The sequence below is a fragment of the Pithys albifrons genome, chromosome 4 (genome assembly GCF_047495875.1).
Source record: "Pithys albifrons albifrons isolate INPA30051 chromosome 4, PitAlb_v1, whole genome shotgun sequence".
Lineage (NCBI taxonomy): Eukaryota > Metazoa > Chordata > Aves > Passeriformes > Thamnophilidae > Pithys > Pithys albifrons.
The window spans coordinates 32,001,321-32,245,113 of NC_092461.1; the positions used below are offsets into that span (position 1 = coordinate 32,001,321).

At 40.8% G+C, this 243,793-nt stretch overlaps 2 protein-coding genes across 2 annotated transcripts; both read left to right on the forward strand.

The window, feature by feature from the left end:
• The first annotated feature begins 26,676 nt into the window (after window positions 1-26,676).
• COL22A1 (collagen type XXII alpha 1 chain) lies at window positions 26,677-232,564 on the forward strand. The gene is made up of 64 exons (XM_071553031.1): window positions 26,677-26,828; window positions 30,913-31,479; window positions 75,079-75,153; window positions 90,975-91,086; window positions 97,493-97,616; window positions 99,575-99,850; window positions 100,923-101,003; window positions 101,588-101,701; window positions 102,529-102,573; window positions 107,345-107,398; window positions 108,180-108,215; window positions 126,152-126,205; window positions 127,770-127,823; window positions 129,136-129,189; window positions 133,580-133,633; window positions 135,809-135,853; window positions 140,294-140,347; window positions 142,000-142,053; window positions 144,490-144,525; window positions 146,010-146,039; window positions 146,936-146,989; window positions 147,887-147,940; window positions 154,129-154,182; window positions 163,420-163,473; window positions 163,833-163,886; window positions 164,883-164,936; window positions 166,269-166,322; window positions 166,713-166,748; window positions 170,586-170,648; window positions 176,530-176,583; window positions 177,627-177,668; window positions 179,409-179,441; window positions 182,271-182,324; window positions 182,845-182,898; window positions 184,040-184,093; window positions 186,283-186,336; window positions 187,921-187,974; window positions 189,304-189,408; window positions 189,884-189,928; window positions 192,092-192,169; window positions 194,979-195,014; window positions 195,925-195,978; window positions 203,963-204,007; window positions 204,428-204,475; window positions 206,314-206,427; window positions 206,551-206,604; window positions 208,906-208,959; window positions 209,799-209,852; window positions 211,738-211,791; window positions 213,095-213,148; window positions 213,935-213,988; window positions 215,036-215,089; window positions 215,661-215,705; window positions 216,637-216,690; window positions 217,749-217,802; window positions 219,605-219,658; window positions 222,086-222,157; window positions 223,924-223,959; window positions 224,756-224,800; window positions 225,090-225,269; window positions 228,998-229,064; window positions 230,804-230,986; window positions 231,355-231,432; window positions 232,377-232,564. The coding sequence occupies exons 1-64, from the start codon at window positions 26,732-26,734 to the stop codon at window positions 232,562-232,564; spliced, it is 4,851 nt and encodes a 1,616-aa protein (XP_071409132.1). The 5' UTR covers window positions 26,677-26,731.
• Window positions 232,565-237,804: 5,240 nt separating this feature from the next.
• Window positions 237,805-241,637, forward strand: LOC139671417 (leucine-rich repeat-containing protein 30-like). The gene is made up of 2 exons (XM_071554240.1): window positions 237,805-237,924; window positions 240,819-241,637. The coding sequence occupies exons 1-2, from the start codon at window positions 237,805-237,807 to the stop codon at window positions 241,635-241,637; spliced, it is 939 nt and encodes a 312-aa protein (XP_071410341.1).
• Window positions 241,638-243,793: the final 2,156 nt, after the last annotated feature.

The following is a 243,793-nucleotide window of genomic DNA, read 5'->3' on the forward strand; positions in this document are numbered from 1 at the left end:
TCGGGTCGACACCCCCAGTATCCTTCCCTCATTCTTCAAATCTCCCACCCCCGTGTGCTCAGCCCATGGCCCCCGGCTCTCAAACCCGGCCCCGCACAGCCGCGTCCCCATCCCCGGGCCGCCCCCCCGCCCCCGGCCAGCGAGGGGCCGTAGCCCTGCCAGCCCAGCCCCTTCCCCTCCCCTCGCTCCTTAAACCCTGCGCCCGCCCTACCCGGCCCCTCTCCTGGTGCTTCTCCCGATCCCTCTCCCGTCCTTCTCCCTGTCCTTCTCCCGACCCCTCTCCCTGTTTTTTTCCCGGTCCTTCTCCCGCACCGGTGCCGGCCCTGGCCAGCTCCGCGTCCACCGCTGCCGCCAGGTCCCGCTACACCTCCGTTCCATCCCGTTCACTTTTCTTTACTCTTTTCTCCTCTTCCTCTTCTCTTCCTCTTCTCTTCCTCTCCTCTCTTTTTTAGGTCTTTCGCTTTTTTCTTTCTTACTTTCCTTCCTCTCACACTATAATTCTCTTTCCTTCTTTCTTCCTCTCTTCCTTTTCTTTCTCTCTCTTCTTTTCTTTCTCTCTCTTCTTTTCTTTCTCTCTCTTCTTTTCTTTCTCTCTCTTCTTTTCTTTCTCCTTCCTTTTTTCCATCCTCCCTTCCCTTCTTCTCTTGCCTCTTCTCTATCCTTTCTTCTTCTTGGTTTCCCCTGCCGGGCCAGGGGTGGGTGTGCAGAGGATGCAGCGCTTTGCCCATCCCCCCCGTGTCACTCTCATGTCCCTCTGAGTGTGTGTGTGACAGGGGCGTTCAGGGCAGTGTGCCACTGTGTGCCTGAGCGTGTGTCCGTGTGTCTGTCTGTGCGCTCCTGCCCCTCCCGCCCATCGCCACCGCAGTGCCCTCTGGGCTGATTGCTCCGCGGGGCACACCTGGGCTCAGGAGCCGGGTACCAGGTACCACATCGGGTGGTGCTCTGTTTGTGCAGGTAAGAGGACATTTTTGGGTCTGCAAGCCTGGCACCTGGGGCACGGTGACTCTGAACACAACCTTTGCTGTGTTTGTTTCTTTTCATTTTACCCTTGCGCAGGGAGGAAACTCAAATTCAGAAGATTTTTTTTTTTAAATTTTAAATGATGCAGACATGCAGGAACAGGATCTGGTTTTTTACAGAGAATCCAGATTCCATTCCAAAGAGAATTCCATTATTTTTAATCTGCATTTGTTTATTTTTTAATGTAGTCAACCAAGTTTGCAGACCACAAGACTGCTAGGTGAGTCTGCCACCTGAATCAGGTCTGGTCAGCCCTTGATTTGGGATTAGAGGATGCAGAGTGCCTTCACTGCCGGTGATAAAGCAGAAGCTGAGTGATGTGTAATGCCTTCATTGAGGAAAGCCGTTGAAAAAGCTGGGACCTGACAGGAGGTTTACAGATGTCAAGATTACAGTACAATCACTGTCTTTAGGGTTGGTTCTTCTAATCATAAATACTTTGGGATTTTGATGACTTAACACCTGTGTGTATTCTGTCTACGTGACACTGCGGTTTCCATCAGTATGTGGGATAACAGGATAGTGTTGTCTTCAGTCCACATTTATTACAAATATGCTGTGCTTCACTTTTTAGCTGTAGCTTCTAAGCCTTGCTACAAACTGCCTAATTCAGCAGTTACTTCATTTTTGTGTTTATACACAGCTAGTGTTCATAAAAGAGTCTACTGATTGTTTCACAGATGACACTTCACAGCATTAGTATACACATGGTGCTGTGTCTGATTGCACATATTTTGATTAAAACCTTAAAATAACACAGCCCATCTGCAGAATATGGACATTAATGCAATCATTCTCAGGAAGATGAACCTGCAAAATCTGTCTCTGTTGCTGTGGGCTTAATTACTAACTAGGATTACTCTAGGTGCATGCCTGAATTCCCTTTTTCTCATCAATGATATCCTATTCAGATGTGTGACTTGGTGGAATTTGTATAAATACTGATTGATAAAATAGTAGGGGAAGTTTCTCAAATAGATATTTTCAGGCAATTTAAGGTTTATTCCATGACCTCTTTTTTTTGTTTGTATTTTTTTTAAATAGTGGATTTTAGTGGATTTTATTAAAGTTTCAATCCTAGCAACTGTCATATTTTCCAGTGATGCTGCTGCTCTGAATATACAAATAGTATGATCTTTGTCCACAGCTGGGATGGTCTTCTGAAGTAATTTCCATTGAGGCATATCAAGTAAATGAAGATATATATTAGATTATCAGTGAAGTGTTTATGGAATATTATTATAAAAGAAAGTCTTGACAATGTATTGCAGATTCACTGTGCGTCTTCAATAAGTGTGTTATGTTGCTAATGCTCCTAAGAAGAGGGAATGTGCTGTTTTGGCATCCTTTCTGGTGAAAAAGAGAAGTTAAGAGTCCAGATCTAAGCTTAGGAATGGACAACCCACCAACTGAGGAATGTCATCTGGTTTTGGAGAAAAATATTCCAAGTAACTTGCAGAAGGGCAGTCCTCAACCTGTTGCAGAGCAAAAGGAAGAAATCAGGTCTTCTTACTTTTAAACCAGCAGATGACGGTGACTGTCTCTCCTGGGATCAGTTTGGAGACAAATCTTGCTTGTTTTATCAGAAAATAGTGTTATACCTGATTCTAGTGGTTCAAATTTGAGAGAGAACAATACCATGAATGAGAAAAGTCTTTGGCTTGAAATGGAGGATGGAGGACTTACTGCCAGGGAGGTATCAGAGTGATTCATGAATATGACTCATTATGGTGAAAATTCCCCAATGGGGACCTAACAGGAAGAATTAGGTGGAAGGATTAGTTTTGTTTTATGGTCTGTAGGAAAGTTTTTCTGAGCTTAGAGATCCAGACAATGTGTGGGTGAGTGTGTCTGTACCACCTATACCTACACGTAAGTATTTTCTTACTTCTTCTGGCATTTTGTATGGTTTTAAGGCAAACATCTTTGCTATGTGCCAGAGCTCGCTTTTGATTCTGGAGATTATGATACTGCAAATAATAGGAATAAAAGAATGCTTTTGTTTCCAGCATGTGATAACTTTCTTGCTAAAATGAATTTCTGAGATTTGCTCCATAATTATCTTGGCTTCAAGGGATGTTTCAGTTTGTCATACTGCAAGGCTTTCTTCTAAATCATGTTTTGATTTATCACTGCTAGCTGATCACAATGCCTCCTGTTTAAAAGCCATTCTTCCCATTTCTTACAATGAGGAGCAAAGCCCCTATGAAAAAATCCTGCATTATATCAACATCTTGTCTGTACCACCACACCTGAATATTACAGGTGATACTGGGCTGTTTCAGCTGTTCAGGCAATGTCAATTCCCCAGTTATTCATACATGAACTTTAATTATGGTATTGTCTCCCATGACACTGAAATATCTCCTTCCAGGATTTCCAGCTCTTTATTCCATAACAAGAAAAGGTGGCAGTGCATTTCTGTGTTTAAGACTGACTCTTCAGAGAAGACACACTCCTGCAGATCTTTCCATGGTCAAATGAATCTAAAGACAGGAATATTGGGTCTTTAAAGGGTACTTCTCCCTTTGTACTAGGCACTACCAACTATTACAAACATGTTTTGGAGTTTGAGATCTCAGGCTTGGGGAATGAGGAAAAGGAGAGGCAGCATCTCCTTGTTTAAATTCTTGTAGCAAATGTAAGTGGAACAGTAAAAGAGCAGGAAAGTGGACATATTAGAAACTAGTAATATTTGGACACAAGATCATTCTGTTAGTTTCCTCCATCACATACTTAGTTTTGCTTGGTGTTTTCCTAGTGGCTTATTCCAGTTGCTGCTGGAGGTTTAGTGATCCCTTTCCAATGGAAAAAACATCAGGCTTGTGAAGTTGGCATGAGAAGAGGTCAGCTGAGATGACTGTTCCAGCTCCATTAGTGGAGCCAAGCAGAGAGGCGTATTTTGCAGAAAGAAACTTCTGTGAAGATCTCCTGTTGTGCTTTTGGGAGACTTGCAGGTCGTAGTCTTGAAGTTATCTGCTCAAGATACACTCAGACCTGCTTTCTCCTTTGCAACCAGGTATGAATCTTGTGAGGTAATAAATCATAACATTTATTTTGTGGGTTTTAATTTCAAATTTTGTTTAAAATTACTGCTAGGTTTGGGATTTTTTTTCCAGTGGAGAGGATGTCTTAGTCCTAGTGGTCTTGATTTGTAAATGTCATCAAGGGTCAGTAGATTACAGGTGAAGTTGAAGATTTTTCCTGTAACATGACAGCTGAAAAACCCATTGAACTGTAGTCAGGGCTCAGGGATGGAGGATGTTGTTCTGGCAGCCTTTGCCAAGTCACTGAGTCTGTACACAGTCAATTCTTATCCTGTGAATAATAGATAATGTTAGAAGGAAGTTTTACATTAACTGTGACCGTAAGTTTTAAAAAAATCCAAACAAGTTAGAAGGTTTATATTAGTTCAAAATATTCTGATTTCTTGTTAGTTGAATAATACATTCTCCAACAATTTGCAACATTTCTAGAATTGGAGTTGCAAAGAGGAACTAGCTGGATCTGACTTTTTGGGAAGTATAGAATCAAAGAACAATAGAACTGTTTAGGTTGGAAAAGCCCCTTACAGTCATCACGTCCAGCTGTTAACCCAGAACTTCTAGTTCCACTGCTCAACTATGTCCCTATGTGATACATCTGGATGCATTTTAAATAGTTCAGGGATGGTGCCTCCACTTCCCTGGGCAGCCTCTTCCAAATACTTAACTATTTCAGTGAAGAAAGTCTACATAATTGCCAATCTAAACTTTCCCTGGTGCAACTTGAGGCTGTTTCCTCTTGTCCTATCATTTGTCTTCTGGGAGAAGAGACCAATGTCCACTTCACTACAACCTCCTTATAGCTCTTCTACTCAGAGATAATAATGCAACACTTAGAACCCTGCAACCCCTTTTTTTTTCCCATCTCAGGACTTTTCCTTTCTATTGTATGATCTCCTTTGCCCTTGCTGGTGCAGGCTGCCATGGGGATTGTGCTCAGCAGTCACAGACACTAGGCTGGCAATCACAGCAGAAGAGCTTGGCTGGAGGTGAAGGGTGAGAGGAATGTGCACTGACTTCTTCCCCCAACTTTACTCCTGATGTCCAGCTCCACTGACCAGGCTGAAAAACTTTATCATGTGAATATGAGCGAAAAAGCAGAACTGATAGTTCTGCTTGACAGAAAAGTTGCTTATTTGTTTCTAGTCTGAATAAGAGGTTGGGAGTGTGCTGACAATATTTATTTTTCAGCATCACTAAAAGATCACTTGAACAGCTCATACTTCACTTAGCAAAGAAAAGGTATGCACACACCATTATTGCTTAGAGAAAGCTGTTTCAGGATTGGCAGGAGGTAGTTAGATGGTGGCTATATCACCCGCCAGGGACTTGTGTTATAGCTTAGATATTTAATCTGGTGTGGAGAAAAAATAGTCAATAATAACTGGTATTGATATACAAAATACATTGGTTAGTGGTAAATTAATTTTGCATCACAGATTATGCAAGTAATGAGATGGCTTTTGTTTTCTTGGGCTGCTAGAGGCAACATAAAAATGAAAAAGTTTCTTTGCCTGGGAGATTGAAGCAAGCTGAGTTCCCATTCTTTATTGCATCAAGGTGTTCATGGAAAGGACCTGATATCTTTGTGTACAGTGACAAGAGTCTGAGATTTCTGCAATTATTTTGACTTTAAAAGGCTTCTTTCTGTAAAATGGTATGAATACTCTCTAAAACCTTCCCATTTCTTTCCTAGTATGGAGGAAATTTAGCTATAAAGAGTGGGCAGGTGCCCATGAGTCCTGGCACTTTCTCCCAAACCCTTGCATTACAGAAACAGTGAGACAGGCTGTCCTGGGAGCCCACTGAAGAGTCATAAATCCCACACCAGGGTGTGTGGGGCTGCAGAGCTGGCCAGGAAGTGTCAAACCGGAGTTGATCTGATTACATGTCATAAAGCTTCTATAAGCTGTGTTAGCCTTGACAATTCATTAGGAATGAATTAAACTGAATTATGGGTCATATTTTGCAAGTGCTGTCAGTCCTGATTATGCAGTTGTCTAGATTTCCTTTGCTCAGGGAGTACTGTTATCACAGAGCTCATCTACTATGCAGTAGATGTAATCTAACCTTCTCCAGCTCATCAGAATCTATTTACTTTGCATTGATTCAGTTCTTTAGAAATTAATCTTTGATTCTTTGCAGAACAGAAGGATCCCCTGAGTTTGGTTTAAGCAACTTGATTTGATTATTGTTATGTTCTGAATATTGATTCTTAAGTGATTTTAATAAGATTTGTCAAAATTGCAATATTTCACTTGAAATTTGTGGGCAAGTTTAAACTATTGAAATGTTTTAATATTTTTGGACTCATGGTCTTTGATCTAAGCTTAGCCAACATTTGGTTGTGGTTTGACTGCTTATTACACAAGTGCTATTTTTTTCAGGGCTGTTTGCTTAACCATATTGAATGATGTGCTTATTGGCAGCATCCAGCTATTTCTTTTCAGAGAAACCAGGTTTATATTGATTGTCATAAGAAGAATCATTCTGCATATTGATTGCAGAGATTTTCTTTGAGCTACAAAGTTTAGAGCTGGAGGTACCAGGGGGATTTCTGTTGGCTCCATGCTTAGTATAAAACTAATTACTACTTGTATGACAGAACTTCTGTAATTCCAATTTTCCAGCAGATAAAGGCTACAAATAATGTGCATGGACTGTCTTGATTCCCACTGCAGTTCTTAGAAATGAAACAAGAGCTCCTACCAGTTTCACAGCACTTCCTGTACTGGGCATCCCTGCAACTCTTTGTCCATTTCAGTGGTAGGATTGTTTTTCTCTACAGTAAGTTAAATACCCTAATGATACTACAACATGGGAATGGAAATGAACACATGGTCTTCAGTCCATTATAATACTTGATAAGAGAATGTTGCTCAGTGCCGATGTTTGCAAAAGAAAACAGAAAGTCTTCAGCTCCACTGACAAGGTCTAGTCAGGGTGATCAGACACAGTGGTTTTAAATTCTGATTGGAAAATGAATTCAGCACCAGCTAACAGGCAGCAAGGCACAGCTCTTCTGTAGCACCTGGTATTCCTCTGGTCCTGTGAGAGCACTGACAAAGCTCAAATATGCCTCATTTTTAAGATCTGCGACATCACAGCCTGGAAGGCTCAGTCTGAACACAGGACCTGGTGGTGTAGCTCTGCAATGGCCAGTGACTTCATGTTCCTTCATCAAGAAAAAAAAGATCACTACTTTTATAAAGTACAGAGCTTGAACATAGATAATAAATCTGTTCAGATGCTCTGGGAGGCTGGGGCAAAAGGGAACTGCTCATTTCGAACAGATGGGTTGACAACCTTTGTTCAAGTCTGACATTTCTTAAGCAACCTTGAGTTGTTTCAGGGCAATTTCCCCTGTCCCGCTTAGCTGTTTAATTATGGTGCCACCTCTAGAATGTTTCTGAGAGTGGTTTTTATGTTTTCTGGAGGCTTTTCTTAATTTTACAGGTAAGTATTTTTATGATTGAGTCCTGAAATTAAAACAGTTTGCAACTAGGCTTATTTCATCTTCTTTCTTTGCCATCCCTTGAGTTTATTACTGAGTACATTTTCTGTTCATTTTTTCACTCAAGCTATTTATATATTTCTGACAAGTTTTTTTTTCTCCTTTTAAATTCAGTGTTTTACCTTTATTTTTATTGCTGCCTTCTACATTTTTTCCCTTTTTAGTAGATATTTCTATCGCTCTATTTTTTTCTCTTAGCATCCTTTTCAATTCCTTTAGCAGCTATTCCCAGACAATGGGCCATGACCCCAGGCAGCCTGTGGCAGTTACAAGTGGGCTATAAAATTAAGTTACTAATTTTAGATGCGGTGACATAGGCAAGTCAAAGAACTGTTGCTTTCCTTCAGCAGTTTCTGGGCTAAGACTGATAAGAACCTGTAGGAAAACAGATAAAGCATAAAGTACCCATATACCAGATTCTACTGGTGTGATAAACAACTTAAAAGTATTTATTCTTACTTCAGTTTCTCCTCACCATGCCTATGGTTTTGCTCCCTGTCTCTCTCTCTGGGAGTATTTTTTAAGGCAATAACCTTTAAGGCAGGTTCTGCCCAGCTAAGGAAGCCACAGAGGGTACACCAAGTTTTGGGAAGGCTGTCCTCGTAGTTGGAGGAGTTGCTGGCAGCTTTATAGGTCTTCAGGGTTCAGAAAAAAAAAAAAGAAAAGAAAGAAAAATAAGAAACAACTTCACCAGAAATAAGCAGCAATAGCTTTATGTTAACCAGTGTCATGTCTTCCCTTATCTCTGTGCCTTTGTACTTCTTTTCTTTAATGACTTGCAGATGCTCAATTCTGTTAAATAATTGCAATGGCCCATGGCATGGATGGACATAACACTGATGGCTGTGCCACTGGTTTGCGTGGAATTAAACCTGTCCTGGGTCTGTCTGCCTTGAGCAGATAGTCTGGATGTGTGTGTTTGGAGATGGGCCTTTTCTGTACAAGATGTCATGATGGCTCACTTCAGCTAGTTTTAGATATCTGTTGGAGATTCTCCTACTCAGACACCTCTTGCCTTTAGAGATGGTGGGAAAAGGGAAAAAAAAAAACCAAAAGAAGTGGTTTCCAGGATAATTCATTGATCTGTTTGAAATACATTACTCCCTAGAAGTGTCTGTTTCTCTCTATGGATTATAGAGGGCTGGCAGGCGGTGTACTCTGATATAGACAAGTACACTGTAAATCTCTGTTTTTGGGTAGATGAAACCTCATAATTTCAATAAGGCTCAACAGAGTTAAGAGGCTGGACCGATTCCCTAAGCCAGGCTGCAGTGGCCGTGGTTGTTGACCGAGTATCAGTAGCATCTCTCTGTCAATAAGTTAGTACTGCTGAAAAGTTTTGTATTAGTTAAAAAGAGGCATTACAGGTGAGCAGGAGGGTCTGAAATAGCTGTAGAGAGGTGATGGGACTATTTTATCCCAGATATCAGATTTAGTATCTTTCAGGAGGTATGAGATGTGACAGTGATGTCATGTAGCTCTGTGTTTAATCATATAAAGATGATATAGGAAGTATTAGGCTGTTCAACAGCACATAATCTTAAGAAACCTCTTCTTTTATCCTGGGTCCAGGTAGGATGAGGGATTACATTGACTTTGGGGAATACTAGCCTTTGGGTTGATTTACTTCAAGACCATTCTCACATGAAGCAATGTTGCTCCTGCATTGGAACCAAAATAATTGCTGGAATGTGGCAGAGTTTATACAGAATCACAGACTATTCTGAGTTGGAAGGGACCCACAAGGATCATCGAGTCCAACTCTTAAGTCAATGGCCCATCCATAGCATTGAACCCATGACCTTGGCATTATTACAACCAAGTTTTAACCAACTGAGCTTCTGTGAAACGGACATTTGTGTAAATGATCATTTAACTTATTCCTGTTATAAATAGGATTGAGTTTGTTAATTCTGATTTGTCATTAAGAAGCTCCACAGAGCATGGATTTTTTCTATTGTCAGTCCCACACTGTCTGCAAATATTGGTCTTTGTATACTAAGTGTATCAATTAAAAATTGGCCTTCATCTCTGGAGCCTCTCAGTTGAAGAGCGGTATTTTGAATACTCTTGATCCATACCCAGGTGGGAGGATCCATGCCAATGTGCATACAGCTTTTCTGCCTCATTACCAGCTCTTCTTGTTTAGCTCTCTTGTTTGCCTGATCAGATGATAAGTGCTAATCCCTTCTCTGTTCTGTGACATGATGCTGTAATGCATGGCAAAGTTGATAGGAGTTATTTTCTCCTACAATACCTTCCAGAAAAATGAGAAATACTGAAAATACTGCTTCCTTTGGTGACCATGTATAAAAACATGGCAGGCATGTCTCTGTCAGTGCCTGCTCCTATGTTGTAGGATCTCAAATCTCAACCTTTTAATGAGAAAAGCTGTTGATGAAAAGAAGTAGATTTTCTAGATGGGTGGGTATTCAGGGATTACTGTATGTTCAACTCTCTCTATAAGGCACAGACATCTCTTTCTCCAGGGTCCCTCATTGTATCACCTGAGTTTGGAGGAAGGCCTCTGACCTTGTTCACACTGATGCTTTCTTAGACAATAAATGTCACTTCTTTTGGATGTTTTTTAAACAATGTCTGAACATAATGGTAACTAGAGATAGAAAAAATAGTGCAATCCTTCCCATGGGCTTAATGTTTTCTAGGAATAAATCCATGAAGCCTAAGAAGGGCTCTGCCAGTAGCAATAGTTATCTGTGATTTAAGGTTTCAACAGTGTGTTTGGTGTTATGCAGACTTCAGTGGAAAATGACTCTCAATTTATTGATGCTTCTACCATGTTGTCTTTATTTAGAGAAAGATTCTGTCATTGCAGTAAAAAATTATGTAGTGCTTTAATCTGCTCAGAGGTATGCTGAGAGACCAGTGGGGTTGTCTGAACATTGATCTTTTTGCAGGCCATGTTACTAAATCATCAGAAGCAGCAAAGACTGAATCACAAAACTCAGGGGGTGGTATTTAAAAAAAACCCAGTTGCCTGTGTTGGCCTCCCTGATGTGATGACTTCAGAAGGAATAATTGAAGTATTAAAAATGCAGAACTTTTTAAATGCATAACTTTTACTTAATGTTTTCAATAATTGTCAAAACCTGTATGTTTAAAATTATGACTCAAATATTTTTTTTAAATTGTATATGACAATATTATGAAAAAATAATGCCCTCAGGCTGCTCTCTGCAGCAGGGCAGGTGAGCTAGAACATTTCTGTCAATATTCTTACTAGGCAATTTCATCAGAGAATACTTGAAATCACAGACTAGAAACCACTGACCTCTTGAGTGCCAGGCAGCAATTTGAATTAAATGGATATCTGCCAGTCCCAGTGCATCCCCCAGACCATGAGTGCTGACACTGGGACCAGAACTGACGCTGGTGTGTCTGTCAGCAGATGAAGGGGTGTTAAGCAGTGTCAGTGTGTTGTTCTGGGCCAGGCAGGAGGCAAGGGCAGCAATCATGGGAGGCACCACGGCAGGGGTAGCCCTTCCTTACCATCCTTCTCTTCTGCATTTGTGGTGGCTCTGAGGCTACTTTGGTCCCTGGGAGGGGTAGCGTAGTTCCCAAGTTCTGCCCACATCCTGCCCGTCCCTGCCTGTTTACTTGCAGGGCTGTAGCCTGCAGGAAAGGCATTCCTAAAGGCATTCCTCTGCTGCAGGACAGAGCTCAGGAATAAGGTAGGTCTTGACATGGCTGAGAGCCACGTGGTGGGAAATATACTTTTCCATCTTCTTGTTCTTTTCCTAAAATGAGAGGTGGAATAATATAATCCATTCCTAGATGGAATCTCTGTATTTCCCTTAGATATGTTCCCTCTGCTTTGAGATTCACACTATGCAAAGGCAATGCTCCTATTTATAACTTGTGGCTGAAGAGAAGTCTCTCATTAAGTAGAATCATCTTAAAGTAACTGTTGAATGGATTTCAGTGCTCTGGTAACATTTATTTTAAGAGCTTGTCCTCTGCAGAAAGGTGGGTCAGCCTCAGCGTCAGGGTCCATGTGGCTTTATTCATACTCCGCACTTGTGTAAGTCCCTTAAAGTTTGGACTTGCCTTTCTCATTTGTTGGGGGTTTTTTTCACTTTTTTTTCTTTTTGATTTAAACTAATAGATAGAGTTGCAGCTGCACATCAGGATGGAGCCAGTCTCTGAGATATGAAAGATTTACTGTGACAAAAAAATAATTGGTTCTTGCAATTTGGAATCTGATGAAACTGAGAAGTATTAAGGTTGAATACTTAGCCTGCACTTGCATGATCTTTCCAATAACTCATGTTCCTTTGAAGTCACTTCATTGTCCTGACTTCCTGATGTTGAATTTTTGCCAGTAAAACTGGGTCCTCCTGGTGTAATTCATAAGCAGGAGTCATAAAACTGACACTCTTGTACACTGGTATGTGGGGAAGAAATCTTTTTGCCTCTAGAATGTTATTAGGAACAAGATGACAACTTGTGAATATTTTCCAGGTATCACAATACTTTAATATACTGGAATGTTGAATAACATCAGTGATAAGATCACAGCAGTGTGTGACAAAAGAATTAGTGTTTCTGTTACCCTGAATCACAGCTATTTGTTCCAGCTTAAGATGGACATCAAAAGTCTTAATGCTGAAACGTATAGGTTTTAATGTTGTTTTATGTCCTTTAATGCTTTTAACCTTACAAGGACTTTACCTATGAAGACACAAAAACAAGGAAAACATGGGTCACATGGCTATCCAGTGGAGTTTGTGTGGATATAACTGGATGCATTATAAAAGTCATAGACTAGCTTTTAAAAATACCATCTCAAAGGAAATCTTTTAGAAGATATCTAACAGTGTGCTATGAAGGATTTATTTGTGCATTTCATTTTGTTTTCCATGGTGAACTCTTCATAAATAGTGAAGTAACAGGCGCAGTAGACAAGCTACTTCATGCAAATAAATGAATCAATACATCAAACCAATGTAGTGGTGTGGAAAAGCAAGAAGAGCCCTATTGCTGGTTAGAAGAAACTTGGTGGGGGCTGTGAGGGAGGATATGCTTTGCAATTTACTCCAACAAATGTTTTTCCACAGACTTCAGAAATGGAAGTTTGGTGTCAAGACTGAAGATGTACTTTGCGCTCTCAGTCTTTTCTCTGCTTTGTGCACCTCAGAGGCAAATAAAATTCTGCCTTCTCAAAGGGGAGTCTAAATGTGAAGAGATACTGTTATTCTCCCTCAGACTTGACAGCCAAAGCTGTAATTCATGCTGATGGGACCACCAGAGAGAAGAGTTAAGTCCACACCACTCGTCTGCTCAGGTTGATTCCAATACAGTAAACCAGCAGCACTCTCATCTGTCTCACAGAGACATTTCAAGGGTGGGGGGAAATCCCTTTCAACAGATAAATGTCAAACATGGCTGATGTACTGTAAGATGCCAGTCATACAGAGAAGACTGTGCCATGGAAAGACATAATTCATGTAAGATGAATTAAGTATAAGTGGGTCTCCAAAGCTTTCACACCCCGTGTAGTGTTAAAGTTATGTAGTTTTACAACACTTGCTAGTAAGTAAAGGTAGCAAGACCATAGTTCTCATGCTGCAAATCATAAAAACACAGACTATTTTAGGTTGGAAGGCACCTTAAAGATCATCTTGTTCCAACCCCCCCTGCCATGATCAGGGACACCCTCCACTGGACCAGTTTGCTCCAAGCCCCATCCAGCCTGGCCTTGCACACTCCCAGGGATAGGGCAACCACAGCTTTTCTGGGCAACCCATGCCAGGGCCTTACCACTCTCACAGACCTAAGTCTACCTGCCTTCAGCTTAAAGCTATTCCCCCTTGTCATAGCACTGCATTCCTTCTCAGAGCTAATGATTTAGGGTTCTTCAAGGTTTTTTCTTTTCTCATCCCCTTTACAGTGTTCTGGGACTTACACCAGTTAGTGCTCTAATTCTGCTCGGATGCCTGATTTGCTTGAGAGATGTAATTGCTTGTGCCGGCATGGACTTTTACTGGAAATGAAAGGCACAGTTCAGCAGTTTAGACTGAAGTCTGATGAATTCTGGAGAGAAAATTCCTTCCCTGAATTTGGGGGTCACCCCAGCAACTCACATGCCATGCATGCCAAGTGGAATCTGGAGGGTGGAAGCTGAGTGGGGAGCAGGGTTGCATTGAAGGACCTGGAAGCTGGAGATATATATATATATATATATAAAATACATTTTTCAGCCCTTATACATATATATATATATATATATATATATATATATATATATATATATATAAAATGGCTGAAAAATATATTTTCTTAACCAGTTTTAAAAATGTTTCCCAGGAAAAGTACAGTGAATGCAGTTGCTATAGCTACCAGCACGTTTCTGTGGAGATCTTCTTGAGGTACTTGCTGTTTAGTTGTACACAAATACGTAGTTTTTCTTCATTTGAGCATCACTTGTGTTTAGATTCTCTCCATTTAAGCAATCACTGGTAAGCAACAGCTGTATTTCTGGACAGAGTATAAAAAGGCAAGGATCTTGAAAAGTTTTATTTTTGTTTTTTTTTCTTTATTGTGCAAGTGAAACATTGCTGATTTGGCTGAGCTAGTGTATTATTTAATTTCTTATTTATTTGACTGTTCAGTATTCTTTTTAGGCTAAGAAATATCTCATAGCACTGTGGGATTTCATGTTTTACTTAGTAAGGAAAAAATTCAAATTCTTTCATGGTTAACCACCAGCCTAACAACTTGTTCTCGGCCCTAGAAGTCAGCGAAAGGTTTCAGATTGAAATATGACACTGCAAACAGAAGATAAATACATTAATTTTAGAGATCAAGTACATCAGGTGATGGAAACCGAGCACTCAAGCAACTTTCTAGTTGTAGTGCAGAAATGTTCTGTCTTATAAATCTAGACTGATAGTTTTCTAGATCAAGAAAAGTACTGCAACTTTGAACAGGAAATTGATGAGATACTGGGATTCTTAAGAATAATTTTGGATTTATGTTGGCCAGAAGGTCAGACTGCACATTATCATCTCTTTCAGATGTAGTAATCTATAAATAGGTATTGTTCTCATCACAATGAATATGTCAATATTTCAAACATTAAATTAGGTCTTACATATATCCATGGAAAACAAGTCATAACGCCTATTTTATCTCTCAAGGATCAGGCTGTCAGTTTTGCTAATAGAGATAAAACAGTAAAACAAAGCATAATCCCACAATACTTTTTTCTTTTTTTCTTTTTTCTTTTTTTCTTTTCTTTTTTCTTCTTCTTTTTTCTTCTTTTTTTTTTAATTTGACAACAGATGGATTCAACCAGTTATTCTTCAGAGACCAACTGTGTTTAAAATACTTGCTTATCTGTATATGATCTCAACTCATGTGCATCTCTGCCCATGTTGGTGTATTAGTACTTAGACATTTTCCTTGACATCAAAAGGAAGGCAAATTACCTTCTTGCTTCTGAGTGAGGCAGGAAATCTAGTGCCAAAAGAGAACTAGAAAGGCCAAGGTACTTAGAGTTTTTTTGTATCCTTTATTTTCCTGGTGAGGGCTGTCTTCAGGCCTCCAGGGTTCTGAGCCTATCTGCAGAGTCAACGAGAGCAAAGCATTACCCCTGTCATTTGGGGCAGTTGAATTTCAGGGCTTGCTTCATCCCCTGCAGTTTATAGATACAGAAAACTCAGAGTGAAGTTCAATCTTTAAGGCAGTCCAGAATTCCATGAATGTCCTGTAGTTTTGGTTTCCATTTCTGCTGTAATCACCCAAAAACTGCACAGGATGTTCTTAAGCTCTCCTTGTAGAAACAAGTATAAAAGTTCAAAAAGACATTGCTTTTCTTGGATACCTTTTAGTTCTTCTACCCAAATCTGCTTTTCTGAGACAATTTCATCACTCAAAGGGTGATCTCTTTAGAAATCTAGATGTGCTTCTGTTCCCCATTAGACTTTGTACTGAAGTCTTTTCACCCTCTGCTTCTGAACTTGATAGTTTCCTGTCATTGCTTTTTCCATCTATTAGCTGTTAATGCTTTTGCCTGACTTTCTTATGTCACCTTGACCAGTCAGACACCTGTTGAAATATCAATATCTAAATCTTTGCTCTTTGTCTAAGTTCCTTTTATTGTGTCTGGGGAAAATAAGCATTCCTTGTGAGAAGTTCGTTTATTTTACTCTTCCTCATGAGAAAGAGATGAAATCAATCTAGGTATGGATTTTTTCTTTCTTCCACCTTTTTCTTCCACAAACTGGAAAGGAGGTTAAGTATAAAACTACATACAAAGTTAGTTAGGCACCTATAACCTAAAGTTAATGAAATAACTCCCAGCCAAAACTCTGCTATGTCTTAAGAAAAAGCCTAGTGTGAGGCTCTCTGAAATTAAGCTTGAAAGTCCAGAAAGATATAATTTGTTTTAAGTTCTAGAGCTGCTGTCTAAGTAGGCACTTTTTTCCTAATTTTTTCCATGTCCTTTCTCCTCCACCACAGCTTCCAATTTTGGTTCTGTTATTATTTTCCTGGTAAGTACTCTATGTCCTTATCCATTTGAAAACATCCTTCCTTCAACTATCAAATAAAATCTTTGATATTTACTGTTACATACCCAATAGCTATGTCTTCTCTGAAGGTACAAATTCATGATATTTCATAAGAAGAGGTCAGAAAAGGGAATTAAGGTTTTAATTTTCAGGGTGGGTTTTCTTTTTTTTTTTTTTTTGAGAGACTTGAGACTCTTCTTCCTACAGTTAATTATGAAAATTTGAAATATGAAAAAATGAGAAAGTTATGATGACCTGAGTGTGATGCTATTCAATGTTCCATTCGTGTGATCCATATATGCCTTTGTTTTTTTCATGGCCCATTCTCTTTCTGCTTTCTCTTTTCCTGCTGCTATTTCTGAGACTTGTGGGAAGAAGTAAAAGGAAGGAAGCAGAATGGAGGGAATTGGAATTGAGATGGTTCAAAAGCCTTCCAATCAATATCAGGATTATTGCCCTGACACTGACCCTTGCCTAGAGCTCAGACAGGCAGACACAGCTGTTGTGCGGGGGTAGCAGATTTCTCATCTCTTAAGTGACAGCCCTCTTGTCTCTGTCAGTTGCCTGATGTGAGAGCTGTGGATGGACTGTAGGGCACAAGTTTTTGAATCTTATCCTTTCTATGTGAGTGGCAGTGGTGAAGAGAGACATTCCTGTTAAAAAATAGGGGTAGCTTATATGCTACATTTTTTCCTGTTTAATTTACAGCTCTCAGCCCTTACTTGCTGTGCTTTCCAGTTTCTTCTTCATAATCTTCGGTTTTCATAAAATCATAAGATGGTTTGGGTTGGAAGGGACTTTTAAACATCATTTACTTCCAAATCTCCTGCCATGGGCGGGGACACCCACCAGACCAAGTTGCTCAAAGCCCTCTCTAGCCTGGCCTTGAACACTTCCAGGGATGGGGCATCCACAGCTTCTCTGGGCAACCTGATCCCATGCCTCACAGTAAATTATTTCTGCCTAATATCCAATCTAAACCTTTCCTCTGACAATTTAAAGCTGTTGCCCCTTGTCCTGTCACTGAATCACCTTTGACAAAAACCCCTCTACAACTTTCTTGTAGTCTCTTTAGGTACTGGAAGACTGCTGTAGAATCTTCCTGGAGCCTTCTCTTTTTCAGGCTGAACAACTCCAATTATCTCAGCCTTTCCTCATAGGAGAGGTGCTCCAGCCCTCTAATCAATCACCTCTATGACCCTCATCTGCATTGAATTCAACAGGTCAATGTCCTTCCTGGGTTGCTCTAGGTGGGGTCTCACCAGAGCAGAGCAGCGGGGCAGAATCACTTCCCTTGATCTGCTGCTTTTGATGCAACCCAGGCTTTTTGGGATGCAAGGGCACATTGCTGGCTCATGTCCAGTTTCCACTGGCACTCTCATGTCCTTCTCATTGGGGCTACTCTTGGTGTATTCATCCCACCTTATTTAGTTTTTCATTCTCACAGAAACGCCAAGAAAATGACAAGGCAGAACTTTTCTGCAGCTCTCCTGCTGCCAGGATCATGGCAAGATCATGGACAGATTCACAGTCAGTGATTTCTTGTGTGTATCATTCAGAATTTGAGGAGAATAAAGTGTATTTTTCTCAGTCTTGGACTTAGGAACTCTGATTCTTGATAAAACACTGCTTTTGCTTGGCTCCCCTGTGTTCCCCTTACCTGACAGTCCCGTGTTGATGATGGCCACAGCACTGGACACAGATGGCTGAGACATCAAAGTTATGCTGTCCGTCTTGCCTTCACTCAAAACTGGTGCTGCACTAAGGCCATGCTTCTTATTTCTCTCATTTTATTGGAGTCTGTGTTGACGGTGAAGGCATCCACAATGCAGAACTCTGTGGTCAGGGAAGATGAGTCCTCCTCTCTCCTCTTAGCCCCAGCTTCTTTCATGACAGTGAGAAATCCTTGAGGTCAAAGCCAGAGGGCAGAGCTGGACTGGAGGCAATCACTGCCAAGATTTTCAGTATCAAATCCTCCATACAACATCTGCACTCTGTAGACACCTAAGCTGGTTAAGGTGTCTGACCTTAGGGTTCTGTTGTTGGGCCTTCCCAGATTGCCTCTGCCTTAAATGATTTGAGCTATGCAATCATAAGGAATTAAAGTGGCAATCCTACATCATTTCTAGTACCACTTTGTGTTTCAGGTCTGTTCCCAGATTGCTTTGTTGCAATGCCAACTAACCATGAATAGCTTTCTATCCTGGGGTCCTGCTGCAATAAGGAGTCAAATAATGGCCTATTTCTAAAATACCTGGTGGAGAAGGGCTGCTTACAAGCTGCCTGTAACTGTTCAAGATGCCCTTTTTCTTGTATTTTGATAGAGAAATGGCCATCCTTGTTCCAGGGGAGAAGAGCATGGAGGTAGTCAGCTTGGCTGGATTTTAGGTAGTGGATATACCATGTAAGTGCTGGGTAAAGAGGGAAAGTTTCAGAAAGGGCAAGGCTGAGGATGTAACTCTGCTATCTACACATCCACAAGTAACAGCAGATACTCCTTATATTCATGGCCGTTGTTCTCATATCCTTCACTTTTGCTGGTGTGTTTTTGTCCACTGTAGAGTTCTGGGTTTCCTTGCAAAGGCCAAGACCTTGGAAATTAGGCCATGGAAAGACTTTGCAATACTAAATCTCTTAATCAAATGCACTTGTTGTTTTCTAACAAACTTTCATGACATTAGATGTCCATCATTTTATGGAACAAGTGTAGGAGAAATTCACCCACATGTTGCAAGTAGGAGGCGTTGATGTTCCTGTATCTGGGAAATTCTCTGTCATCTGGATAGTTCAGCAGAAGTGCTGGCAAGTGATAGATGAGTGTGTGGTACATTTTCAATTAGCGTGGCCCTGTTAATAACCCTGACAGTGACAGACAATTGGCATGAGCTCATTTCTGAGCAAGGAATTCAAAGCAATTCTTCCTTGCCTCCGTAAGAGTTCTGGGAAATGCGTCCACCAGACTCCTCTTTGTTAGAAAGTATGTTGCCTATTTTCCAAACAGACTTAGACTGTTATCCCATCCCAACTCCTCGCTCCAGCTCTGCTAGCTCACTATATAAAGCCATGACATATGGGTCTTTTTACTGACATAATCCTCTCCTGTACTGAAAAAGAAAATATTGTATTTCATTCCAAGAGCTAGAAGAACTTCCATGAGGATATAAAAAGCAGGAAATTGGCCCTGTAAGAGTAGAGCACTCTCATATTGAATAGCCTCCAGGAGCTCCATGTTAAAAGCTTCTTCCTAATAGCTAATGTAGGTTGGAACAGGTCTGCCCCTGCTTGAGAGGAAATGGGATTTGTAGGACTTTGCCCATACAGGTTGTAGGGCTTAGGCCAAAGGACTGGCATTTGGTGACCCTGTAATAAATCAACATGCTGCACATATACTGCATTAAGAACAGTCTGAACAGGCAGTACTGAGGAAAAATCTCAGGATTTTCTGTTCCACAGCAAGCTGTTTCTCCAATTTAAACTATTTTCTTCCCCTGTGGACATCATTTTGGTCTTTGTCTTGCCTAAGTCACTCTTCACAAAACCTGAAAAAACCCACAGCCAGAAGTGGCAGTTAATTTAAATGTATGAATTGGCCTCCTCTTCCTATGAAGTCTGCAAATAACCTTATCGATTACCCCAAATAGCCAGTGTGCCTTCTATTACCTGCATTTCTAGGACATGTGGATACTGCAAACCCTGTGTCAGTGGCAACATAAGAGACATTTCAGCACTGTGCTAATTTTAAAAGAAGTATACAAAATAGTATCCCAAAGTTTTCTAACTTAGACAGGGTAAAATACAGTCATTATTGGTATGGGTGAGCTGTGCACCTGCGACTGGGTCACGTAGTTTGCAGTGTGTTCCCCCTCAGTAAATCCAACTGCATTCATAAATTAAGTATCTAATAGTATTGTGTTAATATCCTTAAGATTCAAGTACATTTGCACCCAAAAGGATGAACCATTGCAGAGGCATAGTATGCACTGATATATTTTGTAATTGAATTGCAGTCTACGTGACTTAAATTATATACTTGAGAATTTTTGGGGGATAGAAGAGGATAGTCCAAATAAGATTGTGACAGGTTAACTAAGCTCTGAGTATCCTGTTCTGTTCCTAATTCCCTGGTCTGTGCTACGCAGGTTCAGGCTAGTGTTTTCAAGGGAAATAAGTGAAAACAAAGGGAAAAATATTGATTCAAACAAAATGCAGCCACAAGAGGCTACTTCACTATTAAAAAAAATATTTTGAAGTATTGAACTAGTACTTCAGTTTCAAGTTCAAGATATTCTTCCTGACTTTACCAGCGAGTAAATAAACACAAAGAGAGAAGCTGTCAGTACAAGCACTACAGGTGCTGGTGCCTGGTGCTTGGGCAAATCCTGCTTTCAGGGATTGTTTTCCAAAAATAGATATGCAAAGCTTCCCCTTATCACTCTCTTAATTCCTTCGACCTCCCATTTGCTCTGAGACACTTCCTGTGAATCTTTTCCTTGATAACTATTTCAGTTAACCAAGTGCTTGAGGAATAGTGTTTTATACAGAACCGGTGTTTGAGATGTAGAGCTTCTGTTGAAATTCAAACTCCTTAGCTGAAGTGAGAAGGAGTTACCACTTGACTGGTCTATAAACATGTGTTTGTATGGTGCTGTGGAGATTTTCCTTATAGACTGGCCAATGATGCCAAAGCCAAAGAGAGATTCTCTCATACAGGTCATATAGATTTTTATTGGAGGTTACTTTGGAGTTTTCTTAGCCAATCAATAGAAACATTTGTAAGCTTGACATGCAAGAGTACAATTAAAGTCAGGAGTTACTTCCTCTGGACAGAACATTGAAAGGTTATACTTGGGGATATTGCATCAAGGTTTTAGCCTGCAGACACTGTGTGGCTTCTGGAGGCAAAAATACATCGGAAAGTCCTGTTCTAGCAGTGAGGGTATTTTAGAATTGCAGCCATTTGGCAGGCAACAGTAAGAGCTTGCTTTAAAGTATCTGTGGTAAAAGCATTTATGAGGGGTCAGTTTGCGGAATGCATGATCCAATAAGTTAAGGAGTCAAGAGTAGCTGAATTATAATTCTGACCTTCTCTTAGGATTCCTTGTGTGTGCACGTGCAGCACCACAGAGGTTAAAAGAACATTTCTCAGGTTGCAAAGTGGAGCACACACAAATTAGGAAATGCCTGTATTGAGTTAATGCTTGGAATATGCTTTATGGTCCTCTAGGACTTTTAGTTATGCTCCTCTTTATGACCTCTTTTCCCCATTTGATTCCTGTCTTCTGAACAGGTACCTGTCACTTGGGGAACAGCTACTTATTACTTTTCTCCTCCTAATTTGTCAGTATGGACTTTATTTCTTGCACAATCAAACTTATTTTCAATTGCAGCAATATTAATCATTTTCATGGGCCGGGGTAGTTCCAGCACTTCAGGACAGTTACAGAGTTCAGCTAAAGGGAAACAAATCGATGGGTTTCAATGGTCTGTTGATCTTTCCCACTACCCTATTTCATCTCCCATAAAACTGACAGATTGCTTTGGCTCACGTTCATTCCAGCCACCTCACTGCATCTGATGAGTTTTTAAGGGACTGGTATAGGAGTTGCTCTTGAGACATCATGTGGCTCAGAGAAGCTGTGGATGCCCCATCCCTGAAAATGTTCAAGGCCAGGCTGGATGGGGCTCTGAACAACCTTTTCTACTGGAAGGTGTCTCTGTTCATGAAAGGGGGTGTAGAACGAGATGATCTTGAGGGTCCTTTCCAACCCAAACAACTCTATGGTTCTGTATTTGCAAAAGAAGATTAGAAATGCCCCATCCCCTGCAGTCTCACCAACACTTAGAGCAGATGTTGGAGAGTTGTTTACCAGCAGGGTGCATGAATGTCTCCATCCAACATACTGTGGAGCTGCTGACAGTCTGCTCCTTGATTTCAGCAGACTTTGGATGAGTTTTAGTTGAACAAAGTGCCTCAGGAATAACTCTGGTGTTAGCAGAGGATTTTCTGCTCTATTATTCACATGGTGTTTTAAACAATGTCCACTGAATCAATGTCCCTGTTTTCGTTAACTACAGTTTGCTTTGGATCAGGCCTGGGAAGATACGTGTCTTCCAGAAATGCCATTGGACGATTTCTTTAAAAATCATCGAACAAAGATATATGAGCGCATGGGATGATCAGCAGGGAAGAAAGTCCCATATCTTATTATATACGGTTGGCTTCCTGCTCATATCAGCAATAATTTATATAATTAAATTGCTTAGTTCAGTAGTTGGAAGAGGCACAATCAACAAGCTGACTCTACTAAGATGTCAGATGTATTAATGTGCTGGGTTTTATATTTGTTTTTCTTTTTTGTGTGTGTGTGAAAAACTGTATAATTGGACACTGTCTTTTTCACCCCTGGCTAACCTCTTCTTCAGAGGAGCATACCAAAGACATTTAAAATCACATTATGAATGCCAGCATAGTTACAACATTTATATCGCATATGGTGATGTTCAGTGGCAGCAGACAAATGGATGAAATCAAGCAAAATAATAGAATCAGCCCCCCTTGAATTTAACAGTAAGATGAACAGTTCAGTGGCATAATTTAGTAAAAGGCAAGTAAGAGCTGAGATATTTTAATGAGGGGACTAAAGTCCATAACTGGGCATGCTTTTAACATTCAACTTTGATTCACTGGTCTTTGTACGGTCACTATAGGGTCTTTGAACTTTTGCTTGCGTGAGGTAGAAACAGTTTTATTAAATCATGCTTCTGAAATGCTCATCTTACTATGACTCCAGTTTTATTTTGTTTTGTTTTATTAATATTTGGGGCTGAATCACTCCTCTGAAGGATGAAAGAAATCACACAAAGAGTTCTGTTTTTTTCCATCTCTAACTCACGTGGATTTTCCTGTTGGTAGCATCTCTCAAACCTGGGTAGAAGAGTCTCTGTAGAGTCTGAGATGGGGTACATCTAGTGTTTGTGCTTCAATTTTGTCTCCTAGTAGTGCCATGAAGTTTTCTTCTCTGCCACTTTCTATGTGTCTGCCCTTCTTTCCCTTTTATTTTTTAAGATATCACTTCTAAATAAACAGTTTTATTTCTCCTCTTCCACACAAGCTTTTCCTTCTTGTTCTCTGAATTGCAATGATGAGATGAGATGATCCAGTTCGCTTTTGGCTCTATTTTTTTTTTAATGCTGCTTTTTTCTCTACATTCCCCAGAGATCATTTACTTATTTTTCAGAACTAGAGAGACTTTGCTATGGATTCTAACTGACCTAAAGCTCTATACTACCCCCCAAAAACCCCTCATACTAAAGTTGAAAGTTATATGGAGCTTGTGTCTATCTTCTGCATATTGTTTGTTCAGCTGTGAGATGGTATGAATAGCTTAGTCCTGCACTTGTATTTTAAGTACAGAGAGCTCAATTTAACATTTACCAGCACGCTTCTCTGCCTGGATTCCATTCCCACATCATGTTTGCATGTAGCCAGAATTATTCACCTCTTTTTTTTTTTTTTCCTATTAAACTATTAGAAATGGAGCCTCAGACACAGAGTACACGGCTTGGCAATAAACTTAGACATGATAGGATTTGTCAGTTCTCTTTGCAATGGCACTTAATACATTCTAATGTGTCACAAGGGTATCCCAAAGTGATGTTTGTGAGATTAAAGGAAAATAAGAGGTATTTTTAAATTATGAACATTGACTTATAATTCTTTTAGGAAAATTATTCTCACATGATAAGTTGAACTAAAAATAACAATAACATTATCAATAATAATATTATTATTATTAACAACAACAATAATAATAGTAATAATAAATCCATGTTGGCCACTTGGAAATAGGGTCAACTAAACAAAATTTCTCATTCATTGATCACTCTGAAGCCTAAACTGTCCCACTTTTGGCTCATCCTGGAAGTGTTGATCAGCTGCTGCAGTATCAAACTGGGCTTAGTCTCACAGTGACATACTGAGGTAGGAAAGAAACCAGTGTGGAAAATTCATCACCAAAAATGTCTTATTTCCAAACTTTCTTCTAATACCCCTGAAGGCTTCCTTGCCATGATATGAGTCCTGTTGATGTGAACGGGGCAATTTTCTCTCACTGGTATATCTGTACATAAAGCTGTTGCAAGTTAAAAGACTTGATTCAATTTTTGACACTATGAAACTGGATAAAATTATGTATTTTGGCCTGAATGCAAGAATAATATTGAACCATAAATGTGCATTAAAGCCACCACAGGTTATGATTATAGTTTTTAAGCAGATGTTTTGATTTGATTTGTGGCACTTTTTCTGCCACTCTTTTTATAATAAACGGCTGTTCTGAGACACCTTTCAGCACTCATAATACAACAACGAGTTCTTGAAGGACTTTGGCAAGGAATGGGAAGGACTGATGTCTTAGAGACACAGCTCTCCAACATGGTCATCTGGGCAGTCCTTCTGCTGGGGTAGTAGTCACATATGTACCAAGTGAGCCACATCCACCAAGCTGCATCTGCTGCTTCCAGAGCCAGCGCTGGTCCATCTCGCCGCCGCTCTGCTGACTGACACCAGCTGGTGCTCTGCTCCTTTTACCCTGGCCTCATGTGGCTTAGCAGCTGGTCAAGACTGTTTTTAAGAGCGTATTTATAAAACTTCACAGCCATGCAAGCCCAGACACAGAGAAAGGACGTTTTGAGCTCTCAGTGCTGGAAGTGCAGGACATCGCACGGCAGATGTGGTTTCCCAGCTCTTGCTGCTGCCACTAACCTGCTGTCCCATCATTACTGCCCAAAAAGAATGCTTCCTAAAAAAATCCAGGAGAGCAAAAAACTTGGGCTGAAGGTTTCCATAGATATTTTAAGTAAAATAAGCCTGCCCTGATCCCTCTGCAAGCGGCTGCCTGATCGGTATTTCAATAATGTACTTATTTAGAAGGAAATCTAACTACTGTAGGGCACTGTGGTATTTTTGTGCCTTTTTTACCCTGCAGTTTTTTCCAGCTGGTTCAAACCTGAGCACCTCACTATCTGGTAGGGACATTATCTGGCTCGGGTGTAAACTACAGCACCTGCTCATGTCCTTTGGATTTAGTATTGGTGCATGACTAAATATAAATTTTTTAAATTTTTTCTTAAAGTTATGTTTCACTGCTGGCAGTTGCTTCCAAATTTTAGTTGCAGAGTGAAGATTTTATTGTATGTATTGCTTTTCTCTTTGTCTGCATGTGATATGAACTCTTGAAAATAAAAGAGCCTATTTTTATCTGTGGGAATAAAAATTTATAGCTACATCTCAGTAACTTCATAACAATTTCCCCATTTTAATTTCCTAAACCAGCACAACATGCACTTTATTCCTAAGATATGTGGTAGAGGTAGGCCCAACTTTTGACTGAACAAGACTCGTTTTGAACAAATGCTGACACCACCAATTGTTTTTGCCTGTGGTTCCCACAGAGTCCTATTGCTTTGAAAAGAAATATTCTAGAACACATAACCAACCCTGCAGTGATGAACTGCATCACAGCATCCCCTCCATGATTTCTACCCAGCTATCAACAGCAAGAGGCAGACGTACATGTTAAAAGAGAAGGCAGAACTTCCTCAAGAAAATGGACAAAAAAAAGTCATTAGAATCATTAAAGAGGAAAAGAAGGAGTCAGGAGCTGGGAGAAAGTTTTTGAAAATAATGCCTTAGACAGTGAGAACTACAGAGTAAAAGCTGGTTTCTCCCCCTTGGGTGTGCAAGCAGTTGATTGAACTGTCATGACTTTATGGCATAACAAAAACAAACAAAAAAAAACCCACCAAAAATCCCCAAGTGTAATAAGTTAATAATAGATTTTCTTTAAAGAAAAGAGTTGATCTAGTGTTAGAAAACACAGCTAAACTTTTTACAGCCCAGCCAGTTTGCCTGCATTGTTATGATACCATCTGACATCAGTAGCTTTCGAAGTCTATTCAAACCAATGACCTTATACTGAAGATCACCCACCTGAGCTTTTGCACTTCTTTAAGATAGACAGTTGAAAGACATGCTTTGAAGCTGCTGAGTTTACTCCTACAGAGAAGGACTGATGGCAACACATGCATATATGAAAAGAGGTGTATTTTTAACATTTGTCTTTTCTGAGGCTCCAGAACTAAAAGCAGCAATGAGTGAAGTGGAAGAGGGCTGTGTATGTGATTTGTAGTGGCTTGTATCTGGGCTCTGTGTTGTGTATCTCCTAATGATGAATGTGTGGGAGGGCCAGGTCAGGAATGGTTTCCACTCCAATGCGCTGATTGTGTAGTTGGCAATGGGCTCAATTAAAGTATAATAATCTGATAATCTCTCTCCTGTTTCCATTCAGCTGCTACACAGTGAATAGAGCCAGTGAACGAGTATAGCTTTTGAAAAGTAGGTGAACTCCTGCCTCTTTGTCTGAGCAGTTTGTGTCTAGTCAAGTAAAATGACAGGCAGAAGAGACGACTCTCCAAAATATTGCTCCCATGACTTGCATCATTACTGCCGTTTGTGTTTCTGTGAGATAACATTTGCTCTTTATTTTCCTTTCTAGGCTACAGATTGCATTTCTAGCAAGATTTCCACCACGAAGAAAAGACAAGCTGATGTGAGAAAGATGGATATGTCCATGAAAGGAAGATGCCGTTTGCCCCATCTCTTGGTTGTTCTCACATTCATGTTCAGCGGGGACAGAACTGAGGCACAAAGAGCCGGTATGCACCATTAGGTTGTTGCCTCATCCTCAGGAGTTGCTAGGGCTTTCCCATGTCTGAGAAGCTATCATTGCTAGGAAGAAAACCATAAAACACCCTAGACATTTGCTGCTAAAAATAAATAAAAAAGACCTTAGGGATAGAGATAGCTCATGGGTTCTGTTGCAAGCTTAGAAAGTTTAGCTCAGCTGCTCTTTCCCCACAGTTTTCTCTTGATATGTTTCTTTTCTCTGGATATGTTCCATCTACCCTCACACTGACATGGAGCTTGCTTCTTCTATCGCCTTCTGTGGGTGTCAGATGAGACCTGGTGAATCTTCTACCTGGCTGTGACTTTCCTAGTGAGCTAAATAGGGCCAAGGCATTGTTCATACCCTCTTGGTTCAAGATATTTAAAAGATATATTGATCTGGTGCTTAGGAGCATGGTTTAGTGGTGGGCTCAGAAGTGTTGGGTTAGTGCTTGAACTTGATGATCTTGAAGGTCTTTTCCAACCTCAATGATTCTATGATTCTACGCTTCTACAGAAGTGGCCCCTGGCACAGCTTTTGGCCTGGGCTGATGAACACTGCACCAAATGCCAATGAATGCATTAGAGGATGGTCCAGTTGAGGGACTGCTCCTATGGGCGGGACAAGGACATGTTGGGTTTTATGCAGAAGTAAAAAGAGCTGAGTTATCTGGCATCAATGATGTCACAGCTCAAATGAAAAGTGGTTTTAGACCCACATGGTTTTTGGGGACAAAAACCCAAAGGCATTTTGAAGTGGAGGTTTTCTGTCTCTTTTTGTAGGAAAGCTGCTGTTCTGTAGGCTTGAGTATTTATAAGAAAGAAAAAGCTTTTTTAGACCTTAACTCAGCTTAAGAAATAGCTGCTTTACAGTTTTCTTCTATGATCTATAGAAGGCTTTTTGGATTAAATTTAACAAGAATAAATACTCAGTAACCAAACAAAGTGAAATCTCACCTTTTTTTTCTGCTTCTGGATCAGTCACAGTAAGAACATAGCGGTGCTATTTATATGTCCATTCTGTGGTTACTTTAAATATTATTGGGCTTATGGCTTGTTTGTGAACTATTTTTAATGGGAATATTGTAGAACAGTTGGTTCAGCGTCTGAGTGGATGAACACAACTCCTTGAATTATCCTTCCAGAGAGCATTTCTGCAATTACAAAACTGAGATTTTGCTTTCTGTGAATTATCTCCCATATTCCCTTCTGCCAGTGAAAGATACTGTTATAGCATTCTTTTAAAACAATAGATCTTGTCCAACAGTGGCCATTACAGTCCTAAAAATGCAGATTAATATTTACTAAAAGCTTTTCTGCAGCATTTCATCTCCCTGCCACCAGATCTGTAAACAATCACTAACTCCAAGAAAATGATCCTGCAAGACCATGTTTTTCTGCCCTGCAATAGTGCCTTGCATAGACGTAACTTTTTAAACCTTAAATCCCCCTTGTTTTGAGACTTGTAGCCCTTGAGCACAGACAGGATTCATTCTGTCTGTTCTGTTTGTTTTTAAATTGCAGTCATGTCACCCGCCAAGGGTCGTTAAAATAAGAAACAGGAAGGTCTGCACCTTGTGAGTTCTGTTTTGCAGTTAGTCTCACCTAATTAACACTCTTTCAGGGAGAATAGATTAATATAATAATGAATTTGGGCAGAGGAGGTGGGGAAGTGTAGAGTCCTTGCTTGCCTTTTACTGTTATACATTCTATCTTTTATATTCTTCAAAAATGAAGTAGAAACACACTCGACAGTCTAGCTGACATACACAGATGTAATGTAACATATCCCATACTATAAAATTATATGTACCATCACCTCCACTCTCAAATTGCCTTTGAAAGACTTTTCCCAGACAGACTTTTCTTGCTCTGTAATTAGAGGTAATCATTCCCCCACTCCCAAAGTGTCATCACAGAATATGATCCCACATGTTGGTTGTGGCTGGGATAGAGTTAATTTTTTTTCACAGTAGCTGGTATGGGGCTTTGCTTTGCATTGTGCTGGAAACAGTGTTGGGAACACAGCAATGTTTTTGTTACTGCTGAGCAGAGCTAACAGAGAGTAAGAGCCTTTTTTTACTCCTCACTGCACCAGTGAGGAGACTGGAGGTGCACAAGAAACTGAGAGGTGACACAGTGAGGAAAACTGCCCTCAGCTGACCAAAGGGATATTCTATACCATATGGTTTCATGCTCAGAAGTAAAACTGGGGCAACATTTGACTGGAGGCTTCTGCTCAAGTACTCTCTGGGCATCAGCTGGCCAGTGGTGAGCAATTGTTTTCATTTGCATCACTTTACTTTCTTGGGGTTTATTTCTCTCCCTTTGTTATTTTCCTTTTCTTATAACTTCTTTTTTTGTCTTATTTTTCTTCTTATTTTATTTTAATGTATTTCATTTCAATTATTAAACTTTCTTATCTCAACCCATGAGTTTTCCCACTTTTACCCTTCCACTTCTCTTTCCTCCAATCCTGCTGGCAGGAAGTGAGAGGCTGTGAGGTGCTTAGCTTCCCGCTGGGGTTAAACTACTACAGGTTGTTTTCAATGAGACCCCTTGTGAATGGTTTGATCTCAATAGGATCCCAAGCCTTTGGGCATAGGTTGTTCCCACAGACACTGCAGAACCTGGGATGAAATCTGCTACAGAAGTCAGCACACCAGCAGATGATGCTCATTTTTCATCAGCACCTGCCACACTCCAGGTGTATATTCAATGACTCTCATGGCCTTCATACAATAACATGAGCACCGACCTACCATTTTATAACACCTACCTATAATGCTTCCACTCTTCTCTGGAGGTAAATCTTCTTTATGTGACTGAGCTTCCCACTCTCTCCTTTACCGTGCAGTGGACTGTTCTGGCATTTTTCCATTCAAGGCAAAGCCACAGCACCAGGATGAGCAAAAGCACCAGAGCTAACTTATGTAAAAATTTGGGTATAGGTCAAGATTTTGTGATCTTCCTGGAGGTTCAAATGATGGAATTTAGTAAGGAAATATTTACCATAGGTTCAGACAAACAGTTGTACTTTGTGAGGTGACATGAGACAAGAACTACTAGAGAAATACTGGTTGGTGCTTGTGACCAAATTGACTTTGTAGAGGAGCTTTCAGCCTTAGAACTCATATTTTATTAGAGATTATGGTCTGTAATAGTGAACATATGTATATATATAGACATTTTGTCCAGTTGGGGCATTATATTGATAAATGTTGGGCATTTGTGGGATGTTTATGGATCTATTGCCTCCTGACTTGCATATGTTCAGAAAAAGCTAAAAAACACCTCCTGACAGATCTACTATTTTGGCAAGTGTCTTAAAAATATATGACCAGTCTGGCTTGATAGGGCAAACAAGCTGCAATTAAAATACAATTGTGTTTCAGATTACACAGGCCTCACATTACAAATATCATGATTGGAGGCAAAGGGGTGGTTGTGGGGGTAAGCGACATTTTCCCTTACAAGGTAGCTGCCCTTTGTTGTCAAAGAAGACACCTCAAAATTCAGTGAGTCATTTTTTAGTCACTAGTCAGTGGCAGAGAGCCTCAAAAATGTTATAGATTTGCTGCACCAACACATCATGCTGAGCAAAAGAACCACTTCTAGCTAAGCATAAATAAATCATAATGTTAATGCACGAGGGAACATGAAAGCTTCACTACTCACAGTCAGAACTGGCATAGGCAAGGTCAGGACAGGTCTCTTGATCTGTCAAGGTCATTTCAAAGCACTGCATGAAAAAAGGCACTAAAACAAAGTCAGAAAAACAGTTTCATATACATGCAGATGGTGTAGGTGAAGGATTGAGCAGAGGCAGTGAGCAGTGTGGGAAGAGAAAACGTTTGCATTTCAAAAAGTGAAGTGTGTCCTGATGTGCAGATGTCCTGAAAAAAGTGAGGTGAATCACAAGGAAGAAAGGCTGAGAATGTGCACTTCCTCTGCAGGACAGGATTTGCTACCTCCTCCAAATTGCTCACTAGGGAGCCATGCCTAGGGAATACTTGATATGTCTGGTACTCTGCCTTCATCTTCCCTTAACAATATTTTCTACTGGTCTTCCAGGTTGCAAGAATGTCCACTATGACCTTGTCTTCATCTTGGATGCCTCCTCCAGTGTCGGAAAAGAAGATTTTGAGAAAGTTCGGCAGTGGGTGTCTAATTTGGTGGACACTTTTGAGATTGGCCCAGACAAAACCCGCGTAGGTGTGGTGAGATACAGTGATCATCCAACCACAGAGTTTGACCTGGGAAGGTATAAAACCCGTGAAGAAATCAAAGAGGCTGCACGAAAAATCCAGTATTATGGGGGTAACACAAACACTGGAGATGCTCTCAGGTATATCAACACCTACAGTTTTTCCAAAGAAGCTGGAGGGAGACTTAGTGATCGAACTGTTAACAAAGTGGCTATCCTTTTGACTGATGGAAGGAGCCAGGATTTTGTCTTGGATCCAGCCACTGCAGCCCATCAGGCCGGGATTAGGATCTTTGCTGTGGGTGTTGGAGAAGCCTTAAAAGAGGAACTTGATGAAATTGCTTCAGAGCCCAAGTCTGCTCACGTGTTTCATGTCTCTGATTACAATGCCATTGATAAAATTCGGGAGAAGCTGAGAAGACGTCTCTGTGAAAGTAAGTAGAGCTCCCAGTTCTGCACAATTGGAATAGGTTGAGTTATCATGTATGTATGGAAAGCTGTGATTTTTTTTCTTTCATGCTTATGATTCTAAGCTAATAACTTTATTTTTTTGTCTTCCACTAAGTTTAATTCTGTAACAAGTCACTGTTCAAAGCCAGGTTGGACGGAGCTTTGAGCAATCTGATCTAGTGGAAGGTGTACCTGTTCTTGGTAGGGTCTTGGAACTAGGTAATTTTTAAAGTCACATCCAACCCAAAGTATTCTATGATGTTATGATTATATTATTTTACTACATGAGATATGATGGTTTCTTCTGCCCAAGTCATTATTAACTATAGGTCAGCTTCTTATGGACAACCACAAAGCAAAACATTAATTCCCATTTGGTTCTGATATAGTCCAATTAATTTATAATATTTTGGACTACTGAATATGAAGGGTGACATCTTATTTATACAGAGATTTTGGGTTATTTTGTATAGTAACTGGTTTTTCCACTTTAATTTCTGGCATTGTACTGTGAAAAGAATGCTCTGGATGCTGCTGGGAATGATCCTTTAGGAAGCAAAAGGATGTTTGTGTTTTTCTGCCTTTCAGCATCTCAACTTTACTGACAACTGGTGTTCACTAGTTCTCTGACTGTTAACAACATAAGCCTTGGTGATATTTTGAATGACTTTAAATGAAGAAGAGCCTGTACAATTTACACTGAATAAATTACTCTGAATTTTCAGCTCCCTGCTGAAGAGGATGGGAATGGCATTGTGGCTGGTACTTCCTAGCCCTTTAATGGGAACAGGAATCACACAGTCCTTTCTCCTTCCACCATTGATAAATCACTCTCTTGTTCTTAGTGACTCCTTGTTTTGCTGATTTTTGTGGTATATGTTGTGGTTACTGTGAATTCTTTTGGTCAACAGCATGAGACAGCACTATGGTTTCTAGCTCTGACCTTGGAAGACAACATCTGAGTGTGATGCTGTGACACATTGCAGTGTTATGATAACCAGGTCTGTGGGCTGGCAAGTTGTTACTGTTAATGCCAATAAGTTGTCTCAAAAAATCCCTAGGCTTTGTAGATGACACTGTAAAGATCTTTTATTGATCTCTGTGACCTCCATTTACAAGAAAAAAAAGTGTTAATGTAAAGCTCTGGACTTACATAGGGTTCTTAAAGAGTGACTAGCACAAGCAGGCATTAATTGCTTGACATTGCCAAACAATATCAAGATGTGACTGCTTTTTCAGCCTGGACATAATTGGATATGGACAGTGTAATCTGAACACAAATGAAAGTCAATGTGGATAACGCATTTGAGCTGTGCAGGTTGAAGGAGCTCAGTCTTTTTTTCCTCAAAATCTTTTATAATCATACACATAATATCATACATATCATAATAGAGAAGGGCAAACCCTTTCGGTGGGCACACTTGGCCAACTCAAACAACTTCCTACTGCAGCTGCTGAACTCCCAAAATGTGATTTTCTTTTGGAATTCTATTACTTTCCTTTCCAAAGCAAGCGTTTTCTGCCCTTTGCACATAGATAATTTTTTGTTGCCTTCTCAAAAAACCCCATTTATCTATCTGTGTTAACATGGAATTTAAAAGTGGCGTGCTCAGGGAAACTGCTCTTTGGCAGAATCACTTTTATAATACTCATTTTAATTACTGTTTTGAATGCAGAATGTTTTTAATAGGCATGATATTTAGATTAAACATGAAAATCTTGTTGCCCCTGAAGCCAATCACTGAAACAGAAGATGAGATAGTGAGACCATGATTAACAGAAATACTAATGGAGATCAGTTAATTTTTTTGTTATCTGAATATGTGAGGTGGAACTGTTTTGAGGGGTGAGAGGGGCCTGATGGAGAACAGGACCAAGAGACTTCTTGTGTGTGTACCACTTTTAAATTCCATGTTAACACGGTAGGAACAGGAAAGGACTTCACTATAATGGCTGGGCCTTAAACATATTTAAAAGGTAAAATTTTAATAGCTGTTGCAGTCAACTTTCAGTGGCTTTAATGACAGCACTGCATAAAACAGAACATACAAACTACTGGATGGGTGGAAAATGTGACAGGGGCACATGCCAGGCTGCTGTTTAGTTTGTGCACATTCTAAGACAAAAGCATATATTGCCACAGCCAAGCTCAGGTTTTAATAGGTATAATCCCTTTTGAGCTCCAGGGAGAGACACGAAACAAAGGGCGGAAATGTTAGGAAGTTTTTTTGTTGCACTGACCAGTGATGAGTCTTCCAGTCCTTGTACTGCTGTGCTACCAAAATGTGAAGGGTCATGAAGTGTTGCAAATGCTGCATTTCATGCCAGCAGCTGTTCAGAATCGCTTGTCTCAGGTCTCACTGGATATCTGTCCTAGACTTAGTCATTCTATCTTGCTATATTTGACTGAATTTATTGCTAAGAACATGTCATTAAAGGCATTGATAGCATTTTAGCTCTTATTTGACCTTGTGGAAGTAAGCATAGCAGAATCGAAAAATAGCATGTCTGCTCAGTAGGACATTATGGCAGCAGGAGATATTTTTGCCAAACATCTCCATTGCAATCTGGACTATATTTGGCCGGTAAAAATGGGTGATGTTTTCACAGGAAAACAGAAGAGACACATTCTGCTGAAAATTCCATAGATGCTACATTCATCCTAAATAATGTTCCTGCTTATATGTCATATGGATAACAACAGGTAGCTATGAAATATTTAAAAATATACAAGCATCTGCTGCTGGTAGGTAAATACTAGGTTTATACTTGTCAAAGAAAGCTACTTGCTTTGATTTCAACTCATATTTAATTAAAGCTGGATTAGATAAGCTAATGTATGTACAAAGTTTTCAACCTGTGTTGAAACTGGCATCAGTGGTGCTTAACATTATCACCATTATTCCCCACCAGGGGAGGCATTGCACTGGTGACCAAAACACCCCTACCCGCTCAGAGCTAATCACTGATTGCAGTGCTTTGGATGTTTCAATACCTGAGTTTATTCTGTTATCATTAAGCTGGGCAGGTGATAAGATACAGTTTGCAAAGCTGAGAAAAAACATTCTCCAGCAACATTCTCACTGTTTACTGGCTCCATAAAGCAGAAGCTGGAGACTTGGCACCACTGGAGCACGCGGCCTGTATGTGCTATTACCAAGCCTCTGCTCTTCTGTAAAAATGAGATTTTACAACTTGAAAATAAATTTGGCTTTAGAGGTAAAGTCTTGGCTAGGTTTTGTGTGTGTTTTTTCTACAGCTAGTAATAGGAGAAACAGAAGCAGATGTTTTCTAAGGAAGGACTACAGGAGTATTATGCTCAGCATTGGTCTGTGTCCAGTAGTGTCTGTCTACAACCAGTTTTTAGTTGCCAGTGAGATTGATGATTTTCTCTGCAAGTATGTGGAAGACCAAAGGACTGTTATCACATGAATATCAAATGCTTTGCAAACAGGAGATGAGTCTGAATTGTTTCAACATTGGATTGGTACTAGTGGTTTGTCATTGATTTTAGTGGATATAGCGAGGCCTGCTGTAAGGTATCAAAAACAGTCACAAGTCCAGACAACTCACAGTATTTATTTTTCTATTTTTATATGTCTTTGTTGGATTTGAGTTGTGTGTGAAGTGCATAGAATGTAAGACTTATGCTACCACTGTTCTGTTACTGACAAAAAAGAGCTTTCAGCCCTCAAGGAAACACCCTGAACACCATTCAAAAATAATGGACTGAAATCTTCAGAAATGTCTTTGTTTTAGAGGTCAGCTTTGCTCAGGTTCATGATATATTCACAGAAGAATGGCACACTGTTTCTTCCTGGCCTTTAGTGTTAAAAATAAGTCATGCACAGAGCCCATGGCAAAGGGTAGGAATCCGAATAGCCATATCTTGACTGACAGCTCCTAAGAGACTAATCAATATAGTCAAATCTCACATGAATACTGAACTATTGGAGCACACCAACACCTAAGGGCATTTGCCTAACTTTTGACCTCCATTTGGTACTTCCTGTTGAGTTCTGGGATTTCACTGTAAAGCATTCATTTCTTGATAGCTTTGCATTAGAAATAAGAATTCAGGTGGCACTCAACAAGCTGTCAGGACTGAGAATCCTTAAGTATTTTCATGAACTCACTTGTGGTAATACTTTTAGTGCCTTTAATTTGTTGAGTTTGTGGACTTGGGAATTTATAGACTGGTTTTAATTTTATATGGTATGACTTTATTTGGCTTCTTCAGAAGTTCAGCACAGCAGTAGTCTTTCTTGGTCTTACTGCAAGAGCACTTTTTTCTTCCTCTGATGGCTTGTATGGACTCCCTACAAATGTGAATGTAGGTTTTTGTCATCTGACAGACTTGGTACATGCCACAAGGGAACTTTTACTTGGAAAAAAATCTGTGGCACACACCTCCATGTTGAATGTAGAGAAGCTTGAGGTGTTTTGGACTAATAACTGATATTTGACTGGTTTATTTTGACTGGTTAAACTCTAATTAGTGCAATAAGTTCCATGGACATAATCTAACTCCTGTGCTTCTAGCTCATGTTACATCACATCTGCCACAGGCAGCATTCTTAGTGGAATATTCCTCATTATGCTTCTTAAAAATATGTCCAGACTATATGCAGCTACTAAAATTTTGACTCTCACTTGAAAATCTATTCAATTCCAGATGGCTTGGAAAGTCTGTTAAAGGCTCAGCAGATAACTCCTGCTTTGTTAAAAGCTGCAGCTGGGCAGTGACCCAGCTGATGTCACCTCTGATATGTCTTGCTGCTTCTTGATGCTCTTCTCCCACAGCTGCAGTGGTGGCTTTCTCAAGCTCTTTGACATCTCCAACTTCTAGCAATCACTCACGTTACAGGTGACAGGATTCCTCCTCCTTTCATCACCACTCTTTCTGGCTAACTGTGGTGTCCTGTGAAGGCATGAAAGGTCTGTGATAGAATTTCCAACTGATTTATCTTTTGCTTGATTCTGAAGGAAAAAAATCACTCTTAACAGTTGGGAGGAGATAAAATATTTCATGGATTTAATCTTCTGCCATTAAGTAAGTTGAAGGACAGTCTGGTGTTTTGGATTTTGGCTCCAGAGAGCACAGCAGAGATATCATGTATTATTTTTTTCTTACAGAACATTTTATTTTCAAATCAATTGTCTGAACCTCTCAGATCTAATTTTCCATTTGGTCCAGCCATCACAGCTTAGAGAAGTAATGGTTCTAGGGCTGTTGTCTGGCAGGCAGAAAGCCTTGGTCTCAAGGAATGAGCAGTGACTCTGCTGGTTGGCCCTCAGTTCCTCCACAGATCATGTAGAACTGACTGCTTTCCAAGATCAGAACTGAAATTCTATTCTGTCACTGTGTAGTCTCCGTATAACTTCAATGTCCAAAAAGGGCCATTGAAGCTGGTGAAGGGTTAGAGAACAAGTCTTTTGAGAAGAGGCTGAGGGAGCTGGAGGTGTTTAGCGCAGAAAAAGGGAGTCTCAGGGAAGACCTTATCGGTCTTTACAACAACCTGAAAGGAGGTTGCAGCCAGATGGAGTGGGGTCAGTCTCTTCTCTGAGGTAACAAGTGATAGGACAAGAGGAAATTGCCTCAAGTTGCACCAAGGAATGGTTGCACAGATGGGATATTAGGAAAAATTTCTTCAGTGAAAGAATTGTTAAACAGTGCAGCAGGCTGCCAAGGGCTGTGGTGGAGTCACCATCCCTGGAGGTATTCAAAAGCTGTTTAGATGTGGCACTTAGGGACATGGTTTACTGTTGGACCTGGCAGTGCTGGGTTAACAGTTGGACTCAATATTCTTAAAGGTTTTTTTCAAACCTAAACAATTCTATGATTTTAAATAACTTCCTATTCTGCTTGGCACTCTGAAATGAATAGGTTTATTCTGAGATTTGCAAAAGTGCTGTTTTATGACCAGCCCTGCTTCTAAGAAAGAAAGGCTTGTTCCTCCTAACTGGATTCTCCCATCTGCCAGTACAGGCATTTATGTGGCCCCACCATGAACTACAGGAGGGAGCCAATGAATACTTTTGTTTTCTTTACCAGATTAGTTTTTACTCAGATTTAGTTCACCACGCAACCACAGGGACATGGGCTGTCCGGGGAGGAACCGGCACAAGCTGAGGACAACTAACTGGGAGTGGAAGACCTGGATTTGGCCCTTTGGTGCAGTACTAGCTCATATCAGCTTGACGAATGTTAGCCAAGGACTTCAGGAAACTGAGGAAAATCCTTCACATCCTCCCAGTGCAATTCTGAGCTTGTGCTCTGCTGTTCTCTGATTTGTGTGTATAAAGTTGATTGCTAGGCAGGTTTTTCCAATTCCAACTCCATTTCTAGGCTTCAGCACAACTTGCTTGCCTTGGATAAACAGCCTGCTAAACAAAATTATCCCACTGACGATGGATCTCTTCAGGATTCTGTTTCATTTTCCTTAAATAGGCTTTCCATTATGGTGTAATTGTACCTGCTTTACTACTGACTTAGCTCCTGGTTGTTCAGGGAGGGATGACAGAACTTTCCCTCCTCAGACATGCTCTGTGTCTGGCTGGGAGCATCTTGCTGGAAGTTGTTGGTAGGAGGGATGAGCAAGCTTGCCACCACCTTCACTTAGATATAGACTTGCTGTCAGTGCCTCCAGGCAGCACTTTGATATTTCTGTGCACCCAGGCAGCTTCTCTCCCCGAGAATGGATGTTAGCTCTGTTACAGTTTCAGAAAGTGATTTATTGATTTATTTTTCTTCCCTTGTACATTGGAAAAAGCAGTGTCTTAGACATTGCCTTCAGGTGATATTTCAGCTGCTGTGGCCTGATTGCTTCTTTTTGCTGGGGGTGAAATGATATGAATCCAACAGTCAGCCAAACAACTGGGTTTTAGAAATACGACTCTGACAAAACATGGTTTTACTTCTCATTATCATCATCATCATCATCATCATCATCATCATCATCATCATCATCATCATCATCATCACGGCTAGGTTTTGTGAATGAAGATTTGGGAAGGGCTCTACCCATGTGTGTGTGTCCTTCCAGTCTGCACAATGGACTTTTTAGATGAGGCACAGCGTGCACGGAGCTGGCCCCTCCCTTTAACTCCTAAGGTTCATCTGCCACGGCCAAACGAGCTTGGACGGTGACAGTGAAGTCCTCGGGACTAGAACCTACAGCCCTTGGTATTGCCAGGAGGTCTCCCATCCAAGTACAAACTGGGGCTGACCCTGCTTAGTTTCTGAGATCTGACAGGATTGGGCATCAGAGTGGCATTTAATTGCCTATTTCCTTCTACTTTTCTTTGATACAGTTTGTGAGAAAAGGAGTACATTCCAAACCTGCAAATTCATACAGATAACTGAGAACATTAATACAGGATTCTGAAGATAGAAATATAATAAAATTAGATCAATTAAACCTTTCGCATTTGCCTTTCTTATCTGTAGCCACTTTGTTTAGCGGTTGCAGACAAATGCATCATAAACCATAGACAATCACTTTACATAGAGCAATAAATCTCTGGGCTGCCAACAACATCTTGTCCAAAATCTCAGAATCTGGCTGGATGATAACATCTCTCCTAGCTTGTAATAGTTGGGGGTTTTTTTTGTATTTCACACATGAAATCTCTGTGAACAATGTTTGATCTGCAGTAAGACTAATTGTAAAGGCAAACAGAAGGTTAGACTCATAACAAATAAAAGTAAGTCCCAAATATTAAAAAGAAATATTGAGACAATCAGGGAGAGTATAGGTCTCAGTGGCAGGAGAAATTACATCTTATGAAAAAGTAATGTGACATTTAGAGAAAAAAAATTGGGGGGAAATGTAGTGACTATGGGAGCCATTTCTAAATAATGTCAAAGTGAAGGAGAAATAAAGAAATAGGAAGAGGCAAAAAGCTGAAACATGTTCTCATGTGCTGAAAGCTATTAGTAGCTTGCTTTTCAGCACTGTCTACAGCCCTCATTGATTTTGCAGGAGCTGTGGGTGCTCAGCAGTTTCAAAATTCAGCTATGGAGTCCAGCTGCAATCAGAAGGAGGCTTTCTGTCTGCTCCAGCAGAGTCCAAATGATGGGATAAAAGAGAGACTTATCCTTGGGCAGCACTGTGTATCTTGGTGTTTGCTTTCTGATGGAATAACACGGAATGCGCAGTAGAAAGAATAACCTCTAAAGCTGGCCAGATGCTCAGCAAGAGGCTAGGGCAAGGCACATGAAAAACCTCTGAGGTTTTAGTTTTAGTTACAGGCTTTTCTGTCCAATAAAAACAAAGAGATGCGGAAAAAACCCTTGCCATGTGGTCCTCATGAATATAAAATATTTTAAATTTCAGCAAATTGTGTGCAGCCAGGCCTTTCTTCCTCCATTAACAGTCTCTAAACTGAGCTCAGACTGAAAGGAAATTACCTCCTTAACATCTTAATGCTCTAGGCTTGCCTTGTCATGGTTTATTTTTATGCTTTATGTGACTATTCCCATAAAAATCTAATGGTAACTTTCAGTATGGTCTATAAATGGAACTAGACCATTGCCTGCTGTAGTTAGGTGCACCTGTAAATTAAACATTTCCTCTGCTCTCTCTGGATTTGGGGATGTATTTCTGTTTAGGATAGGGAAAGCCAAGTCTGGAGATGTGCTATGGAGATTTAGTCCCAGTTCTCCTGATGGAGCTGGTAAAATGTACTGCAAGTGATAGAAAGGACAGATCTTTGTCAGAACATGCAAACCCCATGTAATGTAGTAAAGGTCCCATCATAGCATATTATATTCCCGAAACCCAGTGGGTTTCCTGAAACCCTGAGCTTTTTAAGAGGTTATTATTCTTATGAGGTAGCAATGGTGAGCTGATCTCTCAGGGCTGGTGGATTTTTTTGCTCCTGGCTCCATATATTCCAGCCTCAGAATCTTGTGAGGAATAACTGCAGTGAGAGCTGCAGATCCTACAATTCAGTGTAATGAAGAAGCTTGGAAATACCATAGGGGGTGCTGGGGGTTATGGAAGGACACAGATGTTGCTGGTCATGGGCTGCCTATGACACTTGGGAAAAAGTTTAGCACAAAACCTCAACTATTTTCTCATAATATAAAATCACTGGAAAATTTGTGACTTTTCACAGTAATGAGTCAAGGTCTTTGCATCACCTGAAAATTAAACTGATTTTGCAAAAAATTTCACAGGCAGAAATGAACTATAAGAGCAAAATGTGTTTTTAACCTAGATAAGCTGTCACATTAACACCTGAAACAAAATGGGCAGGACCACATAATTTTAGGATCTGGAATGAAACTATTGCTTTCAGTTCTGTGTCTACCTGAGCTCTCTTTTAGAAGTCCATGTTATTTATTTCTTATTGGTCATGGGCTTTTCTGCCCAAGAAAAACAAAGACATAAGTAGAAATCCCTTGCCATGTGGCCTTCACAAATCTAAAATGTTTCAAAATTCAGCAGATCTTGTGCAGTCAGGCCTTTCCACCTCCTTCATAACAATGCCTAAACTGATCTTAAACTGAAATGACACCATTTACTTAGGATGCCAAACTAAAATTTGGGGGTTTTAAGTTTTAGGGGCTTATTTTGAAGGTCTAGATAGATTATAAGATCATAGAATGCTTTGAGTTGGAAGGGACCATAAAGACCATCTCATTCCAACCCCCTGCCATGGACAGGGACACCTTCCATTACACCAGGTTGTTCAGAACTCCATCCAACTCTGCCTTGAATGTTGCCAGGGATGAGGCATCCACAGTTTCTCACCTTGAACAGATCTGTGATACATGTAAACCTAGTATGGTCCCTCTGGAAAAGAGAGATTCGTGTTATTACTGGAGTTCAAACTCAAATGACACAACCATATCCTTTCTCATCCTTTGGTAAAATGAAATGATGCATCCTTTTTTCTGTGGATATTTGTAAAGATTATCAGACCTTTCAGCCTCTGAATTTTAACTCTCTCTCTTTTTTTTCCCCTACTGAAGCAAGACAGCAAACAAAATTGAATTGTAAAGTACAGGTCTGCTGAGAATATTTTGTCTCCAGAGGCAGAACTGCAGTGTGGTTTAGCTGGTGGGCTATTTCTGTTAGTTAATTGCAGGGTTAGTGATTCAATCCCATCAAGTTCCCTACAAGTTACACCCAAATACTAAATTCCTTTTCAAATCAGTAAGCTTGTTTATGATGTGAAACAAAAGCAGTGGGAGCGCTCTGAACACCTAGAAGAACTGCTTTTAGATAAAGTACTAATTAGGTACTTTAAAATGCAATTAGGAAATTGTTACAAGATCTGCTGTATTAGTGTAATTACAAATGATAGAGTATAATTCTAAGTTCTGCATAAGATGTTTTTTGGCATGCTGTACATTCTGGGAACTGTGTGTACTGCTGCTAATCCTGACCAGAAATAGGGAGGGTATCTTTCAAGGAAGGTAGCTCAGTTGGATAAGGTGGGTTTTGTCACTTGCTACCCTAAACTGTTGAACAGCAGACTCGTGGGACATCAAGTTTCTAAACTCCATTTATTTCCTTACAGATTAATAGTCAACATTCAGTGTCAGTTTGGCTGTAACTTGGTCTGTCCTCTAGGAAACTAAGGAATGTATATATAAAAAGCATCTATATGTGTGTATGTGTGTGCACATATATTTATTTCTATATATACAAACTCTGGAAAATAAAGCTGTGTCCTTTCAGCCTGAAGCATCAGTGAGGTAGATAATGCCACAACATGTTAAAGCTCTAGTGAGGATGAAATACAGGACATTTTTACTGCAAAGTAACTACACACAATCAACCCAATCCACTGCCTCAGGGTAGAACTTTGTTTAGCTACACTGCAGTAGAAATCTCTGTGCTTTGTTCCTCCAGGGTTTTATAGCAAGATGGATAGCATATATTAGTTATCTACTATTAAAACCTCTCTATTTTGACAGTGAAGATGTAACATTTCTGACAGGCTGAAATATTAATGTGACATAAGTGGGATGGTGCAGCAGAATTTTAGTCACTAGGGCTAACGCTTTGTGGCAAATGACTCAGACAAAAGGGTGTTTCTGAGTTCAAGACAGATATTGGATCAGATCTGAGAATCCATAAATTGAATTAAACAATGTTTTATCTTTATGTTTAAGTATCTTCAGCAGGATTCATATCATCTAACTGCAGTGGCCTGCAAGTTGTTTGTTTGGGCTCTTTGCATAGTCAATGGAAAGAAACAGACATCTCAAGAGAGTGTTTCATCCTTTTTGAGGACAACTGTCCAAGACAGTCGATATCATTCAACCTCTAAGTGCCTTTATCTTTTCATTCACTTTTGAGAGATCTTATATAACTTACTCATTGGATTCTTCCCTTTGACAGCTAAAAGCAAAAGAGTTGAATCTTTCCCTGCTACATTCTGGCAATACAGTAATTTTTGCTTTCTTATGTCAGTAAATCAGTCTGTTGGTTTTTATATTTCTGATGGATATACAGGCCAGTGTTGTGGCAAGCTCAGGTGCATGTGATGCATCCAGTTCCCTGACGCTGTGAGATTTGTGCAGTCAAAGGAGACAATGTCAGTTTAGAGAATTATTACCAAGTATTGCCATACGTTTTGGGTCAATCATTGTACTGCAAAACTTATTGAATCCCTAAGGGACTCCTCCTGTGGGAAGGATGGTTTCCTCTCACTTATCATTGGCTTCTTCCTAAATGTGATAAATTGGCCCTTGAAGAGAAGTGCATTGTAATATTACATGCTGCAGTCTGTTGACTCATTATAGCAATGAGCTAATTCTTTAGCAAACAATGGCTGCAATACAATTAAGAGTAACAGAGGCAGCTTTTTTAATTAATGTTTGTGAAAGACACCTTTGGTGCAAATAGCCTTTTTGTTGCTGTTGTTAATTGAAGTGTAAATCCACTCATATTTAATGACCTTTCCAGTTCTCACCTTAACATGGTCAGACCCCAAAACAAACTGAACTTTATTGGAATCAAAATTAGAAGGATGCCAGTTCAGACCCACTCTCATGTTAACCAAGCCCATGTTCCCGGTGCATACCAGTTTTCCTCCCACAGAGACAAGACAAGAATTAATTTTGAGTACCTGATGAACAAATCCAGGAGAAGAACCACTGGTGCATCCTGTGATGAATTTATCCTGATATGAATGAGATTGGAAAGGTGGCAAATGACTTTGATTCAGTTCCTGAGTATGGGTTTAGATAATTAAACAATCTTTATTCTCTGATTATTATCTGATAGGACAAAGGGAAATGGATTTAAACTGAAAGAGATTAAATTTAGATTAGATATTAGGAAGAAATTCTTTACTGTGAGGTTAGAGAGGCAGTGGAACAGGTTGCCAAGAGAAGCTGTGGATGTGTCACCCCTGTAAGTGTTTGACACCAGGCTGGGTGGGACTTTAACCATCCTGATCTAGTGGAAGGTGGGTTTGGAGCTAGATGATCTTTAAGGTATTTTCTAACCCAAACCGTTCTGTGATTCTATGGTTCAAAGATTTTTTCAATTTTTCAATGAATTCAGCATGGATGTCATTTGAAGAAGTGTCTGTGTGAATGGGGCCTCTGCAGTAGTGTGCTGGTTTTGGCTGGGGTAGAGGTAGTTTTCTTCACAGTGGCTGGTATGTCTGTATGTTTTAGATTTGTGACAGTGTTGACAATATAGAGGTGTTTTTGATATCGCTGAGCAGCACTTCTCTGCTGGATCACAGTGTGGTTGTTTTGAATATTATGACTCTCATATGTAAGTGTAACACTTATAAAGATGACAATAGAAAGGTGATGTGCTCAGGACTAACAATCCCAGGGGACTAAAGTGATGCAGACCAGCTTTTGAGTCACAGATTCCTGAAACTCAGTCTCAGTGCTCCCAAGTATAACACACTGCACTGCTCTAGCACTTTGGAAAGGTCATTTAGGTGTCTAGCCTAAGAATCTTGGATAGCCATTTTTTTTCCAATTCCTGACACTATATTTCCCTTTATATTTTGGCCGTGTCCAGCCTCAAGAGTTTTGGGTGCATAATGTTCCTGCACTAGTAAGCTAATTGACAACCTGCAACCACCACTCCCCTTTCAGAAAAAAGATCTCCCTTCTACACCTGTGGCCCTATTAGTTCAGAGGTCATGGCTCCAATGAAAAGGGTAACAGAACATAGATCCAGAAGGAAGTCATCATTATCCTGGCTGTAATGAATGTGGTATAAGTCTTAGTTGAACTGTGAGGGCATAATACTCATGAAAAAAGGCAAAATATCCTAGAAAATTTAGTGTTAGTTACAAATCAATATATTCAGAGATGCATCTGCTAACTGTTTCTCCAAGCTGTCAGAGCTCTGTGCTGGAATAGTGAGTCATGCATGTTGATTTTTAACAGAGTTGTTTAAGGACTAGTGTAACACTTGCAGAACTAGAAATCTTTCAAAAATTAAACATAATTTCCACTAACTGTTCTGATTTCTACTAGCAAACGTAGAAGCTGGTGCCTATGTTGTTTACCTACCTGATAAACTGTTCTTTGTAGTGACCTTGATAGTATCCTGAAGAATTAATTTCCACGGACTAATATTATATTTATAATGTATTTATCACCAGCAACTGAGTGTTTAAATGCTCATAGCTTTACATGCTGTAAGACACCGTGGCTTCACACAACTTAAGATGGTACACAGAAATCTATTTAATGCATGACTGTTTCAGAATCATGGATTTTTATCATTTACAATTAACAGTTTATCCCAGTGGGTGGGATTTTTTTTTTCTTTGTAAATCCTTTCACATACTATTATTTAGTTAAAAATACTGTTCTCTGTGCTTGCTGACAGCACAAGAAAACAGCATAGGATCTCTAAATAAATGGAATTAGTGGGTGGCTTGTTATACCCTGCCATCACATTCAGCTCTGCAAATTATTTTTAAGTTGACTATATGTAATTTGGCTTTGGATGTGGATATATTTATTTGTTCTAGAGCAGAGGGCCTGTAATAAAGAAAACTCTCTCAGCTTTTCACTCTGATTTTCATGGGTGTTTGCCCTGAACACAGTGTTAAGCCCTATTGAAATTTGCTAAAAACATCTCTTGGTCTCAAAGGGACTAGAACATTCTTCTTTGTTCATATCCTATTTCAGGCTGTTTACCTTTTTGCTATTTTTTTTTTTGTTCTTTACTTTAGCTTATAACCCATGCATTAAGTTGTATTTGGAAATTCACAATAGCTTTACTCATCTGTGTTTATGCTCAGTAATATCTCACAGCTAATTATTTTCAATAAACTAGTAGCACAGCAAGATAATGTTTAATTAACTAAACACATGAGAAAGTTTTACACTGATTTGTCACAACTTTTTACAGCTATTTACATACATCCTGAGCTATTTTTAGTGTATCCAGTGGTTTTCTTAAGCTCACACATCAGGACCACAAAAAAACCTTGTGGTTGAACAGATTTGCATGTGGTGCAGATCCTTTGCTCCTGGGACTCTGAAGATTTTCCATGAGAAATTTGGTGTGCCCAAGTATAATGAGGATACACCTTGGGTCTTAGAGATCCCGGTGTCTGATCCAACCTCTTCTGTCCTAAAACAACTCTTGTCCTACTAGCACAGAAGGTATGTGAGATAAATGTAGAAATTCTTCTTAGGAAATTGTTCCTGATTCCTGGCTATACAGGGAAGTATTACATATGAGGGCAGGGGTAGGGGTATCCCTACACCTTCCTAGTGTGCTGAGCACAGTCGAGCCCTCAGGATGGACTTGGACTGGCTCTATAGGTTTCTGCTTGCTTTTTCTGCTCATATTTCTTCTGCTGCTGACAGACAGACACCCCCAGTGTGGTGCCCGGACGATGTTGTGTTGGGGCAGTTCAGGAATGGTACAAGAGCACTTGAGGCTGCAATTCTGTGAGACTAACCCTTTCATCTTCTGTTATTTTCTTTTTTTCTTCTCAATAATTGTCTCCCCTTCACCACAAAATGTACAGGAGAAAAACAGCTTTTCAGGAAAAGCATTTTCTGCCTGTAACTCTGTGCAGTGGTGGAATGAGAGGGAGAAATGCCAAGAGTCAGTAAATTCATGTCAATAAGTTCAGAGTCACAGAATTTAGTTTGTCTGGGTTTTTTCTTCCTCCACCATCTCTCATTATAACATAGCCTTCCAAGTAACCTGCTCTCACCAGAACACAATGGGACTGAGAGCACCAAGGGCACCCCTTCACCTGCTTTGCCCTGGGAGACTGGGACTTTTTTCCTATGACTGGATGGTTTCAGACTGAGAAGGAGATGAAGTATTGGTCAAGTGACTAAGTGGAGGGTGATGGCTGCTCATTTGATTGTGAATATGGGGCCTTTCTGGTGGAATGTGGTCACTAATGGGGGACTCCACAACTTCCATGAAGCTGAGCACACTTTGCAATTCAACTTTGAAATAAGCCTCTTTCGGAGTACAGGCATCCTTTACTTTCTTCTCTTCTACACTCAGTTCTTTTTACAGCAGCCACTATTTTTTAATATATATATGTGTACTTATATAACTGGAACTGAATCAAGTGATTTTCTTTCAGTAAACACAGGGGTGGATAAACATGCTATTCAAGCTGGGTGGATCTGTGCTCCCACAGGGGGAGATGAGAGTCCTAATTTCAGGATAGTACAGACTGAGTTTTCATTAAATCAGTAGTTATTTAGCTATAAAATTTTGAATGGGAAAGTGGAGAGTGTAGACATATGTCTGCAATCTATAATTATATAGCAATTTGTGTGTTTTTGTTGTGTCTGGTGGGTTTGAGGTAGGGAGGTTGACATGTTCTTAATGATTTTCCTAGGGTTGGTAGGACATATGTAAAGTAAGAAATGTCGGGTTTTTGAGCTCCCCAGGTTCCGGCACGAGAATCACGATGTAACCTCCATAGGAGTGTGATCAGTGTTCTGATTTATTGTTTACATTACACACACACACATATCGCATATTCTCTCAGTCTACGAATAGTACAGGAATATCATTGGTCTATGGCTAGGGCGTGCTACCAGCTGGACTGGTGCTTTTCTCAAAACTATGCCTTTCTGTATCAATGTGTTTACCTGCTTCTCCTGGCAGCTGCCGCATTCTTTCTATTATTTACTGCTCTTCTTGAAGCAGGCTCAAGGATACAGAGGCCCCATTTCCCTCTCCATGGCCTGGGCTGTGCACAAAAACTTCTAAGTTCAAATTTCTTCCAACACATATGAATAAGATTAAGTCAGTAAAGAGAAAGCAATGTTTTTGTATTTTCCTCCTCTTGGGCTGAGCTTTTCATGTCATTTCTTTCTGGAATTTCAGACTGGATGCTAAGTTTGGTTCTCCCTGCACTTCTGAGTTTGTAGCTGAGGAGGAACTTTGCTAGTGTGATATCTTGAAGAAATGGTTAATGTTACCTTTCACCAAGCAAAACCATAACACAGTAAACTCCCCAGTGATTCTGCTAAGCAGCATTTAACCTTCCCTGCTGGATACACTCATTCTCCTGTGGCAGCTCTTTTTAATGAAGGCGAAGCATAAAGTGATGCAACCCAGTAGTGGGAGGTGGATACTCTCTTGGTTAAAATGGGCCAGCTCAGGGAGGGATTCCAGTGGGGAACATTAATTGACATGGTAACATTAACTGATAAGCAATTATATTTAGAAGTTTATTATAGAATCATAGAATGGCCTGGGTTGGAAGGGACACTGACAGGGATGGAGCATCCAAAACTTCTCTGGGCAGTCTGTCCCAGAGCTTTACCACCTTCACATTAAATAATTTTCTTTCTGATATCTAATCTTAACCTACTGTCTTTCAGTTTGAAGCCATTCCCCCTTGTCCTGTCAGGCCATGCTCTTGTAAATAGTCTCCATCTTTTTTGTAGGCTCCCTTCAGGTACTGAAAGGCTGCAATAAGGTCACCCCAAACCCTTCTCTTTACCATATTGAATAATCCAAATTCTCTCCCCCTTTCCTCATAGGAGATGTGCTCCATCTCTCTAGCCAACTTGATGTCCTTCCTCTGGACTTTCTCCATCAGATTGATGTCCTATCTACAGGTGTAAAGAAGTTAATGCAATTAAAAGATTGGGTCTGTGTGATAGAAGCTTGGGCTTGCTTGGTATTCATGCAAGATGTCAAGAAAGTCATGGGGCTGAACGTTACCTTTAAATAACTCTTTTATTGGGACTTGTAAATAACCTTGCACTAAGAAAATCCATGCCAAGTTAATGTTAATGTTGATCAAAATTCCCAAACCATATTGAGAGGTATGACCATCAGCACTCATCACACCTTTGGAGAAGTATGGAAACAGAAGGCAGATCAGCAGTGATAAAATGTGTTGTACTGATGGTCAACTTCCCTTCAGCTTGACAAAAGTAGAAACTAGAGGCTGCCTCTCAAGGGGTATATAGGATTCATTTTTTTATAACTCTGAGGAAAATTAATCACTGAAAGATCACCTATGGTGATGGCAGAGTGTATTCCTCAGGCTTCTTTAAAATGTAGATTGACGCCTTTGTAAGAGATGTGGTCTTGTTCATCTCATCCTCAAACTTCTGGCTTTAACAGCATTTTATTCTGAGAAAAGGAAGATTATTTTCCAAACTAGAAGATACTACTGCGGGATATGAGATGTCTGATATCCTATGCAAGAGGTCTTACTGGTCAGAGTTTTATGTAGCTGTAAAATCTATGAATCTGGCAAAGAGATGAAAAAAGCTTTATTTAGAGATCACCAATTATTTTCCTTGTGATCTCTCCCTGCAGAAAAGACACCAGAACATCTGTCTCAGACTCTGAGCTTTCAGACATTGGTGGGAGGGACATTTTAATCTGTAAGTGTCTACATATGTAGGAATGTTTGCAATATCTTGACCCTGACATGGGTGGAAGATTGGAAGAAGGATAAAATGGATAACATGGCCTTTGATTAGAAGGCAAACTGTGCTCTAATCGAGGTGATTAGAGACAAATTGTAGACTTTGTTTGTCCATAAGACAATAGAGTGTTTTTCTTGTGTGGTGGCCTGGAAGGCTGCCAAGATGTTTCTCAGTAAGTAATCCTGAGTCAGTTATGGGCACAGAAAACAACATAACATATCTAACACTCACCAGAGAAAGAGGTCAAACACTAATGGTGGTGATCACTGCATAGAGCAAGTTCTCACTTTCCCATCAGGAGTGCTGGATCCGTATTGTTCTCCTTAGCTTTACTGCTTCCCAGAGAGGCAGTGGCGGAACAATTCAAGGGAAACTGGCCTTACATCATTAGAAAGAGAGTCAGTTCTGCAGTGAAGCTAATGATGTGATGGCAAGTGGATGGCTAGGAAAGGACGGATCCAAGATGGATCAAACCTATTTCTTCTGGTCCTGTTCCTTGTTACTTCGCAGAAGAGACTGATACCCAAATGGCTATAACCTCTTGCCATGGAGTTGTAGACAGCAACAAGGTCTCCCCTGAGTCTCATTTTCTCCAGGCTGAACCCTAGCTCTCTCAGCTGCTCTATATCAGCCTTGCGCTCTAGACCCTTCTCCAGCTTCCTTGCCCTTCTCTGGACATTCAACTCCTCTTTAACCAGTGCTCAAGTAACCCAGCCACATACCTGCTGGTTCTAATCTCCAAGTGAGTTCTGGGATTGCGACAACCCCTTTAAATAAGGCAGCTGTCTCTATAGATGCCCATGCTGAGCAGCAGTGATGGAGAGCCTGATTCTGCATGTGCACACAGAGTGCAGCACAAGAAATGCCACCCAGAGGGATATCCTATGTTAGCACGGGCCCTTGGAAACTGCCTTGAAAACCTCACTGCCAGTGCAAGTGCTGAGCCCTGGCACTGTCCTGGCATAGCACATGGGACACTCGGTGTGATGGGTTCACTCTGTCCTAATGAGCTTTTTCCAAACAATGACCAGACATGGTTCAGGGAATAGCAAAGTCCCAGGCCAGGAACCTTCCCCTAATGGGCAGTGGGAATGCAGCATCCTAGTTTTGCGTAGATGGGAGTAGGGAGAATAGTTTGACTCCACCTTCTTGCCCTCCTGGCCAAAGAATGAGCTTGTTTTTTATAGAAAGATGGGAGTGCTGAGCATTGTAAAGCAGATGGGATGTTTGAATGTGGAGGCACTGGTCCATAGTACACTATTTTGGGGAGGGAATGGGGGTTTCCTAAGAGATTCATAAATGCTGTCATCATTTTTCACATAGTAGCACAGCTATCAGGTTTGTAGGTAGCTCGTACACACATCACATCCGTCATGGTGTCTTCTTCTATGTGGATTTGGATTTTTATGCAGTGATCTTCAAAGTCTAATCTGAAGTCTTGCTGGGATGAGAATCTCAGTGAAACAATAAAGTTCTGGAACCTCATGGCCAAAGCTAGGAATTGTGGAGTCACAGAATCACAGAAAAAACAAGTTCCAATCCCCTTGCCAAGGGCAGAGAAACCTTTGACTAGACCAGGATGCTCAAAGCCCCATCACACCTGGCTTTGAGTACTTCCAGGGCTGGGGCATCCACAGCTTTTCTGGGCAACCTGTGCCAGTGCCTCATGACTTTTATGGTGAAGATTTCTTCCTAATCTCCTAATCCTTATATCTAATCTAATTCTACTAATTTTTGGTTTACAGTCCTTCCCCCTTGACCCGTAAATAGTTCCTCTCTGGATTTCTTTTATTATATATGACAGTTTCTCATTCTTTACCAAGCCAAGGCTGTCTTTTACCCCTCCACAGGGAGAACTTGAGCCAGGTTGTCTTTACTATGTCCACCCTTCCGTGTAAGCCTTATCTAGATTAATCTTTGTTCATCTGAATCTCTTCATCTGAGTCTCTGCATCCTCAGACTGTGTTTTGGGAGCCAGCAGCCATAAGAGTACACATCTGTTTGATAGAAGGCCTTGGTTACTAGGGATAGAGTTGACTTTGAGATGTTCTGTGCTGTGCTATTAGCTTTATTCCTCTGTGATCAGCAACAGCAGCAAATGGGTATACATAAAACAAAACACCTAATTACACTCTTCACTCATTTACATTGATCTAAATCCAGATTAATTTCACTTTAGTGAATGAGAAACTAAGCAAGAGAGTTGGCCTATCACCAGACTTTTTACTAATTAGTTTTTTTTTTTAACAGAGCTGGCAGAAGAGCCATTCTATTTTGTATTCTGAGCTGAAAAACACCCTGTGGTTTGCAGTAATTTTCATCACCAGCATGTATGTCATTCCTCTGGACTTCCATAGCCTCTTAGAAAAGCCTGTTGCAGAACAAAATAATGCACCAAACTTCTGGTGCTTGGCAAGTGTGTGGCACAGAATGCTGGACATGCTCTCTGCCTTGGGTACTTCCCTGGAATTCATGCTGGCCTCCATTTGCTCATAGCTTCTTTTTGTGATAGCTGCTTTCTATGCAAATAGATGTGCTTTTGTGAAATGCCAGCACAGACCTGGGTGAGTGGCAGCTGTGCTCTGTGGTGAGGGGAGCTCTGCCTTTGTTGGAGGGGTTGGTACTTGCTCTGGGTTATTCAGAGCCTCAATTAAAGAAGGCAAACTGTGGTTGTTAGTTGTGCTCACTGGGGCAGAGCACAATGAGGTCGGCTCGGTGTGTGAGGGAACGCCCTGGATGGTTCAGACAGCCTAGGCCTCCCAAAGATCCAGGGGGAAACAGAGAGGGGAAAAGGACAAAGCTTTGGGTGCTGGTGCCAGGCACAGACACTTGGACTGAGCATGTCAAAGGCAGCCCCGCACGCTGAAGGGGATGTGGGGCGATGCGTGGGAATGGTGCTGGTGCCAACAAATCTTGGTAAGTGGGGCCTTTGTTCACTGGCGGTATTTGCTGAGCTGATGGATCCCATTTCCGTTGCCCTGAAGGAGGATGTGGCAAAGGGCCAACTGGTCCACACTGGGACTTGTGTGATGTGTTTTAGAATTATTAAAAGGTTCTTTTAAGAAATGGATGAGCTTCCTCAGTTCTATTTTCTATCTTCTGCTTTACCCTCTCCTGTGTGTTCTGCATAATTTTTATAATGAGCTTACACTTTTTGACAGTTTGCGCTTTTGGCCACTCTAGCTAATGGTAATTATACAGAATATTTACAATTGTATCAGGAAGTGCTAATGTATCTAGCCATTTTCTTGTAGAAGTCTTCACTGTTCCTCACTTCACATAGAAAGCCCCTGCCCAGCATGTGCCCTGAAAGACTTCTGCAAGTATCAACTCATTCTCCCATGATCCGCATCTAGAAACAAGTTCTTGTTCAGGTCAACACCTAAAATATCCACTCCCCAAGGCTGTACCTCTGCAAACCAGGTCAGATAAACTTGCACAAGTCCTCATTACATTCACTTAAGGCTCATGTCTCTCTAAGAGGGAGGAATCCGACCTGCAAAAGGCAGCTGGGAACTTCCTTAGGATTGCAGTTCCTATGATAACATTAGCTCCTGTTCCAGTTCTCCCTCTGCATGTGTAACATATAACTGCAAAACAAACCTTGCAGATTGGGCAACTTCCATAGGAAGTAAAGCTGAGATGTCATTTTCCCATATCCCATGAGTGACAGATGCTGTGATCCAGGCAAAAGAACAGCTCTGCATTGCTCAGTAGTTGAACAGACATCTAAATCCTCTGTAGCATGTACCCACACCTTTTCCATTGCTTCTGGATCTTATGGGCAACTGAGAATGACCCTGCAGGTTGATTTTCTGTAGTCCTCTCCAGTAAAACCAAAGCTGATTGCCCTGTTCTTTAACAGGTGTTTGTGAGTCCACCTAGTCCTCTCTCTTTGTGTGCAGAGACATATGAACATCCCAAACAAGCTTTGTCCCTGCTCTTCTCTGTTATTTTGCTTCGTACACATCACACTCTCTATAAAGTGTAGGAAATAACTGCTAAAGAGCTCCAAGAGTTACTTTTTGAGATGTCAACTATACTAGTTATAATCTGCCTTGATGTCAGTGCAGAAAGGGGGATCATTATCTAAGACAACATATTGGATATTAGAAAAAATTTCTTCACTGAAAGAATGGTCAAGCATTGGAATAGGCTTTCCAAGGAAGTAGGGGAGTCAGCATTCCTAGAAGTGTTCAAGAATCGAGTGGACATAGTACTTAGCATTACGGTTTAGTGGATGACCTTGGAGTCTTTTCTAATCTTAATGATTCTGTGATTCAGTGCTTTTATAGGATAGGGGAACCAAATAAATGAAGGAAGTGGAGTTTGGCCAATTCTCAATGTCTGTGTGGATCTTTGATGCTGTGGGGTGATGGCCCCTCTGATAAGGCCTGATGGGTTGAAGGAGATGCCTCAGCCCCTGAAGGGGTGGTCCAGCCAAGGACAAGGGCTTTCAAACTGATAAGATTAACATAGGGTGGAGTGTTGTTTAGGGAATGACATGGCCCCTCTGTGATATCTTCTATAACTGCTCAAAGAAGCCAGCTCACCTTAGGCATCTGCATCACCATCACCCTCCCCATAGATTGACTTAGCCACACAAACCACATAGAAGAAAAAAAAGTATAAAAAGTGTTTGGAGTTTAAACTCCAGGAGGAGAGAGAGAAATGCCAATGTCTCTGTGAGGGTAACTGCTGCAGCTCCTCTTGGAACAATGTAGGGGTGAGGAGACCATGTGCTTTCTATTTTTTCTAACTTTACTTTCTTAACTTTACTTTCTTCCTTTCTTACTTTGATTCTTACTTTATAAACATTTCTTTTACTAAATGTATTTTACTACCTTAATACTAATAACAGTAACTTGCTTCATACTTTGCTACTTTATATTGGTTATTGCTTTTTGCTATTATTGCTTTTTGCCAGTCTTACTTTATAAGACCAGCTCTGTTTTGCTCTATAGTAACTTGCTTCACTTTCAAGGTGTAGTTTCTTTCTTTTTTTCAACCTGTATGTTGATAAGAAGCAGCTCTGCTCTTCCCTTTTGTTTTGTGTTACAGAGAGAGTGGTGTGCAAGATATTTTATTGTCTTATGTTATTGAAAGAATGTCTGGATAAATGTTTTAGGTGGCTGTGTTTTTAGTTAGTAGTTCTTTGTTGCTAGTTTCTGTCTGTTGTGAAAATGGGATACATTGCTGTGTTGCAACTTGAGTTTAGTGTGTTTGTCTCTGCAGAATGTGTTTTGTGCTGGTTTCTTTTGGGGTCTTTTATTATCAATTAAATACAATCTTGCAGCTGAACGTTGTCACCGGCAAAGCAGAACCCACAATAACCGTCACATATTTGTATTAATAAATGTTATTTCGGGAGCTGTTGTGAGAAAAGCTCTTTTCTGGCATTAACTGTGGCTTCATGTTAGAAATCAGAATCCCTTCCAACCTGTGGACTGTTCGTTAGTTGACAGACAGTGTTGGGGAACATAAGACTCCGATTGTCTAGAAGCACTTATTGCTAATAATTTCCTCCCTGGCTTAAGTGTGGTCCTCATATCAGGGGTTAGAATACCTTCCAGCCTGTGTTCTGTCCAGCAGTTCGGCAGGCAGTGCTGGGTTCATAAGGCTCTAATTTTTCTGGAGGCACTTATTGCTAATATTTCTCCCTGGCTGAAGTGAAGCTTCATATCAGAGGTCAGAATCCCTTCCATCCTGTGTGCTGTCAGTTAGAGGACAGACAGTGTTGGGGTACATAAGGATCTGATTGTCTGGAAGCACTTATGGCTAATAACTTTTAATTAATACAGTTAAGACTAGAAATCTTTGCATTTCTGTCTCCCTCTTCCCTTTCACGTGACAGATGCAATGAGAGCACCTTCGTTTTAGCACTGTACAAGGGCACAAACCCACACAGTGGCTGTGCTGAGGAGGATCACAGTGAATCCCTATTCCAAGTGATGCAGACTGAGGATGCAGAGCTGACTGTGAAGTCCCACTTCCTAGCTATGTAGACCCACCTGATGCAGCAGTTCCCAGTGTATGCTCTGCAGAAGCATCACTTAGGGGGAAAAATGGTCCAAAGGGAAAGAAATGAATTGTTGTTTGGTCTAAATTTGAAATGCAGATTCCAGGAGTCCTTGGAAAACAAAACAGGGATGTAAAAATAAAAAATAAAAAAAACCCCAAACCTGTTGGATGTGCTTTAAAATGTGCAGTGATCCTGCAAGGACACTTTCTGGGGGTCAGTTTCACTGCAGACCACTTGCTGAGCTGCTGTTGAGGCCTCTGATGTGATACAGCAAATCTGTCCTTTCCTGGGTCCACAAGAGCTTTTTTGAAACCATTTTCTTTCCCAGGCTGGAGAGAAGTGTACACGATGAGCAATTGCTGAACACTGTCCTTCAGGACTCATCAAAAGCTCTCAAGCTGATATACTGTACTGCCTTCAAGATTTTATTTTTTATTTAAACATCAGTTCCAAATCTTTCATTCCTAACTGGCAGCAGATAAAATTATCCACCTCCCACTCTATATACCCCTAGGTACATGGGCTTGCAGGTATTATATTTTGTAGGAAAAGAAACCTCTCAGAATCAGTTTGGGACCTCTTAATGAAGTGCCTGTCATAGGGAAAATGCCAATTCACCAAGATCGAAACTTACTGGGGAAGACCAATTTAGATAAGTTTTTGGTCATGGAGAGGGACACAGAAAAAAACTTTGAAGCTATTAAAGTATCTTATTTTCAGCTGGGTTTTTTTGCAAAGTGGAGAAGTTCTGGTTTTGGTTCAAAACATCAATTACTTGATATATTTTAAAAAATCAATGCAAAACATGTTGTACTTCAGAGAGTCAGCACTTCCTAGAGAGGGACCATGAGCACAGGTACCATTGTGCTGACTTTACAGGTCCTCTGGAAACAAAGATTCTTTCACGCTGGGCTGTACATTTTGTGGCTGTGTAGCTGAAAGTTTTACAGCATTAACTCATCCTGGCATGCCTGTGGGGAGGCTTGGGTCATGCTCCTGGCAGACTAGCAGAAGAATAGCACAATCTGATTCCAAATACATAATAAGACAGCACAAGTGTATTGCACACTGTGGCAGCCCTGTGTTAGTGCAGGGGGCTTGATCGATGGGGGCTTTTCTGGCACAGATAAGTTTTTACTAGGGAATGAAGATCTCAGTACCCAGAAGTGGCCTGGCTGTAGCTGCTGATTGATACCCATGTGCTTTCTGTCTCTTGAGTAGTTTCCTTTTTGTGGTCTGGTTTGGTTCTCTGACTTTCCCCTTCTTGCAAGGTTGTTTTGTCTGACACATCTTTTCAGACCTCCTTAAAAATGAGTGGTTGACATTTTTGAACAAGGAAAACTTTGTCAAGAGGAAAGGAAGAGGAAAATGGCATTTGAACTACGTGCACCTGTCTTGCGTAACATAGTCCAGTTTGTGCCTGCTTTGGTTTATTGCCCACAAACCCTTGTTTTCCAGGCTCCAGCTGTCACATCCTTTGTGTAGGACAGAGTCAAGGGGGGAGATGCTCTCAAAAGCATTTCCTGTTTTGTTGCTTTTCTTTCAGCTGCTTTAAGGCTTCAGAAGAGAGATTGCTGAAGTGTCCCATGGAAGGAAGCACCCAGATCTTATGCAATCATCCTTAAAAGTATGGGCCTGGTGGCATGTATGAAACTGGGACATGGATGAAGATGTTTGGATAAAATTAACATTGGACTGAAGTTATCAAGCTGTAAACCCCAGATATTCTCCAAAAGTTCCTTAAATCTGTGAAGACCTTTACAGATATCAGTGATCCATTGAAATCCTTTGCAGACAAGGAAGCAGACACTGGGCTTGTTTCTGCTATCCTTCAGTCATTTTGAATAATATCTTTTTCCAACTGGACTCTGTGGCATACTGAAAGGCAGAGATAGAGCTCTGAGAGCCAACAGATTGTGGTGGCACTCACTCTGGACAAGTTTCTTTTCTCACATAGTCAATCACTTCATCCTTATGCTGTTTCCCTTGTTGTCCCCCAAGGTTTATCCCCATGAAGATTATCAGATGATGGATGATTTGCTCATAAAAGATCTATTCTGAAGAGATGTACCACCACTGAAGTGTCCCATTGCTTTCACTAGTTAGTGATGGGGCTTGCACATGCCTTCCTCTGCCTTCTGCCTCTGTGTGGCCAGTTTAGTGTCTTGCCTAGGAAAGGCCAAATCAGGTAGTGGCAGGATGTGGAGAGCAATCAGCCAAACTTCAGAGTTTGCTGAGGTGCATCCATAAAATAACATCCTTCTGCCAGGATGCATTTTATTCTGTCTTCTTCTAAGAGGAAACTAGAAACACTTGTTTTTCTTAAACCTTCCCTCTCTTTTGCAAAGGTGATGTTACAAAAATAAACTCTTAATTCAAGTCATATCTTATATTTATAAAGAAATTGCTTTGCTTTGCGCTTATGATATTTTTATACTGCAGCTGCTCCCAAAGCCACTGTTAGAGTAGATCCCCAAAATACCTGCAAGGAAGAGAATACAGCTCAATTTGCAGTTGTATAATTACACCAGAAGAGTAATGATAGTCAGAGTCTCTCTTAAACATGTCCTTGAGCTTCATTTCTCTCTTGGAATTTATTTGAGAACAGATAGCATATATTTATTGATCAGCTGAAAAGCCATCAGCTTTGAAACAAATTCCTTCTAATTAATTCACTTTTGGAACTAGTGTGAAGTAACAGAATGCCATACCTGGTTTTCTTGTTATTATTCTGGACAAGTAATTGCTTTTACAGAAGTTTAACAAATAAAATAACATTTGCAGTCTTCCCAGAATTTGCTTTTTCAAAAAATCAATTATAAACTTCAACTTGGCATCTCACCATTCTGGCCGAGCTCAGAGCAGGAGACTCTGCACTCTTGTCTCTGTGCTGTGGCACATGGGAGGATAATGGACAGACTGTCTTGTACCTCCAGCCAGCAGTGGGAACTGATGGCTTCAGCAGATCTGTAGCTGCAATGCTCTGTTGGGCTTATCTGAGGAATGAGCCTTTCATGAATGCTGAGTGCAAGTGAGATTGATGGCGTTTTATAGCAGAAATATTGTAATGTTCCTGTTCAGTGAGAGCCAACATACCGGAGCTTTACACTGAGTTTATTTTTAATCATCTCAGTTGTTTCAAGTACAGGACTAACACAGAATTGATACTTTACAAACCAAATGAAACAAAAATATATCTCTTGTGTTGATAGTATTTTACGGAATTTTAGTCCATCCTAAATCCAGTCATTGCTGTAAGAGATTTAGCATTTTTTTGCTACTGTTGCTACTATCTCCCTGTTGTGAAATTTGCTGCTGGCAGAATTTTGCTTCCATATTACTTGTTTAATAGCACAGGAAAAAAAGAGAGATCCACTTCTGTTAGTAAAATGCTTCTCCTCCTATTTCTACAATCAACACTTGCATGTGTGGTATTGGTCCTTAGAAGTTTTTAAAGGTGTAGAAAGCACAGATGTTTCAGCTTGGCTCTTACAGATCACAGAAGTCTCATTGTTCATTACATTGGTGAATATTGAAATTGATCCATATCCAATGGTGCAAAATACAGGAAGAAAAAAGCTTTCTTTTTAAAACTTCATGAGTGAGAAGGGGAGAGAGAACAAAGGATTTTTTTAATGCTTGGCAAGTTCTGCATCTATGAGATGGTCAGCAGGATAGACAGTCTACCTGAAGCACTTTTGTCTTGGGTTGAGCTGGCAAAACGCCAACTCCAGGACAGAGTTCCCCCCAACCAGCCAAGGGAAAAAGAAGAGGGAGAGGAAAAAAACCTTAAAAAAACCCCAGGCTTATGCCTAACTACATGTATTTATGAAACTACATATGAAACTAACTACATGTATTTATATAGAAAAGAGAAAATTAAGAGGAAACTTCAATATAACACACACTAACACAAGTTATGTATAACAAGAAATAATTTCCCACTTCCCAGTAAACACAAATTCTACCATTTTAACTACAAATCATTCTAGAGAAGTCAGTTCTTCAGAGACAGATGTAAGCAGAGAGAAAAGCTAAGAACAAACATCTTACTTCCCTAAGATAACATGATGGTGCTCCAGGCTTGGGCCTCCCCATCCCTCCTGGGACGGCAGTGTCTTGCTGGGACCACAGCTGGGAAGTAACTGACTAAGCCACGCACCAGCTCTTACCCTCTTTGAGATGATGCAATATGGTATGGAATACAATATTATTGGCTGGAAGAAGTCAGCTGTTAGCTAGCTCAGCCCAGCTTAAATCAGCTGACAATCCTAGGCCTAGCTGAACTTTAAAACCTAAATTTAGGCCCACCTGGCCAAACCCATAACAACTTTCTATTGCCATCCACTTTCTGTGGATTTACATCCCATTTACATCCTAGAAATGCACTATATGCTGATCTCTTCTTTCTGTAGTCTTGGGATCTTCACTTTGGTAGGTGGAGTAGTTGTGTCTCCCCACAGCCAGAGGAGTAGTACCTTCTATCCTTGTTCTTCCTCTAGGACACAGAGTCAAGTAGCCTGGCAGCAACCTGTGAAGTACAGGCAGCGAGCACAGATAAAATTATCCAAAGGAGCCCAGCAGCTGGGTCAAGAGTGACATGTTCAATCTGTGCCAATAGAGAGCCACTGGAGAAGGGATAGTTGATGTGGCTGCTTCCTCTTGGAGGATGTGCTCCAACTGAACTCCATGCTGTCATCCTGTGGAATATTTTATAGGTGATCATCCTGAAGACATTTTCCTGGCAATTTATCTGCTAAGGCAATGATTGCCCACTCAAGAGAAACCCTGTGGTTGACTAGGACACTAGGATCAAGGACACTATGCATGATGAAGCGTCAGTTCTGTCCCAAAATGGGAGAACGAGAGAGAAAGGGGTGAACTCATGACCTAGAGCAGCAATCAGCTCCCAGCCTGGATGAAAAGCACTGCAGCTGCTAATTGCTTTCCTCAAAACCTTGTGCTGTTTGCTGACAAGCTCCTTGGCACAGAGTCTGTGTGTATGTTTAGGGGCAGACACAAGCAAATTAGCTTGGGAGTGCCGAGGTCTGTTGCTATATTCATAGTTCCCATAGTGCCACTTATTCCCTGTGGGAGCATGTGCAAATTAATTCTGTTGCTGCTCACTTAAATGGTGCTAATTGCATCAGTCCTCTTGACAATTACTTCTGCCAGCCAGTCCAGCAAGCTTCTTGCATTTATGTGGGTGAGTTAGACTGAGAGAGGCTTCCAGAGCATCCTGCAGAGTAGGTGTCTCCTGCAAAGAGCAGTCCCCACCAAGATTCAGGAACTTCTCTAGGAAATTTTGAAGGACATCTAAAGATGGGCTGAAGATTAGTATGTGATCAGCCTGCACATAGGACTCATGGGCTGTAAAACGTTCCTTGTGTGGGTGTGGCTTTTTAGTTGTCACTTCTTTCCGGTTGTTGGAGTGTGAGTACCTGTAGTAGTCTGGTCCCTTTGGGAATCAAAATCCAGAGAACGGGACAGAAAGAAATGAGAAATGAAAAAGGCAATTGATTGAGACGGTCAAAAAACTACACGATCCCAGCTATGGGGAAGAAAACTGGAATACTTTATTGAACACTTGACCACTTTTTAAGGTTTCAGGGAGACACATGCTCATAGGTAGGAAGGGTTATGGTAATTTCAGGAATTTATGGAGGGAAGACAGCAGGGGATTACAACACAATCTGATAACATTCATTCTAGACTCTTTTCTTATGTTAAGGTAGGAGACAGCTTATCTTCAAGTTGATCATTACCAAGCCTCCTGTGTTCTAGGTGATGGAATTTCTCTCAGCCTTTGTTGACCAAGGCTTGCTGTTTAAGATTTCTAGCTCTTTTTGCTGTAAACTGGATTTCAGATTCCTACAATTCCGGCTTTTTTATTTTATTGTTGCAAAGCAAAACTTAAGAAACACTGTAGTTAATTATTAGCTGGATACAGAAAAACAGACATGGAACACAAGGAACAAAACAGCAAGGGACAAAATTTTGAATGATATTACTATAAGCAATTTTTTAAAGCAAAGGTTCATATTTAGCATTTTTTGAAAAGTTTAGTTGAAGCTACATATTTCTGCAAATGAATGGTTTTTATTAGTTCAGGGTTTTGTGTGTTTTGACTTTTTTCTGGGGGTAAATGAAGTATTGGTTATGTATTATGTAAGGTGTGTTACAGTTTCACAAGTTCATACACTCCTATTTTTCACACATATTTTCATACATTCAGGGCCGGCCCACATACACACTTTTGTACACACACACAGATTTTTGGAATGTTAGTTTGCTGTGTTTGAGTATTTGCACTTTTGTTTCTTATTATTTTCAGTGTAGCTCCATTTTTCTTTGGTTTCTGGAATGCTGTTTTGATGGGAAAACAACTTTAACAGAAATTTTAAAAAACATAACTACATCTTTTTTCTCATGTTCAAGATTCAAAAAATACATAACTTTTTCATAAACATTCTTATAGATTTGAGGTAACTCTTGATCCCCCTTTTTTTCCTTTTTTTTTTTTGGCAAATGGGACAGACATCATTTGATATTTGCTTATTTTAGACATAAAAACAGCTTGGCATGGTTATTGCAACTTAATAGAAATTATTACAGACATAGTAACATGTATTGAAGTAGTTCATAGAATAATAAACAACAGAAAAGGAAAGCTTGAGGCAATTTTAAAAAGGCAGTATTTTAGATATATACTTCTTAATGAAAAGCAATTTAAAATTTTTAAAATTTACAAAATTCAAATGCTTTTTAAATGTTTTTTAACTTGGGAAGCATTTTGTTGTCTTTGTTAATATAGGCACAAAAAACTAAAGTAAAATTGAAAAAGGAAAAAATGGACATTAGATTTAGAAAAAAAGGAACAAAACAAAAAGACACATTTAGGAATTGAAGGAAACTACTTTGTGTTGCTAGTTTTAAAAATGCATTTTTTCTTAACAAATGCTGTTATAAGAGGTTGTAGTAAAGAATGCAAAGCTGAAAGTTTTTGCTTAAGTATTTTACACTTCATGTAGAAGCTTGCTGTTAAACAACTGGAGACATTACTAGATGTTAAAGGATAATTAGTATAAGACTTATTGAGAAAAATTTTTGTTTAAGTAAGTAGAAAAGACTTAAAATACTTTTTAGTTATGCAGAAATGAAAAAGGATTTGTGAAACAAAGCAACTATGATACTTTTAGTAAAAATTAATTTGAGCCTTGCTGAATTAGTATGCAAGATTACAAGAGAAACAGAGTGGCAGAAGCTTGTGGCTTCTTTAAACACAGAAGAGACAGATTAAGGTGCTGATTTTATCACTGTCTCTTTGAGGCTAAAAAGGAATTTTGGAAACTTCCCTTTTCCCTTACCATGTGGCTGTTAGGGAAGACAAAGGAAACAAGATTTTATGAGTTAAAACTTAGGAAAACTACATGAAAATGGCACAAATATACTTAATAGATAGATGATAGAGTTTGCATATATACATTTAAAAACACAATTTAAACAAACTTACTACTACTTTGGTAATGCAATGAACATTAAATTAAGAAAGAAAAACAACATTACACTTAGAAAAAGAATTAATTTTGTGGATTTAGAAAAGAAGGCTTGCAGTTTTGTCTCGGTTTTTCTTCCTAGATTAATTGCTAAGGAGATAAAAACTTTGGTTATTATTTGCATCAGTGATTTTTAAGCTTAGGCATTAGGTTTGATGTACTTATTAAAATAAAGCAAATAAACAGAAGAAAAAGGCATAAACAGTGTTTTAGACTGATAAACACTAAAAACGTTTTAGTTAGTGAGACAGAAAGTTATTTTTTCTCTCTTTTTTGTCAGTTTTTTGTGTTCCGGAGAGCAGCGTGTACTATGTCGGCACTGCGGCTGTCGGGGGCGGGGGTTGGGTGTTGATTTCCGGCTCATTCAGGAGCTGCGGCACTTTCAGGGTCCTAGTGCTCATCGGAAACTCTGCGGGGAGGGCGCTCAGGTGTTTTTGGAAGTTTTTCCTTCCGCTTTTGCGCTTTTCTGGTTGCTTTGAGTGTTTTTGGCTGGTTACGAGTTAGTGAGAAGGAGACGGCAGGCGTTCTTGATACCTTGGAGCAGAGGGTTGTTGACATGCCATTAAGACTCCGGCAGGAGGGGCAGGGGCGTCAGGGGCTGGAGCTTGTGAGCTGACATAGTTGCAACTTTGTATCATATCAGTAATTGTTGGTTCTCGCATGCCACATAGTATTTTTTGGCACTCAGAGTTTGCTTGCTCTACAGCAAGTTTTTGGAACAGTGCATCCTGTGCCAAGTTGTTATCAATTTGTTTATTAATTGCATCTCGGAGCTGATTGGCAAACTCATAAAATGGCTCTCTTAGTCCTTGCTGCACTGTAGTGAAGGACGGAGTTTGGGCAGTTGTGTTAGAAATTTTATGAAAGGCTCATAGTGCCAGATCTTTTGCAAGGTTTAAATCAGGCAGAGGCATACGGGTTTGCACAGCAACATTGGCATACGGACCTTCTCCTATAAGCCTGTTTATCAAATTTGCCACTGGCACCCCGTTAGCAGCTAAAATGCCTTCTGCTGCCTTTTTTGCAAGGCTCCTCCACTCATCTTCAAACAAGGCAAATTGCACTGTGCTCAGAGTCATTCTTGCAATTGAGGAGCAGTCATGAGGAGTCAGAACAAAGCTATTAAACAAATTGTCCAAAACTCCCATAGTAGAGGGTGCCGACAAGCCATAATCAATTGCTGACTTTCTTAAGTCTTTTATCAGTGGGTAAGGGACTGGTTCCCAATACGCAGGCTGTCTTGGATGCATAAACACTGGGAAGGCTCTTAATACACCAGAATTTTGGACAGCTGGAGCATCTTGCCTTAGGCACTCTTGCCTGAGCATGGTGTTTGGAGGGTACAATATTGGGTCCTCAGTCAGGTTACGTGGACCAGGGTCCCAGGGATTTTCACTGGGGTTAGGACCCACTGCGGCAGCGAGGCTTCCTCTGGCAGCCGAATAGCAAGGGTTCGTTTCAGTGCGAGGCAGTGGCAGTAGCGCTGGGTGGTCCAGCTTATTGCTGGTATTCTGTCCCCACTACTGCGAGGCAGGCAACGATTCGCTAAGTGGCTGCATGGCTGGGAAAATGGGCTTCTCCTCCTCAGCAACAGGTGGAGGTGTGCAAGCACCTGGTGTTTCCGCATCTGTGTCGCTGGTTTCAGGGAGCTTCAATTTTTTAGCAGCATGGGCTTTTGGTTTCAAAAACAACACGCCAAGGGTGTAAGACCTTTGCAGCTTTGTCATCGCCCATAGTGGCTGCTTCCCAAAGGAGAACACCAATATTATCCCACTTAGCATCATCAAAACTGTTCATTGAATTGAAATCGGGCACGTTAGCCTGAGCCCAGAGCAGTAAGTTCTGTAAAGATTGTTCATCAATATTTGAGCCATGTAGGTTAAGCAGGCTTTTCATAATCGAGTATACTTGTTTCTGCTCTGAAGATAGATTTCCCCCCATTTGTCTTATTATCCCTGAAGCTCTTTTAAGCTTCCGTTTGTGGTCGCTCACCTGCGCAAATCCTTGCGGGGACTTAGTTTCGGAACCCTTTTGAAGTTCGACCATGCACCGTCCCCGGAGCGGAGGCGCCGCTTCTCCTGCTACTGCCAATGGGCTCTGGACGGCTAGCTTCCAAATATTGGGAGCCAAGACTTCGTGCCCAACGTTGGGCGCCATTTGAGACAGTCAAAAACTACACGATCCCAGCTATGGGGAAGAAAACTGGAATACTTTATTGAACACTTGACCACTTTTTAAGGTTTCAGGGAGACACATGCTCATAGGTAGGAAGGGTTATGGTAATTTCAGGAATTTATGGAGGGAAGACAGCAGGGGATTACAACACAATCTGATAACATTCATTCTAGACTCTTTTCTTATGTTAAGGTAGTGTTGTAGTTTGGGATTATTATGTAAATTCTCTCCCCTGCCACTTAACTGCCCAGGCCAGCGGTTAACAAAAGAAGCAGTTAACTGTTGATCGCTGGGGTGGGGGCAGGTTTGTCTCTTTTGGTTTTTTGGTTTTTTTTGGATATTCTCCCCAGTCTTGGCTCGGCGGAACGGGGGAGTGGGGGCTCGAAGGAGGCAGGCTGCCCTGCTGGTTACTGCTGGGGTTTTCCTGGCTGTTTTGCCGCTGCCTACTTCGGACTACTTTTTCGTGCCGTGCTGCTGCTGCTGCCTGCCTTGGATTTGCTGCTGGTTGCTCGTATCTTTCTGCTTCTTGGACGGGGAACACAGGGGGAAGAGACTGAGTCCATCTGAAAGCTCACTGCTCGTCTGTCTCGCTGGAGAGGGACTGAAACTCACTCTGCAGCCAGCCGGGCTGTGATATGAACACTTGAGAATAACCTTTCCTCCCGGAGAAAAAAACCTGCTGGGTTTTGTTGTTGTTTTTTTTTGTTTTGTTTTGTTTTTTTTTGTTTTTTTCCTCTCTTGTGGTGTTGGGGAAGTGGGTTGCACTAGTCTGTTTATATATATATATATATATATATATATATATATATATATATATCAGTTATCCTTCTTGTATTAAAATTCCTTTTCTTAAATTTGATAAAGAGTGGTGTGATTATCGTGGAGGAGGCCCCTCCCCTGCTTGTGGGTAAAACATTTCGGGTTTTTTTTTCCCTCAAACCGAGACATGTAGGAGACAGCTTATCTTCAAGTTGAGCATTACCAAGCCTCCTGTGTTCTAGGTGATGGAATTTCTCTCAGCCTTTGTTGACCAAGGCTTGCTGTTTAAGATTTCTAGCTCTTTTTGCTGTAAGCTGGATTTCAGATTCCTACAATGGATGGTGGCAAAAGATGGAGAGAGAGAAGCTTGGATCCAGAGTGAAAAGACTGCATAAACTCACAGCCCAGCCTGCCACATTACAGGACGACGGTATTTTCCACACCTGTGTGATCAGTTCCAGTGTAAGCAAGGCAGAACAGGAATAAAAGTGTAGGGGAATAATTTAACTTTTATTATTATTATTATTATTGTTATTGTTTTACTTCTTTACCTTCAAAAATACTTCAAATGTTTTGCAAAATCAGAACTCCCTGCATTTCCCCTGTCCCTATTTAAATAGGATACAACACTTGGCTGTGAACTCAGCCCCTTTCCTACTTTCCCATTTGAACTGAATGCATTTAAAAATTGGTGACCTGTGACAATAAAATGTATTTAGCATTTTTGCTCAAGAGGATCCTTTTGATCTTTATTAGAGAACTCTTAGGAAAGGATGATATTTATGGGCTGTAACTGAATTAGTAGCCATAAATGTGGCCTGAAGTATTCTTGGACAATGTAATGCATTCATCTGTACTTGTGTCTGGCACATTTTGACCCAGACAAGCTAACACTCATTGGAACATTTCTAGGGCCCAGATAAGTTACTTACAACATGCCAGGGAGTGTTCATGGTCAGCAGCCATCTCTTTTTGGAGGCTAAGACCATTTGCTAACATAGATATGGGTTTCAACATACCTTGGTCTCAGTCCCCAGGAATGCACTCAACCACACATGTTTTAATTGGATGGATGTAACTGTGGTGCCTTTGATAGATGTCTGATTTGGGAACCATGTGTCCCCTTGGTTCCCCCTATAAACAATTGGAAAGGAGTAGCCTTTTCAGGTCTACATCAGGGCATGTAAATTGGGTTACTGCTCTGAATTGCCCTTTGAAGGAACCCTGCTTCTCCATTCCTATAGAAGGAGCTAGAGGAGTGTGTTCTCTTGCCTGAGACCTTAAATTTCTGGGGTACAATAACTCGTAGTAGTTTTGCTTGCCCTCTGTGTGGAGTAGAACCTTTATTGGGCACTGCTAGCACTGAATGTTTGGTCACACAAAGAACCATGTTTTCAGGCTGCAGTGCTGGTAAAGGGGGAGACAGACACTCACACTCCCACTACAGTCACTCGATACCTTCTGAGCACCCAAGGGAGCCTGGGAGCAGTTCAGCTGGGTGCTGGTGCCTTCAAAAATGTGACAGCCTTAGGATATTATGAGGAGTAGAGTGGCCTGCACCTGTGTTAGCTCAGCCTATAAGCTGTGTTGTAGGGAAGGGTTGTTATTGCCTTATCTATTTAATCACGAGCATTTATGAGGTCTACAAGAGGGGCTTTTGACATGCACATGTAGTGAAAGGATAGTGGTTTTAAACTTGAGGACAGGTTTAGGTTAGATATCAGGAGGAAATTCTCTACTGTCAGGGTGGGGAGGCAGTGGACCAGGTTGTCCAGAGAAGCTGCAGATGGTCCACCTGTGGAAGTGGTCAAGACCAAGTTATATGGGGCTATGACTAACCTTGATTAGTGAAGGATGCCCTTGCCACTGTCAGGGGCATTGGAAATAGAGGATTTTTAGGGTCCCTTTTAACCCAAACTATTCCACGATGCTATGATTTTATCACTGTAGCGACAGAGGGCCTTTGTATGAAAATATGGAAACTTCACTCAGAATCAATGTAGGCATTATTTGAAGGAAAAAAGTTGGACTCAATCTTGGGTTAAGCAGCCACAAACAGGTGATTTTCCTGGCACTGATGGACTTCAAACTCCACAGTGTGAAGATACAGTGTGATTTCCGAAAGGAAGGAAGAGTTGCACAAGGCATTAAATTGCAAGGTGGAATCATGTAATTGTTGCAATGCTCTGTTGTACCAATACCTTGGTACAAATTATAATGTTGGTATAGATGCAATTGCAGTATCATTACACTGTCAGTGCCACCACTGTAGTTGAAAATAATGCCAGGTTTTGCCTCATAAATTTGTTTCTGTGGTGGGTGGCACTTTATGGATTGGTTCATTTGCAGGGAAAGAATATCTGGCAATGAACATTTGCCAAAAAATAAACAGTGAATATGGGCAGAGTGTGGAGGTGTTCTTTTAAAGGAAATTTTTTTAAAAGAATGGGAAAAAAAGAAAATGCCTTGAATGTTGAGGCTTTGTAATGGTCCATGTACAATGTTTTATAAAAGAAGAAAAAAAAAGAAAATATAAAGGTAGTACTATATGTAGGTGTGATTAACTGACTGCAGGGAATTAAATGTGCTGGAGGAACTGCTGCACAGAGAAACGCCTGAGTAATTAAAGAAAGGAGCTAATGGGCTCTGAGAAAGCCCCTCTGAGAAACTACTTTCATGACGTATTCTTGAATTAAAGAAAAAAATTTTTTACCAGGCCCTCTCCCTTTAAGTGTAAGTGTCAAAGGGAAAAATTATTTCAATGTAGAAAAAATTTGCAATGCAGAAAAAATGTAGCCCCTCCACCCAATCCTCAAAATCTCTGTTTCTTGCAAGCCTGTCTAGATCTAGATCTAAAGTTTTTAGGAGACAGCTTTTAGGGAGGCCTGCATTTGGCCAACTGTTGCTTTATCTGTGAGCCCTATTGTTACAATTTAATGGCGGTAGTTTATTAATGTTATTTTACTGCTAGTGAAAGTTTCTGAGCTGGCATGTCTCTTACAGTGCATGTACTCTGTAAGACATATTGTTTCTTACTTTTAAGATATTTGACAGCTCTGGGATTTTTTTCATAGGAAAGATTTTAAAGAATGATATGAAAAACTGAGGCCTAAGTCCCTTATTATAATCAAGCAGATCTCAGTATGATCTTCTTATAGAAAGTGGTGTTATCTGCAGTTAGATCACTTTCAGAAAACTACCTTTGCTTCCCTGAACAAGGAGCTCATACAGAGCAGGGACATAGTTGGCTTTCTGGTCTGCAAACACACATTACAGTGTCATGCCCAGCCTCTGCTCCACCAGCAGCCCCAGGTCCTTCCCCCCAGCCTGGATTAATACTGAGAGTTGCCCTGACCCAGGTGCAGCACCAGCCCTTGGTCTTGTTAAACCTCATTAGATTCCCATGGGCTCATTCCTCAAGCTTGTTCAGGTCCTCCTGGATGGCATCCCATCCCTCAGGGGTGTCAATAACAGCAATCAGTTTGGTGTCATGTGCAGATTTACATACACAGAGCTTCCTAATCCCAGGAATTATGGGCCTTTGAAATGACGATAATGTAAAGCTATCAAAAATGAAAAGTGGTTCATAGGTACAGCCATAGAGCAGTTTGCCTGATCTCACACACACAAAAAAATAATATTTGCTGTTGAAGTCAGTGAATGAAGAATTACAGAATGGAAATTATTATGCATCCCTATTCAAGGATTATAATTTTATGAGAAAGAGGTCATCTCTAGCAAAACTAATTTCCTTCCATGGAGTTACAGTTTGGTTGATATGGTGACTACCTCAATAAAGTACATTTGTTCTTTGATAAAGTACATTTTTTCTTAAGCATTGGTACTACATATTGAATAGCATTTACATTAAAAAGTAACACTCTTCAATGGATTAAGAGCTGATTGATCTCATGTAGCAGGTGTCAGTGGAAAGTCATCATTCCTAGTGCAACTGTAAAGGGATATATAGCACACCTGGTGTTATTAAAAATTTCCATGAGCCACACGGCCATAACTGCAGAATCTTTGCTGATAAAATTTTGGATAAAGAAAAGGCTTTGCAACATAAACTTGCAAACAAAGAAGTTTTAAACAATATGTATTTAAAAGCAACTGTAAGCTTATATAGATTTGAATGACATGGGCAGAAGGGACATCATAAGGAGCAGAAGCTGAAAGCTCAGGTCAGTCAGTTGTATCTTCTCTTCTGTAAATCTCTGTTTATAAATTGGCAGAGCTGTAGCTGCAATGTAGATTTTGTTACTTTCCCTGTCATCTGCAGTGGATGCTTATTGCTGCAAGTCCTCTGAGCATCATATGTGGTTGCTCAAAATTTGGACTGGCAGTAACAGAAAGAACAGGCATAAACAGTCTTTGACATTAAAATGTTCACCTCTGTCAGGGTTCTCACAGAAAGGCTTCACAGGAGAGAGACAGCTTTTGCCTTGCCTTTCTTATCAGTGCACCCCTGTGTATAGCAATGAGACCTGGGTATGATGGATGTGCTATCAGTCCTGCACTCTGCTCCTCTGGACACTCACAGCTATGCTGGCAACTAGGATGGTAAAGCACCGACCTCAGCTGTGCCTCTGTGAATTATTTGGTAGCTGGAAAGTGAGCATTGCAATAATGTTCTTTCCCTTGTGGACTATTTATGCTTGTGCCCTAGATGCAGGCAGAAAGGGAGGAACCAAAAGGAGCACAGGAAATTTATAAAATAATCGCCAAAGTGAGGCCACAGTTCTTTAAGAGGTAACAAGAGCTTCAGAGGAGAGAGCTGGAAGCAGAGGAAAATATTGTGAACTTTGGCCTTTCGGTTTCTTTTAGGCAAGAGAATTCTGTGCCAAAGCCAAGCTCATGAGTTTGCTGTATATTCCTGGTTCCATAATAGGAGCTAAAACCTGGAAGATTTTGTAAGCTCATACTGCTAGGAAACCAGAGTTCTTTCTCATTGGAACTGGTGGAAGGTGTGTGTGATGTGTCTGTTTGTGCAGAGTACAGCCGCCCACATGCTCATACCTAGGGGAATCGAATGAAGCTGAGTCAGGGGAGGTTTAGAATGTATCTTAAGAAAATGTCCTTCACCCAGAAGTTAATTGGGCACTGGAACAGGCTCTGTAGGGACTGGTCACAGCACCAAGCCTGCCAGAGTTCAAGAAGTATTTAGACAACACCCTTAGGCATATGATGGGATTCTTTGGGTGGCCCTGTGCAGGCCCAGGAGTTCGACCTGATGGACTTGATGATCTTGAAGGTCTTTGTGATGTTCAGATCTGCTTAATTTTTTAAGCAGATTGAACTACAAGTTCGAATCATTCTCTTGAGCAAAATTAAAACTCAAACATGTTATCTGTAAATACCAAAAACTGATTTTTATTAATTGATTGCGAGAGAGATGCGAAAGGAAAAGAGGAAAAATAAGAAAGGTTAGGAAAAATGCTTAAGATTATTTATAGAAGCAGAGAAAAGATACCACCAAGAAAAACTACTTGAGTGCCTTATCCATGTAACTGAGAGGAAGGGGGGGGATGTAGATGCTCTCTCTGTTTCTGCCACGATGTTATCTCTTGGCTGCAAGAGGATGGTGAGTCTTTGAAATGCAAAATGCAGTTATTTTCCCTCACGACCCAGACCGGCTGGCTTCTGGAGTAGCTGCAAAAGAGGGTGCTTTATTTTAGCCTGTAAGAGAAAAATTCAGAGAAAGGATATACTTCCACAGACAGTCACAGACTATTCAGGCTGCCAGGTAGTCTCGCTCTAGGCCGATGCCCTCTCTCCAGGCTGACAAGCAGTCTCTCCTTCGAGGCAGATGACGGCTGGTGGTGTTGGAAGCAAGGTAAGACGAGCTGAGAGGAGAGATCAGAAGAAAACTAGGCAAGGCGTCCTAGTTTCTCCTTGTCTCTTGTTCCTCCAACTTCTGAATTCATCTTCAGGTTTTTATAATGCTTTCTCAACCTCTACACATGTTTTTTGGCACGTAGTCAGGTCCAGATGTGGGAAACTGATCACAAAAGGCAGGATTTTCTAGCAGGAAGTATTTCCTTGAGAAAGCTTTTCCACTAAAGCTGACATAGCAATGTTAGCAGAATGTATTGAGAGGCAGAAAACAATGGAGAAACATATTTTTGACTTGTTTACACGCTACAATCTTTTCCAACCTTAGTTATTCTTGTGTCTTCCAACTCTAGATATTCTATGATTCTGTATTATTTAAGATTGGAATGATAATTTATATATCTACAATTCAGACTTTGCCTCCTTGTTACACAAAGATGTACACTGCTCTATCTGAGAAGTTTTATTTTTCTTTTTGTATCTCACAGGAGTCCTGGTCAGAGAGGTGAATGACATTTTTGTGATTTTATTCATGGCTCTCATTTGTTTACTTTTTATTTTGTGAACCTTTGTTAGTTTTTATTTCTCATAATACTTATTTTACTGCATATCCATATGTATTCCAGACCAAGCCTGGAGCTCAGAAGTGCTGTACTGCACTGACTCAGTGCCTGTAACCAAAACAGCATTAGTTGTCAGCAAAGTCAGAATTTAAAGGATCAGTATAATATCTGCACAGGGCTTATGATACTTCTAATCAAATCTTTGGTCAGTGCAGCTTAGTTTTGAACAGGAATAGAGGTAACCTAGCTTTGCCTCTAGCAAGTCTTGATGGTTTAAAAAAGTTTCCAATTTTAAAGTTCATCTGTCAGAGGAGAGCATCTCTTTTGTGCTGGAAAGTTATGGGGACCTCTGATGGAGGAGAAACAACCAAATGGTTTCTTGTGTCTAAAGTAAAGATATAAGTGGGTTTGAGAGAAGTATCCTGGCTATCAAACTGACAGTAATCATGAGGCAAAAGTGACATCTGGCTAAAGTTTACATGAAGTGACCCTATGCATTGGTCAGTATTGGTTCCTGGTGGGGTAGGAAAAGAAAATAAATTGGCTACTCTGAATTTTATCTATAGAAGCAATGGATAACACCTGATTGTGTGAGTAAACAGTGCCTGGTCTGCTCCACTGCTGCAGAAAAGAAGCAGCTAGATGTGTTTTTACTGCCGTGTTGGCTGCTGGACCTTCTGGCAATGGCTTTTAGAGTCCCCTTTCTTTCCACTGAGATGAGAGTGCCTCATCTGCAGTTGATAAACTGGACCACAAATTCATTAGAACAATAAAGTAGAAAAAATACTGATTTCATTGCTATACTTAATCAAACTTTGTGAAATATTGGATTTTTTACAGAGAGTCAGGAAGCGGGAGGAAAGATATAAGGCCTGCTGACAATACGCTCAGAAAAGTCTATTTTTTTCCTCAAGATTCTCAGATGTATCGTCACAAACAATTTAAGGCAGACCACCTGTAGAAAGTCTTCAGAAAGCCCTGTTAGATTGTGCCACTATGATGAGGGTGTTGCTGGGACTTGGGTCACCTTCATCTTCTGCCTCCCCATCCCTTAGGGAGCAGTTGGCCCTTGCTGCTCCTTTACAACCACAACAATTAATAATACTGAAGGAATAATGTACTAAACACCAGGTAGAGAGGATGCTAAATACCATCTGTATCAAGAGGAGCATTCCAGCTGCAGAGGATACATGTGTTACCACGAGTGCAACTGGGTAAATGAAGAGGTGGGACTTGGCTGAGTTCACTGTGTGACCTTTAAATCAGAGAAAGGACAACCTTTTGTTTAAAAGGTGAGAAGTCAGGGGTGCATTTTTGGCATATAATCATAGCATGGTTTGTGTTGGAAGGGACCTTAAAGATCATCTGGTTCATACACCCCTGCCATGGGCAGGGACACCTTCTCCAGACCACTGTGCTCAAAGCCCCATCCCACCTGACCTTGAACACTTCCATGGATGGGACATCCATAGCTTCTCTGGGCAACTTCTGCCAGGGCCTCAACACCCCCACAGTAAAAGGTTTCCTCTAAATCTTTTCTTGTTTAAAATCATTCCCCTTTTTCCTATTACTATATACCTATGAGAAAGGTCCCTTGTCCCTCCTTTTTAAGTGCTTTTGTGTTTTGGAAAGTCCTATAAGGTCTCCGTGGAGCCTTCCCTTCTCCAGGGTGCACAACCTCAGCTCTCAGTCTGTCTTCACAGGAGAAGTGCTCCAGGCCTCAGATCATCTTTGTGGCCTCCTCTGGACCTGCTCTAACAACTCCAGTATATATATATATATATATATATATATACTTACATATAATGTAATATTTATATAATTCTATGTATATTTGTATATTATTGTTGTTGTTATTCCAATATATCTAACAGGTTGTATATTCTCATTAAACAGATTCCTTGAGCTACCACTCCCCATTATTCTCAAGTCTGCAACTACCTATTGATCTGGGAAAACAAACCATAAATAAAAGTAGTTTCAAAGGTGTGGCAGGAAAGGGGTGGATAGACAGTTCTCTGTGGAAAAGCATTTAGCTGTGATTGTGTTGACACTAATTGGGAGCATGAGAAATGGCTGACAAAGGCTGGGTATTTTTATGAGTTTTTGAAACCTGTGTATAGGGGTGAATATTTTTCAACATTTTAGTCATATTTAACTCTTTCTGTTTGAACAAATTCAGGGAACACATACATAAGTAGTCATGCTCCTGGAGAAGTTTTAACATGAGAATCACACATAACACAGTAGGATATAGGACAGTGTACCTCACTTTTTGTCCCTGGCACTGTCCTGTGGTGGGACCTTTTTGTGACTAATGTCACTTCATCGTTCTGAGCTCTGGATTCCCTTTCCTTCACAGTATTTCAGGTTTGAGGTTTTCCTGTGTAGGAGTTGTCAGCTGGGCCTTCAGAACTTCCCTTCCAACCAACTTGAAAGTGGAATCTTATTTATTATTATTGTGACTTTCATGCAGGTTTACAGACAGGAGAAAGATAAAAAGCCAGAGCATTGTCCTAGGTGAGAGGAAGGCTCATGTCATCTGTTCTCCTTGTCTTCTTGTCTAGTCAGTCAGAATAAAGTGGCTCAAAACCAGACATACTATATTGGGCCTGTTGTCCATCATGTGGTTAGGGAATAGGATATGCAGAGACTGGGCCAGAATAATTGCTGAGGGGCCATGTGCAAGTGTTGAACAAACCCCAGAAGATCAGTCATTGTTCATTTTGTAGCTTCCAAAATGATGTGCTTCTTTTTGATAATTTTGTACTGATCCTTTTGACTTTCAGATGTCCTGTGTCCAAATGTCCATGTGGAAGGAGATCGATTCAAACACACCAGTGGAGGAACTGATGAGATCCCAGGTAAACAGACACACTTTTCTGCTGTATCTCTAAAAACTGAAATAGTATAACTGTATGTTTCTAGTGTGATGCTCTGATTAATTACACCTTTCCTAGCTAGAATTTATTCCAATATATTTATTTATTTATATTTATTCCAACATACATTCAGTGGTGGAGAAGTATATTAGAAACTCTTGGGCTGCAAAAGAACTATCTATTGACAGGCAACACCAATTTAATTGTAAGTTTTCTTTTGATATGACCAAAATTAAAAAAAACAGTGGAGCTTTGTTTAGTAGATCACCTTTTGTTTTTTACCACTCCATGTTTAGTGAGTTCTAATGTCCATTTATTTGATCTATGATTGTCATGGGAAGTCTAAGCACAATGGATTAATCACTGAAGAAATGCTTATATGGATGGGTGGATAGATAGATAGATAGATAGATAGATAGATAGATAGATAGATAGATAGATAGATACATACATACATACATACATACATACATACATACATACATACATATTATAAAAGAGTATTTTCCAAAGTACTTGTGGGCACTGGTGAAAGATCAAGAGTGACCACTAGTCTGGTGATATTTCTGCTTTTCTGGGAGGTTCTGATATATTTTTCCAGCCAGCTGAAGGACTTAATGGGCCAGATATATGCATGAACTGGGTTGGTTTTCTGCCCTCCCCCCCCTCCCCCCCCTCCCCCCCCCCCCAGGCTGTTTGAGCTGTTGGCAGAGAAAACATGACCATCAAAGATGTACTGGGAATATCTGTGACTGATCTAAGAATTTAAGTTACTGCAGTGGGAGGCTGAAGGCTCTTCTGCAACTAGATTACGAGTAGAAATGGTCAATGTTTGACAGCTTTGCTACTTGCTTGGAGTTTTTTCATTGGTGCATTTTCACTGCCTGCACAGAATATAAGCTCCAACTGTGTTGTCTGTAGGCATCTTATTTTGGCTGCAGCCTGATTACATCTAAGCCTGTAATAAAGTTGGGTGGTAATATCTTTTCTGGCCATTAGAGCAAGCTCATAATCCCCAAATACCTATTTGGAACTGCTGTCTATTGATAGGTCTTCAATTAACCTGTCCTGACAGTCCTGTTGCTGAGCTGGGCAAACTTTAGAGCTGTTCAGCAACAGCCCTACTGATTCTGAAGGAACCTCTTTTGGAATGGAAGCTGCTGCTCAAAATGAGTAGAAGGATTATGTCCCTTCTCAGGGACACACTTAGGCTCTTCCATAATGTTTTTGAGTGAGTTTCCCTTTTGTCTTCAAATCCCACTTCCTCCTATAAAGCAAGTCAATTTTCAGTATTTTAACTTAAAAGATGACTTTGCAGTCTTAAATCTGTATGTTAGTTCAGGTTGGAAGTGTCCTATGGAAATCATCTAGTCCATCCCTCTACTCAAAGCAGGGTCTACCTTAAAGTTGGGTCCACTTTGAAGTTAGATCAGGTGGTTCAAGACCATTTATAGCTGAGTTTTGAGTATCTTCAGTGATAAATATTCCACAGGTCCTCCGAGGAAGAGTTGCAGTTTGATCAATATAACACTGATGTTTTTCCCTGCAACAGCAGGGAATTCCCTAAGAAGAATTTAATTTATTGCTACATCTCTGGTTAGGCGGATAGCTCAGGGCTGTCATTTATTTGACCTAAGCCACCTCCGATCCCTGTAAAATGTAAATGCTCACTGAACCAGGCAGTGATTTAACAACAGGATAGTTACAGTGTTTTATTAAAAGTGATGATTCCAGCAATACAGAGAATTTATAGAAGGCTCCTGATTGCTTCTATACGGTGAGAAAATAATTTTTTATATTTCTGGTCCTGATGGTTAGGAAAATGTATGCCTCTACCCTGTAAAGAATGGAAAGGATATTCTGGGTCTGCTAAGGGTTATTATACTGCTGGAAGTGGGTCATACAGGACCAAAATGCTGTTCCACTCCTTATGTGCTCCTTACTTATTCTACAACATTTTCTTGGTCCAATTCCAACAGAAAATCACTGCCTTCTTCCAGCTAAACTGGAAAATTTTCCTTGGCTCGGTGTGCTGTGTTTCCTATTTCAAAAGGATGTGTTGTGCTGAAAGGCTTTTGTATTCTACCCCAAAGTGGACTGCACTTCAGTTTTGAGGTACAGCCTGCCTCCTGCTCCCTCACACTCTTGAGAGAGGTTCAGCTCTGGGATGTCTGTGGATTCACTGAGAGGGAGGCTGTTCCTCCACTGTTCAGGTCCTCATGTGCACAAGGATTTGAAGGTAACAACTATGCCTTGTGCTCTAGTTGGAAGCAAAACTGATCCTTGCCCTGCTGGCTCCTATTTTTACAGTAGAAGTAAAAAAAGAAGTTAAACCACAAAATGAGCTATGAGAGGGGAAACTTTGTGACATGACTGGTGTGACTGAGAGGTTGAAGATGTATGGGATTTCATTAATTCAGAGGCTGAGAGTAGTGGTGAGGGTAGTAAGAGTGGCTCTGTACAAAATCAAATAACTGCATCAAAAAACAATGTTGTGATTTAGAGGAGAGCCAACACTGATATTTTCCTTTTAAAAGACAGATGATTATTTCTCTTTAGACAAACAGGACTAAGTAAATCTCATCCATCTGGGCTTCAGCAAGTGTTTGTTGAGTGCTATATTGAAAGTCACTGCTAAAGTTAAAAAGGGTAGAGATTAATAAATGTAAAGTGAGACAGAAACTAACAGGGAGACAATTAATGAAGTTTCTAGGAAAGGGATAGCAAGTCAGAGGGCAGGCAGAGTACAGTTTTAAGTGTAATCTTCACTGTGAGTTTCCACTCTATAAATTGCGATCAAAATATCCTTGAAGGAGGAACAGGTGCTCCCAAAATAGGTAGTTTTCCCAAATAACTTGGGGCTATTAATTTTAAAGTCCTGTTATGTTAGGTATGGATCAATAACAGGAAGCAGGAAGACAAACTATAAACTCACAGTTTGGAAACTGATGATGTCTTAGCAGATGTTTGTACATCACAGTGGGGAGAGGCAAAGGTCATTATTGGACAAGGCAAACTAGGGAAGAATTCATGAAATTGGAGAGAGCTTTGGTTACAGCTTATCTAAAAAAGTGTGTTCAGACCTCCTTAGCTCAGGAAAGATGGACTCAGCCTTGAGGTGCTATTAGTATGTTCAGAAGCCAGAGATAGGCGATTGAATATCCAGGTTTGGCTAATCTGGCAGTGCTCAGGTGGAAAGGGGAAATAGCATCACTTTCTGTAACTAGATTGGGGAATAGTGGGAGTGAGATCAGTTAAGCTAAAGGACAAAGGCAATAATAAGAAATAGCTATCAACTGTGTAAAAGATACATTCAAGACATTAGAAGAAGACCTCAAACTGTCAGAGATATGAAGTACTGGGACAAGAGGTGAAGTAGTACTAATGGAGAAAAATAAACAGCGATGGGTAGTCATGAGTCCTCTCATAGCAGAGGTTTGTACTCCATGACCCTCTGCTATCAAAGCATTTAAATAAAAAATCACTGGCTGTAGCATTCAGGAAAGGCTGTTGCAGTCAAACTGGATTGCATGAGGCAAGAATATATAAGCAGCTTTCCTCTACTACTGATACAAATTTTGGCAGTGAAGTGAAACAGCATCTACTTAACAATTATAACATCTATTCAGATTATAATATTGCTGGATATGTTAGAAATTACACAGGGAATTTTGAAAGAAAGTAAGAAATCTGCTCAGAATATCAGTATAAACACTGTTTCTTTTTCAAAAGGTCTGAGATTTTAAAGCAATGCTTAAAGATGGTTTAAACAAAGTCCTTAGAGCATTCTTGGGGGTACTATGTTTGCTGGTTTTTTTTATGAGAAATGAAGATAAAAGAGGGTTTAACTCATCTGCCCTAAATTATTCAATAAACCCCCATTTATAAAGCTTATTATGCTGAATTGTCACTTTTATTCCATCAGCATTTAGCAGAGGATCATGACCAGGCAGGAAAATACAATGATAACCCTTTGCACCCTGAAAATGTGTCCCTTGTGGATTTTTAGGAACCACAACATCGCATCAAATCAACCCATGAACATTATTCAAAATGAATTATACTTCTTGGGGTTTTAAAACTTCACGTTTGAGTTATCTGTATTTTAAACTAGACCTGCAGGACATGGGATATGGTTGCACAAATCTGGATGATCTCTAGAATTAAGAATAAGCTGAGCTCTAGCTTTGAACATTATCTAAGAGAGGAGATAATACTCTTCAAACAGATACTGACTGCTGCTTTCAGGGGGACTCTGCCACTGAAGAAAGGAAAGGTCTGCAATGATTCCCACAGAGTTCTAGGAAAATAAACCCTGGGGAGGGACAATTCCAATCTCTACATTGCATTATACATCCCACTCTGGATGGTGTTAATGGGGCAAGGGAGGCACATGAAAGCCTTGACTCCTAAGTAGTCACACAGGATGTGTCTGAACAACAGCAGAAATTGCATTATGGGTTGTACCATAGTTTGACCTCAGCCTCCAACCCTCGTTCCCATCACCAAAACTTCCATGTGCAAATAAGTAAAATGCCAACATATTTATGACCTCTATGTTTTTCTCTAACTCTGTAAAGAGTGTTGGGGCATTTTACGATGAAGGCACTGGTTGTAAAACTAGTACCCTGCAATTATGGACTGCAGTGGCTGCGTTTAACTGTCATTGTGTCTCCAGTGTCCTGTGTTTTGTAGCACAGGGTTCACATTCCAGAGAAGCTGTTGACTTAGTAGCTAATTACAGTATCCCTGGGACTATTTATATTTGCTCACTAAAACCCATGGTAGTGTGAGAAAATTGAAGTGTCCAGGCTGCTAAACCTGCAGAATGAGTACATTAGACCAATGTCCTCCTAGGGATAAAAAGTGTATTTGTGGTGGCTGTGTGACAGGCACTTTGCCCTGCCTCTGCAGCTGGCAGTCTCCTTGGGAAGCCCCTGAGAGGCCAGTGGATAGTCCATGAATAGCTGCAGAGATTTGAAACAAGTCACTGTCTTTGGGCAGTAGATGCTTAGTCACAGTGGTCCCCAGCAAAGGCTGCACATGTGCAGTGATGGTGGAGCTGGCTATTTGTGCAGGCACTAGCCACTCTCCTCTCTATCGCTGGAGTTATAGAGGAGAACTGGAAGCAGATGTGACATGGGAGGTGGGGCAGAAGGATGAAGTTTTGCTGCACCGTGGCTCAGTCAAATGCTCTGGTATTTTTCAGTAACCCAAAACTAGGCAATAACAATTGAATAGGACTCAGGGTTCTTATTTCCTCCTCCCCACACACTTTTTCTAGCAAGTCCCCAGATAATTTGAAACTGGGCTGAGCTGAATTTGAAACTGGGTTCCTGAGATACAGACATCTGGCTACAGTTGCTCTATCTCCTGAGAAGCCAACAGGGAAAGAACAGTTGACCTGTACCTGCAGTCGCAAGAGCTATTTCAGTCTCCTGGAAAATAGCTGAACTTGTGCTGCGAGGTGGATTTGTCCTCTGGGCTGGTAGATGCAATACCTGAAGTGCAGGTGGTCTTATCAAGATCGTTTTGGCTTGTTTTTAGGATCCTGTGTACAAGTCTTATGAAGAGCAGCTGAGGGAATTGGGTTTTTTCAGCCTGGAGAAAAGAAGGCTCAGGAGGGATCTTACTGCTCTCTACAAGTACCTGAAAGGAGGTTGTAGTGAGATGGGTGTCAGTTTCTCATTCCAGGTGACAAGTGTCAGGACCAGAGGAAATGGGCCTCAAGTTATGCAAGGGGAAGTTTAGTTTGGATTTTAGGGAAAATATCTTCACCGAAAGAATGGTCAAGCATTGGAACAGGCTCCCCAGGGAACGGGTGGAATCAACATCCCTGAAAGAATTTTAAGGATATGTAGATGTGGCACCTGGGGACATGGTTCAGTGGTGAACCAGACTGTGTTAGGTTAATGTTTGGACTTGATGATCTTAGAGATCTTTTCTAGCCTTAAGGATTCTGTGTTTCTATGATTCTACTGTGCAATAGTTAGTTTCAACACTATAACTCAGGTCACTGTACTTAAAAGGTCTTTGAAAGTTTTTCAGACATTGTCAAATGGTTCACTTGTGTTCAAGGGCATGTTAATACCCAGTAACTTCAAGAAAACCAGTTCAAGCAGGCAAATAATTACCAGTAAGTCATCTGTGACTTCTGAGCATAGCCACTGAAGTCTTGTCAGCTGGCTCTAACATGAGCATTAGATGTGCACTGAAGCATGCCCAGTGTCCAGATTGCCCAGTTGTCCAGCATGGGGACCTTGGTTTCTTCTGGGCTTGTGTGCCAGGGAATTTCCTTTCTACAGAAACTAAAGAACTGGGGAGGGAAAGTGTACAGTCACCCCAACAGAGAGTAGGGAGTCACCAAAATGTGCACCTGGATTAGGAGACTGGAAATATTAAAGCATCCTGCAAAGTGTGTATAACCATGCTGTCACCAACAGAGCTGGGGTGAGTTCTTTGAATTAAAAAAAAAGCATGTTTTAAGTGAATCTTTTTCTCAACATGCTCAGAGATGTAGCTATTACCCAAGATCATGGATCTCAGTGGACTTCTGGCACTGTGAATGACCTGACATTGTAGGTGTTGGGGCTGTGCTGGAGGGGACAATCTGGCTGAACTGCTCAAAACCAGCAGGAAATATGGAGAGTGAATGCTGGGATTACTTCAAAATGTGCTATTGCAGGAAGTAAACTCGTAACAGCTGAGCAGTCCCTATGAAAGACTTTCCCTGGTCCAAGTCCCAGCAGTGACAAATTCTGACTTCTGCATTCACACAAAAGGTTTAACAAGGGTTACCCATGCACAGGAATGTGCACATGAATTATTCACATCTACCTGCATATTAAAAAAAATAAAGCTAAATCTGTTCCTAAATTTATTTTTTTTTTAACTAGTAGTATTTGCTTTCTCCCAGAAGTTAAACAAGGCATGCCTTTTTCTGATTCCAGTGCATTTGAGGTTGATAAAAAGGAAATAAATTAAATTTTTACTGTTCATAGCCTGAGAAGCAACCAGTCCTTTGGCTATAAAAAGACTAATAGATTGTCTAACCATGACATACTTTTAGATATTTCTTAGTCCAAATATTTTAGATTAATTCTGCTTCAGAAACCATACCATAGATTTTTCATCAGTGCAAGCTTTCTGGTCATGTTGTCTACATGATGGGAAGAAGGCATATACAGAATCTTAATAAACTGCTCCTAATGCTTGGAGTTGAATTAGTTTGTATGATATGAATGCTCTCTGATCAGAGCTGTGGCCAGGTTTTGGGATATTGGTAAGTCTAATCTGTTTTGCACTGATCAACTGACATAAGCAACCACTGCAGTTTCTTAAAAAGCAGTCCCTATCTGATTTCCTATCAGGCCTTGTTCATCACACCTGAAATTAATGGAAATATTTTTATTTTCATGAATAGCTTATAGGTGAAGTTTTCCTATAGCTCAAACAGTTGGACAAGGAGAACCTAGCAAGTCTTAGTAGGAAGTTTTTCCTTAAGTATCTTTTCTTACCCTAAAAATAATACTAGTTTCTTGCATGGGCAAGAAGTAAGAGTTGTTGCTGGTTACACTGAATTCATCAGTCCCAGCACTCTGGCCTCCTAAACACTTACCTGCTGTCATTTCTCTCAGCTACATGTGTACAGTTCTCTGGGATGTTATCAATAAACCTTTATTCAAAGAGGTGTAGGGTCCTTCCCTCCCTATGGCTATGCCAAGGGATGGGTTTGCAGATATGCCATTTTATGGCTTTCTGGAGAAACACAGAGCACCTTGACACCTGAGGAATTCAAAAGAGGCCTTCAAAATAAAGGAACTAATTAAAACCAGAACCTAATACAAATAGTCCTGGTGAAATTGGCTGGTGCATGTCTATCTGGCATACAAGGACATCAAAGGAATAATGAACTCCTGTTTAATCTTGTAAATCACTGGAGCAGTGAAGGAGCTGAAAGAGGGCCTATGGCACAAAGCCAAGTGTCCATCACTGAGAAAATGGAGATGACTTCAACACAAAAAAAGCCTTCAGTAATGAGGCAAACAGTTCAGTGTCAAAACCAGCTTTCAGTGTCACTCAATATGTCACTTGCAAGGTCTCAAAAACTGAGAGGCAAAAGGGTAAAAGAGAATGAGGGGCCTGATGTAGATAAACAGAACAATGCATCACATAAAGTGGTGTGTTATTAGCATGAGATCAGGTGTTTAAAGGTTCTGCCTCAGACACATGAATTTATTTCCTGTTTTTACAACAGCCTAAGGATAGATTACAACAGCCTTTACACCAGGTGGGATGGCTAGAAATGTGTGTTCACTTACTTGGTTCCATTTTTTTCTTCTCTCTCATGCTCTGTCTTTGGCCTAGTTTTCTTACTGGTTTATATCAATTTCGTCTTTCCTGAAGTGTCATCTTTTCTTTACTGAACAATTGCTGTATTTGTCCCCTCTGTTCTCATCTGAAGCTTTAGACTGATATTTCTGAAACAGCTACCCCATATTTCAGTCCAGTGGTGCTTACCTGCCTCATTGCCTCTGGAAGCTTCTTCTTTTTTGAAGTATAACTTCATTATATACCTCAAAAAAGGTTTCTGCTCCTCATAATCCCAGATTTTGACTGGTGCTTGAGCTGAGATAAAGCTCTTTTTGTGGTCTGTGTGAGACTCTTGTGCCTTGCTCCTTTGCTGGGGTCAAGGAAAAGTAAAAATTGTGTCTTCCAGTGTCGTGATGCAGGGGAAGCAAATGATGATCACTAAAACCACAGCCTGAGTGGTGACATCATGTACTGGGGTTAAATATACTATACAATTTTTATAAAATTGAGACTGTCTGAAATGTGCTCTAAGCCACCTTATTGAGTATGACCTAGAAGATACTAGGTTTGCTGGAAGATACTTCCTTTCTGTTGGTTTAAGACCTGTTCCATGTGCTTCAGCAAGGCCTCATTATTAGCTTAATGTCTTGGGTTGAGCTAAACCCATAACACTTAAGCTCTTAGGTGCTTTACTGAAATCTGGGGATCTGGTGGGGAGGAAATTGAGCCAGTATGAAGAGCTGATTAAATCCCAGCTGTAACATCAGTGGAAACAAAGGGTAATTGGTTAATGGCAAGAACCTCTTTAAAACACTCTTGAGGCCTTTAATCTATAGGATTTTGAAAGTTTTATAGTTCCAAAATTCCCTTGCAAGCTTCTAGTAAGATTTAGGAAACTAATTTTTTGTAATGACCTGTGCAACCCCTTTAGCCATCACTTCACTGCTTCGTGCAGGGCTTGTGGGCAGCCAATAAATCTCTAGTTTGTTCCTCCAGGGATTCAGTCCTTAATGCTTTGGTTGTGTCAGATAACCACTGCTGGCTGATAATGCTGAATCAAACTGTGTGACAGCATCACTGTGCACCTCACTCCCTCTGAAATACCACTTCCTGTCACCACGTGGGACTATGATTGGAGCACTGACTTACTGATATGGATGTGGGAAATTTTGTTGTGGTGGAAAAGCCTTGAAGATGGAGACTTAAAAATATTTCTAAAATCTGATACTCTGTCAGCTCATGACACGATTTCCTTTCCCATGGAGGAAGAAATGTCATGAACAGCAAAAATAGTGTAGCAGATGATGGCTACTATAACAATAACAGCAAGAGATGCTGAGCGTAGTAGGTCTCTCCTTTAGGATTTGGACAATTTATGTCTATCCCATCTCTGAACTGAGACACATCTTGCCTGTCCAGAAATAGCTGGTTTTACCCTAAAGCAATGAGCAAGATAAGGATGCCACATGTTTAGATACAGTAAAAGAAAAATAACCCTCATCTACACCCTGGCTTCACATAACTAATTGTTAGATATATCTCATTAAATACACCATGTAACTTTAGACTATGGCACGATACCATATTTTTTTCTTTTATTTTAGTGTATATATTAGCACAGAAAGTAACAAAGATAGGTAAGAAAAAGTGGTGATAACCTTGCAGACCATACTGGAGGCATTAGAAGGGACAGTGAGGATCTAGTGAGCACACAGGCTCTTCCTTGTGGGCACAGACAATCCATGGAAGCTTAACTTTCAAGATTGCAGAAATGTTAGGCAAGAAAATTGACAAGATCATGTATTTTCTGGAAGACTCTTAAGTGATATGGTTTTCATAGGAATTTATACACTGCCTTGGTCTACAGTAAAGTTTATTGCCATTGACTATCCTCCTGTAAAAGTGAAATATGCTGTTTTATCACAAACTATAGAGATTGCTGTTTCCAAACGTCACAGAGAACCAGTAGACGATGACAACCTCCATGATCCTGGCTATTGATGATCCCTATCAATGCATTGAGAAGGCTGATAATTCAGCTGAGAGTTTGAGCAAGACCAGAGTAAAGAGCAATTCCTGCAAAAGCTGCTTTGTTTGATACTCATGTTGTGGCTGGCAGTCTTCCACAGTAAATATATTCCAGCCACCACACTTGAGGCTGTGATATCCAGTGTCTTTTCTGATTCTATTCTCACCTACTTTCCACATTCCTCTCCAGGCTGTTGCTTCAACAAAACTTTCACAATTAGAAGTAGCCCAGTGGTTCCCTCTGTGAGTGTTATCTTGGGATCCTTGGGGATGCAAAGCAGGAGACTTTCCCCAGAAATCTTCTTTGGGCAAAATAAGTCAGTGGCTTTTATCCTACTTTGAGAAGTCTTTTCAAATGTGCTCACTGCTTTGTTTTCTGGCTGAAATCTTACCTTTGCTACTCTGTTTTTATGGGTTTGGATTTTGTTTTAAATCTGTGGTTTTTTGCCCCTGAACACAGAACAGTCAGGAAAATCTCAACATGCACAACAGCTGCCACCATGCTGCCCGTATCAGATCCTTAATGGAGCCAGGCAGAAATCCAGTTCATACTCAGGGAAACCAAGCATGGCCCCTGTATTCTGATCTTCAGATAATTACCTTGCAACAAAGATTGTAAGACCACAGGACAAGTACAGAGCTGTTTGATCATTCTTTGGCCATGCTTTAGGTTGTTGGGTGCAGTGTGGACATCTGTCCCATAAAAGTCTGTCTGCATATTACAGTTTGATGATGTATAACTTGTCCATTTTTCCCTGTATCAGGAAGATCTGGGTATGTTTGCTGATTCTGGGAAAAAGGCTGCTTCCTGTAAGGGGGTTATTACTTGCAGGTAGCAAGAATTTCGGCTGATTTGATCAGCAGAGCACTGTATAAGAAATTACTTTTCTAGCTGTTACAAATCTGAGCTACTGTTTCAGATATTTCAGTTTTAATCTGGACTAGGGTCTGCTGCTTTTCAGGAGATGTAATCATTTTAAAGGGTTTCAGTGGCCCCATATTGTTTTAGAAGCTCTAGTGAAGTAAGAAGCTCATGATCAAAGAGCATCTTATTAAATACCATATTTATGGCATTACTGATTAAACAGTTTATAAGCAAATTGGGAAACCACACCTGCCCTGGTACACAAACCTTTTAAATCCAAGCAACTGAGAACAGGAAAGTCCCACCCTTTCACCCTGTGCTTGAGCATGGTGCAATAGGTAACTACCTTCATCCATGATAATTTAGGCAGGTCTGTTTTTTCCCATTCCCTTGTAGAGAGGACCTGGAAGTTATGTGTAGGATCTCATTTTCCATATATCCCTGACAATGTGGTGCTTCCTTGGTGATAAAAAAATCAAAAAAACAGTCCATATTTCTGCTGAAAGTCCAGCACAGAAATGCTGTATGACACATTAAACTATTTAGGGAAAGTCCTCAGTAAGTAGTTTTCAATGTACTCTTGGTGGACAAACGCCGTCAGGGGAAATATCTTGTTCTAGTGTTGGAGAAATGCTCAAAGCATTGCTTATTTTTTACATTTGTATTGTGATGCAAGATTAAAGAACTAAAATTAAAATCTTTGTCCCGTCTCCCTTAAAATCCCAGTTCCAGTCCTAAAGTCAAGGGAAGATATTCCATTCAAAGTACTTCCAGGTACATGAAGTAAACAAAATTATAGTAGTAACATTAGTACTTATAGTAGTAATATTCACTGCCCAAAACGCAGAGCATTCCTTATAAGCAGAATACATCTTAAACAACTTCATTACTTCTGATAATTCCTGTCAGTGTGAGCTCCCTTTCTGCTGAATGGAAGTAGTTAGGCACTGCCAAAGAGGGGTTTAGCTTGTCTTTAGCTCAGTCTGAGACAGATGTGATGAGTTTCTTTTTACAGACTGCTGTAATTCTCTGCTGATCCAAAAGGGAACTGAGGCAACCTACATACATCAAATGTCTCCTTTGCAGAAAGCTAAAATCAGATGAGATGCATCTCATCCTTGGCAGAGTTCTTAACTTTTTAGTGTTATGGCCCAATGACAAATTTTCTGTATTGCTACTGAAATCCTTCAGCAACAGAAGTGTCCATTACCTCCAAGGGCTTTGATTTGCAATGGAGTATTCAGGAGTGGAGGTTATCTCACCAGCTGTAGACCTTTATTGTGTAAGGTTTAACTTGCAACTGAAGCATCCTAAGCTTTCTTTATGTCAAGTTAGGGAAATATATGTTTTTGAAATCTATTTCAGAATGAGATTGATCTTTCCCTAGATGCACCTCTATTTGATTATCTGTGCCAAACAGAATGAGAATCTCTATTATTATCTGTCTAGAGAGTTGACACGTAGCCCTATGAACCCCTTGTGACATGCTCTGTAGCCACAGAATCACAGAATGGTTTGGTTTGAAAAGGACCTTAAGGATCATCTAGTACCTGCAATGGGCAGGAACACCTTCCACTAGTCCAGGTTGCCCAAAACCCTGTTCTGCCTCTGAGGATAGTGGGGGCAATATCTAAATTTGACACAGAACAAATAAATAGTGTGATTGAAACAAATCCTTTCACTGGGTTTGGGTGAGGACTCTAAGACTTACCTTTCCCATGGACTTGCATGACATTTTTCAAAGGACAACCCAGATCCACCATTTAATGAAAAAATATATAAAGAAATTTGCAATTTGCCAATTCATAGCCTGAAAGAGGAAAATCCTATTATGATTTACTTGTGTGCTTTATCCAATCCTGAACGTAAATGACATTAAGCTGTGAGCATGACTTATTTTCATTACAACAAGTTCTGTTTGCAAAATAGTTTTAATAACTTTATTTATAATTCATAGTTATTTAGGCTTTTGAAACTACATTTTGCTAGCAAACCTCCAAAAAGGAAAAAAAAAAAGAAATTGGTTGAATCTGACAATTCATTTCTATTGGAAAAACATCTTAATGAATACACCTTCAGAGTTGCTCATGATGTGACCCTTTGCCTGAGTTGACAGGGAAAATGGAAGCAACTTTGAGTCTGAGCTAATGATGGGAAAACTTGGCAAGCCATTCTTGTCTCACTGTGTCTTGCACTTGTGTATTTTTGGCTTCTGGTGACCTGACATAATGATGTCACTTGGGCAGCATTTTAGCCTTCATCAGCCACAGCTCATCTCCTGCAAATGGTTAACAATTTCCCTTCCCATTCAGTGTGGTCTCTTCCTGCCAGTTACATTCAATTGCCTTCCTCACATTCCTGTGGTTGGTGTAGATGAGGGATATGTCCTGCATGGTGGAATGAGCTATGGGAGGGCTTATATGGGCAAGTCATACTGTGTTTTGTGATAGCCAGGAGGGTGCTCTTGTGTTCTGGTAGGGTCTATTTATTGTGATTTATAGCTGCAGTCATGGCTAGTTGCAGTATGTCAGGAAGGTGTGTCACTGGAGTTGCTGCAGAGGTGATTATGAGGTAGAGCCATGAGGCCCTGGAGCATTTTAACCGCTTTATTTGCCCTCCTGAATGTCCGGTAAGAGCTGAAAATAGAGTGGACAGGAGGGAAAAGCTGTTGACAGCCAGGAAAGTTACTGTAATGCTGAGGGCCTCAGCTTGGCACCAGGCAACCATTTCTCTCTTTGCAAACAATTAAAATTAAATTTCCTCAGAGAAAGTTATGTCTTCAGAAAAGGTCCAGAAAATGAGGGAAGCTTTGCATTTTATTTGTGATCAGCTATCACAGAATCACAGAATGGTTTGGTTTGAAAAGGACCTTAAGGATCATCTAGTACCTGCAATGGGCAGGAACACCTTCCACTAGTCCAGGTTGCCCAAAACCCTGTTCTGCCTCTTGTTTTGCCCAGGGACTGGCCCACACAGGTTTTTGCACTATTTATTCATATTAATGTGAGGAATTATATCATTAATTGGGTGCCTTTTCATGTTGCAGCTGTGTTCAACCTCGGCAGTGCCTTTCAGCCTGAAAGGCTCGTGAAGGCAACTAAGAAATCCAAGACTTACCAGGTTTAAGTTAATCACGCAAAAATGTTTATTTATCCTAGAAAAATTTTAAGAGGTCACTAACTGAACAAAGTTAAAAGAACTGGCATAGTTTAAAACCCATTTATCGAAATAAGTTACTACTCTTATGTCACCAGGTTTTGTGTGCTGGAATTACAAAGACAGGAGTTAATACCTGTAACTGTGTATGTGTGAGCAGAAGAAGAGTTTGGAATAGCTCAAATAAAAGAAAAGCACGTTCTCTGCTCAGTTGCTCATGATCTGCCTTTTAGAGTACTCACCTTTGCCTGTCATTCCACAGTGTATTTGTTTCTGAGAGTGGCTCCTAGTTTGGATTTGCATCTTGTGGAGCCAGTTTGGTGCTAAAGGCAGGATGTTTGCATCCATAAAGTACTGTACCTCCAGGAAGTTAATGCATTCCTGACCATGGTACCACTGTCCTTGTCAGGGTTCGTTGTGGCTCAGACCATATTGATGCATAGACTCAAATAATTTGGTTTATGATTGAGCTAATAATAGCTTGTTAGAACAAAGTCAGATTTAGACAAAGATCTTCGGTCAAGATTAATAGTTCATGATAATGACAAGCTGATTGGACTAAGTCATATTAAAATGATATGCAAAGTGTTTGTAGTCAAATTTCTTGGATAAGTGCTTTTCAGTAAAGACACAGACCTAAAAGAGTGGATCCAGAAGAGGTCCATGGAAATGATGAGAGGTCTGGAACACCTCTGCTGCAAAGAAATTCTGAGTTAGGGATGTTTAGCCTAGAGAAACGAAGGCTTGAGGAGCACCTTCTCATGGTCTTTCAATATATAACAAGATCTTGTGAGAAAGACAGAGAGAGAGACTTTTTATCAAGGTCTGTAGTGACAGAACAAGGGGCTACAGTTTTAAACTGAAAGAGGGTAGATTTAGATTGGAGATAAAGAATTAATTTTTGCAATGAGTGTGGTGAAACACTAGACTAGATTGCCCAGAGAAGCTGTGGATGCCCCATCCCTGGAAGTGTTCAAAAGCCAGGCTGCATGGGGCTTTAAGCAACCTGGTCTAGCGGAAGGTGTCCCTGCTCATGGCAGGGGGATTGAAACTAGGTGATCTTTGAAGGTCCCTTCCCACCCAAAACATTCTGTGCTTCTATGATTCTATGAATAAGTGTTTCAGTCTGCACCTGTACATTTTTCTACATGAGGGTTAATGAATTATACAGCATTTTCAGGATGTTGTGGCAATGAAAACATTAACCACTGATTTCTGGAGAGCTCTGTCCAGGGCCTGTTACATCTTGAATTTATGCTTGGTTTTGAGTTTTTGGACTAAGCAGATTAGACCATGTCAGAATTTTGTTCTGTTTTTTCTCAAGAGAACATGGCTAGTTTATGAAGTGCTATCTGTGGGCTAAGATAACTATCTAAATAAAGTTGAAGGCATGTCCCACAGCCTGATCAATGTCCTGTATTTATACTTCTGTTACGCACAGGATTTGACCTGATGGATTTGTTCAGTGTGAAGCAGATTTTTGGAATGAAAGAAAATGGAATTCAGAGTGCGTATGTACGACTTGGAAGCTTTCCTGTTGTTCAAAAAACTGAGTGAGTAGCCTGCTTTTTCACTTTATTTTCATTGGAACCTCTGCTTTACATTATTTTGTTCCTCTCAGTTAACCTTGTAGTAGTTATCTGGTACCTACACGTGCTACTGCTTTGAGCAGCTCTTTCACTTCTGCTGGCAGAAAATATACACAATGTGGTTAAGAGCCTCTGCATCAACTATGGGCTCTATTCTGGTAGAGTATGAAATGAGTTTGGTGTATCTCAGTGGTTCTGAGGAGCAGTATGAAGAAATTCACAAAAGAATTTAGGGCTCAATAAATAGCTTCTGAAAGGAATTTTTGGTAGCACTGCCATTGGGACAGAAATTCGCTAAACACAAGATACCAGTTCCTGGTAGATGTTGTTAGCTAATACAGTCTTTTGCCTTGGAAAGAATGAGCATTTTTTAATCCTATGTCAACATGAATTCAGTCCTCAGAGCCTTTTAGGACCTAAGGCTGACAGTTGTGTCGTAGACTATCACAACAGTTTCTCTTCGGATCATCACTGCAGCCCTACTAGCATTAATCTTGAAAAGAGTGAGTGCATAATTTCACTGAGTAGCCATGAGCCATAGATTGAGTTGTCATCATTAACATTTTTGCAGTAAATTTCTCTGTGCTGATTTGAACTTTAGCTTAAAAATTGTTAGTAACTCTTTTCCTTTCTATGGATGAGGGCTGTTATTTTTATTCTGTTTTTAGCACTTTTCATTCAGTTCACTGTGTCTTTGAGATTTTCCTGGGAGTTATGTTTCCTTGATTTCATAGCATTTTTTTTTCATTCTGGAGCCAACCTGGATTGATTTGCCCTTTTCCTCTCCTCCTCTTTCACTATATTAACAAACAGTTTAAAAAGAAAAAAAAGTAGAACTATGATACACTGAAAGGAAAGCTTTTTGCTCCAAAGTCCATAAAGTTATCAAGTCTAAGGGTAGGGAAGCTCATGATCTGTGATCTGGTTCAACCCAGCCAACTAAGGACATCTTGGTCTTAGTATATACATAACTGGATGTAGATAGGAATAAATACGTTTCATTTGTCTCACAGCAATCTCTTGGTTCTGGCTGATGCTATGGCAAATGGAACTAGTGCAATCCTTGAAGTATAAACAGGACCCGTCAAGTATGAGCTGAGAGTCTTCATATCAGGCAACTCAGTCCTCAGTCACTATTGCTGCAATGTTACGTCCAGTCTTAGTTTCAATAATTCAATAGATAGAAATGAGGTGAATGAGAGTTTGAAGAGCTGTGAAGCAAGTCTAATAGTAAGAAATTCTAGAAGTGCAGTGTAGACAGGTAAAATTAAGATGCTATTAACAACTGAAGTGATTGTTCTCTGTAAAAACCTCTGGGAAATCAAAGTTTAGTAAAGGGTCTTTGTCTCAGGATGATGGTAGAGTGAAAGTCAGTGGCTACTTGTTAATGGCATCAAAACCCAGTAGGGAAGAAAGGCAGGAAAAAAGGTTTCATGATGAATGTAATTAACAACTGAAAAAAGTTATCACAGATTACAGAGAGTTGTCCATTTGAATTTCTTTTGCAAATTAAGGGTTGAAGCAGTTTGTTGTTGTTTTTTCTGTTTTTGTTTTCCCAGAAAGACTGAGGGAGTGAAGCCAGACCAACCAGCTATGACGGCTTTCTGTCTGCTCAGATTGCACCCATTTATTTGTTGTTGCTGTTGTTTTTAAAACAAGTAGAATATTTTATTGCCCAAGACAATTAGAAGTAAAACATCCTTAATTAGTAGATTGAAATGACTAAGCTTCCTTTTGAATGATTCTGAAACATGGAATTAAAGAAGGACTTTTATGTTCTTAGACTTTTGTATTGTAACTTCCACACTCTTGTGATTTGGGAATGAACCCAAACGGATATAACACTGTGGAAGGTGTTTGCATATTTGCTTCATTTTAGTCTTTTTATGCCAGAACTCTAAGATGCTGCATATAGGGTCATTGCTCACAGAAAATAAAATCTTGTAAAGCTGCACAAAACCGATAACTGGAATAATAAACCAAACAAAAACATCTGTCCTCTCTTGCAGATAACCTCAAGCAATGTTTAGCAACTGATAGCAATATCTCATAATTAGATGTAAAATCATTAAATGAGTAATATATGCAATTCACTTTATTATCTCCTTAAAGGATTTCTCTCCTTTTATGTAAGCAATAGTACTTTTACAAAGTGCCAGCTTAGCTGTCTGGGAAATGTGCCTACTCATCTGCTGATCTGTAACCTACAACTATGAACTTTCTTTCTCTGTGGTGAGGCATCATCTGTGAGCAGGCAAATACAGCAGACAGGAGCTTGGATGCAGTCAATGACCTGACCACCGAGGGACTCATAAGTCTCTGTAGCTGGCTGAGGGGTGGTTCTGAAATCTGGCTGGGGATTTTGCCCACTCCTCATGTAACTGGGGCTGTCCTGATGTTTATTCACAGCTCCTCTGTGGATCTTCTGGCCAAAACTGTGCCCCAGATTTATGGGTTTTACTGCTCAGGCTTGTTTCTCATTACTGTTTTCTTGTCTAATGCCAAGATTTTGGCTCACTGTCTTGTTTTGTCCTACATCTGCATCTCTTAGTCCTGACTCTAGGGCCTTGTTCCTGGCCATGTCCACCCCTCAGTTTTCTCTTGCCTGCTCTGGTTCCAGACTGACTTGATCATGATCTTGGGTACCACTTCACAGAACTATCTGATGCTTGGTCAAGCTTCTAGTTCTTATCTTTTTGCTCTTTATATTGGTCTTCCCCAATTTCTGAATCTTGGGTTGTTTGGGCATGTACACCTTGGTGTGCTTTTCTGGGAACTCTGTCTCCTGACAACAGCTTTGACTTCGGTCATTCACCTTAGTTTTCTTCATGAGCTTTTGCCCTGGTCTCATCATTTTTCTCCTTCACAGGGAAGAAATTATACAAAAAGCTACCAAAACCTCCTGCACTGACTATGACACCTGTTAAAAGCTTCCTTGTTCCTTACTTCTTCCCAAACATATATTTTATATGACAAACAGCAGAGACAACTAAGATTATTCAGATTAGAGGAGAGAAGGTTCAGGGAGGGAGGACCTTATCCATGTGAGGTACCTGATGGGGAAGAAGCAAAGGAGATGGAGCCAGAATCTCCTTAGTCATATTCATTGACAGAATGAGAAGGAATGGGAACAAATTAAATGTATGAAATCTAAACACAACAAAAACCTTTTTTTAGGCCAGATGATCTCAAGCAGTCCCTTGTTGTTTCCTATTTCTAACAAGGAAAAGGAGATTAAGCATGATGGAGGTGGAATGACTGAAGGCTTTTTGGTGTTCTAGAGCATAGAAGGCTGAAGGGAGAGCTGAAAAATGTAGAAAAGATGGCATCGAATTGAGGAGAAGAAGTTGTCACATGGATCCTTGTGGAAAAATGTTTTTTTGGGAAAATTAAACTACAGCAAATGAGAATTAGAATAGGGGGTTTTTTTGGTGGTTTGTTTCGTTTTGTTTTGTTTTTGCAGCACATGGGACAGCAAAAGACAGAAAGAAATTATCTAGAGAGGTTGTATCTATTCCTTCACTGAGGTATCTGATCTACAAGTCAAAAAGATGTCTGCCAACGATGTATGGATGAGGTTGACTCTGTGTTGTGAAAATCCTTCTTGTTATGAAAATTTTTTCTCTCTAAAAGTTGTGATTCACCTGACCTTTTAGTTGAGTTAACTGACTCTTAAACAAACCTGCAGCACTGGGTTTTTTTTGGTCTTGGAGTTTTATAGGGACTTCTTCTGCAATCTATCCTGTTGTCAGAATTATAGACCAAGAAGCTGCTAGAGTGCTCCCTGTGGGTACCAGACATCCAGCAAAGCTCCATAATATGGATCATCAGTTCAATTCAGCCTTGTGTGAAAGAAGAAAATAAAACATTTTTGGGCACAGCAATTCCTGCCCTTGGATCCCTAAGTAAAGCCAAAACTCTAGATGGAGATCACTTTTTAGTGAGGAAATAAGTGAAAACTCCTAAACAAAGTTTTTATTCTGTAGGTAGCAATGCATCTCTGTAAAAGAAGCAGGGACCAATGACCTCAGAAACAGCTTTTATCACATTCTAAGAGCAATAAGAGTGTCTTGATTTGCTTTTGGCATGAAAACTTTCTCTGTTGGGAACTTGCAGCCAGTTCCCTGGCTGCTTTAAAAATCAGTTGAGGGTGGCAGGTAATAGTCATTATAGCTTTCTGTCAGTTTAAATCTACCCGATGGACCGTTTGTCAGCCATGTGTGATGAGGTGTCACAGGGATATTTAGGTACCCAACTCCCAGTTCTTTCTGTGGGCACTAAGCATTAAGCATCTGAAAACCCTTTATGAAATTAAGGTTGCTTGATGGTATTCCTGTTCCCAGCTCAGGGGTGTCCAGAATTATAAAACCATTAAGGTTGGAAAAGAGCTATAAGATCATTGAGTCCAGCTGTTATCCCACACTGCCATTTTCACTGCTAAACCATGTCCACAAGTATCACTTTTTTTTGGAGCATTTTCAGGGATGATGAATCCACCAACTCCCTGGTCAGCCTGTTCCAATGCCTGACAACCTCTCTGGTAAATATTTTTTTCCTAATATCTAGTTTAAGACTCTTTCCAAATCCTACGTCTGTTCACCTCCAGATACTCCTTCTGGCCCTTCTTGTAGATAGGCATCACATTTGCTAACCTCCTGCCAACTAGGACCTCCTTGGTTAAAATAACTAGTACCAAGAAATAAGACAGCCTTGTCTGCACTACTAAGGGAAGGATTTTGCAGAGGATCTAGTGAGAACCAAGTTCAGTTTTCTTTGGGAGAAAGTTGGAAGAGTTCAGTGAGTGCCCATGTGCCCAAGAAGGAAAACCAGCTTATAATGGTGCATATACTGCATGGGCACTTTACACAGTGAAAAACACAGTAATGGATGAAACCACAGTGTTCTGAATTTATAACTTGGCTAAAAATATAGGAAATTCAAAGCAAATTGAATATCATTGAATATTTTGGCATTAAGAAAGACAAGCTCTCAACCTTTACTGCAATTGCAAAGCAGAGTATTCTGGAAATTTTGAGGACTTTTTCTTTTAACACAATTAAAGGCCTCTGCTTTTATATGCCTTTGACTATGCCAGTTTCTACATAGTGATGGATTATGTCATCAATTCTTTAAGAGAATCTGTCTTCATACTTGCTCTTCATTAATTGCTGCCATTGTGTTTTGTTTTCTAATGAGTGCTTATGCCTGAGTGCTCATATGTCCTGAAGCAAAGAAATGATATTTAGGAAGAGTTTATTCAGGAATGATCAGAGCAGCAGGCTGGCTTAGGTATGAAGAACAATGTTAACTGGGACTCTTCCGGTGGGAGAAGAGATGACTTAGATGCATTATAGGCAAAGTTCGAAAAACCATGAGTGCTACAGAAAGTAAAATAAGAATAGGTTCATTGTGCTGTCCCTGATAAGATCTGAGTTAGGTCCTGAACAACAGGAGGGGCTAATTATACAGTGTGTAGCAGAGTGTGATTCCTTGCTAAAAGATGTTGTTAATGTCTCAAGTTTACCTGAGTTCAAGGGAAAGGTACAGAAATACAAATAAGATAAATCCATAAAAGGTTATTGTTATAAAAATTACATTTGTCTCTGAATTTGACTCCTGGATCTCGGGGGGGGGTGGGGTGCATAGGAGAGATATGCTTATTCTGTTTATTCTTAGGCATCCAATAATGGCTAGTTACAAAAAATCCTGGATTAGTTACCCTTTTTGTCCAGCCCTGCATCCCTATGATACGGCAGGTTTCTATGCTGGAGTAGAGGAAAACTGTTGAATTTGCTTACTTCAGATGTGCATGGGTCATAGTGTCACTAAGGAAATTTCTGCCCAATATGTTTGCAATGTTTGATTTGAGAAGGTTCTTCTGTTCTTACAGGCCAGCAGCCAAGGAATATCTACATGAGGTGTAGTGCCTGTTTTGGGGCAAATATTACAATATTTGTCGCTATAACTTAGTACATTTATAGAGGGTTTTACATGATCCAACCCATTCTCAAAAGTCACAGGTCTCCATTGCACCTGGAGAAGGACAGAATTATTTACAGATTGCATGAACAGAAGCATCATGTCAAAACAAAGCTTTTTAACATGATGGATGCTCAACTGCAGATTTTCACTATTTCTTATTCAATTTGAGAGCTTCACCATTGGAATGAAAAAGGGCTTCTCAAGGACAGAAGCACCTGGAGGGCACAAGTTCCTGTTTGTCTCTCTGCAGGCTGCCAAATAAAGCAGGTTTTGCAGGAACTATAATGATACTTTTGGGAAGCATTGCTAGGACATGGAGAGAGTTTTAGAAGTTCTGCTCTTCACTGCTGAGCCTGATACATTGCTTTCTTTCTCTTCTCCATGCCAGGGATGTATTTCCACAAGGTCTGCCTGATGAATATGCCTTTGTAACTACCTTCAAATTCCGAAAGGCTTCCAGGAAAGAAGACTGGTATATTTGGCAGATTATTGACAAGTATGGAATACCACAGGTAAGAGGCTCTTTTTCAGCCAGCAGGTACAGCTTTCTTTCTTTTTTTATTTTATTTTTTAAATTTTTTTTTCTGGCCATGAACCAGTTTTCTTGCCTTAACCTTCCACTCCTTTTTTCTTGTGGACTGGTAAAAATCCCTTTACCTCTCTTTCAGTCCATTTTGCTGAAAATCCTTTACCTTTACCTTTAATTCAACTCTGAAGGAATGTGTATTCAACAACCCTGGTTCTTATTAGTATCCAGATGAATGTGTCAGTCGTAGAGGGGGACAAAAAAATACCATCCGTGCTTTTAAAGCGACTGCTGATTTTTTGGTTGTTTTGTTCAGATAGTTCTGTTTAGGGAAAATATTTTCCCTGTTCGGAAAGCGATTGTTACACAGATGTACCACAGTGCAGTGAGTTATGCCATCTTTTGCACAGACTTCTAGGTATCATGTAAAGTTTTATGGCTTTTTGCTCTGGGTGTGGATACAACAACTAATATAGCCCCATAACCCTGAGTCTGACTGCTGCAGAATTTGATATAAATTTTTTTTCAAGTATTCTCATGTTCTAAGAAGAAATATACCATAAGATTGTACTGTCTGTCCCTATACAGCATGTTCTTAGCAGCTTGTTAGAGTTCTGGTGTTCGAGTGCACTTGAGGAGAGAGTGGTTTGGGTGGGCTGCATGTTTTTCTGCTCAGCACCAATGGCATCACCTATGACTCTGAACTGGATATTGACGTAAGCTCACCTAGCCATGTAGTTCAGTATTGCTGCTTTGGGACTGGTATTCAAAAGGATTTTGGGAACTCTCAGTGAAGGATAAGTGCAGTTTGAATAGTTAGCTAACTGGGTTTGAGACAATGGTAAAAGGTTTAGATGAAAATTATTATCAACTGTGTTTTACTGTGCTATGCGCATTCCTATTTGCTGCAGAGTGAGAATGTATGTATCACTCAGTATTTCTTGGAAGAAGTTAAAAACTTGAATGGTTTAGGTGTGAAGAGAAAAAAACCCTTTCAAGATTTTGAGTAATAATATAAAAATGCCTTAAAATGTGATGCCAGAAGTGCCTTAGAGCCTCATGAGCCTCATTTCATGTAAAGTCAGTCCTGGTTTGGCCAGTGCTTTGCACACCTGCATAGCTAACAGATACAGAAACTTCTGAGCCAATGCTGATCCAAGCTGGCACTCCCAGACAGGACACAGCTCAGCTGCGTCGAGAAGTTAGTTCAGATCTGGAGTCAGATCTGGGCTGCTTTCATCACACACAGCTTGGTGCCAATGTGGCCCACACTCCTTGCAGCTCTGCAGCTTGCAGACACACTGTTTGTTCCCCTGGATCAATTTGTAAATAAACAAAATGTATCATGTCTTCAAAGGCCAATTTTTGCCTGCTCTGTGGCTTGCGACACAGCGATGTAGCTGCAGTTTTCTGTTCAAAGCATCTGAAATAAAGTGTGGGCAGAGCTACAGCTCAGCAGACTGGTTTCATACCAGGCAGTGAAGCATTTGTCCATGTCCCGTGGAACAGCTGAGGACCTGGGATGGGAGTAAAGAGCTCAGAGCTTGCTGGGAAGCAGTGGAGGAGTACACAGGATAGAGATCTGAACCAGGTTCAGCTTTGTCTCTCTGCCTTTCGGGAGATGCCCCGCTGTGCTACCACCCAGCCCTGCCCAAGCATTGCCTGGGAGGCATCAAGGTGGCAAGAGCAGAAACAATGTCAAGGGTTGTACTCACAGGAGAAGGCTCTAGGTGATCATGGATCTGCACCAAAGCCTGTTCAGTCCTGTGTTATTTACTAGCACAGGTGTCAGCTACCTGCCCATATGTCTCACAAAACTCTGCTGATTTTTGCCTTAGCATCTCACCACAGGCTGTGTCACCCCAACTTTGGGGATGGAAAGCAGTCAGGAGGAAAGAGAAGGCTTTATACTTCCTTAGCGAACTCACTTCTGTTTCTGTGCAGGTCTCAATCCGACTGGATGGAGAGAACAAAGCTCTGGAGTACAATGCTGTGGGGCTCACCAAGGATGCTGTCAGGGTGGTCTTCCGGAGCACGCGCGTCAGTGACCTGTTTGACCGCAACTGGCACAAAATTGCCCTCAGCATCCAATCAAAGGCTGTCTCGCTTTACATAGACTGCAAATTGGTTCAGGTGCTGCCTATTGAAGATAGGGAAAATATTGACATTCAAGGAAAGACTGTGATTGGCAAACGCTTGTATGACAGTGTCCCCATTGACGTAAGTACTGCGCCTGCAGGTCAGGGCTGGGATAATGTTCAGCATTGGGTTTGCAGCATGTGAATGGGGTTTTGGGGATTATGTTGTAATTGACCCTTTTCCTGAGCCAGCATTACCACTGTTACATAGCCAAGACAGATTTGGCACCTTATCTTGTACAGGATTTGCTGCCTATTTATGTGAGACTGACAGGATCTTCATAGGAGGGATTAAAAATTAGTAATTTCACCTTTCTTCTGCAAATAAAATATCTTGGGTGAAGTCTTGGGAATTTCCCAAGTTCTCAAGAAATTTCTTTGTCACTCAGAATGTGTTACAGTTAAAAGCAGAGACAAAATCATACACAGATATCATCAAACAGGGTACTGAACTCCACATAGAGGTCTTTTGCTGTCTAATCATGGCATTATGGATGTTTCCACACATGACAGGAAGAGATGGGTGGAAAAAAGGAAGCTTGTTAATTTAGGAGAGTTCTCAGTTCCTCAGATATTAAATGACTCTCTCGCAATCAAACTGACATCAAAATATTCAGGCTGGACCTGATTGCCCAGCAGCAGTGTTAACCTCATATAATTTATGTGTGATTGGTTGGTGCTTGAGACTTGTATAATCTTTCTTAGCTGTGCAAAATGGATGGCAAATGCATAATAAATGTGCTGATGATAGCATTTCTCACATGGGGTAAAGGGTCAAAAGAGGGAAGGCACAACAGGAGGAAAACAAACCTTGTGTCTAGACAAAATTCTAGGAGGGATAGAGGTGGCCAGGATATGTCTTCTCAGACAGAAATTTGGCCAGAACATGGGGATTAGCCTGAATACCTCAACCAGAATTTTAAGAGGCATATTCAGGGTCTCATAGCTCAGCACTCTTGGATCATGCTGATATATTGGCCCATTATTGATAGCGAGAGGTAGTGATTGACTACAAGATCCATAGAATTCCTCTGAAGTTAACACCATCTGGTTTTTCATTGTATTTGCCTGCTCTGTTAGTATCCAAGCAAAAGGACATGCAGTCTTTAATAATTCACTGTCACTGAGACTATTGCCTCTCTTTGTCTTTCCAGTTTGATCTTCAGCGGATGGTTATTTACTGTGATTCTCGGCATGCTGAGCTGGAGACATGCTGTGACATTCCCTCTGGACCAGTAAGCTCCTTTTTGTCATTTATTCATTTTCACATGACCAATCTTCACTGAAATCTCTTACATAAATTGCGGAATATATGGCAGTGTGGGATTATAATATTTTTGATGAGGGTGAATGAAACCTAACTGTGTAATCGGTAATAGCAGAGCAAGAGGAGGACCACTGCAGATGGATGAGTATGAGGAATTTGAAGTTTCCAAGTTCCTCTTTCCTTGTCAAACTGTCAGGGGAAACAAAACCCTGAAGTGATGATGGAACAACAGAAATGCGGCATGAAATATTCAACACGTTTCCCACTGGTTTTATTTGGGAACAGCTAAAACCAGTGCCAGAGTCTGCTTATTTTCCTGTGCTCCTCCTTTCACTCTTCTCTCCTCAGTCTTGATTAAAGGGATTCATTGTTCATTTTGCCACATTTTCCCCTACTGCTTGAATGAATGGCTTTTGTGGGATTTCGCTCCTCATGAGGACTCATTTAGCTGTGTGTTATACAGTAGTGCCTACAGGGTTTCTCTAAAGAGCATGAAAAGGGAAACTTTCCAGCATCAAAGGCTTTGCCATGACCTTGGGTGTTTGTGTGCAGTGCCAGGTCACGGTCCTGACGGAAGCACCTCCCATGGAAGTGAGGCCCACTGTCAGCAGTGAGCAAGTTGGCCATCTCAAGACTTTCAACTGCTCCTGTCCTGCTGGACCAAAGGTGAGTGTTGAGACAAGAGTGTTTCATTCGGGATGTCTGTAGAGGTAATGGAAGTTTTCCCAGGTGTTTTCTCCATACTTAATTCAGTGATTTAGATCATGCTGGTTGTCCTGGTAACAACATTGAAAACAAAGTGGTTATTCTTATCCAGCCCAGTTAGGTGCATCCTTTTTCACATAAAATAAAACAGATTCTGGAGGTAAATATGGCCACACTGGAAAAAATCTCATAGCTTGTAAAGGCAGTGTGCTTACTTTTACTGGCTGTGACTGAGACCTCTAAGAAGCCAGCCCTACTGTCACTGCACCTGAGGGCATGTCAATTTTGTTTTCCCTTTCCCTTTCCTCCTCCCCCTTCCCTCCCCCTCCCCTCCCCCTTCCTTTCCCCTCCCCCTTCCTTTCCCCTCCCCCTTCCTTTCCCCTCCCCCTTCCTTTCCCCTCCCCCTTTCCCCTCCCCCTTTCCCCTCCCCCTTTCCCCTCCCCCTCCCCCTTCCCCTCCCCTTTCCCCTCCCCTTTCCCCTCCCCTTTCCCCTCCCCTTTCCCCTCCCCTTTCCCCTCCCCTTTCCCCTCCCCTTTCCCCTCCCCTTTCCCCTCCCCTTTCCCCTCCCCTTTCCCCTCCCCCCCTTCCCCTCCCCCCCTTCCCCTTCCCCCCTTCCCCTCCCCCTCCCCCTTGCCTTCTCCAATTTCCTGGAATCTCCTCTCCTCGAATCAACTCTCCTCTTCCCTGCAAACGTTTTTGTTGTCCTCAGTAGTTGCAGGATCAGGCCCCTTGGTTGGTTATATAATGAAAAGAGCAGTCTGATTAATCATGACTTTTTTTTATCTTAGGGGGAGAGGGGTCTAATTGGCCCTGAAGGTCCTAAAGGTCAAAAGGTCAGTAATATCTGCTGGTTTATTTGTTTAATGAAAACAGCAATGAAAGAGTTTCAGAGTAAGCTGAGGAGTTTGAGGTTTTGAGAAATGAGAGTTAATTTAGCATATAACTAAGTACATACAGTTTTGGATGAGCCTGAGACTGCCGGAGGCTTTGACCATCTTGTATCTTTTTTCTATTTTTGCTTGTATCTTTGTTTTATTTAGGTGTCTCTGTTGCTGCTTTTTGCCATTCTTAGAGGAAATGTGTTGCAAAATGTTCTCCTGTAGCTTCTAATCTGGCATTTTTGCAAGTTACTGTTATTCACTAGGTCATAGACAGCTTCCATGGTAAGTCACGTGGAAAACGACGTGCTGCTTCTGTGCTGTACCTTGCTCAGCACTGCCACATATCCATAGATTTGGGAGCAGCCTTCCAGTCACACTCTACAAAATTTCCTGAAACTAACAGTAAAAGATTAGTCACAATCCGTTATCTTTAGGAAGATTGTCTGAGTCATGATGTTAAATATAGGCCATTTCCCTCAGTACTCTTCTTCCTAGATAACAGGGTAGAAGAGTGGTTGTGATGTCTGCTTCAAGTTTAACAGTGCAGACTTTTTAATATCCTGCATGTTCTGCAAGCTTCTTTGATATGCATGTGTGCATTCAGAACAAGCATATTTTTCTTCTGTACTTGGTTACAAATAGATCTGTGAGGCAAAAGAGAGCACTTGTACTGAAAGAGAACAGAAATTCACAACCCTGCTGAAGAGGTGAAAGTATTGGTGTAGTGGTTCCCATCTTTACCATCTGTGTGATTGAAAAGATATTTGGGAACAGGTTCTATTCAAAAATATTCGAATCCGAATCACTTCTGCAAGTTTGGTCACTGAATTTATACCTGTTTAGTGAATAACCAAACTGCACCTCACCAAAAGTCACTCAGTTATTATGAAACACTGTGAGAGGGAAAAGGAGAAATCTCTGGGTTTTGGAAGGTCAGACGTCCTCAGAGATGCATTGTGTTTAGGCAAAGATTGGTCTGGTGTCTGCAGGGAGAAGTTTTGTAGATAAGGAGATGCATTTTGGAGTACGTTTTCTTCTGGGATGAAAGACCATGGGCTCATTAGTGCTCAGATGTGCCTGGCTGAAAGCACAGAAAACAGTTCCTTACGCTTCCACAAGTATAAATAGCAGCTTTCTATTTTAATCTGTGACAGCTTAAATAATGATGGGCTGTTTTGAAGAATGGCAGAGCCATGACTGTTGCGAGGAGGTTGCAGAAGGACGATGATGATAATAATAAAGGGCCCTGCAGCAGCATTCTGTTGTCTTTCACTGCTTTGGCAAGCTCTGTGTGGTGGTGAAGTGCCTACCCTGTGTAACATGGCATGCTGCTGAGGTGCAGAGGTACTAGTGGAATACAAAAGGTGTTTATACAAGCACAGCATCAGCAGGTTTTCTGTTACAGACCCAGAAAGGGCTGGTCCCCTCCTGCAGGTGTGTTGCTGGAGAGCTCTGCAGATGTGTGTGACTTTTCCCCGGCTGTAGGGATTCGAGTCTTGTACCCAGACACGTCAGGACTGTGTCACAGTCTCAAAGACCTGGGGATGATGCCATTTAAATCCAGGATGTGACAACAGTTTGGTACAAATGTGATGATTTCAGACAAATGACTTATCTTCTCTACCTGTTTAATAGGGTAACTAATACATTTTGCACCTGGCTTGCACAGACACCATGATTAAATAACATATACTATCCTTGACTGGAGTTGTTGCATCACCACTGCCAAGGACCAGCTTGTCACAGTCCTTGCTCTTTGTTCAAGAGCAACTTTTGCTCTCCTCCTCTCTCTCTGCAGCATTACTGAGCTACCCAAGCTAAAGTGCTGGTCATGGAGAAGAAATTCAGTGCTATTTGCAACTCCCCAACATTCCCACCAGGTACTTAACTAAGGAAAGATGAAAAACCCACAAAAATATGAGTGACTTCTGCATTGCAGAGTTGTACATGTCCATAATATGTTTTAGGATCTTTCAGCTTGGCTCCTCATTTCTATGGTGCAAAGGAAGTGTTTTAAACCTTTCTTGTTGTGCAATGAGAGGGATGTAAAGCTGTTTTAAGGTAACACATATAAAAGATTTCCATTTTTCACTTGAATCCAAGAGCTAGGCCTTCAAAAAACACTAAAAAATTTAAAATCATAAGATCTCCACTGTATTGGGAGGCTTGATTAAAATAAGCAGTGAACACAGCATAAGAAAAGACTAAACATTAATTGATTTAACAGAGATTGAAGTAAAAAAAAAAACCAACAAACCAATAAGGAAAGAAATTGTAAGGAAAAGATGCAGACAGAGTGAGATCAGAACTCTGAATCAAAATTCCTAATTTTCTCTATAGCCATCATCACTAATAAGCATCTCTTATTTGATTTGAATTGCAATGCTGAAATCTACTTGTAAATAACTGGGGCCCAAGGGATGTTTGGGTGGGTTGTAGGTACTTGATTGTTATCCAAAAATATTTTACAGGCTTTTGTTAAGAAATGCCTTGTGAGAGACCATATATGGCCATAATAAGTAAACCAGCAAAGCAGCTGGTTCAGCTATATCAGAAAAAATGCCCACAGCTTGTGGGAGTCATCTGAGAAATTAGTCCCAGAGGATACTAATAGGGAGAGGGATCTGTGTTAAAAAAAAACCTTTGTCCCAAAACAACAATCTTTGGAGAGGCTTACAAAGGCAGGAGAACTGTGAGGCTCCTTCTCTAAGATACAAGAGTTTTGGGTTTTGGTTTGGCTTGGTTTGGTTTTCCCTAGACCAGGTGGGTTTCTCATTCTGTATCCAAAAAATAAGAAGTAATGGTTATGTGTTTCTTTCTGTTTTCTTAAAAAAAAAGTCATTTTGAGGCTCTATTAAGTAAAATGATTGTGGCTGCCATCTATCTGAGATAAAGATGGAGAGACTTATGTCCAGGCTCTGCTATCCTGAACTCCCATAGCATATTCCTTCCTTTAGAGGAGGAGGAGGTTTGGGCAAGCTTTTCTTACAGTGTCATCTGTCCAGAGGAAATAGTCAAAGTTTATAACCAGATAAATGAGAAGATAATGAGTTTCCAAAGCTCACCGAGTCTTCAAAGGCAGGGCATAACAGCAGAGCTTGCAGTTATTAAAAACATGGAAACAATCCCTACGAGCTGAGCACCTGTGCCTCAATCACTCATGCTGCCAAACTGAGGGTAATGCATGGAGACACAGGTGATGTGTTTTGGGAAAGGATGCTATTGGGGAAGAATTAGGCAGGAAATAGCTGGGAAAGAATTGGTTAACATGCCTGAAGCTGGGTCCTATTGATAAATTTTATATGCTAATGGCAGCCCAGTCAAATTTATTTTCCTTCCTTGCTCCCTCTGAGTGCTGTGTTGTTTCCAGGCAGCTAGGATGGCTTCTTGGGGCACTGGGCTGATGGTCAACAGGGTGCTTCTCATTTCCAAAGCTGCTATTGATCCAAGTTTAGAAAAAAAATCCCTTCTCTGTAAGATGTGTTTTTGTCCACATAGAAATTACAATGCTTAACTGCCATTGCAAAGTTTGTGAAGTCCAGTGTATTAGACATCCTCTGGCAGGATGTATTTATATCTCCAGATTAGAAAGGTTTTGTACTTTCAGTGACTTAAAAGAGATGGTTGCATAAAAACTTTTATGAATTTTATGACAGCCTTCTTAATTGACCATGACATTGCTTTTGCACATATGCTACTTGCTCTGTGAGTTTTCTTTCTTTTGGCAAAAACCAAAAGACAGAGGCTAGAGAAAGAAATTTTCCTGTACATTCAAAAGCTTTCAGGAATCTTTCCTGTGCTTTCTTTATCTGGGGAAAAGAAAGCATAAGCCTAACAAATACTTCCAGTGTCTCATGCCCAGTTTTGAGCCAGAAGAGCAGTATGTGAAAAATGATTTGCAGGTATTTTTCTCAACTTGCTGGTTTTGGAACCACTTTTAGTTCTGTATCTGATGAATGTTTATGAAAACATGTATTTTCTTTGATTCTTTATCCCTTTCACCCCTATGCTATTTAGGAGACAAATTAAGAAAATATTTTGCTTGGGTTTTGGTAGACCGTTTCCCCCTTTTTCTCCTGTGTATTTCTTTTCCCAGTTACAGGTTCTCCACCCATCAGATTTGTATACTTTCATCTGTCTCTTTTCTTTGTTCCCTTCCCTCTCTTCTATTGGAATAAGCAGGGAGAACAGCTCTGTGTGTGCTACACACTTGTGGGTGGGGAAAGAGGAGTTAGCTGATACTGAAAATTTAGCGTGACTGAAAACAATGCATTTGAAATAATTAAAAAAAAAAGTCCCAAAATCTTGACAATATTTGCAGGAGTTTTCTTCCCATATTTTAGGTGTGTACTCTCTAGGTCTTATGCAAGCCACCTTTACAAGTTCTTCCTGGCTTACTAGTAAACAAGGACTTTTGAAATACCTCACAAGAGAAAGCTCTCCGTCTTGCCAGTGCACTCTGAAGGCTTCTACCAATATTTTCATGTGAAAAATAGAATAGAAAATCAATCTGAAAATGTGAACATTCAAGTCATTATAAATGCAATGAGCTACACTCAGTCCTTAGGACAAGAGCTGAAATCTTGGCTGATCTTGGCTGTAGAGACTGGTGGGAGCAAAAGTGTCCATAATCTCAGTCAAACCCTTGTTGCATTTGCTTTCCATCTATGTCTAAGAAATGAGTGAATTAACTCTGTGATAGTAACACACTTTCTTTTCCAAGGGAGAAAGAGGCATCCCAGGGTTTCCTGGACTCCGAGGAGAAAAAGGAGAGTCAGTAAGTAAGAAATGCCCAATTCTTTTATTTAGGGAGATGTAAGTGCACGTAGTTGTTTTCTCCTTTGTGGGGAGAACTTGCTCACAATTCTATGTGCCCTGGTCGAATATGCTCCCTCTGCTGGACCTGAATCCCAGGGGAAAGCTGGTCTTTCTGGCACCCACTGACATCTCTAGGAGGGAGGAAATGAATGTGTTCATCCCTGAATACAGCCGATAATTGACTTAGTACTGGCCTCCTAATTAAATGTATAACTTGGACGTAGTTGATTATAGCACAGCTGCACATCTGATGGGGTCAGTATTAGGCAACTGAACACAAAGAAGATGCAAATCTCTCTCAACTCTTTTACATTCATATGACCAAGATATAGGATACAGCTTTTCCCAGCTACAATTTATGCAAATGCCAGACTGAATTTTTAGGTAAGAAAATCTTTAACCCTATGTAATTTTCATTCTAATAAGGGTTGTTGACATCTTTGATTTTTGAAATGTAATATCAGACTCTTCCATGAATAAAAAATAAGATGTTTTCCTGGCTGCAGTAGGAGAATTGGGGATAGATTTTCTAGTTTAATTTGTCACCGAATTATTATCAAGGAATTATGCCCAAAGAAAATTGCTTTCCCTGTAGTAGCTGTCGTGTGATTTGTCTGTCTATACATAGGGATAGAGAGATAGACTTTGGATTCATAACAAGGAAAACATGAAACATATGTTTACGGTGTTGTTTGATATCCTTGTTTTCAAATGTACCTTTCCCCCTCTTTTATTTCTAGGGCAAAGCCTATGGCATAGGAGAAAAAGGAGAAAAGGTGAGATCTAATCCTTCACTGATCTAATCAAATGAGTTGCTTACTGTTGCCTTCCACAGCTCAGAGGTTCCTTTTGGACTGCATGGGATGCAAAAGACATGATACAGCTGGATCTTTGTGGGGAACTTTGATGCTGTGTTATACCTCCTTCTGCAGACAAGATTTTGAGTGTTCATTGCTTCCCCTACTTTGTGTTCTTTGAGTTTCCTTTGTGCTTTGGCCATGGAAAATGTTATCAAATTGAACATCATGATGTTTGCTTTGTGTAAGCAGCAATGAGTTCGTGGAGGATAATGTGCTAAATAAATTGGCTGGAAGGATGAAAAACAAAGGGAAAGTATAATTTTGAGTTTATTGAACTTTCAGCAGGATTAAATTTGGGTCATGAGAAGTCCATCATAGCCTTTCTTTCAATTGGATTTTTTCATTAATAAACTGAAGGGGAAAAGCTGCAGTATTTTCTTACTGCAAATATTAGGCAGGAAAGAGCGATAAGACTTGGAGGTTAAATCTAAGGATACAGAATAACCACTGAAAATTGCTGGGTTATCTGTCTTGGAAAACTCAGTGGTGATTAACGATGGGAAATAAATAGCATGACTGAATTAGTTCCATTAAAAAAAAAAAAGAAGATGGTGGTTTCCAGGCAATTCTGGCTGCAAACATCCCACAAAAAATGTGTCTGCATGCCTCGATTTCAGAGGAGAATTAGCTCTTTCTCTCTATAGCTCCATATCACACCTCATTGAGGATGTTTTCCTTATCACCAGAATTAAATTTCAAGTTATGGGGAACCATAGAGAAAGATTGACAGAAGGGTCTAGGAGACAGATGGATTTATTAAGGAAGAAGTCATGGTTCACATTGAAAGTAGGATTAAGAATCTGTTGAGCTGTTTTCCAGGGAATCTGTGGCTACTTGGTTGCTCAGAGAATTTAAAGTAATAGAGGATTGTGATCTGAAAGGATGAATGCTGCACCAGTGAGAACATGGTGTTTATGACCATTGCATCCTCTCGTTTGTTCTTTCTGTGATTATGATGTATTGATTGTATATAGTGGTAATGCATCATGTGAAATTACAATCGAAATGAGGGTTGCTCATGGCAGGAAATATTATTGAGCTGGGCTAGAGGCATGGGGGCTATAAAGCACAAATTTCTGCATTCATCTTTCTGCAGTCCTCCCACTGGCAGCCACTATTTAGCCTTTGAGACTCAGGATGCAGCCTTTGGAAACCAGCTTGTGTTTGGCAGGTGGTGAGAGACAGTAGTCTGATGGGAAACATGATGTTTACAAAATGAGTTGGGCTATAGTTGAAGCAAGTTCTTGTTTTCTTGTGTTATGAACTCTGCAGAAAAGTGTTGGAAAATATCATTCCATCTGCATTATTGTCATGCATAGGAAAATAGGTTTGCAGACCTGGGTTGGAGAGGAAAAATAGAGGAACCTCTCAATATGTGCAGAACTTCTTCGGTTGGAGTAGCCAAACAGCACTGACTGCCCAAACAAATATGTAGACTTGGAGAATCCTGAGTTTATGGTCATCTAGTTGTGTTTACTTGGAAATCCTGCCAGCTGAAGCAGCTTGTCCTCATCTGTGAGGGAAGTGTGCTTGGTACCCAGTGTGTTTGTACTCAGTGCACCTTATGGCTGGGTGTCAGTGCTGTTGCTGATGGAGAGCAAAGATACATCAGCTGTATTTTGCAGGTTCGATTAAAAAGGGAGCCTGGGGATAGAAAATAATAAAATCATAGAATATCTCAAGTTGGAAGGAAGTGATACACATCATCTAGTTCAACTCCCTGCTCCTTGTAGGAGCACCTAAAACTAATCCATGTGACTAAGAGCACAATCCAGACACTTCTTGAGCTCTGACAGGTTTGGTGCTGTGACCACTACTCTGCAGAACCTGTTCCAGTGCTCAACCACCTTCTCTGTGAAGAAACTTTTCATAATGTTCCATGTGAATTTCTCCTGATGCAGCTTCACCCCATTCCCCTGTGGCCTGTCACTGATCCCCAGACACAGGAGATCAGCACCTCCCTTCTGCTGCCCTCCCTGAGGAAGTGCAGAGTGTGATGAGGTCTCCCCTCAACCTTCTCTTATCCTGGCTGAACAAACCATGTGACCTCACCCACTCCTCCTAAGCCTTGCCCTTGAGGTTTTCACCATCTTGGTCACCCTTCTCTGGACATACTCCAAGAGTTTTATATGCATCTCATATTATGGTGCCCAAAACTGCAAACAATACTGAAGGCAAAGCCACATAGTGCAGAGTAGAGCAGGACAATCACCTCTTCAGCCACTCATTCCCCAGTTTGTATGTATAAACAGAATTATTCCATCCCAAGTCATGAATACAGCACTTGTTTTTGCTGAATTTCATATAGTTGCTGGTTGCTCAGTTTTCTAGTCTGTCCAGGTCTCTCTGAAAGACCTCTCTGTCCTTGTGGGAGGCCACATCTCCTTGTTTAGTATCATCAGTAAACTTTGTTAATGTACATTTGATTCCTACACCCAAATAATTTAAAAAATGGTGAAGAGCACTAGCCCTGAAATTAAGCTCTGGGGAGCTCCTTTGCTGGCTGGTCACCAAGCTCATGTAACCGCATTTGCTGTAGCCCTTTGAGCCCAAACTATCAGGGAATTATTCACCCATCACATGATTTATTTATACAGCTGAATGCTGGATATGTTATCCAGGAGAATACTGTGAGAGGCAGTGTCAAAAGCTTTGTCTAAATTCCAGACCAACCACATCTACTGTCATCTCTTCATCAACTAGATGCTTGACCTTGTCATGAAAGGAAATTAGGTGGATTAAGGAGGACTTACCCCTTGTGGACCTGTGCTGGCTGTGACCAGTGACTGCATTATCTCCCAACTGTTTTTCAATAATTCCCAGAACACACTTCTCCATAATTTCACCAGGCACTGAAGTGAGATTGACAGGGCTGTAATTACCAAGAGTTTTCTTCTTAATGTTCTTAAAAACTGGGGTAACATTTGCCAGTTTCCAGTCGACTGAGACATCTCCAGACTTCCAAGACCTTGCTGCTGCACCACTGCCTGGCTGTTTGTCTGCTCTGGTGTGTATACAAGGAACCACCATTGCGTGTAGGGACATTGAACTGTGTCCGTGCCTTGGTGTCAGATGTGACTATGGGAGGGAAGTAGCCAGAACCACAGGGACCAGGGATGTAAGTGTCTGCAGTGCCAGATGCCAGCTATAATCCTGAGAAAACCCAGAAAAACCTATGAAATTAAACCCTTTCTAGACTGGAGAGGATTCATGTGTCTACTTTCTGTTTGCTTGATGCTCTGCAATGGCTACATGAGCATGAATTCTTGTTTTTCACTCTATCTGTGACAGCTTTGTTTCCTTAATTTTGATGGGTATGAGCCAGCGCTGGGAAACTGGATCAGAGTTGCTGATCATCTAAGAGCAGTAGTGTTTGGGATAGTTGCCGTACATGTGCTGTGGGCTCCTTTAAAAGGACAAGGTTCACATCCCAAGTGTTGGTAGAACCAAGTTTTCTCACCTTGGAAAAGACTGAGATGACAAGATTAAAATCATCCCCTTATTATAGTCTTGCTCTCTAGCTGTGCCAGGGCCAAACACCTGTCAGACCACATTGTTGCCAAATACTGTGTGTAGGGCATTTATGTGGGTCTGAGACATTTGTTAGTGTGAAAATCCTGTGGTTTTCCATGAGGAGAGCAAGGACAATGGCCTTGCTTCTCCGAGCCATTACCTTGGTTGTATCACTAAGTTAAAGCCACAATGATGCTTGTGTTAGAATATGTAACATGTCGAGCACATAATTAGTGGTGAACCAAAAGATAAAAGCAGCTGTGGCTAAAAGCCTAATTCATGTCAACGTGAGGACTGTGGTGGTTCAAGCAGCAACCTGGCATGTTCTGCCATTCCTAAATAACTCAGACTGACGGAGGATGTCTTTGTTATTGTGCTAAGTTATTGTGCATGGATATATAAAAAAAAGAGAAAATACAGATGTGTTTGTAGACCACTCTCAAGTGAATATCCTGGATAGGTGGGATTCAGCCTTCAGTTTTTTGTATTGTGCCTTAAATTTCCACTGTTAACTGTCATCTTTGAGCCCTTGGAGTGTTAAATTCCTGAAGCATTAGATGTATTCCATCATATTTCTGCTCATAAAGCTGTGTCCCTTTACTGTGTATTCATTCACTTGTTTTGTGAATGCTTTTGTTAGTGAACTGATTCTTATGTATTGGCAAATATTCAATTCTCTAAAATTGTGACCATGAAAGGCAATGTTTTAGCTTTATTCCAGAATTTATTCAAGTGGATATTTGCTAAATCAGATGGCCTGATCCTGCAAGGGCTGTAACTCAAATCTTCAAACCTCTATTGATCCAAGAGGAGTGAGGGCAGCAGGAGCAGCTCCAGAGCATTTTTAAGGATGATTCAAGCAAGACAGGTTTCACTGACTTGATCAAAGTCGAGGAGATCACATTTGATAAGGGAAGTTCTGTAGAGTATGAGGTCTGCATTCCCAGGCTACAGCCATCCACATCATAAGCCAGCCTGTCCTTCTAATGCCTCCATGCAAAGCTTAATTTCTGGGCTTTAAAAAACCTGTGCCTTTGTCTTGCAAAGTACAGAGCATTATGAAACATTGCTGAGCAATTCTCCTATCATCCTAAAGGCCACCACCAGTGAGAAGGCTCTGCAGGCAGGAAGGTCCTTGGAAAAGTGATGACTTTGGAGACGATACGATGAAAATCTGTCAAACTTGGAGTAGTATGGAGATATCATTTGGAAATTATTTTTCACTGTTTCTTGTGCTGTAAAACTTAAGGGAAGCAAGTGAAACTAACTGATGACAAGTTTAAAAGCAACAAAATGACATTGCTTTTCATCCAGCAGGTATTGGAACTCCTCTTTGCAGTCTACTCTGGAGATTAAAATTTCATGTGTTTAAAACAGTGCATATTAGTTAATTAAAGAGAGTCATCTGTAAACCTCTAGTCAGTACAAAGACATTATTTCTGTGTCAGGATGTCAATGAGTCTCAGCAAACTGTGATTGGTGACAGCAGGGCAGTATGTCTGAGGAGTGTCTCATAAGGCCACTCAGGCAGATGGGACAGGAGCTGGCCAGAACTTTTGTCTTTACTGCTGGTAGCTATTCTTAGACTTTTGCATGACTCTTGAATATTCCTAACACTCTCATTGTCCAGAAAGAGACAGAGGTTTCCATAGTCTACTCAGGCCTTGGGCCAACACTACCCGTAACTGTTGGAGAAAAGTGGGAAACACAAGAAAGGTGTCATGAAACAGTTGGATCAAGTGATCACTACTGTGATTTTGCCACAGGACACCAGTCTGGTAGAGGAAAAAACTCTAACCAGTAGTACTCATCTTCTGAAGAGGTGTTGGATGAAGGTTTTTTTATGGTTTACACAGGAACTTCTGTCACTAATGTGTTTCCATGAGTATCCAGGCTCTCTCTTTGTGCTTTTTCTGTTTCCCTTCATGCTAATAATCATGCAGGCAACAATAAATATGAGAAACAACTTTAGCAGATTAAGTCTATATTTTGGCAATTTTTTTTCATGGTAATGACTCTGATAAAAATGTAGAAGGATTACTATAGGATTTCTATGGAGAATAAAACCTCTGAAGTGGCTTGACTTATTAAAAATGCAATAACTCCAAGACCAAGCATAGAAAAGAAAAGAAAAGCAGACTGATAGTTAAGGCTCTGGGCTAGGCTGTAGGACATCCAAACTTGAAACTTGGCTGTAATGGATGTGCTGACCTCGAGCAGAGCAGCCAGTCTTTGTTCCTCTAAAATGAACCCGGAGAACCTCTTTCTCCCAGGCTTGTATATCTTGCCCGCTAGATCCTTAAAACAAAGACTTTGCTTTTCCTTATCTTCTGAATTGGAGTTATTGCCATCTTTAGGACTTCTGGAAAAGCTGTGGAAATGTACCCTGTTATATACAGTCTATCCACACAGAGCCATGTGCTCTGTCTTTGCCCCAAGGCAGCTGAATATAAGTAAGGCCTGATCTGAGAGCCATGTTTCTTTTTCACTCCATTGCTGGACTGTCAGCAGGGCTTACTGAGTTAGCATGAGCACTGTGCCTTTGGGTTGGGGCTGACCAGTATCCAGCAACTCGGGACACAAGAAAATTACTGCAGTTCTGCCTGCAAAAACTGCTGCAGGCATAGCTAGAGTATGATGTTGCATTCCGGTTTGATGGTGAAGAATAACTTTGGTTTGGGTATTTTTAAAGGATGCATTTTGGGACCAGAAGGGCTGTGTGTGTGATTTGGTTGAAGGTAAGGCTCAGGCTGGCAGTGATGTTTTAGACCCAAGGACCAGCTGTACCCTAAAAGAGATGAAGCTGGGAGCAACACCATGCCTGGCAAAGCTGAGACCTCAACAGTCAGGGCTTATCCCATAGTATCCCAGCACTGGAGCAGGACAGGTCAACCATGGTAGCCAGATTCAGCTGAGAGTCCAGATCACCAGAATGGTCCACAATTGATGTAGCAAGCCTAACTCCAAGCCAGAAGAATACTTCTACAAGTCAGTGTCAGGATTAGCAGGATGCATTGCCAGGCTGCTGCAGTGCAGTTCAAGCAAGGGCCACAGGTGAGAGCTTAAAAACAGTTTCAGTACAAAGGAGGGGGAGCAACTGTCTGAACTTCTTGTATTAGGATGTGTTTTCTGAGGACTTAAATAATGTGAAGCCTGAGCTCGCACAAACCAATAAATAGGCCTTTTTTCTGCAACTTCCAAAGGAAACTAATTATCACTCCAAGAGATGATATGTGTGTCCTTTTCACTGCTGAAACCATGAGCCCAATGCAGGGAAGATGCTCCAGCAAAGTTGCACACCCCCTTTGAGTTGCTGTGGCATTCAGATATTGTCACCAATTCTGCAGACTCTTAAATGCCACCCAGTTTACCCTGGACTGGGGAGTTGAAGGGTGAACCTGAGTCTAAGGCAGAAGCAGGCAGGAGGATCCAGTGACACACCTTCATAGTAAGAAAATGAGAAAGCATCTCCAAGCTTAGAAATATTGAGTTGAAATGTGAAGACAAAAAACACCCCCCAACTACCCCATAACTGATGTTCCCAGGAGACAGTGGCTATGGAAATATTGCCTCCTCAGGGTTACATCCTTAGGTCTCAGTTCTTCTTATTTTATTGCAGAATAAAAATTATGTGAGTGTAGCTAACACTGACCTGGCAATGAAAAGTGAAAATGCAATATCTGTCGGGGTTTTTTTGTGGGTTTTTTCCTTCTTTTTTTCTTTGTTGTGCTGGGAATCATCTCTATCAGGAGCCATCCTTAGCTACTGACTTCATCTGGTTAAGGTTGTTCAGCACTTAACCTCTCAGTCCAGCACTGAAACCTCTGTATAATAACACCTCATCTACTTCACAAGGCTGTCATGCAGTTCACTGGAGTCATTCATATCTGTGATTTCTTTTTGGAATCTCCTTATTAAATGGTGAGGTGTAGTTATGTTACTATCTGCCTAACTAGTTTGAGGTTGTTTTGAATCCTCCTGTGTATAGAGGCAATTTTGGTCTGCATGCTGTGTATTTTTGTGTCCCCTTAACTGGAGTTAAAGCACATTCTGCATTGCTAAATAACTATGGTTTGATGGAGTTCTTTTTCTTAACAACAATTAGAGGGTTTTAGATAAATTCTGTGGTTTTCTGAGACCCAAAATAACAGCTGCAGGTTGTAATAAACAGCTCGAAGTCAGCTCACATACTAATTGTGCATCGTGACAGCTTAATTCTCAGCAGTGTAAGAATACCAGTAACTTGGGGGGTTTTTTTCCTTACATAAACGTAGAAAACATGTATTTCTTTTCAGCATTGGCCCCTGGCTGGCAGGTACATTGCTGGTATAGAATGACATCTACTGGCAGCAGAATTTTGCAGTCTCCAGAACTTGTCTCTTTAGAGGATTTCTCTGCCAAAATCCACTGGCAGTGGAGAAAGAAAGCACGTGAGAGATATTTGCCAACGTTTTGTTTCTTCTGATAACAGATTTGGGGGAGGGCGAAACAGTTTGTCTTGATTCTGTCATTGATAAATCTTGTTGGAATGCGGGATGCTCCTGAGAGCGATATTGCAAGGGATAAGTATGGATTATCTGCCTGTTAGGTGGAAAATAAAACAGCTTTCCTAGCAGTCTGGAGCACACACTCTGAAGTGGAGCTTGTAGCCTAATGAATCACAGAGAGCTGAAGGATCATATGAAGTAAGTTGCTATCACTGGTCTATCAAAGGCATCTTAAGCATTCTCTGCTCCTCTCACTATTTGTTAATCTATCCACTTAAACAGATTTTTACCTTTCCACTGATCATAGCTGTTGCTGGGCTGTTCTGGGCTTGGTTATGGCTGAGAAGGTGCAGGTGCCTTGTTCATGGGCTCTCTGAAGGTGCAGGTGAGTGCAGGTGAGACATTGCAGCGCTCTGTTTTATGCTGTTCTTAACTTGCCCAAGTGCAACTCTGGGCATGTATAGTTTCCCTTTTGGGGTGTCTCAGCCTTTTTCGTAAGCATTACCTAGAGATTTTGTTTCTCCCAAAGTCAAGAAGGCCTTTTATCTTTTAAGAAAGATGTTGATTTGCATCTCAGACCCTGATGAGTAATGAAGGTACTAATTCTAAGTCCAAATGAAAAGAATATAGGGTTTTTTCCATAGCAAATGTTTGTTTGCCTAGTGAAATAAACAGTATGTAGACCCTCAGTGGTTGCTATTTCAAGAATATCTGATGCATTTAGTTTTGTGAGTGGCTTTGGATCCCTGGAGGCAATTTTTATTTCTGTCCTTGTGTCACTCCAAAGGATTTCTTGGCCATAGCTTTTCCTCTTCTTGTACCTCAGTGTCCAAGTAAAATGGGATGAAGGATCATGACCTTTGTCATGATCTCTGAGATGGCAATGATCCAGGGAGCAGCACCGCTTTATAAACAAATACCGTAGAATCATAGAATAGCTTGGGCTAGAAGGGGCCTTAAAGATCATATAGTTCCAACCCATGTGTTTGGATCAGAGAGATTTATAACTTTGTCAGAGGCATGACTGAGCAGCCTCAGGTGTGTTTGGCAGTGAACAGCAGTGTATCACTGCAAGTTATAAGTAGGTGGTGATAAGACTCAAGGCAGGGTTTTCTCTTCAGTTTGGGCATGACATTTAAAGAGGGGTGTGGAGAGATGCTGTTCTTTGTAAACAGGAATGAGAAGAATGATCAGTGGGTTTGCAAATTTACCTAGTGGGGAGAGATCTAAAGGAAGGAGCTCTGCAAAGAGGAGAGGAATCACAGGCTAGATGATGCAGTTAATCTTGAGGAAAACTTTATATGTATTTTAGTGAGGCACCAGAAGAAATGCTAAGGGGTGAATGTGGAATATCAGTAACAGTAGATGGTTAAGAGAAGATTGACACTGGAGTTTGGAGTGTTCTGGCACAATACTCCCCTACCCTAATGTGCCCTTCTCAGAGCTACTGACATTTTTGAGGGGCATGTGGAGATCTGAAGCATAGGAAACTTCCCAGAAGCAGAACAAATGGAATTTAAAGATTATTCTTGCAAGAAAAAATATCAACCAGTATATGTCAAATCATCTGAAAGACCAGAACCATTTTCTGTGTGTAATTTGTAGATGTAAGGACTTAAATTCATCAATGCCACAATATATATATGACTGGGCTATTTTTCTGTTTCAATGAACACTTCCCCTCTGGCACTTGGCAAGCTGTTTGTCTGGTCCTGAGCAGTGTCAGATGCTGGCAAGGAGCATCAGCTTGTTCTTCAGGACAAGAAAGTTTTCAGGGCAGTGTTACATTTTTCACATTTCAAATTTTCTAACAAATATATTTCTAATTGAAGACCCTCTTGCCCCAACCATGCAAAAAATAAAAACAAAAAGGAGTTTTAGGTACTACTGGTCTTGCTTCTGCAAATCCAACTCATTGTAGTCCAGTTTATTCTTCAGATTATTCCTCTGTGTAGTGGGATTATGGTACCCACTGTTCCAGTTATCTTCTGCCTCCTGTTCATTATGTTCAATTTTAAATACATCTGCAAATTCTTTTATTGTTTCTTAATCTGAACATTTCATCACTTGATTAAGCAACTCTAGCTGTTGGACAAAAGTGTTCCAAACACAACTGCTACCTCTCATCCTGTCCTGTGCTTTCTGCTGCAGAAGGAGATGCTTTCTTCAGATATGTTCTCCACTTGGGTCAGTCTGGGTTACAGATGAACCAGCAGTTCAGGAGTTGCCAAAGGTGTCTGACCACCCCAGTCTTAGAGCAATTACTTATGTAGGGAGCAAAGGAGTGTTGTGGCAGGAAGGCGGCTTATATGGAGCTAATGGACAGGATCTCTGGCCCCAGTGACAGCTTTGAAATCTTTCGGATGTTTCCAGGTTATTATGGACTCTGCAGCGACCATGATTAGGGAGTAGCTGTTTGTCATATCACTTAGCTCTGATGCATCTTTTCTCCTGCAGTACCACAATTATAGGTGACCATGTGTACACTTACCTACAACCCAGCTGTTGCTTTACCTATTTTTATGCAAAGCTGGAGTATCAAGTTACTTTCAGAGAAAGATTTCTGTTGATATCCCTGAAAAATGACCCACCTTCTCTCCCCAGAAGACCAATGACCATATGATGAAGGGTCAGAAGGACCCTTCTGCCCTCATGGTGGGGTCCATGATAGTCATGGTAAGATTCAAGAGTTCAGAAAGCATTTGAAAACATGGTCTCCTAAATTTCTTATGGGGAAGTACCCTTTGGGGACAACTGACTTCTATGCAGTGGGTTAAACAAAATCTTTCAAGTGTTTGCAGTACAAAAAATGCCAATAGCTATCATTTAACCAGCTTTCTTCATACTGAGCTGGATTTCCTGATAGACCTGCCAAACCTATGACTTCTGCTGACTTCTGTGTATCATGTCCACATGACTTTCCAGTTTGTTAAATTAGTATATAACACAGAGACCCAAAAGAGAAGATTTTGTTCATTTTGAACATCTTATTTCTTGTGGAAGCAGAGGATTATGCCAGCTCTGGTGTCAAATTTGCCAAGAAATTAATAGGGTTTTAGCATCATTAGGCTAATAGAATCCTGCATCTGAGCACTGGAGAATGGCAGTCATTTGTGCTGCCTGTCTGGTAAGCAGCTTTTGAAAATGGAACTGGGTGTCATATAACCACTGCAGCTCTGCCTCTCAGTTGATCTGCAGATCATCCTTGGCATTTAATGAAACTTTAAACCCAAAATTTACAATATTTTTCAATAAAATATTTATTTTGTCTCACTGCTGGAGGCAAAGTTGTGAAATCTTCTGCTTCAGCCTCCTCAAGCTGCCAGCTCCTGAGTGTAGAAACTTAGAAACAAAAGATATTTCATCCTTCCAGACCATGAGGTCTCTGGGAAATGTTCTGAGATGTTTGAACCAGAAGACCACACTCAGCTTGTGACATCTCTTCTGTCCTCCCACGTCACTTTATTCATCAAACATTGAAAGCAATTTAGTGAGTAACAATGGGTCAGCAATAAGACATTTACCCATTGCCTTCTCGTTTATTCTTCATGAACATCAAGCTGCTGAGTTAAATGCAGGCCAAAGAGCCAGAAGAAAGAATAAACTTATGTTTAAAGCACCAGACTAGGGAACAGGGAATCTAGAGGGAGTTTCTATCTTTGTTCCAGACTCTAGAACCTTCTATATGTCTTCTGCTCAGATGTACCTCTTACCATCCTCATGAGGTGATAACAATATTACAATTGTTAAAACTTCCTTCTCATTTCACAGGGATGCTGTGAAGTTAATTAACAATGGAGAGAGGGGTGTGAAGTGGCACCACTGTACAGTTCTATTTTGCTTCTGTTTACCTTTCATCCTGCCCAATTGTTCTGTTTCTTGTCAGCTCTTGCCTTTTTGTTTCCTACCTTGTCATAGATCCCTCAGTTTGTGCAGCTGTCAACATGCTGAGTGTGTGATTCATGGGGTTGTGCTTGGCAGATTTTTTGCAGGTTTCCCAATGACACCTTTATTGACATTTTTGTGACAGGATTAGAAATTTTAATTTCATACTAGGATTAGAAAAGTGGCACTTTTGTTTGAGATGTGGATCAGTTTGGAAAATAAAAGAAATAAAATGTAAGGAGTTGACCTTAGAATGATCTATCTTCTGTTGTCTGCTCTGTATACTGAAGGAAAAGTCCAGAATTTGACAGGCAAATCAGAATCTAACCCCATGTTTTGGACTGACTTTTCCCCTCATTATTTTCTTGTTTAGTTTTCTCTCATTTCTATTAACATAGGCCACAACCCAGAGTTTCAAATAAAATATGTGATTATAGACCACAGCTGTTCTCACGTTGGGAGAAATATTTATAAACTTGACAGCTGCTTGAGGAGCTGCAAGTGGAGGAAAGAAAAGCAATTAAACTTGAGTAGATTGCTTAAAAACTAATTGAAGAATTTTTCCTTCTTGTGTTTCTGATATCTCTCTAGGATCAGGTAATACTGAATTGTTCTATCTCTGCATCTTTCCATATACCTGCAGATTGTCTCCTTCTCTGTTTAAGATCTCTTCAGAAAAATTCTGCTATGAGGATGGATGAGGCAGAATCTGTGTATTAGTTACTCCCACTCTGAGGAAATATATTATCTAGCAATTAAGGTTATTTTCTTTGTAATTTCATAGTTATCTCTACTCAGACATATCAAGATCTACATGGGATGTTGTGCTGGTTTTAGCTGGGTTAATTTTCTTCACAGTGGCTGGCATGGGGTTATATTTTGGATTTGTGCTGAACACAGGGTTGATAATATGGAGATGTTTTTGTTATTACTGAGCAGGGCTTGCACAGAGCCAAGGCTTTTTCTGCTTTTTGTGCTGCCACACTGGAGAGGATGTTGGGGGTTCATGGGAGGTTGGGAGGAGACACAACCGGGACAGGTAACCCAAATTTACTAAAGGGATACTCCAGAGCACATGGCATCATGCTCACTATATAAAGTGGGGGGATGAATGAGGATAGGGTGGACAATTGGAGTGATGACTTTTGTCTTCTTCTCAAGTAACAGTTACAGGTGGTGGTGCCCTGCTCTCCTGGAGTAGGCTGAACACCTGCCTGCTCATGAGAAGCAGTGAATTAATTCCTCATTTTTCTTTGTTTGTATGTACAGCTTTTCCCTTCCCTCTTAAACTGTCTTTGTCTCAACTCATGAGTTTTCCAGCTTTTACCCTTCTGATTCTCTCCCTAGTCCTGCTGGTGGGGGAGTGAGTGAGTGACGCTGTGGGACTGGGTTGATGGCTGGGGTGAAACCACAGCAGATGTGGTTATAATTTGGTCACAGACCATAAACACACTGTTCAGGTAAATCTATGGAGTAGTGGGGCTCACTGTAACCCAAGTGAGGTGAATCTTTGCACAATATACACCAAATTAGACTACATGTGTGCATGGTGAGTATGGAGGGATCACTAACCTATTACTGGCATGATCTGGTAAATCCACTTGATGCTAGTGTACTAGGAAGACATCATTGCTCAAAAATAGAAATGGAATAACTTTGTTGATGTGTACGAACTAATAAAGGAACTTTTCTGCCTATCTTTACCCAGATCACCTATTTATTTTTAATGGCTGAAGTCAAGGGGAGTATCATTATTCTTTACCACCCCAACATTATTTCTGCAGCAGCTGAGAGTTAGCTGTGCTCTGAAACTCCTCATGATGTGGTGTATCCTTTTGTCCTTCGGGTCTGGATAAACCATGTGCCCATGTGAGCCCTGCTCTGAGAGCACTTTGGAAGAACAGAAGTAGTGGTTACCCCTTGCTCTGTATCCATTGTGTGGCTCTGAATGTTTCAGTTTAAAAATAAATACAAGGAAATACAAAATTCCATCCTTTTTACTGAATTCTACTTCAACTTTTTGGTTTAGTATGGCTGTGAAAACTTTCCTAATTTTCTTGCAGAATTGTTAGCAGTTCCTTGAGGAATGAAAGATGGAGTTTTCAGAGTGGCTTGTCTAGTCCTGAATTCTCAGAGCTTGCAGTATTCAATTTTTCAAGAACTTCTAAGTGAAGCTGCCATATTTTTTAATGCAAAGTATCTCACAGGTACCACTACCTACATATTCAAGTTTTCTCCACTAAACTACTGACCAAGAAGGCAAAAGATCACCCCATCTAAAGTGTAAAACTACTATAGAAAATGTAGGCTAAGCTGTAAGGAAGATGCTTTAGAAGCTATAGGCTGTTTCCCTATTTATCAGTAACCTGTTCTGCTTTTGTTGCTTCTTTTCATTTCCTTGGTCCTTCATACCTTCTTTTTGTAGTCCTGATGTTTCTCCAGTAAAGGACAGCCTTTGGATTTCAGATATTCATAAAATAGGTGGGTGACAGTAGGATTGCGTGGCATCAACAGCTAAGTTTGGTTGACATGTCACCAACAGATTCCCATTGTGTTGAAGCTGGGCCTACAGCTGGGCCTACAGGTCCTGTGGAAATACAGGATTATTTTAATTCCTCTTGGTGGCACAACAGGTTTGGCCTTTGTGCAAGGAATGTGAGTGACTTTTGTTACCCAGGGCTCAATGCCAGCTTCCAGAGCCTACCTGTTTTCCCACTGTGGTGCCTGGATCCTTCATCCCAGAGCACTTGCTGACTGTGTCTGTTTGGCAGCTATTTCACTGCCCTGTACCTTCTGCTATTTCTTTCTTATATTTACACATTGCTTGCAATTTTAAATGGAGCTCTGAAGCATTATGGTTGCTATTTAATATTTGTTCATACCGTGTCCAGCAGAGTGACCCAAGGAGGGAACAAATGAGATATTGCTGTAATTCAAGTAAATAATTAGAGAATAACTATTGAAAACCAAAAATTGGCATCTGTAAAACTATGTGGTAACCTGTATACTGCATAACCTCTGTATACTCACAGTCCATGTTGGTACATGACTTCAGTGCCTGCCTGCTTTGCTTCCATCTGAGTGACTGCACTTTACAGCCACAGTGCAGGGAAGTCCTCTGGTTCCTCTGGATCTGATGGCAGCTTGCCAGATCTAGGCTCTTTTGACAAATATTTTGTCAACTGAGAGCTAATGAACATGTTTATTCCCCTGCTAACTTTGGTGGAAATGTTTGATTAAAGTCCACTGGCTATGCAGCTCGGAGAGTGATACTCAGCACAAGTGGCTGGCTTTCCAGTGGGTCAGGGAAGGGCAGCAGGCTCATGAGCCAGGAAAGTTCTCAGGAAAATATACTGCCTTCATTTTGAGACTGATTGCTGAAGCTGTGACTTCCCCAGAAAGAACTCCTCTTGAACAACATTATTTCATCCTCCTGTGATTATTTCCTTGGCCAATTCTGTCATTCTCTAACTGCAATTTTCCCTGGAAAGTAATTTCCAGGATAGATGTGTCAGCAGAGCCCCCAATGCACAGTGTTAAGGAGAGAGGCAAGTTCTTTTTCTAAATCAACTCACCTAATTGAAAGAGTTAGGGGAGAGGAACAGACACCTTTTGGGTACACCAGCACTTCCCTAGGGCTTAGCAGCATGCCAAGCAGAATGCTTGGGATTTTACCTGATTTAAAAAGTCTGGTGGACAAGCGAAAAGAGGAGGTGATTGTTCTGCAATGCAGTTCATCAAGTTGGCCAGTTAAAAAAAAAATAGAAGAGTTGCTTAATCAAGTAAATTGCTGTTACAGCATGACTCTGTTTCAGTTAGCTGCATCCTCAGCAGGGTTTTGGCAGCTGGCTGGGAGTTAAGGGTGTGAGTTGTTGGTTGCTTTCCCATCTTTTCCATCCCAGTCTGTCACAAGTCCTTTGGCACCGTGCAGAACAGTAGCACTGATGTCTCTCTGCTTCCTACTCTCTACCACTGCTCACTCCTATAGAGGTCCTTTTGTTAACATGAGTTTTTTGGCAAAGGCTACACAATCTTTTCATGTACTTCTGTTAAGGTTCAAACATCTGCAGAACCTACCCTTATCCTGTCAGGTTTCCTGCTTACTGAAGGATACAAAGCCAGGGAATTAGAAGTGTTTAGCCTGGAGAAAAGGAGGCTCAGGGAGGCCATATTGCTCTCTATAACTACCTGAAAAGAGGTTGTAGGCAGGTGAGTGTCTGTCTCTTAGATAAAAAGTGATAGGATGAGAGGAAATGGCCCCAAGCTGCACCTAGGAAGGTTTAGATTGGATATTAGGAAAAAAATTCTTCACTGAAGGGGTGGCCAAGCATTGGAACAGGCTGCCCAGGGGTGTTAGAGTCACTGTCCTTGGAAATGTTAAAAAAACATGCAGATTGTGGTGCTTAGGGTCATAGTTTAGTGGTAGACTTGGCAGCGCTGAGTTAATGGTTGGACTTCATGGTCTTAGAGGTCTTTTCCAACCTTAATGATTCTATGGGGAGTCAGTGGAAGGAGAAGAAGTGTAGGAGCCCTTCCCACCCTGTAGCCTTTTCAGTGATGTTTTCCCTGGGAATGGTAAACTTGTCTCAAGAGTCTGGGTTGTTTCTGTGTAATTTTCTCCTTGGGGAGGAGCTGGAAAAAACTGGTGGATACTTTCCTGCCCAGCATGAGTGTTTCTGTGAGCACTGTACCTCAAACTTACTCACTGATGCTAGGATTAACTTGTTCAGCTGTTCCAAGGAGTTGCTACTTCATGGAGGAAAAAGTAAATAAAAGGCAAGAGAAGAAGCGAATTAATTGCATTCCTTTGCTGGCATAGAAAAGATGCAAATTGTTCTCCTACCTGTGTGACATGCTCTGCCATGGAACAGGAATTCCTTCAAATTATATTGACCTTTTAGAGCAAATGATTTCCTTGGAAATCACGTTTGTATTTGATGGGTTTTCTGTCTAATTAGGGCGCTGTTCGAATGCAGCAGATCTGATTTTTATCACTACTGCATTGCAAATTCTAGACAGTGCTTCATGAAGGTTCAGTTAGCAAGAGATGTGATTATAAAGTATCTAATGATTTCCATTTGCATATACAGCACAAATACTTTTCAGATACTTTTATTAGCCTTTAAGTGCCAGGTATACCTCTAAATAAGGCTGGATTTTGTCACAGTCTGTGGTTGACTGGAGTCTTATCCTAAGAATCCATCCATCTAAGTCTGCTGGACTATTCATACAGAAAAAGAGAAAGTCACAAATAATACTTCATGTGACAGAATTTGGCCTGAATTTATCTGCATATATATGTAGTCCTTATGTATATACAGACAACTTAGAAATATGTGCATCAACTTCTTAGCCACTTTAATACTTTTTCAAAAGTATTTCTCTGTGCTGGTGAATTTTTATAAAGCAAATGGGGAAAAAGTTCTAAGTCTTTTGTCCTAAAGGGAGCAGGTAAAGAGAGGAAAAACAAAAATCCTACATTTGAATATTTCCAAAAACTTCCATGCCAATTTCCATGCCATTGGAAATTAAAAACAAACAAATAAACAAACATGGAGTTGGAAATTTAGCATGTTAGTAAGTTGACCTGGCTAAGCTTCAATATTTTGTTCTTTAAAGTGTGGCAACAGGAAATTTTCTTAGGGTAATGTTGCTATGCTTGAAATAATTTTATTTAACCAAGATAGGTCTCTAATCTTGTTCTTGGAAAACTACTCGTTCTGGATGGTAATTACAAAAAGGAGGGGTGGGGAGATTCAGTAAGAGGAATGCACTGGAATGGAAAACTGAAAGTGAAGCTGTTCAAATATGGGCAGTTACAGGTGACTGAGTACAGCATTGTTACAGCAAGAATGAGAAGCTGGACTCAGTTCTCAAGAGATGATAACTGTGCTTTATAAAATACCCAAATATACCACAGAATCATATGGCATTCCATATGAGCTACTTTTTCCATTGGTGTTGTAGGGTGATGAAGGACTTCCTGGCTTTCCTGGGCTGAAAGGTGATAAAGGAGAAAAAGTAAGTCCAAGTCTTTATTAATTACACTCTGAAAAAAGTTTCGGAGTTTATTAAACTGTCGTGGAAGTCTAGTGAAAACTGACCCTGCTGTAAGTTTTTTGTTTTATGTCTGTATTGTGTTTTGGTTTGTTTTGTGTTAGCAAGGTGGTAAGGAAAGGAGACTATGCTGTTATATCATTTTTCATCAAAGTGCACCTTTAAGTCTTTAAACCTATTGATGATGCTCAGACATATTTGACAAATGTGTGGAGAACTCAAGGGCATGAGCTTTGACTAAACTTTGTAAAAATGCAAAAAATACAAGTGAAGAAGAATAGGAACTCAGTGCTAATACATCTACATACAGAAACACCAGTGTTTCTTTAATGTGAGCCATGTAAGGCCAAAGATTATTATGTCTTTTCTTGCATGAGCATAAATAACTTTGGGAGTGTGGTGGCCTTTAGCTACCATGTCATCATCTTAAAAAACAAAGTTAAATCCTGTTCTGAGCTTGCTCTGGTGACCAGTATTTACTTTGGAAACATTTGTTAGAAATGCCTCAATCCTAATTTGCAGGAGGAATTTCATGAATTTAAACTTTTTCCCCTTAAACTAAAATAGCAAATATTTTGGATTGCAAGGCAAGATGCCCCTCCAACAACAAACCAGCTCTGTGCAATCAAAGCAACAGTGGCAGCTTTGCAGTGCCCATAACTGATCTCATGTGAGCCTTTTTTAGTGACACACTTAAAAAGAAACTGCTGTGGTGCCTAGAAGTAAAAACAGTGAGCCAGTTCCTCACTGTATATGTTGACTTGCCTTTTATTTGTCTATTGTCTTTCCATTCTCCTTTTGTTCTTTAAATTGCCAACTGCAGGCAGCAAATATGCCTTTTCTCCACATTTGCAGCCCCCAGTAGTTGTGGAGCTGTCAAGTTCAACATATTTAGTCACATTCCTCCTGGTGCATAGTAAGACATTAAATGGTTAAAATTTTAAATTTAAATGGTGCCTGGCTTTCTGGTTTTTTGTTGTTTGTTTGTTTTTTACACCTTTCCCCATTCATAGTTCTGAAACTCATTTCCCAGTGGGCAGGATCATTCCTGAGGACTGCCTGAGTTTTTCAAAGCTTCTTTTCTGTTTGCTTTTAGGCTTACTACTTACGCATATTATAGATGTGCCTAGGGGAACTTTGGGATGAATGCTGTACAAGCAAGGAGTAAAAAAATTTAAAATTGCAATTTTTGAGACAATAGAATGGTGAAGAGAGAGGCTGAGGGAAGATGATATGATGATACTAAAATGACTCAATGTTTACGTGTCTAATTAGCTCCAGAACTTTTATATTAATTTATTCTTAAATGAGTTAAGTAGCCAAGAGTGCCTAGTTTTTCATTAGCAGCTCATCCATCGTCCCCAGTGTGCTAATGTCAGCAGCAGCTTCTCCAGAAACTGTAAATAATAAATGTTTGTGTTGAAGTGATTCTCCTCATTCCTTATTCTTGTCTTGATGCACTGCTCATGTTGTTGCATTTGCAATGTATGTTAATGCTGTGCTGATGATAACTCTGTTGTTGTTACAGGGTTCCCTGGGCTCACCTGGCCCCCTTGGGAGGGATGGAGAAAAAGGAGAAGCCGTAAGCCTTTTTTGTTCCTCCCACATAATCTTGCCTTTCAGTGCAAGGCAGGCAGTGGAAATCAATCTGTATTGAGTGGAACATGTCTGGGGGATTTGTGTGGCCATTTTAAGAGCAGCAGAAACAAATGGCAGGAGGTTAATAGCTCCAGCACTCTCCCTCACATGTTTGCAGCCAAGGCAGGTGTCGCAAGGATTAACCATCCTGGGAGGCTCCAGGGGCAGCTCTGTTACCATTCATTACATGGGAAAGGGAGCAGTCTTGGCAGCCTGTGGTTTGGGACCTGTTGGTTAATAGCTGCAGCTGCAGAGCCTCTGGCCATTTTGTTTACATCTGGCAAGGGGTCCTTGGCTAGTGGAGATGGCAGGAGTGCAGGGGACCATCTTGTGCTTCCACTGAGACAGGGCTTAGAGAAATTTGTGTCTTGGTCACAGAAGCAAGGACCTGAACTCCTGTTGTCCTAAAAACTATGAGGAGAGGAAGAAATTAGCTCTAGGAAGGATGCAACATACCAAATATTGGCTGTAAGAGGTCTACAGTTGAAACGTATAACCACAGACACATTTTCCAGTATCTTGGAGAAGTGTGTTTTAGAGCTTTGCATCCTCTCCCTTGCTTGATCACCATCCCTTAGAACTAACTTCATCCTGATGGTGGACCTTTATCATCTCATTCACTGTCTCTTTGTGGCTGTCACTTGGTGGCAACTGAAGGAACTTGGGGAAGGACTCTATGCCATTCATTATGGTTATACAGAAAAATGGTGACACATAGCAGAGAAGCTCTTTTCCAGATATACTGTTTCTTCTTTCTGCCACCCTTGTCCTACTTTGGAAAAAAAATACTAATTTTTCAATGTTGCTTCCAGAACTGATACAACTTCATCACTTCACACATGGTATAGTCTGAGATTGGACAGTGACATGTACTTGTAGAACTGCTTATGGGATAAGTGTATACACTGCAAGGTCACTATTCAAGAGCAAATGCATTATGTTGTCTCAAAGGAATCCATGTTTATAGACTGTTATCATTACAAACTATTCAAAAGTTGGGGAACTCATTTTTTGCTACTTGGTTGTATTTAGAGAGCAGATGAAGAGGTCCTTCAGTTTTTTATTTGTCCCTTTCTGCTTTTATCTTTGTGAAGAAAGCACACCATAAAACTTCAGAACTCTGGAGAATGGTACTCAGAACTGTAGATACTGGATAGAGCTTCCATTTCTAACTGCATGTAATGATTCTTTTGAGCCAACCTAGTCTTTATATATAAAATATTAGTCTTTACCAGTGATATTGCTGTTACTTCCAGGGTGAACCAGGAAGGCCAGGAGCATTTGGACTGCCTGGGCCAGCAGGTCCAAAGGTAAGCTTTCCATTTCTTCTTTACATGGGCAAGCATATTTTTTTCACTAACTTTTTAGAATTACTTCTTGTTTATGATTTTTCATATTCTCACTGGTGAATGACAAAACTCAAAATGATCATTTTCATCAGGGGTCTGCTAAGGTATCAGCAATTAGGCAAAGCATGTAAAAAGAATTACCTTTTGTTGAATAAACACCATGGCTGGAGAGAATCTATCTGAGGGCACTTAAACCCTGTTTTGTGTCTTCAGTATTCTTCCCAACTCTCACAAAGATGCAGATGAGAATTATTATCTCTACTTTACAACTGGAAAAAAAAAATCATGTGGATGTTTCTGCCTTTTTTTATAGCTTCAGTATTGCACTAGTGAAGAGTGGCTAAGGCATACAGAACTTGAACCAATGCTTTATCACTATGTTTTCTGCTTCTGAATAGAGAGACTTAGCTGAGCATCAGAAACATGCCTGTCTTTAGAAGCCCTTCTCATGAGCAACTCTTTAACCTCTTTTAAAAGTCTCAGCTCTCCTTGCCTTGTTCCCTGGTTCCTAAGGGGGTAAATAACTCTCAGGTAGGTTCAGTCTTGTTATAACAAAAGCAGGTGTTGCAGTGTGACAAGTGTGTTTTTAGGTGTATCAAGCATAGCATGTTCAGCTCATCCTGTGAAATGCACTGCAAGGACAACAGTTTGATTGCTTGAATTTACTTTATCAAGTTCTGTTCCTGTACAAGCAAAGACCTTTGAGTATCATGTCTTTCTGGAAGAGCCATATCTAGTCACCTAAACCTCCACTGAGTTCACTGATGCCTTTGTCCTCAAATAGGAGTTAAGTACCTCAGCATCTTTCTGGATGTAGTCTCGACTGACACTTGTCTCTGTCTGGGACGACTTGATGAAGCAGGTCATATATAGGTCCTCTGGGTTCCTCAGCTCTAGAGATGCCCTTTCTCCAAAATTTCTCTGTCTTTGCATAGAGGGAAATGTTGATCCTTTCCAGAAGTCACATCAGGAAGGTGTCAAAACTGATAGTGTGTTGTGGATTAGCAGAAATATGTGGCAGCCATCCCATGGTTGTCTCCTACAACCCTATTGGCTTCAGTAGGGGATATATGACAGCTACAAAGCAGGGCTGGGCTGAGCTGAATGGAGGCACTCTGAATATTTTGTTCTTCAGTGGAATTTGGGAGTGGATGAAATTAACTGAATTCATCACTAAAAAATGCCTTTCAGCTGCATCTCTTCTAGCAGGTAAATAAACACACACTTTGTCCTGCATGTTTCATGTAGTGGAATTACAAACCAGCAGGCTACATGATGCTCTTTGTGGTATGAAGTTCCTCACACGTTCTTTGCAAAGCATTTGCAAACCAAGCAAAACTGGTACATCTGCATCTCCCTCAAGGTGGACTTGATCCTGCTCCACATTTTCCGCCAGGATCATCAGGCACATGTAGTTCAGCCAAGTAATGAAGCAGTGCTGAATAGAAGTTCAGACCTATGGGCTGGACAGGACAGGTGCTGGTGGGACTGAACCTAAAGACATCTGACTGGACAGTGCCAAGTGCTCCCAGGGAAGAGGTGAGCTTAGCTAACCCCAGCCTCTCACAGTGGCTAAATATAAAATGACTTTCATTTACCTCTTTGGATACACCGTCTGTGTGCAGTGTTCTTCAGCTGGATTCTGGCCTGAGTTATTTTAAGAAACAACACTGAGTTTGCTGACAGGGCTTTAAAATCTAAAATAGGAATCTGCACTCCTTTACTCCTCAGTGTAAAGCCTGAGCACCTTGCCAGTGTGGAACAAGGTTTATAAGTTTGGGTGGAGCTTGCAATCAGAGAGGTCACATCTCCAGTTACTGCTGTAATCATTGGAGGGGTTTTTTTGCCAGATCACTTATTTTTATCATCAGCACCAATATAGCAACTCTGGGCTTTACACCAGGCTCCATGGAGAGCTGCCTTACAGATTCTCTGGTTGTTTGGGTTGTGGTCCTTCCCAGCTCAATCCATCTTCATTTGCATTGAGCCAGGCAAGTGCAGTGCGTGCTCAGCAGAGACCTGTGCCACAAGAAATTCAGGCCCTTGTTTATCTCCTTGACTGAGGAGTCTTTTGCTTCATTGGGAGTTGCCAGCACTTTCTTTTATGAAGTTGTCTTGTAGTTTTACAGACCTCATTAATTGTGTAAGCTTCCAGTAGCACAGGTAAGGGTCCTGCACACTTCTGGTAATAGGATTTCAGTCCACAGAGGTGCCAAAATGGATGCTGAACCCATTAAGGTACACCTGTATGTTACAGAAATGAAATGGCCTCGGTATGTCATCTCTGATTTTACTGCTTTTGCTGCTCAGTGATGTCTCCAGGGGAGATTGTTCCTAGCTCAGTGTTCTTCAGTATAAAAATGTGGACTTTGGTGTGCTTTTTTTTCTTGCTCATCAAACTTTGAGGGTAAACTTAGTTGATCATCAAATATGGTCTTGATGGCTACAAGCTGGTGGATGCAAAGAAGAGCTCCCATAGTCAGTTGTGCTGAAGTGTTGGAGCTTTTGATTATAGGTGACGTCATAGTGGTCTTAGATGATAAGAAATGATCAGAAAATTGGTCAGAAAACTTCTAGGTAAATATGTGGGTCCTGGCAAGTTAATTTATATAGAGTAAGTGGGTCTAGAGAAAAAAGACAATAGCTCAGATCCCTCACTGTATGATGCTCTAGCAGGGAAACAAAGCCTAGATTTTTTGAGATTAGGCCCTTTAGCCTGTAATATCCTTCAGCAAATATTCAATCTTTTCCTGCCTTTATTTATCTATATCTTTTTAATGAAAGGATAAAGAGTTGGTTTTGTGGTTGTCATTGCTATGGCATGGACATAACTATAGCATTCCCATCTGAACTGACAGTTATCTGTACTTGATAGAAAAAGCAGAGCCGGAAAGGGGAAAAAATCAAGCCTTTGATATAAAGTACTAGGTAAGAGTTTCATTTTGACAGATTTCCTTCTTGCTTTCTTCAACTTTTGGAATCTCACGCTTCTCTGGTTTACCAGACATGATCTCAGCACAGGCCTTGAGTGAGTTCAGCACATCTTCTCAAGCAGACAAACCCAGTTTCTCTATCTATAACTTTTGCTGAGTATTATAAACACATTTTATGTAGCATTACTGAGTCCGACTTTGGCAACTCAGACAACTTGGAACAGGCCTCTCTTTCTCTTGGGGTTTTGCCTGGACTTCAGTAGAAGTGTTTTTCTGCAGGCTAAAAGGAGAGATTTAGGTGCATGCCTGCTGCTCTCCCTCTGCTATTACAGGACTGACCTGGCAGAGGTTCTTCTGTGTCTGATGATGTAGAGATGCCAGAGCCACCTTTGCTTGTGCTTGAACCCCACTGTTATTAACCTGGGCAGTTGCATTGAAAAGAAAAAATAGCTTCAGTCCTGCAAATAATTAATTGCAAACACATCTTGCATTTAAAATTTTATTATTTTTAATATGAAACATCTCTTATTATGAAATGTAGAAATTATTTTAAAATAAAGTCTCTATTGGGTTTGAAGCCTTATCCCAATTGCAGCTACCTAATGCAGGAGTTAGACAGTTAGATGAATGAGTGGTGAGAAAGGTGCAGTGATATAAGGAAGAAAATGATCACTCAAATGGGTGATATAAGATGCCAAATCAGTTCTCTAGGTCAAATTGTCAGACACAGACTCCAAGGGCTCAGTGTATTCAGCTGAGGATCCAGATCACTTTCAGGCATTGTAAGACATAAAAGCACACAGTGAGTGCTCTGCATTTCAGTGTACCCTCTCCAGGAACAGTCAGTGGGCAAGCAGCTAAAGGACTGCTGAAGTGTACCTGACCCTCTTGCATTCCACTTAGTCTAAAAATAAACATTGGAGAATGTAGTTTTGTTCTGTTTCTTTTCATTTGCTCATCAGATCATAAAGCATTTTGAAGTCTGTGGTTAATTTATGCTGAGATATGGCCTTAACTGCAGCATTTGCAGCAATGTATACCTGTGTTTTGTTCCACCAACACCATCTCTAGGAGGCAAAACATTTCTTGCACACAACAACTGATATTGCCCAATCTGTAATAATCCATAGAGGAACTTGCCTTGGAACGGTTTGCCTTTGTAGGGCAAGACTGAAAGCAGAAGTTTAGAACTTGTTAATGTCTGAGTGCCAGAGACAGAAAAATATTAGACTGTCACTTTGGGAAAGTATTTGGAAAGTCAGATTTTGTTCCTGTACTACCACTGAGAGAATCAAGAAGCCTCAACAGCCCAGTGTGAGCCTGGAAGAAGAAGTTACATTTCTGAATAACTAGTTTTATTCTTGATCTTTTATGTGAAAGAGTTTCTGATGGTTTACTGCATCTCAATTCCTTGCCAGGGATCTGAGGGAAAACAGGGTCCTCCAGGAATTAAAGGCTACGTGGGGGCTCCGGTAAGTCATGGATCTTGTTAAATTTTTAAAACTCTAGGAAATTTCTATACTTCTTTGGTGTGGTCTGACCAGATGTATTATTATTATTATTGTTGTTGTTGTTATTATTATTATTATTACTATTATTATTACTATTATTATTACTATTATAGCAGCAGTATATGGTATATCTGAACACTACCAGCGCTATGTCCAAGTGGTGACATTTTCTTGATTTCACTGAGTTACTTCTGACTTCTTTAAAAGAGAACAGACCTGTAGATAGTAGAGAGATGTCAGCAGAAATGAGTTGATTACTAAGATAACAGCTGGTGATTTTGTGACAATCCCACTGTAATGCAAATGCTTTGATCTGTTATGATGCACCATTTATATGGTGCTTGAAAACTTCATCAGAACACCAAGAAAAAAATACCACTTCTCAGCAAGTTTCCAATCATATTTTCAAAACTCTCAGGGAACAGCCTTTGGGTTCAGGGGACAAACCTGCCTTTAATGAACATCCAGACCAAAATAAATTAGATTCTAAACAGTTAGCATCTCTGTCTTGTGGTCTCACCTTGGTAAGTACGGAGGCAGCCTTTAAGCTGGTGTTATAAAGGCTGACTGGATTTTCTGAGATTTGAGGACTCAGATGGGTTGGGGCCACCCCTGGTACCAATACAGGCTGGAGGAAGAAGGGATTGTGAACAGCCCTGCCAAAAAGAACTTTGGGATGCTGGTGGATGAAAAGCTGGATGTGAGCTGTCCACGTGTACTCACAGCCCACAAACCCAAGCGTATCCTGGTCTGCATCAAAGCAGTGTAGGCAGCAGGTCAAGGGAGGAGATTCTGCCACTCTGCTCTGCTGTTCTGATACCCCACCTGGAGAACTGCATTCACGTATGGGGTCCAAGAAGGATTCATAGACCTCCTAGAGCATGTCCAGAGGAGGGCCATGGAAGTGAAGCACCAATCCTGTGGAGGAAAGACTGAGAGAGTTGAGGTTGTTCAGTTTGAAGAAGAGAAGGCTCTGAGGAGGCCTTATTCTGGCCTTTCCATATTTCAAGGAGGCCCATAAGAAAGATGGGGAAAAATTTTTAGCAGGATCTGTTGTGATAGGGCAAGGGATAATGTTTTTAAATTAAAAGGTGGTAGATTTAGATCAGATGCAAGACAGAAGGGTTTTACAATGAAGATGGTGAGACCCTGGGACAGATTGCCCAGATTGGTAGTAGATGCCCCATCCCTGGAAACGTTCAGTGCCAGCTTGGACTGGGTGCTGAGCAACCTGATCTAATTGAAAATATCCCTGCTCATTTAGATGATTATGTAACCTCTTAAGTCCTCTAAATATACCCAGACATGCAGCATTTATTAGCTGGGAGGTAAGTCTCCACTACAATGTAAACTGAAGTTTAAATACAAATATACTGTACACCTAAGCAGCATTTTAAGTTTTGGCAGTTCTAGAGAGGTCACTACTGACTGGGCTTATCTGTCTCTCTATAGGTATTAGTTGATTGCTCAGTTTCCACAAAAAGGTGAAATACAAGGTGCTTGCTTTGCCAAGGGATTGATGGCCTGGTTAGTGCCACATAAAACTAAATTCCAGCAATGTTTCTGGTGTAGCTGAGAGGAGATGAATTATGCAGTCCAGAGGAACACTGGTATTGGATTCACAGCACAAAAATGTGCTGGGCTCTGGGTCAGAGTACATCTAACATTTGCCAGTTCTCAGAGCTACCTGCTGTCTGCCCAGCTACCACATCCAAACACATTGGGAATGGGAATTCTTGCTTGTTTATGCAATAGGTTTTCCCATCAGTATCATCCTCTACCAAAGTCCTCATTGTTTACAAGGAACATGAAAAATGCAGAGCATTGGTTATTTTCTAGACCATCTGCAGCTGTGTGTTCCCTGTCCCTCCACACAGCTGTTGGCAGGAGGGTTATGTGTCTGCCGGCAATATAATGCTACAGATGTTCTTGGGCCCACAAGTAGTCCCTGCTCTGTGAGTCTGTTTAGGCCATGCCTGTGGCCAGCTTTGAGGACTGGCAACATGGAAAATGTCCTTGAGCTTTCACTGGAATAGATTGTGCAGATGTGCACAGTGATTTGGTGACTAACTAGAGGAGGTAACTATGCCTCTACTTGGACTGAGCTTTATAATCTCTGTTTCTTTTCATTTTTAGGGTCTACAAGGAGAACGGGGAGAAAAGGGAACACGAGGAGACAAGGTATTCCTGCTGCATGCTAGGAAATGCTGGGCTGTTCTTTTCCTCTGACCATTAGATGAGGTGGGCTGCCAGGCAGCAGCTCTGGAGGAGGATGGATGATGGAATTTCCTCACTGTGCTGTGCTCTCCCACCTCCCATGGACATGCAAGGTGGTTTTATGGATCTCTGCTGTCTACTTAAGCACACATTTAGGCACTTCTTGTATGCCAGTAGCCAGGGATGGAGGAGAGAGAGGAGTGGAGTGAAGGTATGCCAGTAGGGAGATCTAGAGGGGTGTCCACCTTGTGTGCAGCACCTGAGGGTTGTGAATGACCACTGATTGCTGCTGACCATGTTTGCATCCAGCATTTCTCCATCTCACTCCAGTTTCTAAGATTATCCAACTTCCTATGTTTTTGTCTTCTCCCATCACCAGCAACATTATGTACCAGGTAGTCTCTATGTTAAAGGGTTCATTCCAGTGGAAAGCTTCCCAGTTCTGTGTTCTCTCATGACTGGGAATAGCTGTTTTACAGAGAACAGGACACTCTGAGATTCAAACTATGTTTATGGCTCAGGCAAGAGACCAAGAGCATATTATACCTGGAATAAGCATCTAAAAGGAGAGATAGGCAGGCATAAGGTCTTAATTATGTCAGTTTGTTCGTTGTGTTAAGAGATACGCACCTACTTCTGCTGCAGACCTGCCTAGGAATGGTCAAGGCTCCCCAGAAGTGCCCTCTCTTGCTTATGACTCAAGCTGGTCCTGAGACAGGGTTATCTTAGTAATGGTCTGGCAGCTTTGCCTGTGTTCAAACTCCCTTCAGTGACACCTGGTGATATGCATTTCTATAAAGGAGGGAGTCATTAGTTTGTGAGCACAGCCTTCTCCTACTTCTCAGTCTCCATTTTCTGGAGAGGAAGCCCAGTGATTTACACCAAACTTTTGCCTACTGGGAAAAATTATTAATAGACCCTTAGCGTGAGTTATTGTGTTTCTCTTTACCATTGTTCTTTTTGCTGTTTATGATGAAGTAGCCACAATTATATTTTGTATCACCTATCCTTGTTGATGCAGCTAGAGCAAAAGGCTGGATCATACTTTATCTTCCTCAAACTTTTCCCTCAGCCCTTTGCAGAACTGGCTCAGTGCACTGAGTCTACTCAGTAACTATGCTGCTTTTCCAGAGGCCAGATTGTCTAATCTGCTGGAATATTTGACTCCTGGAAGAAAATCCATCTTTCTGACATCACCATGATGGCAGAAGAAGCTGGAGCTCTGTGTGGGCAGGGAGCTGACTAAGCTAGAGGAAGATTAAAGTGAGGAAGAGATGAATTAGCCTTTGTTTCATTAGAAGGATATGCACAATTAGAGGTCTTCTTTTTTTTTCTTTTTTTTTCTTTTTTTTCCCGGAACAGCCAAATCTCTGCAACAACAATTGTACTTTGGGTTTTTTCCACCTTTTAAGGATGGTCTCAGAGCACCCACTGCCATTGCTTTAACTTCTACCAGTCAGTTCTACTGTGAAAGCAGTGGGCGTAAATTCAACTGGCCAAATATTTCCTTGTCTGCTCTTCTGTCTGTAACTTGAATACTGACACCTACACAACCCGTGTTTCTTTGTGCCTGAGGAGAAAAGAGTTTATAACACCAGATGAAAGCAGTAGCTCATGCAGTGACTATTGTTCTATCAAATCTGCACCCATACCATCAAAAAAAGCCTACCTATCCCATAATACATGTTGCTGCTTTGTTCATGTATCCTGGGACCGCAGATGTAAATATTGAGGTCTTAAAGTCAGGTTCCCAAACCCAGTAGTTTTGGTTACACTTGCACTTTAGGAAAACCATTGTACCATATGAGGAATATCGCACGTCCTTCTGCACCCAGTGAGCTTGTTACAGACCCCAGGACAGACTCTACAGAGACAAGCACAATGCACTTGCCTGCCAACATAAGCCCTGTATGTCAGTGGTACTTGTCATTTAATTTAGGCATGTACAGCAGTTCAATATGATATGGAGCATTGCTTTTGCTGCATAAGCATGTGTCCATCCTGCAAATCCTTATGTGTTTTACTGAGAAGAACTTGTGTAAGGAGGCAGCAGGACTGGTCTGCTGCTGCCAGATCCCTCCGCAGTTGGGTTTTTTGGGGTTTTTTTTGTGGTTTTTTTTTTGCTTCTTCACCCTTTTCCAGGGCCCTACAGACTCCTTGTAAATCCTTTTTCCAGCAAATAATTACATTTTCTAACTGGTAGAGGTCACAGACCAGCGCTGGATTTTTGGTGGAATTGGGATTTCCCCTGGTTCCTTATGACTCCTCACTTTTCTTCCAGTGGTTAAATGCAGGAAAACTAGTACAGCACAGGAGGATGAAAGGAGACTTTAGTGAAAATTTGAGAATAAAAGATTAACATTTTTTTCCTTCTTTTGGAAAAAAGTACCTTTCACTAAGTAGCTTTCTTTAAAGAATGGAAAAAAATTATTAATAATGTTTATGATGACAGATATTTCTGTAGAAATAACAGCACAATTGTTTGGACTATTTTCAAATGGCTTTATTTTATACATTTGTATAAATAATGCATTTGCCTTTCCCAGCCCCCATTACTAGCAGTGAGAACATCAACTCTTTTCTGTTTTGGCAGCTAAACCAGCATGTGTGAAGTACTCATTGCTGCAGTATATTGATGTTAAAATTCTCCTGGGAGTACATTGCACATTTTGTCAGCAATCTACCAGGCTGTTGCTTACTGAAAGTCTTAAATTCAGGATATCTGTAGCTTAGTCAGTGCAAAGGAAACTATCAATGTGGAACCTATCACCCGTAAAGCAAATGGATCTGGATGTCTGACACTGGTTTTCTGCTGAATCCTGTAGGGTATGGGTCTCTCTAATTTATTTCCTTGTATATATAATTTGAAATAATATTTATGTTGGAAGGCTGACTGACTTTCTAAGGAGGAAAAATAGCAAAGTGATTTGCAAATCCATTTCTGACTTGCCAAATCAATGTAGTCTGCAAAAGGAGCTGATTAAATCCAATGCCCTAAGTGTGGGTTTGTAGGTAATGACAGAGTTCTCACAGGGATTAAAATATCTAAAACATTTAAAAAGTAGACTAGAACTAATAGTTTGTTGTCACTGCTTCTACTTGCAGAATTTGTTTTTACATGCACATTCACCTTCACGCTTGGCATTGTGTGTGGTTTTGATAGATTATGTTCAACTGTGTGTGCAGAACCCAGGCAAAATCTGTGTTCCATTTTACAGAGGTTAAAGGAATTTACAGAGGAAAAGAAAGTCCTGGTTTCAAAGTGTTTTTTAAACTGAAGAGTCTGTAATGGTCAAGGGCCACAATGTGTAAGGAAAAGTGAAGCTCAGCAGAAGTTGTGTCATTGATCAACTCTTCTCTATCAAGAATCCAGATTATAAAGCATGGAATGTGTCAAGCTTGAACATGGAATTACAGTAGAATCAGAGTCAGAATTTGAAATTATCTTGAAAACATAATTCCCCAGAGCAGAAGATGATACTGAGAAAGAGAAACTGTAGGATGATTCATATGTGTGGGACAACAAATTGCACACTGCTAAAGATCGGGAACTGATCAAGGAGCTATCCTGTGAAAGGGGCTTTGGGGAAAAGTAAACATCATCCTGGGATTTAGTCTATAAAACAAAGTAATATTTCTGCTCAAAACCTCAGCTAACTCAAGGTTCATGTGCTGAGCTACAATGAAGACATGGAAAAATTGGACACTGCACTAAAGGGAATAAAAAAAATGGTCAGAGGTCTGAAAAACATGCTCATGAAGAAAAGTTGAAAGTATTATGGTTGTTTAGTCTAGAGAAGTTTGAAAGCGGAGGCTATTGTAAATATGAAGGAAACAGTCTATTCTCTTGGGAGGTCAGGGAAAGACACACTAGTCTGGAACTGTAGCAAGAAAAGGTCAGATTTAGGTGCAGGGGCAAACCCCATATCTTTAGATAATAAAAATAAAGTAGTGAAATTGATTGGCCATGAACTTTTTGGACTGTCCAATTCTGAGAACATATAGGAACAGATTAATTTTTCCATCAAGTTACAGAAACGAAAGTTGAAAAATGAGAGATTTTTTTTCTTTACTGGGTAAAACTGAGCTGGACTGTGGATTCATTATTTTTGTAAGATCTGTTCTGGGTTGATGGTCTCCCTGGTGTATGTTGTCTGATTTACGTGAACTCACCCCAGTAGGCAGGGGAAGGATGCCAACATGGAAAGCTAAAGCACAGCTGCTTCTGGTCACACCAACCTTTCATGGTATGGATGTGGGAACTTTAGCCATTTTCTCTGTTGGGCTGGCTGGAATTTCTCTTCTTATTCCTTACTCTTGGAGCAAATAACATGGACATCACCTGCAGAGCAGTGACCTAAACCCCAAAGATTTGAATTGTAGTTATTTCTGGTTTTTTTCCAGGGAGACAAAGGCCTGGATGGGTTCCCTGGAAAGCCAGGTGTGGAGGGGAAACAGGTATGTCCCAAATAGTCAAAAACTGGAACTGTTTCTTTGGAAAGAGTGGAAGTTGGCTCTAAAACTGAGACTTATCCTGAGTGGCTTCTGAGTCACGGCAGGATCCCACTGCATCTCTGTTCTAAGAAACTCTGTTGGTACAGTTTTCTCCTTTTGTTTGTCTGGTTTTAGAATTAAACTATAATGCAATATATATTTAAAGGAAATGCTGGTCCTTTTGACATGATAGGTCACATGTTTGTCTTAATTTTCATTAAATACATAAGAAAACGCACACAAAAATTCAGCTGCTTAAGCCTGATTTTTAAGACCTTCTCTTTTCCCTCCCACAACATGAAAGGAAGAGGACTGGATTTAATATATTTGGTTTGTTTTCAATCAGAAAGGCTTGGAACTATTTACATTTTTAAGACAAGAAGAAACCAGAAAATTGTCTAAAAAATCAGTACATTCCTGCTGATCAGACACATAATGCTTTGTCTAAAACCACTATCTGTAGATCCCACAAGACTTTTTTCATTACTCAGGGTATGATAACTAATGAGAGGCATCCTTTCCTCTCAAGGATCTTCTATGGTCTAAGTAGCAAAGAACAGAGTAAGAAGCAGAGGGTAAAGTGATTTCCAAAAATGCAGCTAATCATTGCCACCCTTGAGCCTGAAGCCTCCGGGCTGCTGCATCTGCTTCCTGCTCTGCTCCTCAGTCACAGTTTACCCTGGATGGAGACGTATGTGTCTATTTAGCTTTTATCATTACCCTTATAAGATGGGAATGTTTTCTGGTACTACAAACAGCACTGGAATTCACAATGAGCTGTGTTCACTATGCCCATTACGCTTCTCACAGAACTGGTTTCTACTTGTAGCAAATGTAGATGAAGTGGCAAACTGCAGAGGGACTTGAAGGTGGAACTTGATTGTCAACTGCTTCAAAGCAACAATTTCCCCAAGTGAAACCCTGTTATAGATGTTGGGTTTTCTGAAGCTGTTTTTCCATTTTCATGTTTAGACACCTAGGAGTGGGCAAATCTTCATGCCTGAATTTTATACTAAATTTTGTGTTTGACACTGATGTAGTCACTGAACTGCAATTCTTTTGAACCAGCTGAAATTGGATTGGTGTTATCATGGCTGCTATGCCATCTCCATCATTATTCTCTTTCCTTTCTATGCAGCAGAGCCAAAGAAGCCTCATGTGTTCTATTAAGTTATATCCCAGTGCAGTGGGACATCATTCTTTGTGCTGACAAAATCTGCAGTCTTATGTTTTTCCTGTACTTGAAAACAGGGCAGTTAAATGCCTCCCTGACATCCGATCCCGTCAGATCTCGGAAGCTAAGCAGGGTCAGCCCCGGATTAGTACTTGGATGGGAGACCTCCTGGGAAATGCCGGGTGCTGTAGGTTCTAGTCCTGAGGACTTCACTGGCACTGTCCAAGCTCGCTCGGCCATGGCAGATGAACCTCAGGACTTACACGGTGGGGCCAGTTCTGCGCATGCTGAGCCTCACCTAAAATCCGCCGTGCAGGCTGGAAGGGCCCACCCACGTGGGGACAGCCCTTCCCAAATCTTTGTTCGCGAAGTTTGGCCATACACACATACATACATACATGCTTAAAAACAAAAGTTTTCTCTCCACTTGACCTGTTTACAGGGCCCTACTGGCAGCCCCGGCCCTCCAGGTGCTAGTGGGACCAAAGGAGAAAAGGTAAGTTGGGATGGGATAACAGGAAGGATTCGGAAACACATTTGTTAATTCTTGCTGGAAATATCAGGACTGTTGGGTTAATATTCATCATTATTTAAATTTATATGTATTTAAATGTTTAACTTTTCTGACATTGCTTCTGAAATGGTTACAAGTGAGCGTTAAAGTTTATCTGGTTATAGCTCTTAGTTTAACCCTTATAGTGAGAGTAGAGAGAAATAGTGTATTTTGGGTCAGAAAATCTTCCTCAACTAAGAAATGTGGATGCCAATGTCTACATGTCTGTGTAGAAGCTGGTTTTCTGACCCAGGAGATGTAGAATTGACTCAGAAAGTGCCAATAAAATGACTCTGAGCCTCTTGCCTTCAAAATAATTATTCACTGCTTTCAGCAGCAATTTTGACTTTATCATTTTAGAGTTGCTAGAGTTTTCAGGGCAGCCTTATGTTTTCCTCTCTTTTAGAGATGATGTTGTGATTTTAATATTTCCGACACAGGTCTTTGGCATGGGTGGAAAGACATGGACAATTCTGGATTTCTTTCTCTCTTTCTCCTCCAGATAAGGCAGTGAGCCTTATCCAAGAATGCAGAAATTGAAAGCGATTCTCTCTGTTCTCTCTGCAGTAGCAATCAGTCTTGAGTTCATATAATTTCATCCATATCTCTGAAGCAGCTGCATTTGATGCTTCCAGAAGGTGTTTTGCTCCTCAGTCCAGTATTTTCAGAGTGGCTGATGTGTGTCTCTTCAGTACTTCTTCAGTATGGGCTCTTTCTAGAATAGACCAGTTTGGATGGGGCCTTGGGCAACCTGATCTAGTGGGTGGCATCCCTGCCCAAGGCAATGGAGCTGGAACTAGATATTCTGGACACACTGGATTGACAGGCCAAGGGCAATGGCCTGAGGTTCAGTAAGGGAAAGGGACACTGCACTTGGATCACAACATTGCTCTGCAGTACCACAGGCTGGGGAAGAGCAGCTGGCAAGGTGCCTGGTGGGAGAAGGACCTGAGGATGCTGGTTGACAGTGGCTGAATGTAAGACACTCTATGCCCAGGGAGGCAAGGCCAGTGGCATCCAGGCTTGTATCTGCAATAGTGTGGCAAGCAGGACCAGGGTTGTATTGTCCCTCTGTGCTGGGCACTGGTGAGGCCTTACCTCAAATCCTGTGTCCCACATGACAAGAAAGACACTGAGGGGCTGGAACGTGTCCAGAGAAGGACAACAGAGCTGGGGAAGTGTCTAGGGAGTAAGTCATATGAGAAGCAGCTGAGGGAGATGGGGTTGTGTATTCTGGAGAAAAAGGAGGCTCGGGGGGACCTTGCCACTCCCTACAATTACCTGACAAGAGGTTGTAGCCAGGTGGGGGTCAGTCTCTTCTCCTAACCAACAAGAGACAGGACAAGAAGAAGTGGACTCAAGTTGCACCAGGAGAGGTTCAGATTGGATATCAGGAAGAATTTGTTCAATGAAAGGGTGGATAAGAATTAGAAGAGGCTGCCCAGCAAGGTGATGAAATCAGCATCCCAGGAGGTGTTCAAGAAATTACTGGACATTACACTTAGTGCTGTGGTTTAGTTGACATGGTGGTGTTCAGCCAAAGGTTGGACCTGCTGACCTTGGAGGTTTTTTCCAAGCTTAATGATTCAATGATTCTATCTTTGAGGTCCCTTCCAACCCAAACCATTCTATGCCTCTATGAATAAATAACAAATAGTAATTGAGCTTGTCTTAAAAGAATATGAAAGATATGCTGGGTCACTCAGAGGCCTACTTGAGTAATGAATAGAGTGTGGGAGGAAGCTAAGTGATAAATTTAGCAGCAGTCTGTACCTAAAGTAAAGGATATGCCTTCTCAATGCATAGTCTTAAAGCATAATATATGGTGGACACTGCTGGAGAAAAATGGACTGGAACAAATTGATAGCCTATATGGCAATAAATCATGGGAAAAGGGTGTAGCATCCTGGTGTCCTGCAAACACTATAGTGATTTGCTCCATAAAATTACTTGGGAAAAGTTCTCACTTTTGGCCATTTGGGCATTTTGACCCCCTAAATATCCATCCTCTTGTGAATCTGTTGGCCGTCTAAGAATCAGGCAGGTTTATTTGTGTAGTGTGTGGACATCAAATATAAGATTTTTGAAGCACAAATCTGATGCTATGGTGCATCCAGTGCATCATTCATTTTAAGTCACTGTCATTAATTCAATGTAAAACATCACAGTAATATAGACTACAACCAGTTCTTGCATGTAGTCATCTGCAGAGCAGAGGAAACAGAGATAATGGAGACTGGTATTGCAAATAAGAATGTACAACAGCTGGTGGAAAATATGCTCAGAGGTTTGCTTTTGATTTGCATTATGTTATGTATTGTGCTGTGTACTGTTGTGTTCTGTGTTATGTTTTTTCATTTCTTTTGTGTTACCCTGCAGGGTGAACCAGGACTTCCAGGATTGCCTGGCACTTTAGTAAGAATTTTTGTTTTAGGTTCCTCAAATTTTATTCTATGAGAAGAGAAGGTGGAAGTGGGGGGAGGGGGGATCTTGTTGAGACACCTTAAAATTTTGTGGTTTTCTCAAAGAAAACTGCAGCTTTAGGCAGTGAAAATTTTTGAGGAAGGGAAGTGATAGGTTCCAAGAAGGAAATGCGCTACCACAATTTTGGTGGATTGTGAAGTGGGAAGATCAGGACTTGAAGAGGCAATGAAAACACTCCTTAAGTGCATCAGACAGAGCAATACTATGACAGCACTGTGTGGTTCCTGAGAGTTGTTGAGTTGATTCCAAGTATTCTTTAGTACACAGAGCCCATGCAAGTTATAAATGCAAATGAAATTTCAGAATTGAGTTGAATAACTGAGTGCCTTTGACATGGACTGAGTGTGAGAGTTGGGGCAGAAAAAATAGGCAGATTCTGATGAGGGCAAATAATCTTTCCTTGATTTACATCTGAAAAACTCCTGGTGGAATATAAGACATCCAGGACCTGACGTGCTGAAATCAGGAAAGCAGGGATTAAAAAAGAAAACTGAGAAAATGGGAGAGTGCAGCTTATCATTCCTGTGGCACTGGGTTCACATTCTTTGTGCATTCCTCACTCTGCCTTCAGCAATACCTTCACTGGTGCCAAAGACATCACTGGCAGAGAGGTAAGGATGCCCTGAGATTAGTATTGTCTGTATGAAGAGGTCATCTCCAAGCTAATGGAAAAAGAATGTTTTCCACGAAGTATGCAGAAGAAAGGTCTGGAACTGAGTTCTGCATGGGCTGGTAACAAAGCAGTTAGTGAGTATCCCTTTTACTTGCCAACAAAATAGGATTAAAATAGGAAACAGCACTCTTTACTATGGGTGCTAAATACAAGAATGAGAAGGTCCCTGGAAATCATTGGAAAGGCAGCAGGCAATTACCTTATTTTGAATGTTTTAGAAAGTAAAAGAATGAGTAAAAGAAAATTATGAAGAGGAAAAAAAAGCCCTGTTTGGGTAAGAACCTTTTACTGTCCTGCCTAAATATGATATTAATGATGTGACAGTAGTTGACAAGAAATTTTTAAAAATGAGCCTAAAGCTCCAGAAGGTGGGTTCGAAACAGGCAGGGCATATCTCAAGCCAGTCTGCTGGCTATGTGATGCCTTCTGCATTCAATTGATCTTCATGATTTAGAGTAAAACAAGATCTGGGGAATTTGCTTACCTGTTTATATGATGAGATAATGAAATAAGTTCTTACAGTTTGTACAGCCACACATCATTTGTTAGATAACTGTGTCGCTAGGTAAATTGTGTCAGCCTGAGCTGTTTAAATAGAAAATATCTCTCAGCCTGCAACAGGGTTTGAGAAGCTGTAGGAGTTAAGTTGCACCTTGAGGGAATAGCCTGTGGGGGACCATCATACCTCTGGCACCTTGTCTTTATTTTTTTTGTGCTTTATGACTCTGTGTTTCCATTGCAGGTGCATATTGAAGGCCAAAAAGGAGAGGAGGTAAGAGAGATTCAGTATCTATTCTTGCACTGCAAGGATGTTTTAATGTAATTCTGTTGCCTGTTAGGTTAGATTTTTCTTTAAAATAATACTGTAAAAGGAAGGTGGATGGAAACATTATCAGGTCATCAAGAAATAAGTGTTCCTATTTACAGTGGAGAAACTTAGCAAGAAAGGGACATGGGCAATGTCCTTTTCAGATGTAGTGAATCTAACATGAATGAGAAGTACAAACTGTAGAGTCAGCTACAAAATTATTTAAGAACAGGGGAGTGTTAACATTAAAATTAAACTGTATTTGAGTTTTATGCCTGATTTGTCTTTGAACCTGGGCGCTCAGATAGTGGGTACATACCCTTTGCTTCAGTCTGTTAGTCCTATATATTAAAAATATTTTTAAATTTTGATTTTGTACTTGTAGGTGCATAAATTCCATTTAACTGCTACTTAATATAATGATATGCATCATATAATTGATACTTCAAAGCCCTTCAGAACTGTGCTGGCTTGGGGGAAATGCTTGTGGAAGCCATTTATGCAAGAATTGTTCTTCTCCACCACCAAACCCCAACCCACAATGTTTCATTGAAATATCCAGGATATCCCAGTGTCTTTGGTAGAGTTACTACCTTTGAAAAACAAAGAGACAGTTATGGATAAGTGACTGCTGAGTGTGGGTGGATCAGTCTGTGTGCAGTCTAATGAGTGCTGATAATTCAAGTAGCCAGAGGATTAAGGAGAAAACCAGCTGGTCTCTGCACTGCTTTTGCAGGACCTATGTGAAAAGGGATTGTATAGGTCCTGAAAAGACAGACAACTTGACTAATGTGCCTGTGCACCTTTTTATAAAGATACTTTAACCCTTTTTTTTTTTTTTAAACCAAACATTTCTGCAGGGAAAGCCTGGGCCACGAGGACCACAAGGCCTGCCTGGACCTCCTGGACCTCCAGTAAGTTGTTTCTCTCACTGTTTGCAATTCTAGAAGCTGAAACTCAGACTGAAAAAATCTTATACATTATTCTGGCACCAAGATATTTAAACAGTGCCCACAGCCTCCAGTTTTCTTCATTGCTGAGAGAAGGTGTCCTGCTGTGGACAGCCACTCTGAACACAGGCAAGTGGCATCCAGGACATGGGCACATTGCCTCAAGGCTGTTGTCATGCAGAACCTCATTGTTTTTCTATTTCTAATGTCTTGAAGAGCTGCGTGGACATACAGCACATTTCAGAGAGGCACTCACTGATAACTTGTGAGCTGTCATGTCGTGAAGGTCAGGGAACAGTTGCTGCAGAAGGCATTGGTGTTATGCCACCGGGTCCTGGCTAAAATACTTCGTGGATGAAAAGTATGAACTGAGTATGTGTGTTTATGTTTCAACACAATTTTTGCAGCAATTTACATATGCTAGCAGTCTTAATTTAAACATAAATTGCAGCTTATTCTAGTTATATTTTAGGACCCAGCTCTGCAGGATATCTCATTTCAGATTGTCATGCTGCTTCATTTGCAAACACCTTGTTTCCTCTCTTTTGAACTGTTTGTTGTATTTCACTGTTGATTGCCTTCTGTAAAATTGATGGCATTGTGAAGATGTGTTACCTAGGTAAATCTGGTTTGAGTATGTAATTTAAATATAGTTGTGTGCTCTGTATTTAATCAGGGCATTGTCACTTGTCTCTATTTTGTTTTCTCATTCTCTCCTACTCAAAGGACAGCATAAGTATCAGGTAAGAGTTGTCTAGGTAGCCACATGATAATGGTAGCAACAAAACAGCTAGGAAATAGTTATACAGTTTATTAGTTTCCCTTACTCTGTTATATTTTTAAAACTTTTCACTTTTACAGGGAGAGCCTGGTCTGGAAGGCAAGCCTGGAGTCCCTGGTTTACCAGGTCAAAGGGTGAGGTTTATTTCTTATTTAATTTGAGTCTCAAGAGGCTGGAGAAAGCTTTGTTTAATAAGGTTTGCTGTTTTCATCCACTTAACATATACATTTCTACTTTTTTAATGATCCTGGAGGTCCAGATCCTTTTCTATCTTCCTTTTTTATGGTCCAGCAACTTTCAGTATCTCTTGGAGTCCACAGATTGTGTGCAATGCAGTTTCTTTCTTTCTTTCTGTGTACTCTTCTGTATTTATATCTGTTCATACTGCCAAGTGGATTCTTGATATGACTCTGAGTAGGGCCACTAGAACTGTGGTCAGGTTAAAATTAGTTCAGAGAATTTTTGTTGTCCTGAAAATCAAATAAATGCAAAGACACTTGCAATATTTATTGTTTTCTATTCTGTTTGGTCTGTACTCAAAGACAAGATCCCATAAAGTGGTAGCTGGTGCACCATTCTCCATGAGGATCTTAGTTTTCCCATGTATGAAAAAATATTGGATTTTCTCTGACACAGAATTATGCCTTCAAATATAAATACTGCTAAAAAGTAAATTTCATAGTGGGTCTGGTGTTAATACATTCATGTTCTGAACTTGTCTTTCCTTGCTTCAAACCATTCATATGAAGAACATCTCACTGGACAACAGATAAAAGTGGAAGTGAGACACCTACTTAGCCTTTGTGGAGGCAGTGACTTGGGGCTCAGTAGTGCTGTTTGATGGTCACTTTTTGAAGTAATCACAGAGACTTGATTATAGCTCATTCCTTAATGGAGATCATGGGAGTTGCCTGCAATGCTTTGCACTTTTGTTGACACCAATGCTGTCAACAGAATGTGAGTACTACCTGTGAGAATGGGAGAGTGATGGGCAAAGGAGAGTAGAGGGAAGGAATATATAGTGTGCTAAGAGATTTTCTACAGACTTTTTATTAGATTGCATGCAATTAAATTGAGGTGTAAGCATGACTTTTAGGAATCTTCTCCATAAGAAGATGGTAGATGCAGTCTTATGTCAACACCTCAGTGGAAAAGGGTATTTGTTTTCTTTCTTGTGCTTTCCCAGTCCTTAGAAACTACCACTTTAGCAAATAACTGTGCAGTGCTTTACTCATTAGTTGGTAAGTTCAGAATTGTCCTGGTTTTAAAGCTTGCTGTGAAACATTGTTTCTTGAATAAGAATAATAGGGCATATTAGCTGGGTAAAGGACAATGATCCGTCAGGATCTGCAACAGGACAGAAAATGCTGCTGCTAATGATCATTTGATTAGCGATGTCATTTGATCTGTACTGTCTGAATTTTTCCTTAGACTCTGTTGTGTCTAGCTAGTTAGACTTCTCCTAAGGGTCTTTATTAGTCACCAGGCATCTTAGGTGAATAGATCTATCTTTTAAAAATTAAAGGACATTATTCAGTGATTTAATATGTGAGATGAATCAAAGTCCTGGGCTTGGTGGATCTACACAGACCCTGTTTGGGGCAGGTAACACTTCCAACCTGAACCAGGCAAATGGACTGTGTTCATTTTATTAGGCAGCTGCTTCCAAGTGCCTGGCAGTTCATGTCTGCTTTTTGACAATGTTGTCCTCACATCAAGAGCACACTTTGGGAAGAGAGATGCTTTGCTGTTCTCATGTGTCCTGTAAAACCTATGAGTGACAGTCAATACTATACTGATTTTATTAAAACTCCCTGAAAAAGAAGTAGAACTCTGAGAGAATATTTTAATTTTAGGGTGGTTTGGTTTTTTCTCCTCTTCCTATCCTTCTCTTTATTTTGTGAAATTGAAGAGGATTGAAGTACTTTGATTCCGCTCTTAGGTATTTGACACCTGATCTACTGAAATACTTGATGAAAATAAACCAACTTCTTTTCTTGGTAGACAAAAAAGGTGCAGAAGTATGACATGCTCCTGGAAAGCATGCAGATCTTTGGGCAATCCAGCCTAAACAGAGGGTTCTTCTGAAGTGTACTCAAGAACTTGAATTTTAAGAATTTGCCTCTTTTTTAAAATGATACAAGTTCATTCAAGTGATTGAAATTTCAAAAGGAAATCAAGACAAAACATTTATCCCATGGCACAGTACTTCCCACATAGGCGTGAAGCAGGACCTATCCAGACAATTTTGAGTTTGATATGCTGGACTCGATCTTAGGTTTATAAATTTATATTGTCTAGGTTTTTCAAAACTCAAAGTACAGTCAGCACAAAACAAACCAAAACAAATACAGGAGTCTCATAGGGTAGTAAGAACAGTCTTATGAAAAGAAAATGAATGAAAAGTATCTTTATAAAATAGTAACCTTTGATGAATGTCCTTCTCCATGTTTAAAACACTGATGTACATGAGCCAGGCAGATAAGTAGTAGTAGAAGTAGTAGTAGTAGTAGTAGTAGTAGTAGTAGTGGTAATAATAATAATATAATTATTCTCTTTTTTTCAAGTCACTTCATGCTCAAAATAATTTATGCGAAGCACAAAATGAGAGTGAGTTGGATGTAAAAACAGAAGTAATGTAGGAAATGATATTGCAAGACCCTTTTTTTGTGAGCTAATTGTAAAGTCTGGTGTCACAGTCTGTCAGTTTGAAGCAGAGGAGTGAACATAACTCCAGGAGCAAGTTACAAAGGAGAGTCCTCTGCACTTTTAATTCAGCTGTCATGTTTCAACAGGTTTTCATGTACATGTGTCCACAAGACCTAAATGTTTATTTCTGAAATGAGAACACCACAAAAAGCTTAACAGGCTTTTCTTGCGTCTTTATAAGTAGATTACAAGGCTTTGAGTCTCAGTAGGTGCTACATATCTGTTTTAGAGTAGAGCCTAAAGGATCCTGTTAAAACCAATGACTTCTGGGTTCAAGGTACACCCTCCACCCAGAGAAGTGTTAAGAGCACTTTTCAATACAGGAAAGGTGGATGATCCCTGTTGGCTGTCACGGGAGAGAGAAAGTTATCAGATCTCTGGAGGACTGCTGAGCTGTTCATGTGTTTGATGGTGGGACAGACATACGTTTGACCTGCCTTTCATGACCTGTCTTTCTCCTGAGTAAGCTGTTGCATATGATACTACTGTTCAGACCAGTCCCAATTTGAATTTGGTAGTCAACACTTTCAACTCTTATTTCTTTGTGTATGAACTCCACTTGATTTAATCCACCTTAGATTTGCAGGGTCCAAGGAAAGGAGATAATTCATTGGTAACTCCAAGGGGAGATGTGTAAATAATATAGGAGACAGAGAAGAATAAGTTTGAGCAGCAAATTAAGTAGACTTTTTGGAAGGAGCAAGTCCCAAGGTACAGTCTCCCTCAATATCCATAAGCCTTTATAATCCTTTACTTCACTACAAATGCCCCAATAATCACCCTTAATCTGGCCAACCCTGATGGTATTTTCATCCACAAGCTATGGAGATGCTCTCTTTTCAAAATTTACTGTTATCTAATCCATATGGAGACTGCAAAAGGCTGGTGTCTTCATGGAGGTCAAACATTGATTAACACTCGGATTTCTTCTGGCTTGTCTAGAAACGTAGAGGTAAATAGATGGGGCCGAAATGAGTGATCCTAGAATCCCATCTAGGTTACAAAGGAAACAGTTGGCATTTATGCTAGCAGTCATATTTGTTCACAATTAAGGATGTTGCCTATGTACTTGGTACCAAATCCACCTCTGTTCTTATTGCCAAACCCCAGAGAAAAACATGCTAAGAAAATATATGACCATTCTGGCTATTGGAACAGCAAGATGGGAAAAAAATTTTTGGACCATGATACCTTTCCAAATTTCTCATGTAGCACTGTGGGGACAACATTTTTCCTTGGTTTCCTGTCTTCTGGTTGATGGTTGTGTTCATACCTATTTGTGAGTGTTTGAAATGTTCAGATGACATTACCTCCCCTGACAAAGTTCAGCTCTACAGAAATCAAAATGTAAGCAAGTTAACAAAACAAAGGAAAAAGAGATTCATGGTGTGGATTAAGTCCAAAATGAAGCTGCAATGAGCAGATTCTAACTATAGGTAACAGAGCGCAATTGCTGGGTTTCTCCGTCATATTATTAGACAACGTGACATTTCACTGAACTTTGCTCTCATAGGTATAATTTCTCCCAGCAAGTATTTCTGTCCTTCATAGACAGACTGTAATGTCATGGAACAAATCTGCTGTACTTGTATTTTGCCTAACCTCTCAGTGGCCGAAGTGTCCTCTTCCCAATGGGAAACCACTCTGTCTCCCTGGCAGTGTAATTATATGTTGCTTTAAGGTTCTTCTCAGAGTTTAGAAATCACCACACTTTCTCAGCATTATACCTAAGGAAATGATAAAAGGCTCCCCTTGCATATTTCCTTGCTACCACAGATTGGTGTGCCCAGAGAACAGTTGGTTCGTGGGACATGAAGGAATCCGTTACACCATGTTGTGTGTTGGCCTCAGTGTTGTAACTGGGACCAGCCACCTTGACATGCAGCTCCAGTGCTGACAGGGAGCAGGAGGCGGCGTGCCGGGATGCTCATCTCCTGTGTCTGGCTCCACACACCACATCTTGTATGCTCTATTTGAAGGATTATTTATTTATTTAAATTAGTTTCCTAACAATGTCCTTTGCATGGTCACCTTGGCAGTTGGCGAAATGAGCATCTTTAACTAGAAAACTTATGTTGAATTGTGCAACGATGTGAATTCTTCATGTTAAAAAGGGCTCTTTTTGGCTTTGACAAAAAGAGAAATGATGGATATGGGAAAAGTAGAAGGAACATTCATGAATAGTGGATGTGCTTGGGTATATAATGTAAATTTTCATTGGTATTAGAGTTCTGGAAATGATTACAAATTCCTTCTGGTACCCAATGACCCTATAATCACTCTGTTTTTTTTTAGGAAGTTTTCTTCTTAAATTCTTCTGCATATGACTGCTGGGTTTTGTTGGGGTTTCTTGGGATTTTTGTATGAGAAAAATAATTAGAAAGATCAGATTTTGGCACACCAGCTAATGAATCTCAGTCAATACCAAGGAAAATATGACAAAACTGTGGGGGGTTTTGTGATGGTTTAGCTTTTTCATTCATTTAAGTCATTAGGAAGCTGTTTCACAGGATTTCACAGATTATTCTTAATTGGAAGGGACCCATAAGGATTATTGAGTCCAGCTCTGCAGAGAATGGCCCATACAGGGATTTAACCCACAACCTTGGTGTTAATAGTAACATGCTCTAACCAACTGAGCTAATCTTAGGGGAGTTATTGTTCAAAGATGTTGTTTCTGGACATATTTCCATTACGGAGAATAAAGGAAAAATTTTGTATACATCTTACACATCTATATGACCATTCATATCATCAGTGACATGAAACTTGCTTTCTAAAAAGAAAATTAGTCTGAATAAGAAGTAGAAATGAGGGAGAAAAAAAGTACCATCTCTCTTTCAGATATTTGCATGACTTCTCTTGTATCCTTCTAGAATATTACTAACAAGCTCAGAAATATTAATGATCCAGTGTCTATTATGTATGAGGGAAGAATAGATAATTTTTATAAAATAGTAACTTGCCTAAAGTAGCACAACAATTCAGTTGTTGGTTGAGAACAAAATCCAGGTCCTGGCTTATCCTTTGCATGCACCAGCAAAGTTCTCTGGTTCCTCTGGAGGGCTCTTTTTTGTTTGCAGAGGAGTCAGTGAGCTCTGTCCCTTAGTGCTAATGCCAACCCTAGTTAGAAATACCTCATGGTCCAGCTTAAAGACTATTTTATATGCATTCATTCATCAGAGTTCTTAATTATTTTCTTTTTAATGCTTGAAGCAGCACAAGGGCTTTGTTGGGGAAAGGGGAAGGGCTTGACTGCAGCAAAGAAAGTGCCTCTCGGCATGGGGCGGCACTTGGTACCTCCCTTGCCTGCATCTCATTCTCTGATCCTCTATAGGCAGCACCCAGGTGAGATTACAGGGTGTAAGAGATGCCATGATGTTCATGAGAACAGCCCTCAACTTTAGGAGTGTTGCCACAAACTGAGAGATACAGAACTATCAAAGACTACTGGATTTTCACTGCCAAATGGTATCTGTTGCCTTCGTTCCTAGCTGTTGTGTTTTGTGTCCCACATTCTGGTGATTTACTAGTTTGGGAGTGAAAGACTTTGGAAAGTCAGTAGCAGTCTTTGGTTTGCTGTCTAATATTTGCTTCTCTGTTGAACATGCAGGGTAAAAAGGGAGAACCAGGATTCCCAGGAATCAATGGCCTGATCGGCCCTCAGGTAAGTGATGATTTCTTAATTTTCATAATATGTAGAAAACCAGATTTTTTTGGCAACAAGTGACTTGGAACCACAATGCAGGATGTGTCACCTTCTCTTCTACACTGTCTTGAAATTGATGTTTTTCCTTTAGAAGCCAAATTAATTTGTCCTGTTGTGATTGTCAGGAGTCTGCCTGTCTGTCAGCAATTACTTTTACCTTCCACAGTTTTTTAGCATCTTTGAACAGGGACATAAGGCAATGTCTTGTATGTGATTTTCCCATTGCTTGTGCATAGAGCAGCATCGTTGCAGAGGGAAAGCACTGATTTGTGTTTTGTAATATTTAGGATAGTGTCTCAGCTGATTGTTGGCTGTGTGAATTGGACATTGCAGACAGACCTCCTGTGCTGCAGTCTTGAGGGAAGAAGCAGTTTAACTGTATTTACTATTCAGAAAGAACACTTTGAGCACAAGCCTGCTTTTGTGGCTTTTGCCACTCACATTTCTACTTGTTATAGAGGAATGAGTGTTGGCTTATTGAGGAAGGTAGAGACAGGGGATTAAAACTAAATGTGTATTCTTCCTGTGAGGAAGGGGCATGTCGTAAGTTAATGACCTCTTAAATCCTTTGTTTTGAAGCTTTTGGCAAATTAGTCCTTCAAATTGCACCATCTGTGCAACATCATAACATCATAAGGGCCAAATAGTACTATTTGTTAAAAACCATCATAGAGACTTTGGCTCCACCTTAGATCTGCCCTGTGTTATAACAAAACTGACACTTGTCTCTGGCTTGGTTTCTTGCTACCGTTGTAGATGAATTCAGCTGGCCCAAGTCACTTTGTAGGGTCACCCCTGCAACAAGGAAAATATCTGTGGGAATGTCCTCATCAGGAAAGACACACCCTCTCATTGACCTGACCACTCAGGATAAGATTGAGCATTTGATTCCTTCTCTTTTCAGTGATAAATTAACAAACTGGGCTTTGGCTTTAGGATTCTATTTCAATAATTGGTAAAGTTTTGGGCAAGAGTGACAAGCCTTCATTGCTACTGGTGATGCATTGCAACAAGCATCTCAGTGCTGGACAGCAGATACTGATTGTTCATTTATTTCCTCTGGCAAGCTCTGCCCTTGTAACCAGGAGAAACGATCTAGAAATGGTTTGTGCGGCAGATGTTTTGTAATGAGCTGTTCACATGTCTGTGGAGGACGTCAGAGAGACAATCCAAGGGCTTGTGACCCTGTGCAGGTGAAGTCCCTTATGTTCAGCTGGGAACCTTGCCCTGCAAAACACCACTTGATACTGGTTTACATACTTTAAATGTTTTTTTCCTTTGGTACAGTATCCAATTTGCAAGTGTTTCAGCAGCAGCCTTCAAGAGGAGTCAAGACAGTGTTTCAAAGATTTTTAGAATTATAGAATATTCTGAGTTGGAAGGAACCCACAAGGATCATCGAGTCCAGCTTTTAGCCCTTCAGAGGACATCCCCAAGAATCACACCATATGCCTGAAAGCATTGTCAAAATTCTTCTTGAACTGTTGGATCATTGGGTCCAACTCTCCACTTTTTCATTTTTTTTCCCCATTGGATAACACTGAAAGGTCCCCTCAAGTCTTCTGATACACTGAAAGAGGATTTTCATTCATTTTGGAGGAAGATTTTTCTCCATGCATTATTTCTAAGACACCTGACAGTATTCATCCAAATAATGTCACACTTTCTCAGATCAAGTTGCCTGCAAATTAAATATATATATATGCATGTGTTAGCAATTTTATAAATGTATCTGAGAAAATTCCTGACATAGCATTAGATAATTTTCCTTTCTGCACAAGCTAAATAAAGCCAGCAGATTTTAGGTTAATTAAAACTACACATAATGCTAGCCCCATTGAGAGATACTTAAATTGACTCTTCCTCCCAGCTAACTGCAAAAAAGGGAAAAATATTGTTCATATTCCTGCAGTGGCACTCTGTTCTGGACATATTGCTGCAGATTTCCATATTTCTCTTTAGAGAAAATGCTTACATTCAGTTTGTGACAAAACTACTTTTCAGCTTAATAGCACTTTTTGTGGCATTAGATTTTTAAAGCATTCTATCAGCATTTTTTTTTAATTAGACCATGCCCCAGAAATACCCAGGAAGAAAAGTAGTTTTGCTTATACTGTAGTTACATGGGTATTCATTCAAATTATTTATGAATTTTTATCAACTGTTTCTGTGCTGTCTCCATGGCATAGAGGGCCAAGTGACTAGAGTTGGCCATACATGAATGACCTCTCCTTAGATGTTTTAAATGTAAATATACTTTTGTTTTCTCATCTGATTACTCCATTGATATCTGTATGGGCAAAAGGAAAGAGTGGATATAGGAGCTTTAAAAGGTACCTTGTTGCTGAAGGACATAGAAAAGGTCATCTGAAGTTATCAAGAAAAATAACTGCAATCGTGCTCAGTCCAACTGAGAAGCCCCAGAAGATCTGGCAGCTGTGCAAGGGAACTGACCTGAGGGCTACTCCTGAGGGTCCCTTCCAACTCAGATTATTCTATGAATCTGTGATCCAGTGATGAACCAGAGTTGAGATGATTCAGTCCAACTCTCAAGGACCACTTGAGAACTAACTTGAGTGCCAAACCCTGAAACAGCATCTAGGAAGCAGTTTCTCTGCTAGCTTGATGTTATGGGATGTCTTGTCACAATAGGGTATCCCTAGCTTTGTCTCTTTCCTTGCACACACCAACTCAAACTAGATTTTAATCCAAAAAATATTTTAAATATTTAGCTTTACTTCCAAATCAAGTGTGGTGGTAAACCTGCCCACGTGCTTATTTGCTCCATGTTGTCTAGTCAGCATCCCCAAAAATAAGCATTAGTTTTCCAGTGACCTTTAGAAATGGTGCATCATTCAACATCATTAAGCCATGGAATAGATGCCCTGGGTAGTTTTTCCCCTCTGGAATGATTTTCTGGCAGCAAGGACACAGACATCTGAACTGATATTGTGTTTATGTTGTTATTATTTATTTTTGCTATTTTAGTGTCCAAGAACCTTAATCATGGACCAAACTTGTATTGCAGGAGATGATTCAAGTGCAGACTGAAAAGTGAACATTTCTGTAAAATTCTGTAAAATCAGCTGAAAGAGATGGATGGGTTCCAAGCACAGCAAAACAGGCTGTGCTTGTCTGCAGGGTCATCTGAGACCTGGGCACACCTTGTCTAGCCCACCATCTGGTGACAAGAAGAGTTCAGGGAAGGGCTGAAGGCAGATGATGAGGTACTTTTGGAAATGATTTTCTAGGCATGATGGGTATCCTGAGGAGGAAGGAGATGTGCAGGCAGCCAGAGATCACTGGATGAGCCGTGAGGGCTGTGCTTGCAGGCTCAGACGGGAGAGGAGATGATGCCCCAGTGCTAATGGAGGGCTCAGACACTGTGAGCTGTATCATGGAATTACCAAGGCTGGTGTTCAGCTCGAAATGCAAGCCCTTGGTGGGTTAAAGATGGTAATGTAGGTCTCTGCTCCTGTTGATGAAGGATCAATCAATATCATCAGTGGAGCCTGAAGCTCTCCTAAAACAAGCACCTACAAATAGTCCACTGAGCCACTCTTGAAATTCCCTGAGCTGAGCGGGTATATTCTGGCCCCTTGTGAGACAACAAAACAAGTCAAAACTCCTGGAGATTTAAACAAAAATGTCAGACTCTCACAATATTTCTGAGCTGTTATTCAGGTTTGCCTTATGCTTGGTAACCTGGTGGTATCAATAAGACCTGAGAGGCAGACCAGTACAAGCTGTACCTATTATGGTCATGGCTGGCAGTGATTTAATTAGTATAGACTTGTCTGTAGGGTGTGAGCTCAACCTCAGTTTTTTCTTAAGTAATTCAAGAAAGAAATGATCTCCTCTGAACTTCACAGTGTCCTTAATGTTCTTTTGATAATGCAAGTTAATACTGCAAAATGTAAGAAATGGATATGGGCCCCAGCTGCAAAGCTCAGATTGAATTCAAACTTTGCCAGTGCTGCCTGAAATTGGAAGATATTGCTCAGAGCTATCCTTAATAAGAGCTATACCTTTAAAATAAATAAATAAGTAAATAAAAAGTCTTCACATGTCCCGATTACTAATAATGCTGAAACAAAAGATATTGAAGGAAGGGGGGGAGTGGTTTGTTTTTCTCATTTGCTGCACTGACTCAGTAAACCAACTCCAAGCAAACACATAGGGAAATAAATCTTCCTCTGTAGACAAAAGAGATCATGTCCATAGCTTACACTAAGTGATGAAATTAAAAAAATAGTGCCTTTCACTGGAAGCAGGAAACTCTCCTAGAGACACTGCTATGTACAAAGTCAGCTTTATTCAGAGTCAACTTTTACAGAGCTGCAAAAACAGTTTAGAGAATTTTTTTCTTGACAAGACTTTTATTTTAAATTTAGTGTTGGTACTCCAATTCCTGTTGGTACTCCATCTATTGAAATTATTGGAGAACACATCCACTTAGGAATTATGGCACTGCCACTGATGCTGACTGTAGGACATGTATTGTGGGTAAATGCTCAGATCTGTCGGTTTTTCAGGCACTCAGTTTTCAGTGTCATCAGCAACAGACTTTTTCTGTATCCTTGTACCTTTGCCTTAATTTTTGAGGCAGGATTTAAGCAAAGAGCAGCAAGACACTCTAATGCAGCATTACTGAAAATAATTCAGTAATAATTTCAATTTTAGGTTGAATATTCAGAAAAATTTCTTCACTGAAAGAGTGGTCAAGTATTGGAAGAGACTGCCCAGGGAAGTGGTAGAACCACTGTCCCTGGAGCTATTTAAAAGATGTGTAGATGTGGTGCTCAGAGACATGATTTAGTGGTGGCCCTGGCAGTGCTGGGTTACTGTTTGGACTTGATGATCTTTTAGGTCTTTTCCAACCTAAACAATTCTCTGATTCTATAATTCTAATTCACAGTAGTTGTGGTGGCGGGTACTGTATTGTCTGTAGTGAGAAATGAAAAGGATATTTGAGGAGCTGATCCACTCTCATGCAGCAGAGGAGATATGGAGAGCTGGAGTAGGAAGAGAAATAGTGAGACACTTGGGCTGCTCCACAAAACTAGGTACAACAGCTCCATTCCCGGTTGGTAAGGAGGGGAAATAAAGCAAAGACAGCACAAAACCAGACAGCACAATGGGAAGGGTCTGTGGGGTCTTTCTGAGGGGTGAAATGACAGGGAGTAATTGGTTTTGAAGTGGAGACAAGTGCAGACAGTGGAGGGGGAAAGGCTGTCAGCTCTTTAGTTAATCATTTTGCTCTAATTGTGGCAGCAGACAGGGTGCTCCTGTGTGTTCCTTCTTCTTGTTCGTAATGATGGTATAATGCTGGGTTAAAAAACCCAGACCATAGTCTGTTGTAGTATGGATTAAGAACTTATCTAACCCAGCCGTTGGAATGGAATAATATACAGAAAATATGTCTTTGCAGGCTTTGCCTCCAGAGACAGATATCTGGGAAAGCCATCAGACTTCAGTTTTCATTGTGAAATGGCATTTGTTCACCTCCCTCTAAGACTTAGTCATCCCTTCTTTCATGGAAAAGATATTTAAGCCAAGCAACCTACTGATGGAGTCATAGACAAAGGTTTCTGTTCTTTCTCAGAGCTTCCTTAGGGAGTTCAGAACTTGAATCTTAATAGTTCTGCCTTTTTCAGCCTTTTAGCAAGGTATACACTGGAAGAGGAGACCATTCTTTAGTGGATCCTGGAGCCCAGGCACAGCTGTTCCTCCAATATGACAGTCTTAGATTTCTTTCTTGACCACTGTCCTGGCATTACGTTTTCTAAGAAATGGAGCTGGATGAAACACAAGGCTGAAGAAATTCGCCCCCCACGGTATTCTTAAAGATTTCTCGCCCACTTCTATACAATATTTGGATTTGGGATTTTAATGAACATTTGATATATATTTGTTCAAAAGCAGCAGTTTTAAAATCTTTTGATTTAAACATTTTGATAAAAGATCCACATTTTGTGTTTGTTTTCCAGTTTGTGTAGTCCTGTTTTAGAAACAACTTTTCATGGGTCAGTTTTTGCTTCAACATGTACAAAGCATGCATCAGAGTTACCAGCCTGAAAAAAACCCACACTCTGGGATTATTTCCTTCTAGATCAGAGTTTTAATGGGACAACACTGGGGTCTAGATTTGGGACAGGGACTCTCATTTGTATAATTCATCAAATGATCTCTGAAAAAAGTGATTGTATAAATCAACTGCTTTAATCTGGGTTCACTTACAAAGCAAAGCAAACTGATGGCGTGAAAACTGATGGTATGAGATTTATGGGGTAAACACTAAACATAGTTCTGCTGCTGCAGTTTTATAGTGTTGGGGTTTTTAAACACAAATAAATGCTGTCAGTTTCATCCAATCTAATACTTGAAAATATTCCTTGCTCTGAATTATACTCAGAAGTCAGGAGAAGGGCTACAATAACAGATATTTATATAGAAGTGAAACAGAAATGCTCTGCACAGTAGCTAAAGGGAGGGCTCTATAAGGGAAATTTATGATGTGTTTCTGCCATTTTACGTGTCTTTGTACCATTTTATATCTCTTTGTACCATCACTTGCTGTAGCCCAGGTTGCAGACAGCAAGACACCCAGTAGGACAGTAGATGTACTGGTGTGCACAAGTCAGCTGGAGCAGGCTGTCAGCACCCTGGGCATCTCCAAGGGATACTGCTGGTCACTGTGCAAAGCTGTTCTTTCTATGTCCATCTTGGAGAAGATTTTATCAGAAGAGCTTTCCATTAGTGAGTGTAGCATTTGTTAGTGCAACATGTGGTGAAGCCACCTGTAAACCAGTTTGGACTGATATTCCAGGTAATTATCTCTTGGAGATCAGTGGGATGGAATTATTAATGCCAATTTAGGAAAAGGATTAGTGGGCTTCCATTTCAGGATTTATTGATGCATAAAATTTTTGTGGTCTAAAATATGGAAGGTTTAAGAGAATAATTAGAAATTGCCTTGGATAGTGAGAATACCAAGAGTTACTGCGAGAAATAGTTGGTACGAGGAGGATGTAGCATCACACATTTTAGGAATTACACTGGCTGCTGACAGATGCTTGAATAAGACTGCTTTCAGTGACAGACTGACCCCTGTCTTCCTAGAGATTTTTCATCTTTTGATAGAAGATCCCAGTTGTAGGGCCATGAAGGATATGTGTTTCATGGTGGAAGATGGTTCACTCATTGGCAGAGAGCAAGAACAAAATTAAATTACTAGGAAGGAAACAATGGAATTCTCAAGGAAAGCCCACAAAGATAAATTTTACAGTTTCTTTCCTGCACTTATACAGAGTCCAATCTGAATCAGTTTGTTGTTTTTCTAAGGTTTTGCCTTCTTTCCGAGTACTCCACTCACTCTTCATGGAAGCCTCTTCTTGGAGCCCTTACCTTCAGGGGGTCCCTCCACCTATACCATGTAGAGGTGGAGTAGGGTCAGCAGAATTTCCATGTCGCTGATGTCTGAGATCACTCCATTCAATTGTTTGGTCAATTGTGTATGGTCTTTTCTCTTGTGCTGGACTAATTTGGCCTGTCCAGTTTTTCTTTGAATGGTAAAGCCTTTTTAAGTGATGGATGGTCTTGACTAAATGTCTCCTGAGGTGCTGAGAATCTTTAACTGCAGAACACATCTGCAGGATGCTTTCGGAATTATATCATCAGCATCAGTGCATCCAGAGGCAATTCTTTCAGGAGATGCTTTAGCGTGTTCATATTTGAGGCACTCTATAAATGACCATGTTGTTGACAGGATAACTCCATGTCTGTTCTGAGTTGCAATGAATGCAGATCATGGGAGGAAAGTGCGTCTACAGGACCCTTTTTTGTTCGCTTTGCCCCATCTATTGGTGAAGGACTGTCTTAGCTTCTGGCTGAATTTTGCCAGTGTATTCTATAAAGATAACTTATGTGCTGCTATCTCTGCCAAACTGTGACACAAATAGCTTCTTGTCCTCACTTTTTTACACTGGTTTCTTCTTCTCTTCAGCTACATTTCTCCTTAAATATAAATGTTAATATTGATCTATGATTGTAAAACCTTAATATTGAATGGAGACAGGGAAAATGCTGTCTGGCCATTTGCTATGTTGTATCTATTGCTCAGTTTCAAATCTTAACAGAGGTTTCTAGTGGGATGAGTAGGTTTGTTTGTTGGTTTCTAAATACAATAAAGCCACAACTGCCCTATGCTGAAAACTGAAAACTAATGAAATTGTCATCTTAGAAAGACAAAATGAGCCACTCAGGGTAAAATTTCAACTCAGTCATATATCCATTTCTCATATCCATCCTCACAATGTTTACTTAGATCCTGGTCCAAAAAATACATGAACACATGCTTTGTTCTGGGCACAGTAGAAATCCTGTCTTATCCACAGGGGAAGCTGGCAGTAGCAAACACCTCTGCATCTCAGGTAACATATTAAGGTCTGTCAAGTCTGGAAACAAATTACTCAGCTAGGAAGTCAAATTTAACAATTTGCTCAATACACAAAAATAAATCCTTCTGTAAATGGGATGGCTATTGAGAGAATATTTTCCCTAAGAGAAACAGCTGTTGCAGGAAGATGAGTAAGTAGTTTAAGATATTTCCAAGTGAACATATTCACTGAAGTATGAGTTCGTGAGGACCTTTTACTACGAGCCAGGTTGATGTAGAGCAACAAAATTGTGGAGCATTTCTGTTAAAACTGCAGAGTTTCTCCATACACGTGGGTATTTTTACCCCTACAGCCCAAAATCACCCAAGCTCAAACCACAAGCCTGTTCCATTCGTTAGTTACTTTCAGCACTCTTTTTGCAGAGCTAAATTTTTCACTTTGAAACAACACAAATCAAGGTCAAATTAGATTGGGTGCTTCAGCGGATCCCACTGATCAAGCTTTATGTTGTGGGTACCATTGATGGCCTTCAACTCCTCCATCTCTTGTCCTGGAGTGGAGGATGGAGCTCACTTTGTAGCAATGGTAGCAGTTGCTTAAGCAGAAGATCCTGTTCTGCTTGTGATCATGGATCCCTTGAGTTTGGCATCTTGCGTTTTTTGAGTAGAAGTTAATGAAATAAAGCTCAATGCTTTAGTCCAATTCCTACAGGGCCCTCTACTATGCAGGAAAGGACCTGAGGCTTTCAGCCACTATTAGAGAGTTTGATAAACTGGCTTTGCTTCCTTTCTTTCAGGGACCTCCAGGGCCCCCAGGCATTGCTGGACCCCCTGGACCACCTGGAGCACCAGTAAGAAAGTTTGGGGGTTTTTCTGTTTTATATCAAGGAGAAGAAAAAACATCTGGGGAGAATTTTAGGTCATGGTTTTCAGAGGGAACAGAGTTAGAGCCTCTGGCAATGTGTGTTTTCTCTTACATTTTCCCACTGCAAAGCCACAGCTGGTCCTAGAGGACAGCTTCTCTGTGCTGAGCCTTGGAGCCACGTTGGTGCTCCCTGGGGTTGAATTAATGTCTACAGGACTCCCCACGGGTAGACCTGACTGCCATGGGAGGAAAAACTACACTTCAATTGAAAACAGCCATCTCCAGTGATATTCCTGCAAAGGACAGAAATAGTGATTTATTTTTTCTTCTGATTTCATTTTTCAGGGTCTGCCAGGAGAGATTGGAGTTTCTGGTAAAATGGGACCACCGGGACCAGCTGTAAGTGTTGAGGAACTGTTTCCCTCACCTCCAAACTCTCTATTACTTATGATAATTTAAATCTCAAGTGTGCTTCATTTTCCACATCTCGTCTGCACACCAGGTTTTAACAAGGGCTCCAATACTTTCACCTTTAATGCAGGCATTAGTCTCTGATGTCTATGGTGAATAAGAATTTTACCAGGTAATGCCCCACTATTTCTGCACAGTGGGGCCATGATATTTTCCTTATATGACACCTTTCAAAAGTATTTTTGCATTTGACACAATATTGTTTTTCCAAAGATGGAATTTCCTGAATCAGGACAAATAATTTCCAATTAAAATCTCAGATTTATCAGAGCATAGAAATTTCTGTTGGGTCTTAAGTCAAGAAAGGTGAATTATTTAATACTTTGTGCAGAACTGCCACCTAAAGCCTTCAGTGTTTGGGGATTGACTGACACTTGGAAAGGGAAGAAAACCTTTTCTCACCATTTTAAAGGCATTACAGGAAGTAATTTTAATTCTTATCTTGCTGAACCATTCAGTCTCTATGTGTTGTATAATTTAATTTTAGGAGTCTATGTGCTCTATAAGAAATTACCAATATTTAAAAGGAAAAATAGATGTAAAAAAAAATCTTTATGGCTACAGATAATATAGAGACCTTCAGAGAATAAGTTAAAATGTAAGTAAGATAAGTAAAAGGTTATTTAACAATCCACAGTGCATTAAAGTGCTATATTGACTTTTCTCTGTAACAACACTGACATCGAGTGGTCATTCACTAAAAATGGAATACTGGAAAAAAGGTCAAGTAAACATGTGCAATGTGAGAATTTTTGTGTGTTTTGAGTCACAGTAGGGAAAAAAGGCAAAACAAAATGCATGAGGTGGTTCTTTTCTTAAACTTAGGTGAGTGGCAGGAGGGATGAACTGAACATGCTTGTGCTGAGTTTGCTGATAAGGATTTGAAGAACCAGCACTTATAGCTTATGATTTCATCTTGTTTAGGGGTTGCCTGGAAAAGATGGACTTCCTGGTCTTCCTGGTCTTCCAGGTCAAAAGGCAAGTGACACCACATACACTGGGATTAAGCTGCTTACCTGAGCAGGTGGTTGGGGTGAGTTACCGAGGGTTAGCAGGAAGGTGGGCACACCTCCAAGCAACACACCCCACACCTCTGAGCCCCCAGTGAAGATCCAGGGCGAAGTAAGCTGGTACAGTTGCACTCTACTGAGTCATGATGAAGATGGACGTGGTTGTAAATACAGCAGGGAAGAAAGGTCCTCTTTAAGTCTTCAACTACTACATCCAATTTGGGAAACACAGCTCAGCATTGCAGAGAAGCTTTTATGGTCAAGCAGGAAATCCAGCGACTCTTTGGCAAGTCAAGACATGTATCCGAGGCACAAAGAAGAGCAAAGAACTGTACCTGGCTCCAGAGATGTTCCTTTCTTTCCTTCCTGAAGGTCTGGAAAAAAAGAAATGCCATCCCCATAAGGCATAGGACTAGTGGCAGAAAGTTTACTGTTTTCTATTTCTTATTCCCCATTTGAAAGCTTCTCCAAATGACAGATTGGGCAACTCCTGTTGTTTCTGCAGTGGGAAAAGGGAGATAGATTTAGAGGTAGGAGACACTCTGATTGCCTTGCCATCTCTGTGCAAATAAGTGTCAAAGAAATGTGCTGTATTTTGACTACAAAGGCCAAACTAGGCTTTGGGGATGATGATGCTATATTGGATTAACGATAACAGCTCTTAACCATCTATTGCCTTGGATTGCATTAGCAGTGGTCTTCTTGCTTCTGATACTTGAGCCCAGGTCTGTCACAGTCCCCAGTTCCCACTTATTGATGAGTAAAGGTGAGGAATTTGGAGCTCAAAACATATTTCTGATGTTCAATAACCTTTGTGTATTATCCACAGCCCTGTGTAATAGTTACTGCACTTCCCAGCTATGTAGCACATTTCAACCACTGCAGCCTCTGCTGTCCCTGCTGGCACTACTGGCATTGGCAGATAAGTTTAAAAGTATTTACACAATGGACCCAGTGACCAAAGTCCCAGTCCCAAAATTTTATGTTTTTTCAAAACACCTTCTCACTTTCTAACCATGTATGGTTTGAAGAAACTGAATGGAGGTGGTGGTTTTCAGACAATTCACTATGGACATCTTTAATGTAACAGTGGTTGACTTTGTGCTATTCCAAAAATATTCACTAGTAGGGTGACAGGTGCTGGAGATTCGATTGCACTAGAATAGAAAAGCATTCCAGGAAGCATATTCTCACATAGTTCTCTTTACTCCCTTAGGTTGATACTGAGGAGCTGAGTTAAAATATTCCTCACCATTGTCTGCAAACATGCTTCACTACTGACTTCTTGTGTTCCTTACAGGGAGAACAAGGGGAAAAGGGTGGGGAAGGTTTTCCTGGAAAAGCTGGCCCTAAGGTAAGGGATTTAATTTCACAGCCACTGAGTCAATCCAAGTGTGATTTTGGAATGTCTTACACTGACATCAGGGAAGTCTTACTCTCCTAAAGCTGGAGATATAAGTGGTCGAGCAGTTGAGGCTCATTGCCTTTCAGAGTTCATGGTGTTCCAAAATACCAAACCCTGTTTGATGCTCGTTTCTCAGGCCTAAGTGAGGGAGATCTGACCTGTGTTGGCTCGCTGTGTTCTGCATTCCCAAGCTATCAAGAAGCCAATTTCAGTGCCTTATGGGATGTTGGTAGAACAACATGGACCAGAACAGTGGGAGACATAGTCTACTAATGAGAAAGTGCTCTTATCGAAGGGTCAGATCCTCACAGTGTTAAAGTTTTGGTTTTGTTTTTCCAGGGTGAGCCAGGAAGTCGTGGCCAGCCTGGTGAGCAGGTGAGCAGGAAAAATAGTCTTAAGAGAAAGGCCTACCTCTCAAAGCAATATAAACTGACCACATACAATAACAAAACCATTTTCCAATGACAAGATCTGTGTGTGTCATTTGCATCTGTGGTTGAAGGTGCAATAGGTGGGTGGATGAGACTCATGGTTGAACTGAGTAAAGCAAAAATTCCAGAGCAAAATTGTGCAAAATCCAACTTTTCATTATATCCAGGAAAGGGAAATCATAGTATTCCTGGTAGGGAAGAATATGAAGGCAGAGTGGCGTAAGAGCTTATTTTCCTTCACACCTCATGTTAATGCAGGATGCTGCTTCTGGAAGATGAGGACTTTATTTGCAACTATTTGGTGCAAGGGGTGATGCTGTCATTTCTAAGTTATAAATGCTTGCTAGGAAATAGCAACCCTAGATGACTGTTACACAGATATCTCAGTCTTTTTGTGTAGAAATTTGGGATTCAGTGCTTGACTGCTGAGCTCATCAAAGAACCAGGGCAGTGTTCTGCAATATCCTAAAGCAGACAGCTGCCCAGGGCCCAGTCAGGATCTGTTAACATTGTCATCTGCACATCAGCTTTTCAACTGGGGTTGTTTACCCTGGAGAAGAAGAGGCTCAGAGGTGACCTCAGCACTGTCTAGAACTACCTGAAAGGAAGTTCTGGCCAGGTGGGGGTTGGTCTCTTCTCCCAGGCACTCAGCAATAGGACAAGGGGGCACGGGCTTAAGCTCTGACAGGGGAAATTTAAGTTGGAGATCAGAAAAAAATTATTTACAGAGAGAGTAATCAGGCATCGGAATGGGCTGCCCAGAGAGTTGGTGGACTCACCATCCCTGGAGATTTTTAATCACAGATTGGCCGTGGCACTGAGTGCCATGATCTAGTAAACGAGCTAGAGTTGGACCAAGGGTTGGACTCGATGATCTTGGAGGTCTTTTCCAACCCAATCGATTCTATGATTCTATGGTTCTATGATTCTATGAACTGTAGTATGAAATTGTGTAAAAGGGAGGTCTGTGTAAGGCAGAGTCTTGTATCTTAAAATTTCTTCATACAGACTATGTACCAGCAATGGAAAAGTCTTGAAGCCACAGTATTCTTACTCCTACAAGTCGCAGTCCAGTCCTCTGCTATGAAGATGAAACAGGAGAATGGTCATGGCCTCTACTCACATGATGGCTTGTGCAATAAGGCAGAACATATAGCACCAATTGGACTTGGAGAGAATAAGGGAGGAAGCTGTCCATGGGGAGTCTCAAGTAGCAGCTTTCCTCAAGCTGCAGCAGTCTCTCCATGGTCATTATGTTCTAGGAATTGCTGACCATTTTTCCTATTTGTCAGTGTTGGAGACAGACTCCCACTACTATCTACCCCTTTTCTATAAGGAGTGAATGAGAGAACTGCATTTGTTTAGCTTGGAGAAAAGGAGGCTCAGGAAAAACCTTGTTTCTCCCTCCAACAACCTGAAAGGAGGTTGTAGCCAAGTGGTGGTCAGTCTTCTCCCAGGTAACAAGTGACAGAGCAAGAGAAATGCCTTAAGTTGCACCCAGGGAGGTTTCAGTTGGATATTAGAAAATTTCTTCATAGGAGGCATTGTCAATCATTGGAACAGACTGCCCAGGGAATTGGTGAAGTCACTATCCCTGGAAGTGTTCAAAAAATGTGTGGGTATGGCACCTGAGGACATGGTTTAGTGGTGAAAATAGTGGTGGTGCAGGGTGGATGGTTGGACTTGATGATCTTCAAGGTCTTTACCAACCTTAATTTTTCTATAATTCTATTATTGAAGAAATAAGGCTCCAACTCTGAGGTACAAATTGAGGTTATTGGGATAAGGCACTTAGTGGATGATAATTACACCACCCTGTGAATTAGGACTGTTCTGCTTCTATTCCAAAATCCCTTATAATCTACCTAGTAGGTATCACTCAGTTTGCAGGAAAGTTTCCTCACCTGGCATCAAAAGTAAGGGGAGATCACCACAGCATGGGCAAATGATTCCTTGGGAGCACTTGCTTCAGGCAGCCTTCCCAAGGGAAGGGTCGTTTCTATACTGTTTCTTGATGTCATTTTGCTGTAGCTGTGCAAAAAAGCTACCAGGCTTGCAGTTTCCAGGCAGGCTTTGTTCCAGGACAGTGAAGGGTCAGATCCCAACCAAAGCACTGCCTCTTAGTCTGAATCATATCTCCACACAGGGCTTTTTTGAATTCTAGCACCCCCTTCCAAAACACTTGCCCCTCTCTCCACAGCATGGTGTTCTCCACACATTTCATAAATGTTCCCTTTACTGTCACCTCAGTCAAAAAATATTAGATACTGGGTAGCGCAGGTCCTTAGAGGACTTCCTATATCCTCTGACTTTTGACAGGCAACAGCTAATAGCAGGTGTGTGAATGTTGTTTCTTCAGTCAGTTGTACACCACTCTCCAGAGACCCTCCTACACTACATTTCTGTGGTTTACTAATGAGAACATCATATTGGCATGTGTCAGGTATCTTACTAAAGCCAAGATACATCATAAAAATTCTTTCTTCTTATCTACTTGGTTAGTGTGTCAAGGAAGGGAACTGGATAGGTTTGATATGGTTAGTTATCCACAAATCTACATTGGCTCTTTTGTATTATCTGTCCTTGAACTCATACAAACTCACTGATGTTTTGCTTCAGGACCTTTTCAGAAGCCAAATTTACACCACATGTTTTTATTTTCCCTCCAAATTCTTCTATTTTCTACTTTAATGTTAGGCCCTCCAATAGTTGTCTTGATCTCTGGGATCTCAAAATTATTCCTATCCCTGGAAGAGCTCAAGGCCAGGTTGGATGGGGTTCTGAGCCACCTGGTCTAGCGGAAGGTGTCCCTGCCCAAGGCAGGGGGTTTGAAACTAGGTGGTCTTTGTGGTCACTTCCAACTAAACCATTGTATGATTCTGTGCTTCCATGATCAGCCAGGACTCTTCAGTGGCTCTGAGAAAGCACTACTTCCCCTGTCACCTTTAAAATTCTCCCAACATCAACCTGATATCCTGGTCATCCTCAGCCATCACAGCACCTTGTTTGTCAGCTGATTTTGTCTACAGGCTCATTTCACTTGTATCATGGTAATCTTTTGGGGCTTCCCATGCTTGAGATAATATTTTTAGAGCAGGGATTGCCTTTTCTTAGTTCAGTATCTGTACAAGATTTAATGAATTTGGGTCCTGTCCATGACTAAGATCCTTTGTGATATTGAACTACAAATGCAGAGAACAGAATATTATAAATAGGAAGCACATGGCTATTTCAGATGACTAACTAGGTCAACTTGGTGCTAAATTCTAGAATAGTTGATATATTTAGGAGAAACCATGAAACAGATATAATTACTCCAAAAACAAGTATTACAAAGCAGAAAATCAAAGGTAAGTCAAACAGAAATAAATCCAAATGTGCAATAGTGCATCTAGAAAAATCTAGATCTCTTCATCAGGTCACATCTGTATGGTTCAGATTAAAACAATGTAGTTCTTATATTTCCAGACTACATCAGATCATTAAAGATGAAAACGAAAGTTAGATTTAATTTCTTTAGCTGCTTTTATTATCTTGCTTGGTCCTGCTACAGAGAAGCATGAAGAAAATATGTCCTAAATTCCATGGTGTCTGTTCACAGGCAGAAAGGAGAAGTTTTAACTGCTTTTTAAATTAAACAAAAAAAGGACATTATTTGATATTCAAACTAATGCCATTATCTCTTAGCAAACTACATCTGTAATCAATCCCTTGAGAAAGCTGGGGCAGGGTCTGTCATACAGCATTCTAGTTTTCTCACGCTTGTTTTTCTTATTCCCAGGGCGAAGCAGGTTTTCCAGGTCGTCAGGGTTTACCTGGACTGAGAGGAGACAAAGGAGATCGGGTGAGTGACTTTGAGCCACAGCTTGATCCATTTTGGCCATCTGTCTTCAGGATGACTTATCTTGAGTGTCCCTAGAAGATGTTTTCTCTTGGTGAGATTGCTGTGCTGAGCAGCTGATTGACATCCAGCAACATCACCAAGTAGCCCTTCCAAAAAGGTATTTCCTGCCTTGTGACTCTTCCTACTTGCAGCAGAGGTACTAATGAACAGTGTCTATCCTAAATGCAGAAGGTTGTGACTGATGCCATGCTGACTGTGAGGCAGTAGAAGAAGTACACTACTATATAGTGCTCCCTTTCAGAAATATCTGGTCTATTGAAGAATATTAACAATTTTTCATAGCAAAAAAAAAAACCAAACACCCACAAATTCCCCTTGTCACTGAGCCCTGGAGAAGGCTCCAGATGGCTTACTTATTTTATGATTGTCTAACTTTCACCCACATCCTGGTGTCTACTGCTTCCCTTAGCTAGCTCCAGACCTCTGGAGGCATCTGAGACGGTGAAAAACTACACGATCCCAGCATGGGGAACAAAACTGGAATACTTTATTGAACACTTGACCACTTTTTAAGGTTTCAGGGAGACACATGCTCATAGGTAGGAAGGGTTATGGTAATTTCAGGAATTTATGGAGGGAAGACAGCAGGGGATTACAACACAATCTGATAACATTCTTTCTAGACTCTTTTCTTATGTTAAGGTAGGAGACAGCTTATCTTCAAGTTGAGCATTACCAAGCCTCCTGTGTTCTAGGTGATGGAATTTCTCTCAGCCTTTGTTGACCAAGGCTTGCTGTTTAAGATTTCTAGCTCTTTTTGCTGTAACTGGATTTCAGATTCCCACAATTCCGGCTTTTTTATTTTATTGTTGCAAAGCAAACTTAAGAAACACTGTAGTTAATTATTTGCTGGACACAGGAAAACAGACAAGGAACACAAGGAACAAAACAGCAAGGGACAAAATTTTGAATGATATTACTATAAGCAATTTTTTAAAGCAAAGGTTCATATTTAGCATTTTTTGGAAAAGTTTAGTTGAAGCTACATATTTCTGCAAATGAATAGTTTTTATTAGTTCAGGGGTTTGTATGTTTTGACTTTTTTCTGGGGGTAAATGGAGTATTGGTTATGTTATTATGTAAGGTGTGTTACAGTTTCACAAGTTCATACACTCATATTTTTCACACATACTTTCATACATTCAGGGCTGGCCCACATACACACTTTTGTACACACACACAGATTTTTGGAATGTTAGTTTGCTGTGTTTGAGTATTTGCACTTTTGTTTCTTATTATTTTCAGTGTAGCTCTACTTTTCCTTGGTCTCTGGATTGCTGTTTTGATGGGAAAACAACTTTAACAGAAATTTTATAAAACATAACTACATCTTTTTTCTCATGTTCAAGATTCAAAAAATACATAACTTTTTCATAAACATTCTTATAGATTTGAGGTAACTCTTGATCCCCCTTTTTTTCCTTTTTTTCTTTTTTTTTTTTGGCAAATGGGACAGACATCATTTGATATTTGCTGATTTTAGACATAAAAACAGCTTGGCATGGTTATTGCAACTTAATAGAAATTATTACAGACATAGTAACATGTATGAAGTAGTTCATAGAATAATAAACAACAGAAAAGGAAAGCTTGAGGCAATTTTAAACAGGCAGTATTTTAGATATATACTTCTTAATGAAAAGCAATTTAAAATTTTTAAAATTCACAAAATTCAAATGCTTTTTTAATGGTTTTTAACTTGGGAAGCGTTTTGTTGTGTTTGTTATTATAGGCACAAAAAACTAAAGTAAAATTGAAAAAGGAAAAAATGGACATTAGATTTAGAAAAAAGGAACAAAACAGAACAAAAAGACATTTAGGAATTGAAGGAAACTACTTTGTGTTGCTAGTTTTAAAAATGCATTTTTTCTTAACAAATGCTGTTATAAGAGGTTGTAGTAAAGAATGCAAAGCTGAAAGTTTTTGCTTTATGTAGAAGCTTGTTGTTAAACAACTGGAGACATTACTAGATGTTAAAGGATGATTAGTATAAAGATTTATTGAGAAAAATTTTTGTTTAAGCAAGTAGAAAAGACAAAACATTTTTCAGTTATGTAGAAATTAAAAAGGATTTGTGAGATAAAGCAACTGTGATACTTTTAGTAAAAATTAACTTGAGCTTTGCGGAATTAGTATGCAAGATTACAAGAGAAACAGAGTGGCAGAAGCTTGTGGCTTCTTTAAACACAGACGAGACAGATTAAGGTGTTGATTTTATCACTGTCTCTTTGAGGCTAAAAAGGAATTTTGGAAACTTCTCTTTTACTATGTGGCTGTTAGGGAAGACAAAGGAAACAAGATTTTATGAGTTAAAATTTAGGAAAACTACATGAAAATGGCACAAATATATTTAATAGAGATAGATGATAGGGTTTGCATTTATACATTTAAAAACACAATTTAAATAAACTTACAACTACTTTGGTAATGCAATGAACATTAAATTAAGAAAGAAAAACAAACAACATTGCGCTTAGAAAAAGAATTAATTTTGGGGAATTAGAAGAGAAGGTTTGCAGTTTTGTCTCGGTTTTTCTTTCTAGATTAATTGCTAAGGAGATAAAAACTTTGGTTATTATTTGCATCAGTGATTTTTAAGCTTAGGCATTAGGTTTGATGTACTTATTAAAATAAAGCAAATAAACAGAAGAAAAAAGCATAAACAGTGTTTTAAACTGATAAACACTAAAAATGTTTTAGTTAGTGAGACAGAAAGTTATTTTTTCTCTCTTTTTTGTCAGTTTTTTGTGTTCCGGAGAGCAGCGTGTACTATGTCGGCACTGCGGCTGTCGGGGGCGGGGGTTGGGTGTTGATTTCCGGCTCATTCAGGAGCTGCGGCACTTTCAGGGTCCTAGTGCTCATCGGAAACTCTGCGGGGAGGGCGCTCAGGTGTTTTTGGAAGTTTTTCCTTCCGCTTTTGCGTTTTTCTGGTTGCTTTGAGTGTTTTTGGCTGGTTACGAGTTAGTGAGAAGGTGACGGCAGGTGTTCTTGATACCTTGGAGCAGAGGGTTGTTGACATGCCATTAAGACTCCGGCAGGAGGGGCAGGGGCGTCAGGGGCTGGAGCTTGTGAGCTGACATAGTCGCAACTTTGTATCATATCAGTAATTGTTGGTTCTCGCATGCCACATAGTATTTTTTGGCACTCAGAGTTAGCTTGCTCTACAGCAAGTTTTTGGAACAGTGCATCCTGTGCCAAGTTGTTATCAATTTGTTTATTAATTGCATCTCGGAGCTGATTGGCAAACTCATAAAATGGCTCTCTTAGTCCTTGCTGCACTGTAGTGAAGGACGGAGTTTGGGCAGTTGTGTTAGAAATTTTATGAAAGGCTCATAGTGCCAGATATTTTGCAAGGTTTAAATCAGGCAGAGGCATACGGGTTTGCACAGCAACATTGGCATACGGACCTTCTCCCATAAGCCTGTTTATCGAATCTGCCACTGGCACCCCGTTAGCAGCTAAAATGCCTTCTGCTGCTTTTTTTGCAAGGCTCCTCCACTCATCTTCAAACAAGGCAAATTGCACTGTGCTCAGAGTCATTCTTGCAATAGAGGAGCAGTCATGAGGAGTCAGAACAAAGCTATTAAACAAATTGTCCAAAACTCCCATAGTAAAGGGTGCCGACAAACCATAATCAATTACTGACTATCTTAAGTCTTTTATCAGTGGGTAAGGGACTGGTTCCCAATACGCGGGCTGTCTTGGATGCATAAACACTGGGAAGGCTCTTAATACCCCAGAATTTTGGACAGGTGGAGCATCTTGCCTTAGGCACTCTTGCCTGAACATGGGGTTTGGAGGGTACAATATTGGGTCCTCAGTCAGGTTACGTGGACCAGGGTCCCAGGGATTTTCACTGGGGTTAGGACCCACTGCGGCAGCGAGGCTTCCTCTGGCAGCCGAATAGCAAGGGTTCGTTTCAGTGCGAGGCGGTGGCAGTAGCGCTGGGTGGTCCAGCTTATTGCTGGTATTCTGTCCCCACTGCTGCGAGGCAGGCAACGATTCGCTAAGTGGCTGCATGGCTGGGAAAATGGGCTTCTCCTCCTCAGCAACAGGCGGAGGTGTGCGAGCACCTGGTGTTTCCGCATCTGTGTCGCTGGTTTCAGGGAGCTGCGATTTTTTAGCAGTATGGGCTTTTACAGTTTCAAAAACAACACGCCAAGGGTGTAAGACCTTTGCAGCTTTTTCATCGCCCATAGTGGCCGTTTCCCAAAGGAGAACGCCAATATTATCCCACTTAGCATCATCAAAACTGTTCGTTGAATTGAAATCAGGCACGTTAGCCTGAGCCCAGAGCAGTAAGTTCTGTAAAGATTGTTCATCAATATTTGAGCCGTGTAGGTTAAGCAGGCTTTTCATGATCGAGTATACATGTTTCTGCTCTGAAGATAGATTTCCCCCCATTTTTCTTATTATCCCTGAAGCTCTTTTAAGCTTCCGTTCGTGGTCGCTCACCTGCGCAAATCCTTGCAGGGACTTAGTTCTGGAACCCTTTTGAAGTTCGACCACGCACCGTCCCCGGAGCGGAGGCGCCGCTTCTCCTGCTACTGCCAACGGGCTCTGGACGGCTAGCTTCCAAATATTGGGAGCCAAGACTTCGTGCCCAACGTTGGGCGCCTTTTGAGACAGTCAAAAACTACACGATCCCAGCATGGGGAAGAAAACTGGAATACTTTATTGAACACTTGACCACTTTTTAAGGTTTCAGGGAGACACATGCTAATAGGTAGGAAGGGTTATGGTAATTTCAGGAATTTATGGAGGGAAGACAGCAGGGGATTACAACACAATCTGATAACATTCTTTCTAGACTCTTTTCTTATGTTAAGGTAGGAGACAGCTTATCTTCAAGTTGAGCATTACCAAGCCTCCTCTGTTCTTGGTGATGGAATTTCTCTCAGCCTTTGTTGACCAAGGCTTGCTGTTTAAGATTTCTAGCTCTTTTTGCTGTAAGCTGGATTTCAGATTCCCACAGGCATCTTCATACCAGAAAATATTTGTATCAGGGGCCTGACAATAAATTTAGCTATGTTAATGAGGCCTGTACTCCTGAGAGCTGATCACATGCTTGAATACGATCAAGAAGGATCAAAAATTGGCCAAGTTCTTTCCATTTAGTTTGCTCCATTATATGCATTGCAGAGCATAGGATATAGAATATATTCTGTTGGAAGTGTTCAAGACCAGACAGGATGGAGTCTGGAACAACCTGGTCTAGTGGAAGGTGTCCTGGCCCATGGCAGAGCTTGAAACTGCATGATCTTTAAGGTTCCTTCCAACTCAAACCATTCTATGATTATATGGTTCTATATAATATTATAGGAATGTAGATCAGGTAGCTCCAATTTGAATGCAGGATAAATACATTTGTGTATGCACATCATCCTTGTTAAGCATCTCACATTCATAAGGCCAGGTTACCTGGGCAAAATATAGAGTTAGGCACCAGGAAATGGATGATTCAGAAACCTCCAATATAAATAATATGAATATCCACTCTGGATCTTAACTCCTGTTTTCTTGCCTTTCTTGTCCAACTGGAAAAAAATCTCTTTTTTTATAACTGCATGAGGTGGCAGAATCTTCTACAAGCTAGTTATTTTAGAAGTGATGCTTTGCTTTCCATGAACTCAATTGATATTCATTGGTTTTGAAAATAAGGTGGATGTTATGAAGTCATCTTCAAAATTTTACATTTTTGTTTACTTGCTCTACTTCTTGAAAGACAAGTAAGATAACTGAAAGTGTAAAACATTTTGGTGAGGATGATGCAATCAAATCAAAATGTGCAAATTTCCTGCTTTCCTTTCCTTGCATTTAGGGAGAAATAGGAAGAGATGGTCTCCCAGGAATGAAAGGTGAAAGAGGAGAAAAGGTAATTCATTAAATGATCATGATATTCCTTAGATAAGAAGGAAAAGATGTGATGGGGCAGAGACAAATGATAAAGGAGGGTATCTGAGAAAGATCAGAAAGATTGAAAGACTTTTAGCTGAGCTATACAGAGAAGCAGCAGAAATAGCTGTGTGTGGGAAGGAGACAATCACTTATTGGGCAATGCAAGCTGACTAAATTAAGGACAATTTCTTTAATACAAGGACATTTTTCTTTGTTTTATAATTGGCTGATACAAATGATCCTGGAAATAAAGTCTAAAGTTTTCTGTGCCTGCCTGAAGAGTGATAGAATAGTAATTTAAGGAAGTCTGGGCTTCTGCCATCACAAGGCCATTAATTGTAGTGACAATGAGAGAATTAGACAAAGGTAATGTCCACCAAAATTCACATTCAACCCCTGTGAACATGAAGGTGAAGAAGAAGCACTGAATCTCCTATATCTAGGAAGTTAACTAGTATTTTTCATAGTTCTTGGCTTTGAAGTGTCAGGGGACTGATGTTGGTGAGGCACAGCCCACAGAAAAGTCAATGTCAGCTACGAGACCCAGACTTTAATGCTTGTGAGATACTCCAGCAACAGTAGTTTTAACTTGAAAATTAAGGTGACAACTAGATTTAGGAACCTAAATATTTTATGAAAAGCAGGATTTTTTTTTCATCAGTGAAATAGTTCAGCTACAAAAATGTTTTTCAATCAAGATTTTTACTCAAATTTAATTTAAAAAGCAATTTAAATTCTATGTCCTACACTGGTTCGGCTAAGTTTAGAAATGAACTGTGAATTCAGGTAAAGACAACTAAGCGAGAATCCTGCAAGCAATAAAGTAAGGACAGCAAAACTTCTGGCCAAAGCTCTGGGGTACATTCCACCCACCAGAGAAGTGCATTGGGATTTTCATTGTCACTGAGTTGGTGGATTGGGTTACATCTCATCTAGTAATGCTGCATCTTCTAACAGGTAATGTTGAGTTTTATTTGGGTATCTTTTAATTCATTAGTTATATTTTTCTCCTCTCTCCAGGGTGACACGGGATCTCCTGGACCACCAGGCTTACCTGGAACAGTAAGTAAGATTGTGATCTGATCGGTTCTGTAACAATATTCAAGGCATAATCACACTTCCTCTGCACAAATTACTCAGAAGCAAATCATTTCAGGTTCTTCCCTGCAGGAACCTTAGGATCTGTTTGCTCTGAGATTATCTCCCTTTGCTTCACAGAAACAATATCAAGGTGCATTTGGTCTCTTTATTTTTGGGGAAGGTTGTACCTTCCTTTACCTTTTTGCAAACAGCGTTTTTTATGCCCTTGCCTTGTGGTAGCACTTAAATTGACTTGTTTAGCAGCTGTGGGAGTTCTTTGAAGAAGGTCATGGCTGAAAACAGAGAGTACACTCCTGCAGATTTTCCAGGGTAAGCTAGATTTTTCCCACTGGGATGTCAGGGTAAGACTGGTTCACTCAATGAATCAGTGAACAGCTTGTCTTCCTGGGGAACAATTCACCTTTTTCCAGTGAGAGCAAAAGGTTCCACTTCTCATTGACATGACTTTTGGGGTGGAACATTGAGCTTCAGCGATGCTGCAGCCCCCCAGAGTCTCCCTGGCATATTGTGCCACGCCGGACTGTAAACCCAGAAAAACTCTGTCATCCCAAATTATTCTGGGTTCAGCACTGGATCCAACACACAAACCAGTCACACCTGTCTGCACATAATCTTTCTGCTAATAAAATCAACCTAAAAAACCCAACAGACCATGGATACATCAATTTATTGTTTTAAGTATAAGCCTGAAAAATTACTCTTGGGAGCCCGTGTATTATTACAGTGATGTTCACTGGTGATTGAACCAGCATCCACTGGATGTAAATACACAAACCTCACAGTTCCCTCCAGCAAAATCTGAGTGAGCAGCTTGGAATAAGCCTATCATTGCAACCACAGGACTGATCTCAATCACACATCCTCCAGAAATGGTAGATATCTGCTCATCAGCTCTGGCCACCACAGATGGATACAGTTGTCACATTCACAGATTATGGAGAAAATTTGAATCAAGGTCTGCTGGTGAAAATCAAAGGTCTTGAGATGTTCATGCAGCAGTAGAAGTGTTATAATTTATTCCCTGCCATTAGCTGGGCCTCTTCAGTCTGTGCCAAAGGGTGCTTCATGTAGGAAAAGTCCATATGTATCACACAATGACCCAGTCACAAAATCAAGGAGAAATCTGTCTCAGTAAAGGTGGAGAACGCAACTCACAAACATGTTACAACATTGGTAGACATAGAGAAGACATGTCTGACTGCTCAAGTTCCTGTGTTGCAGGGAGAAATAACTTCTATTTCAGCTGTTAAAAATAGGTGATGATTTTGACATATCTTCAGTTCATCAAGGACTCTGTTTTTCTTCCACTGAGATGTCATGTACATGTTACAAAGCAGAGAGAGAACACACCAAACTCAACATTGGTGTCAAAAAATTTAATAATACAGAAGATGGCTCCAAGGGAGCAAGTGAGCTGGAGATTGCTAACTGTAAACTTGCTAAAAAGATTAAAGACCTTTTGCTTTTTCATAGCATTGGGACATGTTTTTGAGTTTATGCACTTATTTCAAATACTCTAGGAAATGTCTGATATTTGTGGGCTTCTTTCCAAAGAGCCAGATGTTACAATGAGTTGTTCATTTATAAGCCTATTGATGGATGTATGGAATGTGTAATCTGTAATGACAAGAAGGGTACAAGCTATTGCATTTCAAGAAAACACAGGCAATCCTTCTTTTAACACTCTGGTTTCTGTTCCAGACAGCCTTCTTCACCCCACACCCCAGGATTCCTGTAAGTAACATCTCTAATAAACACAGCTTCTGGCTTGCCACCTTCTGTATTTGACAGATGCACAACACCTGAGTGTTTTCTGTGTTAAGTCTTTTCAGTAAAGAACTCACCTTATGTCTGGTTCTGGGCATCTTCCCCATTGTAATCAAGCATGGTGAGAAGTCCAAAGCTGTTCTGGCAAGAGCAGCATTCAAACCAGCTGTGGTTGCAATGCAGCTGTATGCTCTCCCAGTATCTTAAATCAAGTTTAAAAATGAAATTTTATTTCCCACTTGCAGCACATAGAGGGAGTTAAATTATATAACATGGTCTGTGAATAAGTTTGTTACAGATCAGGAGGTTTTATGAATGGCAGATGTAGTCTCCAAGAGTGCCATTAGAAAGGAAAGGGCACATGCCAGGGTTCTTCAGAGGCTGAAGAAGGGAATAGGGATGTGAGGTAGTACTAGAAATAGAGATAAGATTTTTTTTTGTTTGCTTTTTCCTTTGGCTCATAGTTTACACTCATATATCTATATATATATTCACACTAAGGAAACGTGCAGACCAATGACATGTGGTCTTTGTAGTGCTACAATCACAGAAGGAGTTTTTCCTTTGCTTTGAGTACATTGCTCTTGTAAATGAGCTGCAAGGCAGTAAGGAACAAAAGGCTTGGAGTGGGTCAGCTGGTCAGTGTGCTGGGATTTCTCCATGTGCAAGACAAATGTGACACATAGCAGAGCGCAGGTCTGCACTGAGCGCTGAGAGCTTTAGGAGGAGAAGGGGAGGTAAGGATAGTTACCTTTGATTGACAGTTCTACAAATTAATGTGTCAGAAGGTGGTGATAAGCCTTGGGTTGCTGAATATTGTCATGCACTCTCCAGAAACCAATCCTTGCTATTGCTTCCAATTTAGTATGTGGTGTATAATACTGGGGAGCTTTTTCATATTTAAGTATGCTATTCAGTTAGAATCATGAAATATTCTTGGAGATGGGGTGAGAGAACCACAGTGGTGGTCAGCTATGCCTGGAAAGAGGGAAAAGCAGTAAAAGAAGATATGGCTCCTCGCTTTGCCTTCTGTCTCCCACTGCAGCTGGGCATAGCTGGGCCCCCACTGCATTTACTGTTCTTTAAGTGGCACAGAAATTATTAAGGTGTAATTAAGACTACAGGGGACACTGCCAGGAGCAGGTCATGGAAGCTGTAAGCCCTGCTCTGGCCCAGGTTGGTGGCAGCTGTTACCTGTCACTGTATCATTTCTGTGCACTGTGCTGTGGGTAAGACGTGCGTGGCAGTGGGTTAGGGCCAGCTGCCAACGGGCACTGTTAACAGACAGTTAACTGATCAGAATGAGATGGGCTTTAAGGTCCCCCCCTATCCAAACCATTCTGTGATTGTACAAAAAAATGCTTCCTCTGCCCATGTCTGTGGCTGTTAGTTTGCACTACTGTGTAAGTCAAGTATTAAGTCGAAAATGGGAGAAAAAAGAATATTAAAAATAATTCCTCCCTTTATCTGATGAACTACTACTTCACTTTGCAATATTATTTTTTCTGGTAATATATATCCTTATTCCAACTCAGTAACACCACTCTTGCCTGCACAGGTACTGATGTATGTCTTTGCTTTGTCGTTATGCTCTCTAAAAAAGAGTTTCAGGACTCGAAATGTCATATCACACAAAACTTCCAGGCACAACCATACAGGTTTTCAGCTTTGGACCCTTTGCTTGAGCTACTTTAGGTGGCCCTGATATCTTTCTGAAGGACACTAGGTGGCATCAGGGACTGCCTAGTTAAAAGCTGATCTAACAGGATACTACTTGAAGTAAAATTCCTCCTATTATTTATCACAGTGGATAATATTTATTCATAATGCATAATAAATGCAAGCATAAGTAATATTTATGCAGATACATTTATTTTGTCTGCTAGAGCATCATTTGAAAATGGACTATGAATTCCCAGGTGTTGTAGAAATGATTGGCAAATAGCTGACATGAATAAAATTCAAGCTGATTTGTCTGGCTCTGCATTTTGACCTAGCACTATTCCTTCCATGTGTATGTAGCTAAACTCACTGATGTTCTTACTCTTCCTTGGTTGCATAATTGAAACACTTTGTATGATAAGTAATGATTGCTGTTGCCTGAGTACATATGTTCATATCAATATACAAATGTGAGTATCATGTGGTGCCTGGTTTATTCCAGCTAGTTTCATAACTGTGTGCTTTCCTTTTCAATTTATAAAAAGAAGAAATATGGATTTATTGATTATTGTTCTAGAGCTCGGGACAAACCTGATGAGCTTCTGTCTGAGAGCTTCTTCAATTTACTGTAAGGAGGAAGAAGAGGAATAAATTAATTCTATTAGCCAGTGATGGTGGTGCATGAAATAATGTACTGACATTGCAGGAGAGAGCAGAAGCTGCTGGAATATATGAAGATGTTAACAGAACTAGAAATCAGGAATAGTGGCATACCTCTGGAAGTGCTCAAGATGAGACCCTGAACACCTCTCTCTTATGGGTGGGAAAGGAACTGTCTGTATATGGGATCATTCCTCCACCTGTAGGATGATTCCATGGAGGAAAAATATCCTCCTTTTAAACTGATTTTTTTTTCAATTATGATTATACTAGACCTGGAAGTCTAGACAGGGATCTCCAAATCTTAATGTGGGATATCGGTTTTGATTCATGGACCTCAAAGTCCTTTGCAGAAACTACTCTATGATAACTAGATATCTGATTGAAAGAACCCTCTTACCAAACAGAACTAGTGTGACTTCCAGTCATGGTAACAGCCTTTATTTCTCTCTTTGTCTTACTGTTTTATATCAGGGTGAACCTGGGCCAAAAGGGGAGAAAGGAGATCGAGGAACCAGTGGAGAACCTGTAAGCATAGTCAAATGTTTCTTCTGTTGGTTTTGAACCTTAGCAATGGCAGGACATGAGAGCTGCCTGTTTTGGAGGGAGAGGGTGGGACATGCTTCCTCCATACTGGAATGCCTCTTTCATCAGAAATAGCTACAGTGGTGCTTGTCTTTTTACTGCCTGTAGAGGAAGCTACATGACTGCATGTGTTTAGACACCTAATCTATAGTTCTTGGCATTAGTAGCTGAGAAAAGGACCATGGGGTTCGCTAGACAGCATTTGGCTGACAGTAAGGTTGTACAGGATTTATTGAGGGCTTCTGAAGTGGTGTGGCCCAGCTAAATTGTGTATTTGGTTTTTGCATTTGTATTTTGGACTGCTCTTGTTCTGGAGCACCCAGGAAAAACAGAGTCCTGTGCAGTCACAGCTTTTGTAAAAAGCATTCTTTCCTCTCTCAGTGGGAGGAGGGAGAATCATCTGCTCACAATCAGAAAGTAGTGGTTTCCTTCACCTCCTTCACTTCTCCCTCTGTTTTTGCAGGGATTACCCGGGGTCCCTGGTAAACAAGGTGCCCCAGGACCTGCAGGAGTACAGGTAAGAGGGTCTAGCCTTGAAGAAAATCTTTGACATGACCAGAGAGGAATGCCCTCAAGGTCTATATCACCATAAAGAATTCTTCCCCTGTGGACCTGAAGCCCATTTCTTCTTTCTCATTTTTCATGTTCAGAGACTTTATCTATAGAGGTATTTACTTGTGCAGGCATCAGGACAAAAGGAGGCAAATCAGCTCAGAAATATGATACCTCTGCAGCATGATTAATATTTTCTGAGAGAATTCCCTCAACTTTATGGTCCTTCAAGAGGGCATCTTCTACTGGTGCCACAGGTCTCACACATAAGTCACTGCAGTACATTGTCAAAGCATTGCAGAGCAGGTTCAGTCCCAGTCCATTTGACCTTCAATGAACTATGGCTTATGTGAAATGGTTTTAGAGTCTCAATCATCTGAAAATTTCTTGGCTCGTATGTGTTATTTCCAGTCATGACTGAGGTGTTGTCATGTCAGCATGAGTAGGTGTTCATTCTACCATCATATGTGCTGTGCCCAAGCCACACAATCAGCAATACTTGGGCATCAACAACTTAAACAGGTTAACAGAAGACTTAGCATTCTGAAAAAAAACGAATCTGTAATACCATGCAGCTTTTAACTAACATGTGCTAAATGGGGGACAGTTCAGTGAGTAGACCTTGTCCTGCCAAAACTCTTCAGCCGGGGCTGTGTTATAGGTGGGACTAGGATGAACTCCCACACATTGATCTATTTTGACCATTTCTAAATGACTGATGTTTATGATTGAGAACTGCAGGCAAATCTTCCTCTGGTGAGAGATACCATCAGAGTTCAGCTGGAAGTGAAGTAGCTGGTAGGCCTGAGGATAAGGAGTTTCACCCAGATGAATACCTTCAAGTTTCAGCATCCTATGCTGAGAAACAATCTCTGAGCTCATTATACATTAGTAATTCTCCTTAAGTCTCAGGGGTTTATTTTTATATTTCCCTTTCTTGCTGCATAGAGAACCGGGAGCTATTTCCTCATCTGTTAACTTCTCTGTGCATTGGTTAACAAAAAACATTGCCTAGTGCACATTCAGGCATTTTGAAGTGTTTTTGTCTGGCAGGTAGTCCCCTCCCATGTCTAATCAGCTGGTATCTCTCTCTTCTTTCTGCACAGGGTGCAAAGGGGGAGAAGGGATCCCGAGGAGAAGCTGGAGCCCCTGGAGAGACTGTGAGTAACTGCTTCACTTGCAGCATTTTTCCCTGCCAGTAACCTTCCTGAAGGGACACTGAAGTCAATGCCTTGCAGCTTTGTAGTCACAGACTGTTTGGGCACAGGGCATGTCTTAATCTGCAGCTGGAAGAGTCGCTGCTTGTGGGCAAACAGGCCCATCTGCAGCAAACAGAGCAATGGCCCAATCAGCCCAGCTCAAAACTGTGCATCCTTCATTGGTTAAATTTCTTCCTGTCTAGCAAAGCTCCCTTTTCTGGGTGAGGTGCTGTTGGAGCTTCCGACTGCACTGTGATATGAGCCCAGCCCAGACAGCCAGCTGGAGCAGGGAGCTGCTCAGCAGCAGCCTGAATTGCTTTTTGATCACAGTTGCTTTTAGGCTTCCTCATCAATTCAGCTTTTTTGAATACTGGCTCATCCAGAGGATTCATCCCACACCTCTTTTTGAGATGTGTGTTGTAGAGAGTGCTGCTATTGCGCCTCCTAAGGAACAGCAAAGGATTCCATTCCTGTTTTATTGTTGTGAGAGCACGTAAGACCTTTGTGGCTGAATAAGATGCCACAGACTTTCTTTGTAAGCAGAGAAGGAAGAAAGACTGAAGAACTATTTTAAATAATGATTGAGAGGGAGGATGCTTGTTATCAGGAGGAGGGAATAGGAAATCCAAATAATGCATCATTGAGCACTGTCATTTCTTCTTCCACCTTTGTGTTCATGGTTTTCCTTTTTGGGCTGGTCCTTAGACATTAGAGGATGATGTGAATAATACCCAGGTCATAGGTTTGATCCTCATATGGACCATTCACTTCGGAGTTGGGCTCGATCCTTACCAGTCCCTTCCAACTCAAAATATTGTGTGTTATTCTCCCTAATCAGTGCTTTGACCATAAACCCTGAACTGGCCATTTCCAGCTCTCTTTCACTCTTAGTTGAAGAACCCCTTAGCATTTTTGGGGAGAAATAGAGAAAAAGGAAAAAAAAAAGGCAAAAAACTCCCACTTCCACCAAACATACCCATTGGTTTTACTTCTTTGTATAACCTCCTGACTATTTTAATGATATGGAAATCCAGGTATATACAGACAGCTTCTTTTTTTGCCATCCTTCCACAGACTGACACTGCTCCAAGTGTTTCTCTTGGCTCACAGACCAGCAACTATAAATAACAGAAATGAGGAAACCTTCAAACCTCTGCTATTGGGAAGTTTCACAGAATTGGAATTGCTCAGGTTGTTGAATAGAAGTCTCCAGGGAGACATTAGAGCCCCTTCCAGTACCTAAAGGAGAACTGAAAGAGAGTTGGAGAGGGACTTTTTACAAGGGCATGGAGTGATAGGACAAGGAGGAATGGCTTTGAGATAAGAGTAGGTTTAGATATTAGGAAGAAATCCTTTCCTGTGAGGGTGGTGAGGCCGTAGCACAAGTTGTCCAGAGAAGTTGTGGATTCCCCATTCCTGGAAATGCTGAAGACCAGGTTAGATGAGGCTTTGATCAGCCTGGTCTAGTAGAAGGTGTCCCTGCCTATGGCAGGAGCATTGGAACTGGATGGTGCTTAAGGTCCCTTCAAACTCCAATCTATGATTTTATGAAATGTCTTAGATATAGCCTGGTAACCCTAAACATACATCTCTATGGGGACATAAATCACCAAATATATGTACTCTAATGTGGCCCATGAATTTTAAAGACACAAATGGGTTTTCTCACCCTATAAAATGCTTTCACCTGCAAATGGAAAAGATGGGCAGTTCAGAATTTTACATTGTCAATGTTTGGGGCAGTTCATCTATACAATTGAGTGTTTTCAGCTTTTGTTGCCCAGAGTAGAGAAAGGTAGAATTGTCAACAAAGCATATTTTGTTGACCTAGATTTTTTTAATGATAAATCAACATATTTTCCTCTTTTGATGTTTCTGGCCCAGATTTTCATCCTGTATCTCAGCTAGATTTGAGATTTGTTTTGGTGGAGAGTAACTTTAAGCTCCCAAACAGAGCCTTTCATTCATTTTGTATTGTTTCCTTCTTCTTTACGCTAAGACATTTCTCACAAACATGCTAGTTTTTGCTTTCTTCTTGTACAACACCTTGTTTGACATGAAATCCAGTCTCCCTTGGAACATCTTGTTCCTATGGTGATACAAGTCGTGACTTCCTATAAGCACATGCATACTTCATTTTCTCAAAACAGGGTGTGAGTGGACCAGCAGGGCCCCCAGGTCCAAGAGGCTTGCCAGGAAATGTGGTATGTATGCACCAGTGTATTTGTTTTCCCATCTGTGCCCTGATTTCTTTATTTAATGTGTTTAGTTTTCTCTTCCATGGGGATTGCTATCAGGTTCAAAAGGCTGTTTCATTACACTAGTTTCTTATGGTTGAATTGAAAGATCTAGAGGCACCTGGGAATGGTGTATCCATGAAACATCATCTCATATTCATTTTTAGCAAGAGGAAAGCATGGAACTGCTTTACTCCTCACTAAATGTCAAAGCAATTTTTGCTGCCAGTTCTTTTAAAGAAAAATTTCAATGTTTATTTTCAATGTTTATTGTCTCTTTGGTTTTGTTCTCTTTGCCTTGTTTTCACTTCTTCAATTTTGTAAACATAACATTGATATAAACATAGCCTGGCAAACTCCCCTTTTATTATAAAAGCATGTAGGCATTTAGTCCTACAATCAGAGTTTTAAAATCAATATTGTGTCCCTTTAGCTCAGCAGATGTTCATCACCATCATTAAGTTGCGCATGGTAAAACATTTCATGTTTGCTAAAAAACTAACTCTACTCCCAGCTCCACTAGTGTATTTTTCTTTTTGGTTCCTGGGGGTTCTCTGAATTTAGTCTGGAGTAGGTGAAAACCAGCATTTAGACCTCATGATATAATGTATTCAGGTACAGTGGTTTGGCACAGAGGACTCTGAGACAGAGTTTATTACCTGAGCAGTCCAAGAAAATCTAATTTGCCTTTCTACTAATTGTTAAGATACATTTGATTTAATTGTATTAATTTAGTGATTTAATTTCAAACTGAAAAGTGATACTGAAAATCAAGACCTTTTTCCATTTCATATTCTGCTAAGCAAAGTTCTATACCAGTAATACCAATATATTACCTATAAATGCTAATATAACTGGAAATAATTTTAGTGGTGCAAAAAGGAAAGTAATTATCACATCCTTTTAAAGGTCAATCCAATCTTAATGGTGCCAAGACATGGTTTCACATCTTAAAATGGAGTACCACTCCAAAATGTGTTTTGGTGAGTTAGGAAGTTACAGTATTTAATTTAGAGCTCTACATCATCTATATTTTGATATGGGATCCTTCGAGATCTGCCAAGACATGGAAAGGACTGGAAACTTAAGTAGAAGAGTAAATGAACATTGCTATGTTTTTTAGTATTTGGCTTTGGAGAACCATATCATACCCATAAAAAGAAATTAATATTAGAAGGCTTTTGGCTTCTCTGATACAGAGGTGATAATTAGGGAGTGGTTGGTAATCGATTAAGAACTGTTGAGGGTTTCAGAAAGTGAAATAGGAAGTTACTAGTAGAAGCAGAATGCACAAATCTAGAATTAGCTCTATTTCTACTATGGCTATTCAGCTCCCTTTCATATTGAAAAAAAAGTCCTCCTTTAAGGACCTGGCACACAGCTCTTCTGTGGTGTTCTCTGGATTATAGGTTGTCTGTACTGGGAAATGTAGAGCTGATACTAACCCTTAAGGTAGATTGTTTTGAACCCACAGGTCTACCTACCCTTTGCTTTAGGATCAAATACTGTCTACAAAGAAACTTTCAATCTTTAAAATTCTTTTCTCTCCAGGGTGTGCCTGGAGGCCCTGGACTGCCAGGAAAGGCAGGAGAAAAGGGGGAAAGGGTGAGTTTGTCCTTTGAAAGATTTGATGCGTTTTCCTTGGGCATTTTAAGTAACTGGGACAGAAGGAATCTGAACTGGAAAATCATTTCATAGGTTCATGCACAGTTAAGACACGTGGGCTCATTAGATCATCTTGTCTGAGCTTCTCTGTTACACATTTATAAGGTTTTCACACTGTTGCAGCTTTTTAATTTACCTAATAAACCAAGGAGATGGGACTACACATTTTGAAATTATGACCTTGTGCCGTCCTCATTGCCTGACAAGAGCAGGCATTTGGTGATTTAAGAAACTCTTATTCATCACTGTAAATCCAAAGTTGGAAGAAAAAGTGGCTTTCCTGATTATAAAACAGATTTCTGCTTTCCTGATAAGCTGTTATAACTGGACCTTTAGTTCAGCTTTCTGGTGCAGTACTTGTTTATCATTTGCCTGCCTTGCCTCACTCTTATGTCCCATCTCGTGGGATTTCTGAGATCAGGCATTGGTGACTTGGTCATACATTGCACCCTGCCCAGAATTCTGGAGTCCTGGTCTTTGTTTGCAGGAGTACAAATGGTTAATCAGAAACATGGCCTCATATATACATATATTTGGGGCTTAAAAGGGAATGAATCCCAGCCCCTTCAGGCAAATCTTCCAAATTACCGAGCTCTGCCTCAGGGTCATGTGAGGACCAAGGACTCTCTCAGGCAGTCTCATGGATAGAGTGATGCACTTCACTTGCAAGAAAAAAGCAACAATAAATTTTATTGATATAAGACACTGAGTTAACAAAGTTCAATGGTAAGGGCCACATTGGTTTAACAAGATACACTGCAAGGTACTCTTGACTGTTTACTGCACAGATAACAGTCATACAAAACTGTCAGGGAGACCCTTCCATTGAGTCATGAGGTTCAGGAAGGATCCCCTTGCATTCTAACCTCCTTGGGAGTTTAGATGTGGCTGGATTCAGACGTAGTCCCTAACTTGGCAAACTTTTTGTGTAAAGGATTATATGTGTGCAGCCAATCCTTTATATCACTTACCTAAAATTCCAAAGTTTCAACACGCTTATTCCCAATTCACTTACTGAGTGTCTGATGTCCTAATTCAGTAAATCGATGTCTGATTGAAGTGTCCTTTTACTTTCCTTAAGGGAAATTACAAGTGCCTTGAGATTACTGAAGGAAAAGACTTTCCATAAAAGAGTATTTCCTATTATACCAAAAGCAATCTAGATAAAAAAGCTAGAAAAGATGTACATCTTTCAGTCCCAATGAAAGACCTAAGACAGCAATGGTCTTTAGTAGTCTACTGAGAGTTCTGATGGATTGTCTTCTACAGGGTGATCCTGGACAAGAAGGAAAAGTGGGTTTACCAGGGCCTCCTGGTGCACCAGGTCCTGCTGGAGAGCCAGGTTTGCCTGGGAAGGGTAAAGATGGAGCCCAGGTAAGTGCTGGCAAGCTTTGTGCTTGAGGAGTTCAATATGAGATAGACATACATGCCTTCTGAAGAACAATGGATTTACCAGAATCCATGAAAGGCCTGGCTGTGCAAAATGCCTCAGATCCCAGCACTGCATTGAAAATAGCAGAGAGAATTGGAGCTGTATTTCTGAGCATTAAATGTTCTTTGTTGTGCTGTGGTGGCCACTGAAAATGGAGACCTCCACAAGGAGTAGCCATTGACCTTGTGGCCAATAAATAAGTGATTAGCTTGATGGAATTTCCCTAAAAGCATTTAATTTTAGCCAAGTTAGAATATTATTTCATTTTGCTTACATGTTTTCAGTAAAATATTGCCAGGATGGTGTGAGGTCAAGATTGTGTTGTGAGGGGCTATTTGCTGCAGGGACTATGTCAAAGTCCAGGCTCCTCTTTGGCTGAATGGTGACTGGTGTCTTGTTTTGCTTCTGTCACTTTAGGGGGAAAGAGGACCACCAGGCTTGCCAGGACCCTTTGGACATAAGGTGAGCATGCACTTCATTGTGGACTGGTACTCTCAATTGCTTCTGGAAAAATTTATAGTGAAAAGATCATTTTATTCACCTGGAAAATAGAGTTTGCAAAGCTTTCTACTAAAAAAATGCAATCCTGGCCTTTTAGGAGGTTCCTTTCTCTGTTATGGAGTATGTCTGTAGATGTAGATGCTAAGATGTGAATGTGACACGCTGAAAAATTCTTTCAGCATTATGTGAATTCAGCACAGACTAAGGTCTAAATGCACACTTTTCCAGGGAAACTGTGATTGGGGCCCTTTAATCCCTACAGCTACAGAGACATTGCATGGCTCAAGGACTCCTGGGACCACTTGTCAGCCCCTCAAACAGCACTCTTTCATAGCACTGCTTCTCTTCCTCTCTCCAAGGAGGTGTGAATTATTTTCCTGTGGATTGAAATAGTCCTGGTTTGCCCTCATATATCATAGTTAAGGCAAAAACTAGCTAGCTGATGAGGTTAATGACACTAATTTCTTCTGGTGAAAGTAATGTTTATTCTAAGTATACAGCAAAAAGAGAATGGAATAAAACAGCAAAATCCTTTGCTTCTGAGAGATCTAGATTGTGTTTGAATCTCCAATAAAACATGTCAGAAATTCCCCTCTTCAAAATGGCCATGTTCAGATCTGGACTGGAATTAAAATAGGATGTTGAAATAGATTCTGTAAATGATATAAGTAGGATTATAGCAGCATGAAATTCAATCCAATTAGGTCCCATATTTTTGAAAAAACCAAACTGCTATGAATTTTTTTTTGCTGCTGCGTTTTGTATGAATGCATTCTAGTCTGTTGTATATATCTTCAGTTCAGACCACACACTACACCCACACATACCCATGCAAACAGACTGAAGATTAATTTAAAAGTCAGAAACAAACACCAAAAGAAATCTCATAAAATATTCTATTCAATATCAACAGAAGAAAGTAAGAACCTTAATTGTGCACAGAAAATAGTATTGAATTTTTTGTATGAAATTATCTTCTTCAATAAAATAACAGAAGGGATCTGCTGGAGTGTTTGAACTAATCAGAATACATTTTTCTTCTCACTGTCCTTGCAGTATTGTTTCTTTGTAGTGTAAGATTAGTTTAAGAAGTTTGGGTAGGCAGAATGCACAGATAACAATTTTTCTGTCATGCTTCTATATAGCTAGAAATAGTGTCGTAATAAATAGCATAAATAAGACTCATGAGACCAAACTCACAACTGCAATGCAATCCATGAAAGTCTTATTGATTTCTCCCAATAACTAGAAAACAGATGTTAAATTAAAGAATTGTAGCTGAATTCTTTCTTAGCCCTCTCTCTGCAGTGTCAATTGGACAGTCAAGTTGCTTTCTGTGTTATTCAGGTTTTACTTTGAAAATTCTGTTTTCTAGAGGGCAGGACTCTCCTTTTGTAATACAGTGCTCAATAGAAAGTGGCAAAAGTGTTGACTTACATTTTACCAGTAGAGTTGCATACACTTCTGTGAGTAGGTCAATGTTGGTAGAGGAAATGAGCAAATTAAGATGTCATAAGCCATCCTCAATTCTGTCTTCCCTAGGTAAGTAATCTCTATTTAGCAATTTTTGTGGCTTAGCCATCTACCATAGAAATACAGTGATAATAGTGTATTGTGCTGCTTAGCGAGTCCCCAATCTAAGGAGAGTGCCTGATACCCTGGTACAGTCACGATCACTGGAAGTGTTGAGGAGGCTCTTGGAGACATGGTTTAGGGGTGATTAAGGTGGTACTGGGTTGGACTACATGGTCTTGAAGGTCTCTTCCAACCTTGATGAGTCTGTTATTCTGTGAAATGCTGGGAGCTGGCTGCTGTGCGCTAAAAAAAATGAAAACAGTTACAGGGGTTGTGTTCCCACTCAGTTATATGATGTGGCACACTGTGACGTTGTGTGAGTGCTTGCAGAGGTGAGCTGGGCTTCTGTCATGAAAAAGGACAGTTTTCTTGGCATGATGAGACATTAACTGTGCCATGTCCCCAATGCTGCCACAGCCTGATATTGCTCCTCTGTGGGCAGAATCAGGTCAGGATGTATCAGTGTGACAGTCTGTTGTACAACCTGATTGCATTTCAGCACATTTTCTCATCAGTGCACAAAGCCTTTAACTTCTTCCTTTGTTTCAGGGTGAGAGGGGAGCTCCTGGCCTTCCTGGACAGCCAGGAGACAGAGGTGTGCCGGGAGTTGGCCTGGCTGGACCCCCTGTGAGTAGCAGATCCTGCTGCAACCTGTAACAAGGTGCAAAATTAGCCACCTGGGGAATGTGTTGCCTGTGCTCAGCTGTGCTGAACCTATGGGACTTTTGCCTTCTGAAGATGAAAATTCCAGACTAGTCCCGAGGGTGCCCTTCATGGCTCAGATGTCACACGTCAGCTGCGAGGGCTCCTGATGCATTCGGTTTTGGTTGAAATAGAGGGGGGGAAATAGTGCTATAGAAGTAATTGGTAACACTGCCTCTCACTCCTGAATTTTCTACATCTTGTCACACTGGCTGTGGATGTCAGTGGAGATCTGTACTGAGGCAGCAGCTCTGATCTGCTGGACAGATATAACCTTGCTGTTACCCTGTTTGAAGGAATGGGTGTGACACATATGCCCACATCAATGACATAGTGGCACTGATTGCAAAATACAAAATCAAACTGCTTAAATTGCTGTGTTCCAAGAGGGCCATCCTCCCCATCATTTGCCACAAATATTTAGGGAGCTGACCTCATCTGGCTCAGCCCTCACCTCCTTTATATCAGCAGGTCACAAGGTGTAACTGGACATCTGCTTGGGAAAATTTTGATTTTCCCGTTGATGAGGTTTGGTCACTTCAGCACTTGTCATGTGCAACTCCTCTTGAGATGAGGGGGATTTGGGAGTGTTCTGGCTGTAGCCCTACTCAGAGACCTCCAGATGTGCACTGAATTTGCTAGTGAAATATGTTTAGGAGGAAGCAAACTCTATTCCTAGCTGTAATTGCTAGTGGACACCTGAAACCTTGCATTCTTTTATTCTTTTGCAATATCTTGCATGTGCCATAATCTTGTACCAATCAGTCAATGTTTGTTTATCAATGCTCTGTTTATCTGAGTATAAATTTCCCAATTTATCTGGATATAAATTTTCAAAATTTTCCCAAGGAAACTGCCTTGAAATGATTAGTCATATGCTGGGTAATATTGATACTTAATATTTGTTTTTACCATCCTGAATTCTATCTAAGTTAAAGCAGATTGGGTCAGTCACATTTCTCACTGTGACTGTATCATGGCCTTCATGGTCATCACAGGGTTAACCAATAACTGACGATTAGCTGGGTGTCATTTGTTAAGATTTATCTAAGGAACAGTGGTGTTCATGAATTTCTTAATGTTCAGTCACTAATATTAAAATTAAATGAGCAAATGAATATCTGGCTTGTTTGAAAGTCACTAGCTTGTGAGTGGTTCTTAATTAGAGATTTTTAATATTAGATGAGGTTTGGGGGTTTTTTAAGGGTTAGATGAGTTCACCTCTGCATCCTGATGTACACATGATGACAGACTTATTCTTCATTGGCATTTTAGTATCCTGGTATCCCTGAGCACAAATGACTAACAACTTGACTCCAAATGTAGACATCGCTTGTCTCACACCAGAAAATTCTTTTTTCTGTGTCATCATTATTTGCCCACTATCAGGATGTGTAGCCACCTACACACCATACTATTCTCAACTGATGTTTTATTTATTTAATCTGCTTCACTAAATACTTAAAAAAAGTCCCAAATCAAACCATTATTATGATGTTTTTTCCCACTTTAGATTAATCATAACCTCATCTCCAGTGCAAAGATAAAAACCACTTTATAACCCTAAATCTATCAGGCTGTCAGAAAGACTGAGTCCTACAGAAAAAAAAAATACAAAAAAACCCCCAGAATAAAATCAGTGGAGCTGCTTCAGTGAATATTACATCTTGAATTAAAAGTGTCAGCCTCTAGCCTTTTTAGCAATGTGACAAAATTGTGTTTATAATACTTCGGCTTCAGAGCTAAGTGCCAGCAACTCCTTTTAATTGAAATCCTCACCCTATTTCCTCCTGTGCCCTTAACCTCTCTCAGGCTTTGCTCCTTGCACAAAAAGTATATATAGATGAGGATTTTTTTAATCTTATCTACTAAAGAATTGAGTTACAATTTACATAACATTGAGCCATGAACTTGAGCATTAACAGAGTGTGTTCTTCCCGGTAGAAAAGGGGACTGCTTGGGGAATTGGGATGAATTCACATGTTTATGCTGAAGTTGCCCAAAGGATGCATACACTGAATAAGTAGAAAGCTTTTCATCTTGCCCTGCTTTGCCTTGTTGATACTATCATGGGTTCAGAATTATGCATTTAGCCATTGCTTGAGCACAGCATTAAAGTGTCTTGTATAGAGGACTGTATGAGGATCAGTGAGTTACTGTGCCTGAAATAGAAAGAAAAGGGAGAGGAGTTATAGTGTGAGCCAATTTATTTGAACACAGCCCCAGGGACGTGAGGCCAAGCCTTGTTTTGTGTGTGTTTGGAATACCAAATTGATCCATTCACGCTGGATATAGGTACTGCACCACTTCTGTGGTGTTCCTAAAGAGGTGGGTACCTTCTAGTGCCCTATTCTACTCAGCTGCACTTTTTTAAGTTGCATCCTCAAGTAAATATCATGCACAAAGCCCACTAGGCTGCTTGCTTTGACCTAAGTTAAATAGCTCAGAGGTCCTGTGGGATGTTCCAGTCCAACAGATACAGTGTTCCTGTGGTTCTGTGTCCCCAGATCCAGCCAGGAGCGAGGCTGAGCACAGGTTGTCAAAGGGCATATTCAGTGCACACACACCCCCCCACACCGACATCCACACCCACACCCACCCACACACACACACTCACTCATGTGTGCAGACCAATGCAGAGAATAATCTCTTAATGCTTACGAACCCTCCCTGATCAGCCAGAGGGGGATGTTCATTTCAAGTGTTTTGATTGCTCTGTCTTTTCCATTTACAGGGCCCTGCAGGACCCCCAGGAGACAAAGGGTCACTGGTACAGTATGTCTTTCTAGCTATACCAAAATTTTATGGGGGAAGGGACAACCTTAATTGTCTTTCTACCAGTGATTTCATGAAGGCACATGTAATTAGTTTGGTTTTGCCAGAGGATTGGTCACAGGGTGGCTGACCCTCCAAAGGGAATTTCTCTTGTGCATTACCAGGTACTTGTCTACTATAATGAGTTGTGAGAAAGAGTTGTTTGAGAGTCTTGGACTGGGGACAACTTTTCCTTATGTGTCCATAGTCCTGCAAAAGAAAGAATAAGTAATTTGTTTCACCCTTCATTGAAAAAATTATTGCAAGGCACATAATTCAGGGCACACTCCTATGCCTTATAGCCGAGCCCCAAAAGGTTTTAAATAAACCATTTTAAAGCATTTTTCTTACTGAATTTTACTGATTTCCATATTCATCAAACACATTTAGTTCCTCAGCATTCAGTTTTACAAGGATGCAGTCCATTGATGTGAAACAAATAACTGCACCATGTTCTCATAGACACTAGCATAAATTTCCAGCACAACAGCCAGTCCTACCCAGTGTGATAGCTTGGCACTGAGAGGCTGGACCTTCTTTTGTCCTCTACCATCCTGTGTTCAGTCATATTTTCTCCTGTTCAAACCCCCCCCTCCTATAGAGATTCATTATTACCTTTCCAATCAATGTATGTGAAGCTTGACTTTAGTGATGGTCATGAAATCCCTTGAGGCACAGAAATTGCTGATACTAGGATAGTGCACTGTGAGATTTAATTATGCTTTTCCTTAAACTCTCTCATAGTTGTTTAACTGCACTTAATTTCCCCCCAGTAATTACTAGATTGAGGATTTATTTTCTTCATCTATGAAACCTCTCATAAATACTACTCACATTATTGGGTTTGTCTGTTCTCTCCCTACCAGGGTCCTCGTGGAGTTCCTGGTATCCCTGGACCACAGGGGCCTCCTGGCCAGGATGTAAGTAAAATAAAAGTGTAAGTGATCAATAAATTTGTTGATGCTTGAATCTAGTATCTGTAAAATATTGTGCTTATAGTCACTGAGTGTTACTAGGATGGTCTAAGGGAGATGATTCACAGAATTGGAGCACTTCCAAGTTAGGATGTCAAAGGGAAAAGCAATTAGGATAAGGATTGCCTCAAGAAAAGTGGTGGACTTCATCACTGAACCATTTTAAAATGACACCGGAGAATGGACTTGGCAGCATACAGTGAGGAATGATTCCACACTGGAAAAGGATGGTTCTTAAGCTGTCTAGGAACTTCTTAGAAGCCTCTGAGATAAGTACCCTGTAGTATTTCTGTGAAAACAGGGCCACAGCTGTTAAGAAAGTTCTTTATGAGTTCATTTTACTGCTGCTATTGTGCATGTTCAATGACATTTTAACCTCTTGGTGCATTGTCCTCTCTCCTGCTGTCTCACTGGGTGAGTCGTGGAGCTAAGGAATAGAGGCAAATGTGACAGAGTCCCAGCTGGGAAACTGGCCCTTCTTGCTGCCTGGTTCTGATGCAGTGCTGAATCAGAAAGATGAGCATTCTTTTTCTCTGTACTGTGGAAATTAGTCCACTGAAGGAGGTTCTGAACATTTTGTGCCTGTTGAGGTAACCCTTTGGGGAGGGAACAGTGACCTACCTCTCCTTCTCAGTCCTGTTTCATGATGTTGTTGTGTCTGAAATGGGTATCAGTTTTCATTAACTCCACAACAAGCAATTTTCAACCCTACTGTGAATTTGTTGTTACACACCAGGTGGCCTAAAAGGTGTACTGTTTTCTTCGCACCTACTTGTTGTCCAGAGAGGTCTATAAGCAATCTGGTCTAGTGGAAAGTGCCCCTGACCATGGCAGGGGTTTGAACTAAATGATCTTTAATGTCCCTTCCAACCCAAACCATTCTAAGATTCTATACTTCATCACAAGACAAATTATAGTGCCAGGGCATTCTTCCACAGCTCACAATAGCAGAAATGGTCCTTCACTTCCCTCACCTTGTGTCCCTGAACAGCTACAGATGTGGAATTGATTGTGTTCTGCTGACTGTCCCTAGACCTCCTCACCTTGCCTAAGATGTCTGAGATGTTTAATCAAGAGGTTTTAAATGGGAGATACAACACATGGGTTTATTACAACTGTATTGTATGAGGAAAGTGCAAGAGACAACTTTTTGGAGTTTCTGGCTCTTCTCAGATCACTGTTGACTGGTCAACTCTTAGACAGGCAGCAATACAGTCTTTACATCTTTTCTTTTCCCTGCAGGAAATTAACCCAAACAGAACCATTCCTCATGGTACTTGTGACACACATTATTACACTCACTGTTTTAATTGCACTCAGTGTCTTTTAGGAACTCTCTGGCTGATCACCTGTTAAGCCATTTTACTTGAGTTTCAGGAAGTGTAAATGGAACTACAGCACACACTCCAACGTTTCTTGGTGTTACAGCAGGAATAAACTATTTTGACACGATCATGCATTCACAGTTTCTTGACCTCCATTTTCATTTGACTAGTAAAGAGAACTTTTTGTTCTGTTTCTGCACTCTTGGCTATCAATGCAGTGTTCCTGTATTTCTGAAGCATGCCCCTTTTTGTACTCTCCTATGTTCAAGGAGTATGTCATCGGTTAGGAAAGCTCCAATTTGAATTGCTAATATGAATTTGCCATGCAACTCCCAAGCCATTCAGTGTCAATTGCCTTAATGACTTGCCTTAGTGTCTTGTATTTTGCTGTGGTCTTTGTAAATGTATTCCATTTTTTTCTGAGACTGAAAAAAATCTTTCAAATCACCTTTACATGCAAAATTATTCTCTTCATTATTTTTTCCAGTGACAAACTCATCAGATGCTTGTGGAAGTGTCTGCTATGAGCTGTATTCCCTGATACTGTGAATCAGATTTACAGTTGTATTGGGGGAGGTAGAAGAATATGTACTTCTTTTGCAATAGCATGAGCCAGAATTTTTTCCCATAGGTGAATAAATTGTTTTGGGTTTTTTTCATGAATACATTCTAACTTTTTTCTAGTGCCCTAAAAGCATGTGCCATTTCTTTTTTTTTGTGAGAGCGCTACCCAGGGTCACCTTTTGAAATATGTTGACAATCAAATATAGAGAGTTCTCAGGACAGTGCCTCATTTTATTAAAATTTAGATTTTGATAATACTTGTCTGGGTTTGCTGTACAGTTGTACTGGTTTGGCCTTGTTCTGTTTCTCTTAGCAAAAGGCTTGATTTTCATTTGTCCTCTAGAGTTCATTATGTCCGTAAATCCCTACAAATTCTCTTCTTCTGGGACAAAGCTGAGACAAATTGTCTTCTCCCATATACATTATTTTCTTGTCTTTAAATTTCCATATTTTTAATAACTTTTTTAAGGTCTTTATTTTTCCCAATAATACAACTAATTTGTTCCATAGCAGAACTATTGCGTATTCTTCCTGCTTTAATGCCCTCAGTCACTTAAAAAAATTACTTGCTCTTGCTTTTGGCAAAAACATCCAAATCACATTTAATCTGCAGTATTCCTGTATCAAGTGTTATAATAGTGTAGCCTTAAGTACCTTCTCTCAGAGGAATTGGCCAAACTCCTAGTCTGAGAATTATAAAAAAATATTTCTATATATTAAATTATGTTATATGCATGGCTTTCTTCTCCAGCTGCTGCAGACTAGGTCCCTCCTGACTGATAGATAGGTTTAAATTAGATATTAGTAAGAAATTCTTCACTCTGCTTAAAGTGAGGCACTGGTGCAGGATGCCCATAAAAGTTGTGGATGCCCCATCACTGGAAATGTTCAAGGCCAGGTTGGATGGAGCTCTGAGCAACTTGATCTAATGGAAAATATCCCCGGCCATGGGAGGAGAGTTGGAACTGGATGCTCTTAAGGTCCTGTCTAACCCAAACCATTCTATGATTCTGTGAAAAGCTTTATAAGACAATATGACAGGACAAACCATGGTGATGTGATGCAGGGCTCAGGTAAACAAATACACCAACCAGCCCTGTTTCATGCATAACCAGGCCCTCCTACACCCTTTTCTGTCTACCTGTCTGTTGCTCTGTGCTGTCCAGTCCCCTGCATAGCCTCTCATGCATCTCCCAAGCTCTATCAATTTCTGCACCCCTCTCAGTTGAGGGGGTTTCCTGGTTTATAGTCTTGTAACTTGAAAAGTCCAGATTAGTGTCCCTGGAAGTGCAGCCTGTGCTTTTTTTGAAAGCCTGTGCTATTTTGATTAGTGTGAGTGACAAAACTGGTTTCTTGTTAGGTCCATGTCTTGATATATTTAGTTTCTGATTTCCTCCTTTTCCCTTAATTTTGCAATTGACAAGATCCTGTATCAGATAATCTTGCTGGAATAAACCTCCTCACACTTTCACATGCGTTCATCAATTAGTGTGAATGTACAGGTTTGGTTTCCATCACTCTCACCCTTATTTGTTGGTTAGGTTTGTGTCCTTGACATTCTAATTTATGGCTTTTTCCTTATTTTCCCTTGTTACATTGAAAAATGTCTTTGATCAGATACCCCCAAAGGAACAGGCACTCTCTGGCCAAACACCCTTACACTTCGTGTTTTGGGAATCATCCTATGACTGTCTGCTGGAGATAAAATGTTCAACACACCTACTTAGTGCCCTTAGATTAGGAAACAATCTGAATGAGACATTCTCTTATCCTACTATTAAGCAGTGAGGGCACCCGTTTAATAGGCTCCTTCTGTGTTTTGCTTATGATAATTTTAATTAGCATAAACATTGAATTAATAACTTTTTAATTAGGTTAATTATTCATGGTAACTAAGTTTCAGCATTACTGGGAAGTTAATCTTCCCCTGCGTTTACTTTCATAATTACAGAACCTTTGTGCATGCATATATTACTGCCATTGGATTTGAAAAGCAGAGTTTTCTTTTCTGGTGTTGATTTTCCCATGCAATTAGAGGGTCAGTTCCAAGGAGCCTCTGTGTTTGTTTTAGGGTACTTACACCCCAAACCAGAGTGCACTTATTAAACCTCCTATTGTCTCCTTATTGCTATGACTTGCAACCTATTTAAGCTATTGCATTTCAAGTTTAATTTTCCGTCTTGTAATAGAACCATCCCACCACAAGCCTGTGTGACTTACACTTTCCTTATACACTTTTATGTTTCCTTATAGGCTTTATTTAAGATGTGTGTTTTCATATGCACCACTTACCTGAGCTTCATTTTTCAGCAGAACATCATCACAGTTTCCATCAGTCCCCAGCTAGATCACTCCTGTGTGTCAGATTTTGAAGACTGGCATTCTGGATCCTGTGCATCACACTTCCTCAGTGCTGGCATCTTTTCCCTATATTGGTGTGCTACACCACTCATTGGACATTCTACTTTGTGCCAGTCACTGTTGGCTGCAAGTTCCTGAAAGTATTCAAACTTACAAGTTTTTCAACACTAGTTGTTATTTTCATGTTCAGTGTCATGCAGTTTTTTGGTCAGACTCTGTGGTTTTGGTTTTGTTTTGTTGGTTTTTTTGGGTTTTTTTTCACTTTTCTGACTTTCTCTTTTCTAGTTTCCACCCCTGTTAGTTATACCCTACACATCATCATTCTAGCGTTTTCATTCTGCTCTGAGCAATCTGAAATTGTGTCAGGGGAGGTTTAGGTTGGATATTAGGAAAAGGTTCTTCACCCCGATGATGGCCAAACATCGGAATAGGCTCCTCAGGGCAGTGGTCACAGCCTGACAGAGCTCAACAAGTGTTTGGACAATGCTCTGACACAGATTGGTGTGATTCTTGGGACTGTCCTGTGCAGAGTCAGGACCTGGACTCAATGATCTGTGTGGGTCCCTTCCAGCTCCAGATATTCTGATGCTACGCTTGCAGCTTGACCCTTTTTATCAGCCTTTTCTAACTCCAGGCCTCTATAGACTAATAATCTTTCCCTTACTTTGAACTCTGCTTGCATTTGTGTGTTCTCTGCTATTGTACCATGCTGAAGTGCCATCATCCTACATCTGATTTGTTCTTTTTGGCTCAGAGAGACATTGTTCAAAGGGCATTCTCTGTTTGCAGTCCTGTAACTTTCAATTCTTTGACTTTCCTGGGAATTCAGTGGCTTTCATGTTTGTCAACCATGGTGCTTAATCTCTTTTCCTATCTCATTTGCACCCTGGTAAAGACATCATCATCTCTGCATCCTACAATATGCAAGAAAATAGATCCAGCCCTTTTATGCACAACAGTCTGGTACCATGTAGATATCACAGCTGTGCTTAAATCTCTCCAAGGATTTCAGTTTTATTCACCCTTTTCTTATGTGTCTTTTCCATAACTAAGAAGTCTTTTCCTGTATTCTTCTTTTAAAAAATCTTCTTTAACTACTCAAATTATACTGCTAGTGCAAAGTTAATGTTTCAGATCCAAAAGCAAAAAGCTGTCAGTGAGCCCTATAGCAGAAAGTTTATTTATAGCTGTGCTACTAGTCAGCATAAAAGACATTGCTGAACTGTCTTTTCTGTGTTTCCTTCTGATCCAAGATTGTTCTCATGGTTCAAGTCTTTGCTTTGCATCACATATTCTATAGCAAGTGCTGTGTGAGTCTTCCTGAGCAAAGTAGGTCTGTCAATGTAAGATCTGTGTCATTGTTATTTAGTCAGCCCTCTTCCCACTTGCAGAAGAGGCTGAGAACCATAGTGGAGAGGATTCCAAAAGCATGACCTGACAATTAGCACCTGTGAAAGATAGGGAACTTTGGGAACATCCCACAGTCCTCTAGATTCACTTTGATGCCCTGTGGAAGAGGCAAAAATATAAATGACTTTAATGTTTCATTATATTTACTCAATTCCCCAGAAGATTTATGGGAAACTGTGAGCTAACCATCTCCTTCAGACCTTATCTTCTCTTTGTCCTCCCCTTCAGAAGCTTTAGTTCCTGGCAAACAAACTTTCATCCATGGACTTCTGTACTACTACAGTTCCACTTCAAGTCCCCTTCACTTTCTGTTTAATATTCATCACTTAAGTCCATGTAACTGAAGAGTTGTTGCTCACCCAGAAATGTTTAATGTGGATATAGAAGAAGAAAATCAATATATTTTCCCATTTTAGACCTCCTCTAGCAAAACACACAGGATTTAAGTACTGATACGTGAGGATTAAATTCAAGTTTTCCCTATAGTTATCCCTATAGTTATGTAGCACACACAGTACACTTCAGTCATTAATCCCCAGGTGGCCAAGAAGCTCTCCATCTGGTTGTCTTCATAAATAATACAACAAACTGATTGGAGGCAATAGACTAACCAAAGACAAGGTGACAGACAGAGCACCTTGTTGCCTTCCTGGCAAAGCATTTACTCTTTCCAGGTGAAAATTTTGGGTAGTCTGTTAGTTGCCTAGGTAGCCCCTGCTGAGCCGAGACTGATTGAGAGCCACTACTTGTATCTCAGTCTCGATCAACATCCAGATTTTGATTCAGATCAGAAAGCCAGCTGAGTCCTAGGCTGCATCCAGAGCAGTGTGGGCAGCAGGTTGAGGCAGGTGATTCTGCCCTTCTGCTCTGCTCTGCTGAGATCCCACCTGCAGAGCTGCCTCCAGCCTGGGGGTCCCCAGTTCAGGAAGGACATAGAGCTGTTGGAGTGAGTCCAGAGGAAGCCACCAAGATGATTAGAGGGCTGGAGAACCTTTCCTTGCAAGGAAAGGCTGCAAGAATTTGGATCATTCAGCCTGGAAAAGAAAAGGCTTCAGGGTGACCTAATTGTGGCCTTTCAGCACCTGAAAGGAGCCTACAAGAAAGATAGAGACTGAATTTTGACAAGGGCAGGAAAAGTAACAGGAAAAGAGAGAATTATTTCAAACTGAAAGAGAGTAGCTTTAAATTAGATATTAGGAAGAAGTTTTTTACCATGAGCTTGGTGAGACACTGCAATTGATTGCCAGTTGTGAATACCCCATCCCTGTCAGTGTTCAAAACCAGGCCAGATGGGGCTTTGGGCAACCTGGTCTAGTAGAAGGTGCCCCTGCTAATGGCAGGGCATTGGAACTAGATGTTATTTAAGGTCTCTTACAATGCAAATCTATGATCCTGTGAACATCCTGGGTGAAAAAATCTGGAACCATTCCAGAGAGCACTCCAGTTAGGACCTGCTGCAGAATCAACAAAACTGAACACAGTAGAAACCGCTCCTTTAGAAGCAAAAATGGTCAGGTAGGACAGCTTTTGCATGTGGTTAAGATAGATGGAAGCTATTTTATATGCTCTCTAAGGTTCTCAATATGGACAGAACCTGCATATGCTTGAGTGATGACACAGCGTGATGGACCAGGTGGATACAGGAATTTTGCAGAGAATTGTTTGAGGGAAACTCACCAAGTTTTGTTTTGTTTTTAACAAACTAATGACATGGTAATGACAGTTAAGAGAAGCCCACTGAGTGGTGGGGGGTTGTCCCTTTTCCAAACCATGACTTTTTGAGCCTAAAATTCTGAGGATGCTGAAAATTTCTATGCTTTCATACTACTACACTCAGGAAAACTGATACCACTGCAGGTCCTCAAACAAACAGGAAAGCTCACTGCTGTTTGAGGTGCAAGGGACCTGTTTGCAAGGTCTCGATTTTGCATGTTACAGGTGCCTTCGGAGATTTAAAGCTTCATCCTTCACACTATTGCAATTCACAGTGTTTCTTGTGACCAGAAGAGAAGCTGAAGCAATTTCAGTCTCTGTGTGACTCAGATGGATTTAGCAAGGTCACACGTAGGTAAATGAGGTTTAAGAGGGGTTCAGAGGACATTAGAGTTGCAGGTATTTGGAGTTCACTGTTTGTCACATGCAAGGAGCAGTGCTGCTCAGTGGCAGAAAGCAAAATGTTTGCTAGTCTAGAGCAGTCAGCAGAGTGTAGGAGTCATCAGGGGGTTATTATATGATAATTCCACAATTTTTTTCTTTCTCTTGATCTGTAGGGTCTACCTGGAAATCCGGGAGAAAGAGGACCTCCTGGAAAACCTGTATGTAACTTCACTTTTGTGTTACATCTGCCTTTTAACTCAGTTTCCACCTGTGCACCTCAACTCAAAAGAGCACTACAGTGCTTTTCCACTGTTCCTTTTCCCAGTAGAGCAAAGGGAAAAACACTAAGACCCACTAAGGGGTTATGATAAAAATATCTGTGATGGCTTTGGGATGGTATGAGAATGGCTGGATATTCTGCATGTAAAAAGCCAAAAATTTAAAGGCACTTTCTTAGCACAACCATACAGTGCTCTCAGAAAGAGCACTTCTCAGACTCAGATGTAATGAAGTGCATGTTTGAACCAGCGAGTCCTAGGCAAGGAAAGGGAGACCGGTGAGCATGTTCAGGAAAAAAAAAGTCTAATGTTTTGTTGCCTTTTAAAATTGCCTGAGATAATGAATTTCTCATCCCACAGGGTTCCCCACCCCTGCTCTCTCCAGAGGACATAAATCTCCTCATAAAGGTAATCAGCCTTTGATGAGGGTGAAAGTTTGACTCTGTTTGATTCAGACCTGACTGTCACTCTGGTGTGGGAGAGTGTCTGAGTTACAAGTGCAAAAGGTGCCTTTAAACACTCTGCCAAAGCTTGAAACTCGTAAGGCTTCTACTTGCACTGGTATTGGGACTTTAAAGCTCACACTAGAGACAAAATCCCATCCCCAGCAGTGAAACGACCTACAAAGATCTCTATAAAAGCTTTGAGACTCTTTCTGAGGCATGCATTCCCAAGGAGAAATAAACATTACAAAATTGTATTATCTAAACCAGAAAATGGAAACCATTTTAATAAAATATCTGATTTTTTCACATATACCTTCTACAGTGACCGGAGTAATTTTGAACTGTGGGTGCAAAGTTAGTTTGCATTGTGCATTTAAAAGAATGCAGGTAATTAAACCCCAGAAGCACCTGTGTTTCAAAAGTGATGATCTGTCTGCTTTTACTCTCCATGTAGAGAGTTCTCTGGGAAACACATCAGTCTTTGATAGCGTTGACTGCAAAATCTTTACAGATTTCAATGGGCTGAGTTGGGAGTTTTTAAAGATGTCTTGAAACATGGCAAGAAATCCTTTCTTATTGATTAAAACAAACTAAAAAACTACCTTCTTTTACCAACCATATTAACAAAAGGATCCTTTTAAGATTGCTACTGTGAAATGACTTCTTTGAAGAGCTGTCTTTGTTTTGTGGAGCACAGTATGGTTCTGGAGGTTTCACTGTCAGATATTTTTTGGAATTCTAATCTGGACAAGAGCAAGAGACTCATTCTTGGATATAGGATTTCGTTTAGGTGTTCTGTCATTTTCTTCATTTGCATATGTTCTGGTGTATTCTTTCTGCTTGGCATTTTTTCACTCCATGCTTGGTACAGATCTATATAAAACAGCACCTTGAAATCCCAGATGAAATTAAGGCTCTGCTGTTCTGGGTGTTTCTCAAGCACTGACACTGTAAGTAGATAAAGGTTCTTGTAGGAACAGAGACTTAAAAAGGTAATTTGCCCCACAATTTTGCAATGGATCATTGACAGAGGCGGGTATTGCAGCAAGGTCTCCTGACTATGTCTGATGATCTGTCTGTTGTGTTACTCTGCAAATTACAGCCAGGAATCCCTTCCGTTTTGCTGAAGGGAATCTGCCTTTAAAATGGAAATTTCATATACATTGTTTTTAATTTCCTGAAGACAGTTGAAGTGTAAAGACTATTGAGATAATGGCTCAAAGAGTTTTGGAAGGAGGGAGGTAACGATTCTTTGTGATAAAATTTGGCCAGGACACTGTGACATTCACTTGGTCTTCACAAGCTCCTTGGCCATGCCAGCTGCTGAATAGTTTCCCCTGCAGAAACTGATACTGTGCTGCACCTGTTTCTCCTCAGAAATCTGCCCTCTGAGCAGTGACCCAGCTCTTTCAAACTGGTGCAGACACAGTTTTCTAGTAGTTTTGTAGTTTCAAAACAATGTTGTTCTTGGTAGCCTTACTTTGCGAGTCTTTGACCTCTCTATCAGGAAGAGGCTCTTTCTTGGTTTCTTGATTCCAGATGATCTGTTAGGATCTAGAACTGAAAGGAAACTCTCCATGGGATTATGTGGGAGCTCAGCTGCTGACCCTCACTCTATTCAACACTGCCCTCATTACAGTTCTGTAAGGCAAATTCACTCCAATCCTACCCAGTGAGGTAAAACCTCAAAAGTTTGTGTATTATAGAAGCACCACAGTTCTGTGTTCATAGTGGGTGTCTGTAGGGTCTGTTAAGTGCCTGCAGTCTGTTGCTGATGTGTTTCTCTGTGTTGTCTCCCAGGATGTGTGCAGTGAATGCCCTCCTGGCCCGCCAGGACTGCCAGGCATCCCAGGATTCAAAGGGGACAAAGGTCTCCGAGGACCACCAGGTAGAGATGGCCAGGATGGGAAAATGGTAAGAGAGCTGGGGTAAGAGATGCTTTGGATCTGGTGTAACCTTGCTTTTTGTATAATATGGTTGATAGTTTCTTATAAAATGATTCCTTTAGTTTTTACCTCTACCTCTTCTGCATTGCAGGGGATTGCTGGTCCCAGAGGTCCTGCAGGTCCACCTGGGCTTGATGGCCCAAAGGTTGGTTGGTTTTATTCAGTTGTCTAGTGCAAACTTATTTGTGACTAGTTAGTCACACTAATTAGTCTGGGAACAGATTGCCCAGAGAAGTTGTGGGTGCCTCATCCCTGGAAGTGTTCAAAACCAGTCTGGATGGGGTTCTGAACAATCTGGCTTAGCAAAAGATGTCCCTGCCCGTGGCAGGAAGGTTGGAACTAGATGGTCTTTAAGGTCCCTTCCAATCCAGACCATTCTATGATACTGTGAGTATAATGGTTGAAGCAGGACCTTGGTGGGATCCATCTCTGTAAAAAAAGGCAGGAGTGGCCTGTTGTGTGGGCAGAACTGCACAGCTCCCCATATGGACACTGTTTCACTTCTACCATCCCTTTTTTCACACACAGACATGCACATGCAAAGGTCTTGGTACTTGATGTTGAATTTCTTTACATTGCTGTTCTGATGACAGATAAGAACTTGGAAGTAAGTTTAAACCCAAACCAGGTGAGAAAGAATTTAAAGCCTCAGCAGTAGCCACCACGACTGCTCCTCTCCTCTTTGAGTCTTATATGCTGGAAGCACTTAAACTGAACCTGCTGCAATGGGCTGCTGGGCTTCATGTGCACCATCTGCCATGGTGGTTTTACCCACAGACTCTGAATATTTCCTGAAACAAGTTATAGGAAGAACTCCTTGTTTCAGTTATATTCTTCTGCCTTATGGTCTAGTGACACAGGGCAATACAAAACTTCCAATAGTGTCCCATTTCAGGCATTTCCCATGAAGAGGTCTGTCATCAGTCAGCTCACAATGCCAGAACCTGATTACAAGTGAAACCTTTAAAACTGCCTAATGTGAAATAAATCAAAACAAATTAGTGGAGGGAGAGAGAAGGTGATTTTATGATGAACCACAGTTTCCTCCACACATCCCTGCAATACTGACCTACTGTCTAAAAAAACTCCTGCTATTTTAACATCTTTGTATTTGCTCTTACTAGAGTGTAGGACAGGCTAATAGAGATTCATGAATTAATTTTATATCTTACAATTAAAAGTGTGGTGGGGAGAGCAGTAGAGTCTCAAAAGTAAACATAGAGTTGATCAAAATGAAATTAAGTTCCAGGATAAAATTTGCAAGAGAATTAATAACCCATAAGGCCAATAACTGGAAAAAATGGCAAGCAATCTGAGACTTACCACATCTGCTGCTTTCTTCTATGTTATGACAAAGCAGAGATTTAGGCAGCAAAATTGAATGTTTAGGTGAAATAACAGGACAAATTTCAAACTGTACATGTGCATTAAAAAGTCAAGCAATTGCTAAAGAGTCTAACTTAAATTTGGTAAAAAAGTTTGCAAATGCTAAAAGAAAATATTGTAAGACCTCCAGGAAGATGCAGACATAAAGACAGTCTTTGTAATGCTTTTCTAAATATATTAGGAGAATCCTTGCAGTGAAAGACCCAAATTACTCTGTAGTTATGACTGTGTGGAACATTGTCTTTACCAACATCATCCAAACTGTTAAGTCCCATTCTGAAACAGGGTAGTAGAACTGCAGATCTTTGCTCATGAGCAGCCTCATGCCTTCTGCCTGTATGAATTAGACTTCTTTTAATTAATAGATAGCAACTCTCCCTCTCCTCCTTGTCTCCTAGCTCTCATGTGGTAAATCAGAATATTATTTCCATAGCCAGCAGTTCATTCTTATTCTGTGCATTGTTCATACCTTGTTAACCATAACCTCATTTTTTTTTTTTTTTACTGCATGAGACTCATCTTGCTTTACTTTAAGCACTGATAATACAGACATCTACTTTGGAGTTGACTGTCTCTTCTGTGTCACTAGGACAGAAAGAGAGAGAGAGAAAGACGGAAATGGTTTCTGGATATGAATCTTCAGACTACACCTCGGAAATGCCATTTTTATTGCTGTTGTCCCTGAAGGAAGGGGAAATTATCAGCTCATACTGTGGAAGCCTTTATTGGGCCAAATGATTTCTTATCAAGATGTAATTAAGTGAAGTTCCTAACAACCTGCCTGCTTTTTAAGGATACATAATTCCTTTTTATGTCTATAAGACTACAACATTAAAAACCAGCTATGCTGGATCTGCTCAAAGGCCATTCGTCACATATGTTCCTGGCTCCAGCATTGGTAGTGATAGTCTAAGAACTTGAGAGAAAGGCAAGGAGGGCTTACTCCTAATTTATGAGTTTTATGCTCAAATGTCCAAGTGTTTTATGAAATAGGTCAAAAAGCTGTCACAATACTGAACTGAAGTGACTTTTAATGGCTTTTTTTTTTCTTTATTATCAGGGTGCTAAAGGAGATCGTGGTATGACTGGGGATGTAGGAGAAAAAGGTGAACAGGTAAAAACAGTGTGCTTTCCAGTAGTGCTGTCACGGTGCTTGTCCCTTTATCAGTAACTCCTATGATGTCTGTGGAAGAATAACCTTCTCAGAGGCAAAACAGTCAGATGGGAGTTCTTCACCACTGATAAACCACAAATGGGCTATGCTGAAGAGTAGAACTATAGCAATCCTCCACAGACTTCCATCCTCATTTCTAGTAAAACTTCCCTGTGTCATCTGTTTCCTCAGCTCTGGATTGAATGTATTCCATTCACTACCTTACCTAACCCCTAGTAATTTCCTCAGATAAACCCTAGATGAAATTCAGGAAGTCAGGTGTCTTTGGGTTGGAAAATCCAGTGTTTCTATTTGTCTTAGATAAATGTAAGGATTACCCCTTTAAGGAGAGACTGAGTTGTCCCAGGAAAGAGGAGAATGGTCTAAATTAGAGCAAATTTTTGTAGGTAATTTTTCCAAGGGCTGAATCACTAGTTTAAGGTGTAAATCAGCACCTCTTCATGAGATTTGTAGGGTACTTTAAACAGGTTTGGTGTTTGATTTCCTTCCTGAATTCCTGTATGTACCGTTCCGCAATATCTGTCCTCATCTTCCATTGGCATAGCCTGAAATACACATTGGAAGTACACCCGAAATATAATTATGTAATTTCTGAAGTGTGCACCTTGAAAACCAAGGTTTTGCATTAAAAAAACATGGTTCTTTATTTCCTTATAACCCACTCTTTCTGTGTATTGTCTCATTTTGGTGCTACCTCATAATATTCAATTATCGGTTACCTTTTATACAACTAGAGGTGTGAATATTCCCTAAAGAATGTCTCACTTTTCATTCTACAGGGCCACCCTGGAATGCCTGGCTTCTCAGGGGCTCCTGGAAACCCTGGTCCTCCTGTAAGTTCCTTTGTTGCAAAGATAATTCTGTACTTTTCTTATTCATAAAGGTTGTTGCAAGCTCCATGTGGAAGAAAGGACCATTCCCATCTGTCTGTGCATTGAATTTGCGTTTTTCAGTGGGTTCCTAATGGTCCCCTGAGTGCCATATAGTTCCCTACTCATGATAATTGCTGTTTAATATATTGGCCACTTTTCACTGATTGCTTCAACTCGCTCTGTAAATTGATGCTAAGCTTCAGTTGCTCTCTTTATACAACACAATTATGATGAAAACTCTTCCACAGAGACTATTTAGTATGTGTATAGGTGTTTTCCTGCATGGTGGAATGAGTTGCTAATCTAGAACCAGCAGATCTAAGAGCATTTCAGTTCTTAATTTTACACAGCATTATGAGATTGGATTTTGTCCAATTTTCATATCCTGTGGGTTACTTTTGAATTAAAAGCGTTTTACCTGTCCCTCTCCATCAGAGTCCTCATTCCTAGCTCTGCTCTCTCCATTAATAGAATTATACTTCTTTGTATGTAAAAAAGAGGTGACAGTGCAGAATCAAGGTTGAAATAACTTGGCTGGTGATATCTCCACTTTATACCCTTCAAGTGTTGTGAGTTTTCCTGAGTGAAGGACTTTTCTTTCCAAACCGCCTTCTTTGCCCACAGTCATCACTGTTCATACTGCTGCTTACAGTGCAGTTTGGCTCTGCCATGCTCAGGGGTTGCCACCTTCATCTGTACTGGGAACCAGCACAGTCTGAATTTACTTTGCGCTGATTAACTCGCAGGACACACCAGAAAATAGGATTAGATTGAAATTCTGTATTCAAATGGAAGCAGGGCCTAAAGGATGCTGGATGCTTTGCCGCTGGGACAACATGCGGACTTGCTTTGTGGATCATTTGTGCTCAATTTGAACATTATTTTAGAAGTTAATAACAGACTCATTTACTGTGTCTGTGTTAACCTGATACTGCCATATAGGGGGAGGCCCCCTTATACCGAGCTGGGTTGTGGACTGATGGTCAGAAGAGCTCAGGCACAGCAGTCATCAGAAGGCTTGATCAGAAGGCTCACAACTTAGAGAGTTTATTCAAGACAGGTTAACAGACAGCTCTTCACAGCACATAGTAGAAGAAGTTAGTTCCTATTACATCACTTCACATCCTAGTAGATCTAGATCTAACTGACTCTCACGCAGTAATATCCACACCTTTTATGCACTCTCACATTCAGCATGCTATCACATAATTGGTTAACCAATTCACCTTTCATACACCACAGCCTCTTATTGGTCACAGGTAGCTCTGTTCTCTTTAAGGTAGAACTCCAAACAGCTTTACTTAAGGGATGCACTTACACTCACCCCCACACTGCCACAGCAAAAGGGTTATTGTAGTAGGATTAAAACACTTAAAATTGTCTTGTGAGACCCTCTGAATAGACTTACAAAGGAAATGTGCAAAGTAAAACAGCCTGTCAAAGCAAAGCAAAATGTGATGTCCCTGAGATAATTTCCCTCCTCAGCTTTTGCTGACTTTTCCCTCTGTCTTCAGTGACTCGTGGCTTTAGGAGTTTGCCTGCCACAAAATGTGCTTCATAATTTCTGTTCTCACATGATTTCTGTTCTTCAGAGTTATTTTTGTCACAAGATTGGCTTTTTCCTATTTGTCTCCTATTTTAGAAACACAAGTATCTGACTTTTTCTGGCTTTGGAGGCTGATTGAGTGCAGGGGTTGGCATTGCTTTTCAGTCATGAAAGAAACTAAATGAATGCTGAACTAAGCGACTGAAGAAAACTTCAGAGTTGCCAGCTGTGGTAGGGAGTATGTTGACAAACATGTTGATGCATGAATCATTCATATGGTTTCTGTTTTATTTTGTTTAGGGATCAGATGGGGCACCAGGACCTATAGGACCAATAGGAAACCCAGGAGACATAGTAAGCTCTAAGCTCTGTGCTTCACTGCTGGCTTTACCTATGTTTAGCTCTGTGAAGTAAAGCTGAGCTGGAACTCCGGTAAAGTCGTTTGAAGCTCCCCAAAAATTCAGCCTGTATCAACTTTACACCTACAAGTAGGACTTCTACAAATAACCACAATTACTCTGTTGTTGAACTCTTTTTTTACTCACCAAATGAATCTCCAAATTAGCCAGAACATAATCCAGTCCATGAGACCTCTATGGAGGTTTTTGTACATCTTGTCTGTCTATCCTGGCTATTAACATCTCTTAGGTTGTAGAATAGGATTACTAAACCTGTTAGGATGCTTCATTACCTAGGTTAGTTAATACCTAAACTCTTTGTGGGGTTTACCAAAATATAACCAGCAACCTGTTGAAGGGACACAGCACAGACTGCTCAGATGCCTGACACCATTTCCTGGCACCACTAAAAATACCCGTACAGGTAAAACCTTTGAGAAGGCCATGAAGAATTTTGCTACTTCTGTTTCATTAGAAGAGTTTTTTGATGCTACTTTACAGTAATGCATCAGAAAACCCTGGGAGAGACAGGTAAACTGACTGATGCTAACTTGAGGTTGAACAGTTAAAAATGAAGCTTTCCTGAAGAATGCAAGCTGTTGAGCTGGAACAGTTTAAGACTAATTCTGTGATTAATTTCTAGATCAGGGTTTCCTAGGGAGCAAGGTGCCTTTTCCAGATCCATTTTACAAACAGAACTTCATCATAAGTGAGCAGTGATGATCCTTCTGATGGTTGTTATGAAATCAGTGAGCACTCTCAGCAGAGAGGCCAGAGTCTGGATGGACACTTTGGCTGAAATTCTGTTTCAAATGGATGATCAAGACTGTGACACTGAAGGACCTGGGATGCTATTGTCCAGTCCTGTGGAGGAAGGGAATTTCTTGGAACTGTCAGCAAGGCACTTTTGTGACTACTCATTTGATACTTATAAAATATAGATCTGTTTCTGGCTGGACACCTAATGCAGGAAATTAAGGACAAAATATTACATATTATTACCTTCAGAAAACAATTATGAGTGATTGCTGTGGTTTCTCAACCTGTAAGCACTCGTAGCTGATACAGAATTTTTTAGGTGAAAAGAGAGCCCTCCAGTTTAAACTAGGAGGAATTCAAGAAAACTTCACAGAGTCTGTGACATGGGCTACAAGACCAGCTTCTCACATTTGTCCCTTGTCAAACTATATATGATAAGTCGTCTGACAGAAGCATCTGGGAAGTTTCTCTTACCCACAGTGTTTGTTCTTTCCTTACAGGGCAAAGATGGTCCACCAGGTCCACAGGGCCCACCGGGGCTGCCTGGACTTCCAGTGAGTACAATTAAGCTCCTTATTCAATACATTGAACTATTCATACACATATAAGTGTGTAAAACAATGGGGTGACACTTTTGAGGTGCTTTGAAAGCTGTGCATGGTCTGTGATGGTTTCTGTCATGCTGATGCAATGTCCTTGGTCCAGTACAGTGTGAATGCTGTATTTGATCACTTAAAAGCAAAGTGTCAATTATGAATGTGAATCAAGTCTGTTCCTTATCTATCTCCTCACTGGAAGAAATATTCTTAGACAGTGCAAAAAATCAACTAATAACTTACGTGTAAGAGCACAAGAATTCACAGACTGGGATATTGATTTTATCTGAATCCACAGTCAAAATTATTCCTTTGCACTGACTCAAGTGCATCTTGGGCATAGACTCTTCTCTTCTGGAAAATGTAAAAGTACAACATTTTGGGAGTTTTTTAATCTTCCATACAGATAGAGCCAGAGCTATTTCTATTTTAAAGTAGCCTATCTGAATGAAGATCATGGCATTATAATGATTTATAGCATTTGCTTTTAGAATCCTGTATTAAGATTGTTGGAGTGCTCACCTTGCTGGAAAGGAGAAACCCCTTAGATTTGCCATATTGAAAAAGGAAAGAGTTTATGCTGTTACAATGATGTGACGGGGAGAGGTTAATGGCTGAGCTATCAAAGCAGGATGGTTTAGGCAGACATAAGCATGCCATGATGGGCAGAGTTGTCATGCTAACATAAAACTCACTTGTCCTCCCTATCAATTCCTTATACCCTGTTTTGCATTTCATTTACAGGGCATTGCTGGGAATGATGGCAAAGATGGTAAACCAGGATCTCTTGGGGAACCGGTAATGTAATTTAAAACTGTTTTGCTCAGGCAATCAGAGCCAGCATCCAGTTGTTGTTTTGGAGCCTTCTGTCTATGAACAAGGGGGAACAAGGAGACTGCACATCTGTTTTGAACACCAGAAGGACTATATTGTCTTGAGAAATTTATAAGCATCACACATGAGCAATCTTGAAAAGAAACTGGGTTCTTTTACTTTTACAACTGCTATAAATACACTAAAACTTAGTGACTCCACTTTTACAGCTACTGTAAACACTGCGGAGAAAGAAGGTAGTCTTGTACCATTAAACCTAGTGATCCATCTTTTAGGCAGAAGTTTATGAGGCATAAAAACTTTAGAAGAGGTGTCTTTAAAGAAGCTTTTCTGGATTACTGTGAGACAGATCTGTTTTAGAGGTTAGAATTAAAAGGTTTATATTTGACTTTCTCTACTTAGTATATACTTGTATTTGCTAAAGGAAAAAAGCTGAGCCACGAGGTTTTCAACTAAAAGAAAATGTTAATAAATTTGGCAGTGAATGTTGTTTCTTGAAGCTGTAGATGCTATATGAAGAAAGTGCTTCTAGTATCAGGCATTGCCAACCTCTTCCTGTGACTCATGAAATGGGCCTTAATGCCTTTGGTAAGAGCCAAGTTCCCAGTCATTCGGACAACTGGTATTTAGAGGAGTACTTGTCACAGTAGCTGCAGACTGTGTTTTCACCAAAACACCCAGTTTCTCTGTGCAGATGCTGATTTTGCATGTTCTGATTAAGTATTGTTGCTGCTCTCTGCATTGCCTCTCTGGCATTAAAAAAACTGCAGAGGTGCATCAGTCCAGATGTGTAAACTGCCTCCAAACATCAAAGTGCAGGCAACAGTGCAGGTTGGGGTGTGTGTGGGAATGTCTGTCACAGCTATCCTTGTGTGCTCAGACATTGCTGGATGAACCCTGGGCAATCACAGTTCTCAGTGATAGTATGTCTAAGGGAGAAGAGTGGGAAGTTTACAACAGCAGAGATGGACCTGAGACTCTCTCTAACATGAGCATTATTGTTTTCCATAGGGAAAGCCTGGAGAACCAGGGCTCCCAGGCCGGGAGGGTGCCAGAGGTTTACCGGTAGGTGCTGCTCTGAAGGGTTCCATCTTCTTCCTCCTCTGAACTGTAGTCAGGAAGCATTTGTTGGGCAGATGATGTTCTTTACTGATACAAACATATAGCCAGTCATGGTACTGTGACTAAATGAACACATAAATAAGCAACAAAAATAGAACACAGACATTTCCAAATCCTTCACACATAGAGAAGTGTAAATCCCTTATCTAGGAGTTAAAGCATATAACCTCATTGCACTACCAGAAGGCATAGCCCCAGCTGTAGCCCTTGTGCTCTGTAATGTGTTCTCTGAAAGAGGAAGAAGAGGGAAATTTAGGGTTAAATAATCTATTGGCTGATCACACTAAGGATAGACAGACTAGAGTCTTGGGTTTACAGCCTAAGGAGGTATGAAAAGCTTTTTCTGTGATGTGGCCCCTTCTGATTACTCCCTGGGACATGCTCCATGCAGACCAGTCTGCAGTAACTTTAGGCAGAACTGTGAAGGTTTCTGAGCAGACATTCAAGCTAGAGCTTTCTTCATGTTTCATGCATCAGGGTGATGGATAATTATTGATTTCCTTCTCTTGCATAGGGCTTCAAAGGACAGAGAGGAGATACAGGTCCCCCAGGTCCCCGGGTAAGTAACATGTAGCCCACACACAGTCCCTTGGATAAAGATGGTACAAATATGTCTTTTCTGAGGCAATAGGTAAAAATGATTACAGTGTTTAACATGGCTGTTTTCAACTATGATTCCATGGGCCACATCTATGGAATAAAATGACAGCAGGTGTTTTCATTCCTTCTGCTGAACTTCTGATTCTGGATAAGGTGAGGTAGCTGGTAGAGCTGAGTTCTCTGATGCTGCCTTTGAGATAGTCCTTTATGAGGAAGCCTTGAGGATGCCTTCATAACACATCATTCTTATACAAATCCTGACTGACAAGGTGAGGCACCCTACTGCACTTCTTGGACAAGTACTAGCTCTCCTCCAAAAATGCTGAAGAAGTGCAAAATATGTTCAAGTACAAAACTTACAGATATCTGAATAGAAATGTGCCTTTGACTTAGTGGCCTGTGGATCATAAACCCCAAATCTCAAGTCCTGCATGAAAAGTTGTTTTCCGCTCTGTTCTGAGCTTCTTAGCTTAAAAGGTGGAATACAAAAACTAATGTTCTTCCACCTAATTCTGCCTTTTTACAGGAAAGTATAATTCTCTGCTTCTGGAAGCTTAGCTGGAAAATCCGGTGCTGGAGTTCCTCATCTGTTCCTCATTATGATATCTTCTGTATCATGAATATGTTGGTGGTTTTCAGTAACTGCACTAGCAGTAGCAAATAATCTGCTGGAAAGCAGAGCACTGCCTTGTGCATCACTTACAGGAGGTGTTTCTGAGTTATTTTTATAAGCTGCATCTCATGTAAGATGAACGAGACTCTTGTTGGCTTTAAAAAAGTTTTCACTGAGCTCAGTCCAATATTGCAGAAACTCCACACCACTTACAGTGGGGATACTGGTCTGAATTTGACCTTGAGCTGATCCCTCTTTCCTTTTTGCTGAATTGCAGGGGGAGCCAGGTGTGACGGGTCCTGCTGGTCGTGAGGGGCCACCAGGGAAGGATGTAAGTTTACCATTTTGAGCAGAGATGAATCTCCTTTTCCCTGACAAATGAAAATTTTAATTCACAGTGACCTTGACCTGAAACAGCTGCAGAAACTGCAATAAAGAGTGAATTACTGTACAGAAAGATTTGTGCAATGATCATTAGGGGAAACAAAGAATTAGAGAGCCTTTGTCACTGCTCAGCTGCTGACACTAAAATGTCAGCTATATCTCTGGAAAATCAGAGAAAGCAGCATTGTGTGAAACCCAGGCTGTGCTATGCAGTCAGGGACCTGCCTTCTGCCACACATCTCCTAGCAGAGCTTCATCCTACAGGTCCCACCGGGCTGGGTTCTGTCACGCTTCCTCTGCCACAGCTGTACCTTACTGAGTGTGCCACTCCACTGAAATCTAGGAAATACCTGTGGAATAAATGGCTGCTGCTCAAAAGAAAAAGAGACAGTACAAACAGATCCTCTGGCATTGTTAGTGTCAAGTGGAGCCACATAAAGTCCTGGGAGAGTGCAGCTGATGTGGGATCCTGCAGAGGCTGCTGAGCAGTGTACCGAGCAGCTGATGTGCCACTGCCATGGGACCTGGAGAAATGGCTTCTCATTTGCACCCTCTTGTATCACTGGAAACTGCTGTGCTGTAAATGGTACTCTACAAAGCAAAATGTAAGATAGACCCAAAGAAACCTCTTGGAGAAGATAGAAGCAGCTCTGAAGCCTCCCTGAAGAGAGAACAGAATAGTCAATTGTTGAGAATTGTTGCAGAGTCTCTGTTCCTGAGAAATACATCTCTAAGATAATCTCATAATAACTTGATAAAAATGGTTTCTGCCTGTAATCTGGCTGCATTTAAAATGTTTAAAATACTCTTAAAATGTTTAAGATATTTAAAATTCAAAAGGTTTGTCTTCCTCATAAATAACTGAAAGGAGGCAGTGAGACTCCTTTAATAATGTTTCCCCTAATACCTGAACAGTGTAATTTAATAGGAACATTTTAAAATGTTTGTTCACTTGACTCCATGTCAGATCTTTCTTACTCACTAGAGTACTTTTCTTCCCTTCAGGGTGATCCTGGTCCCATAGGACCACAGGGCCCTCGAGGACTCCGAGGGCAGCCAGTGAGTTTTCTCTTTTGACAAGCCTTTTCTGGAGGCACATTATGGTTCATAGAGTGGTTTGGATTGAAGGGAGATTAAACCTTGTCTAGTTCCAATCCCTGCTATGGAAAGTGACACCTTCCACTGGACCAGGTTGCTCAGAGCCCCAGCCAGCCTGGCCTTGTACAGTTCCAGGGATGGGCTGTCCCTTCATTGTGTATAGTGGGGATGTTCTGCAGTTCAGAACTCTATCTTGGAAGAAGAGTTTTAAGGAAGATTTAGATGACATTTAATTAAAACACTTTTCTTACTTTGAAAAAGACAAATAAGAATGGTATTGCTAGAAACTGGTGAAGACTTAGAATATTGCAATAGAGTGACGGTTGCTGACACCGTGGAAAGAACAGTTTAATAGATTCTGTCAGGACTATAGTGTCAGGAATGCTCATATTCTAGTCCTGTCTCTGGAAATCTTACTCACTTCTCACATGGTCTCAGGTTTCAAAGGTAGACACTAACTGCAGCTGCCCAGGTTGAGATATGTGGGCTCCATCTGGGATCTACTCACCTGACAGCTTTATTATGACTTTGGTGGAGAAATAGCAATTCAGTTGACATTTCAAAAAGTGCCATTTGGGATGGCTCAGAAATTACTTTTTTTAATTTTTCGGGGTTTAAAATTCTGTCTTTAAAATGAACTCTTATCAAATTTGAATGGAGGTCTCTGTTGCTGAACCTCGGCACATCTTTAATTTGATTCAATGAGTAAGTTCTTTCCCTTCTTGCAAGACATACTAGTTAAACAGATTCTGCAGTATGTTCCATAATCAGGACAAAATACTGATTCAGCCAGCAATGCCAGCAGCTGGAGTGGCAGGTCCCTTTGAGCTGGGAGGTTTGGGGTTTAGATTAGAGTGCAGGAACATATGGAGACGTCCTGTGTTTACCTTGTAATGCATCTCATTATTCCTGTACTTCTAGCATCACTCACTAATATGTCATGCCCCTGTACAACACTAGCAATGACAAAAATATTTGAAGAGATAAAATGTATCATAACTCCAGGCCATATTGTTCTTTGGATGCTTGAGAGTTTTTATGTTGAAGGGCAAAGTATCAGTTTCTCTTATGCTTCCTCTGCTTATTTCTTCTCTAACAAGGAATGTGTTGTGATATTGAATATTGCCAGTGCAAGGGCTGGTCTTTGTGGTCAACTCCAGTGTAGGGAAAAACACCCCTGCATGGTGAGTTGAGAAGAAGAGGGTGTAGAACTTAATCTTACCAAACTTTAGTCAGTATAGATGATCAGCTTAGCTACTTTGTTAAGGAACAGTGAGAAACACGTTCTTTTAAAGGATGTTTTGGCTCATTCTGAGTTGTCTGGTGTCAGGTAAGTATCAAATGCCTTAAGGCTTTAGAAGAAGTGTTTCTCTGTTTTCCAGAAGAGGGGAAGCCTGAGATGATTAAAAAGAGTCTTGTCTAAACACTGGTGACTTACAGCAGCCGTAATAGACAGCTCCATCCATCCAGGAGGATGCTAAGTATGTTAGGGACAAGGGTGGAGGAAAGGAGGAGGAGAAGAAGTGCTGGTTTGGTCCTCCTCAAACTAGAGGATTTCGGTTGACATGTCTCACTGTTTTCCTGAGATGGGTTCAGACTTATGAGATCAGGGATGCAGAAGTGGTGGGTCAGTTGTAAATAAGATACTCAGCAGTCTGTCAGGAGAGGAGGTTGAATAATGTTAAAAAAATCCCTGCTGGTGTAGGTGGATATTTTTAATTGTAGTATACATTACATTGCTTACCTTTTTCCTTTTGACACAGGGCAAGAATGGATTGCCTGGATCTACAGGAGAACCTGGCCCAGGAGGTCTCCCAGTAAGTACCACAAACAGAAATTCATGCAGCAAGGAGAGGTGACTGAGGAAGCGTAAGTGGAGTGGCTTGTGTGTAGCTCGTTACTCTTCCTGAAGTTTCCATGTCTGAACATTGGTGATCTGAAAAGCACTGGCTGGCCATGACTTTGGAGAGGGTTTGGCTACATTCCTGGAATTGAGATGGTAACTTTTCCTAGTGAAAATTAAGTGTTCACAGCAAAAGGAAATGATTGATTACCTGGTATGGAAAAAAAGATTGGCATGCACCATCTTCACCAGTCAATTTAATTTTGCCAAGCACAGAGCGTGCAGCCAGCAGAGAGTTGTCAAAAGGAGGGAAAGGGCCTTGGGGAGCTGGCAGTCTGCCATCGAGGAGTAGCAGAAGCAGAAAAGTCCTCCCCAGGCACTTGGGGAAAGAGCAGACAGCGGGCAGTAAACCAAGATCATGAAGCAGAATGAAACTCCCTTCAGGCCATCCTGCAGGGAAGAACAGCTTGGTAATGAAGAGCTGCAAGGAGGACAGTGAGGAGCAAGTAGTTTGTTGTTTGTTTTTCTGGGGTTTGGTTTGGTTGGGTTTTTTTCACTCTATTCTGCTGCTGAAAACTGTAGAGAATTCAGCAAATCCATGCAAATACACCTTTGTGTCCAGCAGCATCAATCACAATGCAGGGCTCTTCCCTCTCTTTGCACATGGAGACAGTACAACTTACTTGACTGCTGGATTCAGAGGGAAACAAAGGCAGAACAGGGGGAATCTGAAAAATTGCACCAAAACTTCATTCTTTGTGGCCCCTGCAATGTCATAAAGCCACCCCAGCCTTGCCACAGCCTTGCACCCTGATCAGTCATTGCTTTGCTGCAGGGATGTGTAAGAGAAGCAAACAGGGTACAGGTGGGACAGATATGGTGCAGTCTCACAGCCTTTTGGCATCAAAAAATAAGTGCCACAGCTTTTTTCTCTTTGACTTAAGTTCTTCTTACATTCCTGGGACTGCTGCCATTGCTTCTTACCCCACGGTTCTTCATTGTTCCTTTTCAAACTTCTTTTCTTCTTTTCCTTATACCCAACGCTGTTCCCAATTCCTGTCACTGCTTTTTATTTTCTGGGCCTTCATGAGGTCGCCATGGCTTTGGGATGCCTTGTGAATGCCAAATGGAGATTATTTTTTAATCATCATAGTGTTATCACGTTACCTAGACTGTCAGCAAGTGACCCAGGGACTCACAGGCAGCTTCCTGCACAAACACAGCACCACAGCAGCCTCTGCTCCAGAGGATTTAGAGTCCAAAAATAACAGAGGAGATTGAAAAAGGATAAAGTCAGAATGAGAAAAGGGAAACAATGAGACAATGTTGGTCAGCAGAACAGACAGTCATCTCATCACTATCCTTCTCTGTCATTAAAATGAATCCTCTCCCTTTCATAAAGGTTATTATGGGAAGTATTTTCTCGTGCTGTACATGAATCCATTTATTTTGGAGTGCACTAATTTCATTCACAATGTGGTGTGACAAGCCAATATCTTATATTTCTATTAGGAAAAAAAAAAGTGAGAAAGGTTATTATGGCAATAAATGTGAGGGGGTTTTTCCACCTTCACTATTGCTAACTTGTAATCACAAGGTAAAGCTTGCCAGGAACCTTCTCCTTTTACATCTGCTGTTTGACAGTGCCCATCCCAATTCACTGTGCTCGTGGTTAAGCCTGCACACAGCAACACAGTCCAGCCCCTGAAATCATACCCAAAATCCATGTTCTTTGTGCCTGCCAGGCTCGTTGGTATTCACCCTACATGAGTTGTACTTTAAGAAGAAAAAGGGCTTGTTCTGAATTAGAAGGCAGGGAATAAAGCTGTGAAAGAAAAGATTAAAATAAGACTTAAAACCATATCAGAAATGTTCATGAACTGTTTTTGTATCATGAACTGTCATTTAAACTGCCCTGATCTGTAGAAAAAAGGGATAGTTTGACAGAATATCACAAGAGATAAGTGGAAGGCAGACATTTTATAAATTGAACCTGGAAATAAAGGCAGAAGAGCAGCTCTGTAGCTGTCTGTTGGTTGCATTCTTGGATTTGAGCAATATGACCACCTGCACTGATCATCAACCATCACTGCATTTCCACTGTCAACACCCCCTTATAAATCATGTGACAGGAGAAAAACTACAGAACACACCTCCTGTCCCTGCCATAATTGTCCCTTCCTTTTCCTCTTCTCCCAGGGATCCCACATAGATTACTAATAATGCAACCATGGTATTTGCAACCTGCTTTTCTAAATTGCTTTGTTCTTCCTTTCCTTGTCAGTTTTAGGAGTCCTGCTGCTACAGTGAAATTTCCCAGTTCCAGTGTTTCTGTAAATGCATGCTCTAGAAAAGAGATGTTGGAGAAAGGGCTGCTAGTGTCTCTCATTTCTGTCCTAAGGGTCCCAAAGGAAATAAAGGAGAAACAGGCAGCCCAGGACTCCTTGGCTTCATAGGACCTCGAGGACCACCTGTAAGTATGTCCAGGAATGGATTAGACCCTCTTGTTACCTGTTTCTAAATATTAGACTGATAAAGATAGGACACGGTCATCTTGAATTAGGTAAAGAAACATAAGCAGAAGATCTGACAAATCCGGAAGCCATGTAATTTCACTTCCAAAGGAAACTGGACTGCAACAATACCATTTTTCATATGAGTGAACATCCATGATCTCAATTGTGGAGCTAGTACCTGTCAGTCAGCCCTGATAATGTATGCATTAATCAGACTGGTTCAATAGTCTTCTCAATATAGGTATGGGGTAAGTTCTCAAACTATATCTCTGCATGAACCCCAGCTGAACTAAATAGAGAAGTTGTAAGTGAAAATAATAAAAAAATATTTCTGATATTTGCTGTTCTGAGGAAAATTCCTTTGTTTCCAGCAATAGTAGTACATTGCAATTAAAGCATTTGTATATCTCCCAAAGTGATTTAAAATAATATCTATGCACATGAAAATATCACAGGCTCAAACCCCAGTATCTTTAGCTCTTCCAAGATGAGAAAAACATGATAAATTCCCTTGGAATGATGGAAAAGGTGAATGCTAGATAAATATTTTTGTTTCTGGATCTGTTCTGGCAAAACTGGTATTTAAAAGATGTGACTCTAGCAGAGCTGAATCTTCTAAAGAATGTTTCTTTTTTACTGTCTATATCTTTTTAATATGTTATTTAATCTTATAATTTGAAAGGGAGTTTCATGATAAAATAGGAGAAAGAAATATTTCTCCAGAAAATTTAATTAAAGCAGCAAACATGATGGCCATTTAAAACTGAAGCGACCCTAAGGAATACCCAAGTGAGTCTGGTGCTGCCTGGCTAGGAGCTGATGTGATCAGGCATGTGTGGTTAGTTCTATTACTCATGGATATGTGTTTAACTGGTAGCACTGCCCAAGATGTTACGTTTGGTTATGGGGAAAATACCACCTGCATGCACATGTTGTAGACATGATCACGTATGCTGGTTGAAAATGAGCTACAAAGATCACTCTTTCCATTCCTGATATGGGAAAATGGGCAGAATTTCAATAATAACTAGATTAATGTTTGCTTTGCTTCATCTGGACTGTGCTGACATGTTTTTCACTGAAATGCTAAAATGCAAAATGTATTGTTCAATTATCATGGTATAAATACAGAGAAAACAATTTCAAAGACATCTAGAAAAAATCTAATAGGGTCCTGTTCAAATTAAGGACCCTTAATATAGTTCTGAAAGATAGGCAAGATTTCAGGATTGAAATTCCTTTATCACTGGCTCTGTATGTGTTATTTCAGCTGGTATAACACAACATGGTAGTTCTACCTACAAAATTTACTTGACTTATAGCTTTAGAATGTTATGAGTGTGATACTGGTGGTGTTTAAGTTAAACCAGACCATATAAAGTGTATGAAGTGTTGTGCAGTGTTGGTAAGAAAAAGGAAAAAAATGTTAAAAACAGGAACACACTTTTAGTGAAACATCTGTATTGCTCTCAGTTGGTTTGTTAGAAATTATTTCCTGTTATTTACATTTACATGGGATGCAACATTACTGAAAAATATTTTCTAAATAGTGGGATGTGTTTTCCCAAGCATGACCAATGTTAAGGATAAATCAATCCAAACCTGATACTATGTAGAAGATACGTGTTTTTAACAGAAAGCAGCAAGGCTTAAGGTTATTATATAGAGCCTTTCTTCCAACTCTTTCCAGTGAGCTGCTAAATTCACTTTCTGTATGTCTTAGGGAGAACCAGGAGAGAAAGGTCCTCCTGGAAAAGAGGTAAGTTAAATTCCCAGTTGTTTCAAAATAAGGCTGGTGTCTTGGGTAAAATTATCAAGGATGATACCTGGGTCTCAACAAACTGATTTTTTCAGACAATGCTTTGGGTTGGAAGGGACCTTAAAGATCATCACCTTCCAACCCCCCTGCCATGGGCAGAGACACCTTCCACTCACCCAGGTTGCTCAGAACCTCATCCAACCTGGCCTTGAACAATTCCAGGGATGGGGCATCTGCAGCTTCTCTGGACAACCTGTTCCGCTGCCTCAGCACCCTCATAAGTGAAGAACTTCTTCCTAATACCCTACCCTCTTTCATTGTGAAGGCATTACTCCTTGTCCTGTTACTACAGTCTGTGATAAAAGGTTTGTTCCCATCTTTCTTATAAACCCCCCTGAAGCCTCTCTTCTCCAGGCTGAGCACCCCCAACTCTCCCAGCCTGTCTCTACAGCAGAGGGGCTCCAGCCCTTGGAGCATCTTCATGGCATTCTTTGAACTTGCTCCAACAGGTTCACATCCTTCTTATGTTTATGGACCAGAGCTGGACACACTACTCCAGGTGGGGTGTCACCAGAGTGGAGTAGAGGGGAGAATCACCTCCCTTGACCTGCTTGGCATGCTTCTTTTTTTCTTGAATTTTTGATAATTGAGAGCAAGTGGGGAGCTCTCAGGGAACTGTGGGATCATCAGGGTAATAAATTTTCCTTGGCTCACAAGAATCATTCCAAAGGTATGTGTTTTATTATTTACTGTTATTATGGATACATCTTTTATGTTTACCTTTATTTTGTTGCAGGGTGCACCAGGGAAACAGGGTGAAATTGGCTCCAAAGGAGAGAGGGTAGGTTGGAGAATATTATTAGTTATTTCATTATGTTGAAATAAAAAGAACTATTTTGAGTTAGGGGCTGTGGGTAGGGGTCATTCAAGAGTGAAACATGGCTTGTACTTCCCACTCTCCCAGATCTCTCTTTAATCATTCTCTGTCAGTAATAATTTGTGGATCATTTTTAGTGCACCAGATGTTGTATTCAGTAACTTTGCCAGCTCAGCTCTTACTGTTTTGCTGTGTTTGGAAATCATAATTTTGCCTCTTATTTTGTGGTGGTAACATCACTGTTTTCACTTAGGGTGAGCCTGGCATCAACGGAGAAAAAGGCTCTCAAGGAGAAACAGGCCCTCCAGGTGATCCTGGGATACCTGGTCATAAAGGCCATCCGGGACTGATGGGTCCCCATGGACCTCCAGGAGACACTGGGCAAGCTGGACCTCCTGGTCCTCCAGGACAGCCAGGATTTCCAGGACCAAGGGTAAGCTCGCCAGAGAAGGACCTTGTATAGTTACTTCACTACCACAGTGTGTGATCAGAGATATACCCCAGATTACATTGGGGCTGACAGAAACTACAGCAAGAGTGTGTTACAATGAGGAGGCAGAGCCCATTAAGGGAAGTTATAGCTCGTCTCAGGGAATCATAGAATGGTTTGGGTTGGAAAGGACCTTAAAGACCATCAAGTTCCAACCCCCCTACCGTGGCCTGGGACACCTTCCACTAGACCAGGTTGCTCAAAACCACATCCAATGTGGCCTTGAACACTTTCAGGGATGGGGGACGAGAAAGAGTTGTCGGGATGTTGAATTGCGCTCAGGGGAGATGAGCAATCCAGATCCATAGACAGGGCAGCCAGTCACTGATGCCTCTTACCTCTAAATGCCTAAATCAGGTCCTGTGACTGTAGCCATGGCACTGCAGTCTGAAAAAATTTCTTTCTGTAAGAGCAATAATGCAGAGCACTTCATATGGAGGACTAATGCCTTCCTCTGCTGCTGGTTGTTAGCGGAGACAAAATGCTGAGCCCTGGAAAGGTCACTGCTTTATTCCTGGAAATCCTGGAGCCATCTCATCAGAATTCATGAAATACTATTTTTGTTTGATATTCTGTCTCTCTCTCTTTTTTTTTTTTTTAATTCCCCTAGAAGGAAACAATCTCACTACTGAGAATGTCTGAGGGTGGTGTGTGTATATCAGAATGAGAAAAACTACCAATATCAGTGAAACCACTATACCTATCCTGAGGATGAATTTGAGTTCACCTCAGAAGCGAATAAATTAGAAGTGAAATAATCTCTAATATAAAAGCTGAGGAAATTTTAGACAAAGCATTTCTTTGTGTGTCTCAGCAATAGAGAGATGTGATGAAATCAAGTGATGATTATGGAGACTGAATGTAACTAATAGAGTTAAAACTTGATAATTTGTAAAGCTTCAAAGCATGCTCCACAATTGTGTTTTCTTACTGGGATATTCACTAAGAGCCATCACAAAGGGTTAGTACTTAATAACAAAATAGTTTCTTTTCTTGCCAAGGAACTCACTTTTTTCTCATGCAAAATCTGTCTTGGGAAGGAGGCAGCAAATAGACCACCTCTGTACTTATCATCAGTGTTCATTAAAATTGAAATGTCACTTAGCTATTTAATAAAACCTCATTTTTTTAATGAAGAGTAACTTCTGATTCAGAAGAGCTCACTAGGTTTTCACAGAGAGGACACAAACTGCATCCTTGCATGTTAGAAGGACAGGTGGGAAAAGCAACACTTCAATGCAAGTAGCTCAAAGACAAAAAGAATATAGTCTTTAGACTGACCAGAAGTATTTTAAAAACTGAGAGAAATTCAAAGAACAATTTTAGCCAAAAAATGAAAGTTTATTTCAAGTGAAACATCTCATTTTCTGATTTACTAAGGAAAACATTTCATCTTGTGGTGTGAGTATGGTTTATATTTTAAATATAACTACATTTTTTCTTTTGAGTTCATGCAAAGACAAGAGATTGGTTACCCTAAAACCTAACTATTTTAAAATTTACTTGGAAAGCCACAACCTAAAAAATTCTTCTTCTACCTAACAAAAATCTTTCATAATTTTTTCAGTTGAATCATCTGGAGTTGTTGTTCACATAACTTTGAGTTTTGACAACTATTATGGCTGTACAACAGCAAATTCACACAAAAGAGCTCAGAGAAGGCATGAAAGATACTTTGCCTTGGGGACTGGGTAGGGGGCCAAGACCAGGAAACCACATGCCCTGTCTCCCTTCAACAGCCTGAAATCAAGCAGGACCTCGTACTGGTTTGGAAGAATAGGTATCATATGCATAAACTGGCTTCTGTTTCCTGAGATAAGGCCTGTTGGCAGGCAATGGATCCAGTAGGAATGTTTTTAGTGAATCCAGATACCCACCGTTATTACCCTAGGGGCACATGTGTATCTCTCTGCAAGGAAACATGCTGTGATGAAAAAGGAGGTGGGATCTCCACTGGGATCTGTTAGGATGTTTCCTGATGCAATTTCTACTACTTATCCTATGAGTGTACAGGAAGGAGGAAGAAGATTTTCTCTAGCAAGGAGATGGGAACAGTGTTTCAACTACACACTCAGACCGGGCTCCCTGCTTACACTGTTGAACCCAAGGTTTGCTAGCAGGTTGGAAATTGTGAGTGCCTTTGACACCATCTGCCACAGCATACTCCTGGAAGAGCCGGGAGCTCACAGCTTGGACAGGTGAACTCTTCTAGGTTAAGAACTGGCTCAATAGCTGAGCCTGGAGAATGATGCTGCATTCAGTTGGTGTTTAGTGGTGTACCCCAGGGATTAGTGTTTGGCCAAGTCCTGTTTGATATCTTTATTGATGATCTGGATGAGGGGATTGAGTCCACTATCAAATTCTCAGATGAGACTGAGTTGGATGGAGGTGTCGATCTGCTGGAGAGTAGGAAGGCTCTGCAGAGGGATCTGCACAGGCTGAAAAGATGGGCTAACTCCAGTGGTAGGAGATTCAACAAGACCAAGTGCTGAGTCCTGCACTTTGGCCACAACAACCCTCTGCAGCTATACTGCAGGCGGAGAGCAGAGTGGTTGGAAAGTGGTCTCTGCCTGAGGGTGCTGGTGGACAGTGACTGGACATGAGCCAGTGTGTGGCCAGGTGGGCCAGAAGGTCAGTGGCACCCCAGGTTGCATCAGAAATAGTGTCGCCAGCAGGACCAGGGCAGTGATTCTTCCACTGTTCTCAGCAGTGGTGGGGCCAAACCTCAAGTACAATGTCTAGTTATGGGTCACTTGATTCAAAAAGGACACTGAGGTGCTGGAGCATGTCCAGAGGAAGACAGTGAAACTGGGGAAGGGCCTGGAGCACAAGTCCTGTGAAGAGGTGCTCAGGGAGCTGGAGTTGTTTAGCCTGAAGAGGAGCCTCATGGGTGACCTTCTCACTCTGCAACTCACTGAAAGGAGATTACAGCCAGATGGAGATTGGGCTCTTCTGCCAGGTAACGAGCAGTAGAACAAGAGGGCATAATCTTGAGCTGTGCCAGGGGAGGTTTAGGTTGGACACTAGGAAGAATTTCTTCACAGAAGAGTGATTTGATATTGGAATGGGCTGCCCAGAGAAGTGGTGGAGTCACCATCCCCGGAGGTATTTAAAGGAAAGGCTAGACATGGCACTTAGTGCCATGGTCTAGTTGATATGGGGATGTTCAGTTAAAGGTTGGACTTGATGATCTCAGAGGTCTTTTCCAGCCTAACTGATTCTGTGATTCTGTTTTTAATTCCTTTATATTCTTCTTTCAGGTGGACTTTGCAGCCCTGTTTATGCTGTGCGTGATGAAACGCCAGCTGTTAAACCATTTGTGGAGGGTTTCGTTTGCATATCATAGAAACATAGAATGTTTTGGGTTGGAAGGGACCTTAAAGATCATCTAGTTTCAATCACCCCCACCATGGGTGGGGATGCCACCCAATAGATCAGGTTGCTCCAAACCCCACACAATGTGCCCTTGAATACTTCCAGGTATAAGGCATCCACAGCTTCTCTAAGCAACCTGTTCCAGGGCCTCACCACTCTCCCATCAAAGAATTTCTTACTAACACCTAATCTAAATATTTTCTCTTTTACTTTAAAACCTTTCCCCTTTGTCCTATCACTATCTGATCCCCTGGCTGTGATTACTGTGTCTCAGAGCTGTGATTCTGACTCTTTAGGGAGAACCCCCATCTCTAGAGACTTTGAGAAGGCTCATCCAAGAGGAGTTAGCCAAGCAGCTAGATGGTAAGTATTCAGTTTCAGGAAGCCAGGGGATGTATCTGACAGTACAAAAGGTGCTTTTGATAGCTGTGCTGGCACCTGAATGTCTCCTGTTTATGGAAGGTAATATTTCAACAAGCTAGCCTGGAAGGAGGAATGGGTAAAATGAAATATGCTTTACTGGTCCCCAAGCTTTGATGCTCCCAGCAATAGCACAAAGTAATTGGAGTAGGATGTAAACTTGCTTTTGAGGTCCCATCTGGAGAAGAAATGTTCCTGATGTCTGCCTGATATTTGATACTCATCATTATGAGAAGAGAGGCTGGAGTGGATGTGGGCTGCTGTTTCTCTCGAATACGTGAATTGCAGATGCTACTGACCCCATCAACAGTGAGATGCAGAGCTGTAATGCTTCTCACACAGCTCTTGAAGCAGCTGACACATAGCTGCAGGCATTTTCCTCCGTGCTAAAGATCATGGTTCAATGTAGTGATTTATTTCACAGATTTTATTTACACACTCTCAGTCCTCAATATCCATGCCAACCTAAAAGCATTCGAGATTTAGGATCAATGATGGAAAGACAGAAAACTCTTCTCCCTCTATTCTGCAGGATGTTTATGTGATGCTGAGTATGTTTTAATCCCAGACAGCAACCAAACCCCAAGCAGCTGGAAAACTCCTGGGTTAAGATGAAGACAGTTTGATAGGGAAATCAAAAGTTGCATACACAAGTAAAACAAACCAAGGAATTAATTCACCACTTCCCATGGTCAGGCAGGTGTTCAGCCATCTCCAGGAGAGCAGGGCTCCATCACGCATAGCAGTCACTTGGGAAGACAAATGCTATCACTTCAAACATCCCTCCTCTTCCACTTTCTTCCTCCCACTTTATATACTGAGCATGATATCATATAGTATGGAACATCCCTTTGGTCACTTTGGGTCACCTGTCCTAGCTGTATATCCTTCTAGTCTACCGTGCACCCCCAACATCCTCACCAGCACAGCAATACAGAAACCAGAAAAGGCCTGGGTTCTGTGTAAACCCTGCTCAGCAACAACAAAAAACATCTCTATATTATCAACCCTGTGTTCAGCACAAATCTAAAACAAAGCCCCATACCAGCCATTGTTAAGAAAGTTAACTCTACTCTAGCTAAAACCAGGACAGTTGTTAAGGTCTTAGCACTGAAGGGGAAAGAAATATGCCTGATGGAAATTGCAGAATATGCTGTTGCAAGGAGCTTAGTTACAACTTCTGACTTCACAGTCACAGATGGGTAAATGTACCCCTGGGTATAACTCCACATGTGTAACAGCCCAGAACAAGAAAAGTAAGCTTTCTCCCTACAGACCAGCCATGTAGCATCTCACCCTGTGTAACAGAAGCAGTGGAAAAAGGCTCTTCTTTTCAGAGCAACAATGATCCCTGTTTCACATCAATCTACCAGCTGCAGAGCTAAAGGAAGGGATGTTTCAGATCCTTGGAGGTCAAGCAGTAGAGGATGGCAGAAAAATTTAAGATAAAGTATGAAATCTAGGAGAAAGTTAAAGCTACTGAGAAATGAGATTCAAATAATTTATGGGGGATTAAGGAGTCACAATCATGGATTGTGAAAAAGGACCATGGGGGGACAACAAATGAGTGGTACTGGAAAATTGTGGCAATACTTTGACTGTTTTGGGTCCCTGGTTGTGGTGCTCCATCCCTTGGAGCACAGTTCTTCTAGTCTAACAAACCCATTTCCCTCTCTTCACAGCAAAGTTAACCTATATCCTGGCTCAGATACAGCCTGCACAGGTAAAAGCATCCCATGGCAGACCAGGACCTCCTGGTCCCCCTGGGAAGGAAGGACTCCCAGGAAGACCTGGCCCTCCAGGAGAGCCTGGCCGACCAGGACAGATTGGGTCTGAAGGGCCACCTGGACCGATTGGTCCCAAAGGTGAGTGAACCTTGATGGGTTGGGGTAGTCCAATAAAAGGAAATGTCCACTCTGCTTTGGCATCTTCCTTTCTTTTTATTAGCATATAAGTAAGTCCTCAAAATGTAGGTGTTAGAAGCAACATCAGTCTGTTGAACCAGAGGTGTTGAATATGACCAGCAGTCATTGGTATGTTCCACCTCTGGCCAGAACTAGAGTGGGGCGTGTCTTCATTCCCATTTAATATCCCATCTCAGAGGACTGACCACAACTGGGGACTATTTTTACCAAATATATTGGTGTCAGTGTGGATAAAAGTCCTATAGTAGTATTCTTTAGTTCTGTAGACCATGCTCATCAGTTTATTATTTTTCTTTCCCTCTCTACAGGTGAAAGAGGAGCAAAGGGGGAGAAGGGAGACACTGGCCTTGGCCAACGAGGGGAAATAGGTCCTCCAGGAATTCCAGGTATGTTCTTCAGAATACCCCTCAAAACACATCACTCAACACCAAGGACACAGGTCTCTGCCATATTAGGTAGACAATAACACAAATAGAGAACACAAATATAGCACATGTGATTTCTGTAGAAAGTGGCTTAAAGGGAAGAAGTGTGTCACTAGCATCATATCTGGCCACCTTTATTTGCTCAGACTGATGGACAGGTGTAATAATCCATCTCTGTTACAGCTAAGTTAACTGACCTTTGAGTCAAATCCAAAGTGAAGCTTTAATTATTAGATACACTGTGAAGTGTCTTCTCTGTCCTTGGCAGAGTCTTGTTGTGACCAGGCTGAACCCAGAGATTCAGGCAGCTTCAGATGTTATAAAAGTTCATATTGAATACCTGTGCCTTGGACATACACCTTCTGCTGTACTGTTACTTATGAAGCAGCAGCAAATATAGTTTGTTTGCAGTCTGAAATTAGGAGTCATTGATCAGTTTTGCTTTCACTCTGCTTACTTGGGGAAGAAATTATGGGAAACCTTGGTAACCCCATGGTCTGCATTTCGGATACTGGCTCAGCATTGCCTTCAAATAACAGTGGATCTACTATGCTTCAAACAAATTAATTACCTCCCCCACCTGACTCTTACTTCCAGCTTTTCCATCCTCACCTCCTCTTTGTGAGGACTATATGTCATTAGTTGTTTCCTGCAGCTTCACAACTTCATCATAGTGCTAGAGGAAGAGCAACCATAGCAGACCTGTGCATCCCAAGGATGCCACAGGAGTGGAAATGTTTCTTTCGGAGGAGACACACTAGTCATATCTTTGAGATGCATCCTAGTCAACCCCAAATCTGTGGAAACTGATGTTTGCATCCCAGTTTGGCAACAAAGCTGCTTCCTGGGACATTACACTGCTGAGTACCACGTCACTCACCAAGGGCATTTTGTTTCTGTTATAGGTCTCCCAGGGGACCCTGGTTATGCCAAAGATGGGATGCCAGGACCACCTGGCCCTCAAGGTGAAGCTGGTGTTCCTGGTCCCGCAGGTGCACAGGGACCTCGAGGAGCTAATGGACAGTGTGACCCTTCTCAGTGTGCCTACTATGCAAGCCTGGCTGCCCGACCTAGCAATGTCAAAGGGCCCTAGCATGCAGGGAGCACTCCCAGACTTGTTTTTAAAACTTGAATTCATCACACCTGCCAAGAGCTCTCAGATGTCTTCAACTGTGTTTCTTTCATGGGAGGCCTTCTAAAGCCAGCAAATGCTGCAAGTCGGTCAGATTATTTTTATGAATTATAATAATTATTGTTATTATTATCTTTGATGTGATATGTGAACTTATTTTTGTGTTCTCCAACATCAGGGCATATTAAAACATTACAAATAAGTGGGGGTTTTTTTCCTTGTTTGAAGAGCTAAAATATCAGTGCAATTTGTGTAGCTGTTTATGCAAAACCACTCCAATGCCAAATTTTTTGTCTGTTATCTGATTAATTCTTTCCAAAGCTTTATCCCTCATGCTTTAAACTGAAATCAAATCCTGCAGCCTGGGGCATTAACTGTGAGACACAGGCTGATCACAGGACTGTTGGTGATGTCTGCCTTCCACGTGGAGGGGAGGAAGATAAATCTATGCTGAAGCTGGAAAAGAGGTTTGTAGTACATGCAAATCACAAAGGACAGGCAGTTTTGAACAGCAAGTGTGTGCTTTCCAGAAGATCCCTGGTAAATTTAACATTCTTCTGTTGATAAGTGAATCTATATCCTGTAGCAGCTGCTTTCTATGGAATCATGTCAGATCTCGTAGTAAAGGCCTGAAGAGACCACATTGGTGATCTAGACCTCCTTGCTACTCTCTGTGCAAGAACTTCTGTAGTCAGAGGGTTTGGTTCTAACAGATGCAGATTACTTCCCTCTTTCTGAGAGATGCCTCTACAAAAATCTCATGTCAACTCAGGGATGCATTGTCAGTGCATGCACAGCTCCCTGCCGCTTCTTCACCCCAAAATCAGACAGAGCAGCATAGAAAGTCCTCTCATATTACAAACCTCAGGAAGCCAACTGTGACCCAACTGTTTTTGATAATCCACTATGACAATAGCTAGGCAAGTAGTGTTATTTAGAGGGTAGGTGAGTAGTTTCAGGTTGGTCTAGGAGGATGTTGACCTCTGACAAAGAGATCAGAGCAAAGAGGTGTTCAGAAACATGGAGGAAAGCATGTTTGAGGGCAAAAGGAACAAATCAGACACTGGCCCTTTTTCCCTATCAGCTGGTTGCCAAAATCAACCTGAGAATGCCAAGACAGAGTAAAGAGGGGGTGGAGTCTGAAAAGACCTTCACAACAGATCATTTGTGAGATAAATCCTCTGACCAAGACATGCCTACCCACAAAGTGAAGATCTGAGAAGTGATCAGGCCTTGGATATATATGCTAGCCAGCAAAGCAGCTGCATTCTCAAACCCATTCTGTCCAAAGCAGTTTGCAGTGAGAGATTGGAGTAATGGACCTGACACAGGCGCTAAGTGCTGAATATGTTTGGGAATCTCATCTGCTCTTTTGGAGACAGAAAAGAGGCACCCTTCCCTGCTGACACATTCACCATATGACATGATGCTTTCAAACTGGCTAACCCAAGCAGAAGCCACAGCTGTCAATAACCAGTCCAGAATCAGACCCTGAGACTAAAGCCCAGAGATAAGCATTTGCCAGCAATGGAGCCTTTTTTCTCACTAGTAGCAGGTAAAATTTGCCTCTGCATTACTGAAAAATTAAATTAAATATCATGTTCAAATGCCAGGGTTAAAAAAAGTCTTTACTGTGTAGTTCTCAATGGTGCTATTTTTGCTATTTCCTATGCAAATAAACTCTTTGATTTGATTTTACTGTGTTTCTTGCTATGGAAAGACCAATCAAAGTGAAAATAACATGAAGTGAAAAGCTTATCACTTTTAAATAACTCTCAGTGGTATATATTTGTTACTGTACTACATCTTGGGTCAGCTTGCTGTATTTTAGTACTAAGCAAACATGCTGATCACATATTTAAATGAAACATTTTTCCTTGTCCAGGCTGAGATTTCATCCCTCCAGTAGTGAGGCAGAACAGGGTCCCTACTCAAGAGACACCTCCCAACATGGGATGAGACATCATTTTGGATAAATGTGGTGGTAATGAGCAGGTGTTATGGAGGTCAGACATGTTAACTGGGCTGTGCTAATTTAATTCCTGCCGTGATGGTGACTCCTTAGTTACTCTAGATTGTCTCTCATCATATGTGTCTGCATTGGTCGTGTGTGGCAAAGATTTCAATACATTCCAGTGCATCATAAGAAGGGAAGATACATAAAGATGTTCTGTTAAAAAATTCAGGGTCTTTAACTCTTGTGAGATCATAGAATCATAGAATAATTTGTGTTGGAAGGGACCTTTAGGGGCCAGCTAGTGCAACCCCCATAGGTGAGATGGTGCAGTTCATCCAGTTGAAGGAGATCTAAGGGGTTTTTTTTCATAGCCCTTTTCATTTCAATGTCTCCTGAAGCCATTTCCAAGAGCCTGTATTAGGAGCAGAAGGGACACACATCTACATGGGTTAGGCACAGACAGTGTCTCTGCAAATTTTCCACCCTTAAAAGGGAACACAACCTAATCACCTTTGCTCCAGCATATTCCCTGGCATATGGCTATTTGTTCAGTTTGTTCCTGGAGACACCCCAGATTGTCTCTGTGCCCTGAATTCAGTGGTTGCCATTTCCCTGCTCTTTCTTGGCTCTTTTTATTTTTTTTGTTTTCCTTGTTTTCTCTCTAGCCAGTTAAATAACATTTACTAAGCAGAATCTGTCGCTAGTGAGCAGAGGACTGCAGAGCTGCAGAGCCAGATCAAGACTGATGTTTATTGCCACCCAGTTTTCAGGGTATAGTCATGAAAGGGGGGTTTCTAGAGCTGCCCCCTCTTAGAGAAGCAAGCCCTATGTGAATGTACCTAAAAAGTCACCTGCAATAACAGGTAAGAAAGGAGGGTGTATTTGTAGGATTTTGAAAACTGCCAGTCTTTGCCTTGGTCATTTTGTGTGTGTTTCCAGTCTTTGGAAAGGTGGCCTGAAATTACTTTCCAAATTAGGTCTGCCATCTGGGGAGTCTATAAACCTTCAAGTACAGCCCTGGATATAGTTGGAAGCTGCCCTATAGAAAAAGCAGATGTCTCTGTGCCTGGGCAGGTGATGGTGTGTGTATTGTCTGTCCAGAACCATGCACGGTGTCCACACAGAAAGGAGGTGGCAGATAGGACAGAGATAGAGTTGATGGCTCTCTCCTAACTGCTCTTGAATAAGGGAGAGCTGTGGCTTTGGCATCGCAGTGTTCCTGTCTCTGCAACCAAGTGATTGCTAAATCACCATAAAGTCTGTTCATTGAGTCTCAGGTACAAACTCAGGAACAGACAGATTTTTAGTTCGATTTTGTTTTGGTCCTGTGGTGAGAGAGGCTATGCTGTTAAAATTGCATTAGAGAGCCTGACAATATATTATTCATATTTTTAAAAGGTACACATGGGATTTATGGCACCACTGTCAGTTGTTTTGTTTTAATATATAATGCGTAAATTATTGCAATTATAGCAAACAGACCATTTCATTCAATTTTTTGCCTGTAAAATAAATAAATTACTCAGAAATACAGAACAAAGCAACAGGATCATTTGGGGAAGAATTTTTTTGGTGTTAAATTATTTAAAAATTTCTACTCATTTTCTAAACAGTTTTGAATTAGCTGCTTTTTGGAAGATGTATCAAAAGCCTGTGGGTTTGGTTTTTTTCTTCCAGAGAGACAATAAAAAATCTGTAGCAACTAGCGGAAAGTCTGTGCTCTGGCCACAAAACTGGCTGGCAGATGAGCATAGATTTTACATTCTAAGCAATCAAAAATATATTAAAAAATTATATTTTAAAAAAAAACTAAAACGGAGTTTACTGATGGCTCAAACTTTTAATGTAGAAACTGGTCAAACTTTGCCCTGCTAAAGATTGCATTTTGGCAGCTTCTGGAGCAGGACTTGATGCCTATGCATGGCTGGGTATCACCATCCACCATGTCTTGGGGCCAGAGACACTGTCAGTGACTGGCAGGTGTGATGTATGACCAAGGGAAGCCTTTCCAGAGCTTCACTGTGTGACCCTAGAAGAGATCATGTTTCATGTCAAACAATCTAAGATGTTTATGTGGGTAACTGAATCCCATACTTGGTCTCTCACTGTGAGACTCGGAGCCATAGGACATGGAATCATAGAATATCTTGAGTTGGAAGGCACCCACAAGGATCATCAAAGTTCATCTCCTGGACATCAAGGAGTCAAGCCATGGCACCTGCTCTTTGGTGGTTCTAGTGGGAGCTATTGAGTCTAGAGATTGATTCAGTTCATCCTAAAGTATTCAGCTGCAACACTCTGAGCTGTGTTGCTTACATTAACTAAGTGTCCATGCAAAAAAGATCTTCTGGTAGCTGTTTTGCTCTTCCATCATCACTGACTCACATTTCCATGGAGTTGGTGTGAGGATATACACATTACAAATGCTGATATGTGAGTAGCAGCCAGGCAGCTCGGGGGGAGAGGGACAAGGAGGTTATGGCATGAACTTGTAGTGTCTTTGTGCCATGAACATTTTCTTAAAATGACTGGACTAACTGTAACAACATAGACTGAAAATATCTACTACCACCTCCTTCACCCTCTGTGAGCTGGAGTGCAGTGCTGATCAGGGTTAAGGTGACCACTCCATGGCATGTGAGGAAGAGCAGCACAGGGACAGAGCTAGGCTGGCATTGAAGGCAGGCTCCCTGCCCCAGTCTGTAGCCATTTACAGATGTGAGCATCCACCAGAGACCATGAGGAGTCCTTACTGTTACTTCTGCAGAGCCATAGCTTCTGGGGGAAGAGTCTCTTTTTCAGCCACCCAACTGCCTCCTACATACTAATCTTGGTACCCAAGGTCCTGAGGGTAATAAAGGTCCATCAAGGTCTATTAAACACCTTTGTAAATGGTGAAATTGAATTTAGAGAAAGCCTGCTCACCTACATTGATTTGGTTTAAACCTGGAACTGATAAATACAGATTTTGTCTTCTGAGTTGTAAAATGATGTGTTGGTTTAAAGGTAAACTGATGGGAGAAATTATCCTGATTCAAGAGAGATTACAACTCAGAGTTACAATTTACAAAAATGATTACAATGAATACAACGATCCAGAGAAAAATAATTGGGTTTGTCCCACAAAAAACAATCTGCCCCCCTCGGGCACAAGCAGAATGGTGTTCATTAGGCCCTGTGCTGAGTGCCATGTGGTCTCCCCGAGTCCAAAATAAAAGGAAAGAAAAATCTCTTGATGAGGATGATGGTTGCAGTCTGGTCAAGAGCGGTTGTTTCACTCCTGTTGAGGTTCTGCTCCTCCTCTGGATCCAATGAGAGGTACCAGAAATCTCCAGACCTCAAGATTATGTACTCTGTGGTTCAGGTGGGAATGCCCAGTACCTCCGCCATGGAGAGGAGTTTCACACTGGGTGACTTAACTCTGTGAGTTATGGGATACTTTTGGAATCCTTGATGGCCCATTAGCAGACATGATCGTTCAGGCTGGGTGTGAAGGTGCTAATGCTTCCCCGGAGAGGAGTTATCATGGCTGAGTCATTGGTGTGATGACAGGTACACTCCCCTATCTCACAGGCTTCTTTAACACTCAGCTTGTAGCCTGAGGGCTTAGGTGTACCCTGGCCAACTGCTGCAAAAAATCTGTTATTAATAGTTCATCAGAAATTACATAAAGGATGTAGAATACACAGTTTTGGTTACACCCACATCGTGATAAGCTGGTCCCAGCCGCTGTAACTAGGACAAACAGGAACAACCAATTAGAAAAGCATGAAGACATGATAAAGAGGAGACATTTTTGTAGTTGCCTTACAAAGGAGATTTTTGTTGTAAAGTCTAACATCTGAATATCTTGCAAGGCTTGACTCAACAATATTGATCCTGGCAAAATTGTTATTTAAGTTCATCTGAAGTGAGAATGAGAATATCTTGCTGGGTCTGTAGGTGATTATATATTGAAAATATGGACTCTTTCTTGCTACATTACATTATGTAGAAAGCGCAAGAGAACAACTTGACAGAGGGACATTAATCATACTCTGACATTCCTGATGAGCCAGCTATCAGCATCAGGAAGAAGGATGTCCTGCAAGATGGAGAAGAGAAGAACCTGTTGCCTTGGTAAAAGAAAACCAGGGTCAGACTCCAGGTCTGAAAAAGTGTAACAAGAGAACAGTGCCAAACATCACAAAAACTTCTTTTTGACCACAGCTTTATCTCTATATGACATGCTGCCTGAAAGACTCAGGTTTGGATTTAAAGAGAAAAGCATGTTTAAGCAGAAGGCAGCACACACATCAATTTGCTTTATTTCACAGGACAGACAGATGTGTTTGACAATGTGTTCTTAGAAACACATTTTTCCCCTTAGCAATGTGGGAATGGTTTTTATCCAAGTCTGAAATTACTGTCACTGCAATAACTTCTTCAGCACTTTCTTAATGGAAGTTGAATTTAACACTGAGTCTTATTTTTATGGTTATTTTGTGAGGTCTGTTAGTAAGCAAACTTTCTCTGCAAGTGAAAATTTCACTTGTTCTTGGCTGCTGTATTCATCTCTCATGTACAGATATTTCCAAGTTATTGTACCCATTCTTGCTTATGAAAAATTATTAGACTTGAGTTCTCCTGAATCTTTTCATGTAAAATCTACCCCTGGAAGTGTTTGAGGCCAGGCTGAATAAAGCTCTGAGCAACCTAATCCAGTGGGTGGCATCCCTGCCCATGGCAAAGGGGTTGCAAGTAGATGATATTTAATGTCCCTTCAACCCAAACCATTCTGTGATTCTATGATTCTGTCCCAGGAGCCTGTAGTACCCAAGCAGCCTCATATGTTGCTGGATATAGGCAAGTGATACAGTTTCTCTTACAAATGCTGAAAATTTATCTGGAGGAAATTCCAATCTTGATTTCAATATAGTTTTGGTATGTTCACTCTAAATCCAAGTCAAGGTTTACAGCTGGTGTGTACCGGGCCTGAATATCTGTGTTTCATGGTGAAATGAATTAAAACCAAGCATTACCTCCGAGAATGTATGTTCAGATGGTTGAACAATAATCCCCAAATCCTCTTGCCAGCGTTGTCTTAATAGAGAGCTACCTATCTGTGCAGCCACACACTCCCCTGGTGTTGAGACACAAGTTCCAGCAAATTCAGGACTACCCTGGGCTGAGGAGATCAGAACTGAGAAGGTTGAAAAGGAAAAGCTCATGTGCTCACCCCTCCACAAAGCCTGACCTGCTTAGACCACACCTCTAACACATTGTCTTCTACCTGTAATAGCCTGTGGTGTGCTATGGAGACATCTCTCCTTGAGTAGCATTTGAAATGGCTGTCCTAAGCATTTTTTAGCTGAAAGTCTTAAAGATTAGAGGATGAAGTAAAAGAGGTTAACTTTCTCAGCCTGAGGCTTCAAACCCACAATTTTCTCCTTCCAGAAAAATGCCCTGCTCTCTATATCACATGCTATGCTGAGTGGCTTGGGATAAACCTGACATTTTACACATCTCCTATAAAAGCTATGACAGCAAGGGGTAAAAATTTGGTTTTAAATATTCCAGAGCAAGTGTAGCATAAGAAAGCTGATATATCCATGGTACAAGAGTTCACTCACTTAACAGGAGGAAGCAGGACTTCATGATTTCAAAACTGATCCTTTAATGTGTTTGCTGAATGTTAAAGGCACAAACTGACCTGAGGACAGGATATTTTCGTGGTTCTCAGCTCGCAGCTACCAGCTATGCCTCTGCCTTCCTCTTGATCTGTGTACCATATGCTTGTCTGCTTTATGATATGCCTTATCCACCCTGCCTTGTTACTTCCATTGCAAACCCTTGGGACCAACCAATGTGAAACCTTCAGACAGTGGCACCCTTCATGCTCCCAGAAGGAGAGAGCTATGTACAAGCAGAGATTTAGACCCATCTGCTGAAAAGCAGAGGCAGCTCACTGCTGTTCCACTTTCTAAACACTGACAGACCTGTGCCACCAGCTCACTGGCTGCAGCTGGGCGAGGCCACCTCACAGCCCAGGAGCTGTTTTGTGTACACTGCAGAGCTAGGAGGGAAATACCTGATCACGTGAGAACACCAAGTGTTTACTCAGTGGAATGTAGCTGAGCAACCCAAACACTTTGCATATGTGTTGGTAACGTGCCCAGCAGAGTGGAAAGCTGACAGAAGATCCTGATCCACCAAAAACCTCAGAGGTTTCCTGTGGAATGTGCAAGTGATTGTCACTGACTGCCTCAATTCAAACAGCCACTGTTCTGGTGGGACATAGATGTAGTCACCTCTCCCAGGTGTGCCTGTCCAGGTCCTGATGCACCATGGAGGTACCTCACAGAGCAGGATCCAAAGTACAAAGGGAAGAAAAAACTCAAGATCTCGGACAGAGAGCTGGTATCAGTTCCCACACAGGTCTTTGCCTTGGACCAACTGCAGATCCTGGAGATGAGCCCGGAACGAGAGAGCTGCCTGAGGTACCAGATGGAGCTGCTCCCCAAGGACATCAGCCGCCTGAGGAACCTCACCTGCCTCTATGTGGACTCCAACAACTTGAAGAAAATCCCTGCTGAAATTGGCACTTTGAGTTGCTTGGAGAGGCTCACTTTGAGCAACAACAGCCTGAGCTCCCTGCCTGCAGAAATAGGGGCACTCCAAAGGCTGCAGAGCCTCCACCTGGCCAACAACAGCCTCACTGAGCTGCCTGCAGCCCTCTGTCAGCTGAGGAGCCTTACCTTTCTGGATATGAGTGACAACAAAATAGGTAGAATATCACCCTGCATTCGGCATCTGAAGAAATTGGAAACATTGTTGTTGCTCTTCAACTCGCTAGAGAGCCTTCCCGAGGATGTCTGCCTTTTAAGGAGTCTGCACACACTGTGGTTGGGAAACAACCATTTACAGTCCCTTCCAGCAGCCTTTGGGGAGCTGGTGAACCTGGACTGGGGATACAATTACTGCTCATGCAATTTTGAGGGGAATCCACTGGAAAGTCCTCCCTCTGAAGTCTGCAGCAGAGGCCCTGAAGGGATCAGAGATTATTTCTTGTCACTGCATAGAATTCAGAGAGACTAAACCATTGGTGTCAGTTCTCTCAAAGTGACTGAGATAGATTTATTCTGCACAAGCAACATGTGTTTCAGACAGAAAGGTCTGGTGAAATCACTCTGTGGAGCTCAAAATTATCCTCTCTGCTAAAAGGTGATTGGCAGTCTTTTTTTTCTTTTTTCTTTTTTTTCTTTTTTTTTCTTTTTGACACTAGTATTGAATGGTGGTCTACACCTTTCAAAAACTCATCCAGGGACAACAGTAATCTTTTTTATTATTTATAGTTGCATAGAGTTATCTCAGGAAATGTTTCAGCCAAACATCCAGGCAGAAAATGAGCAAGTCTGAGAGGATAGAGTCAGGTAAACAACTGGTGGTATGCAAATGGAATTAATCTGTACCGTATTTGCACACTAGATTGGTGCTTGAGTCTGGTGCTTGAAGTAAGTGAAAGCTGAGATTTCGGGAAGTGTTTAGGGTCATACTGACTTGTAGATTTGGCTTTGCTTCAGGTAGCCCAGAACCTCATAATTTTCCCTGGCATTTTACATCAAACACACAGGTTTAATCATCTCAGAATTCTTCTGACTCTGGATAAAAAATAACCTGTGTCCAGGTCCCACAAGGTATCATGCAAGTGATGTCTCCATTCCTTTGGCAGGACACAGTGTATTTCTTAGCCTGTTTCTCCTGAAGAGCAGTTTCAGCAGAGGTCTGCCACACTCCCTGGGGACAGCATGGAAGGAGCTGATATGCCAGTCCACCCACAGCAGACCTCAGTGACACAGCTCCTTGGTGCAGAGGGGTAGTCCACTTAGAGAATGCAGCACTAACAGGAAAAGTTTCCACTTTTACTGAGTCTGGGAAAGTGTTCAGGGTTATTAAAATGTTTTGAGTATGCAAACTTCCTGCAAGAGAACATTCTGAGAATCCCTGTCTATAATCATAAAAGGCTTCATCAGTGTTACATTATGGAAATTTGCTGAGACTCGTTTTTGTTTCACTTCGCTCTCTCTTCCCCTTATCATCAACATTTTCCTCCCACCTCTCCTTAACTCCTTTCCTCTTTGTAGATAATTTCTCTGTGTCTACTCCCTTTGGCATTTGTTTTTCAGTATTTTCCCATTAAAAGCTTCTCATTCCCTTATAACTGCTTTTCTTTGCCCTCTGCCTTCTTTGTTTCCTAGTTCTCCTTTGGCCAACATACAGAAAGCTGCAGTTTTGTGTCTTTCTTGGAAAGAAGAAGGACTGAGTCAGGCCTGGTGGGAGCTGAAAGTGTTCTTACAGGGTTCACAGAAAAAGTGAGAGAGAAAGGGCTTGAGACATTGATACATGGACCATTAGTTCTCCTGTTCGGTCATTTTCTTCTCCTTATAGCAAAGATCAGCAAAAGGTCTGAATCAATGCTGAAATTTTTTCTGGGTGACAGAAGCACAACTCCAGATATGCTTAACACAAACTGATTTCCACATTTTTCTGCCCCTGTGTCTGCTCCTGACCGCTGTGAATTTGTCAAACAAGCTGTTACTTTTTGGTGTCACAGTAACCAGATTCAGTAGATCATTAGGTTATCACACAGAGATAAAGCGTGTAATGAATAATGGGCACACAATTACATCACACTAGCTTGTTCAGTTTTCCTGCAGCTGATTATTCCTAGCATAAAAGACATAAGAAGGAAAGAAATAAAGAAACCATACTGCCTCAGTTGGGTCTTTCTATGACAGCATGGAGAACTGGAGATAAAGGAGCAGGACAATGAACTGCACTTCATTTTTTTTCAGAGGAGATTTGGAACTGTGTGTGAAGTAGCTCCTGAAGCTGGTGCCACATCAGGCAGAAGCTGTATCAAGGTGACAACATTAAAGACATTGAATGACCATGGCCTTGTTCCTGTTCTTGACATTGATCCATTCTCTGGACTGAAACAAGTCTTAATTCCCCATTATTTCTGCTGTTTCCTCATTTCTCTCACCCCATTCAGTATGTGCAGTCATTTTGCCTTTCTAAAACTTGCCCAATAAAAGACATGAGGTTAAAGGCAGTACTTGCAGCAGTGCACAAGTAAAGACAAGGTAATCACCCTGGTTTTGGACATGTGTGAGGATTAAATTCTAGTAACTGTGGTCTTTTTTAGAGGCTTGTGTCTAACACACTGCATCCTTCCAAGACATCATCTTAGA

What these genes read in the sequence shown, in the direction of transcription:
- COL22A1 (XM_071553031.1), top strand. Translation starts at nt 26,732, where the DNA reads ATGGATATGTCCATGAAAGGAAGATGCCGTTTGCCCCATCTCTTGGTT. An exon ending in CAGGAGACAAAGGGTCACTG is followed by an intron (nt 195,015 to 195,924) that starts GTACAGTATGTC and finishes TCTCCCTACCAG; the next exon opens with GGTCCTCGTGGAGTTCCTGG. An exon ending in CAGGATCTCTTGGGGAACCG is followed by an intron (nt 213,989 to 215,035) that starts GTAATGTAATTT and finishes TGTTTTCCATAG; the next exon opens with GGAAAGCCTGGAGAACCAGG.
- LOC139671417 (XM_071554240.1), top strand. Translation starts at nt 237,805, where the DNA reads ATGGTTGCAGTCTGGTCAAGAGCGGTTGTTTCACTCCTGTTGAGGTTC. An exon ending in TTATGTACTCTGTGGTTCAG is followed by an intron (nt 237,925 to 240,818) that starts GTGGGAATGCCC and finishes CAATTCAAACAG; the next exon opens with CCACTGTTCTGGTGGGACAT.